This window comes from Dendropsophus ebraccatus, chromosome 10, assembly GCF_027789765.1.
Source record: "Dendropsophus ebraccatus isolate aDenEbr1 chromosome 10, aDenEbr1.pat, whole genome shotgun sequence".
NCBI lineage: Eukaryota > Metazoa > Chordata > Amphibia > Anura > Hylidae > Dendropsophus > Dendropsophus ebraccatus.
The window spans coordinates 75,364,631-75,652,988 of NC_091463.1; the positions used below are offsets into that span (position 1 = coordinate 75,364,631).

The 288,358-nt window shown below is 43.3% G+C and overlaps 8 protein-coding genes and 1 pseudogene across 10 annotated transcripts in view; 4 read left to right on the forward strand and 5 right to left on the reverse strand.

The window, feature by feature from the left end:
* Positions 1-6,620: 6,620 nt before the first annotated feature.
* On the reverse strand, positions 6,621-29,873 carry LOC138766066 (olfactomedin-4-like). Its single transcript, XM_069943395.1, has 5 exons — positions 29,789-29,873; positions 19,025-19,174; positions 12,326-12,538; positions 9,866-10,022; positions 6,621-9,069 (listed from the first exon to the last, which is right to left on the reverse strand). The coding sequence occupies exons 1-5, from the start codon at positions 29,855-29,857 to the stop codon at positions 8,264-8,266; spliced, it is 1,395 nt and encodes a 464-aa protein (XP_069799496.1). The 5' UTR covers positions 29,858-29,873; the 3' UTR covers positions 6,621-8,263.
* An 8,776-nt stretch (positions 29,874-38,649) lies between these two features.
* On the forward strand, positions 38,650-42,868 carry LOC138766430 (olfactomedin-like; annotated as a pseudogene).
* Positions 42,869-45,224: 2,356 nt separating this feature from the next.
* Positions 45,225-78,066, forward strand: LOC138766431 (olfactomedin-4-like). The gene is made up of 5 exons (XM_069944025.1): positions 45,225-45,488; positions 71,380-71,526; positions 71,617-71,829; positions 74,312-74,462; positions 76,845-78,066. Exons 1-5 carry the CDS (start codon positions 45,225-45,227, stop codon positions 77,681-77,683), a joined length of 1,614 nt encoding a protein of 537 aa, XP_069800126.1. The 3' UTR covers positions 77,684-78,066.
* A 3,336-nt stretch (positions 78,067-81,402) lies between these two features.
* On the forward strand, positions 81,403-89,245 carry LOC138802948 (olfactomedin-4-like). 2 transcript variants are annotated; one of them, XM_069986742.1, is made up of 5 exons: positions 81,403-81,566; positions 84,577-84,723; positions 84,808-85,020; positions 85,104-85,254; positions 87,852-89,245. In XM_069986742.1, the coding sequence occupies exons 3-5, from the start codon at positions 84,808-84,810 to the stop codon at positions 88,670-88,672; spliced, it is 1,185 nt and encodes a 394-aa protein (XP_069842843.1). In that variant the 5' UTR covers positions 81,403-81,566; positions 84,577-84,723; the 3' UTR covers positions 88,673-89,245. The 2 variants fall into 2 exon arrangements, with proteins under 2 accessions (XP_069842843.1, XP_069842842.1); XM_069986741.1 differs by lacking the exon at positions 81,403-81,566 and adding an exon at positions 84,260-84,346.
* Positions 89,246-92,151: 2,906 nt separating this feature from the next.
* Positions 92,152-96,618, forward strand: LOC138802949 (olfactomedin-4-like). Its single transcript, XM_069986743.1, has 5 exons — positions 92,152-92,317; positions 93,272-93,418; positions 93,503-93,715; positions 93,793-93,943; positions 95,128-96,618. The coding sequence occupies exons 1-5, from the start codon at positions 92,261-92,263 to the stop codon at positions 95,964-95,966; spliced, it is 1,407 nt and encodes a 468-aa protein (XP_069842844.1). The 5' UTR covers positions 92,152-92,260; the 3' UTR covers positions 95,967-96,618.
* A 4,117-nt stretch (positions 96,619-100,735) lies between these two features.
* On the reverse strand, positions 100,736-161,758 carry AXL (AXL receptor tyrosine kinase). Of its 2 annotated transcripts, none has more exons than XM_069943397.1 (20): positions 161,335-161,758; positions 144,457-144,661; positions 141,760-141,860; positions 139,766-139,948; positions 131,525-131,605; positions 128,593-128,708; positions 122,154-122,349; positions 118,628-118,767; positions 118,238-118,382; positions 118,133-118,150; positions 117,239-117,371; positions 117,061-117,152; positions 115,169-115,264; positions 112,782-112,859; positions 112,553-112,645; positions 109,410-109,531; positions 108,164-108,273; positions 106,959-107,118; positions 105,463-105,599; positions 100,736-103,005 (listed from the first exon to the last, which is right to left on the reverse strand). In XM_069943397.1, the coding sequence occupies exons 1-20, from the start codon at positions 161,396-161,398 to the stop codon at positions 102,594-102,596; spliced, it is 2,682 nt and encodes an 893-aa protein (XP_069799498.1). In that variant the 5' UTR covers positions 161,399-161,758; the 3' UTR covers positions 100,736-102,593. The 2 variants fall into 2 exon arrangements, with proteins under 2 accessions (XP_069799498.1, XP_069799497.1); XM_069943396.1 differs by having other exon boundaries at positions 117,239-117,374.
* A 64,210-nt stretch (positions 161,759-225,968) lies between these two features.
* LOC138766070 (cytochrome P450 2B11-like) lies at positions 225,969-233,094 on the reverse strand. Its single transcript, XM_069943400.1, has 9 exons — positions 232,927-233,094; positions 231,718-231,880; positions 231,480-231,629; positions 230,996-231,156; positions 228,558-228,734; positions 228,211-228,352; positions 227,584-227,768; positions 226,512-226,653; positions 225,969-226,153 (listed from the first exon to the last, which is right to left on the reverse strand). Exons 1-9 carry the CDS (start codon positions 233,092-233,094, stop codon positions 225,969-225,971), a joined length of 1,473 nt encoding a protein of 490 aa, XP_069799501.1.
* Positions 233,095-246,447: 13,353 nt separating this feature from the next.
* LOC138766069 (cytochrome P450 2B11-like) lies at positions 246,448-255,385 on the reverse strand. Its single transcript, XM_069943399.1, has 9 exons — positions 254,626-255,385; positions 253,270-253,432; positions 253,035-253,184; positions 250,452-250,612; positions 250,152-250,328; positions 249,878-250,019; positions 249,602-249,786; positions 249,222-249,363; positions 246,448-247,283 (listed from the first exon to the last, which is right to left on the reverse strand). Exons 1-9 carry the CDS (start codon positions 254,797-254,799, stop codon positions 247,099-247,101), a joined length of 1,479 nt encoding a protein of 492 aa, XP_069799500.1. The 5' UTR covers positions 254,800-255,385; the 3' UTR covers positions 246,448-247,098.
* Positions 255,386-277,450: 22,065 nt separating this feature from the next.
* Positions 277,451-288,358, reverse strand: part of LOC138766068 (cytochrome P450 2G1-like) — a 12,613-nt gene continuing 1,705 nt past the window's right edge. The window contains exons 2-9 of the mRNA XM_069943398.1: positions 287,433-287,595; positions 286,664-286,813; positions 286,055-286,215; positions 284,822-284,998; positions 283,842-283,983; positions 282,334-282,521; positions 282,109-282,250; positions 277,451-278,512 (exon numbers count right to left, since the gene is read on the reverse strand). Coding sequence (XP_069799499.1) covers positions 278,319-278,512; positions 282,109-282,250; positions 282,334-282,521; positions 283,842-283,983; positions 284,822-284,998; positions 286,055-286,215; positions 286,664-286,813; positions 287,433-287,595 — 1,317 coding nt within the window. The 3' untranslated portion in view covers positions 277,451-278,318. The remainder of the gene's footprint in view (positions 278,513-282,108; positions 282,251-282,333; positions 282,522-283,841; positions 283,984-284,821; positions 284,999-286,054; positions 286,216-286,663; positions 286,814-287,432; positions 287,596-288,358) is intronic.

Sequence of the window (288,358 nt, forward strand, 5' to 3'; positions counted from 1 at the left end):
TACCAGTATATAAGCAACAAATAATATCACCACACCATGAGCACTGCCATTACCACCACATAATGACTAATACCGCTACACTGTGACTGAATACAATCCACTATATACAACACTAATATTACCAATAATACCAGAATACACAGGACGAGAAATACCATACCATACCTACCCTCACCATACAGTGACTGGATAATACCACTATACCATCACACCATGCCCACTACTCCCACGATAGTGTGACTGGACAATACCACTATACTGTCATCAAATAATAGCCACTATATAAAGACCAATATTCTACCACAGCAGTGACCATAGAACACAGATGTCACACTCCGGCCCTCCAGCTGTTAGAACACTACAAATCCCAGCATGCCTGGACAGCTAAAGCATGTTGGGAATTGTAGTTTTGCAACACCTGGAGGGCTTGAGTTTGACACCCCGATATAGAGGTAGATCCCAGCTGTGTAAAGGTTCTGCAGACTTTGTAAGTGATAGTAGTGCAGTTACATCATGTGACTCACAGTAGGCGTCTTCTCTGCATGAAGAGACGTCCACTTTTCCTTTTCTTCTCCATCTGGCTCCGGCCATCATGAAGGCTTCTCTGGCCATGACTCCTCTCCACGGGATCTGCCAGACAGACATTTTAGGCTTCATGCTCCAGCAACATCCTCATCTATACATCCCTCCATATAGAATAGCCCCCCCTGCATCCCCCATATATAATAGCCCCCCTGCATCCCCCCATATAGAATAGCCCCCCTGCATCCACCAATATAGAATAGCCCCCCTGAATCCCCCCATATAAAATAGCCCCCCCCTGCATCCCCCCATATAGAATAGCCCCCCTGCATCCCCCCCATATAGAATAGCCCCCCTGCATCCCCCAATATAGAATAGCCCCCCTCCATCCCCCATATAGAATAGCCCCCCTGCATCCCCCCATATAGAATAGCCCCCCTGCTGTACATCCCCCATATAGAATAGCCCCCCTGCTGTACATTTTCCCATATAGAATAGCCCCCCTGCATCCCCCTCCCATATAGAATAGCCCCCCTGCATCCCCCATATAGAATAGCCCCCCTGCATCCCCCTCCCATATAGAATAGCCCCCCTGCATCCCCCATATAGAATAGCCCCCCTGCTGTACATCCCCCCATATAGAATAGCCCCCCTGCTGTACATCCCCCCATATAGAATAGCCCCCCTGCATCCCCCCATAGAGAATAGCCCCCCTGCATCCCCTCATAGAGAATAGCCCCCCTGCATCCCCTCATAGAGAATAGCCCCCCCTGCATCCCCCCATATAGAATAGCCCCCCTGCATCCCCTCATAGAGAATAGCCCCACTGCACCCCCCATATAGAATAGCCCCCCTGTAAAGCCCCAGACAGACAGCCACCACCCCCTGCATCACCGCATAAATAATAGCCCCCCTGCATCCCCTCATAGAGAATAGCCCCCCTGCACCCCCCATATAGAATAGCCCCCCTGCAACCCCCCATATAGAATAGCCCCACTGCATCCCCCCATATAGAATATCCCCCCTGCATCCCCCATATAGAATAGCCCCCCCTGCATCCGCTCATAGAGAATAGCCCCCCTCCATCCCCCATATAGAATAGCCCCCCTGCATCCCCCCATATAGAATAGCCCCCCTGCTGTACATCCCCCATATAGAATAGCCCCCCTGCTGTACATTTTCCCATATAGAATAGCCCCCCTGCATCCCCCTCCCATATGGAATAGCCCCCCTGCATCCCCCATATAGAATAGCCCCCCTGCATCCCCCTCCCATATAGAATAGCCCCCCTGCATCCCCCATATAGAATAGCCCCCCTGCTGTACATCCCCCCATATAGAATAGCCCCCCTGCTGTACATCCCCCCATATAGAATAGCCCCCCCCTGCATCCCCCCATAGAGAATAGCCCCCCTGCATCCCCCCATAGAGAATAGCCCCCCTGCATCCCCTCATAGAGAATAGCCCCCCTGCACCCCCCATATAGAATAGCCCCCCTGCATCCCCCCATATAGAATAGCCCCACTGCATCCCCCCATATAGAATATGCCCCACTGCATCCCCCCATATAGAATAGCCCCCCTGCATCCCCTCATAGAGAATAGCCCCCCTGCACCCCCCATATAGAATAGCCCCCCTGTAAAACCCCAGACAGCCAGCCACCCCCCCCCCCCTGCATCACCGCATAAATAATAGCCCCCCTGCATCCCCTCATAGAGAATAGCCCCTGTAAAGCCCCAGACAGCCATCCCCCCATATAGAATAGCCCCCCTGTGGAGACCCCCCCATATGGCCACATGTGAAGGGGTTAAAAAAAAAAAAAAAAGAAGAACATTCTCACCTCACCTCGCTCCCAGCAGCTTCTTCCTCCTGGTCCCGGATCTTCAGTCTGCAGCTTCTTCTCTATGCTGCAGCGCGGCGGCGGCGTCTCTCTTCACAGGCCCTCAGCGGCGCGTCAGGGAAGTGACGTCACCGCTGGGGGCCTGGCAGAGGTGCCTGCAGACGTGCCTGCGCGCGGCACGTCTGCGACCCCGGGCCAGCCCTGACAACTTTCAGCCGCGAAAACCGGCCCGGGGGGGGGGGCACATGCCACAGGAGTGACTGGCAGGGCTGGGGGCCAATTATGGCTCCCTGGCTCTGTCAGTCAGAGCCCGGCCACTGCAGACTGTGAGCGTTCATCTTAAACGCTCACAGTTAAAGGGCCAGGGCACCGGCCCTCTGCAGAGGCTGAATGAATAGCGCAGCGGCCGGCTGCGCTATTCTTGCAGCCTTTGCTGAGGGCCGGTGCACATGGGGGGCAGGACCGGCGGCCCCCGGACTGGTAATCCTGGCAGCCCAGCGGGCATTTGCCCGCTTTGCCAGATTACCAATCCGGGCCTGAAAGGAATCGACACCATGCAAAATGCATGTTGGGGTCCTGTCCTGGTGTCACAAATTTCTTTGGATATATTTCACTAATTTGCACTCTTTGGCTAGGTTTACACAACGTTTAACAGTGTCCGTTGCATAGCAACTGACGCTGTTAAACAACCGGCCGCCGGGCTGCACTCAGCCCGTTCCTGCAGCCGATACCTCCGTATCAGCTGCAAACACGTTCTTTTTTCCCTATTGATTTGCGGGCACCGTTGGGTGTGCCCACAAATCAATTAGCCTTTCACTTCAACGCAATGTGCGGCTGCCGCTGCACATTGCGTTGTGTGAACAGCCGATGTTTCCGGACGCTGTTCAGTGAACAGCGTCCGGAAATAATTGACAGGCACATTATTCTAATGCCCTTTCTAAAGATCGGGCGTTAGAATAACGATGCGTGAACACAGCGGGCTGCATTGCATTGACTTCAATGCAATGCCGCCCCTGCAGTAAAGAACGGACGCTGAGGCCATTGCAATCAGCGTCCGTTCTTTACTTTAAATAAACGTTGTGTTAACATAGCCTTTACCTGTTTCTTTATTAATGTGCTCCATATCTCCATCCATTCTCTAATAGGAATGTTTGCCACGTGATGGATAGGGGATAACATCTCAAGAGAGGAATACTGATAGCCACATCCTCTAGGGTTATCTATATGATGATTGGTATTAAATCTATTCAAAAAGGGTGTTACTGTTATTATACAAAGGAGTATCCAGTGGGACTTTTTGGGGGAGATTTATCAAAGGGTGTAAAATTTAGACTGGTGCAAACTGCCCACAGCAACCAATCACAGCTCAGCTTTCCTTTCAGCACTGCCTAAAGCTGAGCTGTGATTGGTTGCTGTGGGTATTTTGCACCAGTCTAAATTTTACACCCTTTGATAAATCTCCCCCTTTGTGTTTTACCAATTCAGTGTGTAGTACCACTTTTCAACCACTGTGTGTCCTCAGTGTACATCACTCCAGTAATTGCTGAATGGTTTCAGTCATCAGAAGCAGAAGGCAGTAAAGAGACTGGCGACTCATCTTAAAACCAGAACAGAACCCCAACACATTTATCTCATAGACTATTGTGCAGCTTGGTGTATATCTCACTAGGACTATGAGGCCCTGTCTCTTTGTCTAGTAACCATACTCTGTGGTATATCCTATAAGAAGTAACCTTTACCCCGTATATTCTTCTACTGTAATTTTTTCTGTGAACACGTACCATCTCTTTTTTATTGGATATATTTTTTCAGTGTAATTGCTGACACACCGTCTGAGGAACTACACCAACAGCGGGGTTCGGGCAACAAAAGTATAAAGTGTATAGAAACTTTAAATAACACACATACGACCGCCATTGGATCCAATGGGGGTCACAAACATTATGGTCTGATTCCAGGGTCTTGCTGTTGATCTGGAAGCAGCCCATCATGACAGGTAAACTTTAGGGTGCCTTCACACCTACCGGATCCACAGCGGATCTCACTTCTGCGGATTCGAAGTGAGAACTGCTGCGGATCCGGTACCATTAACCCCTATGATAGCACATATTCGCAGCGGGATGAACATTCCGCTGTGAATATGTGCTTTAACCCCTCGCTGTCCGCAGCCCCGCCGCCGCATTAGCCCATCCTCGGCCGCATCCCCCATCTCCAGCCGCATCCCCCCATCCGGAGGCGGGAGCCTCACTGCAGCCGCACCGCCGAGCAGATACTTTATGCTCTTGGCGGTGGGCTGCAGGATGCGGCCGCGGATGCGGGCTGCTGGATGCGGCGGGGGATGGGGGGATGCGGCCAGAGATGGGGGATGCGGCCGAGGATGGGCTAATGCGGCGGCGGGGCTGCGGACAGCGAGGGGTTACAGCACATATTCACAGCGGGATGTTCATCCCGCTGCGAATATGTGCTATCATAGGGGTTAATGGTACCGGATCCGCAGCGGTTCTCGCTTCGAATACGCAGAAGTGAGATCCGCTGTGGATCCGGTAGGTGTAAAGGCGCCCTTAAGAGGGATTTGTGCAGGTTCTTTAACCCCACTGAAATCTGTGTTACTCTCACCAAACATCACAAGACATTTAGATGTGTTAAGGTTCAAGAAAAAGATAGTTAACAGGTATAGGATAGATGCCTCAATGGTTTCAAATTCTTCAAATAGTAAAAACTCAATATTTAAATCAAACACCATCATCTCTCCAGAGGTTGTTTTGCTTTTGCTGTTTCCCAAAGGTTCTAGAAAGTCTCTGATGCAACTTACTATTCCTGTGGGGCTAATCCACCTATTTGCTTGATCTGTCTATATATTTTGCCTATTCTGCAAAGATGAAAAATACTATTAAATATATTCTTTTTTTTAAAAATTGATATTTTTAGATATTTGTTCCGATTGTCGGCAGAAAAAGACCACCTGGTCCATCTAATCTGCCCTTATATTTTTCCTTTCCCACAGCCTATGGCTGTATCCATGTTCTCCAGGCAACCCTAGGGCTGTATCCATCTTCTCCAGCCACCCAGAGTCATATGCCGGGTGTCCAGGGTTTTGTGAAACAAGACTTACTGCAGTTTAGCTCATCTTTACATAAGGCTCACAAGTTAGTTGTTTAAAGAGTTTGGCCACTTTATAGTAAAATAAGTCAGTGTACAGTATTAGTAAGTGTGCTCACTGTATATACTGACAGCAGCTGCCTGTGTACCTCATAGAGCTAAAATCAGTCTCCCCTCCTCCAGGCTGTGCTGTCCTGCTCTGTGGTGATTCTGTTCATAAGATGGCCGATATGGAGGAGCATGTGACCATGCCCCGCCCCCAGTGTCCTCCATAGACATATACAGGTTCAGTGGTAGACACTGGGGGCGGAGTATATTGACATGCTCCTCCATGTCGGCCATCTTATGGACAGAATCACCACAGAGCAGGACAGCACAGCCTGGAGGAGGGGAGTCTGATTTTAGCCCTATGAGGTACACAGGGAGCTGCTATCAGTATATACAGTAAGTACACTTACTAATACTGTACACTGAACTATTTTACAATAAAGTGGCCAACCCCGTTAACTTTCATAGATTCAAATTATTGTAACATTAGACCTTCTCTTACTCATAGGGAATGATGTGAAATATATAAGAACAAGTAAGAAAAATAAAATGAATGGATGTCAGTACACTGCATTTGCTTCTGGTTTTATTTCATGTGATACATTAATTCACCAATAATCAATCAATCAATCAATAATAATCCATTCATCGTTATTGCCATTGTTATCAGCCACACATCTCCCGTTTATACAGATAGATATTCAGCCGATAACAATGATTTTTTTTTTCCAAACTCAGGACAAAAGTGGTGCCTTTTCTGGAAAAAAGCGCCCATGGTTTTGTAAGCCTGAATAACCCCTTTTATTGTCATGGTGCAGATTAGAGATCCGCACTGCAGGTAAATTTCCATGTGTGTTTTTTTCTGTAGTGTGTGAATAAGATTTCTCACTGCTGCCAGTGTAAAGGCTCTTAGCTCTCCTCCTCTCCTTTTTGTCCTTTACAGACCATAAGAAGGGGTCAGCTCTTCTCTTTTCAAATGAAGGCTACAGGAATACTTTACATGTTGTTCATGAACAGTGTTTTTTTTTTTCTGACAGATGATACGGGCAGCCAAAAAGAAAAACACTCCAGTTTTACAGACCACTGACAACCCCATAGATGCATTTATGGTCCTTCAATAGCTGACAGCCAAGTGATCCTGCCAGTTGTCAGTTAACTCTCCCATCTGGTCCCCATTCTCCCCATACACAGGAAGGCTTAGCCATGTTCTCTATAGGGATGGTTAAGCCGCAGCCAGAGAGTTCATGCTATCTCCACCGACATCATCTGTTGGTGGTCAGTACATTGACAAAAGTGTATAGGGACCTTAAAGGGGTATTCCCATCTCAACTAATATAGTCAAAATTTTAGGAGTTGTCAAGTTATATATTTTTGTAAATACAATCATTTAGCAAACTTGTCTCCTTCTCCTGATATGCTGCTCATTCCCTCCCATTGTTGACAGCTCATTGTCTAGGTTACAGACCACCACTCTGCTCTAAAATCAGAGGTCTGGCTGGTATGTATAATTTTTATATATTTGTGACACAGTATAAATACACTATGGGAGAGATTTATTAAAGAGTGTAAAGTATACACTGGTGTAAACTTCCGACAGCAACCAATCACAGCTCAGCTTTGGTAAAATGAAAAAGGAGCTGTATATATGTTACAGGGAAATGTTAAAATCAGGGATTTCATCAAACCCTGGGAAATGATAAAATAACCACTCTGTTGGGTCATTTCCCTGAGGAAAGTCATGGATTTGATCAAATCCCTGAACCGTTTCAGTGAAATGATCAAATGAACGAGCCTCAAGCGTGGTGCCTGGTATAATGCATATAAGAGCCTCCTGCCCTCCATCCTTGAACCTGGAACCAGGCTTATTCAATTATTCACCTCATCTTGGGCTTCCTGCTCCCCGTCCTCCTGCTGCCATGCCTGCCAGGACGTCGGTGCCATGTTGGGCATCCTTCCCCCCTCCCCAACGTCTGCCGGGACAACGGCACCATCTTGGGCCTCCTGCTCCCCGTCTTCCAGCTGCCATGCCTGCCGAGACGACGGCGCCATCTTGGGCCTCCTGATCCCTGTCCACTTCATGCCTGCCGTAACGCCTGCACCATCTTAAGCCTCTGGCTCCCCATCCCTGCTGCTATGCCTGCTGGGACGCCATCTTGAGCCTCCTGCTCCCTGTCTCCGCTGCCCTGCCTTGTACATGAATGCTGCAGCCCCCCACTGGTTCCTGGCACTTTCCCCTTGCCATCTGGACACCCGACTTGTTCATTTGATCAAATCCTTAATTTTTTTTCAGGGAAATGACTCAACAGAGTCATTTTATCATTTCCTGGGATTTGATCAAATACAACACATACACCACCCAGACTACTGTTTTATAGCAGAGTGGTGGTTGGTACACTAGACAACGAGCTGTCAGAGGGAAAGAGCAGCATATGAGAAGGAGACAAGTTTTCTAAATGAATGTATTTGCAAAAATATTTATCTTAATGAAACCTACAAGTATAGGTTAGCTAGTTGAGATGAAAATATTCCTTTAAGAGTCAGCATTTCCTGAAGGGTTGACATGTCAAAAGAAGTGGTGAGCAGTGGGGATTGGGAGAAGTCGCAATGGCATCAAAAGAGGATTATAGCAGGTGACTATATTGGGGATTTGGGCACCCTGTTTTTGACAGGACCATAAAAAGTTGGGATGATTTTATAGCTGTCGTGTTTTGACTAGCTCATCTTATCATTGTCCTAGGGCTATATCTGAGATTTGTTACTGAGGAGGCTTAAAGGTGAGTTCGTAGCTGACTAAGTAGCCATCACTGTACATGTAAAGCTTACCATCATTAGGATTATAAGACAGACTCTGCACATACTCTTTTGGTTTTTCTAGGGGAATGCTCAGCCACTCTTCCTTCTTAGTTTTTGTATCATACATGTAAAATATCTCTTCTCTTTGTATGCTGATGGGTCTAGTAGCATACAAGACACCACACGCCATGAATGCATTGCTGGCTGCTGGCTTGTACTGGGAAGTGGTCCAGTTCTGGTTTACTTCAAGAGACATGGGATCTAGTTTACTGATGACAATGTTTCCAGCATCTCCTTCAGTTGAATAAATTACCCAAAGCCCTTCTTCATCACTGGCCATGTCAATGTCTTGGTAAGGTGAGGAAGAGTAGGAGAACCGGTTATTATAAGCAGCACCAGGGAGATTGACAGTGACTTCCACCTTATTGACTTGTGGATCATATTTGCATATCTTTCCACTGTTGTAGCAATTATAGTACATTGTCTTATTAAACATAATCATTCCACCCCCTTGTCCATAATTTCCACCTGTGATGCCTCTGTCCAAGGCATGTTTATAGATCAGCAGGTCATTGTATGTATTGTAGGTACGTAAATAGTACAGCTGCCTTCCATCTGTATAAAGTGGAGATACCCACAGAACACTCTGATCAGCTCCGGCCATTGAATCTCTTCCCCATCCTCCATATCTGTAGTTAAATCCCAGATAGTTCAGTTGCACTACAAATGGTTTACTGATGTCCATAATGTGTCCATTTAGACAGGTACCTGTGCAAGAATACAATTACATTAAATTTTAAAGTGATATTGTCACCACCTTTCAATATAAGGAGTTCTCAGCACCCTTCTTAAGCTTATATTTTGGACATGTCATACCTTACTGTTTAAAAAATTTCTTGGTGGTCTCTCCTCTCAAAAATGCATATTAATGTTGGTGGACAGTGCCATATGCCATATGTCGTCATCTGTGCTTATACCCTGTACCCTCAGCAGTGTTATCAGAATGGGCTGACCTAGAGGCATACGCCCAGACCCTCTGTGATGGGCGGATCAGAGGGGGCCGGGCCTAGGCCTCTAGTTCGGCCCATTCCAATGATGCCACAGAAGGGACGGGGCTTAGGCGTTGATAACATCACAGAAAGGAAGGGGATATGTCACAGATGTAGGCACGGATATGGGTGGTGGGAAGTGACAATATTACTTTAATGCATAAAAATAATGGCACATGATGGAAAAAATAAGAAATGAAGGAAGAGGAACTAGGAAGGGAAACGCGACATCGGTTGCACTGTTGCAGTTAAATATGTAGTTAAATAAAGCAACATGTTTGGTGCACCGGGGGTATTCTCCAGAGCCAAGTGCTCTGGTTGCCTCACCCAGGTAGTCACATCTTCTAATGAAGGTTTATTTGACTGCCCTGCTGTTATGTACTGTAGGTAAACCACAGTCTTGGATCCTGTGCAGTTTCGGATCCTGTGTTTTTCTTAGGGAATCTGTGGTTTGTTAGATATATTTGGTCTGTCCCAGTAACACATGAAATACCAACAATACTGTATCAACTTACCATTGTTCATAGGAGGAGCTGGAGGGTGAGTACTAGTTTGGTTCTTTTCACAATCTTCAAGTCGTTTCTTTAGCGCTGCAATTTCCCTTCTGATTACCATAACATTGTTCTTATCATAGACCTCCAGCTGGTTCACCATGATGGAAATGTTACGGATCTATAGCAGAATAAAAATATATGGTGGGATGGTCTACCAGTATCTATCTATCTATCTATCTATCTAGAGTAGGGAAATGAGTGGCACTACTGAAGATACGAATTGGTGCCAGTGAACGTAGTCCAGACCACAAACCTTCAATGTAGATATGCAAGATGATCCACGGCACTCCGGTAAGTGAAACAAATTCCAAATTTATTCAAAGTGAATAGATTACATGATGCAACACAGCAAAACACGACGTTTCGGCGGTACACAAGCCATTTTCAAGTGCACTTGAAAATGGCGGGTGTACCGCCGAAACATCATGTTTTGCTGTGTTGCATCATGTTTTCTATTCACTTTGAATAAATTTGGAATTTGTTTCACTTACCGGAGTGCCGTGGATCATCTTGCATATCTATCTATCTATCTATCTGTGTTGTCCCACCACGGATGTCGCTTATGGTTACACCCTTCTCAAAAGTCTGTACTCTAAGTAAACTGTAGTAATGAAGCAGTACCTACGTTTTTCACAGCGGCAGGTAACCAAAGGGTTATTGTTTATTGTGATCTGTACACCAATGAGGACCTTCTCTTTCTCTCTATCTATCTCAGAGTTCCTTTCTTCTATGCTTTTCTTCTCCACCACTTACAGGGTATATTACATAACCTGTAGGAAGTCATCACATGAGGAGAGCAAGCATACACCCCCACCTAGTCAGTCTTAGCTACTTTTCTGAGCAGAGAAGAAGCAAGACAAGTTGGTCCCATCGTGGTCCATCTGGGCCCTGGTGTTGCCAGGTCCCCACTCCAGAGCTACCCTTGGGGAGCCTTAGTCTAGTTGTTAAGCAGAGCAGACGTATATGGGAGACTTAAACACCCTTCTCTTGAAAGCAGCACTTCCACACACTATGCAGTGTTAGGCTATGTTCACACAACGTAAAACTACGGCCGTAGTTCTCGCCGCAGAACTACAGCCGTAGTTTTGCGTTGTGGAACGATTCCTTATGTGCAATGGGAGCCCATATGGCGCCGGAACAAAACTGACAGGTCAGTTTTCTGCGGCCGGAATTCAGTGAATTCCGACTGCAGAAAGACCTGTCAGTTCACACAGTGAAGCGATCGGCTCTGGCCGCTCGCTTCACTGTGGGCTATGGGAAGCTCTGATGCGGGCGTGCGCTGACGCGCCCGCATCAGAGCTCCACGGCCGGAAAGATCACCCGGCCAGTACTTAAGTACCGGCCGAGATGATCCGGCCAGAGACTGGCCGTTCCGTGACCCGGCCGGGGTCACGGAACGGCCGGTCTCATACAACGTGTGAACATAGCCTTAAGCTTCTCAAGGGAGAGGACCAGTCAGAGAAAAACCCCAACCCACTCAGAGAACGAGTCTAAATTTGCAGGACAGTATCCTGATAACAAGAGGAACTGATCTGGATAGAGCAAAGTTGCTCGAAGCCTACATACTCTATCTAGCAGCACAGGTGTCATCAGGGAACCTTGGCCACTCTGCTTAACCCAGGTAACAGGATCTGGGGCTTGTGTCACCCTCTAGGACGGGTCACCTGACACTTGAGCAAAAGGTGGTGTAAAGACAAGAAGTCAAAACACGGGCATAAGTAAACATCTATTCCACTTCTTCTTCTTCTAATGTTCCGGCAAAGCACACTTCTACCCTGGGTTGGGACTCTTACGGCCTCCTCCTCTCTACTACTCTAAACCTGCAGTACAAACTCCTCTCAACTTCCCACAGCTCTTCTACTCTAAAAGGTCCTATGTACAGTTCCTGTCCTTTCAAGTCTACAGTCTATTATCAGCCCTTGTACAAAGTATTCTCTCAGTAAAGAAGATTTATTTATGCTAACAGGACTCAGTGGTTCTTGTTCGAGCACCTACACAGTAAATACCACATCCTTGGGTCATCTCCTCTTTCTGTGGGTGGTGGTACCGATAGTCCGGGTGGGTCACAACTCCGCTCAAGGGACCCCAAGGGACCCCCTCACAGCCCGGCAGGTCACCAACCACACGGGAAAGGGTATAACTAGCCTCCCTAAACTAAAAACAGGTGTGTCACCATACCTGTGTGCCTAACCAGCACTGGCATCACAACAGTATACCATCTAGCTAAGCTATATTCGACCAACCACCACAGAAGTGGTGTCACACGTTACCATCTGGCAAGTGACCGGTCGAGTATACACTATCTACTATCTATCTGTTCATAGATGTAAAGCTAGTTAGAAAGACCCCAGAGTCTGTCATCTGATTGCTTGAAAGCATTTTCAAGCACAATAACCTAATAAATGAAAGGTTGTGTCTTACCTCCAGATACAGAGCCTCCACCAGAGCATTAGTACCATTCATTGACAACTTCAGCTGCAGGATCAGAGCCTCCATTTCTTTAATTTCCAACTTAACCAGCTCAAAGTCCAGCTCAGTGTATGAGCTACCTCCCATCTCCATCGCCTCCACACGTTTGGTCAAGTTAACCAGCTGTTCCATGTAAATGATCAGGGTACTCTCATAGTGGTGGATCTGTGACAATATTACAAGCCTATTTAATTTTAGTGAAAAATTGCGTAAAAGCTTATAACACTGAGCAAAACACTTTGCCTCAAAAGATAGCAGATCACTCATAATACGTCTTCCATACAGTGTACAATAATAAACACAGATATGTGTCGTACAGTAAATAAAGTCCATACGGAAAAAAGGATGATCTATGTAACACAGGTAAAGATCAGTACAACACACTGTAGGAACCTGCTAGAAAGGGGATAGGCCTTGGCTAGCCCAATCTCTCATCAGTAGGAAGTTAGTGTACACTGTAGAGAAGCATGGTGTGAAGAGCTGTAGCTGGGCATCTACAATACTTAAGGCGCTATTACACGAAGCTATTATCTTCTAGCGATTATCTTATTTTATATCACTGTCAGCAAAGCTGAAGGGAGCTGGAAAAAGGGTTAATGGTGTAAGTGCTTAGGCACATGTTCTCCTGTCTGCCACCAGCTGAGAGTTGGTTTGTTGACCGGTCCCTGCAAAGGTCACCTAAAAGAGATACTTTCCTGTCTTCCCAGGATTCTCTCCACCAACAGAAAACTCGCCACAAGTCTATAAGTAGAAGGGGAGTGGGCCATGTGGAGAGTTCTAGACCTTGACTAGTTTTAGTCAAAGAAAAGTGAGTGTGAGTCTGGCTATCTGGCCAAGACCCACCTGCTAGGTTCCTCAAAATTGTATCCTGAATCCTGATCACCACTATTTCTGCTTGCAAGCCATGTCGAGCTACAGCACTTGGGGTGTGGCTACTGCAACAGGGGATCCAAAACCTATCCACGCTGAAGTTCTATACTGTTCTTTCCTAGCTCTGAAGTGTCAAATAACTTTTGTGTTCATCCAGCGGACTGTGGAAGAAAAATTACTTCAATGTAGCCCGCTGCAACTCGACAGGACCTTAGGCTAAAACCAAAGGCTGGTTCACCCTTTACCCTGCACGTGCCCTTATTCAGGACCTTACTCAGCAACAGACAGATCATCATAGCCGTGAGTACAGGTTCTCTTTAAGTTTATTGCCACAGGCTCCAAAGTGGTTATAGCCCCTACAGTACTAACTGGATAGATCCCCCTTCAGTTAGTCTTTCTAGTTCTTAAGTCTAACACCTACACAAGTCGTCCTTTAGAAGAGACTTTGCAAAATTAAGATTATCTTAAAGACAAACTGCTTACAGCTCCCTAGTGCGCTGAGGATAAAGGTATGTCTGTTACCTTTATCCTCTGTGCCGATCCTCTGCTGTTAGCTGTAAAATCCTATGCTCAGTAAGCTGTTAGGAGCACTGGGAGAAGGGCGATAGCACCCTAGCTGAGGGCGCCCTGTGCCCACTAGGGAACTATTGGCAGGTTAGATTTTTTAACCTGCTAATAGTTCCCCCTAAATTAAACCCAGTATATTAAAACCTATGACCTCTGCATTAACCCCTTAACGATATCGGGCCTGATGACATTTACGCCTGATGTTTCCCCGATCCCTGTGTGTACGATGATGGCCTGCTACGATGTATAGCAGGCCATCTAGGCTTGTCGGTACGGGGGGTGATTACCCCCCCCCCCTGTGCCAACGATTGCTGCTATAAGCTGATCAATTCAGATCAGCCGATAGCAGCTGAAAACAGCTTTCCGGGTCATAGGTGATCAGTTGCTTTAGGTTAAAAAAAAGTTTTGTTTTGTTTTTTCAATTTTTTTTTTTACTTTTTATGCGCCCTAACACCGCTGAGTGCTGATCAGCATTGCACGTACACTACCGTTCAAAAGTTTGGGGTCACATTGAAATGTCCTTATTTTTGAAGGAAAAGCACTGTACTTTTCAATGAAGATAACTTTAAACTAGTCCTAACTTTAACTTAAACAAATACACTCTATACATTGCTAATGTGGTAAATGACTATTCTAGCTGCAAATGTCTGGTTTTTGGTGCAATATCTACATAGGTGTATAGAGGCCCATTTCCAGCAACTATCACTCCAGTGTTCTAATGGTACAATGTGTTTGCTCGTTGGCTCAGAAGGCTAATTGATAATTAGAAAACCCTTGTGCAATCATGTTCACACATCTGAAAACAGTCTAGCTCGCTACAGAAGCTACAAAACTGACCTTCCTTTGAGCAGATTGTGTTTCTGGAGCATCACATTTGTGGGGTCAATTAAACGCTCAAAATGGCCAGAAAAAGAGAACTTTCATCTGAAACTCGACAGTCTATTCTTGTTCTTAGAAATGAAGGCTACTCCATGCGAGAAATTGCTAAGAAATTGAAGATTTCCTACAACGGTGTGTAATACTCCCTTCAGAGGACAGCACAAACAGGCTCTAACCAGAGTAGAAAAAGAAGTGGGAGGCCACGTTGCACAACTAAGCAAGAAGATAAGCACATTAGAGTCTCTAGTTTGAAAAACAGACGCCTCACAGGTCCCCAACTGGCATCTTCATTAAATAGTACCCGCAAAACACCAGTGTCAACATCTACAGTGAAGAGGCGGCTGCGGGATTTTGTCCTTTAGGGCAGAGTGGCAAAGAAAAAACCATATCTAAGACTGGCCAATAAAAGAAAAAGATTAAGATGGGCAAAAGAACACAGACATTGGACAGAGGAAGACTGGAAAAAAGTGTTGTGGACGGATGAATCCAAGTTTGAGGTGTTTGGATCACAAAGAACGTTTGTGAGACGCAGAACAAATGAAAAGATGCTGGAAGAATGCCTGACGCTATCTGTTAAGCATGGTGGAGGTAATGTGATGGTCTGGGGTTGCTTTGGTGCTGGTAAGGTGGGAGATTTGTACAGGGTAAAAGGGATTCTGAATAAGGAAGGCTATCACTCAATTTTGCAACGCCATGCCATACCCAGTGGACAGCGCTTGATTGGAGCCAATTTCATCCTACAACAGGACAATGACCCTAAACACACCTCCAAATTGTGCAAGAGCTATTTACAGCAGAAGCAGCAGCTGGTATTCTATCATAGGTAATGGAGTGGCCAGCGCAGTCACCAGATCTGAACCAATCCAACTTGTGGGAGCTGCTTCTAGAAGTGTGGGGTGCAATGTCTCCAGCTTACCTCAACAGATTAATAGCTAGAATGCCAAAGGTGTGCAATGCTGGAATTGCTGCAGAAGGTGGATTCTTTGACGAAAGCAAAGTGTGATGTAAAAACAATGTTATTTCAAATACAAATCATTATTTCTTACCTTGTCAATGTCTTGACTCTATTTTCTATTCATTTCACAACGTATAATGGTGAATAAGTGTGACTTTTCATGGAAAACACAAAATAGTTTGGGTGACCCCAAACTGTTGAACGGTAGTGTAAGTGCGCCGCTGATCAGCAACACCTCCTTTTTGGCATAGGGGCTTTTTTCCCCCCCTACAGTATATCCTACCGCCACTGTCTGCTGATATAAGTGCGGCATTTATTAGCAACTCCTTTCTTGGCGTAGGTATATTTTTTCTTACTGTAAAAAAAAACTTAAAAAACACTACACTACATGAAATAAAGTTTTACACTACACCACTGCACATTTACATACCCCATATACTAATCCCCATATAGAAATGGCCCCAGGGTGTTTTCGGCGTCGGAGGCATGCGCTATTATTGCCTCCAACACCGAAACAGCCAGTGAGGATGAATGGGGGGATCCTTTTTTCCTCATTCATCCTCCTCCTCATCATCCAGTGACGTGTCTGGAGGTAGCGTAGCGTATGCTGCCCCCCAGACACGTCTTTTCCGCCAGTACCAGAGATCGCGGTATGGCGTGAAATTCTACAAACATTGTGAGAGTACCTCAGGGTACACTTACAGATTTGTACGTGCACACTGCGGAATGGTGAAGGATAACCCTTTGTGCATTCCGCAACTGGCACCCGCTGGCGGACTGATAGAGGCGCGTGTCTCCGGCTGTGTCTCCGCCTGTGACTTCATTCTATGCACAGGAGGATTCCGTCGTCCGTCCAAAGAATGAACACGTTCATTCTTTGGACAGAGGGGGGGAATCCGGCCGTGCATAAAATGGAGTCTGACACGGCGGAGACACACGCACACTCATCAGTCCACCAGCGGGTGCCAGCTGCGAAATGCAATGGGTTATCCTTCGCCATTCCGCAGTGTGCACATACCTTTAGAGTGTATGAAGGAGGGGACACCCGAATCCGGCCCCCATATGCCCCCCCATCCTTCGAGTTAGTGGGAAGACCATTCGGGAACTGATCTTCCCACTGCTGGATAAAGGTTACCACTCTTCCGGTCCCTCGCTGCCCGAGCTACTGTAGCTTGCGGCACGATCTGAAAATATCAGAAACAGTAATAATAGCCCTAATATTTAGCAGCCATTGAGCGGACCCAGCGCTTCTGGATATGAAGGACCCCGTATCGTACCAGGGCAACATTTTCCAGGTGACGTCCCCCACACGGGAAAACATGAGACCCCAGAAGAAGTGCAGAGTGTGGCGTAACAGGGGGATCAGGAAGGACACCATTTTCCAGTGTGACACCTGTTCTGATCACCCTGGCCGCTGCATACATTTCTAAATTCTGTCCCTTATTCCTATTTCAGTGGTCATGTTAATCCAGGGATTATTCTGATTGCCAATACGGAGTCGGGAAGGAATTTTTTCCCAGTGATGAGGCTACTGTTGTCCGCCTCACGAGGGTTTTTTGCCTTCCTCTGGATCAACACAGGTTGAATTTGATGGACACCTGTCCTTTTCAACCATATAAACTAATAATTGGCCTAATACCCCCAAATAAATTAAAATTGTCCCTTTTCCCCAGCTAAATAGGTATGGCCGCCATTCCCATTAGAGGATGCCATGATGCAATTACAAACCCTCTGTGCTGCCAGGACATTAGAAACCCCCCACAAGTGACCCCATTCTGGAAACTACACCCCATAATAAATTTAACAAGGGGTGCAGCGGGAATATGGCCCCCTGGTGACGCGCACCTTTGTGCCGTGAAAATGAAAAAAATTGTATTTTTTATTTTCACGGCACATGTTCTACATATGTGCCCGTCACCAGTGGGGTCCATATGCTCACTGCACCCCTTGTTAGATTCTGTATGGGGTGTAGTTTCCAGAATGGGGTCACTTGTGGGGGGTTTCTACTGTCCTGGCAGCACAGGAGCTTTGTAATTGCGACATGGCCTCCATCCTCCATTCCAGCCTCTAAATGGCGCTCTGTCCCTTTAGTGGCTTGCCCTGTGCCCATATGGCACATTATGTCAACATGTGGGGTATTTTCGTACTCAGGGCAAATTACCCTACACATTTTGCATCAAAAATCAAGGTTAGACCAACATTTAGTGTAAAAAATGCTTAATTTTTACACTAAATCATTGATCTTGTCTTGATTTTTTCATTTTCACAAGGGGTTAAAAGATAAAAAAAAAAAAACACAAAATGTGAAGAGCAATTTCCCCTGAGTATGAAAATACCCCACATGTGTACATAAAGTGCCATACAGGTGCAGGGTAAGCCTCCAAAGGGAAGGAGCGCCATTTGGTTTTTGGAGGCTGGATTTGGCTGGAATGGATTTCGAGGGCCTTGTTGCATTTAAAAGGTCCCTGTGTTGCCAAGACAGTTGAAACCCCCGAAAAGTGACCCCATTATGGCAACTACACCCCTCAGGAAATGTAATAATGGGTGTACTGAGCACATGGACCCCACTGGTGATGGGCACAAATGTGGAGCAATGTGGCGTGAAAATGAAATGTTAAATTTTTTATACTATAATGTTGGTTTAGCCTAAATTCTGCTACACAATATATTGTGTAGTAACTTCTGTTACTACACAATATCCCGGGTGTTTACCCTGTGCTCCACCATCTAGCCGAGTACTTTCCTGCTGGAAGATGGAAAAGGCAGCATGCTGGGAATTGAAGTGTATAGCTGAGCGATCGATTTCCCTGTTCTAACCACCAGAGGGAGTCTGAACACTCAGATGTTATTTTCAAGTGACAAAGCTCATTTAGGGTTTTGCTCTGCATAGAGTGTATGGTAAAGGAGAGAGATGAAAGTAATTTCTGTACACAATCCTGTCTGTGGAAATTCTCTAATCTATTTTGCTAATGGATACCTAACGCATACTTGTTACCCCCCCAAAAAAAAATCCCACCTGACATGTCAACAAGCAAGAAGAGACTTATGTTACTGACGGTCCTATAGACATATTGTGAGGCTGTCCATTTCACCTGACAAAGAGGGGGAGAAAATGTGTGGACTTATCCTGTCTTGTTCTCCTGATAGGCTGGGGGGGGTCTGACTTTTGATTTGTCTCTAAGACATTTAACATAGGGGGAAAACGCAATGTGAACTGTGCCTTTTAATAATGTAATATAATAACGTAGATGGACTACAGTGCATTAAAAAAAACATGGAATTGTTTGGGTCTGAGTACGTGTGATGTATAAGTAGCCAATGCTGTGTAACCACGTGTTTCAAAATCACCATTATTTGTTATTGCACTATTGTTGCTTTACCTTAGTGATTTGCTGCTCAACGGTGATAGTCAAGTTCTGGTTGGATATCTCCAGCTTCTCAAAGCGATCTGCAGGAAAGGTAGAGTCTGGAAGGACAACCGAGCAGTGACAGACCCCCAGCTCATCCAGAGACCCAGGGAAGTTTTGAATCTGTTGAGAGAAAACAATATTTCAATACAGGATACCTATAATTTTGCCAAAATTTGCACAATTAAAAGAAATTTCATTCATGTAAGTTTAGATATGTGTTAAATCGATAGGTATACTTCTACTCTGCTTGAAATTTTCCCTGAGCTCTACTCAGACTTATGGCCAGTAAATTTAGCGTGTTCTGTGCTCAAGGTAATTGTGCAGGTACAGTAACAGTACCTTCTTAGCCCATTAGCAGAAGCCTGGCTGCAATACACAGATTTAAAGGGGTTATCCAATGCTACAAAAATATGGCTACTTTTTCCCCTCTTGTCTCCAGTTCAGCTGTGGTTTGCAATTAAGCTCCATTTACTTCAATGGAACAGAGTTCCAAACCCCACCCAATCTGGACACAAGAGAGGGGAAAAAGTGGCCATATTTTTGTAGCACTGGATAACCCCTTTAAAGGACAACTCCGGACGAAATATATATTTTTATTATGTTATTACATAAGCAAAGTTACACAAATTCCTAATGTATACTATTTATGGGATATGTACATATGGTACTATTTCCCTCAATTTAGTAGATCAGGCAGGATTAAATTTCTCAAAAAAAAAAAAGTGATGTCACAACCGGACTGGTCTAGCAGGGGGCGCAGTATATGCAGAAATTACATGTTAAAATGATAACATCAATTCTTACATGTAATGTCTACATATACTGCGCCCCCTGCTGGACCTTTCAGGTAAAGACCGGGTTGTGATGTCTGTCGCAGCAGAAAGGTAGCTGCTGCAAATGTGGGCTACAGCCATTTCACTTGAGAATCCCGCTTACTCTAGCCACTCGGGGGAGCATGAGCGGTAAGACGTAACGCCGCTGCTGCTCCTAACCCTCCCGTCCTCCCCCCCCCTCCCCGCGCTCTGGCTTACGGTGTGGGCCGGGGTGCCGCTCCTGCCCTGGGTGCGAGGTTGGGTCGGCCGGGCCCTGGACTTTGGCCGGCGGCGGGGCACGGCGGTTGTGGATGGGGATGGCCGGGGGGCTGGGCCCGGTGGAGCCGGCGGGGGGGGAGCCGGCTATCGGCACGCCGAGTCACGTGACACGCGCGGTGCTGCTGGGAGGAGAAGGCTCGGCAAGTGGCTTGCAGAGCTGCCACCGGAGATCCTGGGAGGGAGCCGCTCGGACGGGCAGGGACTTCGCCGCCTGAGGTCTTCAGGTCAGATATGGCTATGGCAGAAGCATAGTGGCTCCCAGCTTTGCAGAGGGAGTCTCGGCTTGTTTGCGGTACCTGGGGGGCCCGGTTGGGATCGATTGCTTATGCCTTCAGGACCGCCCAAGCCCGCCATATAAAACAGCTGACTGCACTCTTCATGAGGTGCAGAGTTCCCGGGCTCACTTACTCACATACTCAGTGTCTGCAGGATAAGGTAAAGGACTGCTCTGGGATGGCAACTAAGGAGGCATCAATAAGGGATAAATTAGCCTGTCTCTGTTTTTTTGCATTGTGAGTCACAGTATGTTAAGAAGGCTATCCCTTGCTATCTGACTTACAGCTGGGAACGGCCCCACATGTCCCTCTCTAAAGTGCTCCTTGGGAACCCAGTGTGAGTCAAGAACCCAGGAAGCGGCTACATTTTAAATACGCAACTTGAACTGTGAGTAAAATATGAGCCATATAGAGGAAGATGGGAACAGACTGATGGTGGCGGCCTGAGTGCTCTCTTAATGATTGTTTTACCTGCCCGCCATATAAAGGAAAAAGGCTATAAATTGGTGGCGGTGATTTGATCATGCTCTGCATATTTGATTCACTTAAGAGTAGAAAATGCTGATAAACTGCCATAAGTTTAACTGCAACAAGTTTGAGCTGCAGCAAGTTTCTGATCGCTTTGGGCTTTAATTGAACTGAGATGAATATCTTATGCTCCCCTTCCCCCTTTCTCCTTTTTGTTCCCCCTTCTCTCTTCAGCTGCGGGCTGCTGAATCCTCCCCACAGTAAAAAGTTATAAATTGCTGCGGGAGAAGGGTGGATATAAGTCTGTTACTGAAAGGAAGGAAGATTTAGCAAGCACTGCATGAACTATCACAGCATCTGAATAAGTCATCACTGCCTCCGGGTTGCAAGGATTGTACTCTTTGTGATCTTTTTTTTGTTTGTTATCTTCCTGGTTTTGCTTATGTAAAGTGTTTTAAGTGCCCCATCTATACATGTATATTTAATGTCCGTGCTCCTTTATGTAACTTGCTATCGGGTGTATATACATATAATATGCCAGCTAAGGTAGCTAAGGACAGGAACGATGGTAACAGAATGGAGAAATTCCTTAAAACAACTCCGGTCGCCAAAAAGGGCGGGTCCAAGGATAGACTGTCTCTTGCCCCAATGGAGGGTTCACCCTGTGCCAGCTTTTTGGCCGGTGGTGGGCCGTCCGGCAGGGAGGAGACAGAGATAGGTAGCTCCACTTCACAGCTGGAGTTACTCGATATCTTGAAAGAGGTTCAAAATTGTACCAAAGCTATTTCCACACTCTCTACGCACACTGCCCAGATCTCAACCGACATTATGTTAATTAGAGATGATCTGAATAAAGTCAGGGATAGGGTAGTGCTTATGGAAAAAGAGATACCTGTTATAGATGAGACTACCCAATCCATCAAAAAAGATCTGGAGTTTCTGAAGAAAGAAAATACTGAGATCAGGGGCAAGTTGCAAGAGTTAGAGGATAGATCCAGGAGGAACAATCTTAGGATAGTGGGTCTCCCGGAGGGCACAGAAGGCGACTGCCCAGTAGAATTTTGTTTTAAATGGCTGAAAGACATAATGGCCGGATTTGAACTGTCAGCTCTGTTCGGTATTGAGAGGGCACACCGAGTCCCTTTGAGAGAGCCCCCCCCAGGGTTCCCTTCCACGTACGCTAATATTGAAAGTGTTTGGATCAGGGGATAGGGATCTTATATTAAAGCAAGCCCGAGGGATGAGGGATTTGATGTATAATGGTAGTAAGGTTTCAATTTTTCCCGACTTTTCAAGGTTGACTCAGATGCAACGGGCCAGCTTTGGTGGAGTTAAGAGGAGATTGCATCAGGCTGAAATCGGTTTCTCTCTTCTCTTTCCTGCCAGACTGAGGATTCTTTATAAGAATAAAGCTTTTTTTTTTACTAATCCGCAGGAGGCCTCGGCCTGGCTTGAGAGGGAAGGGTTATAGTTTAAGATAGAGGTCTGTGGGGCTTGTGATGCATTTTTCTTTATGTGAGTGGGGGGGGGGGTGGGGAGGGGGGGAGGTGGGAGGTAGCGGTTATATGCAAGGTATGTGGTCACTGTATTGGATTCAGGGACCAAGTGGGGGAGGGGGGGGAGTAAAGGGGGTTGGGGTGGAGGGAGGGGGAGGGGGGGAGGGTCCGGCCAGGAAAGGTGGAAGGGGTCTCCCTTTTTTTTTTTTTTTTTTTTCTCTCTCTCCCTTCTTTATCTTTTTCTCTTTCTTCTCTCTTCTCTCTCCCTTTCTTTGAGTATATAGATGGTGCAAGTTATTACGTGGAATGTTAGAGGTCTGAATGATCGTCTCAAAAGAACAAATGTCTTTATGGGTCTCTCTAAATACCTACCTGTAATAATTGGGCTATTGGAAACTCATCTCACTAAAGCAACTGTGGTATGTATTAGTAAAAGGTGGGCGTCTCGGACGTTTCACTCTTTTGGTTCAGTTTATTCAGCAGGAGTGTCGGTTATGATACATGACAAGATAGACTTTGTATTAAAACGGGCCTACTCTGACTCAAGGGGGCGGTTTGTTTTCTTATGGGGAGATCTGGATGGGGTTAGCACAGTGCTGGCTTTTGTCTATATCCCCCCGCCTTTTTCCACAGACATCTTGGTGGAATTATTACAGTTTGTGAGAGGGAAGGAGTATTACAATCTTTTTGTCAACGGGGACTTTAACTGCACGATGGAGCCCCGGGACCGGAGGTCTCGTAGTGACAACCGCCGAGGGACAGGTTCCCCTTTGTGGAAATTCTGTGCTGAGACTGGGTTGTGCGATGCATGGAGGGTCTTGCACCCTTTTGCTAACATTTTTTCATGTTTTAGTGCGTCGCACAACTCAGCCTCGCGAATAGATCTCCTCCTGTGTAATCAGGCTGGACTTAGGAGTGTCTCTAAGGTTAGTTACGCTCCCAGGGCATTATCAGACCACTCGCCGTTGATATGGGTAATTAAGAGCAAAGAGGAGAGTAGGGCTGGTAGATTCTTTAGACTAAACCCCCACTGGCTCCAGTTGTTGGAAAATAAGGAGGGGGTAGCAAAAGAAATTACCCAGTTTCTGGAACACAATCTGGGATCGGCATCTATCCAATGCGTCTGGGATACCCTAAAGGCCTTTATAAGGGGCATTTATATTAAGGAGATTTCTGTTATAAAAAAAGGCTTTCGGAAAGAAGAGGAAGATTTGATACGGAATATTGACATAGCTAGGTTAGCCTATTCAGAGGCAGGAGGAGCAGACACCCTAGCTCAGTTAAAATCTGCGGAGGAGAACTATGCTATTTATTTGGAACGGAAGGCACATAATAGGCTGTTATTTTATGACCAGAGGTCATATGCCGAAGGGAATAGACCGGGTAAAACTCTTGCTAATGTCATCCGCAGTCAGAGGGAATCCCAAGATATTAAAGTAATTAGAGGTATGGATGGGATATTGCATCACTCACAAGATCAGATTGGGTTGGAATTTAGGAATTTCTTCGCTTCCCTTTATACCTCCTCTAATCCTGACTTAGGGAATCTGCATTCAGATTTCCTCGGTCAGATTAATCTCCCTAAGATATCCATGACTCAAAAAAAAACTTATGGACTCCCCTATTATGTTGGGCGAGCTAGAAGAAGCTCTCTGTTCAATCAAGGGCAATTCGGCCCCTGGTCCAGATGGACTGCCCTATGAGGTATACAGATGTCACTCTAATATTCTTTTACCACTTCTGCTGCGGGTTCTTAATGAATCCTGGATAGAGGGGTCCTTGCCAACATCCATGGAAGAAGCCAATATTATTCTGATTAAAAAGAAGGGGAAAGAAAACACTGAGATGGAAGCCTTCCGCCCCATCTCATTGTTGAATACCGACTATAAAATATTTGCTAAGGTACTGGCAATGAGATTAGGGAAAGTAATGGAAACCATTATTGCAGATGATCAAAGCGGCTTTATGCCGGGTAGGAGTGTTCACCATAATATTAAAAGAGCCTTCCTGAATATGCAAATTAAGGGAGAGGGCACTAGAGCGTTGTTGGGGCTTGACGCGACCAAAGCTTTTGATCGCGTGGAGTGGTCATATTTATGGAGGGTCATAGAAGAGTTTGGTATTGGTAACACTTTTCTAGATATGGTTAAATTGTTATATAGGAACCCCAGAGCCTCGGTTAGCGTTAATGGTATCCCCTCCCCTTCTTTTATAATTTCTAGAGGAACTAGACAAGGTTGCCCCCTTTCACCATTATTGTTTTGTTTATATATAGAACCCGTGGCAGAGTGGATTAGGCAGCATTGTTTATTTAAAGGTTTTGGAGTAAGGGGAAGCGAAGAAAAAATTCTCTTATACGCCGATGACCTGCTCCTGTTTGTCTCCAACCCCGAGATCTGCTTACCGTCAGTGATTACTGACTTTCAGAGGTTGGGGACGTTTACGGGGCTGGAGATAAATTGGACCAAGTCTTCGGTGCTGCCTCTGGAAGGGGCCGTTATAGGGGGAATAGGCAATTTAAAAATTCTTGAGGAGGGGGAAGGACTTGAGTATCTTGGGGTGGTTTTGACACCCTCTCCGGAGCAGTATGTGGAATATAATCTGAAACCTGCTTTGAAGAGGGTTCAAGACAAGATAGGTGTATGGGGAAGGCTGCCGCTATCTATGTCATCGAGACTTTCATTAATAAAGATGGTGGTTCTTCCCCAGATCGGCTTCTTCTTGGCCGCCGCGCCCTCCTGGATCAAGGATAAATGGTTCCGGGGGATCGAGCGGACCTTGAATGGGCTGATCTGGGGAAGAAAGAGGGTAAGACTGAAGTACTTACATTTTTGTCCCCCCATGAAAAAGGGAGGATTTGGGCTTCCAGACTTTAGATTATATTATTTATCCTACCAGTTGGGTCTTTTGTTGTCATATAAGGATGTCCACTGGTGGAATGGAGGTAATAAGGAAGACATACTTACCCTGTTGGAATCTGGTGGGATTCGGATGGATGCCTCGAACAAAGACTGGTTCGGTAAACAATGTAGTAAAGTGTGGAAGGAAATAAAAAGGATATGTAAGGTTAGGGGGAGTTTAGAATTCACTGAACTATGGGGGAATACGTATTTGACAGAATTCACTAAGATTACCTCGCAAGGGTATTGGAAAAAATTACACTATGTTAAAGTAAAGGATTTTTTTGTAGATGGGGTATTAAAAGATATAGGTTCACTGTTTTTAGAGGGAGGGAATGAATGGGGACATAGATTTAGATATTTGCAACTAAAAAATGCACATGATAAAACACCCGATAAAAATTTATTTTTTGTTCACTATAATGATGGAATTCATGACATAATGGGAATAAGCGGGGTTAAACGTATAGTTTCCAAGATATATAAGGTTTTATTAACACAAAAATACTGTTTAATTAAAGAGGGTTATAAGAAGTATTGGGAGAGGGATCTAGGACCACTGACCACTGAAGAATGGGAAAGTATTGTTAGTAGTGTAGCTAAGGTATCCATGAATTTAGAACACAATCTTACACAATTCAAAATTATTCATAGAATCCATTACACCCCTGTTTTTATGGAAAGGATTGGTATTAGGGGCAATTCCTGCTGCAGTAAGTGTGAGATGGAGGGTGCAGGGTTGCTGCATTTATTATGGACATGTCCAGTCATAGTGGAATTCTGGTCTGAGGTTAATGAAGAGTTAAATAATAGAGGTATCTATGAAGGAAACATCCCAATATTGCTGGGACTCCTCGGGGAGGTTGGGGGTCGGGGGGAGTACAGTGGCCTGGTTGGCTCTCTGCTGTTCCTGGCCAGGCTGACTATCCTTAGGAATTGGATTAATGATAAAAAACCCACCAGAGATGAATGGTTAAATTTGGTTACTAGGGCTAAGATGTTTGAAGTATGGAAGAAAAAGGCAAAACTTGTGAAGAAGTGGGAGGCATGGTAGAGCGGAGAATTTTCTAAATTTCCTTAATTTTCCTTTTTTTTTTTTTTTTTTAATTAATCTCTTCCTGCTTTTCTGGCCGGGGTGCGGGTGGGGGAGGGAGGGTTTGTGTGGTCTCTTGGGGACAGAATTGTTAAGTATTCAATAATGTACATTGTTTATGAGCCAAAGGGTCATGTTGACCGATGGAATGTATGGCAATTTCTGTATGTTGGATATTTTTATATTTTATAAATGAAAAAGAAATAAAGAATTAAAAAAAAAAAGAGAATCCCGCTTACTCTGCCTGGGGAAGGCTCTGAGATAATATAGAGCTGATACGCAGTGTTTGGAATAATTTTTTAACTTATTTTCTAAGTCTGCCTTATGTGATCACATATAGCTGTTTGCAATACATCTCTAGTGGTTCATTGATATATACCTGCACTTAGCTCAGTTGAAAGGTACCCTGTTCCAGATGGTCCTAGCTGGTTGAAACATATACATGTGCTATGAGATTGTGTGAGATGATTCATTGTCATTGCAGCCTGGGGCGTTCTAAGGAGTCACACGCTCTGTAAATCATGGATCGTGAAGCTGCGGGCAGGTATCAGGAACCTCTGGCATTAAGTATCATTAGGATCCAGAGAGCTCAGATCCTGTTCACATTTTCCAGTCACTGTCACATACATGAGCACTGTAGTGTCAACACAGTAGCAGGAATATTTGAACAGTTTGGGGGCTCCCATCATATAAATTATGCATGGGAGTTCCTGATGCCGGCCCTCAGCTTCCCTCTCGATAGCATCAGTGATTTGCGGAGTGTGTGAATGCCCCCTAAAGGTCTCTGTCACATTTGTGACAAATCTGCCTCTGCTATGGCCGGCTGTACCAGCAGATAAACGGATTTAAAGCATTGCAATAGCAAAACATTGTATTGAATCAACAATCAAATGCTACTTGTAGTAGCTATCTAGAGGAACTTAAAAATGTAAATTAAAAAAAAAATAAACAGGGGAGAGATCTGGTGTACTGAGCCAGCCGGAGCTCAGCGTAGGAATGACGCTGATCCCGGCTTAGCAATCCATGTAGATGCTCTGCAGCAGACCATTAAAAAAGAGCACCGATCTGATGGATCGGTGCTCTATTATATACACAGCATTGATCTCAATGGGAGATCAGTGCTGTGTATATAGAAGTCCCCCAGGGGGCTTCTAATTACTGTGAGTGAAATTTTTTTTAAAAAAGTGTTTTTAATAATAAAAAAAATCAATAATACTAAAAGTTTAAATCACCCCCTTTTCCCATTTTATAAATAAAAATAAATAAATAAACATATTTGACATCGGCGCGTGTGTAATCGCCCGAAATAATAAATGATCACATTCCTGATTTCGCACGGTACACGGTGTAAGCGCAAAAAAGTGCGAAATTGCGCATTTTTGGTCGCATCAAATTCAGAAAAATTGTGATAAAAAGCGATCAAAAAGTTGCATATATGCAAGTAAGGTACTGATAGAAAGTACATATCATGGCGCAAAAAATGACACCTCACACAGCCCCATAGACCAAAGGATAAAAGCGCTATAAGCCTGGGAATAAAGCGATTTTAAGGAACATTAATTTTTTTTTTAAAGGTTTAGATTTTTTATAAGCCATTATATAATATAAAAGTGATACAAGTTACATATTGTTGTAATCGTAACAACCTGAGGAATATGGATAACAAGTCAGTTTTACCATATGGCGCATGGCGTAAACACAAAACCAACCCAAATAAAAAATATTGCATTTTATTTTCAATTTCACTGTGCATATAATTTTATTCCTGGTTTCGCAATATATTTTATGCAAAAATTAAGTCGCCATTGCAAAGTACAATTAGTTGCACAAAAAATAAGTTCTCATGTGGGTCTGTAGGTGAAAAAATGCAAGTGCTATGGCCTTTTAAACCTGAGGAGGAAAAAACGAAAATGCAAAAACAAAAATATGCCCAGGAGGGAAGGGGTTAAGAGCATTGCTTTGGTTTAAAAGCTCCCTGTACTGGATGGGAAGGCGAGTGGGGGAGGGGCATGGTCTGTATAGCGGGGTTTACAGCCCTGTACTCTGACCCAGGAAGTCTCCCTAACCTTCTAAATCATGGCAGATCCACTTCAGGCTGGGGCTTGTATCAGAGGACAGGACTGTGGAGGTTATCTCTTCATAGCTTTAATCCTTCTCTCCCCAGACAGAGAGTGCTGCATGTGCTGCATATGTCCTTCTCATTAATCCCTGCCCTCTCTATCAGCCCTTGTGTTTGCCATCCTCTCCATTCCTGCTATAATCTGCCTGCACTTACACTCAGCCACTCACACTACTGTATAGAAAAGTTTCTGTTACTGTCCTCCTGCACAGCTCTCTGATTCTCACTTCCTGATTGGTCCATGTTGAACCCACCCCCCCCTTCCCCATTGCTGTCACGTGACGATACAGACCTCTGATGTACTACGCTACTGCATTATGGGGATCTGCAGTTTAATCTTGGATCTACAAACTGCTGCAGTTTTTTTTTTTTCTTTTAGGTTTATGCACTTACTTTACATTATACTCCACATGCTGACTGCTTTACTGTGCAGTAACTTATAATATCACATATTCAGCTGTTTGTTTCATTTGTTTTACATGTCATTCAGAATTACATGTGTCTTTTTTCAACCGTATTAACTATGTAACTATGTAACTATGTAAATAAATATTTTGGGGGTATGAAACCAATTGCCTGCATATCAGTGATTTTTTATGGGAAAATTTGCTTTGGTTTAAGAGTGGATTTGGAGTACAAGCGCGGTCCCGGAACGAATTATGCTTGTAGTCCAAGGCACCACAGTGTATATATATATATATATATATATACATATATATATCGAAAATGCGGCATGCAGAATTTAAATATTTATTTACAGGCAATGTTATAGTAAATGATGTACAGTAAATGAGGGGAAAAAGCTAAATACCAGAATCAGAATCATGTATGATATTTGGTCACATTATACAGTATATTAGAAAAATATAATATCAAAAATTTATCAAAAAACATTAGTGATCAAAGATTTCAAAGATATTACAGTAGTTTTACCCTAACTTATTATAATTATTATTTTTTTATTTCAACCACCCCCCCCCCCCCAAAAAAAAAAAAAAAATTGCCATAGATTTCACGATAAAACGAGGTATGTAAAAATTAATTACAATTGGTTCCACAAAAAACAAGCCATATGGCTCCATAGATGCAAAAATAAGAGTTATGGGTTTTTAAAGGCAAGGAAATAAAAATAAAAATGAAAAATGGTAAAAATTGGCAGAGGAGTGAAAGGGAAAGGGTTTTATTACTAGTAAATGAAAATGGGGAATTTATTTCTATCACAAATTCTAAAAAAGAAATTTACCTAGGAATTTATGGCATAGAAACATGGGAGACAGTTCAGTAGAACTTACCAAGCTGGCGGCATGATTCTGGTAGATGCTAAGGAGCAGAATGAAAAAAGTGAACATGGTGACCCTCATGTCTTCTATGCTACTAACTCGTGTTAGCGCAACATATATACCTATGTGTACACGCCACCTCCCACAGTACAACTTGTTATCACCTTATTTTACGTCTAATAAAAAAAAAAAAAATCTGTAACATATCTGTAAAATATAATTGTGTTGTAAATCATGGGGAAAATGATATATTACATGAGATATGGCACAATGACAAGCAGATGCGTAGGTATTACTAATGACTGGTCTCATGACTGGGTATTGTCAGGTCTCTGCGATCCCCTACCTTGAATTAAGATACTGACTCCAGCATGGGTTTATGGGTTTAATTCAGCCACAGTGGCCATTTTTATTAAACAATGTACAACATATACAAAAATATATATACAAACATATTAATCATGACCGTACCCCACTGAGGTCCCCAATATGCACAAAGTCAATTAAAGCTATACGACAGCGTTGGTCCGTGAAAATCCAAAATAACCAAGGTGGTCACATGATCCATACACCCACAGGTTGTACTTTCTGCCGGTTCACACAGACTTGAAGGAACATGAAATAACACCTGTGCCACGGGTGTTATTAGTGTTTTACACCCCTCGCAAAAGTCTGTACTTCAAGTAAAAGTGGTAATAAAAGTAGTACCTAAGTTTTGCCACAAGATGTCACTGTTACTTATATATGCACTTGTACATTATGTTGCACAGCTGTAGTAAATAAGGGGTTATCGGTTGTTATAATCTGCACATCAATTAGAGCCCTCTTTTCTTCTTTACCTATCTCTATGCTTCTTCACTTTATACTTCTCCACCACTCACAGGGGACATTACACCTCCTGTATGAAGTTGTCACATGGGGAGAGGAAGTACACACCCACACTTAGGGTGTCTTACCTTAGTATTGGTGGAGAGAAGACGCAAGATAGGACAGTCCCTGCTGTAGTTCAGCTGGGCCATGGCTTTGCCAGGTCCCCACCTAGTCAGTATCCAGTGTAGTCTTATCTGAAGTGTGGTAGTGAACAGACGCATATGGGAGATGCAGACACCAGTTTCTTGAAAGCAGCACTTCTACTCACTATGCAGTGTTAAGCTACTAAAAGAGAGGACAAGTCAAAGAACACCCCAACCCACACCATGAACATTTCTAAAAGTGCAGGACAGTATCCTGATAGCAAGAGTAACTGATCCAGACAGAGCAAAGTTGCTAGAAGCCTATGTACTCTATCTCGCAGCGTGGGTGTAACCAGGTAAACTTGGCCACTTGTACCCAAGAAACCCCCTCACAACCCGGCAGGTCACCGACCACAGGGGAAAGGATATGGCCAGCCACCTTAAAATAAAAGCAGGTGTGCCCCCATACCTGTGTGCCCCACTGGCACTGGCGTCACGACAGTACAACTATAGGCTGAGCTATATTCCTACCAACCATCACAGAAGTGGCGTCACACAGCACCATCTGGCAAGTGACCGTTTGAAAGCCCACGGGCACCACAGGGTTACCAGTGACAGTCATCCCAAATTATAGATTAGTAACCAGGGAGTCCAAAACCTTAACATCAGTTCCCTCCCTTTACCCCCAGTCCTATTGTCTCCTTTCAACCTCAAGTACCCCCCCCCAAGCCTACCCAACTGCTTCAACAAGAAGGGAAACCTCACCAGCTATGCCTCTTCAGATCCACTATCAGAGTCACCATCCCCACACAAAACTGTCCTTTATTCAAAAGAATCTATAACAGGGTGGTGGGCAGATTATGTTCCAATTAGGCATGCAAATCCAAAATGGCTGCACTATCCCCCTTTTGCAAGCCCTCTAAACCCCTTATTCCTCCTTTTTCACTTTCCCAACCCCCCGAGGTCTCCAGGGAACGTGGTAAGGTGAGTTATTACTTTATTACTTTAAACTACAGTCATCGGCCGATGGGCATGCATCGCTATTTCACCTAGTGATGCGCAGCCAAGACCCAATTCACTGAATTCCGGCCGCAGAAAACTGACGTCAGTTTTTTCCGGCGCCACATAGGATCCCGGCCGGAGCGTATACGATGTGTGTACACTCCGGCCGGGATCCCATTACAAATTAGGCTATGTTACACACCGCAAAACTACGGCCATAGTTATACGTTGTGTGAACATAGCCTAAAAGAACAGAATGCTATATCCCTGCCTTTCCGCAGAGTGCACGTTGTAACTCTATGTACCTCCATAACTGTCATGGCGTCTGTACTCATGATGACATTTATCAAGACAAATTAAAGGTAAGAACAGGGAAGTTGCTGAGAACCGATACTATAATATTTTTTATAAGTAAATCATTATATGATACAACATGAAGTTGTTATAAAACACTGAGGGGTTATTAATCTTTTGCATGCAGATTCCCAGAGTATGAGGACATTTTCTGGTCTTGTTTTATAACCTCCTCACTGGGGTAAATGTCACTCCCACCTGAGAAAATCAGACACTATTGTAGTGGAGTCACTTCTGCAACATATCATTAAAGACATTCATATAGTACAAATTTAAGGTAAAACTCCAGTTACCAGTCTGTGGGATGCAGACCAGCCACTATGCTAAATGGGCGATGTTTTACAGTTAGGGTATATTCACACGGGCGGGCTCGCAGCGAGATTCTCGCTGCGAGCCCGGCAGGTCCTGGCAGTTCCCATACACTACATACTTGCTGCGGTCTAAACGACCGCAGCGAGTATGTAATTCTGCCGCCCTTAACCCCTTCTGCCCCCGCCGGCTCCCCTGCTGTAAGCAGCATACATTACCTGTCCTCGCTGCACGGGTCCGGCGTCCTGCTCTCCCGTCCGGCCAATAAGTGTGTTGCCCAGCCGCAGCCACTGATTGGCCGGACGGGAGAGCAGGACGCCGGACCCGTGCAGCAAGGACAGGTAATGTATGCTGCTTACAGCGGGGGAGCCGGCGGGAGTAGAAGGGGTTAAGCGCGGTATAATTACATACTCGCTGCGGTCGTTTAGACCGCAGCAAGTATGTAGTTTATGGGAACTGACAGGACCTGCCGGGCTCGCAGCGAGAATCTCGCTGCGAGCCCGCCCGTGTGAATATACCCTTACAAAATATTAATGAACGCCTAATAAATCATCTACTATTCACATTGAGTCAAGGAGTTATCTGAGCAAACACCTGGCAGCGTTCTTCTACAAACAGCACTACTACTGTCCTCAGTTTGGGTGCTCAGTTTCATTGAAGTGAATGGCGCTGCATTGTAATACTACACACAACTTAAGGACAGTGGTGGTGCTATTTTTTCAAGAAAGTAGCTGTGTGTTATCTCTGGAAACCCCTTTTAATGCTTAGTATTCTAAGTGCACAAAAAAAAAAAGTCTTCTGTAATGTGCCAGTCACAGTGTTATACACAGTGCACCATGATGGCTTGCAGCCAGGCCTAGTGGGCTGGTTAATATTGTTGGGCCACTTGGCTGCATGTTACATTTTATCATCCGTTATGCTATATAGCTGGTCATCGACACGTTTGGTGAGCTGATACACACATACAGTGGCAAACAAGTATTTTTATGATGCCAATTAGTTTTTCCACCAACAAAGAATGAGACATCTCTGATTTTAAAATGAGTTGCATTTTTTTTGCATGAAATAAGTATTCGATTGCCTACCAACCAGCAAGAATTCTGGCTCTCACAGATGTGTTAGTTTAAAGTGTATCTGTTATTTATTTTTTATTTTTTTTTGCAGAAATTAATAGTACAAGTGATTTTAAGAAACTCTGTAAGGCTAGATTCACACACGACAGATTCGCAGCAGACTTCATACTGCGGGTTTGCAGCAAAATCCGCTGCGGATTCATTAACTGTCATTTTCAATAGAATCACATACAGCGGAATTGTCATCCTGCTTCGAGTATGAAAAAGTCAGCCCCCTTAACCACCCGCAGCCCGATGCATACATTATTGGTCCACGCTCCAGCTCGCTTCGGGGGCTCCCAGTGTCTGGTTGTCCCGCGTAGCCAGTCAGTGGCTGCGGTGGGGCAGCACACTGATTGGCTGAGCGGGACATCCAGACGCCGGGGCCCCTGAAGCAAGCCGGAGCACGGACCCGATTCCCTGCTGACACCCGCGCTGCGAGATAGAGTTCAGAGGCTTCTAGCAACTTTGCTCTATTCGGATCAGTTCCTAGCTTTTTGCTGTCTGTAGATACTGTCCTGCACTGTGAATCTCCTAGTCCTTGGTGTGGGTTGAGATGGTCTCTGACTGATCCTCTCCTGTGAGGGGTATAACACTGCATCGTGCTGTGTAGTGTTACTTGAAGAGAAACTGTTACGTGTGTCTTGTCTTGCTTACTCACCATACAGGAACCTGACTAAGGCTATGCTGGGGACCTGACAGAGGGCCAGGGCCCAAAGGGACCACTGTAGGGAGCGTTTTAGCTTGCGTCCTTCCCCTACAACGAATGTGGTCTGTGGGTTCTTTATAAAAAGCAAAGTACACTAGGATTTTTGAGTATTGGGTTGCTGAATGAAACATCCCTTGATCTGATTAGAACATGGCCCACCTCTGTGTATAAGCCGGTTGCTACCAACGCTCCCTCAGCATTGTCCTAACTGTAAGGTCCTTACAATATGGACAAAATACAGTGGGGAATTCTGCAAAAACCACAGTGATGAGCCTTGGGCTACGTTCACACACAGTAAAATTAAAGAAAGCCACATTTTCAATAGAATAATGTGCTCCTTTTAAGTAAATGTGAAATTGTCCAGCAGTGCATACACACATAATGAACATGCTTTTCTGCTTATTATTTACTCCCTGCTTTTGCAAATTTCAGCCATTTTTTTACTCTCTGTTCACACATTTATATTTCCAATTAAAATTATGGTCGTATTTAGCATTTATTTTACTGTGTGTGAACCTAGCCTAGTGTTTTATTAAGTATTAAGTTCGGATTTGCAAAACCCTGAACACTCTGCATTCGACTCCCGGGGCTGTAAAAAAAAAAAAAAAAATGGATACAGCCATAGGCGAAGTTCCCATTTCGGAAACATTTCAGGGAAAGGTGGCCATCTCGTAATGTATGCAGACTCAAATAATTATCATGATTAATTTTTGCAGCCATCTTTATAACAGGATGGCTGCATTTCCCTAATATGTTCCTGAAGTGGCAACATAGCCATAGGTTGTAACTTGTGGCTGTATGTCTCTGTGCTGTGGCCCAGGTGCCTTGAACTGATGTTGGGACTGCTGGTGGGTTCTGGTATTTTAGGAACTACTTGTCACAGTGGACAGAAGCGGCAACACCCACCCCTGGACACACAGCAACTGTACATTGGTTTGGACTAAGGTTAGGTGCAAGTGTGGTGTCCTATCACGGGTGTTACTAGTCTAAACACCGCTTGCAAAAGCCTGTAACTCAAAGTGAAATGGTAATGAAGTCATGTATAAGTTTTATCGCTAGATCTCATTATGGTGTATTATGGTGTATATTCATGTATGTATTTTGCGCAGCTGTAGTGAACTAAGGGTTAATGTTTTGCTCAGGATCTGCACCACCAATGAGAACTGCTCTTCTATCCCACCTATCTCTATCCTTCTTTCTATTTACACTCTCTTCTCCATTACTCTCAGAGGTTGTTACATACACCCTGTAGGAAGCTGTCACATAGGGAGAGGAAGTGTAGACCCACACTTAGTCAGTCTTAGTCAAGTTTCTGTAGAGAGAGGACACAAGACAAGACGGTCCCTGCTGTAGTCCAGCTGGGCCCTGGCTCTGCCAAGTCCCCCTACCCAGTCTAGTGTAGTCTAGCCTGGAGTGTAGTAATAGACAGACGTATGGACGACACAGAGACTGTTTTCCTTAAAGCAACACTTTTACCTCTAATGCAGTGCTAAACACCAACAGAGAGGACAAGTCAGAGATCCCCAACGCACACCGTGAACATCTCTAAAACTGAAGGACAGTATCCTACAACAGAGGAACTGGTCTGGATAGGCTAAGAGCCTAAATACTCTTTGTACACCGTGCTCAACTCCGGTAACAAGGTCTGGGGCTTGTGTCACCTTAGGAGCAGGGGTCACCCGACACTGTAGGGCAACAGGTGGTTACAACGACAAAGGTCGGAAAACGGCACAAGTATTCTTCTTTCAGTATTCACTTCTCAAGTATCTCTTCTTCTAAAGTTCTGGCAGAGCACAGTACTACATTGGGTTGGGACTCTCAAGACAAGTCAGCACTGCTACTCTACGTTCACTACCTCTATAGTTCTCTGTGCAGATCTAGTCAAGTCCAAAGTGATTGTCTACTTGTATGCCCACATATTCATCAGTAAAGAAGAGTTTATTTATTATACCGGGACTCAGTGGTTATTGCAATAGCGCAGAAAAAAAAGACAAATTTGGTCAGCTCTTCTAGAACACCATTCACACTAGGCAGGAGTGTGTTGCTATGGCTGAAACTGTAAGAACAAAAACACAGAAAAATGCAACAGCTCACCGCAATGGCAAGATACAGACCCACTACAGACATGAAAATAGTTAAAAGCAGCCCTCCCAAATGCTAAAAAAAAATGACAAATTTGGTCAGCTCTCCTAGAACACCATTCACACTAGGCAGGAGCAAGTTGCTATGGCTGAAATTGTAAACACTAAAACACAGAAAAATGCAACAGCTCACTGCAATGACAAGATGTAGACCCACTACAGACAGGAAAATAGTTAAAAGCAGCCCTCCCCCCCCCCCCAACTGCTAAAAATAATTCCCACAAAAATAATGAGGCTTTTGGTTACCATTTGCAAACAGTGTAAACCACCCCACAACGATAAGGTGGCCTCATATCGGGGCAGACCCTTCACTGTACTATGGCGTATAATACACCTATGCACTGGGCATGCAAGATCCTTCTTATACCTGCAAAAATAATTGCACCACCTGGGTGGGATGGGTGGAGTGCACGACCAAGTAGAGGCAGCCACTCCCCCATCTGGAACACAGGGAAGAAAAACACAAATTTGGTCAGCTCTCCTAGAACACTATTCACACTAGGCAGGAGCGCGTTGCTATGGCTGAAATTTTAAACACAAAAACACAGAAAAAGGCAACAGCTCACCGCAATGGCAAGATGTGTGTTCTAGGAGAGCTGACCAAATTTGTCCTTTTTTTCTGTGTTCCAGATGGGGGGAGTGGCTGCCTCTACTTTACCCACCTTATCGTGGTGGGGTGGTTTACACTGTTTGCAAATGGTAACCAAAAGCCTCATTATTTTTGTGGGAATTTTTTAGCACTTGGAGGGGGCTGCTTTTAACTATTTTCCTGTCTGTAGTGGGTCTACATCTTGCCATTGCGGTAAGCTGTTGCATTTTTCTGTGTTTTTGTGATTGCAATAGCACCTACACAGCAGCTTCACTGTCCTTGGGTCATTTCCCCTTTCTGTGGGTGGCGGTACCAACAGCCCGGGTGGGTCATAACTCCACCCCGGACCATCATGATAAGCACCCAAGGGACCTATCTAAACCCGGCAGGTCACCGACCATTGGGGAAAGGGTCATAAACTAAAAGCAGGTGTGCCTCCATTACAGCGTCTGAACATAGTCTTAGGCTGCATTCACACGTTCCATGTTCCACACGGAACACGGACGTGGATTGCCTGTAATGGGCTTCTCCCCCCGCACGGCTGAATCATTACAGCGCGGTGCATATCTGTACAGTTCTACCGCTCCCAGCATCTTATCACAGATGCTGCCTGGGCAAGGGGAGAAGTCCGTTAAAGGCAATCAACGTCCGTGTTCAGTGCAGCCTATGGCTGGGTTCACACTACGTATATTTCAATACTGAGAGTAGTGAGGGATCGGATCAGCTCACCTGGAGATGGCGGACAGCTGATTCCCTGTATGCTGTAGGGGGATGGGTGGGTGCACGGATCCCTGACGCGGTTGGGCGTGGATTCACAAGTGGAAACAGGAGAAAGGTGTACGGTCCAGCACTCCAAGGCTTGTAGAAAAAATAGGTTAATAAAACATAACTTTTAATTGATGCTTTTAAAATGGTGCTCTAAAACCAACGCGTTTCGCGCCATGGCGCTTAATCATGGTTATAAAAATGAACAAAGTAGAATTTCTTATAAAGGATAAAACAGCCAATCAAGAGTGCCGACATGGCGTACTCATGTGGCGAATAAAGATCCTAATCTACACGTCATTGCGTAGCAAGTCATATGACTGATCATGATACCTAGAAACAAGGTCTGAATACAGTTAGATGTAAAAATAAAGCAAATCATTCTTGTAGTTCATTCCATGTGGCATTCTAGTATTCAGACGGAATATGTATTCAGCTTCTTTGTGTAGGAGTTTCTTTTTCCAGTCACCTCCTCTCTTGGGGTTAGAAACTTTCTTTATACCATAACATGTGAAACTGGAAGTGTCTCCGCTATGTGTTTGTAAAAAGTGTTTGGAAGCACCAGAGGTATTGAAACCCGATCCTGCCCTAATGTTTTGTAAATGTTCTCCTATGCGTTTTTTCAAAGGTTTGGTGGTACAGCCCACATATTTCAGATCGCATAGAGTGCATTCAATGATGTAGACAAGATGATGACTGTTGCAATTGATGAAATCTTGTACCCTATAATTTGCATTATTAGAACTGTCAGTGAAAGTTTTCTTTGTTTCCAAAAATTTACATGTTTGGCATCTGTTTCCACCGCATTTGAAGTTACCTGTGATCTTATTACTTTTAGTGTAGTCTTCCGTAGTATACATGCTGGGGGACAATAAGTCCTTCAGAGAACGGCCTCTTCGGGCTACACATCGGTGTCCTCCTTCCAGAATTGTTGCCAAGATGTCATCCTGTCTTAATAGAGGTAAGTTTTCATTCAAAATTTCAACAATTTTCTCGTTTTCCGCACTAAATTGTGTTGAAAAAGTTATGGGTGTATCAGTGGTGGTGGTACGAGTGTAACTATTTGAATTTTTATTGGATAGCAAATCCCTTCTATTTCTGTTTTTAACTATATTTTTTGCTCTTTTTATAGTTCCTTGTTTGTAGCCTCTTTGTTTCAAGCGTTCACTGGCTTGTTCACATTGTGCATTGAAATCCCTTTCTTCAGAGCACGCACGTTTAATTCTAGTGAGTTCCCCCACTGGGATGGATTTTAAAGTGTGTGCTGGGTGGTTGCTTGTTGCATACAGTATAGTGTTTCCAGCAGTGCTTTTTCGATATAGGGATGTCTGTACTGGATTTCCAGCAATCGGTGCTTTCAGGAGTATGTCTAGGAAGGGCATTTCTGTAAGTTGTAAATTGGCTGTGAAACGGAGGTTGTTGGGATTGTTGTTAATGTATTCCATAAAGGATTTCATCATCTGTTCTCCTCCCGTCCACACCGTCAAAATATCATCAATAAAGCGTCCGTACCATTTTATGTGTTGGCAAAAAATGTTTTGGGAGGAAAAAAATACGTCTCTTCCCACCAGGCAACATATAGACCAGCGAGAGTAGGTGAGAATTTAGCTCCCATGGGGGCTCCCTGTGTTTGTAGGAAATATTCCCCATTAAAGGAAAAGAAGCTACACAAAGAAGCTGAATACATATTCCGTCTGAATACTAGAATGCCACATGGAATGAACTACAAGAATGATTTGCTTTATTTTTACATCTAACTGTATTCAGACCTTGCTTCTAGGTATCATGATCAGTCATATGACTTGCTACGCAATGACGTGTAGATTAGGATCTTTATTCGCCACATGAGTACGCCATGTCGGCACTCTTGATTGGCTGTTTTATCCTTTATAAGAAATGCTACTTTGTTCATTTTTATAACCATGATTAAGCGCCATGGCGCGAAACGCGTTGGTTTTAGAGCACCATTTTAAAAGCATCAATTAAAAGTTATGTTTTATTAACCTATTTTTTCTACACGCCTTGGAGTGCTGGACCGTACACCTTTTTCCTGTTTCCACCTACGTATATTTCAGTCAGTATTGTGGTCCTCATATTGCAACCAAAACCAGGAGTGGATTGAAAACACAGAAAGGATCTGTTCACACAATGTTAAAATTGAGTGGATGGCCGTCATTTTATGGCAAATATTTGCTGGTATTTTAAAACAACGGCTGTTGTATTGAAATAATGGTCGTTATTTACTGTTATATGGCGGCCATCCACTCAATTTCAACATTGTGTGAACAGAGAGTTTCTCTATTTTCAATCCACTACTGGTTTTGGTTGCAATATGAGGACCACAATACTGACTGAAATATACGTAGTGTGAACCCAGCCTAAGTCTGCATTAAAATAATTGCCCGGGAGAGACCTTGCTTTAGCAGTATAATGAGCGTGTCCTGTAATTCAAAATACGCCAGTGTTTTCACTTAAAAAAACTGAGGCCAAGTTCACATAATGTTTGTTTTTGGCAGTTTTTTTAGGCAGTTATTATTTTGAGGGGAAAATATGGTTATATTTTTACCTAAAAATAATGGCCTTCTAAAAATACGACAAAAAACAAATGTTCTGGAGAAATAGCCCCAGTCAGCTAAATTAGCTTTTCAAAGGGGTTAGGAGCATTTAAACTGGCCGATTATCGTCAAAGAACGTTGTTAGAAACATTCCTTTGCCCGATAATCGGGCTATGTAAAAGTGTCAGAGATCAGCTTATGAACTGGAAAACGTCCACTCGTCGGGTGATCAAATCTTTTGTGCCGCACTAAAACACATCGCTTTCAGCAGCACATCACCCATGTAAATAGAAGATGTGCACCCGACAGCAATGTATTTAAGTGGCCACACGAACGATACAAAGATTGTTCATGTGGCCCAGCACGGTAATTGTGCCTTTTTGAAGGCATTTGCTTCCGTAGATGTCCCCATATCAGACCCTAACTCATGAAGACAACTTCTTTTCAGTTTGAACCTTTCTTCAGGATTAGTTGACAGCACAGAAACCACTTCAGAGCTTCAAGGGGTTATCCAGCGCTACAAAAACATGGCCACTTTTTCCCCCTACTGTTGTCTCCTGTTCAGGTGCAGTTTGCAATTAAGCTCCATTTACTTCAATGGAACTGAGTTTCAAAACCCCACCCAAACTGGAGACAACAGTAGGGGGAAAGTGGCCATGTTTTTGTAGCGCTGGATAACCCCGTTCAGCTGTGCTTGGTAGCACATTTTCATTATGGCTAATATGTGATATAGTCCTTTCTATGTCTATGTATGTCTATGTATGAATAGGCTCTAATTTATTTTAAGCCCCCTGCCCCCCCTCCAAAAAACAAAAACAAAACAAAACAAAAAAAACAACAACTCTATTTTCCCCTGATGTTTTATCTGTGTGTTTGCTAAATTTGTAAACCTTGTGGATGGACTAAAAGCAACCTAAAATAACCATTGATGACCCTGCATATTCTTCATTCACATTGCACCTTGTAAAGCCACTAACCCCTATCAGTATTTTTTTCTCCCCTCCAAATGCTGTCTGCAGTACTGTACTTAGTAAATCCTCCCCCAACACAGTGCCAGCCTATTTAGTCTATCGCACCAGCACTATATCATCACATTGCAGAGAGATGTAAGTGCTGTGTTATGATTGGCCAGAACAGTAAGGGAAAATAACTGTGCGTGTACTACTGACTAACAACCCAGCCCTGGTCCTTTCCCCTAAAGCAGATGAAATGAAAAATACCTGTGTACCATGAAGGAGAATCTCAGAGGTCTAATACTGATAGTCTGAGCACTAAGATCACCTCAACATCATTCCGGAGAGTTAATGAGTGCCCATCATTAGAAATAACTTTTGACATCTTCGGGCATGTCAAAAGTTACTGACCACAGCAGGTCTAACTGATGAGGCCTACTGTGATTAGGAGATATAGGTGGGGTGTGAGTGCAGTGCCCGTTTAATTTACCCCCAGCCGTATCTTCAAAATGGCTAAATCCGACTGTAGGTCTATGAAATAACAGTGTCAGAATTAGTGGCCGAAAGTGGAATGTGCTGCTATCGGCTATATCTCCTGATCACAGCAAATCTCAGAAGTGAGACCTGCTGTGATCAGTAACTTTGACATGCCTGATGATTTAATGACAGTGACTCTTTAACAAATCTGTGCAGGCTTAAAAATCTCTGGAAATGACAGCGATGCTTTGAGGACATTTAAAACAACTCTTGTGGCTCCATACAAATCATCTTGGTGTTCATATAGATGATATTTTGCAATTACTTATGGGCATTCTCTTGATGTTGATACATCTTATTTAGCAATTATTATTGTGTTTTTTACTTCAGCAACCTGTAAACATGGAAGAATTCTGAATATTAGCCAACCCCAAATTGTCCAGGTCAACTGGAGAGGAATATCCTACAAGGCAGGGGGATGGGGAAAGGACATTTTTTGGAGCTACTCGAGAAACACATTGGGTTCTCACTGAGACTTCCTACTTCTATAGTGTCCGATTTTATAACTCCTATAATGACCTTAAGCAATACAAAAACTACAGAGACCAGAAATTTTCTACAAGTGGCAGAGGGAGTGGGTTAACTCTGTATAACAATTCATTATACTATGACTGCCAAAGTGGCTATATTTGCAAGTACAGCTTAGAAACTAACAAAACAGATCGCAAGATTATACCAGAAATTGCTTCCAACAACAGGTTTTCATACGCTTCCTCCCAATACCAAGACATGGATCTGGAAGGAGATGAAAATGGTCCATGGGTTCTTTATACAAAGGAAGGTGCACAAGGTTATATGACTATAGGGTTGCTGAATGAAACATCCCTTGAGCTGATTAGAACATGGCCCACCTCTGTGTATAAGCCGGGTGCTACCAATGCATTCATGGTATGTGGGGTCTTGTATGTAACAAGGGCCCTTAACACTAGAGAAGAAGAAATTTTCTACATGTATGATACCAACACAGGTGAGGAACAAAGCCTGAGCATCAAGTTTGAGAAGATTTTAGAAAATGTTCACAGTCTATCCTACAACGCCAATGACCGCAAGCTCTATATGTATAATGATGGATTTCAAGTACTTTACAATATTCAATTCCAGCCTCTGGCTTAAATTTTTTGAATGATTTTAATACATTTCCTTTGTTAGAATGACATAATCAAATTCCAAAAATGTTGGCAAATTCAAGTTTCTCTCTCTTTTTTTTTTCTCTTAAGAAAATGATGATACACTTATAACATGTCCAGTCTTGTAAAGACTAAATAAATAATCCAATGCATTGTGAACATTGTTATCATTGTACACAGGATATATCACCGATAAGGGTAGTTCCAAAGACAATCCTATAGGGGGTGGTCTTCTCCTGGACCTAGTCCACCATAGGATGCCTGTGACAACAGGAGTCGTGGATCCGCTCAACCACCGCTAGCGATGGCATAAGCTGCGCCAAGGAGTGGAGTCTAAGGGGCCGCTGGTCTTCACCAGTGCCCACCGCAAGTTGGGTTGGGCTTGCTGCAGGAAGTGACCCTGGTTACTACCCCTGGCTTGGCTTAGAAGCGGAGACAGGAGAGGTGCAGCTGGTGACACGTAAGCGTCAGGCAGGCAGGACCACAAAAAGGACTCACAGGTAGAGATGGTCGAACAGCCGAAAATCTTAGGTTCTACAGAACTGGAACCTTGTCAAACCTTCCGCATTTGATTCCTGATGCCTTCCCAGTCCATGGGGAAGGAGGAGACAGCCCCGGTACCTCCTGGAATTTTGGGATTCAGCCTAGGTAATAGGCTGTATCCCGGAATTCCAGGCGGTACTCGGGCTGTCTCCTCCTTCCTCACAGACCGGGAAGGCATCGGGAATCAAATGCGGAAGGTTCAACAAGGTTTGAATTCTATAATACCTAAGATTTTCCGCTGTTCGATCATCTCTACTCACAGGCAGAAATCACAGGCAGGTATCATGGGTAGGAATCATGGGAGAGCTGGGACCACACACTTGAAACTATGCAGAGGCTCCAACACTAGGGTCAGGGTAGGACTGCAATTTATAGAGAGGTGTTTAGTGCACATAACCAATTAGGGGCATACTGTCTTTAAATTCAGCGTATCCGGCACCCTAGGAGGCAGGAGAAGTTTTGGAAAATTGCACCCTGCCCCTATTAAAATATAGCACCCTAGGCATTTGCCAACCTTGTCTAACCCTCAGTCCAACCCCCACCCCCCACCCCCCCACAACAAGACATTTAAGGGCTGCCTGTGGTTCACCATACACATTAAACGATGCATATTTCTCATGGTCAATTAGCAATCAGCATTGATAGGTGACAGTATAGAACGTATCCAGTCGTTGGCAATGCTAAGGGTCAATACTTTTACGAAACCACAGTTTACCTTACAGGTTTGGCAGACATCGCCATTTCCCACAATATAAGACAATGGCACTTCCAGTAATGTATTGATCTTTTACTCATTGCAGTGTTGATTGCAACATATTCAGAACACAAGGATTGCGCTTTCATGGATGAATCAGACCCTGTAATGTTCTTTGACAGAGCTAAGGTCAAGCGAGCACTGTGTATTTCACAAGTAGAGAAAAGAGCTGACTAGGTAGAAAGTGTCTTAGGGTGGTATTACACGGAACGATAATCGGCCGAATTGGCTCGATTCGGCCGATTATCGCTCCGTGTAATAAATGCAACGATCAGCCGATGACAACGATCATCGGCTGATCGTTGATATAATTTAGAACCTATTTTCGTCGGGCGCCGACCGCGCACCGCTGCGTGTAATAGCGGTGCGTGGCCGGCGACTAACGATATACATTACCCATCCACGTTCCAGGGCTGCTCCTGCCGTCCGCTTCTCCTTGCGTCCCGCGCGCGCTCTAGCGTCACAGCGGCCTGTCAGCTGATAGGCCGCTCAGCCAATCACAGGCCGCGGCGGTCCCGGCCTATGATTGGCTGAGCGGCCTACCAGCTGACAGGCTGCTGTGACACTAGAGAGCGCGCGGGACCCCCGGGAGAAGCGGACGCAGGAGCAGCCCTGGAACGTGGATGGGTAATGTATGCCAGTTTAGCAAGGGCTGCAAGGACATCGGTAACGATGTCCTTGCAGCTCTTGTCAAACGATTATCGGGCCGTGTAATAGGTCCAGTAAACGAGCAACGATCTAGCAGATCGCTGCTCGTTTACAGGTATTATCGGGCCCTGCTCGGCCCGTGTAATACCACCCTTAGTCTAACATCTTGCTTTTCACTCTCATTCTTAAAGGGGGTATCCAGCACTACAGAAACATGTCCGCTTTTGCCCCAATCTTGTTTCCATCTCAGGTGTGGTTTGCAATTAAGCTCCATTTACTTATGTGGAGTTTTAATACTTACTGTCAGGTTGGGACCAGGGAAGACAATGGACAAGTGCAGCCCTAGAACTTGCACCCAACCCAGCTGTCCCTACCTGATTGCGACAACAGCCCTAAAATGGCAGCGGACAACTTGGAGGCGTTCCCTAACCTGAGCAAGTGCAATACAAAAAACAAAGACAGACGTACAAACACAATAAGGGGAAGTAAACAGTCCAAGTCAGTAACAGCCGGTCAGCGAGGTACAGAAGCAAAGTCCAGAGAGTGGTCTAAGTCCAAGCCAGAAATCCAATACCAGAGAATAAGTCAGAATAACACGCTAGTTCAAGATACTCTCACAAGTGAGGCTCTTTCACAGGCAAGGAAGTTGAGACAAGTGAAAGTACTTATAGGACTAGAAGTCCTAGCCCAGCCCAGACACTGACAGCTAATTGGGAGAGTCAGTTGTCAATCAACAATCAGTGAGTTCACTACACCTTGTGCTGATCTGTCAGGGAGTAACACACTGGCCACTGCTACAACAAGGAATAGCAGAGAGGTGCAAAACCTGAGAAGAAGTCCAGCTGCTATGGACGCCGAGCTGAACGCACAACCGAGTCCTAACACTTACACCCAAACTGGAGACAAGATTGGTGCAAAAGTGGCCATGTTTTTGTAGCACTGGATAACCCCTTAAAGCAAATCTGTCACTGTTCCTAACCCACACAAAGCTGCTGCTATAGTCGTGTAAGTTTTAATAAACAATGTGCGGACATATCTTCAAAAAGTGCTTTTTTATTTTCATAAAAAATAATCTTTTTATCGAGAACTTGCCCTACAGTGCCATCTAATGGAGGAAGCTTCCCTTACAATCAGTTTTTCGACATGGGAGTAGGGAAGTAGTATGTTTCCTTAAAGAGATTACAGATTCTGGTTGGCATGTAATCCATAATTATCTTCTAAAGCCTATAAGCAGGTCAGACAAATGTTAACCTGCTGATAGCCCCCTATTGTGCACGGGGTACTGAGGATGAAGGTATGTCTCTTACCTTTATCCTCTGTGCCATTTTTTGTGCAGTTGTTAATGTAACTTTAAGGCCGTTTGGGGAACTGCCTGCCCCCAGAGCGCCGATCCTCCCCCCAGACCGACCCGACCCTTCTAATGATTATCAATGAAGGGGGCAGGCCGGGGGCAAGCCGTATCAGTGCTTTGGGGGTGATAGCCTCACCTCCACTTTTTTCTAACAGTCTTTGCGGAGACACAATTACATTAAAGGAGTAGTGCCACAAAGACTTAAATCAGCAGGCAGGTGGGGGTGAAAATAATAAACATGTAAATTCACCTCTCCTTGTGCCTCTGTTGTGCAGCTCTGGGGTCCTGATGGCGGCTGCTGGATGTCAACCGGATATGTCAAGTACCAGGCTCTTACAGCAACAAAGTCATGGCCCGGTTGAGCGATTGCCAGCAAAGTCAGTCAGTGAAAAGAGCAGTGTTTTGTTCCACTCACTGCTTGGCTGAATGGGCAATTAATCAGCCGGTGTCATAACATTGCACCTAGCAGAGCTGCAGGACCCCAGCTGCGGTGAACGGGACCCTGGAGTGGTGCAACGAGGCTGGAGGAGGGATGAGCTTACATGTTTATTATTTTCACCCCCACCTCTCCATCTGCCTGCCGATTTTAGTTTTCGTGGGACTTCTCCTTTAATAACTGCATGGCAACGGTGCAGAGGATGAAGGTAACAGACATTCCTTCATCCTCAGTGTTCTGTGCGCAATAGGGACCCATCAGTAGGTTAGATTTGTCTAACCTGCTTGACAGTTCCTCTTTAAGGATCAACCATTGATTGTAAAGGAAGCTTCCTTCAGTAGGTGACAGTGTAGAGTAGGTTTCCTTCAGAAAATTAGCTACTTTGCATATTCTTTCCCATTGAGCTTTGCACAGCTTGTAAGAACCATACGCCAGTGTTGCAGTCTCCTCAACAAGATACATTTGTTCCTTTGTCTCAAATTAAAAACCTCTCATATCAAGTCAGAACCCTCCTCTGTAGAGATGAGGGGCAAGGACCCTAAAACCGCTGGTTATAGATGGGTAACTCTTCCTTTTGGAGGAGATTATGGTTTGTCATATAACCCCTGACAGTGTTTTAAGGCCCTTCAAGATTTGGACAATGATAGTAAGGATGGTTACCTCCAGTAGGGGGCACTGTAGAACAAGTTCTTTCCTACTGGAAATAAGCTACTTAAAGGGAACCAATCAGCCCGGTTGGGCTGATATGGTTCCCTGGAGTGCTGTATACAGCTCCTGATCAGCACTAGGCGGGATGACTGACAGGAAGAGAGGCCAGTAACGGACTTCTCTGCCTGTCAATCATCCCTTTCAAGCACACTGACAGGCAGAGAGCAGTGACAAGACATGAGTGGGGAGCCGCCAAGATGACTACGTCCCCACCTCTGCCTGCCACGCGCCCCAGTAATAAAACCTCTTTTTCTCCGGTATACAGCTTCTGCTGCAGCTGTGGCCAGTACGTGTCGCAGACTGATCAGGAGCTGTATACAGCGCTCCAGGGAACCATATCAGCCCAATTGGGCTGACTGGTTTCCTTTAACATGACTACAGTTTACAAATGCAAATTGCAAATGCGAATTTTTATCTGCATTCCACTACATTTACTGTAGAGAATGTTTATTTCGCAAATAAAAAATCAGTAAAAAATAAATAAATCATGAAACAATACAACTTCAATGTTACACGATGTGCAGAAACGCTATTGAGAAACTGCTATTTGTCTTTATGATTTAGCAAACACAGATTAGATAATCCTGTCCAAATGTACTGAAAACTGCCACTTCCTGTCCGGAGCATATAGTACGCTGATTGCACAACGCATTACAACACACTAAGGACCTTGTTGAACACTGTTACAGAAGGGATTAACAGCTTTTATGCTGTGCAGATGGTCCAAAGCTTCTGATTACAAACAAGATTAGAAAGCAACAGCCGGATTATGAGTTCTGGATTGGGGATGGTGTATGGGGTAAAATGCATCCAGCAAAGGGCTCAGAGCAAACACATAGTACATTCAAAAGTATATGTATGGAAACTGCATAAATCCCGCTCCCTTCTTCACTCAAAATTTCACAATTTGGGTATATTTGCAGTTCCACCAAAAAAAAAAAAAAAAAATTACAGCTGACAAAAGGCTGTTCTTTATTTTTTTGTGAGAGAAGTGCTTCTAGGGAAACTCTCTCTGTTGGCTAGAATTTCAGGTGTACAATATGGGACAGTAGCAATTGTTTCTGTGTTATGGATGTATACAGTGATAATACAGTATACACTATACACTACTCTCTGAATTCAGATGAATTATTTTTTTCCATTGCTACTGGTGTATAAAATCCAGCCTTCGACTTTGGCTGTCCAGGCATGATGGGAATTGTAGTTTTTTCTAACAGCTGGAGGGCTGAAGGTTCCCCACGGCTGGTTTAGAGTGGTCTTCACGTAGGCAGGAACAGCGGGAGGGTTTAGTATCAGGGCTGCACTCACCCTTGACCCCTCCTGACATTACATATATGGAAGGTGTTATAGCGGTGGGACGGCCGGTCACTTGCTAGATGGAAGTGTGATGCCACTCCTGTGGTGGTTGGCCAAGATACAGCCAGACCTTAAGGTTTTGTCATGTGACACCAGTGCTTGTGGGCACACAGGTGTAATGGCACGCCAGCTTTTGAGGTGTAAGGCCGTCTGCACCCTTTTCCCCTGTGGTCGGTGTCCTGTTGGGTTGCTACCAGGTCCCTTGGGATAGTGTAGTCACAAATGATATAGTCACAGGGGACCAGAGCGGTGCAATGACCCTCCCGAATAGTAGGACCCGCCACCCACAGAAAGTAGAGATGTCCCAAGGTTGCGGTGTATATGCTGTGCAGGTGTTAGTGAACAATCACAGACTCCGGGGACAACGTTAACTTGCTCTACTATTGGCAAATGTGCAACAAGTGATACAGATGAGCTCAGATATACACTTGATAGAGTTCCAATAAATACTTAAACATAAAACCACCAGATCTGCGTGATAAGTGCTAAATAGGATATAGTAGTGTTGGTAGAGTTGTACTGAGGTAGTATGGTAGAGAGGAGGGTGCCGTGAGAGTCTCAACCCAAGTAGTAATGTGCTCTGCTGGGATGTTAGAGTATATAGAAAAATACTTTTAGAAGAAGAAGAAGAATGAGAAAAACCTGTGCCTATGTGTTGACCTTTCTATAGTCTTCACATCACCTTATGCCCACTAGCGTTGGCTGACCCGTACTAATAGGTGACACAGGCCCCAGACCTTGTTACCTGGGATGAGCAGAATGATGAGAATTTCCTGGCTGACACTCGCGCTGCGAGATGGAGTTCATAGACTTTTACAGTAAGTTTTCTCCACCCGGATCAGTTCCTAGCTCTTTGGCTTTTTAGTGGATACTGTCCTGCACTGTCGTTTCTCCTAGTCCACGACGTGGGTTGAGGAGATCTGTTGGCTAATCCTCTCCTGAGGGGTTTAACACTGCATCATGCAGGGTATAGGCACTGAGGGAGAAGTTTGTAACAGAGCACTGTCCTGTATCATACCCATGCGGGGTACTGACTAAGACTACTCCTCTTCTTTGCGGGGGACCTGGCAGAGGGCCAGGGCCCAGGTAGGACCACTGTGGAGAGCTATCTGGTCTGCATCCTTCCTCCACAGAATCTCGACTAAGACTCCTCCTTCACCCAAGGGACTAACTTACTATCCGGCGTGTAAGGCACACTGTGGTTGGGTAGAAAGAGTGTGACAGAAGAGAAGAGAGAGAAGAGGTGATAGGACAGAAGAAAGTAAAGATCCTACTGGCTCACAGATTCTGGTACACATAAACACAATAACCCTTTGAGGCACTTCAGCTGTGCAGCTTCCACACTTCATTACATAATATAGTGACATCTACTGATCATCTCTTAATACTACTTTGGCTGCAACAAGACCACAAAAAGTACAGACTTTTGCGAAGGGTGTTAACAACAGTAACACCCTAGTGGGACACCACATATACATTCTGTATATGACTTACATTGACATTTGTCTTCCACCCAGCTCATCCACCCTTCACTTGGAATATTATCCCTTTCTTGACACGCATCTATCACTGTTTTCTGACCACCAGTTCCTTATGATCATATGGTGTTTAGAAAGTGTAGCTGAACCCTTAGATGTGAACTTCTCCTTCTGTTAAATGACTTATTAGTTCTATTTAAAGTGCATTTTACCTTGTTGCACAATAGACAGAACATCCACATTTCAGTTATGAAATTCTTGGTATTGACATGAGACTTATAGGGTGACATAAATCGCTCTTCTTTTGCATGTTAGAAAGCAGTTTCCTTGTGTACAGGTTTTGGACTTTACTAAATGAATGGGTTAACTGACCAAGGATCTTCACCTTTTAGGAGTGTGTACTCTTTCTACATACCATATGCACTAGGATACAATAAAAATGAGTGTTCTATTTCACTGGCACAAAAGACTCAAATAGACACTGAACAAACTAAGCATCGACCAATAGTATAAACAAATATAAGAACCTTTGTAATATACCTTATCAGAAAAAAATAAATCCTTCTCCTGTTATCAGTATTTTTTTCATCTTCCACCACTTGTTAAATATTTAATTATGGATTTGGTTACACTCCTTTCATACGTCACACTCTAGGGGAGTAGCATTGCTTATCCATAAATCCATAAAATGGGACTTGGTGACCTCCAAGACGGACGCCGAAGGGAGATTTGTGATCGCATATGCACACATGGACAATCGTCCGTACGTTCTGCTGTGTGTATACAATCCTCCTCCTGGTACATTGGCTGTCCTCCACCTGGCGGTGGCCTTTGCTGCCTCTTATCCAGGAGCAGCTATATTGTGCATGGGGGATTTTAATACTATCCTCAACCTGGTGTTAGATAGATTTAACACAGCACCCCCGAGAGACGTATCATTGACTCCTCTCCAAGTTCTACTGTCAGAATTGGGATGGGTGGATGTTTATAGGCATTATCATCCCCTGGATAGAGTATACTCTTGTCAGGCGTCTGGCCGCGCCTCCCTATCCCGCATAGATATGATACTGGGCAATCCAACTCTGACTCTGCAGGTTTCCTCTGTTTCCTATCTAACTAGGTCAGTATCTGATCATTCTCCGGTCTTAGTTGTCATAGGTCCCCTGCAGGCTGGGACACAGGGATGGAGATTGAATCCCTTTTGGTTGACCTTGTTATCCCAGAATGACCGAATTCCGGATCAAATGGAAAGCTTTTTCCATATTAACCAACCTCATGAGAATAAATTAATCTTGTGGGAAACCACCAAAGCCTATTTACGAGGTTGTTTACAATCTTCTGTAACATATATTAAGAGAGAAAGTGCCCGTGAGGAATTGGCTTTGGAGGCCCAATGTAAATCTCTGGAACAAACTTATGTTAGGGATCCCTCTGACTCAAATAGGGAGGCGTGGCTGGAGGCGGGCAGGTGGTATCTCCACATATTACAGGAGAAGGCGAATAGGAAAATTTTCTTGTCCAAGCAAACGTCATTTGAGATGGGCAATCAGTCTAGTAAGCTTTTAGCTTACTTGATACATCAGAATTCCCAATCACCAACTATACTGAAGGTACATGACTCTCGGGGGTCTGTTCTGGATACGAACCAAGCCATAGCGGATAGATTGGCTCAATTCTATATGAATTTATATTCGTCCCAAAGCACATCTTCTGAAGTGGATTTGGATACCTATTTGGCTGATCTCACCTTCCCTTGCTTGTCCGCTGAGTCGGTCATTATTGGAAGCTGACATTACCTTGAAGGAAATCCAGCAGGCCATATCAGACCGGGTAAAGCACCTGGCCCCGATGGCCTCCCCATTGAGGTATATGCTAAATACATGGACTTACTAGCGCCGGCACTCCAATCTACGTTTCATGCTGCCCTGGTATGTGGACAACTTCCAGAATCATATTATGATGCTACAATAGTAGTTCTACTAAAGCCAGACAAGGATCCACTTGATTGTGGATCCTATCTTTCGATATCGTTGTTAAACGTGGACTACAAAATTTTAACTAAAGTATTGGCAAACCGCTTAAATGGGGTGATTCTGGAGGTTGTCCACTCCGATCAATGTGGCTTCATGCCTGGTCGCTCGACCTCCAATAATATTCGGAGGGTTCAGGTGCTCACCCAAGTAGGGGTCACGAGGAAGCAGAATTGGGCCTTGGCATCACTTGATGCTGCCAAGGCCTTCAATTCTATTGAATGGAACTTTCTTTTTGCTTCTCTCCGCAAATTTGGGTTTGGCCCGATATTCATAAAATGGGTTATGCTCCTGTACAAGGCGCCGAGAGCACGCATCTTAGTAAACGATATCATGTCCCCATATTTTAATCTAGCTAGAGGGACGCGGCAGGGCTGCCCTATTTCTCCCTTGCTATTTGCCTTGGCTATAGAGCCCCTAGCCTTGAGACTCCGTCAGAGTCGGTCATATCACGGCATTATAAACGGCGTAAGGGAGGATAGGGTAGGCCTGTACGCTGACAATTTGATCCTTTTCATGTCCGACACTGCAGCCACTCTCCCTGAGGCTATTACCCTTATAGAACGGTTTGGACTTCACTCTGGCTTACACATTAACTGGGGGAAGTCGGCATTTATGCCTTTTCAATCTGAACATTGGGGGGATGTAGCATGTGGCCTTACGGTAGTGGATCACTTCAAATATCTAGGGGTAATAATCAATAAGGACTATGGCCTGGACTACCACACTAATATCTTTCCATTATTGGCTTATGTGCGGGACAAATTCAGAGTTTGGGCAACTCTTCCGCTGGGGGTCCCGGGCCGCATTAATCTGGTCAAAATGGTTATCTTACCAAAAAGCTTGTATCTGCTAGAGCATTCTTCCTCCCCGGTACCGCAGTCCTTTTTTAAACAACTTAATGCAATGCTACCCCCCTTTATCTAGGGAAATAACCGATCTAAGTTGAAATTGGCCACTTTACAGAGATTTAAATCCCACGGGGGTATGTCACTCCCTGATTTTCAAATCTATTACTATGCGGGACAGCTTCGGTATCTGATGGAATGGACAGCAGCAGGAATATTGTCTAACAAAGAACATCATTTGACTCATTATTTGGGCCTACGCCAACTATGGCCTATATTGGAAGGTAAAAGTGATCGTAGGTGGTTGCCATTGCATAAATTGGCTGCACAGGTGTGGAATGCTGCCAAGCGCCTCTCACGTTACACGGACTATTCCTTAGATAGACCTTTATGGTATGACCCCCTCACTTCCGCATCTCTCAAATACTTTGGATCCCAGTTTTTGGATTCAACATGGTGTGAGTTTCTTGAAAGATGTGCGCACCGAGACCGGATTCCGGACATTCCGACAATTGCAGGAGGCCTTTCAGTTGCCACGACAGACATTTGATAAATTTCTCCAATTGAGACATGCTGTCACGACATAATTTAATGCACCTAACGTACCCTTTTCCAAGTACCCGTTGATTGGGGTATTTAAATCCCAGGGTCCGAGGGGTATCATCTCAGCTATATATACACACCTAATGTTAGCCAAGATTCAGAGTACCCCTTTATCGGTGGAAGCTAAATGGAAGGAGCTTATTCCCTCTCTTACTGATGACGATTGGAAAGAAGCTTTGGCTTCGCACACGCTGGTGTCACCCGCTATAAACAATAAGTTGACCCAATTATTCATTTTCCACCAGTGTTACTTGACCCCAGTAAGGCTTCATAAAATGGGCAGGTGTCCTACGACGGAATGCCATAGATGCAAGCACCCATGCTCTGACTTTATTCATATGCTATGGGGGTGCCCCCTTATTAGCACATTTTGGGGTGGGGTACTAGATATGATGGATGCACTGCTGCAGCGCCCTATGGATCGATCCCCCAAGTGCTGTCTTCTAGGGATCCTAAATGATGAATTATGGACCAGATGATCTTTATTAGGGAAGTACTGTTTTTGGCTAGGAAGGCAATTGCTTTAAAATGGATGAACCCTAGGCCGCCTGTATTGTCGGAATGGATCGGACTGGTAAACACAGTCATTTCTTACGAAAACATTGTATTCAAACGTAGAGGGTGCCCCTCTAAGTTCCATAAGGTGTGGGGAATCTGGTGTTCCTCACCAGACACGACTTACACCACTACTCGCTACACCAGTTTACGGGATGCGCTCCTGTCACGTCGCACTTAACTCTTCTTTTAGAGTAGTTCATTGGGTGTATATTCCTTTCTGTGTGCTGAGACGACCCTGATGGGTGTGTTGGACACATAACTTTGTAAGTGGACTTAGACCTATTACCTTTTTTCTTTTCCTGGACGGATTTGTCCTAAGACATTTCTTTTTGTTTGGACGCCCTGTTAGGGCGTTGTATCCTTTCGAATTATGTGTGCGTCACAAAACACTATGTTGAAAACATATTGTGAACAACTTGGAACTTTATATCCTTTATTTGCACAATCCTGTAATGTACTATGTTATTATGTGCGCACAACTTTTAATAAATACAGTTTAAAAAAAAAATATGGATTTGGATGTAATGCTGCCCATTTGAACATCTACATTATGAACCCCCAGTCAATTGATTCTGGTCACTATATTTAGCAATCAGTAAAGTTCGCTCGCACCCACCCCGTCTCTGCCTATTTGCCTCAACTGCCCTAGGCGGCAGCAGACAACTGGACGAAAGTCCCTAACTTTAATAAGTGAACACAAAACAAGACTGACAATAACACAATAAAACAGGGTCAGAAGTCTGGGTCAAACACACAGACAATGCAGTACAAAAAATGTATCCAAAAGCGAAGTCAAAAGGCAGATAGTCAAAATGCCAGGGAATAAATGCAAGAACTAGAGGCAAGCCGAGGATACTTATGGGACCTGGAGTTCCAGCCCAGATCACATCAGACAGCAGACTGGTGGTACTGGCTGTCAGTCAGCTGATCACAATGACAAACACTTATGGCCGGGGTTGGTGAAACCAGGGACACCTGTCTCCAGGGACACTATCGCGCGCTCCCCCCACCTGGCCTGGCTGATTGCCAGGGACGCTGTTGGCAAGAAACTGGTTGCACACTCTGGCAGTGCCTCGGGCCGAGCCTGCTGGCCACTTCCTAACAGTAATGGTTTAACCCTAGAGGTGGATTATCCAGAAAAATTCTCCCTTAATAAAATAAATGTAATGAAATGTAAATGTTAATGGCTTCCTTCCCCAGAGCAGTAATGTCAGAAGTCTTATGGTAATTCAGGTCTCATTGTTTGTCACTTGGCTAGTTAAGTAGTAGTAAGGAGCCAATGGGCATGTTTTTCTTAGTTACCTCCAGGTTATAGTCTTAGTGCTGCCAGTAAGTGATTGCAATGTAAATTGCTGTAATTATTGGTTTACCATCAAACAGTATACAGTGATACCATGTAAAAGTGGATAATAAAATAGCTGAATGCTGTCAGTACATACAAAACACAAAGCGCCAGATTTACAATAACAAATTTCACCAAAAAACTAACATTGACAGGGGGACATGGCCTTTTCTTTCCGCCTAGACCCTCCATAATTATATCACCTGTGAAATACTAAGGAAATCCTCAAAAAATGATCTGTTGCTGAGCCATGAGGACTGGAGTTGAGAAGTACAGAGCTAGTAGGTTCTCCCAAATGTTTGTAAAGGCAGACTGCATTAGTAGGTGCTTAATTTTAAATACTTGTGACAAGGGGACCAGAACTCACTGACTAATAGTTCTGTCCCAATACTTTTGTTCAATGTATAGTGTCCAAGCATAGGTGTGCCACTAAGTTTTATACACCTGACTAAAGTAACTCTATCAGGTTCACACAGAAGTAGATGAAGGAGATTGTATTGTATATTTCCCCCACTAGGTGTCACTGTTGTATTTGTTATGTATGTACTGTATTATACACAGCTGAAGGTCTAAGGGTTATTTGTTTTGTATCACCAGCTATATTTCCTCCTATCTCAGGTGCAGGCTCATTTTCCTCACTTTTCTTCCTATCCTATATCCTATATTCTCTCTCTCCCACACACAGCCCCACTAACCACACACTAGCGAAGGTTTCACTGTAAATAGGAGCTAGCTCCTGGTGGGAAGGTCTTCTAGTTGAGTCAGTGGAGAGAGACAGACACAGAGAGCACCAGGACCCTTGTCCGGGACTAAGAGACTTATTCTTTTATGTTGGAGATTGAAGCTAGCATGCAGTGCTAGAAACCCTAGGACGGAGAATGTCCTCTAAAGAAAACCTTGTTAACACCTGGGATACCTTCAACAAGACACAGGGCAGTCACCTGGAGTTAGGTACTGACACCACTAGGACAAATAGTGTTAAGAAAGCTGAAGTATCCTACTATCCGAAGCTCTTCTGGGAAGTCTTGGAAAGTCTGCTGGGCGCGCAGAGCCTTGGGGGAAGGCCGGGGGAGAGAACCGAGGAGGGAGGCTGGGGGGGAGAGAGCCGTGGGGGTGAGAGAGCTGAAGGGAGAGTACCGAAGAGGGAAGCTGGGGGGAGGCCAGGGGGACAGAAATCCCACGAATATAAGACATGGTATATACAGTACAGATATACTGTACATCACATGTATCACATTCAAAGTTTTCACTTACGGAAATTTACCTTGTTCCCCCTTCCTACTTGCTTTGTCCATGGTCTTTTATTATACTTGTGGAATCTTGTGTCTTTGTTATATCTTGTTACACTGTTATACTGTACACCAGTGTTCATTACTTTTGTTAATTATAATTCTTAATAAAAGCTCTGATCTAATTACTCATAAAATTAATAACCTGGGGAATTTATGAAGATTCTATTACCAACTTGATAGACGTGCCAAAACCCTATAATGGATTTAAATATGTCAAGAATAATGGCAACCAGCTACTTCCCGATAGTCTTTACTGCCCTATTTTATTTTTAAAGTTACAACCATACCTTTTGGACTTAGCTATGCATTTTCTCAGTTGAAATTGAAAGAGTACTTGTCATCAGAAAAAACTTTTGATATGTTAAAGGTTTTGATCTTTCGGGTTCAGAGACCTGGACTTAGACAGCTCCATAGGAAAGGAAACACGATGAGTGCGGACTTCTCCCGACTCTCCTGATCGGTCATGGTCTGAAAAAATGTCTTTTTTTCATGACAAGTATTCTTTCAGGCTGTAGATAAATTCATAAATGCAATGTTATCTTTACAGACATTGGCCTGAACTGTTGTCACGATTCACTAATTTTTGATCCGTAGTATCAATAATTGATCAGTATGAGGCTATTTGTACATATCGCATTCATTTCCGGGTATAAAACAAAAGAAGATAGTGGGCATCACCCTATAGCCTGAGTGCTAAACCAATGCATATAAAAAACACAAAAGTGCTAAAAGGAAAAAGCATATGCACAAAAAAGGTAGCACATCAAGAACAAAATCTTTATTCAATAGCAAAATACAATATAACAATATATACAAAACAGGAGCAGTAAAACTAGGGGGACAAGCCCTAAATGCAACTCAACATAAAAACATTTAAAATGTAATCATAGGTCCTACTGGAGTCCCAGCCAAGACTCAACACCCAACCTGACCCTGGACAAAGCGCATGATCTGTAATGTAGGAGAAAATCCCCAGATACAATCAGAAAATATTAGGTAATACAATAGTGATCAGTACAAAAATGCAATAAAGATCGAAATCACATGGTGATATCTGTCTTTTTTGCATTTTTGTACTGATCACTATTGCATTACCCTAAATAACCGAATTATATTCCGGCTTTCTGCCTTGCAAGATTTTGAACTACGATTCCTAAAAGTACATATCCATAAAATGCTGCTCCAAACTTTGCTCTACATTGCTTAAAACAGTGTGGCCCAGTAATGTGGAAGTATGTTACACCGTATGCTGAATTTTCTGATATTATGCGAGCTAATTTGTATAAAATTAAGAGAAAATACATCAGTTGCCATTATTCAGTTGACCCCTATAAAAATTTGAAAATTTGGAGCATTTTATTTATTTTTCTAACTTGGGTATTTGCAATGTATCACATTCTGAAAAACACTGCTGTTTCTATATGCAGGTGCTGTGAGATGTTTTCCAAGAATTTGCTGTTCAAGAAACTGGGAAACCCCCATGGGTGGGGACCTGAGAGACGTCTTACTGGACAGAGAGGCATATTAGATTTTTCTCTTGAATATGAGATTCCGTGAGGGAGAGATCTTTGGATGGGACACTTGATTTATGGAGCCATTATTCAGCTATGAGTAATTTTTTATTATATCATTAGGGCATTAATATTTTCATTGCAGTCCGTTATTATATTTAACTACAGAACAACCCAATAGTGATACATGAGTCTTCTATATGAAAACATATACATATTGTTCTACACTTATTGTAGTTGTTTAACATGACTTTTCAAAACTAGTTGGTGGGGACCATTCATATATAGGTTCTGTGTTCATTCTGCCCATGTCTTTGTTTTCTTTCTCTAGCCCTGGGCCCTCCAGCTGTTGCAAAACTACAATTCCCATCATGCCTGATCAGGTCTAATAGGAATTGCAGTTTTACAACAGCTGGAGATAGTGAGGTTCCCCATCCGTGCCCTAGCCCCATGCCAGGGGGAGTATTCTGCTTTTATTGTCATGACCTTTTTAAAGCATGAATGTTATTTGTGATGTAATGTTTTATGGTCTCCCCTATAGAACTGTGCATTACCTGTTGGACATATTCAATAAGTAAGGACATGTAATACGTTAAAAACTGTAAGCGTCATGTTCCTTTTATCTTCACATGGGGAAATTTAATTGTCTTCAATAAAACCAGAATCAAGCTTTTCCGATGGCCTTACTCCTGCTTATGTTTCACACTATGTTTTCATTGTATCAATGGTTGAAGGGAGATAGCAGACTAGTGTAATATTCCACATACAGTAGAACCACAAAGATTCAGCCCATTCACTCAGTAGGACATTTATTGTATGGGCATACAGTACCCCAACCTTCATAGACCCATCACATGGAACAGCATTAAGGCCTTATTCACCCGTAAAGTTTTCTGTAATTGCGGATCCGGAATCATGGTTGAACTTAGAGCACATTGATTTATATTGGGCCACTCAAACAGTCTGCCTTAATTGTGATCCTTAATCCGTTCCATAAAAAAGGACATGTCCCAGTGAGGAGTGTGATTGCGGCACGGATTAGCAATAAAAGTCTATGGGATCTGTTTTTTTTTACCGATATCACGGATGTCACATTCGTGACGTCCATAAAAAATATGGACTAAGTACTGTTCACGTTTTACGGAAACTGACACATATACAATTATGGATGTAAATAGAGAAGTGTAGGTATGAAAGACCATGAAAGGCCGAGTAATGCTGTACAACGTAGTCCCAGTGTTATTGTAGGGATTGAAACTGGTGCGCTGGCACCATTATTGGGTAAGAGTTGTGCAGGTTGGATAACATAGAAGACCAATGGATACAGAGCACTGAGCAATGCCGCACAACTAGGTCTAAGTGTTGCAGTGGAGATTCAAGCTGGTGACCTGGTAAAATGTTGGAATTAACTCCTGCAAGTAGAGAGTAACCTGTTAGTTGGCCTGTGCCCTTTGATATATGAGGCCCCTGCTACGTACATAGTACTGAACCATTTCTGGCTCTTCCATGTATACTTTTGCTATCTTCCATAATGTTACATAATTTCAGTGTATGTATAAAATGTAGTGTATCTATAAAATGAGCACAATGTATCTGTTATTAAGGCAAAAAGACAAATTTAGTCAGCTCTCCTAGAACACCATTTACACTAGGCAGGAGCACGTTGCTATGGCTAAAATTGTAAACACACAGGGTGCTAAGTATCGGCTCTTTTATTGTTATAATGAAAGGGGAGACAGTAAAGTAAGTTTATTGTCCTCCTCATACACAGAAAAGCACGGCCGAATGTTCCTGTTTTCTCTACAGTATGGGTGTAGGGGGTGTCAGCTGCAGAAAAAGGGTCGGGCAGAGATTTTACATCCCACCAGCCCTTATCTCTACTGACTGTATACTGCAGCCAGTGGGTTTGGAGGACAAAACATGTATGGGGGCTTTAAGGGCCATATTACACGGCCTGATCAGTAAAGTAAGTGAGCAATGATCTGCTAGATTAAAGCTGTCTTTGTAAGAAGCAGTTACCGGCACTACCACCTTTGTGCAGTTTGGTTCATATATGAAGATAGGAGTTATACTAGTAGTGCCACTATGGTGGAGCTCACTGCGCGAATCGCAAGGCAACATGTGAACAGTCATCAATGGAGAAAAAAAGCCAGGGCACTCACCAGTCAGCGTGCTGTATTCTTTATTATTCGATGTGCATCTTCATACAAATAAAAGCAGGCAGTGGGGTGAACGCTAGACACCATTCACAGGACAGCCGTTTCACGTCTCCACGCTTCGTTAGTCCTGTGAAGGGTGTCTAGCGTTCACCCCGCTGCCTGCTTTTATCTGTATGAAGATGCACATCGAATAATAAAGAATACAGCACGCTGACTGGTGAGTGCCCTGACATTTTTTCTCCGTTGATGACTAGATTAAAGCTATTACATGGGTCGACCATCGTGCATCCAGGGCTGTATATATATCTACATAGTTAGCTATGTCCGTGAAGCTCTTTAGTGTAAAATAATAAAGTATATACATACTGTCCCTGTCGGCCAGTGATTAACTGAGCAGTCTGGCCTCTGAAGTTCCACCGGCGGTTACAGACAGCGGGCAGGACTCAGGAAGACATTGGGGAGAAGCATCAGGAAGCGTGGAGAGGTATGGACATACTTTATAATTTTCTTCGCATGTTCATCAGCCGTCGACCGAACATCCCTATTACACGTAGTGACGCTTGGTTACATAGTTACATAGTTAATACGGTTGAAAAAAGACACATGTCCATCAAGTTCAACCAAGGAGGGGATGGATACAGGGAAGGGGAGGGGTGATAGGTTCTATACATATGCATTTATATTATTTTGCTCTAAGAACTTGTGTAGGTCGGTTTTGAAGTCCTCTACTGTTGTTGCTATGACTTGATGTTGTTGCTGGTGGCTGATGATTTTAGGTCAGGACCAAAAGATACAATTAACTAATCATCCTTTGGTGCTTATTAGTCAGGAATATGGCCCTAATATACCTTGCCTATTATATGTGGTGGCCGCTAGGTCGGGGGTCGCTTCGACCAGGCGGGGTATCCCAACTCTAGGAGACCATTAGATCATAGGGAGGTCAATGTAAGTTATATGAAGGCTGAGTTTTCATATGAGAAAAAGACAGGTTCTCATCCACATATAACATGGTTAACCCTTCGACTCCTTCAGCTGTCTCTTCACATATACAATATAAATAACCAATACAAAGTAGTGACACCTAGTGGGGTAAACACAACAGTATGCCTTGCCATTAGCGGTGAGCTGTTGCATTTTGTGTGTCTTCATCTGTTATTAAGTCCCATTCCGGCCCTGATCCTAATACATGGCTTGCCTATGTTGATATCCATAGGTCAACTTTTGAGAAGTCAGCAAGAGTTTGAAAAGCAATGTAGTAAGCATCTCGCAAAGTGTGCCATGCAAATTAGCAAGCCAATATGCTACTAATTTCTAGTGGACAAGCCATTGACCCAAGGCATTTGAATCATAAGCAGGGCATACAGATTTTAGACCTCCTAAAAATATATAAAGACTACAGATCAGATCCACTAAAGCAGGGGTAGGGAACCTTGACTCTCCAGCTGTTGCAAAACTACAACTCCCATCATGTTTAAGCTTTGGCTGTCCAGGCATGATTGAAGTTGTAGTTTTGCAACAGCCGGAGGCCCAAGGTTCCCTACCCCTGCACTAAAGAAATACAGACTCTGGACTTAGTAGACCAGACTCTGTATTAGTCATCTCTCCAAGTTTCCCTTCACTGGAGCAAGAAGGGGTGAGTATTTTATCAGGAAGTGAGGCACCTGGTAGACCTGCTCCTCCTTGGTCTGGAAGATCTTCCTTTTTTATAACGATTTCAGGAACGTCAATTGTGGGGACAATTATTGACATATAAACTTGTAGCACAGAAGAATACAAGTCAGCCCAAGTCTAATGTGACTTACCCATAAACAGTATCAAGTAAAGGAGACATTTCTAATATTGCAAGACTTGTGTTATGCCTGTGAACAAACCACCCTGTGAAGAACAATAGGACTACCCCAAACTACTGCTCATAGATTTAACTATACAGAGAAGATATCACCATAGAAAATACCTGCTAACCGTCAGTTTTCCTGATGGCTGGGGACACAAAAAATTTTAGAGTCTTGGAACTTCCTAAGTATGACCTCACAGTTTTACAACATAAGGCCGTCCCAAGATAGTGATCTTAACAAAACAGCTAATGTTTCCTTGATCTTGTGCTAATAAAACAGAAATTATAGCAAACAGGCGTATAAAAGGCAAGCAAATACAAAAGCCATTTGTGTTAACCAGTGGACATTCCAGTGTATAAGTTGGAGCAGTTGACACACATTACGAAATATGAAATCGAGGGCATTATGGACTTAGACACATGTCTGCAATAGACAGTCCGGGCGTGGACAGTATACTGGGGACCAAACCTCGGAATTAGCATTTATTATAATGGAGTTCGGAAACTGATTACAAATTTGCGCCGCTGTGCTCTGAGGTCCGGTCTGAAGTATACTGTCCGTGCACAGACTTTATATTTCAGATATTCTGTGTAAGTAGAGATGAGCGAACCTGGAGCATGCTCGAGTCGATACGAATCCAAACTTTCGGCATTTGATTAGCGGTGGCTGCTGAACTTGGATAAAGCCCTAAGGCTATGTGGAAAACATGGATATAGTCATTGGCTGTATCCATGTTTTCCAGACAACCTTAGAGCTTTATCCAAGTTCAGCAGCCACCGCTTATCAAATGGCGATCGTTCGGGTTCGGATGGACTCGAACCCGAACCCGGTTCGCTCATCTCTATGTGTAAGCCCTAAGGCTAAGATATATAGAGAAAGAGTTACAGTGTGTTAGAGAATGACAGTGTCTATACATCCTCTATACAGTGTTTCCTCTATACAGTTAATCAGTGTTTCTCAACTACAGTTTTAAGTCCCCTCTGGACCCTTAAAGGGGTATCAGGGCAATATAGAAAACTTCCCTTACTTCCTCCCCTTGCTTTAAACTAATAAAAGCCAAGTGAGGGAGTTCAATCTTTTTGAAAGCTGCCAGAACTGGTACACAGGTGGGGTGGGGGTGGGCGGAGGAGGGTGCTAAGTATGGGCTCTCTTATTGTTTTAATGAAAGGGGAGGCAGTAAAGGAAGTTTTTTTGTCCTCCCCATACACAGAAATCATGGCCGACTGTTCCTTTTTTCTTTATAGTGGGGGAGGGGGGGGGGCTGCAGAAAAGGGGTCGTGCAGAAAATCAACATTGAACGTGTATCGCTATTACACGTAGTGATGTGCAGTTGGATGATTTTAGGTCAGGACCAAAAGTCACAATCAGCTGATCATCATTGCCTTTTTACACAGAGCGATAAGTAGACATGAAGTAGAAAAGATTTATACTTATTGGTGCAATTTTTTTTTTTACAAGTGTCCTTTCAATCTATAGGATGTATAGAGATACTTGGAGGGGTTACGTACTGTAGGTAGGTAGGATCCTTGGTAGTCAGGGATGTGGCCCTAATATTCCCTGTGTGGTATATGTGGTGGGGGTATCCCAACTCTAGATCATAGGGAGATCAATGTAGGATAAATCAAGAGTTTTCTTATAAGAAAGTGTGTAGTAGACCAAGAGGATATCCCAACAGGCTGGAACAGCGCAGACCATGCCGTAGTAATCAGAGGTCATCAAGGATCAAAAATATATAGAACATACTTTTTATTGACGCAACGCGTTTTGGCCTGATGTTCCTAACTTGGGCCTTTTTCAAGCAACATATAAGAAAGGGACAGGTTCTATCCCACCCGATCTGGTCACTAATATAGCTGTGCATGTGGTCGGGACAGTAGAGGACTTAGGCACACTGTTATAGGTAGAATCTGTATCTATGTTAGTTTTATGACTTAGGGTCCTATTCCACAGGCCGAGCAGGGCCCGATCAACGATGTAAACGAGCGCTGATCTGCTAGACCACCGCTCGTTTATTCCTCGGCCCGATGATCGTTGAGCGAGGGCTGCAGGGACATCGATGTTACCGATCTCCTTGCAGCCCTTGCAGCATACATTACCTGCAGGGCTTCTCCTGTACTCTGTCTTCCTCCCCGAGTCCCGTGCGCTCTAGCTTCAGAATGGCCTGTCAGCTGACAAGCCACTCAGCCAATCACAGGCCGCAGCGGTCCCGGCCTGTGATTGGCTGAGCGCTCCGTCAGCTGACAGGCCATTCTGAAGCTAGAGCGCACGGGACACGGGGAGGAAGACAAAGCGGAGGAGAAGCCCTGCAGGTAATGTATTGTGCTTCTCAAATCGTCGGTTGCCCGCCGCGCACCGCTATTCCACCGTAACGATGCGCGGTGGGGGAACAATGATTTTAGGTCTGGCCCTAAATGAACGATCGGCTGATCGTTCTCTCTATTCCACCGAGTGATAATTGGCCGAATCGGGCCGATTCGGCCGATTATCGTTCCTGTGGAATAGGGCCCTTAGTTCTACTCCCAAGTATCTACTTATGTAACCCCTCCAAGTATCTCAATAGCTCCTTTTCGAGGGACACTTGTATGTAAATCATTTTGTTATGCACCAATAAATATAGTTTTTTTTTTTACTTTGGGTCTACCACGTATGTCACTTTCTCCTTTAGTTTTATATCGCAGAAACATGTCAAAAGTTTTGATTATGTAAAATTTGAGTGTTCAGACAATTGATCACCAGAACATGTGGGGAAAAGGGCTTGGCTGAGTCATTCCATTAGACTTACATTAGGTGTCTGTCTCGGTATGTGCACATAGCTGGTAAGAGAACATGCTTAGTGTGCACTTCTCCTGGCTTGTTCAAGCAATCAGTCAGTTTTATTTAAGTTTTCTTAAAGTGTCAGCGCCCATTTAAGTCGGCCCAAGGATGCTTGTTAATGCACCTACACCAAACTTTTCTGAGACAGGAATGGCGGCTTGGGTTTCCCAGTAAAAGAACCATTTTCGAGGTGCGCGGCTTCCTTTGGAAACCTTGGTTTCTTACCACATTCTGAAACCTGGTCAGACATGTTGAATTTAAACATACCCCATTCTTAGTAAGGAAAATGTGAAAATGAAACCTTCATGTCTCTGTAGGAGTTAGGAGGAACTGTAAAGAAGAGATGGACATGCCTGATGTTGTTTACCACTGTAATGTTCCCTAGAGCCAAATGAGCCTGAGGTTGAAACATGTCAAGCTGTTCTTTCAAAAAAACAAGTTAAAGAGCTATGTTTTTACATGCTGTGCCGGCGTCTCACTGACCTATAGAATCCTAATCCATTATCTATACTGGCATCCTACTGAGCTTTGATCATAAGGTAACATGAAAAAGGAACAGGTCCCTCCAGGGCTCTGGAATGTGGAATTTCCTGGTTTCACTCTTCTTCGCTTCCAAGAAGTCTATTCTTCATGGTAGTTTCAATAATGGTGTTTTCTGTCTATAAATGTAAATGTCTAGGCTCCATTGTTTGGGTCTCAGTAGTGCTCAAAAGGGGTGTATGAGTTCTGGAATATATTTAAAATACTAATATTACTATTATTCCAAGGTATTTATGGCATATCCACAGAATATAGGCTGTATTACTCATCAAAATTTTCTAGGGGAAGCAAGCACTGACTTTTTAGGTCAGTGCTTATTTCCCCAGCTTGCTTCTTGTGCTATTACACACACAGACAGAGAGCGGGTAGCAGCGGGAGGGGCCCCCTGAATGACCATTAGATCGTTTGGGTGGCCCATTAAAGTCAACGGCGGTCTTCTGCAGCTGCTTCGACTACACAGACCGCCGCTGACTAAATCGTGATCTTTCAGCATGTTGAAAGACCACGATCAGCCGACACTGTGCACTTTTTCTGTAACTCCAAATACCCTGAATTTTATGCCTTGTGCTCTGGACCCACCATCCTTCACTGTATATTTGTCCTCCAGGCACAAATTTATGGGGATTTTCTCTTTGCCTAAGACAGGCATGTCCAAAGTCCGTCCGGAGGGCCATTTGCGGCCCGCGTTCCGAACTTTTACGGCCCCCCAGGTATCCAGCTTGCTATTATCTGCCTGTGTTATAAAGCATATAGCATGTAGCATGTAAAATGGTCGGCCCTCGCACATGTTCACTTCATCATATTTGGCACTCTTCGAAAAAAGTTTGGACATGCCTGGCCTAAGAAGACTATTGGGCAAAGAATCTGAATGAATAAATCAGTGAAGACCACATATGAACATTGCGGCCATTGACAATGATGCTCAAAGGCAGAGCAAACAATGGATCTATTTAAAGGGGAACTCCGGATAAGAAAAACTTGTTTTCTATTAAAAGTACATTAAACGTTATATACTGTAGATGTGTCTATACAATGTATTACTGTATCTGTACAGTTCTTCGACACTGATAGCTGATAGAAATCCAGGAAGTGAAAAAAATGGCCCCTGTGCCAATTCACATTGTCTCCTGCTGCTATCCCCCCTAGGAGACAAATCTTACATGCCTCTGTCTAACATTGTGTGTGTTTGCTGATGATACAGACAGGGGGCAGGGCGTGATGTCACAGGAGGCTTGGCTGGATAACTCAATCCCCTGAGTGATTCAACATTTCTAACCGTCCAGAAGCAGCTGCTGCACTAATTTTACTGATTGTAATGGGTGGAGGCTGTGATGATCATATGAGGGAAGGCATTGCATTCTGGGAAATGCCAAACCAGAAAGAACAGAAACACAAAACAGAGCAAACCCCCCAAAACAAATGGATTTTTGGTAGTTTGAAAACTGGGATAGACAGGTAAGTAATGCGTTATGCTTCTGCAGAAGTTTCATTTTTTTAACCTCTACCTGGAGTTCCCCTTTAATACAAATACCTGTAAGTATAATTAATAATCATAAAAACATAAAGACATAGAATATTGTTGGCAGAAAAAGCCCCTTTGTTCCAAGTAACTACCACTCTTTCATAAAGTAATATTTTCTCATGTTGCTTCTGATCTTTCCCCCAACTAACCTCTCACTGTGTCCTCTTGTTCTTGAGTTCAGTTTTTTTTTTTTCTAAAAAGATGTTAAGCTAACTGGCCTGTAGTTACAGGGCTTTTCTCTACTATTGGCTGTTCTCCAATCATCAGGAACATCTCCTGTTAGGAGTGATTGGTTATACAGTTAAGTCACAATAGGGATGCAGTGGTTGCAGTCACACATCAGGCCTGGGGACTAATGCCCCTATTCCACGAGTTGTTTGGAGGAGCAAACGAGCGCTATTAGCGCTCGTTTGCTCCTCGTTCCCCGCTCGCTGCCGCCGCTATTCGACGCGGCTGCAGCGAGCGGGTGAGTGCGGGAGGGGCTGCTCGGAGGATCGCTGATCGTCCGGGCAGCCCATAGGATATAGCAGCATCTGCTGCCGATGCTCCTATTCAACGGAGCGATGGCAGCAGATCGCTGCTATATCAGTCGCTTGTTTTTCAACATGTTGAAAAACAAGCGACTGCAACGATCAGCCGACATGAACCATGTCGGCTGATCGTTGCACTCTATTCCACGGGACGAATATTGTTCGTAGCGGCCGATATCGGCCGAATAAGAACGATATTGCTCCTTTAAACGACCTGTGGAATAGGGGCTTAAGGGAAATCCAAAAAACACCACTATCCATATGCGAACAACAGAACTAAAAATGACATGTGATTGTTGGTGGTTCCAGCAATAGATTTTGAATTGGGACCCAGGGACTATGGTTTATTCTACTGGCTGGTGACCCTTAAAACCAACAGCATATGATCAAAACATTTTACAGCATTTTACATTGTACAATCCTGTACTCTTTGTTTAGACATGAATACTGAATCTTGAAAAGATGATCCAGCACAATAGGTGGATGTTGACTGTATACTTATAAGACAACTGGAGTGGGCACCATATTCTTTTATTTAATACATGATTGTTTATTATGTAGATTTCAAATGACATTATTACACCATTGTTACTAGGGAGATTTATTGGACCACACAAACAGAATGGAAGGGGGTGTGTATTGAAAATAATGGGGAGGGGGCTTTAACTGAGGAAAATGTGAAGGCTTCTAATGGCTATTCCCCTCCCCATACTTGTCCATATAAATATAGCTGCTGCTGCTACACAAGACAAAGAGAGGGACAAGAGTCAGGTCTATAGGTCAAGATGTCACCTCTATTCCTCCTGGCTGTGTGTGTTGTGCATAGCTATGCTGCTAATCTGGTGAGTACCAAAATGTAGGTCTTAGAGGTAATCAGGGAAAATATGCTTGAATAGGTCTATCTATCTATCTATCTATCTATCTATCTATCTATCTATCTATTATCTATCTATCTATCTATCTATCTATCTATCTATCTATCAATCTCCTATCTATCTATCTATCTATCTATCTATCTATCTCCTACAAATCTATCTATCTATCTTCTATCTATCTATCTATCTATCTATCTATCTATCTATCTATCTTCTATCTATCTATCTATCTATTATCTATCTATCTATCTATCTATCTATCTATCTATTTCCTATCTATCTATCTATCTATCTATCTATCTATTTCCTATCTATCTATCTATCTATCTATCTATCTATCTCCTATCTATCTATCTCCTATCTATCTATCTATCTATCTATCTATCTCCTATCTATCTATCTATCTATCTATCTATCTATCTATCTATCTATCTATCTATCTATCTATCTCCTATCTATCTATTATCTATCTATCATCTATCTATCTATCTATCTATCTATCTATCTATCTATCTATTATCTATCTATCTATCTATCTATCTATCTATCTCCTATCTATCTATCTATCTATCTATCTATCTATCTATCTCCTATCTATCTATCTATCTATCTATCTATCTATCATCTATCTATCTATCTATCTATCTATCTATCTACTATCTATCTATCTATCTATCTATCTATCTATCTATCTATCTACTATCTATCTATCTATCTATCTCCTATCTATCATCTATCTATCTATCTATCTATCTATCTATCTATCTATCTATCTACTATCTATCTATCTATCTATCTATCTATCTATCTATCTATCTAGTATAGGTATAGTAGTATAGTATAGGTACTAATTTTTCACTTTTTTTATTATACACTCAGAATGTATTCACATTGTGTTTGCCTGTCAAACTCTGATTAATCCAACACCTGTGCACCAATCACGTCCCTGCACTAATTACCACACATGTATAAAGAGGTCTGTTGTTTTCTGTTAGTCATGCTTGAAAAAGACGACGGTAGGTCGTCGAAACGTCGCACTTTTGACTTGTTTGCTGTGCTGCACCATCATGGAATAAAACACTTTTTTTGAATTTTCAACTTATCTGGAGTGCTGTGGGCGATCCTTTTTGTATCTATCTATCTATCTATCTATCTATCTACTATCTATCTATCTTCTATCTATCTATCTATCTATCTATCTATCTATCTATCTATCTATCTATTAATCTATCTATCTATCTATCTATCTTCTATCTATCTATCTATCTGTCTATCTATCTATCTTCTATCTATTAATCTATCTATCTATCTATCTATCTATCTTCTATCTATCTATCTATCTATCTCCTATCTATCTATTGATCTATCTATCTATTAATCTATCTATCTATCTATCTATCTATCTATCTATCTATCTATCTATCTTCTATCTATCTATCGTATCTCCTATCTGTCTATCTTCTATTTTTAATATGATACATTGGGGTGAGTCATGTTTCTGCATTGCATTTGCAACCGTTTTAATTTGATGCTTGGTAAATTTAATATTTTCTTAAAAGAGGTATTCCAACGAACAAACTTTTTTTTGACATTTCTTTTCTTGCTGAAGATCATAACATTTTAACATATATAGCCTTGTAATATAAATATTTTTTTTTCTAGTTTTGATCCGTTCTTCCATGTATCAAAACTAGAGATGAGCGAACATGGAGCATACTTGAGTCCATCCGAACCCGAACTTTCAGCATTTGATTAGCGGTGGCTGCTGAAGTTGGATAAAGCCCTAAGGCTATGTGGAAATCATGGATATAGTCATTGGCTGTATCCATGTTTACCAGACAACCTTAGAGCTTTATCCAAGTTCAGCAGCCTCCGCTAATCAAATGCCGAACGTTCGGGTTCGGATCGACTCGAACCCGAATCCGGTTTGCTCATCTCTAATCAAAACGCATACTTTTTTTTAACATACACAAAAAATATAGTCAGCCACATTTTAGTGTATGTAAAAAAAAAAGGATGCCTTTTGATCCTTTTTTTTTTTTATCATGGAAGTTAATGGAAAAACGGATCAAAACAAATGGACACAAATACATCTGTTTTTTTCGCCCATCCTTTTTTGCAAAAACAAATGAAAAAATGTTGTATGAACCCAGACTTATAGAAAAAGTAAATAAATGATTTTTTTTTTTTTTAAATGTATGTATTGACTGACAGCCATGAGGGGCATGCAGCAGGGCTAGCGATATGTAACTGTGCTGGACTTGAGCAGTCTTGAAGTTCCAGACACAGGCGTTGGTGAGAGCAGAGGGGCCAGTAAATAATTTTTATTTATTTTTTTAACATTTTTATTTATAAAGTTAGATTACAAATGTATCCTTTATTAGAGAAATATATATATAAAAAAAATTAACCGGAATGCCCTGTTAGTCACTGCTGGAGGCAAGGGGAGCTCTGACATGACGAATGAGGCATGGGGGGCCCTGTAGTTACTGTGAAAAGAGAAAAGTAGTGCCATGACTATAGGGGTAATAAGCAGCCACTGTAGTGAATACTAGAAAAAAGTAGAAGGCGTTGATAAGTTTCTCAATGGGATACATGGGACAATGCTGTCTGTATTCCATTTGGTGGCAATGTTGTAACTAATATAAATGAAGGAGAACAATGCTGGGACTACTTTTTGGTGGATATTACTAAAGTTAGGGTACAGCTTGATGGTTATTTCTTGGGTCCACTTGTAATTTAGCAACATTTTGTTCTTATACAGGTGAACACCACTGGGGATGTAGACGGACATGGAGTTTGTCAGTGCTCTGTTGCCCTCCCGGACACCACATTCCCGGCAGATCGGTTAGAGATCCTGGAAATTTCCAATAAGAATCTGAGCATCAATGTCGAACAAGAGATCAGTAAGGTAAAACTAGATGAAATTGAATGTTCTAGTATTCCTTGTTGGTTCTCTCATTGAAATTCCTTGTGTGTATATGAAATCTTATTCTTTTAGATGAAAAGCTACCAAGCTACATTGACTGGATACCTGCAGACACTAAGGAACCTGACCAGGCGGGTGGAAGTCATGGAGATGGGTGGTGTATCTTACACAGAACTAGACTTTGAGCTGCTTAAGTTGGAGATCAGAGAAATGGAGTCATTGGTTACTAAACTTCGGGAGTCAATCGATGGATCCAATACTTTGGTGGAAGCCCTCTATGTGGAGGTAGGACAACACTTAAAGGGACTCATATAAGATATGGAAAATAATTGTAGAATAGATTTCAAAACAATCGCGCTCCTGGTAAAACACTAAAAAACTAGAAGAATTTTTTAGTGTGCGTACTGCTGCGAGCTTAGCTAGTGGTATCTGCTTCCACTAAAAAATATAATTAATATAAGAAAAAATGCCGTGCCGCGCTTAGTACTAGTATAAAAAACAGCAATAAAAAACAGCAATAAAAAGCACCACTGTTAGTATATAGTGCGAGCAGTGTAGGGTATTGAAACCAAGACACTCACCATTGGTGCTTGTTGATGTCGGCTTGGATTTGTAGTCCTCCCCGTATATAGACCTGTGTGGCTTCCCTTGTGTGACTTCCTTTATGTGACTTCCTTGTGTGAGTTCTTAGTCACTGATTCCTTTTTAGTTGTTGTTCCTAAAACGTTCTTTACACCGGAATATAATCCAGATAGGGCGTGCGCCCCGGCCGGTGGCGCGTTCAACCCCAGTTGCAGGAATCCCGGATGGGAATCCTTCTGTGACGTCACAGATTGTACGGATCGCTACAGGAGGCAAGATTCTTCCTCGACGCGTTTCAAAGGATACGTCCTTCTTTCTCAAGAGGATCTTGCTCGTGTTGATGCTTCTCCTTTATAGGTATGGATTCCCATCCCAGGATTAACCTGTTTCCTTCCAGATAATTTTTTACAAAAAGGCAAACAGTTCAAATTCAGCATTTAGCCCTACCGGTTGCATGCTGTTAAATAGGAAAATATATTCACTCTCTTTTTTAGACATTTTATGGATATAATTTCCACCCCGTCGTTCTGTCTTCACTTGTTCCAACGCCCCAAAAATTGATCCGTCAATTTTACCATTATGATGTTCTTTATAGTGTCGTGATAGAGGGTGGCCATCGAACTGTCTTTTTATATTGTATATATGTTCGGAAATTCTTTTTTGTAGAGTTCTTTTTGTTCGCCCTATATACAATTTATTGCAGGGGCATCTCATAAAATAAATCACTCCTTTGGTTTTACACGTAATATGTCCTTTTATGTTGTGACTTATATTTTGATGGATAACTTTGTTAGTTCTTTTTACATTGCCCATACTAGTACAGCATTTACATTTCCTACAAGGGAAGAAGCCTTCTGAATATGATACTATCCCTGTACACTTCTCAATATAATCTTGCCGGACAGTGGGGGCTATTTTATTACCCAGATTTTGTGCTTTCCGATAAATCATCCTAGGTTTATCCGGGATGAGTTCCCCTATGATTTTATCCTGCTTTAAAATGCTCCAATGTTTCTGTACAATTTGTCTCACATTATTAGCTTGATTAGAATATGTAGAAATCAATGGAATATCAAATTGGTTATTTTGACTATTATACCCATCTTTATCTTTATCTTTTTGCTTATTCACTATTAACTGTTCTCTCTCTATCTCCCCCTATGCTGTACTAGTATGGGCAATGTAAAAAGAACTAACAAAGTTATCCATCAAAATATAAGTCACAACATAAAAGGACATATTACGTGTAAAACCAAAGGAGTGATTTATTTTATGAGATGCCCCTGCAATAAATTGTATATAGGGCGAACAAAAAGAACTCTACAAAAAAGAATTTCCGAACATATATACAATATAAAAAGACAGTTCGATGGCCACCCTCTATCACGACACTATAAAGAACATCATAATGGTAAAATTGACGGATCAATTTTTGGGGCGTTGGAACAAGTGAAGACAGAACGACGGGGTGGAAATTATATCCATAAAATGTCTAAAAAAGAGAGTGAATATATTTTCCTATTTAACAGCATGCAACCGGTAGGGCTAAATGCTGAATTTGAACTGTTTGCCTTTTTGTAAAAAATTATCTGGAAGGAAACAGGTTAATCCTGGGATGGGAATCCATACCTATAAAGGAGAAGCATCAACACGAGCAAGATCCTCTTGAGAAAGAAGGACGTATCCTTTGAAACGCGTCGAGGAAGAATCTTGCCTCCTGTAGCGATCCGTACAATCTGTGACGTCACAGAAGGATTCCCATCCGGGATTCCTGCAACTGGGGTTGAACGCGCCACCGGCCGGGGCGCACGCCCTATCTGGATTATATTCCGGTGTAAAGAACGTTTTAGGAACAACAACTAAAAAGGAATCAGTGACTAAGAACTCACACAAGGAAGTCACATAAAGGAAGTCACACAAGGGAAGCCACACAGGTCTATATACGGGGAGGACTACAAATCCAAGCCGACATCAACAAGCACCAATGGTGAGTGTCTTGGTTTCAATACCCTACACTGCTCGCACTATATACTAACAGTGGTGCTTTTTATTGCTGTTTTTTATTGCTGTTTTTTATACTAGTACTAAGCGCGGCACGGCATTTTTTCTTATATTAAAGATATGGAAAACATACCTGCAAAGGCAAATCTAACCCCCCCCCCCCCCTGTTGTATCTAATATTCAGGTCCGTAATATATCAGTCATGGTGAACCAACTGGAATCATATGACAAGAACAACGTACTAGCTGTGAGACGGGAAATTGCTTCACTGCGTAAGAGACTTGAAGACTGTGAGAAGAACAAAGATGTTGTAGCTCCACCACCAATCAATTATGGTGAGTCAATTTCTTACAAAACTAAACAACTAAACTAGACAAGGTCAGACCATATTAATAGGGCTTTAGTAATATATTAATGTTCTTTTCTTTCTTTACTCCAACTTGTACTGTTGAGACTGAACATGTGGCTGTGAAGAAGCACAGGGAGTTATTTATTATCCTATTACCCTTAAGCAATTTATTGGTGTACATGGCAGCCATGATGTTGCATAAAGAAGACAAACTTATCTATCAGGTCAAGTGAGCAGAGGCAAATAAAACACTGGGTGCTCCAATTCCCATAGTTTGCCCCTTTTTGGCCAGCTTGTAAGTGTCTGATCGGTGTTGGTCATTTGGACTACCACTGATCAGGAGACTTGGAGTCCTGAATGTCCTGTTTAAGTGGACATAATAACCACACTACTCACCAGTCCCCATGTCTCTCCAGCGCCGGCTGATTCACAGTCAACGGGACGTCACTCCAATAACAGATTGACTGAGCGGGTTGTCCATCAGCCTGGTTGGGCTTTTTCTCCCAAGTCGTGATGTCATCACTACTCGGGGGAAAACACCTTCCGGCAGGGATCCCGGACCTTCTGGCACAGCAATTCACGGGCACGGAAATAGATAAGTAGTTGTTCCTTAAGTGCCCGCTGGATTAAAAAAACAAAAGGACTAAAAGATTGCATTTTTACTTTATTTTTATATAATGTTTTTGCTATGATTTTACAAAATAAAATAAAATTGACAAATTTTCTTTGTGATTTTACAATTAGCAGTAAAAATGCACCAGTATACTGAGGTAGAAGGAAGGGTTCAGATATATTATGATTTCTGTAGTTCATAGTCAGTGAGCTAACACGAGACAGAATGCTTCCTGACTTAGGATTTCTGAGTGGACTGAGTGCTGGTCACATGACCCAATGCAAAAAATGTATAGTATGGATGCAGCAGAGCTGGAATTAAGCAGATGGTACTGTAGGAATTGTGGTGTATTATATGGCAAAAAACATGTAGCCCTTCTTTAACCCTTAGGGGACACAGCCAGTTTTCATTTTTGCGTTTTCGTTTTTCCCTCCTCGTGTATATAAGGCCATAGCGCCTGCATTTTTCCACCTAGAGACCCAAATGAGCCCTTATTTTTTGCGCAACTAATTGTACTTTGCTAAGGCAGATGTAATTTTTGCCTAAAATGTGCCGGGAAACCAGAAAAAAATTATATGTGTGGTGAAATTGAAAAAAAAAACGCATTTCTTTTATTTGGGGGAAATGTGTTTTTACGCCATTCGCCCTGGGGTAAAACTGACTTGTTATGCATGTTCCTCAAGTCGTTACGATTACACTGATATGTAACATGTATAACTTATATTGTATCTGATGGCCTGTATAAAATTCAAACCGTTGTTAACCAATATACGTTCCTTAAAATCGCTCCATTCCCGGGCTTATAGCGCTTTTATCCTTTGGTCTATGGGTCTGTGCGAGGTGTCATTTTTTGCGCCATGATGTGATCTTTCTATCGGTACCTTGATTGCGCATATATGACTTTTTGATCGCTTTTTATTACAATTATTCTGGATTTGATGCGACCAAAAATGCGCAATTTTGCACTTTGGGATTTTTTTGTGCTGACGCCGTTTACCGTGTGAGATCAGGAATGTGATTAATTAATAGTTCGGGCGATTACGCACGCGGCGATAGCAAACATGTTTGTTTATTAATTTATTTATTTATTTTTATTTATAAAATGGGGAAAGGGGGGTGATTCAGACTTTTATTAGGGGAGGGGGTTTTGTGTTATTAAAAATACTTTTTTCTTTTACTTTAGACATATACTAGAAGCCCCCCTGGGGGGCTTCTAGTATATGCACTCTGATCTCTCATAGAGATCCATGCAGTATAGTTATACTGCATGAATCCATGAGATCGGTGTTCTATTACTTTTGGCTGCTGCAGCCAAAAGCAATAGAATGCCGAGCCGGGATCAGCGCCATTACGGAGCAGACCCCGGCCCGGTATGGATGCAGGGATCGCCCCCCCGCAATCGCGCCGTAGGGGGGCGATCCCCCCACTAGACCACCAGGCATGTATAACCGCAAGTATTTAGAAGCAGCTGTCAACTTTGACAGCTGCTTCTAAGTACTTAATTAGCGGGCACGGCGATCGGACCGTGCCCGCTAATAGCCGCGAGCCCGGGCTACACGCGGCACCCGGGATCGCGGCAGTTCAGAGGGTGGTCGCCGCGCGACCCCCCTCTGAACTCCCATAGCGGCACGAGGACGTTAAATAACGTCCTGGTGCAGCTATGGGTTAAGACCACTTTAAATTCATAAAAAAAATTTCAATAAAGTGATGTTGTCAATGCTTTAAAATAATTTGATTTATGTTCAATATTTTTAGGATCCTGCAATCATGGAGGAATTGTCAACATCAGTAAACCATTTGTGGTCCAACTGAACTGGTTAGGATTTTCCTATAAATTTGGAGGATGGGGGAAAGACTCTTACTCGGGTTCTAACCAAGATGTACATTGGGTGGCTCCTCTCATGACAGATGCCCGTATAATGAACGTGATTCGGTTCTACCCTAAATATGATGATCTGTTGCTTTACAAGGATGCCACAGAGAAGGTGCTCTCCATAATTCTACCCCGTAATAACATTGACTACTCCAACTGTGGCCAGGGTGGAGGAGTGATCATGTTCAACAATTCATTGTATTACAATTGTTATAACACCAGGGACATCTGTAAGTTTAATGTGAACACCAGTGGGGTGGAGCGTAAGACGCTCACAGATGCCACCTTTAACAACCGATTCTCTTACTCCTCTTCCCAATGGCAAGACATTGACTTAGCCAGTGATGAAAGTGGCCTCTGGGTCATTTACTCTACAGAGCAAAATGCTGGAAACATTGTCATTGGCAAAGTAAACCCCCAAACCTTGGTGGTGGAGAAGACTTGGATGACATCTCAGTACAAGCTTAGTGCAACCAATACCTTCATGGTGTGTGGGGTCTTATATGCCACTAGAACCCTTAGCACCAGAAAAGAAGAAATCTTTTACATGTATGACACCAAGACAAGTCAGGAAGCTCAGATGAGCATCATCCTTGACAAAATGTTGGAGAACGTGCAGAGTCTTTCCTACAACCCCAATGATCACAAGCTCTACATGTACAATGATGGCTACCAAGTCACGTACGATCTAGTGTTTAGGTCACTACCTAACCCTGCCTAAGAAATCTATGTTTATGTATATGGGATTTTCACCTTATTGTGCATATTTACAGAAGACCACCTCTTTCATATGTATGCTTAGCAATTGTTTTTTTGCATGTCAATTGTTTTTATACCTTTAATGTTGATTGTTAAAGGGGTATTCCAAGAAAAACTAACGTGTCCCCTATCAACAGGATAGGGGACAACTTAGAGATCCTGAGGATCTGACCTTCGTGCCCCCAGCGATCTCCATATTGGCGCACGGCTCCTTTGTTTTTAAATATAGCGGTGGGTATGGCACTTGACCTGCTGCTTTAATAATTCCTATGGAGCCGTCGGAAAGAGACAAAAGAGGAAAAGGCTCTTTCCGATGGCTCCATGGGAATGAATAGAGCCGTACCCGCGGCTGTATTCAAAACAAAGGAACCGCAGGCCAATATGGAGATTGAAGGGGGTACAAAGGTTAGACCCCCATGATCTCTGAGTTGTCCCCTATCCTGTGGACAGGGGACAAGTTAGCTTTTCTTGGAATACCCCTTTAAGTGAATTTCCATTTTTTTTTTATCTAAATAAGTTTACAGTTCTGTGCTGATTCATTTTCTTATATATCTATAGCAGTAGGGGTTTTGTACTACTGATACAGCGCTCCGAATATACACAAATTCAAAAGATAGCGTGCTGCCTATCTGCAGGAATGTACAGCATACTTCTCTTATATTAAACTCAATTATTAACTTAGTATGCAATAAGCTCATAAGCTCCCCCTAGGGGCAGCTGAATCTATCCAAATGTCTACATCTATGCAGAAGATCTGGGTATCCAACTGTTTTAGATAAACTGAGGTATTAAGACACAATGGGGGGATTTATCATCAGCATCCATGGCCTCCTCCCGTGCCTGATTTATTAAAGTTTATGCCTGGAAACAGACGTAACCGAGGCAAAAATGTACACCTGCTTCAGAGTGGGTGTAGATTGTTGCGGAATACCTACACCAGGCGCCAGGCTGGCTATACTAAGAGGCGTACATCTCTTAGTGAATCGGGTTAGAAAAAAGGGGTGGGGCTGTATTTAAAACTGGCGTACTTGTACTCAACTCTTGATAACTGTCTCCCATTATGAACATATAAGAGATGTTAATATAACATTGTGATGAAAAACTGCAAACTTTTTCTAGGCAAATGTTACTCTTTAATAAACTATGCTTACTACTACTTTAATTTTTTATTATAGCAAACATTTTTATGACTACATTTTATGACTACGTCCTACTCTCATTATAAATTATTTATAGGATGTCTTACATAGAGACCACCCCCTGATGGTATAGTATATATACTATAAAGTACTCTTCAAAAATAATTCTAAATTTCTCAGCAATGTCTGAAGTTTCAATAGGGAAGAGCTTGATATAGGAAGGCAGAGATTGTTTATTGCTGTCAGTGAACTGTTAATAACTCAATATATGGGCAATGAATGGAATACCTTGTTTTTGAGGAAACAACAAGCCAAGCAAATGTGCTTCTACAGTTAGTTTTCACTATGGGCAATGTGTTTAGAGTCCAAAGCATCACAAGTATTAGCCATTTTAAAGGAATTTGGACCTGGCTGCTATAAAGCCCTATAGTAGGTTGTGTCTCCTGAGTAGCCTGGTTGCCTTTCAAGTCTCCTTAAAGAGACTCTGTCAGTAGATTTATGGTGTCCTATCTCAGGGTAGCTTAAACTATTGACAGAGAAGCTGAACAGAATGATGTATTAAGTAGCCCTCTCTATTATGTGCATTAGCCCAGTAGTCCTGGATATTCATGAGAAGCAGAAAACTCTGCCTACCGGCTGCTGATTGGCAGTTATCTATCCATGCTGTACATAGGCAGTCAACTGTCAATCAGCATCTGGGGAGGGATGTGACAAGAATCCTATTCTCCTGCATATTGGGAGAACGGCTGAACAAATTAATGTAAGTAATATAAAGATCTGTTATGCATTTCTGTCTCTACTTTATGGTGTTCTCATTTAAGGTGGAATAAACCTAGTGGCAGATTCCCTTTAATGTAATTTTGTGCCCTGTTAGTAGTCCTGGGCCCATATCCATACAGAGCATAAATGTTTGACTATCTTTATTGGCTGGTAACTAAGGGCAATGTCATTGCTATGCACTTTATTGGTAGTTACCATATTATATACATATAAATATTGAGCAGTGACTCCAGTTAAAGAATGTTTCCAGCTGTAATGACTTTGACTGGCAGTGATTGGGATGAGAAGAATGTAATGCCCAATGTCCCTCCAGGCAACACACGAAACATCCATACTATAAATGTGTCTGGGGCTATTGTAGAAGTCACTGATTTAGTGGGGGGGGGGGGGGGGTTACATTGTATACCCTGTGACAATGGACTCCAGTGCTGCCCTGTGAAGTTTTGCAAGCGAACTGTGTCTTTAAATGTAACTGAATGGAACCATAGTCAAAAAAAAAAGGAGGCAATGCACTTCCAACGCCACTATATCAAGAATATTTTCCCAGAAGAGCTGTAATTTTTTTTATAAAGGGAACCTGCTACCACTTTCATGCTGCCCGAACCACAAATCATTGAAGTGTAGTGATGAGCAAATACTGTTCGATCAAATAGATATTCGATAGAATAGTAAGGTATTCGATCTATCGAATATTATCGAATAGTTCGACGAATATTCGATACATATTCGATAAGCGTTCAAATCCCCCAGCTTCCGGTTTTTACCTCCAAGTGGTCGAATAGATGTTTTTCAATAATTGAATACTTGTTCCCATTGACTTTAATGGGATTGAATATTCAATAGAATATTCAGGAGATATTCGTACGAATATTTGAACATTTCACTTTTCGCTCATCACTATTGAAGTGGTCTCTTTCTATGCCCAAACAGGCAGTATCTATCAGTTAAGGCCTGTAGCTGTGGGGAATCCAGTAGGTTCCACTCTGATGACACAGGATTCAAGCAGCATTGAAGTGATGACAGGTTCTACTGTATTTACCTCACCTTCAGGTCATTTTTTATTTTATTTTTTTGTATCCCAGTTTTACTTGCATTTATATTGTTTAATATCATAACACCTTATTCTGAATGGTGGAAATATTAAAGGGGCAGTTCACACACACTAAAAAAATCTTTCACATCAACTGGTGCCAGAAAGTGTCAGAGATTTGTAATTTACTTTTATTGAAAAATATCAAATCTTTCATTACTTATTAGCTGCTGTATGTACTGCAGAAAGTGCTGTATTCTTTCCAGTCTGGAGAGCAGGAGAGGTTTCTATGGGGATTTGCTATTGCTCTGGACAGTTCCTAACATGGACAGAGGTGGAAGCAGAGAGCACTGTGTCAGACTGGAAAGAATACACCACTTCCTGCAGGGCATACAGCAGAGGATTAGTATTGGAAGACTTAAGATTTTTAATAGAAGCAAATTACAAATCTCTGGCACTTTCAGGCACCAGTTGATTTAAAAGATTTTTTTTTTTTAATGAACTACCCCTTTAAGGGCAACAGTAGGGTGAATTAAATGGGAAAGTGGTGGAGTTGCCCTTTACAGGATGAGTGCTCTGCTTGGAAGAAAAGGAGAAAGGTGAAAGGTTAGGGAAAATGTTATATATGTTGAAGGGGTTATCTGAGGAGCAGAAAAGATCATACCTGTTCTGCTCTCTGGTGGTCCACTTCCTCCATCTTCCTCCCTCTTCTAAGACAAGAGATGGGTGGGAGCATGCTGCAGGTTATGGACAGCTATTTGATTTGACATTGCATGCGGGTCTAGTTAGGCTCGGGATATCCTCAGAGTTACCATAACGGATTCACAACTAGAAGGACTGCACAGTATACAGTTGAACATTTATGGCAGTCTCTGGTGACAATGTCCTGACTGCTGGTAGGTAAAATGCCTACAATGTTATGTGTGTAATGTATACCAAGACATCGGGCTCAATATGATGAGTAAGGTTACCTAACTTCACCCACATCCTGAGGGACTGAAAGAGTTAAACATCTGTGGAGTCCGAGGAGAAGTTCATGAGGTATTAAATCCCTGAAAGGATGAGACAGAAGACTAAGGGTCCTATTCCACGGAGCGATTTTTAGCGACTAACGATAAACGATCGCAAACGAGATTGTTCATCGTTAACCTGAAATCATTCGCCATATTACACAGAACAATAGTTGTTAGATACGATCGTTATTGCGATCGATTATGGTGCGTTTACACGAATTGATAATTGGCCCGATCGTACGATTAACGATGTTGGAGTAACGATTCTTTTTCATAACAATCAGCGTTTAGACGGTACGATATATCGTACGGAAAAATCGTTTAGCGATCGTTTTGCGATCGCATGCCCGCAGCCCAGCCCACCCGCAGCCCAGCCCCCCGCTCATCTGCAGCCCGGCCCCACGGTCAACCGCAGCCCCCTGCGCCGCCCCAATCGCCACCCCCGCCGCCGCTCTGATCGCCACCCCCGCCGCCCGGATCGCCACACCCGCCGCCGCCACCGCTCCGATCGCCCCCGCCGTCAGCATACATTACCTGCTCCGCGTAGCAGGTCTTCTTAATCCCGACTCCCCTCTTTAGTGCATTGATTGGCTGAAGAGGTGAGCCGGGAATTTCAAACCGCTCCTCTTCAGCCAATTAGTGCTGCCGTGCTTTGATTGGCTGAAGAGGGGAGCCGTGAATTTCAAACGGCTCCTCTTCAGCCAATCAGTGCTGAAGAGGAGCACTGATTGACTGAAGAAGAGCCGTTTGAAATACCCGGCTCCCCTATTCAGCCAATCAATGCACTGAAGAGGGGAGTCGGGGATTTTGAAGACGTATACTCGCGGACGGGGCGGCGGAAGCGATCGGAGCGGTGGCGGGGGCCGATCGGAGCGGCTAGGGGGGTGGCGATTGGAGCTGCGGCGGGGGTGGCGATCGGGGCGGCGGGGTGGCGATCAGAGCGGCGGAGGGGTTGGTGATCAAGTCGGTGCAGGGGGCTGCGAGCGGGGGGCGGGCTGCGAGCTGGGGGCCGGGCGGCGGGCGGGCGGCTTGACTATCGCACGAGGACTGTTTACACGGAACGATCGGCAAATTTTTTGCGAACGACGATTTGATAACATGTTGAAAGATCAAAATGAACAATTTCTCGTTCGTCGTTTGATCGTTCGCTGCGTTTACACGTACGATTATCGTTGGAGTTTGATCGTTTTCGTGCAAATTCGCACGATAATCGTTACGTGTAAACGCACCATTATTCCTTCTGATCTCAGGGAAACAATGCTATTACACTGAACGATTAGTGAAAAAGTGCGGAACTTGAGCGAACGAATGTGGAATTACAGCGAACAATTAGCGAACGATTAACGATAATTTTAGGTTCAGATCTAAATCATCGAACATACGAACAATTTTTCGATCGTTGCCTGCAATTACACAGAACGGTTTAATGATTTTTCGCACGATAATCGTCCCGTGTAATAGGGCCCTAAAGGTTGGCTTTCAACAATAGGAGGTGATCTGGCCCAAAGGCACAAACAGCTAAAGGGCTTTTTGCATGGGGCAATTATTGGCCAGGAACGTTGCTAAAACAATTGGCCCAGGTAAAAGTGACAGCGATCAGCCAAGGACGGAGAAAATGCCCAATCCTTAACTGATTGGGTCTTTTAAGCAGGCTTTAAAATTTATCATCATCGGCCACACATCTTCCTGTTTAAACAGGGTTATGTGTGGCTGATAACGATAAAAAGGAACTGGCAGCCGCTCCTATTACTTGGAATGACAGCAGCAGATAGTTGCTATCAAGGCCGTTCATCTTTTAACATGTTGAAAGGCAATGAAATACAATGATCAGAAGAAATTGTTCATGTTGGCCGTCCGTTGCCTTTTATTACACAAAGTGTAGCCAAATACACCCGATAATCGCTTTGTGTAATAGGGCCGTAGAGGAGGTAACAGAATCACTTTAATTACTATCTGCAAAAACATGGTAATATACAGGTAGCACCATACACCCTTAGCAGCTCTATGACTTAAAGTTACATCATGGTGCATTAAGCAATGGAGCCGTTTAATGCAAACATCTATAAGTTATATTTAGGGGAACAACTATAGAGCTTACCAAGGATCCAGTCACAATTGGAGAAGACGCCTCAGTCTATATGAAGAGACTTTTACTATAAATGATACAAGATTGTCCTTGAAATAGGTTATGCCAGGAGCTTCGGGTTACGACCCCTTTTCGGTGGCCAGTAGCATGTGACGATCCTAACAGTATACAGTTTTTGACATGATTTATGTTGTGCGGACATTAATGTCGGATCTTGTAAAGATGGCCCGGCACAACATGGGTTAATAAAATCCCATTCTTTACTATAGAATTGATTTCTATGTAGATTTCAAAAGACGTTACTACACCTTTGTCAACAATGTGATTTCCCAGCTGAAACAAACCCAATGGGTGTGAGTGTGTGCTGAAAGTAACAGGGAGGGGGCTTCATCTGAAGAAAATGTGGAAACTCCTAGAGGCCGTTCTCCTCCCCATACCTGTCCATATAAATATAGCTGCTGCTGGTGTACAGGACCAAAGGAAGGAGAAGAGTCAAGTCTATTTAGGTCTATAGTACAAGATGCTGCCTCTACTATTCCTAGCTGCGTGTGTCCTGCACAGTAATGCTGCTAGTCTGGTGAGTATGGAGAATTTACTGCTCTCGTAGAAACAAAGTGCTCCATGAATGACCTCCTATGTCTCTCGCTCTTATGTGCACTGTTGTTCCTCATTGTATATTAGGGGGGATCACTGCTGAGATTACTAAAGGGGGTACAGCTTGGCAAATATTACTATGGGGTCCACTAAGTAATGTGTATCCTGTGCAGAAATGTGACTCAACTGCAACAACCTTTTGGCTCCATACAGGTGACCACCAATGGGACTGTAGATGAACATGGAGTTTGTCAGTGCTCTGTTGCCCTCCCGGACACCACATTCCCGGCAGATCGGTTAGAGATCCTGGAAGTTTCCAGCAGGAATCTGAACATCCACGTCGAACAAGAGATCAGTAAGGTAAAACTAGATGAAAGCAGTGGTCATTGTTGGTTCTTTTCTTGAAGTTTTAGGTGTGTACGTGAAATCTAATCTTGCTTTTAGATGCAAAGTTACCAAGCTACATTGACCGGATACCTGCAGACGTTAAAGAACCTGACCATCCGGGTGCAAGTCATGGAGATGGGTGGTGTATCTTACACAGAACTAGACTTTCAGCTGCTTAGATTGGAAATCAGGGAAATGGAGTCATTGGTTATTAAACTACGGGAATCAATCAATGGATCCAATACTCTGGTGGAGGCGCTCTATGTGGAGGTAAGACAAAACTTAAAGGGACTCATATAACATATTAAAAGCATACCTGCAAAGGCTACTGTAAACTTGTGTCTAATTTCCAGGTCCGTAATATATCAGCCATGGTGAACCAACTGGAATCGTATGACAAGAACAATGTCCTAGCTGTGAGACGGGACATTGCTGCACTGCGTAAGAGACTTGAAGACTGTGAGAAGAACAAAGATGTTGCGGCTCCACCACCAACCAACTACGGTAAGTCAGTTTCTTACAAAAACTAATATCTCCATACTGTACACTGAGAACATAGACAAGGGCAGAGCCTAGTTTTACTTACTACTTTTACGCTATAACTTATTGTTATTTAGTTTAAGAAATGTAGTTAATCAAAGGCCCTTAAATAAAATATATATATATATATATATATATATATATATATATATTTTTTTAATAGTTGTTCTCCATCTTGTAGAGATTTAAAAAGAGTGGACACTAAAGGGAGAATGTATCATTCTCGTCATGTCCAACCAGAATAAAAAGGGTACTCTGAAAAAGATGCTTTAAAATCAAGTTATAAAAGTTATAAGATTTGTATATGACTTTTATTTACACAACTTTCAGTACTTCTTAGCTGCTGTATGCCCTGCATGAAGTGGTGTATTTTTTCAAGTCTGACACATTGTCCTCTGCTGCCACCTCTGTCCGGAACATGAACTGTCCAAAGCAGGAGAGGCTTTCTATGGGCATTTGTTACTGCTCTAGACAGTTCCTGACATGGACAGAGTTGCACTGTGTCAGACTGGAAAGAATATACCACTTGAAGTACTTGAAGGTTTAAGATTTTTAAATTGAAATAAATTACAATTTTTATAACTTTCTGATTTTGTTGATTCGTCCCCCCCCCCCCCCCCCATAGCAAACCGCTTTGATTTGCACATTGGCTTGTGAAAACTAATTCACAATTTTGCCATTCTGCATTGTTTCAGAGAATGTTAAAACTCCTCCATTGTGTGTAACTAAGAGGTATCACCAAGGGTTCAAAATGTATTACCATTGTTGCTGCAGTTTTTGGTGCATGTGCAATCCATTAGATCCTAAAAACAAAATAATTATGTATCATTTTAAAGGTCCAGGGAACAGGGTTACAGCTTGCAAAATTTACAGCATTTTTGCCAGCTCCCTAAATAACACATATTATCATACAATTTATATATCTCATTCAGTGCACTCAACCCTTTTATTTCCCACATATATTAACCAACCACTTTATTACCACTTTATGGCATTGTTTATTGATCTGCCCCAGTTTTGACACGTCAAAAGTTTCGATACTTTGGGTTCTCACTACTAAGACCTCCACCAATCAGGAGAATAAGCCAGTAGAACAGTATTTCACTCCTGGGTCACAGCAATCTCCATCTAGAGAGCTCCATTATAAGCTGAAGGGGCTGCCTAGATGGAGATGATTGACAGCAGGTAAGTACAGTGTTCCCTGCTTATTCTCCTGATCGCAGAGGGTCTCAGCAGTGACATTCCACCGATCAAAACCTTTGACATGTTCCAGTTACAGGAATTTTCATGACATGTATTAGTTTAAATAAGTTTAAAGAGGAACTATTGCTGAACTGCTGATATGTCCCTACTGCAAAGGAAATGCAGAGGAGGAAGGTATGTCTCTGACTTTTTCTCCTCTGCGCTGTTCCAGGACAGTAAGTAAGTAGTTTGCTCTGCAGTCCGGTAAGACCTTTAGGAGCACTGCCCGCTCTCATAGTACCAATCTTGCCTGTCCCCAGGGGCACAACGGTGCTATGGGGGCGGGCAGTGCCCCATTACTCCTAGCGGTCTTACAGGACCATGTAGAAAATATGCATTAGCCACATAGAAGCTATTACAAAAACTAGATTACAGTGGTATTTTACCCCAGAGAGAATACATAAAATATACCCATCTGCTACAGACAAATGTTGGAGAGGTTGCAACTCCACTGGCTCCCTGCTTCATTTGCTATGGTCCTGCCCCCACATAGCTTCATACTGGCGAAACATCACTCAAATGATTGAATCTATTATGGGTATACCTGTTCCCCACACTCCACAATTTTCACTCCTCTTACTAGGTATCCAAAATATTCCTCCACAATATCGTATCTTGACTATTAAAATACTAGTCATTGCTAAACTAATTCTGTCACGATACTGGAAGTCAACAGATATTCCGCCTCGGAAGGAAGTATGTCAATCGATTAACACAACTTATGCCTATGAAGAGGTCTTAGCCTACAGCAATCACTCTATTGCCAAATTTCAAAACATCTGGCACCCATGGAAACAAAGTCAATTCTTTTCCAAATGAGTCTCTTTATCACATTATGTTACTCTCAACACAGTCATTGGTTTTATTCTAATTACAAGAGTTACGATTCAACCAATTTATGTTTATTCTTTATATACTTTCTTTTATTGTACTTTATTTGTACCTGGTTATATTTTGTAAGATAGTCCTATACAGTTCTACATTGACCATGGAGGTATGTTATACTTGCCTAAACTGTAGATACTGCCTTCTTATGTTGATGTTACCTATTATTTTAATTTTTCTTATGTGACATTTGTTTTGTCACTGTTTTGTCATTGAAAATTTATAAACTCAATAAAAATGATTGAAACAGAAAACTACTAACTGCACCGTAACGACACAGAGGAGAAGGATAAGAGACATACTGTCCTCCTCTGCGTCTCCTGTGCAGTAGAGAGATATCAGTAGGTTTTATTTGTCTAACCTATTAATAGGTCCCCTTTAAAGGAATGTTGTCTATATTCTTAACAATTTTTTCTCCCTTTGATATCCTTTAGGATCCTGCAATCATGGGGCAATTGTCAACATCAGCAAACCATTCGTTGTCCAATTGAACTATTTGGGATTTTACTATAAATTTGGAGGATGGGGTAAAGACTCTAACTCAGGTGCTAGCCAAGATGTATATTGGGTAGCCCCTCTCACGACAGATGCCCGTATGATGAACGTGATTCGATTCTACCCTAAATACGATGATCTTTTACTCTACAAAGGGGCCACAGAGAAGGTGCTCACAAGGACTGTGGGCTATAATAGTTATGACTACTCCAGCTGTGGCCAAGGTGGAGGAGTGATCATGTTCAACAATTCATTGTATTACAATTGTTATAACACCAGGGACATCTGTAAGTTTAATGTAGATACCAGTGGGGTGGAGCGTAAGACGCTGACAGATGCCACCTTTAACAACCGATTCCCTTACTCCTCTTCTCAATGGCAAGACATTGACTTAGCCAGTGATGAAAGTGGCCTCTGGGTCATTTACTCTACAGAGCAAAATGCTGGAAACATTGTCATTGGTAAAGTAAACCCTCAAACCTTGGCGGTGGAGAAGACTTGGCTGACATCTCAGTACAAGCCTGGTGCCACCAACACCTTCATGGTGTGTGGGGTCTTATATGCCACTAGAACCCTTAGCACCAGAAAAGAAGAAATCTTTTACATGTATGACACCAAGACAAGTCAGGAAGGTCAGATGAGCATCATCCTTGACAAAATGTTGGAGAACGTGCAGAGTCTTTCCTACAACCCCAATGATCACAAGCTCTACATGTACAATGATGGCTACCAAGTCACATATGATCTAATGTTTAAGTAACTACCTAACCTTGTCTAAGTGATCGATTCATATGTATATAAAATTACTGTGTTCATCCATTTTCTCTAAAGACGCGTCTTATCTTGTACACTCCAGTGTCAACTGCTTGTATTGCTTCAAGTGTTGGTTGTTAAAGGGAAATTCCACCTTTAAATAGCATATATATATATATATATATATATATATATATATATATATATATATAGCATAGGCATAGGTTTAAAAGATAGCCTGTTGCCTCAACAGAGGCACATCCTGCTTACTATTCATGTATTAAACTCAATAATAACTCAGTATGGAATAAGCTCCTGAGCTCCCCCTAGTGGCAGTTAAAGGTTGCCAGAATGTTGTGCCTTCACTTCCATCTTTTTGCAAGTGATTTGGAGCATCAAACATATACATATGTTATAGATACATTTAGAAATTAACCAGCAAAGTTTTATCTAGTAAAAATTTAAGAATTTAACAAAAAACTGTAATAATAAAATGCAATTCTTTAATAAACACATAAAATGTGTTTATTACTGATAATTTACTAATATGCTACATTTTATTAAAAACTTTGTTGACAAATTTGAATAAGAATGTATTTTCTACTAACTGTACATGACAAATTTATCATACCTCTTCTTACACTGCTTACAGACCACCTTGTGCCTTTAAATGACAGTCGAGTGCACATTATTTTATAGATTCAATTTTAATTCTCTATGAGGACTCTGAAGTTGCAGTAGGGAGGAGATAACCATAGAAACATTAGATATTGTTAATTACTGCAACAATTTTTTTTTTGATTACTCACTATATGTATATTAAATGTTTGGCATATTGCCCCCGTGTGAAAAACAAAAAAAACACATACTCACCTTGCTTGTCCTCTCGTTTCTCCTTCCTCTTCCTGCTCTGAGAGCACACAAGTGAGGTCACTGGTACGCTGCAAGAGAGATGAGGGAGGGAGCCTCCTCTTGTGGTCGGAGGCAGAATGTGTCGCAAAATAGAGATTGGCACAGCGGGGCACCAATAGCTCCTTACTGTGTAAATCATTGCCAGCCACAGTTTAGAGATTCCTGCCTGAGCATGTGGCTGGCAACAGAGAGTGGGGCCACTCAGCGTAAAGGGAACACTAGTCACCAGTCTATGCCTATATTTTGTCTGTATTACTGGGTTCACACAAAAACTTGTTTGGCGACATTTTTGTGTACATTAAGGCTATGTTCACACTGCGTATGATTCCGGCCGTAGTGCGAACCGCGAATATACGCACGTAGTTTTGAGGTTCATGCGTTCGCTTGAAAGTATACGATATACGCCCGCACAATGCACACTACGTATGAGCTTACGGCCGGAACGTATACGGCGCAGTGAAAAATGAACAAGACCATTGTTTGAGGACGGAAATGTTGAAACTCACGGCCGTGGATTTCCATGCGGTCCCGTACGGAGTACTTATTTCAGCCAAATTGAACTTGACTTTTCGATCCAAAAGGTTCTGTGTGTTTTACAGGGCTGGGCGAAGATTTCCAAGTAAATGACCTGCCTCAGATCGCTTCGAATCAATGCTAGGGAAGCCTAACTGTACTACGGGCGTATGTTCGCGGTTCGTACGCATCCGGCCGCATGCCGATTTTTCCCACGCCCGTAGTTTCAGCCGCACATGTACGGCGGTGTACGAAATGCGGCCGGACTCATACGCAGTGTGAACATAGCCTAAAGGTAACTATTTAAAACTTGCTGATTAACTCATAGTGTAGGAGCTGAGATGGTAGACCTACATATTCTGACCATGCTCTGAACTCTGATGAAATGTCTTACTGATCAAATGCCTTTGACCATTATGCAATTACACTAAAAATAAGCTGCACCTCCCTCCTTTCCCACCTTGTCCTTTATTCATCCTTTTATACTAGATATCAGTTTATAGAAAGCCTGCTGGCAGGGGAGGGTGCGGAGATATATGATCACTGTGGCATACAAGAAGTAAATAATGAAGAGTGAATGGGAAATAGAATAGCATTTTTGGCAGTTATCCTCAATGCAATAATTTCTTGTCCAGGAAAAAGTTCTTGCACTTTCCATCCTCTTCTGCAATAGGAAACCATAAATTAAAAGAGGGAACTTATGAAACTGATTAGGATATTGTACGTGAAATAAATTCCATATAAAGAAAAAAGGATACGTATAAAATTCAGAACTGCTTACTGGGTCTGTATACAGTATAGGTACAGTGAGGTACATCATTGTGGCCTCTCTGTGCTAACAGACCATTGGTTAGATAGAATAGGCAAAGTGTTTCCAAAGCTCAGGTTACCAATAAAGTGAATAAGCAGGTTAGTGCTGGCCACATATGAACAGTGCAGCTAGCAATGGATATACTGCATGCAAAGACAGAACACAGGTGTCACAGTTAGTACAATTAGCTGCTGTGCCATACTCTAAACACTAGGTGTCACTCCCCTTTGTGCACAGCTGCAATGTTATGTAGGAAGGTTTAGCAAGTTCAACACTCACTAGACCAGTCAAGTATGTTCCTGTTTTCTTAGGGTCAGAGACTATGGCGGTCATACACTGCTCAACTTAGCAGTGGGGAACCGGAATTAAAGGAGCAACCCCCTTGCCTATGCCATGGATTCTTATGTCAGGACAGTCAAGCCCCTAAAGAAGGAGAGGAAAGCAAGGATGAACCGCAGTAGAGCACAGTGCAAGATAGCCACTCTCTACTGAACTTTGCTTGACTAAGTAGGAAGGAAACTACTAATTGACTACCCCCAGAGACAAAGGCCTGGGACTGGTACTACCTATCAGGGCGGTCACTGATTCTGAGAGGCAGAAGGCGGTCAGATAAGATAACTAGGACTTATCTATATCTAAGTATGAGGAGTTATTTAAGATGTTTCACACACTTACCCTATATCTGCACAGAGTACTTACTAAATTAGGCAAGGGCCCTTCTATCTTGCCCCTATCTCCTATCTCTCAACTTCTTCGTCTTACTCTATTCTACTTCAAGCTATTATTGTTCCCATTGATTTTTGCACCTAAGTATCTAAGCACTGTTACCTTTTGTATTGCACTGAAGATAAGTTCCAGTAAAGTTGAGCATTGTTTAAAGTGGAAATCTGTCATCTCTTCTACCACACCAGCACCCACACTCTGCAACTCACATCAGTTCTTCCTAAGGTCTGGTTGACCATGTTTCCGGGGGTGGTTGTTACCCCCAAAACACCAGAGCCCACCGGCTGGTTCAATACCAGTATTCAGCAACCCTGTTGCTTGAACGTAAAAACAGATCCTGTATAGATGACCCAGCACAAGATGGGTTAATAATATAATCCTTTTGTTGCTTCACTACAGGATTGTCTGTTACAGTATGCACATTGTAAAGGACATTTCTTCACCTCAGACAACAATGTGATTTCTCAACAAGCAGAAACAAAATGGGCAGGGGTGTGTACCGAAACTAATGGGGAAGGGGGTTCATTTGAGAAATATGTGGAAATTCAGAGAGGCCATTCCCCCTTCCCATACCTGTGTACATAAATATAGCTGCTGCTGCTACTGTGCCTGACCAAGAGAGGGACAAGATACAAGATGCTGCTTCTACTTATCCTGGCTGTGGGTGTTCTGCATAGCCGTGCTGATAATTTAGTGAGTACCAGTTACAGGTGTCATAGATAATTAGTGAAAATGCTTCAAGGTCTATCTATCTATCTATCTATCTATCTATCTATCTATCTATCTATCTATCTATCTATCTATCATTATCTATCTATCATTATCTATCTATCTATCTATCTATCTATCATTATCTATCTATCATTATCTATCTATCTATCTATCTTAGAAATCAAACCTGTGTACGTACAGCAACGTTTCGAATGAAACATGAGGCTTGAAAAAGACTCATGTTTGAGTCGAAACATCGCTGTACGTACACGGATGAATAAACTTGCACGTATTCACTTGATTGGAGTGCCGTCTACTTGCTTTGTTTTCTTATCCTGTGGAGTCGGGGGTCGACTACCAAGGACGTGCACCCACCGGCTGGAAGCCAATCGACTCAAAGTCAGCACAGTGCCGTTCAGCCATCAATTTTCTCTATCTATCTATCTATCTATCTATCTATCTATCTATCTCCTATCTATCTATCTCCTATCTATCTATCTATCTATCTCCAATCTATCTATCTATCTATCTATCTATCTATCTATCTATCTCCTATCTATCTATCTCCTATCTATCTATCTATCTATCTATCTATCTATCTATCTATCTATCTATCTATCTCCTATCTATCTATCTCCTATCTATCTATCTATCTATCTCCAATCTATCTATCTATCTATCTATCTATCTATCTATCTATCTATCTATCTATCTCCTATCTATCTATCTCCTATCTATCTATCTATCTATCTATCTATCTATCTATCTATCTATCTATCTATCTCGGTTTAATGATATATTCCTGACAGTGACGTATCATTTTTGGAAATGTGTCTTAGGCTATGTTCACACTATGTAAAATACGAATTATGAAATACGACCATTGTTTTTACATAGTGTGAACATAGCCTTAAACAACCTTTCGGCCTTCTACAGGTGAACACCACCGGGGTAGTCGATGAAAGTGGTGTTTGTCGTTGCTCTGTTGCCCTTCCAGACACCACATTCCCTGCAGATCGGTTAGAGTTTCTGGAAATTTACAACAAGAATTTGAGCATCAATGTCAAACAAGAGATTACAAAGGTAAAACTAGATGAAAATTTAATAGATCAGTTGTTAGTTTCTCTCTTGAGGTGAAGTACTTATAAAATCTGATCTTTCTTTTAGATGCAAAGTTACCAAGCTACATTGACTGGATACCTGCAGATGCTAAGGAACTTGACCAGACGGGTGGAAGTCATGGAGATGGGTGGTGTATCTTACACAGAACTAGACTTTGAGCTGCTGAAGTTGGAGATCAGAGAAATTGAGTCATTGGTTACTAAACTTCGAGTTTCAATTGATGGATCCAATACTATTGTGGAGGAGCTCTATGTGGAGGTAAGACTCATATAAGATATGGAGAACTTACCTGCAAAGGCAAATCTAAACACTGTCCTCTTGTGTCTAATATCCAGGTCCGTAATATATCAGTCATGGTGAACCAACTGGAATCGTACGACAAAAACAATGTCCTGGCTGTGAGAAGGCAGATTGCTTTACTGCGCAAGAGACTTGAGGATTGTGAGAAGAACAAAGATAATCAAGCCCCAGCACCAATCAATTACGGTAAGTCAATGGGGTTTCTTATAAAAACTAATATCCTCAGATATAAATATTAGAACACAGGCAAAGCTACACATTTTGAGAAAGACTTAGCAATCCAACATACAAAAATGTTAAAGGGGTTGTCCAGGTAGGGTTTGTTTTCTTTTCTTTATATATGCCCGGGGAGGGGGTGCATGAAAATAATAAAAGTACACTTACCTCCCTGGCTTCTGTGCCACGGCCGATATCTTATCCCTTCATCTCTGTTGTGCTGTTGCTTCCGGGTTCTGGGGTTGTGATGTTGCAGTCCCAACCAGCCAATCAGGCAGGACACCACTGCAGCTTTTAATTGACTGAAAGGGCCTTCAAGTTCAATGCCCCAGAACCTGAAAGAAGCAGCACAGCAGGGATTAAGTGGTAAGACTTTGGCAGTGGTGCAGGAGCCAGGGGGGTAAGTGTACATTATTATTTTCAAGAACCCCCTCCCCGGGCATATATCAAAAAAGCACCCGTGTGCAAAACCCCTTCAATTGCAACTTTTTTTCTCCGACTTGTACTGTTTTGAAGTATGTGGTTAAAAGAAATCATAAAGTGTAAAAAATGTATCAAATTTTTGTTGCATTTTATTGATGAACATGCCGGCCATGAAGTCATTGCTATTTTCCTCATCCCAAACTAGCCAACCTCTGTAGTATCTAGGCAATATTTAAATTGTACAAAAACTTTCAATTTTGATAGAGATTTTATAAGCAAAATGGACTGATGGGGTATCCTAACAGCTATCCATTACGTGTTTGGCACCGGCACTAAAGTGAACGGAGTTCTTCTCACTGCAGTGTGTAGCGGTGGCAACCTGTAACTGCAGCTGAGCTCCTATTCACTTGAACAGGAGCTGAGGTGCAGTTACACAAAGCCACCTCTACATAGTGAAGGGAGACAAACTCTGTTTACTGTGTAGTGCTGGCGCCGAACAGCTGATTGATTCAGATGCAACTCTGGTTGATTGGTGAGCTATTGTGTTGATAACTTATCACTCCATTTTGCCTGGAAAACCTCTTTAAATCCACATACTTTAATATCTAGCTGCACCTGACAACAAAATTGCATAACAAAAAAAAAATCTTGATATCAAAAAAGTTGCAATAAAATAAAATAAAGTGATGTCTATACTTTTAAATAATGTTTTCCATCTTTAACATCCATAGGATCCTGCAATCATGGGGGAATTGTCAACATCAGCAAACCATTTGTCGTCCAATTGAACTGGTTAAGCTTTTCCTATAGATTTGGAGGGTGGGGGAAGGACTCTTACCCAGGTGCTAACCAAGATGTACACTGGGTGGCCCCTCTCATGACAGATGCCCGTATAATGAATGTGATCCGTTTCTACCCCAAATATGATGATCTCTTACTCTACAAAGGGGCCACAGAGAAGGTGCTTTCCAGGCCGGTGCCTCGTAGTCATCCAGACTACTCCAGCTGTGGTCAGGGTGGAGGAGTGATCATGTTCAACAATTCCTTATATTACAATTGTTATAACAGCAGGGACATCTGTAAGTTTAATGTAAACACCAATGGAGTGGAACGTAAGACGCTCACAGATGCCACCTTTAACAACCGATTCTCTTACGCCTCTTCTGTCTGGCAAGATATTGACTTAGCCAGTGATGAAAGCGGCCTCTGGGTCATTTTTGCTACAGAAGAAAACGCTGGAAACATTGTTATTGGCAAACTTGACCCTCTTACCTTGGAGGTGGAGAAGACTTGGCTGACATCTCAGTACAAGCCTGGTGCCACCAACACCTTCATGGTGTGCGGGGTCTTATATGCCACTAGAACCCTCAGCACCAGAAATGAAGAAATCTTTTACATGTATGACACCAAGACAAGTCAGGAAGGTCAGATGAGCATCATCTTTGACAAAATGTTGGAGAACGTGCAGAGTCTTTCCTACAACCCCAATGATCACAAGCTCTACATGTACAATGATGGCTACCAAGTCACATATGATCTAGCCTTTAAACCACTATCTGATTCTGCCTAAGAAACCTGTGTTTGTCTATACGGGGTTTCCACCTTTGGCCTTTGATAGCAGCCGGGGGGGCGGTGCACTTCATATCGGGGTCACAACATAACCCATCGGCCCTTAAGGGGTTAAAGACGTAATAGACATAATATTATACTCATTTAAAGAAGTTCACTCCGTGTATATAACTTATCCTTTACACTCCATTTGCTTTTAACCCTTTAGATATTGATTGTTAACATTTACATAGTTTTAACCTAAATAAATCCACAATTCTGTGTTGATCAATCATCTACACAGTGTGTTATATTTCTGAGAGACTGCTCTAAGTAAAAGCATAAATATAAATTCAAAAGGTAGAATGCTGCCGACCTTTACAAACCTACTGCATACTAATAATCTATTGAACTAAATGATAACTCAGTATACAAGAAGCTCCTAAGCTCCCTCTAGTGGCAGCTGAAGGTAACCAGAATGTTATGTCCTAAATCTATGTGTATGTAAGGTTTTAGTATTCTGACTGCTATCCATATATTGAAAAACCAATCACCACAGACTTTTGGACCTAAAAATAACATGATGATAAAATGTTGAGATTTCATTGAAGCTGTAATATAATGCTGTAATTATTAAATGCAAACTTTGTTTTCTAATAAAATGTTTATTACTACTGATGGATTACTTTAATTCTACACCACACTATATATATTTTAACCTGAAGGGGCCTAAGGACCTCTATGTTACCAGTATTATGGCACATGGTAGGTTGGGAATCTTTCACAGAGTGGAACTTAACTTTAAGCCCCTAATGCCGCTATACGAGTGTCCTGTATAAAATACAGAACTCAGCAATGTGGTTTTCTGTGTGTGTTCCAGGAAGTACGTAAAAAAAAAACCCATGATGGCTGGGTACATACATGGGCTGGTTGACCAGGAGAAACTGGCATGGCACAATAGAAAAGGTTCCATATTTTCTAGCTTTTAAGAAAACTGGGTGTATAAGACAACCCCCAACTTTTACAATTAAAATATAGGCGGAGGTTTATCAAACATGGTGGAAAGTGAAACTGGCTCAGTTGCCCCTAGCAACCAATCTGATTCCACTTTTGATTCCTGACAGACTCTTTGGAAAATGAAAGGTGGAATCTGATTGGTTGCTAGGGGCAACTGAGCAAGTTTCCCTTTACACCATGTTTGATAAATCTCTCCCATAGAGATTAAAATATTCTCGCCATATAAGACTAAGATGTGGGCATTTTTGAACTCCCCCCACCGTATGCGGTGACCGCAGATTCTCCAGTCTGGTTTCAAAGTTTTTCATCCCCCGCCCTATAAGACCACCCCTGACTTTTGAGGAGATTTTCCTGGGTTAAAAAGTAGTTTGATACGCAAGAAAATACTGTTACTGTAACTACAAAAAATATCAGGACCCTAAAAAAGAAATCTGCACACAGCACATTTTCTCCCAGCTCTCTGTTATTTAACCTGGCCGCATAATGTAAGTCTATGGTCCTTCCAGGTTGGACAGGCACAGAGCATGGAGAGGGATGCTCATTTTCCTAATTTTCACTCGGACCCCAACTGATCAAAACTATTGACATATCTCTGTTATATGTAATTTTTTTTTCTAATGACTGTTCCTCATAACAAGTAAAGTTATCACTGTCCTAAAATTAGACAGTGTTCCACCTTCAATAGATGAAACCGGGACGCAATGCCTGGTATTCTAACTCATTCCCATTCACCAGTCACAGATCAAATACAAAAATAATGCTCTGGCAATTGTTAAAATATACAACAAAATCAATATAAGTCAACTAATAGGAAAAACAGCAATATTTGATTAAAAATAAGCATTTATTTGACAATTCAAGCTTCTCTATCAGCAAAGTGTAAAGAAATATATATTTCATTTCATATACAAAAAATATGTATGTACATTTGTAACAAAATTGATTGTAACAAGTAACTAGAATATCCGCTCAAGGATAATTCTATCGGCAATGTAAATATCTCACTTTGTCCCAAAGAGGTTTCTCCACAAGAACTGGAAACGGATAACAATTCATTGCACTTGTACCATAAGTACTGCTAGTGGAATGCTATACACCATTGTAACACTTAGTGGTCCCTTTGCTTTTAGTGGGTACAGACAGTTGTGGAAGCTGCATCAATCTTTCTAAGAGGTTAAAGGTTATGTCCACTTCCTTAACCAATTATTTTCAATTGTCCAAAAGTAGCTAAACTAATAAAAACAAATAAGCCAAAATGAATCTGTTTTGTGTTTACAGCACCTATTGGATTTTAAACCCTGTGTAGTCAAATCCTGCAGCCATAATGAAACCCATCTGTTCCCTATTGATCGCTCGCAAGCCCAATGCTTGTTAGTGAAAAGTAGGGGCAAGTAAAATCACTTAAGACTGCAGAATCAGACTACACAGAGTTTGATTGTAGTCTGTTACCATGGAAACATGCATGACATCTACATAACAGTTGTTCAGACAAGAAATATGGGATTTTTGATGTTATTGTTTGACTATTGAAAAGCTTTTTTTAAAAAAATTATAGATTCTATGAAACCATAAAATAATTCATGAAAGAGGTGGACATAACCTTCCAGAATGATTGACATGGTTCTGTTATGAGGATCTGCTAAGGTAGGCCAACTTCCACTTGCACAAACTTTCAAACAGTATCAGAGCTCTAAAAATGATGCCGAAAGCTCCGCAGGACACCATCCGTGCAGGAACGTGTTTTTGCAGACATGTCCATTAGCCTTTATCTTTCAGCAGGACACCTATTTAATGAAGTTGACCCATGCAGGCAGATTGCCTTTAATAACACTGCTTTCAGAACAGCAATTACTAATGTGCACAAAGTCTTAGTACCACTGTCTTATTCATATTCTATTATATCACCATGTTGAGCATCAAGAGTTTCGGCACCATTAGGCTGATTTCACAGAAGTGCAGTAGGGTCATAACACCCCAAAACTGCATGGTTCTACTCTACCAGACTAAAATCACCATTGGGTTCCATGATGATCTAAGTCCGATTCAGTAGAAGTTTGGATGGCTCTAGCTGTACAGCCATAATATAGACCTTTCAATAAGCCCATGTTATGACTGCAAAACTCTGGCCCAAGAGAAGTAAGATGTCTTACATGTATTCCTAATAGGGCTGAGGTTTGTTTAGTAAAGCTAAAATATTATTAATATGTGGTATTTCCTCTTCAGCACCGACAGAACAATACCCTCTATTCTGCATTGTTAAAGGGGCTGTCCGGTAAACAAGAAAGGTCTGCTTATGTCTAGAAACAGTTTCACTCCTGGTCATAGGTTGTGTCTGATATCACAGCCCATGCCCATTCATTTGGGATGAGATGCTATTCCAAACACAGACAATATGTGGGGTGGTAATGGCACTGTTTTCAGAGAAATATTTTAATTATTTTTTTCAAATCCCAGACAACCCCCTTTAAGTAATGGAAAAAGTAATTGAAGACGAGTATTATCAAAAAGGATACAAAGAGTGCATGGGTATGTGGCAGTGACAACTAGCTGGTGCTACATTTCAGGAAAAAAAAAAGTGGTAACAACATATATCAGAAAATTCACCTTTTCGACAAAGAGTGCCAAAAACAGAAAGAATAAGTGAGACAGAGTCCATTCCTTTTACCGCAGGGTGCCACAGAAAACGTGAGCATGCCAATAACCCTGCCCATCCTAAATGTAATATATTATAATACACATAATACATCCCATTGCAAACTGGCATATAAACAAGGATGCTGGAAAAGGTCATTGTATACAAACGGTTGATGGAATGACTAGAATTTACATCATCATTTCTATTTTTATAAAGGAATGCCCTTTTAGACATTTTTTAAACAAAATGTTATCAAGAAAATACATTTTTGTAGAAACCATTTATATTTTCTATGAGTGCTTACCATATATTTTATCTGGTTGTTGGGTTATATTATGGACAGTGATTAGGGATGGTCCGAACCGAGTTCGGATCGGGTTCGTACGAACCCGAACCCTCGGTAATGATTACCGTTGTCTGCCCGCTCCGTGCAGCGGGCGGATCCAGCGGGAAGACCGCCTGGAAAAATGGGATACAGCCATAGCCATAGGCTGTATCCCATTTTTCCAGGCGGTCTTCCCGCTGGATCCGCCCACTGCACGGAGCGGGCAGACAGCAGGAATCCGATGCCGAGCATTCGGGTTCATCCAAACCATCCCTAACAGTGATGACTGAAATAATTTAGCAAAATTAAAATTTAGCACCCCCCCACTAGAGATGAGCGAACTTGCCGGATTTCTGGTTCGTATGAATCAGAAAACTCGGCGGCTGACTCCCGCTGTCTGCTCGCTCTGTGCAGCGGGTGGATACAGCGTAAGGAACACCTGGAAAACTGGGATACAGCCAATGCCAATGGCTGTATCCCAGTTTTCCAGGCGTTCCTTATGCTGTATCCACCCGCTGCACAGAGCGAGCAGACAGCGGGAGTCAGCCGCCGAGTTTTCTGATTCATACGAACCAGAAATCCGGCAAGTTCGCTCATCTCTACTCCCAACACTTATGGCAGCAAAGATTGCATACACAGCAATGGTCCCTAAGGGCTCGGTCTAATGCTCACAATATATCACAGTGCAGGACTGCTCTCCATGCAGAGTTACATGATAATACTGATAACAACATCATTTAGAATTGAGTCTTGACCATTGTATTTGATCAGTTGGCTTAAGTGTACTTTTTTTTTTATATAATCCCCCCCCCCCCCCCCCCTCACAAAAATAAATCACTTGACCCACTCAACAGGCACAATGTATGGACTAAAGTGCTGCTTACAGTCTCTATGGAGGCCAAAGTCACAAAGTATTCTATTTTGTTGTACATATTTTTACCTGATGACAATAGTAGTAAACAAGATGGTTACCTAAACACACAGCAAAGATGGTAGAAGATGGTGTATACATGTGCCATTCTTTTTGGCAATAGCCCAGATATCCATAAAGAACTGTTCACCATTAACACTAATGCCTAATTTATGAAATAAGGCACTTCTACAGGTTCATAGTTTTAGGGGGTACAGATGAAGCAGTCACTGGACTTCGGCCAAAAGGCCTCTTTGCCAAACAAGACAACACCTGTATTATATGTAGAACATGGTAGGTGGGGAGCACAGGCTCCATGTTGTGGGCCGTTAAAGCCCAGATAAGACGGACCGAGACACAATGTAAAAGAGTCTTTACTGTCTTTACTGAGCCTTTTATATGGCTCGATAATCCCATGTCTAAGGCTGTACAAACAATCACTAGATTGGCCATATTATACAGGGTGATATTTGCCTGATGGGGAAATGATCATCCCGTATAATAGGACCTTAAAGCCATCATGAAATTCAAATAGTCCACCACAACAAAGACTGGAGATGACTAAAGCTGTGATAAATATGCTTTGAGAGTATTATGCCAATATTTTGTCTGTATAATACAATGAAAACAAGTAGTGAAATTTATATTAAACTAATCAACCTACATTGTTCACTTGTAACTGTAAACCTTATAGATTTGCAAGGACCAAATTAAGGGACTTGGTAATGTTTTACGTTTGATTGAATTTTGTGACTTTGGCCGGGATGACACATAGAACACGTGTTAAAAGGGTTGCTCCTTGGCTGGAGGTTGTATAAACATAATAAACATGTTCTGTTCTAACCCCAGCACAGAACCTGGAGAAAGTGGAGACCAGCAGAGGGCCTGGAACACTGGCTAGACAACTGTTTATGACCAAAGAAAGTGAGTATATAATTTTTCTTATCTTTTTACAACCCCTGCCATAAAGCAATTTTTTTTTCTATCTATCAAAATAGCAGTTGCCACTTTGCACTACACATTTCTTGGTTACTGCCTATTGTGCCACTATAGACACAGCCAATGGTGCCAGTCTTTAGAGTTAACTAAAACCACTCTCCAACCTATGAACATTAGTGGTTTCACCAACCAAGTAAAACATTACAAAGATAGAAAAGATATATACATTATCCTTACTGTTTGAGGCTCATCATCAGTGGTGGTACAACTAACAAATACTGTAAAATGTGATGGCCAAATGTGACTCTCACACACCACTGTAAGAGATAAGTAATTCTTTCAAATAAAAATAAATCAAGAAATATTCTTGTCCATTTTGTCATTCATTAAGTTTCCCTTTGACTATGGCACAGAACAGAGAGCTGTAGGACCATCAAGTACAAGAGATTGAAGGCCCCTCTTCCATTATATTTACCTAGGAATATTAAAAGAATTTTAAATCCTTCATCTCAGCTCTCTGTATCTTGTATTCACTCATTATTGGGATGCTCTGAGTCTCTGTACACTTTTTTACATAGTTCATTGTACCACAATATAAATGGCCCGTGAAGCCATCGTCGAGGCTGTGCTTTCATGACTATCCAGCCATTCTTCATATATTACTAGAGGAAAGCTGGAAGACCAAGGAAATGTTTTGCTTCACCAATGCCTTATTATGAAAAAGGAATGCTTGGAGAGTTGTTGTTTAAAAAGGTAGTATTTCACCTAAATTTAAGATATGAACTCTTGAAGAAGTCTTTAAGAAACATCTAGCTTGTGCCTATTATCTGGATCCTTGACCAGCCAAGAGCTCCTCCAAAGTCCCTTCTTCTAAAGCTGAACTGTAACGTGGATGTTCTGTGAATACATTAGTGAGAAGTCTTGTGGCTTCCCGACTGGGGCACATGACATACCGGTTGGTATTCTCAGGTTGATGGACCTCTGCGGTGACAGAAGTGGCTTTTGAAAATATGTCGTCACCAAAATCCTTTACATCCAAACCACCCACAGCTCCAAGTTCACCTTCATCCCTAAAGGAAGAGGAAAGAGGCTCTTCCATGTTGACGTAAAGAATTTCTTCAGGGTCTTTGGCTGGAGGTAAATTCTTAAGAATTTTCTCCAGTTCTCCATGAAGTGTTTCAAAAGTTGGACGATCCTTGGAATTTAATTGCCAACAATTGGCCATCAATTCATACCTAGGAAGAAGATAGATACTTATTATTTAAAAAAATTCTGGACCGCAAAGTTAAATTATGGAATGGAGAATGGACATGAAAAACTTTTGCAACTTAAAATAGTATTGTGCATCACAAAAATGAGGATCCTTGAAGAGAATATGATTTTACTACTATTTTACACCCTTCCATCCCCAACCAAAGATGAAAAAAGGAGAAAAAATAAGGATCCATAACAGCACTTGATTTCGAAGAACAGCAAAAAAAAAAAAAAGTGAACTTCATGATTCCTACAACAGGCCATCAATGTTTTAAAGGGGAACTCCAGGTAGAGGTTAAAAAAAAATGAAACTTCTTCAGAAGCATAACGCATTACTTACCCATCTATCGCAGTTTTTAAACTACCAAAAATCCATTAGTTTGGGGGGGTTTTGCTCTGTTTTGTGTTTCTGCCCTTCCTGGTTTAGCATTTCCCAGAATGCAATGCTTTCCCTCATGTGATAATCACAGCCCCCACCCATGGCAATCAGTAAAATTAGAGCAGCAGCTGCTTCTGGCCTGACAGAGATGGTGAATCACTTAGGGGATTGGCGGATCCAGCCAAGCCTCCTGTGATATCGGGGCGGCGATCGGGCGTGCGGGCGGTGCTGGGGGTTTAAGGGGGCCGGGGCTGTAAGCTGCAGGCGGCACAGGGGTTAAAGGGGCCGGGTCCCATGCAGGTAGCGGATCCGCTGCGTGTATGGGACCCATTGAGAGTCACAGTACAGGATCCGCAGCTGATTTCGCTGCAAACTCGCAGCATGAAAGTCAACTGCGGATCCGGTAGGTGTAAACGCACCCTTAATGTACTTTTAATAGAAAACAAGTTTTTCTTATCCGGAGTTCCCCTTTAATGATGAAGCCTACCTCTGAGACCCCTGCCCATGTGATCTCAATGGCCTCTTGACTGCCTACTCATTCATACATTTGGGAGCCTCATATTACAGCTAGACCCATTCAAGTGAATGAAATCGGACAAAGTATTGGGCACAGTCACCCATATTTGTAAGCCACAGAGAATGTCTAGACAAAGAAGGGGACATCCCTTTGTTGTGCCAATCAGTGAAGGTCTTAGAAGTAAGACTTCCCCTACCTAAGTACCTAGGGATGGGCTGTCCTGCAGAATATTTAGTCACACAAAGGCTAGTCAAACCACTGGAAACAACTGATTTGCTTTGGGGCTATACATGTAATTTTGTCTCTGTGTGTAGATATATATTTAGGTTAAAGGAGAAGTCTCACCAAATTAAATAAAATCAAGAAGCCAGGGGGTGCAGGAAAATAATAGACTAAGCAAACTTACCTATCCTCGTACCTGTAGCACCGCTCCCGGGACCCTTTGACAGCCGCAAGGGACCTGCAGCTCTTCCAGCTGCAACTTCACTTACCTGGCAGAATGATTGCCTGCTCAGCTGGGCCATGATGTTGCAGCTAGAGGAGCTGGTTTCCAGCGGAACCCAGAAGCGACGCAACGGAGGCATGGGGGCAGGTGAGTTTAGGTAATTTATTATTATTATTATTATTTATTGTTTTCCTGTACCCCTCTGCCTTCCACCCTTTTTTAAATTTGGTGGGACTTCTCCTTTAAGTATATTGATAATGTACAATGTATACGTACCACCTTATATACAGTTCAGCATTTATTGAACTACAAAAATTCTTTTTACTAATCATACAAATAGCTGAGCAACTTTTTGATCCATATACAGTCTATACTAAAGGTCATTCTCATCCATCCCTACATTCAAAATGCTTTTGGATCGTGAGCTCGGAGCCCTCTACATTCCCTGCTTGTTCAGCATTAGTACAGAACCTGCTCTGGCAAATTTATATTATAATCTTATTTTTTATGCACATTTTTGTTTCTCTAGGAGAATCATAGTGGGTTAATCTGTGGCACATCAACACACACAAATTCTTTCCCAGATCATGTGGTGTGGACTTCAAAAGCTTCTGTCGGGAATCATTTGTCAGATGTCCTAGATGGCTTCAGTTACAGGATGTGGTTTAATGTCTTTCAGATCAGGAATGAAATTTTTTTTATTCTGGTTTAAAACCAAGGTGGATGGCAACCAGGGATCGGAAGCCAGAAACTAACATGAAAGGGAATCTCATAACTGAACAATAAAAAAAATGGAATTTCAAAGAAAAAATGTACTTGAATATTAAATATTTCAAAATATCAAGCCCAGAATACACAGAGATGTATACGAAGAAAATTTGAATATTTTCCCATAAAACTGTATATCAATCTGCCTAGCTCCTCCTGTGTTAGACTGCCCTTTTAAGGTGACAAGTTCCCTTTAATACTTATTCAGATAACCTTCAGTCTTCCTAATGTACACATACAGTAATAGTCTGGCTTTCATTCAAATGTGTTTGCTTTAAAGTACATATAGTTATATTACAACAAGTAACTAAACAAAAATCAATACTCACAATCCATCCAGGCAATCTGGTGGTTGCTTCAGCCGATTCCCTTGTCGCAAATAGTCATAGATTTCACTGTTTTCCACCCCAGGATAAGGCGTCTGGCCCCGTGTTGCAATTTCCCACATGGTGACTCCAAAAGACCACTGAAAAGAGAAGAATATTAGTCACTCTTTGCAATTTTGGAATATTTTTCAAAGGGATTCCATCAGCACCTGAACCGGACCCTAGGGGCTGACAGTGTAGTGTAGGTGTCTATTCCCTTTTGTGTATGGAACCTGTGTTCAGTGCATCTGTGCCATACACAGTCTACAGTCTTTACATCTACAGTCTTTACATCTACATCTACATCTACAGTCTTTACAAACCCACCATAACCAAGAGTCAAAGAGGAGTAGTTTGTATGTTACTTTGGCATGTTTCACCACTACTCCCCCCCTCCCCCTTTTTTTATGCATATTTACTGCTGGCCAGCCTCCTGCTCCTTGCAGCTGTCATCTTGTTGCCCGCATGCACCGTTGCTGTCAAGGGCCGCGCGCGCCCACTTGCCAGTTTGCATCTTCGCCACTGATCTGTTGTCCGTGCGCTCTTGGTCTACCCTACGGCTCATGCACAATCCGCGTCACCAGTAGCGCGAGACAGACAGATCAGCAGCACAGGTGCAAACAGGCAAGTCGGCACACGCAGCCCTTGCCAGCAATGGTGGACATGCACAACAAGATGATGGCAGCAGGGAGCAGGAGGTCGTTTTTTATTGCACAGATGTCATTTTGTGGCAAGCAAGTTGTTTCAAAACAACGGTTATTTGCCATTAAATGATGGCCATCCAATAAAATTGGCCGTCATTTTAATGATGTGTAAACACACAGTAGCCTTAAAGAGTATTTCACCCTTGGCCAGAGGGGTGAGTGGGTACCTGTGTAATGCTTAATTTTCCCTTTGGTGGTGCTGGAGGCTAACTGTACACTTACTACCAGGTCTCCTTACAGATTGTAGCTGATCTCAAGGATAGAGACCCTTTGTAATCATCCTATTGTAAAGGGGGCCCTTCTATCAAGTAAGAACTGTCCGAAGGGAAGAACTTTTTGGGTAGCTCCACACTTTTTTTTTTGCAATCCATTTAATGGGTCTATTTTGAAATGGTTATTTTTAACGTACACAAAAAAGTGGTCAGCCATGTTTTTGTGTACACTACAAAAAAACAACGAAACCTGATCTGTTTTGATTCATTGTTTTATAATGGAAGTGGATCCAAACAGATGCACACAAATTGCATCCATCTCTGCATCTGTTTTTACATATTTTTTGTTGTTAAACGGACAACAAAAAAGCAGTGTGGCTCCCACCCCTACTATTCTCTACTTACTCTAAAATAAATTCTATCACAGCAATAAATACCATTATTATTTAGCAAAAAATCTACACAATTTGCAGTCCATCTTTTTTAGATTTTAGTGCATGTAGATTACAAAATGACTAATCTATAGATTTGCATAGTGACTCACCACATCACTCTTGGTGGTGTACACGCGGTCTGCCAGGCTCTCTATTGCAATCCATTTCACTGGCATTTTGGCTATCCGACCTTGTCTATAATAATCTCCATTGTAGATTTTCTTGGACAGACCAAAGTCAGCCACGCAGACGTTCATGTTCTCATTCAACCTGAGTAAGGTGATTGAGATTAATATGTAAGATGGAGAGTAGAAAAGCTGAAGCACATAAAAAGGGTGAGGAAGGACGTGTTCACATGCCATGCTATAAGTCATAGACATAGATTAGCAAACCTTAAGCACAGTCGGGTTCGACCAAATCCGCACTCTCAGCATTTGATTACAGGCGGCTGAAAAAGTTAGAGGAAGCCCTAGGGAGTCCTGGAAAACAAGATTTATCCTTAGGGCTGCATCTAACTTCTTCAGCCACCAGTAATCAAATGCTGAGAGGGGTGTACTGCAACTCAAAGAATGACTCCCTACATACAGTATTCGGCTATGTTTACACATTGTATGACACCGGGCGTTTCTTGACCCCGCCAGGTCACGGAACGGCCGGTGTCAGATAAGATCATCGCGGCCGGTACTGCAGTAGCGGCCGGATGATCTTTAGCGCTGCTGAGTTCTGATGTAGGCGCATCCGTGCACGCCCGCATCAAAACTCCCCACAGCACACAATGGAGCGTGCGGCCAGAGCCGCACGCTTCACTGTGCGCACTGACAGGTTCGCTGCGGCCGCTATTCAATGAATAGCGGCTACAGAAAACTGACATGTTGTTTTTTTGCAGCGCCGCTAGGGATCCTGGCTGGAGCGTATAGTATGTGTATACACACCGGCCGGGATTCCATAGACGGCAACGTAACGTATATTTTTGTATTAATCCCGGCCGTTGTTGCAACCGGCAACAACGGGCGTACTTTTACGAAAATATACGTTGTGTGAACATGGCCTTATTCTATGGATATCTTACATCTATGGATTCTCGTATCTTGCACATATATTCTCAGAACACTGGTTGAAGGACTAGTTACAGATTTTGCACCAAGGCCAAGAGACCAGTGCTACTCCTCTGAAGATGAAAACAAAATTCTTACATAACTGAACCATATAGGAAATTGTTAGAATAAAGTAGCAATAACTTGTGGAATACAGTATGTAAGAGAATTGTTCTATTAATGGGCAGATGATAATATTCCGTCTACCCCAAGAACCTTACATGCAATTCCGGGCAGCCAGGTCTCTGTGGATGAAGTTTTTGCTGCTTAGATACTCCATGCCGCTGGCTATATCCGTCATGAACTTCACCAGCATCTGTGTTGGGAGGTACTGCAAGCCAAGGTGTTATACAAGGTCACAAAGGGTCAACAAAGTCGAAGGCTTCTCTCTCTGCACTAATTTCACTAAAATATACCAATGTGAAGACTGACGCTAAAGTTTTTATAACAGAAAATTCGTCCTTGGGGTAGGTGGTTCACTTTAGGAATGTGTAGGACGATTGTGGTATGAAGGAAGAAAGGTATGGTGATGTCAACTTTGGCATATCCATTCACTTTAAAGGGGTACACTGGCGAAAATCAACTGGTTTCCGAAAGTTATATAGATTTGTAATTTACTTCTATTTAATAATCTCAAGTTTTCCCATACTCATCAGCTGCTGTATGTCCCGCGGGAAGTGGTGTATTCTTTCCAGTCTGACACAGTGCTCTCTGCTGCCACCTCTGTCCGAGTCAGGAACTGTCCACAGAAGGAGAGGTTTTCTATAGGGACCTGCTTCTACTCTGGACAGTTCCCTTACATGGATAGAAGTGGCAGCAGAGAGCACTGGGTCACACTGGAAAGAATCCACCACTTCCTGCAGGATATGCAGCAGCTGATGAGTACTGTAAGACTGGAGATTTTTTTTTTAATAGAAGTAATTTACAAATCTATATAACTTTCTGAAACCAGTTGATTTTAAAGATTTTTTTTTCACTATAGTACCACTTCAATGGACTTTATGATTATGTTTGTTCCATTTTCAAAGGTATACATCCTGTTATCTTTTCTAGCAGGGCTATTTATGGTTTTAGTACAGACTTGTATTGTATTGTATTGTATTGTATTGCCTATAAAATAAAATTTCTTGATGTCTTCTAGAAACTATTCATTTTGCTATCTCTGTTATTCCTAATGGAAGTAAATAGACACGATCATTGTCAATGGGGCGTGTCCCTTTACAGTCTGTCAGTACTGATAACAGATGATCACCTTTTCCTTAGGGCCCTATTACAACAGCAGATTATCTGACAGATTTTTTTTCAGCTAAACCAGGAATGGATTTGAAAAGAGGAGAAATCTTAGTCTTTCCTTTATAACCTGTTCTCTGTTTATAGTCCATTCCTGGCTTTGGCTCAAAGAAATCTGTCAGATAATCTGCTGGTGTAATAGGGCCCTTAAACATTGCTATCAATATCACTACATACCAGGGGGGCATCTCCAAGCCGAGAGTACAGAAGGAAGCTGTGCAGATCTCCATGTTTCATGAAAGGCAAAATAACAACAGGCGATGGATATCCCTCATTCTCTGTATTCTGAAGACAAACCCCTGAATGATGGAAACAGGGAGAAAGTCTGTATTAAAATTATTGTTCAATCAATGGCTGGATTATACTTGACTGCAGGGTGATCATCCGAGTCGACAGATCTGTCAAAATAATTTGAACTCAGAAGTGCCCCTGCATTTATCCACACATAGTATGTACAGGAGCAGAGACTCCTGTCAAAGATAGAAGTCCCTGCTGCTGAGTAATATTCCACTTGAAGCTGCAAAGTCTTGAAGATAACAGATATTAACTAACTATACTAAAGCATAGGCACGATGGGGGACATTTATCAAGACTGGCGTATGAGTACGCCACTCTTAAATAAAGCCCCGCCCCCTTTCCCCTCTTCATGAAAAATTTGTCGTAAGGGAGGCCACGCCTTCCCATACTTTGTCACACCCCCTGCCAGCCCATCAGCCCATCAGGGGATATGGCTGATGCCCCTTTTCCATGGCATTTGCCTGGGGCACATCCTAATAAATCCCCCGATATGTTCTGAACAGATAGTAATACAGCTGATACAATGAAGAGCTTGAGGCTCCTTTCAATGATTATTATTTATTTCTCTAGACATATAACATTTAGTAAATAGGAAAATCTATTAATCCTATGAGAAAATACGTTCTTGGACATCATGTAGCTGTTTTTCTCTAAATTTATTTGGCCCTAAGTACAGCCATGCCATAACTTAAAAACATCCATTAAAAACTGAAAAACACTGCGGTAATGGCGGCACACCCAAAATCAGATGGTTTAAGTGAAGGAAAATATCTACTTAGGATCCAGGGACTGGAGTTTGGAAATGATAGATTGTGTAAGGGAGAAGGGTGGAGGCTGCTGTGTTGATTGGCGGATGTGTTATTTGAAAAATGCAGTACATGATCTCCGCCACTAGGTGGCAACAAAGGGTTTGGTTTTAAAAACACAAAAGACTTGTTCTGTAAAAGTTGAATTTTTACAGTTTTGATGATTAATTGACAATAATTTTCCCTTTCACAGAACAGAGTAAATGTCTTTGTATTCAGCACTTAAAGGTGATGGCTGATGGATAACAGAGACTCTCCTGCAAATTCTGCAATCTTAATATATTTACATCATAGCATATGTGCATTAATGGACAAACCACCTAACTGAGCAGCTGTTTAAGGGTGTGTTCACATGCCGAAGGTTTTTAATTGCAGTTATTGAATCCAAGAGGTCATCATAAATGGAGGGCATGTATAAAGGAAACTTCTTCTCTTTGTATGCAATAATAATTGTGTCAAAAAGTTATTACAGATTTGCAAATTACTTTAATTTAAAAACGTCAGACCTTTTAGTACTTATCAGCTGCTGTATGTCCTGCAGAAGGTGGTGTATTCTTTCCAGTCTGACACAGTGCTCTCTGCTGCCACCTCTATGTCAGGAACTGTCCAGAGCAGGAGAGGTTTTTCTACAGGGATTTGTTTCTGCTCTGGACAGTTCCTGACATGGACAGAGGTGGCAGCAGAGAGCACTATGTAAGACAGGAAAGAATACGGCACTTCCTGCAGGATATACAGCAGCTGATAAGTACAGGAATACTGGAGATTTTAAAATAGAAGTAATTTACAAATCTGTGTAACTTTCTGATGCTAGTTGGTTATTTTTTTTCCCTCAGGAGCACCCCTTTAAGGTACATGATCATCAACTCAACTTAAGGCTATGTTCACACTACCTAAAACTACGGCTGTTGTAGCTGATGGCCACAACAGCCGTAGTTTTTGCGGGGTGGAACAATGCCTTATTTTCAATGGGATCCCGCCCGTAACGTTTACACATCATATAAGCTCCGGCCGGGATCCTGTGCGGCACCGCAAATAACTGACATGTCAGTATTCTGCCGCAATTCATTGAAACCCTGTCAGTTCACACAGTGAAGCGAGCGGCTCCGGCCGCTTGCTTCACTGTGTGCTATGGGAGGTTCTAATGCGGGCGCGCGCTGATGCGCCCGCATCAGAACCCTTCGGCCGGATGATCTTAGGTACCGGCCATGATGATCCGGGCAGAGATCGGCCGTTCCATGACACGGCCGGTTGTTCACGCTGTGTGAACATAGCCTAAATGGAAAATGAAGAAATAATTGCTCCGAGCTATATATAGGGTATACAAGTATCATCTAAAACAGACAGGTCAGGAACGCTTTGAACGACAATTTCCTAGTATAATACTAAAAACACATGTGCGGCAAAACTGCATACACAGCAAAAGCATGTGTTTTTACTGTGGTTTTACAGTGTGTTTTTTTGGCCATAAAGCTTATACAGGTGAAGCACATGGAATCTATGAAAGAAACATCACAAGCCATAGCAGTCAGTGGTAAAACCAGTCAGAGTTTTGCAGAAGGTTCACGGAGATGGAACAATTGAGGGAGTACTGTGAAAATGCTTAGGGTAGTAGTCTGTAACGGGCTGCAAGCAAGTCGGAGGGGGCCAGGGAGCTGAAGATAGGTGCCCTGTAAGGCCCTGTCTGTTCTATGGAGAGGGGAGGGGGAGGAGGGAGATTAGTCGCCAGCAGAGAGCAGAGAACAAAAGATTACACAGTGGGACCTGCGTGAAAGTCGTATTCAGAGGTCAGAGAGGTCAGTGCTGACTTCAGAGGAGATAGCCTGGTGATGTAACTGTAAATTAACTCTTTGTTGTCAGGTTTTGGTGCCTCATCTCTCTCAACCCCTCCCCTCTCCGTAAGAGAACCATGGAGACGGGGGAGCTTCAAACTGCTTTTTCATGGTAAAAATTCATTTTTTCGGCTAATAAACCCAATTACAAAGTTTCTTAAAATCGCCTGGACTATTGATTTCTGCAAAAAAAATAAAAATAAAAGACAGTGACTCTTTGAACTCTTCTTGGCAGAGAGTCTGCGCTAAACTGAGCTCTCTCTTCCTCTCACTAGAGAGGCTGGCTGTCGGTAAACCCCTCCTAGAGAGCCAGGTGAGTTTGCATTGACTCTAATTCTATATTATGAATTTGTGCTGCGGGGCACAATAAGATGATCCCATCACTCACCAATGAGACGCATGACATTGGGGTGATCAAATTCCTTCATGCACACAGCCTCACTCAGGAAATCTTCCATCTCGGTGCGGGTGCAGATGGCAACTAAAGAGAGGAGAAAAATAAAATGCAAAACATTATGCAAGAATCTTCCAAGCACATACCAACCCGTGAAAGTTGTAGTTTTACAGGTTGTGAAACACCGCCCTTGAGTAGCCCACCAACACAGACTGTTACTTACTCTTCATGGTCTTCACAGCCACCTTGAGAATGTAGTCGTCTTGATTTAATTGACCCTCCATGACTGAGCCAAACTCTCCTAAAAAAACAAGATCATAAATCATACTTAATGGTTTTTTATTTATACGTCCAACAAAAAGGCTCATATACACATTGGGGGAGATTTATCAAACATGGTGTAAAGTGAAACTGGCTCAGTTGCCCCTAGCAACCAATCAGATTCCACCTTTCATTCCTCACAGACTCTTTGGAAAATAAAAGGTGGAATCTGATTGGTTGCTAGGGGCAACTGAGCCAGTTTCACTTTACACCATGTTTGATAAATCTCCACCATTAACTATAAGTGCCAATAATGTTTCGGAAGAAGCCTAGCTCGCGCCTATGGGATATTATACAGAACTTTTATATGGTCCCTCAATGTTCCAATATATAGCATGGAGGGGGAAGAGGGTGGTGACAACGTTCTACATATACCTGAACCCCTAGAGATGAATCGAGATGGTGAACCTGACGCCCTCCAGCTGTGGCAGAACTACAATTCCCATAATGGCTGGATAACCAAAGACCAAGGCCAAAGGCTGTCCAGGCACAATAAGAACTGTAGTTTTGCAACAGTTGTAGGGTCGCAGGTCCCCCTTCCCTGATCTAGAAGTAACTAATTCTATTACAGACGGGAAGCTTCCCTGACCTATAACATAGACCCATGATAATTCTATTATAGAAGGATTGTTGACCCTCAGGGACCCCTCAGGAATCATCAACCGCTGGGTTAACAAGTTGCCATTCAGGAATAGCTGCAACAAATCTGGCAGGAGATCAGTCTCCCAGGAGGAAGCTAAAGGAAGCCATTAGACCAAGTGCTGTTTTCCGATAGCTTTTCCAGACTGTGTAGGATAAGACAGAGAACGGAAGTGGGGTCTGCTATGGCTCGTGTTACTGTGTGACTGTTCCCACACATAGGAAAACACAGCGTAGATGAGGCAGCAAAAACCTGTCCCAAGTGAGGTCTGATGGCAAAGACGGGAGGAAAACCAAGTCTCGGAATTGCTTAGGAAGTCCTGGAGGAGAGTTTCTTTTATTTTGCTTCCTAGAGAATGTAACAAGTTCCAGACACAGTTTTCTATGAACCAAGAACCCACCAAAGATCGGCATAATAAATCACTGTCACTATATATATAGCGTAGTGACTGGCCAAGCAGCATGGACATGTACTTTATAGATATTATTACCATGGATTCACAATTGTTCCTGCAGATTGTTCTTGTATGTTCTTATAAAATATTCAATTTTTTCTTATAGGGAATAAGGCTGTGGGCTAGACAAGTGCAGAATGGAGCGGGAGGAACCCCGGAGGACCTCTCTCATGCTTGAAGGAACCTTTGAGGACCTCTCTCATGGTTCCCTGCAGCGTGTAAATAAATACTCTAAAAAATGGCTTTGTGTATGAGGATTTAACATTCCCAGTCTACTATTAGTGATGCTGGCCACGGACATAATGCTAGTTTTATAGTGGTACTTGGTCAATATTGCAGCTAGAGGCCAGAGCTAAGGGATGATCACCATTTGCACCATTTTACAGTTTGCATCCAGGTACAGTATAAGGCTATGCCCACACTGTATTTTTGCTCTGTATTTTGGTCAGTATATTGCAACCAAAACGAGGAGAGGATTGAAAACACAGAAAGAATATGTTCACACACAATTTAGTGGATGGCCGCCATTTAACAGCAAATAACAGAAATTGTTTTATAATAAAGGTAATTATGTGTGTGAACATAGCCCCTCTGTGTTTTCAATCAACTTCTGCTTTTGGTTAAAAAATAATGGTGGAAATACTGACATAGCATAAGACTAGGTTCACAGAGCATTAGAAATATCTGTTAAAAGTATGCAGTATGTTGGGGGAGGCCATATATTAGAACTCTACATGGCCACCTTGGGGTGCGTCCTTTCCCATGTTAGCTCTAACAATCGTCTGGTCAAAAGTTTTTTCAAAGGTCAGGTGCCTTTCAACAAAAACAACAACAACAACAAAATCAAATGTATTCAGATTTCAGTTATACTTCTCCACTTTGGCTATTTGCTAACAAATCAAAGGTGTGAACTAGGCCGTCACCTTATACTCCATCTGCTCAAGATTTACTATGCACTTCCAGTTAAACTAGAACATTTTTTTTCTCCTTACAGTGGTTGTTCATTCTACAACGCCTCCTTCTACAAGAGGCCACAAAATAATTAAAGAAACGCCATCTAATGATCACATTGTGTTTGTGCTTAGCAGGTGCTCTCTGCTCTGGCTCATATAGTATAAGAAAGTAGTTGGAGTTTATTGATAACCTAAAACACCTAATCATGTGGCCCATCCACATACCCGAAGATTCTGCTTACCTTCTCCCAGCGTCTTGCCAAGTGTAAGTTTGTGCCTATCCACCATTACATCTCGGAGCTTCTCTTTCAGATCATCACTAATACCCAGTCGGTTTACTAGAATTTACAAGAACAATAAGTTGTTTTCCGCATGGAAACTATTGTCCTAACACAGAACAATGTCACTCAACATAGTACACTCAAAAACAACTCTATGGCTTGTGCATATCAATATCATTTTGTAGTTTAAAGTGAATTTTTACGTAATTTTCAGGGACAAAATTCTGTGTTGATTCATTTCTAACAAATCTTTATAGCATTTGGGCTCAAAATCTTCTATATAGACAGAATCAAAAGTATTTAGACTTTGGAACCTATTTAGATAAAAGGTCGGCATTTACTTTAAGCCCCCAGATTATCTAGTTTGACTCTTATCCTAAATGCAAAAACTATAATACCATAAACAACTGTCACGCAGAGGAAGGATATGAGAACATAAACTCTCTATGACCAGGATAAATATGACAATTAAAGGGGTACTCCAAGAATTTTTTTTTTTTTTTTCAAATCAACTGGTGTCAGAAAACTATATAGATTTGTAAATTACTTCTATTTTTTTTAAGTCTTCCAGTACTTATCAGCTGATGTATGTCCTGCAGTAAGCAGTGTATTCTTTCTAGTCTGACACAGTGCTCTCTGCTGACACCTCTGTCCATGAAGTGGCATCAGAGTGCACTGTGTCAGACTGGAAAAAATATACCACTTCCTGAAGTGCATACAGCAACTGATGACTTGAGTTGTTGTTTTTTTTTTTGTTTTTTTTAATAAAAGTAATTTACAAACCAGTAGAACTTTCTGGCACCAGTTGAATTGAAACCCCCTTTTTTCTGGAGTATCCCTTTAATTTCAGATTTTTGGACAGGATTGAAAAATCAGAAATTTATACCAAATTAAGTAATAAAAACCACATTTGGAAACTTCTGAATTTTTGAGATATCAGTTTTGCAATAGTTGCAATTTAATATTCCCTCGAAAAGCAGCTGGTCCCAGAAGAGACTTAAGCTAGAATGACTGGGTGGAGGAAGCCGTGGCTAAGAGGACGGACTCTGTAACCATGGAGCGGTCTGGATCCCAGTGTTATTCAGCACAAAACATGAGCAGGAATTTCCTGATGTTCAGCCAGGTGGATGGAGTATGAACAGATTCTCGGCAGACTCCTCCAAATCTTGTGTCTATCAATCTGGTCAAGCAGGGAACCCCACCTATCCCTGTGCTCCCAGCACTATAGACCCTGTCGTCTGTACATAAGGGGTTAGCCTGACATCTGGTGTATTAGACCAGTCATAAATAGTCATGAGTTACATAAGACTTAACCCGATGCAAATCTGAATCCAATTTCAACAGCAAGCAACAGGATATTCCCATAGTTTACTTCAGATCTGTAAATTTATTTTGGCGTCAAAGACCATCAGATCACATATTAGTCAAGGATACTCAGTATAAGTTCACCTTGCAGTGATTGAGAGCTATTTAAAGGGGTTATCCAGCGAAAATCTTTTTTCTTTCGAATCAACTGGTGTCAGAAAGTTATATAGGTTTGTAATTTACTACTATTTCAAAATGTCAAGACTTCCCATACTTATCAGCTGCTGTATGTCCTGCAGGAAATGTTGTTTTCTTTTAAGTCTAACACAGTGCTCTCTGCTGCCACCTCTGTCCGAGACAGGAACTGCCCAGAGCAGTAGGAAATCCCCATAGAAAACCTCTCCTGCCCTGGACAGTTTCTGTCTCGGACAGAGGTGGCAGCAGAGATTTTCTCTGGACAACCCCTTTAATATGAATAGATGCATATAAAGCCCCTTTTTTAAAGATCAGATACATGTTAAGATTTTGGGAATACATGTGAGACTTACAGGTGGCTTCCGTGGTTCTTCTACTATAAGACTTTCTTACTCGGTACCGGACCACAAGTTCTCCTTGCTCCACTGTTGGTTCGAAGGCTTCCCTAAATATTAGCATGGGACGGTATTAGTATTTTAGGGCTGTAATGTTTTCCATGAGTCTGTCTATATATTACACGGCTGCACTCACCCATATCGCGTCTCCTTCTTCCTGACACGTGCAAGGAAAATAGCACCTACGATGGCCCCGAAAACTGCCACGGCAACTACCAGCATGACGTACCACCAATGCCACGAGAAAATAGATGATGCTATATCTCTAACTGCTGGTAAAAGAAAAAAAAATACAGAGCTTGTACAGAGTGTTTCATGGAATATTTTTATCTAATAAAGGGGTAATTTGGCTTTAGGAATTTTTTTTATATAATTCTGTATAAATCATATGCTTATTTCTCCACACTCCCCCAGTGCCCTGCTGTGGCCTCTCTGGCGTTCCTGCCGCCAACACTTCTGAAATTTGTCATTGACAGCCTGCTCAGCCAATCACTGACTGCGGCGCTGTCCTGTCTGGGTCAGTGATTGGCTGAGTGGCTGTCACTCCCAAAACGAGTTCATCTTGGAAGTGGTGGCAACTGCAGTCAGCGGAGAACCCGGAGATACCACAGACAGTCTACCATAGACAGAAGAGAGATTATATAAAACTATTAAACAGCTCATTCCCCCGATTATTATTATTATTTTTTTTTTTTTCATTTCTTTAACATTTCTTTGATCCGTTTTTCCATTGACTTCCATTATGAAAAAAAAAACGGATCAAAACGGATCAGTTTTTTTTTTGACGGACACAAAAACGTTGCTGACATTTTTTCTTTGGTGGATGGTGGAAGAAGTTGAATGCAGCCCTAGAAAGAACTGGAAAACATGTTTTCTAGGCATCCCTAGAGCTGCATCCAACTTCTTCAGCCACTGGTATTCAAAAACAAAATAATCGTGCTCAAGCATGCTCCAGTCAACAACCTAGGCTCATTGGTACATGAAGTGGGACAATGATAGTTACCCTGATCTGGATTCTACTGTTCCTTACCTTGAGGAGACTTGGAATCTGAAAACAAAAACATGGACATATGTCAGACCCCAGCTAACACCACACAACATATGATATATAGACCAGTTAACCAAAGCTTCTTACCATAGTTGGAGAATGTAGCCACAACTGGATCACTCCAGGGACCATCCCCAGAGACGGTGTAGGAAGAGACCCTAACGGTCAGGTTGTCCACAGGCTGCTGCACCTCCAGCATAACCTCATTGGTCAGGCCCGTATCCACCACAACCTGCAAAGTAAAAACTCCACAGTGAGTAAATGATATACTGTTATATAATATATTCCCAGTACAGGCACAAGCCATTCCACCAAACAGCAAATACACACGCACGCACACACATAATTATTGCAGACACATTGTAGACCTGTGTGATTGCCTGCTTATACCTCTTCAGCCAAGACATGAGCACACACAGATCACAATGCACTACATGGTATTATAACACATGGAGTGAATGCATGGGATCGTTGTACCTCTGGTTCGTCCTTAGTTTGATATGCCAGTTTGTAACCCTTCAATATACCATTCAGCGGCTCTCCTGGCTCTCTCCACGTGATTTGGATAATGGTCTCGTTCTTTATGGCAGTGACATTTTGAGGAGGGCCGGATGGAACTATTAAGAAAAGCATAAATCGTAAGCCTAGGATAGATATGAATACACTAAGGTGTATCCTATACAGCAGGTAAAACTCTAACGCGTTTTGGGCCCTGCCGGCTGTCATGGGGTGAGTAGTGCGGCTTATACACATTCATGTGAATAGCATTGACCAGCACATAAAATAAAATGGTGCTATAATCCAATACCCCCTAACGTGTTTATATAGCAGCGTGTTAAGTCATAAGTGTATAAGGCACCGACTAATTGAGAGACATTAACATGGAAAAATGAAGTGGGAAAACTGGTAAAAGCTGAGTGAAGAAAGACGTCTCACAAAGAGTGGAATTAAACTGTGCCAGCAGCCAGCGGGGCGGCCGACACAGACAGTAACGTTTGTGTCTTGTATACTAATTACTACAAGGGGCCAGGGACGAAAAGGAGCCCCTCTTACTAGTGCCGGGTCTTTTATTCTTTGCCAGGGAAAGGGGGGCAGGCGGAGGAGTGAGTGACACATGGAAATTAGTGATACACTTACACTTCAAATGAGAAAAAGGATGGATTTTCTGCAGCCGTAAGTAGAAAAACAAATCATTTTTTATTTTCTAATCATTTTATCCTTTATTGGCCGCCAAGAGAGATTTCAGATTTAGAAGCTACTTTTTAAGGTCATCTTAAAGGAGAAGTCTGGTGAAAATTTTTGTTAAAGTATTGTATTGTCCCCCAAAAGTTATACAACTCACCAATATAAACTTATTACGGGAAATGCTTATAAAGTGCTTTATTCCCTGCACTTACTACTATATCAAGGCTTCACTTCCTGGATAACATGGTGATGTCACTTCCTGGATAACATGGTGATGTCACTTCCTGGATAAAATGGTGATGTCACGACCCAACTCCCAGAGCTGTGTGGGCTGTGGCTGCTGGAGAGGATGATGGCAGGGGAATGCCCTCCAGTGCCCTGTGTCCCTCAGCCATCATCCTCTCAAGCGCCAAAGCCCGCACAGCTCTGGGAGTTGAGTCGTGACATCACCATGTTATCCAGGAAGTGACATCACCATGTTATCCAGGAAGTGAAGCTTTGTTGCAGTAGTAAGTGCAGGGAAAAAAAGCACTTTATAAGGATTTCTCGTAATAAGTGTATATTGGGGATTTGTATAACTTTGGGGGGGGCAATACAATACTTTAATAAAAATTTTCGCCGGACTCCTTTAAAGATTTGTTAAAGGGAACCCATCACCATGAAAATGCTATCTAAGCTATTGGCATGATAGTATAGAGCAGAAGGAGCTGGGAAGATTGATATACACTCACCGGCCACTTTATTAGGTACACCTGTCCAACTGCACGTTACCACTTAATTTCTAATCAGCCAATCACATGGCGGCAACTCAGTGCATTTAGGCATGTAGACATGGTCAAGACAATCTCCTGCAGTTCAAACCGAGCATCAGTATGGGGAAGAAAGGTGATTTGAGTGCCTTTGAACGTGGCATGGTTGTTGGTGCCAGAAGGGCTGAGTATTTCAGAAACTGCTGATCTACTGGGATTCTCAACCATCTCTAGGGTTTACTGAGAATGGACCGAAAAAGAAAAAACATCCAGTGAGCAGCAGTTCTGTGGGCGGAAATGCCTTGTTGATGCCAGAGGTCAGAGGAGAATGGGCAGACTGGTTCGAGCTGATAGAAAGGCAACAGTGACTCAACTAGCCAACCGTTACAACCAAGGTAGGCAGAAGAGCATCTCTGAATGCACAGTACATCCAACTTTGAGGCAGATGGGCTACAGCAGCAGAAGACCACATCGGGTGCCACTCTTTTCAGCTAAGAACAGGAAACTGAGGCTACAATTTGCACAAGCTCATCGAAATTGGACAGTAGAAGATTGGAAAAACGTTGCATGGTCTGATGAGTGTCGATTTCTGCTGCGACATTTGGATGGTAGGGTCAGAATTTGGCGTCAACAACATGAAAGCATGGATCCATCCTGCCTTGTATCAACGGTTCAGGCTGGTGGTGGTGTCATGGTGTGGGGAATATTTTCTTGGCACTCTTTGGGCCCCTTGGTACCAATTGAGCATCGTTGCAATGCCACAGCCTACCTGAGTATTGTTGCTGACCATGTCCATCCCTTTATGACCACAATGTACCCAACATCTGATGGCTACTTTCAGCAGGATAATGCGCCATGTCATAAAGCTAGAATCATCTCAGACTGGTTTCTTGAACATGACAATGAGTTCACTGTACTCAAATGGCCTCCACAGTCACCAGATCTGAATCCAATAGAGCATCTTTGGGATGTGGTGGAACGGGAGATTGGCATCATGGATGTGCAGCCGACAAATCTGCGGCAACTGTGTGATGCCATCATGTCAATATGGACCAAAATCTCTGAGGAAGCTTCCAGCACCTTGTTGAATCTATGCCACGAAGAATTGAGGCAGTTCTGAAGGCAAAAGGGGGTCCAACCCATTACTAGCATGGTGTACCTAATAAAGTGGCCGGTGAGTGTATATCTTTATGAGAAAACATTCAGTATAACTTGTAATTTATTGATTGAAATCTCTGATGTTTCCATGCTAAAGAGTCTGGTCCATTCAGTGACTCCACCCACTGGACTCCTTAACACAGAATGATCATGGATTTCAATCAACAAGTGACAAGATATATATCTTTGTGGGAAAAGACTAAGTATAACAATCTGCTCAGCTCTTCCTGTTCTATGACATGATGGTGATAGATTAGATAGCTTGGTGATGGGTTCCCTTTAATAGAAAGATCCTCTATTCTGGGCCCTCGTCTATTAGGCAGACTGTATATAGTGTAATGCTTCACTTCTCCTGTGGGGGTGCTGTAGAGAAAGAGAACACCTGATGAAGAATTCCCTCACAATTTACAGATAATCGCTTGAGGTCAGCTAATTTTCATGAAACCTTGCTAACAAAAGGTAATGTCATAGATGCCAGCCAGTTGGTTTTTTCTTTATTTTATTGTTTTTCCCCCCAGTTTTATTCATGTATTTGTATCTATAGGGACACCATCTCCTGTGCTACAGCCGCTTGAGCACAAGTCGACTACAGTTCACTAGGAATCACAAAATTACAAGGGCAAATTTCCCCATATCATTGCCTCCTACTACTGCATTATGGATTGAGTCCGTAACTGCAGACAGTATAATACTCATTGATTTCAATGGACCTTTTAGGCATCCATAGTTGCTACGGATCTGTCAAAGGGCATGGATTCCAATGAATAGCTCTGTGCTAATAGAGACGAATACACATGCACATCTATAGTGCTGTCTGTAGCTGCGGGTCAGTGGCTGTTTGAATGGGGCCTTAGGCATTTACAATTAAGATGTAACAGACTCTATACTTCCTCTCCGTCATGTTTTCATACCTCCTTCCATGGTTTCCATCAAGACCCAGTCTGTCCAGTGGGACACCCCTTCACTGTTGAGGCAGGCCACACGAACATTGTATTCAGAGTAGGGAGTGAGGTCACTGATAATGTGAGTATAAGGGGGTACGTTGATGTTCTGGTTGTAGATCTTATGGTGAGGAGTGGTACTGAAATGACTATGAGGAACAGTTGCCTAAAGGGGAAAAGAAGAGAGTGTAAGACAACAAAAACAAAAATGTTTAGCAACAGTAAAAAAATAGAAATAGTCTCTGTTATGGTTCTTCTTTTTAGTTCAGACAAAAGTCTTGAAGCAATAAGAAAAAATCCCAGTCAAAACCACAAGATCCAGTAAGAAGGAACTTGGGGCAGGAGAAGAAAACAAAACTCGAAACCTGTTGTGATATAACATCCTAGTGGACATGACCCCGATCCGAGCTCTACAGACAGAATACCTAGAATGTTTTGTCCCAATAGTTACCTGTTATTTTTAAAGAAAAATAGTTCTATAGATTCTATAACTACAAATAGAACCGCATGACAAGATGTTCTGCAGGTTTTTGGTTTTTTTTATAATGGTCCCTAGACAAAAGGTTTACAGGTTGTCAACTGCTGCGGAATCGGGCAACTGACATCTGTTTAACCACTCATAACAGATTAATGGGTAAGAAGGATGTCTCTGAAATGAGAGCCCTCCAACCATTTTCCTTCCCAACTGTTGGATACATTTGTGGTTTCCCAATGCGGATCAGGCAGAATCTTAGACCGTTTTACACCTTTTAACATAGGAGCAGCAATACACATCAAATCTGCTTCTATATGGAGAACGTCTCGGGGTTATACATAGGGTTATTTTTAGAGGTGTGACTAAAATAATAAGGGTAAAGGTAGCCATATACCCTATTTCCCTGAAAATAAGACAGTGTTTTATTGCAGCTTCCAGCCACCAGGAGGAGCTCATCACATCCCCAGCTCATACAGCACAGCAGTGACAGCAAACAGTATGGCGACAGGCGGCAGGAAAATGGCAGACTGTGTGCAGCTCTACATCTGTCGCTAGGGGACAACGGGGATGAAGGCAGGCAACAGCCTTTTGATGTCTTTCCTGTACATTTATAAGTGACAGCCATGGAAGGAAACATCAGGGTTGGCAGCAGGTGACAGTCTTCATGTCCTGCATGCAGCTGCTCTGCAACAGACACTGAAGGTAGGGGAAAATAGCGGCAGGGTGTAAAGAATCCCAGCTGCAGGCCCTGGTCTGGTTCTATATGTTGGCCATGCTTCTAAACAAAAACTTTGCTAGGTCTTACTTTGGGGGAGGCCTTATATTTAGCAATTCAGCAAAACCTCTACTAGGTCTTACTTTCAAGGGATGCCTTATTTTTTGGGGAAACAGGGTACCTTCAATGACTTACAGTCAAATGATCGTCCAAAGTGTGGTTGGGAGAGCCACATGCACCTTATACGAGGATGGCTAAACCTGCCATGAGCGGCCTAAACAGTCGACTAAAGTATAAGATGTATGGGGACCTTTAGGGTTTATATATGAAAAGTTGGCTTTAACCACCGCTTCTGGGCTTCTCTGACCGAACTGCTATAGTAGACGAGGACAGGTTACTAGCTGTCCAACTTTGGCCACCACACAATATGTGTTACGCTTAAGGCAATGGAGCCCTTTTCCATCCCCAATCATCATGGACTAAAATAGTACATTACTCTACACAATCAGTACTGTATACACATAAAACCAGGGACGGATTAAGGTTGGTGGAGGCCCCTAAGTGGTGGAGGTCCCGGGGCACGTGCCCCAGGTGCCCTCCCTTTAATCCAGGCCTGCATAGGACTGTCTACAATCTAAGAACTGCAGGTTTGTCCGTTTATCTTTATGACATGGTTATTTATACTCTGTCAAGACATTCCGATACACATACTAAAATAGCATGACAACTATTCTATATGCTGCTAACATCTTCCTATCACATCACTTCCATGGACGGTATGTTTATTAGCAAGGATTCAACCTCTGGCTTGTTTCCAGTAAACTAGTTTCTCTTTGACTTAGTTTCTACTAATGGGGAAGTGAGTAATCAAAGTCAGCAACTCCTTCTTCCTCTTCTTCTTTTCGTTTATAAACCATGGAAGGAAGTATCATTCATGAAGCAGTGAAAACTAGGATGCATGAATGGGAAACATCACATTTTTTTTGTAAGAATTGTAAGAATGGTCACTCTTAATAAATGGGTAAAAGGGCCAGTGATCAGCTGACAAATGAGAAAATGCGAATAAAAAGGCACAGTGTCATGTGGAAACGGGGGATGTACGGCCGACAGTGAGGAATTTAAAGGGGAACTCTAGCAGAAAGAAAATTGCTTTCAAATGAACTGGTGTCAGAAAGTGCCAGAGATTTGTAATTTTCTATTTCTATTAAAAAATCTCAAGTATTCCTAGCCTTATCTGCTGCTGTATGTCATAGACATAGATATGTAGGACATACAGCAGCTGATAAGTACTGGAAGACTGGAGATTTTTTTTATAGAACTGAATTATAAATCTCTGGCATTTTCTGACACCAATTGATTTGAAAGAGAATAAAATTCGCTGGAGTTGCCCTTTAAAGAGCTGCATGACTGATTGAACAAAGTAAAGGCTCTGTACACGAACACCAATCTCCAAGATCGGTGCTTGCTATCCTCCCCCATCTGCCCAAGTAAGGGTATAAACCCACACACCGTATAAGCAGCAGATATGCAACAAATACGCAGCAGATTTGTTGGTACAGATTTGATGCTGTGTTCAGTTATTTAGATCTAATCTGCTGCGAGTTTGCTGCGAGTTTGCTGCGAGTTTGCTGCGTATCGCAGCAGTAAATACGCTGCATATACGGTGTGTGGGTTTATACCCTAATAGGACGTTAAATCACTTCAAATCAAACATGGTGTAAAATGTAACTGGCTCAGTTGCCCCTAGCAACCAATGAGATTCCGCCTTTCATTTCTCTCAGATTCTTTGGAAAATGAAAGGGGGAATCACTTTACACCATGTTTAAGAAATCTCCCCCTATATAATGTGCCTATACAAGTCCAATGTTCAGCCTACAGCCAAGAAGACATTGTTTAATCCCCGCACAACCCATAACATGGTAGGAGACCTGTCTACAAGATGTGTGCAGCGTCCCTGGGTGCTGATTTGTTCCCTTTAAGGTCCTCATACACTTTTGTCCATTGTACCTGCCGCTTGTGGTGTGCTCGTCCATCAGTATAAGGTGTATGTGGCGCTCCTAACTATCCACAGACAGATGATGGTGGTGGTGATACATGATACAAAAATCACTGCCCGACCTCTTTGTTCTGAGAGGTATGAGCAACAGTCAGAGCTCTCTGGCTGCGGCTTAAGGGTGGTATTACATGGTGCGATTCACGATAAACAATCTCAAACTACCTCTATGACAAACGATCTTAAATCGTTCACCCTATTACACAGGACTATGATCGTTACTTACGGTCTAAGTGTTATTACATTGAACGATGTTCGAACGATTTGTGAACGATCAACAATGAAAATAGGTCCAGATTCTATCAAACGATCATTTCTCATTGGTCGTTTAATCGTTATCGGCTATTACACGAAACGAGTATCGTTATAAATTCTGGTGCCATAAGATGTGAGTGGATATAACTCCAGGATGGGATGACATGATAGAATGTTCTTCCCATATCTATGGTGCTTTATAGCAGCTCTCTGACACAGACATGAATATTGTATATAACATTTATGTTTTTGCTTATTTACACAGGACAATTATTCCGCACAATACATAAAATATACATAGAAATGAAATTGTAAACTCATCCCAATGTGTCTCCTATCTTACCTCAGTTTGACAACGTCTATTAACTCTTCATGTTCCACCTGACAAAACATGACAACCCCACCCTTAGATCCTTCACTTTTTCCCTCTTATTATTGAGAAGGTGTTGATGGACAGGTCTCCCTGGAGGTCTTGTTATGTTCACCAGACACCATTGTTAAACGGGAGATTATCCCTGCCTGACTGAAATAATCCCTCATCCCCCACTAAAAACAACGCCCCCTAAGGAATGTAAGAAACCAGTCCGGTCCCATAATCTGGTAATTACCCGCTAAATTGAATTAGTGAGAATGCGAGATGTAGCTGGGAATGTCCATGTAGCTGGGAAAAATTAAAGGAGGAATTTGTCAGTGATTTGTGTGTAGATTTTAAAATTTTTGAACAATTGATTTTTGTGAAAAACAAACTTTTTCTGATAGTTCTAAAAAATGTTGAAAAACATATAGTCAGCCATAAGTAGAGATGAGCAATGCGAATCGTGCTGTCAATTTGCTTCGTTCTGCAAAACGAATTCCTGCCAATTTAAGGAAATTCGCAAAAAAACAAAAAACAAAATGGTGGCTACACATGCTGTCTGGAGCATCACTGGGCAAAAAAAGGGATTAACCATAATCCCTAGCACCTGTCCAATCAGCTGCAGGCCCCTCTGTGATGTCACCCCCTCCGCCTCTATATAAGGAGGTGGCCAGTTGGCTGTGTGTGGAGGAGAGCAGGATGGCAGCAGGTAGTTAGAGCAGAGCAGGGAGAGACTAACAGAGCGATATAGGGACAGAGAGGAGCGGAATGGTGGAAATTTGATGATTGACTTTTTTTTTTTAAATTGTGATTTTCCGTTTTTTTTTTTTTTTTTTAAACATTTACAACACCCCCCTCTAACAAATTTGCCCTTCTGTAATAGTCCCTGTATTGTAGCTGCCATAGTTTTGGCTGTTTTAATGACAGTTTTGAAAGATTTGATTCGCGAATCTTAACGAGTTTGAACGAGAATTCGCAAAACGAATTTCCAGTTGCTTCGCTCATCTCTAGCCATAAGCATTGTGGATGTGCGTCCATGTCTATTTTTCTCTCTATTGAGTACACTGCAACTTTCCCTGTGTTTTGGGCAAAAAATTTAAATTGTGCAAATATTTTGACTTTCCACACCGGTTTTCTGGTAATAGCATTCATAAATTCCCTCCTCAGTGTTTATTAGTTCATGTTAAAACAAAGCACATCCATGTGCTCCATGCATAAAAATACTAATGAAATGCCGACATGTTCTGAACTCATAAAAGTCCTTATTCAAGCCATGACATTGGAACAGGTTGGCGTTTTATTAGTATACATGTGGTACATCAAGGTGCCTTGTTTTATATGAACTAATAAAGCAGGGGTAGGGAACCTTGGCTCTCCAGCTGTTGCAAAACTACAACTACAACAAAGCTTTAGCCTTGGCTGTCCAGACATGATGGGAGTTGTAGTTTTGCAACAACTGGAGAGCCAAGGTTCCCTACCTCTGTAATAAATAGTTTTTTTTTGTTGGTTTGTTTGTTTTACTTCCATTGGAGATGGTGAACTGTTTCAGTCAGGATTTTCGGGGATATGGATCCTATGATTACTATAACTAAAGAGCAAAGATGGTTTAAAGCGGTGCTTCAGAGCAAAAAGTTATATAGCTTTTTTCTATTTAAAAATATCCAGTCTTCCAGTACTTACCAGCTGCTGTATGTCCTGCAGGAAGTGGTGTATTCTTTCCAGTCTGACACAGTGTTCTCTGCTGCCACCTCTGTCCATGACAGGAACTGTCCAAAGCAGGGGAAGTTTTCTATGGGGATTTATAATTGCTCTGGACAGTTCCTGTCATGGTGGCAGCAGAGACTGGAAAGATTGTGTCAGACTGGAAAGAATACATCACTTCTTGCAGGACATACAACAGCTAATAAGTACTGGAAGACTGGAGATTTTTTAAAAATAGAATTCACTTACAAATCTACATCAGTTAATTTGAAAAATATATATATATTTTTCCTAACGGAGTACTCCTTTAAAGGGGTTTACCAGGGAAAAGAAGATAGCTGAAGCCTTCTGATCCCTGGTGCTCACTGCCTGTGATTCTGCATCTCAGATAGTGGGTGCGAGCATGGTCATGGGCCTATAGAAAATTGGGCAATTGCCCATGGTTCTTATTTTCTAGGGGTACTGCTGACAGCAGCAATTTGGCAGCACCCAAATTTTAAAAAATAGAGGCCAATGGGTTCTCCTTTACCAAGAGACACAGGGGGAGATTTATCAAACATGGTGTAAAGTGAAACTGGCTCAGTTGCCCCTAGCAACCAATCAGATTCCACCTTTAATTTTCCAAAGAGTCTCTGAGGAATGAAAAGTGTAATCTGATTGGTTGCTAGGGGCAACTGCACCAGTTTCACTTGACACCATGTTTGATAAATCTCCCCCACAGTTTCCTTCCAACCAGCCTTGATATTGTACAAACCAGCCAAGTACATTGATCCATAGGATTGTTTTCATCCCTCTTAACATCAGCGGATATCACTGCTCTTATAATGATACCGTCCTATATTATCCTATACCCACCTGCACTGTACACACATACACTGGCTGAGCACCGCTCTCTCCAGGCTGCCATGATATTTCCAGTTGGGTGGTGCTCCGAGTCACCAGAGTCAGATCTTTTGGTTCCCTGGGTAGAACTACAATATAAGCAATAGTAATATTATATTAACAGTGCCCAGAACTGTGCTGAATATTTATCTGTGCAGTCAAAACTGTATCCCTATAGGGACAACTATGGATCTGGTGGTCATGGGATGGTGAAAAGTGTGACAAAGCTATACCGTTGGGTCCTGGAGTATATAAACTAGCAGCGGTCTTCTCTCTACGACATACTGTCCAGATCAGGGATGGGGAACTTTCGGCCCTCTATCTGTTGCAAAACTACAATTCCCATCAAGCTTTAGCTTGGCTGTCCAGACATGATGGGAATTGTAGTTTTGCAACAGCTGGAGGAACGAAGGTTCCCCATGCCTGGTCCAGATGATCAAGGTGGACCCTTAACACTATCTAGGGTGGAGTAAATCTGATCCTACAAAAAAATACCATGAAAATAATTCAACATATGAGTTACTCCTACAAGCACTAATATCCTGGAACAGATGTCTAGTATGGATGCCAGTAATAACTGAGTACAAAGCATAAGTTTTTAGGAAGGATTATGATAAAATGAATCACGTTGGTTAAGAAGTGGTTAAAGCGAGCCAGCACCCCTTCTTTTATCCTCCTGCGGATGCCAGTGAGGTTAGTGGGCACTGAGTCAGACCACGCTGGATCTAAACAAGTGATTCAGCCGCATTCTTTCAGCAGGAATCTTCCGCAGAGATGTGTCACCAAGTCAATAAGCAGGTGGGAATGATCAGCGGGAAACCAACGCTCATGAGTTCATAAAGGGGTCTTTCAATCTGCACCTTATTGTGTATACCGTGACGGTAATTACTCATAGTCAGATATTCATGAGATGGTCTCATATGCTGTACCCTTATACAAGATCCGCTCATACAGGATTATGTAATGCAGGAGCTATCTTTATTCTGTATAATGCGGGATCTATCTGTATATTGCACAATGCAGGATCTATCCTTAGGCTATGTTCACACAACATATATTTTCGTAAAAGTACAGCCGTTGTTACAATCGGCACCAACAGATGTACTTTTTACGAAAATATACGTTGCCTTGTCTATGGAATCCCGGGCGGAGTGTATACACATAGTATACGTTCGGCCAGGATCTCTCGCAGCGCTGTAGAAAATTGACATGAATAGCGGCCGCAGAAAACCCTGTCCATAGTGTGTTCATGGAACGGACGGATTCTTACGTAGTCTGCACATGGCCTAATTCTGTATAATGTGGGATCTATTCTTATTCTGTATAGTGCGGGATCTATTCTTATTCTGTACAATGCGGGATCTATCCGTATTCTGTATAATGCAAGTTCTATCCTTAGGCCATGTTCACACAACTTAAAGCGAGTATAGATCACGGCCATTGTTGCCGATTTGCAACACGGCCGTGACTAATACTTAACTTACATTGTGCTGCAGCTAGAGGGAATCCCGGCCGGAGTGTACACATAAAGGGAGACATTTATCAAGGCTAAAATGTATATTTTTTGTCCGAAATGGGCCCGATGCGAATACATTTTTTCGCAAATGGCCATTTTGCGAATAAATTATTCGCATCGGGCCATTTTCCGACCGATACGCCAGAGGGGCGGGGAGGGGGTGTGGAGTGGTTGGGTTGGGGGGGGGGGGGGGGCGCAGACTTAAGGTCCGCTTAATTCATCATTCTTTTGCCGAAAAATTAAGCAGGAAACCTACTCCAGCTCTGAGCTGGCGTAGGTTTCCTGCCGCACGCACGGGACTTATGTAGAGGCAGTCCGCCTCTACATAAATCTCCGCACCGTCGGAGCTGCAGGGACATTTTTTAAGTCCAGCGCAGAAAACAATAAATCAAAGCAATAAATGTCCCCCATAGTGTACACTCCGGCCGGGATCAACATGTCAGTTTTCTGCGGCCACTATTTATTGAATAGCGGCCACAGAGAACCTGTCTGTTCACACAATGAAGTGTGCGGCTCCGGCCACATGCTCCATTGTGTGCAGAAGTGAATTCGGATGCGGGCGTACCAGCGGGGATGATCTTTAATAACAGTATGGCCGCTGTTATGCTACGTGTGAACATGGCCTTATTCTGTACAATACAGGATCTATCCTTAGGCTATGTTCACACAACGTATATTTTAAATTAATCACGGCCGTTGTTGCAAATAGTATACACTCTGGCTGGGATTCCTAGCAGCTGCACGAAAAACTGACGTCAGTCCACATAATGGAAAGTGCAGCTCCGCACTTTCCATTGTGTGCTACGCAGGGCTGTATTAACAGCTGCTGCTGCCCTAGGCACTAAACCTTAAGACGCCCCATCTACACGCACTTCTTGGCTATACCAGACCTGACCAATACCACCATACCCCCCCCCCCCCTGGAAAATACACCAAATTTACTGGCAAGTCTGAACGGGAGGAGGGAAACTAAAAAAATAAAACCAAAAAAATTAGTTTTTTCTGTCCCCCTGCTCCCTGGTGCTGCCCCCCTGTAAGGTGCTGCCCTAGGCACCGGACCACGGGTGCCTAGTGGTAAATACGGCCCTGGTGCTACGAATGCGCCCGCATCCCAATTTAACAGAAGTGAAGTCCATCCGGACGGTACCGCAGTACCAACCGGGATGATCTTTACTGACACTAGCCATTCTGTGACAGGGCCGGGTCACAGAACGCCCGGCTTCATACGCTGATTGAACCGGGCCATATTCTGTATAATGCAGTGAAGGTATATGGGGATCTTTACATATCTTCATTCAGTCAATACAACCACCCCCTCCCTTTCTAAATTCTACCTTGTGGTATCTGATTTCCCCAATACTGCAGGATATGATCTTCTTTATAGCTTACCTTTAATAGCTGCGGTCCTGGATGTGGTAACACCTTTTCCATTATGAGCTTCACAAGAGAACAAAGAGGATTTATTGAGACCTGAGGGTAGAAAGGAAACAATGAGTGTTCTGTGACACCATACCTTAACACATGGAGACAGGCACAGTCTACTCTAAGGATATAGAACAATATTCTGCAATGCATTTGAGTCCCCATCATACTTGTTGGGTCAAGAATACAGCCTCCTGAGAAGGGTAATGGTGGCATCATCGATGGATCATGACAATAGCATTAATAGGGATGGTTTTACCAGTAGGGTCTGGGATATTGACAGCTGGTGTGACAGAGCAAGACAGCACAGTTTCCACATCAGGTATCTTATACTCAATTATAAGCAATCTTTATTAACATCTCAGATAAACCAATGTGTTTCAGATGTAATGCAGACATCCTTACTCATGGCTGAAGAACAAAGAAGCCACAAGTGAACCCCTTTCCCCAATTAACAGTATTCTGGCTCTACTAAGTCCGCTAATAGATACATAAATAGGTTAAAGGTTATACACCTTCAATAGTTTTCGACCAACAGCTATCTCTCCGGATCTCCCTGTACGCATGAACGTCTGGCATGGCTGAATGTACATGTGTTCTTACTGAATAGTGAAGGGCAACGGTTTATATCTCTGAGGACAAAAGGGTCGGGCCAACATTATATCGAAAAAGAGGCAGTAGGCCCTCATACACTTTAGACAGCCAGCTGGTCTGTGGGTTCATACAACTTTTGCCAAAAGTTCATGGGTATCTACGCTATACTATCCAGAGGACTTGTTTGTTTGCAATCATAGTGGTAGGTAACTTGCACAATAGTCATGGACAGGGGATGGATGGTGAAACCAATACTGGTTCTACTGTACTAGGTGGAAAACCCGGTTTCATCTTTTCTTTGGGGCTCCCTCTCTTCCATTCTTCACTTCATACATAGTGATAGGTGATGTACTCTATGGGGGAGATTTATCAAACTGGTGTAAAGTAGAATAGGCCCAGTTGCCCCTAGCAACCAATCAGATTCCACCTTTCATTGTTCACAGATTGCTTAGAAAATGAAAGGTGGAATCTGATTGGTTGCTAGGGGAAACTGGGCCAGCTCTACTTTACACCAGTTTGATAAATCTCCCCCTATGTGTCCAGTGTGCACAACCAGAATGGCCCTTTTCTGAGTGTGAAAATGGAATAAGGGTCATTCAGCTTTAAGCGTTGCACACTTATGAGGTTGAGTTTCAGGCCTTCAGATAATAACCCATTCTATGTGCATCTCTGCGTAGGAAAGGCTGGCACAATCTCTGCCACTCCCCGTCTTGTGCTCCGAATTTATTATTATTTTTGGCACAATTGAATATATATGTTCCCCCTGAGGGAAGTCATTTTGCTTCCAAATCCTTCGCTGGGAAAGGCGGGCATGTCTAACTGTTCTATTTAACATGATCTAATAGGTGAAACGCTCCAAAACAAACTATTCAGACGTCATAATCTGCCTCTGCCCCCACACACAGGAAGGGGGTCTCAAGACTTGAGAAACGTGAAGATGCAAAGAAAAGATGCTATTTACATGTGAATACCAGGCCGCGTTCTCCATGTTCTGCTGTAAACCGGGGGCCCTGATCGAGTTTTCTGTCACCTTAGCAGAACTCGTCACTATTTATAGCATGTGAACTGAGTCTGATACCATGAGGAGGGGGTGTAAATATTTCCTAATATAAATATGTAATACCAATCAGTCATGGAGTCAAACTGCGTACATCAGGACTGGACCGTATCATTCACTGGTTTGATGTCTATTAAGTTTCATCACAGTATAATGCAAAGTTCTGCAGCTGCTTGTTGTCTGTGAATGGAACATTTATTGTTTTCATAAAAACATGAGGAGATTTGTCAAACTGGTGTAAAATAGAACTGGCTCAGTTGCCCCTAGCAACCAATCAGATTCCACCTTTCATTCCTCACAGATTCTATGGAAAATTAAAGTCGGACTGGTGGATTGGTTGCTAGGGGCAACTGAGCCAATTCCACTTTACACCATGTTTGATAAATCTCCCCCAATATTGTGTTCATACAGCTTTAGTTGTCCAGGCATGATGGGAATTGTAGTTTTGCAACAGCTGGAGGCCCGCAAATTGGACATTTACAGATAATATTATTACAGGGGATCAGTATTCAGTGTCTGACAAGGTGTTTCAAGTTGAGTTAACTATTAGAGATAAGCAAATCTTGAGGTCGCTTGGTCTAAGCCCGAGTGTTCGGCATTTGACTCCTGCTTCCTGGACAAGTTGGATGCAGCCCTAGGGAGTCCTGGAAAACATGGATTCAGCCATAGACAGGGTTCATCTAAGCCCGAAAGTGCTCAAGGTTTGCTTATCTCTAGTTCAGCGGACCTAAAGAAACTGTCTGGCTCTCTATTCTCTGGAGAAGTTGGATGCCACCTTAGGGAGTCCTGAAAACATGGATACAGCCTATGGCTGGACAGTTTTCTAAAGTCTGCTCAATACTAGAGATGAGCAAACCTTGACTCACGCTTGGGCTCGGATGAACCCTATCTATGGCTGTATCCATGTTTTCCAGGACTCCCTAAGGGTACTATTACAAAGTGCATTTATTGTCCGTTCTGTACATGGTTTACATCAGGAAACAGAAACCCAATGGCGATAGCGACAGCCTGCTGGTCGATGCTTTGTGTAAAAGGAGCGTCTATCTTCCATGGGGTCCTGCCCCCCCCCCCCCCCCCCCAACACACACACTCTTACCTCTCGCTGTCGAAGAGTGTAATAGCGCAGATAGCGAGAGCAGGGAATGAGGAGCAAGCGAGTGCTGACCTTACATTGGCCCATGTAATAGGGCCCTAAGACTGCATTCGACTTCTCCAGGCAAACCCAGACAGTTTCCTCAAGTCCCCTCAACACTACTCATCTTTAATGACTATTGATTTTTTTTCTCATTTTATTCTTCAGTAGGAGTGGAAAGGGTTAACACAAGCTGGACCCTCCAGTCTCAGGGTTGTCGGTCTGGTGGTATGAGTAAATAGGGCATCATTAGCAGCATCTTTGCCGCTAGATGTTCATTGTAGGTTATTGCCTAATCTGCGCACAGTAAATTGTGGGTTAACCTTCTTTTAGCATTTTAATAACAAGCAGGGATGTCTTGTGTGTAAATTTAGCTGGAAGGAAATGCTTTTAATAAGAACTATGTGCCCAGAGAGCGTGAGATGGAGAATGAAAATACCACAGAGAGAGGAATGTGAAACAGACAATGAGTAAGGGGTGGGAAGGGGGGAGCGATGGGATATGTAGAGGGCAATGGGAGACCCTCCAAGGAGGGAGAAAACCTGTCACTTACATTCACTAGCAACCTGTACTGGACATTAGACCACTGTATTACATGTTTCTGGGGCCAACGTGGTCAAAAATCTGTCTTCATCTGGGCACCAGGTCTACAGTTTTCTTCCAGATGTCTTGCAAACGGATTATGGCATCTGGAATTGATCAGGCCCTGGTTTACACCCCCCACCCTCTCCAGACAGAGAAACAGAGACAACAACACAGCTGCCTTGTGGTCAGCCCAATGACGTCTAGTACGAAGGAGAGCTCCCAGCATCATTGTTATATAATACTATTGGCCTACGTTACTACTTGTGATTTACTGAGGGACTGACCTGATAAAAATGTTGGCTTGTCATTTACTATGCTTACTTTATTACACTAAATAGTGCTCCACCCTGAGAGAACAAAGTCCTTCTCTGGGGTCCTTTACGGAACTGCCTGTAAGTTTATATGGACTTGGTTACTAGAGGCAGCTGTTGGCTATACAGTGATCTACAATTTTTAAAAACGTGGTCTAAATCTTACTTCTTTGTGTACTGAGGCGATGATGTATGTCTTTCACACATTTCGGGTGTTGACAAGTAAGGGGCCAGCATACTAGGTTTGCTGACTTTCCAGTTTTGCTTGGAGATTCTCCATAATTTAATGGCCATAATAATTTAAAGGAAGATTTTAAAGCAGAATGAAAATCTCTAAGATTGAAGGCTAAAGAAGAGTGAGATCATATTGGCCCTGCAGAGGCCCACTTTAAGGTGCCAATAAGTTTAGGGGTCAAATGCTTCATATATGTAAGGCATGCTTCCACTTCCCAAATTGCTGTCAGCAGTTTTTTGGTATCTTAAAACTGCTGTCAGTTTATTTTTAAAATTCTAAAGTTAACATTTTCCGCCTAGTATGTTACATTATTGGCAAGGTTATTCTTGTCCCCAAACATCTGCTTGTGCAGTGTCCTACTGGGATGCCTGCAGGGTCTGTGGTTGGGTGTCAACCAGCTAGGCCCATGTTACCTATGTTTTTTTGTATGTGTATTTCTACATTTTTTTTTACTGTTTTATAATGTTTAATAATATTCCCTCTCTACTAAAAGGAAGAGCAAGTGGAGATCTGTAGAGTCTGATGAAGAGTGAGGAGAATAGAAGAAAACATTAGCCTCTCTATCTTTAAGAGTTTTTTAGGAGTCCAGGAAAAAACTGTTCTTGCTCAGTACCCAGACCACGGCACCATTTTAACCTGGGTCCCCATTTTAGACTAGAATGTGGAGGAGACAAAGGATAAAGAGAGCTTTGGAGATAAGATGTACAAGGGCCCAATGGCAAGACACCAGCTCCCAAGTGGGCTTCTGGCCAGACCTAGTATTGTGTGGCTGACAACTTACAAAATCTCAAGATCAGCACCCCAGTATTGGGAATTGCACTTTTCAGGTGGGTATATTTGCCACGTCTGAGGTTAATAACAACTTTGAGCCAAATAGCTACAACCAGTTACAGGGAGAAGTAAAAAAGGGTCTAGTGACAAGATCAAGAGCTAGTGTGGGTTACCCTGCTATAGCCATAAGCCTGTTCTCCTTCCACAGTACCAGCCCAGACAAGTGAGGGGGACTATTGCACTCAAGCCACTGTTTAATTATTATGTCTTAGCTAAAAAAAAAAAAAACAGTTTGTGCAGATTTAGAAAAACATGGCTGCCGTCTCCCCAAAATAATAGTCTTTATAATATTTGGGGTAGAGCTGTGGGAAATTTAAGGCACTGTTTTTGAAAGAAAGCAGCCATGTTTTTCTAAAACTAATAAAGCCCTTTAACTAAATTTAGTGCCAAAGAGTTCTGGGTAAAGGTTGTTTGAATTGTTTCCCTGTAATGTCCCGAAGTATCTGCTCCTATCTGTTCTAAAACACTGATGACGTCTGCAGTACACATATGCGATCCTTTTTTACGTCCTTTGAGGTTCTCCTCGTTTCTTGACCCCAGTGATGGCAATATGCTTCTGGTTTACTCTTGGTTTCTAACTCTCTTCCCTTTGCCAGCTCTGCAGAATTTTCGCTTCCCTCAAAGTTTGAAGACAGATGTCAGTGGAAATTGTGAATTTCCCCTTCAATACAAATGCAAGAATTCTAAGAATAGGATGAGAATGGAAAAGTCCCTGGAACTCGGTTACAAAATGAAGAGAATTGAGGGATCTGAAGAACGATGAGCACGGACTCCTTTTCAGCCCTAAGAGCCTAATTATTAACATCCCTCCCGTACAGTTTCTCAGCCCTCTCATGTGCCCCAATGGGTCATGATATAGGGATTTCATTATGTGATAACCTCAGAATGTTGCTGGTCCTGTCAGTCCTGTCATTAGATAATTCATCTGGGCCTCACCATCTGGGAACAGATTCCAGTTGTCCACATCTCCAGACTCACAGGCACATAGCTTGCCCAAACCCGTTAATGGTGGTCATACACTTTCCATAACTTGTATGTCCGACAGTTATCTCTCCTGTCCTTCCCTCCTTAACCCCATACACTGGAACATTTGGTACAGCCAAGCATTCTTGTGTTTTCTATAGGGAAGGAAGGGTTAAGCCAAAGCCAGACTGCTCTGGTGGTGGCTTATCTCTCCCAGAACAAAGGGGTAGGGCAATGAATTTTAATCTCCTGTCTCCACTGGCATCATCTGTCAGAGGTCTTGGGAGAGCCCCATAAACCTTGAACTGGATGCGATTGGCAGGTTCTGCCAACAGAAGTATAAAGTGTGGTTTGTGGGTCCCGCTAACAATCTACTGTGTATAGTTATGTTATAATTGGCCCCTGATGGCAGATGTCTGGGGAAACAGGTATCAGCTTGTTGGATTCTGACATGCTTGATCGTTTTGTTCTGCCGGGAGATAAGCTTATGCCTTAAGTATCGGACTCCCTTGTCTCCCTCTCCATGGGGAAGCCTAGAGACACAGCTACAACCTAGGGAACATGTGTAGGATCTGAATAGACTGATATTACCCTGTGTAATAGGGACACTGATTAGCTGACTAAAGCCCCTATTACACGGGGCGACTAGAGGAGCAAACGAGCGCTGTTAGCTATTAGTACTAGTTTGTTCCTCGTTCCCCACTCGCTGCCACTGCTACTACATGTGGCGGCAGCGAGCAGGTGAGTACAGGGGGGCCGCAGGGAGCTGAGGGGGGGTGCTGCCTGGGTGATCGCTAGATCGTCTGGGTAGCCCATAGGGGACAGCGGCGGTCTACTGTCGCCACTCCTATTCCACGGAGCGACGGCAGCAGATCATTGTTGTATGAGTCGTTTATCTTTCAACATGTTGAAAGACAAACAACTGCAACGATCAGCACGTTATGGGCAGGATTGTCTATTACCGACCCCCTCCGTACTTGCACTGTCAGATCCCTACTCTTATTTACTGGAGCCATTATATTGATAATTTGGACCCTTTACGATTACTACCTATACACCTCTTGTCCAATATCTGAAGTTTGAAAATTTTCAATATAAGATCAGATTCGATTTTTCTTCTTGTCTGGTTCTGTCGCCTCTACTACCATAGAAGTTTTTTTGTTTTTTTTTAACTTGTAAATTGCGATCTATAACTTTAAAAACAGAGTAATCTGCCTAGAAAACAGATCATCCAAGTCCGAAGGAAAATGTGACTGTCTGCACCTAGACGTCTGAGATCATCTGGAAAATGGTCAAAAATCTTTTGACACGTCTGGCATACACGAGGCACAATTACTTCTAGAAATCGACAGAGGTGAAAAATGGATAATTACAGAATTTCATATAAACAAAAAACTTGTTCATATTAGGAAATGTCACTAAAAAGAAGCCCGACCCAACGACCTTGGTGAGCAGCGTCTGAAATATTTTATATGAACACGCTAAAGTTTTTTTGTATCCATGATAACGAAAAACAAAAATACATGTAGATTGTGAGATGCACATTCTAGAACCTTCAATTGTGGGTGGAATGTCAAGGACATTAGTGTTACAATGAGCAGGCGGCATTCTGGACGCGCAGTATTCTGAGGACAAGGTTTTTGGAGAAGACGTTCTTATTCTTGGATACAAAACGTTCAAGTTTTGTCTAGATATTTATAGGAAAGAATTGCATATTTAGTAGTAAACCCAAAATGACATAGTGGCAGAGCTGTAGCTCTGCTTTGCCACATAACAAGATAAAAGTATAAATGGCCCATGATGGCCCACATAAAAATCTTATGTACCTGATGGTACATTCTCTTCTTTCACTGGGTTGCAGTACCACATACACTGGTGCAGTTTGTGGAAGAAAGCAGCTATGTTTTACTAATCCTAAATAATGCATTAAAAGGGGTTGTCCAATGAAAATATTTTTCTTTCAAATCAACTGATATCAGAAAGCTATATAGATTTGTAATTCACTTCTATTAAAAAATCTTTAAGTCTTCCCATACTTATTAGCTGTTGTATGTCATGCAGGAAATGTTGGTTTCCTTTCAGTCTGACACAGTGCTCTCTGCTGACATCTCTGGCCGAGGCAGGAACTCTGTCTCGGTTTTATATGAATCCTCATAGAAAACCTCTCCTACTTTGGACAGTTCCTGTCTCGGCCAGAGATGTCAGCAGAGAACACTGTGTCAGACTGAAAAGAAAACAACATTTTTCTGCAGGACATATAGGAGCTAATAAGTATGGGAAGACTGGAGATTTTTTAAAAGAAGGTCATTACAAATCTATATACAGTAACTTTCTGATATCAGTTGATTTGGAGAAAAAAAAAAAAAAAAGATTTTCACTGGGCACAAAATTGTCTCTATACTGTCTATCACGCTGAGCATCACCCAGGAGATCAATGAATAACATCACCAAGAGATGGTTCTAAGGTCAATCCCAAGCATTCTCCAGTAAGATCCCTTACCTTTCACTTGAAGTAATGAAGGTGTTGAAGCCAGTTGATCAACAAGGGAGTTCAAGGGAAAACCATCTTGTAGCCATATCACGTTTACAGGACCAGGAGGGCCGTGCGCATCACAGCTGAGATTAAAGGGCACATTGGAGTAGACATGCATGTCTTGTGGTTCATCGGTGAAGATTGGCAGACCTAGGGACATCAAGTTATTATTATTACTACTATTTTTTATTGTTAAAGCGCCCTTGATTCCAGAGCGCTGTACAAGTGATAGGGGTTAACAAAGAGAACATTACAAAATCAATGGAGGATAGTTGGGTGAGATGGGTTTTCAGGTTTCTTCTGAAGGTCTTGATGGTGGGTGAGAGCCACCCACAAGTTAATAAAGTGTGACATCTATAGTTGACTGCTGGTCCATGGAGAACCATGGGGTTCCCATGTATCTGACAAATGGAGTTTATAGTGCAGAAAGAATCCAAGGGTCTTTAGATACCAAGAGTGACTCATTATAACCAGAGCTGTAACAGCATGACTAATACAAATACTTAGCTATAAAATGGTAGGAGAAGGAATGTTCAAAGTTAATCTGAAGCCAGTGCATGCTAACAGTGAAGAAAATAAAAAAAAATATAGTTCAAAGCCATGGGAGTGATGAGGTTTCTTGTCCGTACCAATGAGGCCTACCTGCTTCGTAACACTTTCTTTTAAAGGGGTTATCCAGCGCTACAAAAACATGGCCACTTTTCCCCCTACTGTTGTCTCCAGTTCAAGTGCGGTTTGCAATTAAGCTCCATTTACTTCAATGGAACTGAGTTTCAAAACCCCATCCAAACTGGAGACAACAGTAGGGGGAAAGTGGCCATGTTTTTGTAGCGCTGGATAACCCCTTTAAGTCCAAAAAGGTGCACTGACTAATATTTTTACAGAAGTCAATTTTCTGATATGGTCTTCGAAATAAATATGCAAAGATAAAGAAATATAGGGGATAACTTGCAGTTGTGCAAGAATTTTTTTTTTTATGATAAATTGACATAAAAAAAATTCTAAATTACTCACCTCAATGATCACCACTGCCATTCGGATGGTTACTAATTTCCTGCTGATGTCTACTTCCTGCTCCAGTTTCAACACAGGAAATGCATTTGGCCAATCATTTCCTACAGCCATGGCCTACTTCATCCAGTGATTGGCTGAACATGCACTTTGTGTGTGTTCAAACAGGATCAGGAAGGATAGATCAGCAGGGAATCAGTGAGGACCAGAATTTTAGTGGCACTGGATCGGTGAAATGGTCACTATTTTTAGCCAGACCCAGGTATGGAACCAACATGGAGAAAGATATAAAATTCACTTCCCGTTGCTATAAAAGTATAAAGCTTACACCTTTTTTGTGTTTGTGTTTTGGCTAAAACTATTGACCCAAATACTAGTAAACCCTTGTTTTTCTTGACCCTGTAATTTTTTTTGTTTCTTCCTTAAAAGGTTTATCATATTTGTGAGTCAAGTGGTTGTCTCCTATAACGGATCTTTGACTACTATTAAAAACAGAGAACAGCTACAAAGAGGATCTCTCCGTCTGCAGAACACATTATCAAACATGGTGTAAAGTGAAACTGGCTCAGTTGCCCCTAGCAACCAATCAGATTCCACTTTTCATTTCTTACAGACTCTGGAAAATAAAAAGGTGGGATCTGATTGGTTGCTAGGGGCAACTGAGCCAGTTTGACTTTGATAAATCTACCCCAATATTTCTGTTCATTAGGTTATGCAGTTGTAATACTTTATTTTGCCTGTGGAGGCACTGCAGAAAATTTAAACAATTGCTTGCTGGTTCCCTATCAATTAAAGCTAATCCCTAAGCTTTCAAACAGTGAGACAGCAATAACAAACTTATCTTCAGGAGACCCGTCTAACAAAACAGGATTACCTGGAGTTTAATAAGATTTGAAGTCAACAGTGTCTTATATTCATTATACTGCATGATTAAAGACGCCACTTCTCACCTTCCAATTGCAGGAATGCTGGTTCAGACGAGATTTTCTCATCCTCCCCCTGGACTGCGCACTGATACCAGCCGGCATCTGACAGCTGTAGAGAATGTATACTGGGAAGGGACAGAGAGTGGAAATAGCATTAATAGCTGACAACTGTATGGCTGGAAAAGAAATATTAGAAGTTATGATTAAACGTTATAGCAAAACAACATGCGATTCAATAATATATATGATCAATATAAGCTGTGACAAAGTCGGCATTTAAGATGTAGAGTCAATATTAGATCATAGGATATCGGTACTGGATGGAATAAAGACAAATATTAGAGATGAGCCACATACTGGAGGTAGCATCCCTGCACGTCAATGCCCGGCTCTTTAAGAATCTCCCCCAGAAGGTAAAGTTACCCATCTGTATAAGTAATTAAGCTATTAAATTCCCAGTCAAGTTTAGAGCTCTTAAAAAAGCCAGGCACAGAGATACTACCGTGGCCGGGTCACGGAACTGCCAGTCTCATACAATGTGTGAACACAGCCTTAAATGAATGTATTGTGAGGTACATTCACTTTAAGTGTTGCTGGTGCCGCAGTCCTTTTTTAAGCTGCAGCCTGGTTTCCGTGTACGCCGCCAGTCTATTACCAAGCACCTGCCCCGGCTGAAGCACTCAAGTGGCCTCCCAAGTGGGAGGAAACCCCCGCCCCTATATGACGTGACTCCACTTGTTTTAATGGAGCCGTGTCACAGAGTTGAGGGAGTTTCCTCCTACAAGGGGGGGGGGGGGGGGCGGCCACCTCCAGTGCTTCAGCCTGAGCGGATGATTGGTAATAGACCGGCGCCGTGCAACACTTAAAGGAAACCTGTCACCCCTTGTGTCGGGGTGAAGGATGCCCGACCCTCCGCTAGAGCCCCGGATATTGACCGCATCTCGCCAAGTCCCGCGCCTGGAGGTAGATATCCCCGTTGGAAGCCCAGCACGCGCGCTGCTGAGATAAGTCCGATGCCCATAGAGAATGACGGTTCCATTCATTCTCTGTGGGCATCAGACTCATCTGAGCAGCGCGCGCCGGGCTTCCGACAGGGATATCTCCGTCCTGGCACCGGCTCCAGGCACGGGACTTAGCGAGATGCGGTCAGTATCCTGGGCTCTAGCAGGGGGCACGGAGGGTGATAGGTTCCCTTTAAAGCGAATGTACCTTATGGTACATTTGCTTTAAATCCTTATGTCATGCACCGTCACTTAAGTTGCCTGCAAAATATATAAAGAAATATTTATTCTATTGGTGGCATTGCTAGCAGTGGGCACAGGCCCTGGGCTCATTTAGCATCTTCATTCTCCATATTTAATAGTATTCATCAGCCCATCACTGCTTCAGTTATCGCCTGAACTCTGTATTCTATATGTTCAGTACATTTCGTTTCATGATGATGCTATGGTGACTGTATATGAGAAGGAAGGTTCAGCAAAGGTCAGTGACAGCGGAGACCAAATGGGGAAGAACATAAACAATCCGGGGTAGAAGGTCATAATGACGTGTGAATGAATCAGATGCATCAGAAAGAATAAGTGAGAACTATAGGGCCATGACTATCACTATTTAGGGACCATTACTTGTAGTCTTACGTTTCCTTCCACTTTCTGATGTGAACTCTTGCCCTATGTTAAGATCTCGATGAAATCTACACCCATCATACAGCTCATACCATTCGTGTTTACACTGATGAAATTCTCTCCAGCTGGACATACTAAGAGCCGGCATTCCTCCTGGGATAACAGAATCTCTCCATTATATACAGTGCAGGATGGGGTCTCATTTAGATATTTCCAGTGTTACATAGCCCTCATGTTGGTCTAGAAAACATTTCATGATATTTAACCCATTGCTTTTTCTCTTTCTTGGCTTTGGTTACTATTATCTATCTATCTTTCTATCTATCTTCATGTAGATACGTGTTAACATCCTTTAGCATTAACATTTACAATTTTTTTTCCACATCATCCCAAAATATATATGAGCAACCATAATCTCCCATCGCGAGAAAGCTAAGTTTAGGCCCTATTCCATGCAACGATTATCGGCCGTTACGGCTGATAATCGTCCCGTGGAATAGAAAGCAACGATCAGCCGACATCGTTCATGTTGGCTGATCGTTGCAGCCATTTGTCTTTCAAACATGTTCAAAAACAAAGGACTGTGATAGCAGCGATCTGCTGCCCTCTATGGGCTGCCCGGATGATCTAGGGATGATCAGGGCAGCCCCCCGCGGCCCCTCCCGCACTCACCCGCTTGACGCCGCCGTATTTGTTCCTCTCAGTCGGCCCGTGGAATAGGGGCTTTAGACACCCAAACATTTTAAACAGCCAGTCTTTAAGGTGGCTATAAACCTTTAATAACTGATGCAGAAACGATCGTCTGGCCATTAGTTATCTCTCCCGTCCTCCCCATACACAGGAACATTCGGTGCGGCAGAGATTTCCTGTGTTCTCTATGGGGAAGGGAAGGGTAAGCTGGAGCCTTATTTCTCCGAGAACAAAGCGGTCAGGCAGTTATTTTTCATCATACCTGACTGCTATCTCTGTAATGTGGCAGACCCCTCCCCCCCCTTTAAAAAAAAAGAGGCAATGTTTTTAGTATTTTATAAAGTTCTTAATGTAATGCTGGCCCTATTATGCAATAGGTGTTACAAAGGTTAAGCCTTTCACTAACCTAAGTTCACTGATGGCCAACCAGGTATCATCATCTTGCGGCATCTGGATCTGATTGATGTCAGCATAGGCCAAAGGCTCATTATCTCTCAACCATTCCACATCTGGTGTCTCTGCATCACCACTCCCTGTCAGAGTGCACCGAAGAACAATGTCCTTCCCAAGGGAGGAGGTGATATTGGTAGGGTCCATTATGAAATGAATACCTAGGAGAACAAACAAACATAAAAGTTGGACATATTATTTTCAATGGTCTCCTCATATTTCTTGATGTCTAATATTAGCATTCTAAATATAGAAAAAGATCTGAAATATTTAGTCCTTCCTTTTTGTACATACAATTGCTACAATGTGTCTCCATGGTTACAGACTACAAACAAACCCTTTGTAGTCTGATCCTGAAATTTACTTTCTGTTATCTCCCTCTCGAAGATAGCAAGTAAATTTGGCAGAGGTTGGGATGTTGGTTGCTTTAAATATGTTGAAAGATCTTTCCTCTTTTTTTTTTTTTGATAAATCTTAACTTTCATATTGGAGAATAATAAAATCTAGAAAAAAAAAAAAAAAAAAAAAAATTGGGGGGTAGAGGTAGTAGAGCTTTACATGACTGCAAGATGAGACTGTCCACATGGTTTGTTTTCCGTGTATAACACTTAACACATAGCTCTGCATAAGAGCTTTATACCCCATACTTTGTAGATCAGCCTCTTCCTTTTAAAGACGCAGTCAAAATAATTTTTATTTGTCCCCTGGTAACATATACTCATGATCGGTGTCCCATGGTCCTGCGGTACTGTTCAAATCCTGCGGTCACCCACATGACCTATCCGATGAGTGGCGTGCAGCTAAGGAGGCCAGAAGTTAGGGTCTCCAATGCATCTCCCATAGAGATGCATTGGAAACCCAGACTTCCAACCTTCAATAACCCTGGAGAAAGAAAAGGGTCAGAAGAGCTGTGACATCTCCTAGCGCCGATTTGAACAGCGCCGTAGAACTGGAATGAAGCTGCGCCGCGGGACACTGATCATCATTGGTAAGTGTGTGCGCCAAATAAAAAAAAAAAAAAATATGTGGAGTGCTTCTTTAATGTAAACTGTAATGCGTTGTTTTCCCTGCACTGGCGAAGCAGAGTAAGGGCCCTATTACACGGGACGATTATCTACCGAAAAATTGTTATATCCTTTGTATTTAAATAATAATCGTTCTGTGTAATTGCAGGCAATGACCGAAAAATCACTCGTATGTCGTTGGTCGTTGATATAGGTCTGAACCTAAAATTATCGTTAATCGTTTTCCACATTCGTTCGCTCAAGTTCCGCATTTGTTCACTAATCGTTCAGTGTAATTGCACAACAATCATAGCAACGATTGCAATAACGTTTGCAATCGTTCTGTGTAATGTGGTGAATGATTTCAGATTAATGATAAACAATCTCGTTTGCGATCCTTTATCGTTAGTCGTTAATCCTTAAAAAATGCTCCGTGTAATAGGGCCCTAACTGAATGCCTGTTGTTGGTTTTACACATTTGTAGCATTGGTGGCTGTGACTGTTTGGAAAAGAATGATTCATAACGACTGTTACTCCGTATAAACACAACAAGATCGCAGGGTGGTGCATATAAAGTGATACTTAACCGAAGGTGAAAACCCTTTAAATATTGATTGACATACTGTTGCCAATGAACGCCTTTGTCTTGCCTAGAAAGAACTAATCTACGGCTTGTGTCCCAAAGCTCGGCTAAAACCGCAAAAGAAAAAATCTTGTTTTGTAGACCTTATCTATAAAGATGTCATTGTCCTTGAGTAACTTGGGTCATGAAAGGCTGAGCTTTTGACCGATAATTCTCTATGGTGAAATCTTTCTTTTCCTTTGAGTGATGAATGAACTTCCTCATGCAGTAGCTGTGTGTGTCTTGCCAAAGACCTACTGACTCACTCATCCAACACTGCACTGGCATTGTCCATGACTTTCCATACAATTCTCTGTACTAGACGCTGAGACAACGGACACAGATACTGTATTATATTATACAATGTAACTTATTTATCCTGTAGATGGATATGCAATCAGCATTATAGTGTAATATGTGTACAATAGCCAATATGGGAGGTTCTGTCTCCACATTCGGGTATGGTTCTATCTGTACAGAGAATGGCGTCTATTGTAGAGACACTCATATAGATAAAGTCCATTGTGATGGCTATCATTGTATTCCCACTCATATAAGAAAGAAAAGGGCAGTCATGTCTAATCTTTGCTATGATATATCCGTTTGATGGTCATAGTCACAGATTTTGTGCTGTATAGACGTAGGAGAGGCCTTGAGTCAATGCGTTGGAGACAAAAGACAGTGTGTAAGATTGATGGTGCTAGGGGCTTTTATGTACATAGCTTACTGAGCTTAAGCAAACATTGAAGACAAGCCAGCTATTATGCCGGCCACACACAAACCACATGAAACATCACTACGAGCCATGGTGGGGATTATATTTAGGAGCTTATACTAAGGCTGGCTTCATATGCACAGATAGTTTGTCCAATATAAAAAGTACGGCATGGTATTCCATCATGGTGACCCATCAGGGTTTACACTGACTGACTAAGTAGACATCGCAGAGCCAGAGCAGATAACTACAAAAAATTCCACACTCTACCCATTATTTCAGTGTCCGCCATGTAATACCACAGTTATCCTGTAGTGGTCACTGTAGGAGAAACATGCAGTCTCACCCAGCTTCCCCTGATGAGACCAGCTGATTGTCACAGGTTACCGATTTATAGACATAGGAAAGATTTGACTGTAGACACTTAGTCTCATATAGTTTATACCTTAGTATGTCTTCCGAGATGTGGAGGGGTGGGCCTAAGCCCCGATCATCACCCACACGTGATGTCCAACAGCTGCCCCATATCTCTGATGTAGCAGCCACACTGTCCAGCTATTGGACATCACGTACAGGCCAGAGCTTTACTGATGATTGGGACCGGCCCTAAATCAATGCAAAGTTTATAACAAAACTGTTCCAAGATGGTGGCTGCACAATTTAATACACATAGAAAACAAAAAAAGGTATGGTCACATGTTTGCGCTCCCCAGGTGTCTCCAGTGTTCCCCAATCATCACAGCTATCTCCAGCCCTCCCAACCAATCACTGGCTGAGACGGGACACCGTAGCAGCCAGTGATCAGCTGAGCGACTGTCACTTCTAAAATGAGAGTAAAAGCCCGCTCAGCCAATCACTGACTGACTGAGATGGGACAGTGGATGAGTGAGCTGTTATTCTTGTCTTAGGAGTGACAACCTGCTCAGCCAATCACTGGTCACAGTGCTGTCCCGTGTCAGTCAGTGATTGGCTGAGTGGGCTGTCACTCCTGAGACAAGAGTGACAGCCCGCTTAGCCAATCATTGACTGACTGCAATGGGAGAGAGCCACAGCCTGTGATTGGCTAAGCGGGCTGTCACTTTCATCAGCTGTGATCAGCGAGGGACACCGGGGGAGCACGGACAGGTAAGTATAGATGAGCAAACTTGCTGGACCACACTAAGAACAGCTTAACGCCTGCAATGTTTTAGTGCAGTAAGCTTAAGGTTCGGTTCAGACAAACCCCAACTTTTCTTCAAAATTCTGTTAACCCTGACGAACCAACTTTTAAACATTTAAGTTGACATATTATATGTTGAATCAATGACAGATCATTTTTGCACATTTCAGCACATATTCCGCAGCATAATCAGTGTAAAATCCATCCACAATGAATATTCCACCGAGATCTGTCACAGGGAAAAAAAAATGACCGACACGTCACTCATATGACACATAGGCATTAGTTCCATTGAATGGGGTTAATTGCTTCAGATTTCTGTTGCAGACCCTCCTGCAGACTTGTATTGGACTTCTTTTTCTTGTAGAGATCTGTCCCGAAGACATAATCTAACATATATGCCTTTTTAAGACACTCCGACTCATTTGCTTTTGAATAATTTTACATTTTGATTCTTGAATGCTTTCCATGGCACAAGTGGAAAATTCCTTAGCGGAGTCCAAAACATTCCAAGAAAGTGACCTCCAGGCCTCCTTAACGTTGTCCAGATTAACTCCCCTCCTCCTCACATACTGCATCTACAGCTTCAGAGAGGGTCACTCTATAATGTCTTAAAGGGTGAGAACAAACGCCTGGCTAGAAGATTCCTGATTGGGGTCATTTTGCAGTAATGTGTTGGCATGCATTCATAACCACTGACAATTTGTAGGTTGTAAATTTCACTAGGAGTGACTAATATAGGTGAGGGTTCACCCCAGAGGAAAACAAATTAACCTGTATTTCCTGTAGGCACAAATCCATCACATAGAGCACTGATGGGGAACCTTCGGCCCTCCAGCTGTTGCAAAACTACAATTCCCATCATGCCTGGACAGCCAAAGCGAAGCTTTGGCTGTCAAGGCATGATGGGAATTGTAGTTTCGGAACAGCTGGAGGGCCGAAGGTTCCCTATCCCTGACATAGAGCATTTGCTCAGTTTTTCAAATAGAACTCTAAGGGGGGAGGGGATTTATGAAGACAGGCGTACTCATATGGTGGTTTTAACTTAGGCTCCGCCCCCTTTTTCCCGGCCAAATCCACTGCACGCCTCTTAGGGAATCTGGCCCTGCCAGGTGCCCAAACCTGCATCCAGCAGGTGTAGATTTGGATCATGATTTACGACTGTGAGCAGGTGGAAATCATGACAAATGAGATGTGGGAGGAGGCCCCGCCTCCTTCCTGCCTTGCCACGCCCCCCAAGGTCCCCTGCCCACCCATTGGTATGCCAGGGAGAAGGAGCGAATCTGCCTGGGAATGTTTAGAAATTTACTGCATACAGGTTATCCATAGAAATCTATAATAAAACAGTATGCAGTAAGCTCTCCAGCTCCCCTAGTGGTGGCAGCCGGTATCCTTTTTTTTTTACCATTTTACTGTTCATAGGATTCGCAGCTGTGTATCTGAAAACAGTATATAGCAACAAGTATAGCAACAAGTATATAGGGAGAAATGATTCAGTACAGCATGTTAGACCAAAAATGACATCAGAGTATAACCGGGACAGCATGTAGTTCTATGTAATACTTCCTAACCAGCAGATTGTGCAACTTTGCTGACTCTTGAGTGTGATAGACATATGCCAGTAATATCAAATCACAACATTATAATTACCAGACATTACCAAAGAACCGACAATTTTGTTATCTGAGCTCATATGTGTGATCTCACTTATGTCGGTAAAAGTACAATCTGCCAGGAATTACTTCACTGATGTGGACAGATTGTCCCTACATATAATTTAAAGATTCAGCAGATTAAGAACATGGTGTCTGCAAATAAGAAAATACGTGTGGCTCTGTCACTTCAGAGGAGTAAATCCGAAAATAACATCACATGTTTATGGATAAGAGGACACATACAGAAGAGAAGGCTATAGCTTCCAATGGGACCTCAGTCATGTGCTAGTTTATTTTACCACACCACCACCAACATGGCACTGGAAGACTTGTTTGCCCTATCTCCTTCCAATGACCTTCAGGTTGAGTCTTTACCCTAGTTTTCTAATGTAAAGCAGCATTTTCTGTACATAATCATCTAGGTTTGCTTACATTTTCAAAAATTTTACAAAATGTTGTGTAATGGAGGAGGATTGCATGCAGGTCCTTTATCTATCAGACCTATCAGAGAAAAGCTAAGGTTACTATTAGACGGACCGATGGGGGCCCGATAATAAATCTGCTAGATCGGCGCTCATTTACTGGGCCTATTACACGGCCCGACAATCGTTTAACAAGGGCTGCAGGGACATCGTTACCGATGTTCTTGCAGCCCTTGTTTAAATGTTATCCAGGTTGCAGGGCTCCTCTTCCTCTGTGCTTTTCCCCGGGTCCGTGCGCTCCAGCTTCATTTCCTATTTCAGCTAACAGGCCACTCAGCCAATCACTGGCTGCGGGAGCGTGCGGGACCCGGGGAGAAGTACAGAGAAAGAGGAGCACTGCAGCCTGGATAGGTAATGTATATTGTCAGTCGCTGGCCGCACATCGCTATTACATGTAGCGGTGTGCGGTCGGCGCCCGACAATTATAGGTCAGAACCTATATCAACGATCATCGGCTGGTGGTTGTCTTTATTACACAGAGCAATAATTGGCCGAATCAGGCCGATTATCGTTCCGTGTAATAATACCCTTAAGGTCCAGCATATCCTCATGTTATGTAGACAGTCTTTTCGTTTCAATGTAAGCAGTGTAATACCTCATTTCTCCTGTAGAGGCACTGTAGGGAATTGGGACACACACTGCTAGGTTCCCTCCTGAAGATTACAGCTAGATAGAAACTCATATTAATTTAATGCTTCTCTTGTATTTTAGGGGATTTTAGAACATGCCTTTAAGCCTCCCCAAAGATTACAACTAAAAGCTTAAATGGGAGACACCATTTGATTTTCAAGAAAATTACTTGAAGGGGTATTCCGGCGAAAATCTATTTCTTCCAAATCAACTGGTTTCAGAAAGTTATATAGATTTGTAATTTACTCCTATTTAAAAATATCCAGTGTTCCAGTACTTACCAGCTGCTGTATGTCCTGCAGGAAGTGTTGTATTCTATTTCCAGTATGACACAGTGCTCTCTGCTGCCACCTCTGTCCATGTCAGGAACTGTCCAGAGCAGTTTCAAATCCCCATAGAAAACTTCTCCTGCTCGGGATAGTTACTGATATGGACAGAGGTGGCAGCAGAGAGCACTGTGTAAGGCTGGAAAGAATACACCACTTACTGCAGGACATGCAGCAGTTGACAAGTACAGGAAGACTGGAAATTTTTAAATAGAAGTAAATCACAAACTTATATAACTTTCTGACACTTGATTTAAGAAAGAAATATTTTCACCGGAATACCCCTTTAAAAAAGAAGGACCTTGCCTGCTGATATGTCCTTATAGCATACAGGGAGCTGAGGATGAAGGTAATTTTTTTATCTTCATCCTCTGTGCCATTTTCGTGACATTAACAGTTTATTCTCTATGCTAATATAGCATTTTGGTGCACTGGAGGTGGGGCTAGCACCCTCAGTACACCGCCCCGCCCCTCTGGTCGGCCCACTTTGGGCCAGCCAGGGTAGATCGGTGCACTGAGGGTGGCAGCCCCAAACCTAGTGCACCAAAACAGCTAAATAGCATAGGGAATAGACTGCTTAAATTATAAAAATGGCGCTGAGGATGAAGGAAAGAAAATTGCCTTCATTATAACCGTCCTATTCACTATAGGGAAATATCAGCTAGTTTCCCTTTAACAATTGTCCACAGTGAAAAGAAAGTTTCTGGGACTTTGATATTAATAGGCCATTGGGTTGGTAGGGGTCGGAGTATCTGTACCCCTATCCTGTACTTTATGCAGTGTCTGGGCCTGGTTCAGTCACACTTATGTCCTTATCCATCTTGTTCTGTCTTGTTAGAGATCACACATTCTTTGATTCCCATCTAAAAAGCAAGAACCTTTTATTATTAGACTTAAAAAAAAAAAAGTTTCCATACACAGCGAAAGGAGTCTGCTCAAGAACAAGTTATCTCTGTATCTCCGCAGACTCCAAGGCCAAGAACAACAATGAGAGGGACAGAGATTTCTCAAACAATGGAGAAAGTGAGAGGAATGTGATGTACCCTAATAAGGTAGAATGCTGGCTGCATGAGGCCGGGTGGAGATCCCCTTAACTAGGAGGCCCATGACTAATGGCAGCCTGGAGTTACTGAGGCTCTGGAGAATGATTCACATCACATGGCAGCAAAAGGATTTGAACACATAAACCATTTTTTAAAGAAACAAACGACTAACATTTATGATGTCCTGACACGAGTGAGTGAGAGCGCTCTGGCAGAAAGGGCGACTTGGATAGAAACGATGCCAAAGTCTGATAGAAAGTCTGGTATGAAGTAAGCGCCAGCACTTAAAGTGTCACTGTCGTTTATTTATTTTTTTCCAGAAAACAATAGTTCAGGCGATTTTAAGAAACTTTGTAATTGGGTTTATTAGCAAAAAAATAAAATAAAATGCATTTTTATCATGAAAAAGCAGTTTGAAGCTATCCCCCTGTCTTCATGGTTATCCATGGAGAGGGGAGGGGTGGAGGGAGATGAGGCACCAAAACAGAACAATACAGAGTTAATTTACAGCTACATCACCGGACTATCTCCTCTGAAGTCAGCACTGACCTCTCTGACCTCTGAATACGGCTTTCATACAGGTCCTGCTGTGTAATCCTTTGTTCTCTGCTGGCGACTAATCTCATTCCTCCCTCCTCCCACCTCCCCTCTCCATAGGTTACACAGGGCCCCACTGATGTAAAAGAGTTGAGATTTCCTGATAATGAGCAGTGAATGAGAGAGAGGAGGGAGGGGGGGACCTGGGGAAAGTCTTTTTGAATGCAGATAATGGCATATTTGCCTAATAAACCCAATTACAAAGTTTCTTAAAATCGCCAGTACTATTGATTTCTGCAACAACAAAAAAAAAAAAAAACGACAGTGACACTTTAAGTTGCACAGTACTAGGGGCCCACAAGCAGGGCTGGCTCCAGGTTTTTGTGGGCCCTTGGGCAACAAAGCCTCAGCAGGCTCCTTTGTTGAGCAAATGATGTGGCAAAAGCACTGAGGTCCTCCAGCATCATGTCTCTCCTGCTCTGCAAGAGCCCAAGTGCTGGGAGAAGATAGCGGCCTGACAATAATAGCAGCGCATTTAACTGTATGTGTTCCATAGGAGTGCATAAAGTTAAAGACTGACATCGATAAGGGGCCCCAGCATTCAGTGGGCTCAGGACAAGAGTGGTGCTGTCTCTGGAAGAAAGAGGCCATGTTTTTCTAACACTTGTCTTCACTCTCCCTGGTGGCAGATGTCAGGGGAAAAAAGGATCAAGCACGTCGGATTTTAATGTGCCAGCTATTTTATTCTCAAGGGAAATCCCCAAGGGTGTCTGGTAGCAGTTTATTCCGCTCTCCTTGTTGATGACATGTGCATGCTTTGCTGAGCTGTGTGTACGTGTCTATAGGGGGGTTAGAAGAAATAAGTATAAGATGTACAGCCTGGCCCTCATGACAATAATCAGAGTTGAAAAAGTCTTTAGACGGCATTTCTGTGTCTATGGGTAGTGCACGTAAAAGGAAAAGGTTCCAGCAATACTGTAAAAGTTCAATCTCGGCACTCACCATATATGCTTCATAATTTTACAACAAAATTATGAAGCATACAGTATATGGTGAGTGCCGAGATTGAACTTTTACAATAATCAGAGTTGAACACTTGACAATTTTTGGTGTCTATTGTAAATCTCTTTTTTAACAATATTATATTTAGCTACAAAAATAAATCCTAAAAATTTACAGGAAGTCTATGGGTCATTGATCCCTTTGGCAAGCGGCATGCTCTTTTTCTGTTTTCATGGGCACTCGGTGCAGTTGCTGGCCAGCGCTACTCTTATTGTTTCCAGTTTTGCAGATTTAGGAAGTTATTCACATCCTGTCAAAAAGCAATATTTCTGAGTGAGTCAAAAGTAAGGACTATGACCCACCTTTACCCTATGAAATGGCTGCATTTTTTTTCTTGGAGATGGATCAATGCTCTGATACACAAGGTAATGTTGGACTTAATTACTTTATAGCAGTCAGTGCATGTTTTTTCTTATACTGCATTTAACCCAAAGGGACCTTATAAAAAAAATTCTGTCCAGTCTGCAGGTAGCATGTTAAAGAGGAGAGTTCTACACCATTCCTCTAGAAAGGTTCCAAAATAACTTGTCATTTATAGTCACATCTCTGCTCAATCTGGACTAAGGAGTCTTGTGGGTCGTCCTACTCATAAAGGGAAGGCTGCAGGGCTGGCTCCAAGTTTTTGCAGGCCCCTCATTCACCCCCATGCACCCATCATCCACACACTATATGCAATCACTTGAGACAGCACTAACATACACAAACCCACATATTGACACAGACACTCACTGACTGACTGACTTACACTGACTCAGCGACACTGACTGACTGACACTGACTGAAACTGACTTACACGGACTGAGTAACTGACTCTGACTGACTGACAGACACACAGCACTTAGCACAGTCTTCTCCCTAATCCTCTCTGTTGGGCTGCTCTCCACACTGTAAGGTTGAGGACCTTTCGGTCATGTGATCAGGTCCTTCACCCCTTTCTCTCTCTCTCTCTCTCTCTCTCTGCAGGTTTTGCTCTTCTGTGTCTTCTGATGTTCAGCCCCCCACCCTGCTCTACAGTGAGCGGGCTGAACATTAGCACACAGGGTGCCTCTCTGGGCTCCTAACATAAAAAAATAACAATGTTCAAGGGTAAACAATCACCAGACCTACTGGAGAAGACAAGCTGTCAGAAGCTACATGAAAACACGTCATTCTTGACAAAAATGTACTTAGTACAAAAGAATAAATCTGAAAAAAATGCAGAACAAGAATCTAGAAAAACTACATTTGGTGTAAGAAAGTTGAAAAGGTCACTTCAAGGAAGCAGCCGCCCTGAAGAACGATTATATTTCCAACTTCAGGTTAAATTTGTCCACTTGTTTCTGGACGTGGCCCTCCGGCTACTGAATATAATGTTTGCTGTCATACAAGGATAAGCTAGAGCAAACCAGATAAACAAGAAAATACTGTAAAACTCCACTACTACTGTAAAAAATATATTGGTTGTTGAAAGATATTGCAGTATGACGGTGAGGGTGGCAATGGGGGAGGTCGGGGAGATCAAACCTCGCGCAGAGGAATAGTCGAGCAGTCGCCCATAGCAGAAAATCACAGTGCTTCTTCTTTGCACAAGGTTTGATAAATCTCCCCCATCTGTCTATATTTACCATTGATGCTCTTTATAATAAACCCACTTATAGGGTTTTTTGGGCTAATATTATTGATGGCCAATCCTCGGCACCCCCACTAACTAGATGTTCAGCACAGTCACGGTGACCGCATTACACAATGGATGGGAATTTAGCAGCAGTAACACAACACTGCCACTACACAGCGAGGGGAGCACACTGTTTGTGACCCCACTCATTGTGTAGTATAGGTAACACACCTGATCAATGGGGTGCAGATTATATTCTGAAGGCTATTTATTGTATTAGTCTGGAAAGCCTCTTTAATAAAGTGGGCTCACAAACTCAATGTTCAATATATGATATTAACTTGAAAACAGATACATGGGGGGGAATTTATCAAAAATGGTGCAAGAATTTTTTATTATTATTTTTTTTTGCCTAAAAGGCCTCTGAGAGTAGTGCTGCGATCTGATTGGCTCCTATGGATAATCTGTCCATGATAAATATCCCCTTATAATATTACCAGTCTGTAACGTTACCAAACCCTACCCATTCCTTCCAGGAACATTCCCAAAGACAGCCAGAAATACTAATTTTAAAGCATATTGGTGTAACCCCACCCATTTGTTTTTTTTTGTTTTTTTTTGCAGGATATGTCCACAAAATATGGGGCAGTAGGCAAGACAAGTGGAAGATATTTAGGGGAAGATTTAATAAACTGGCTCAGTTGCCCCTAGCAACCAATCAGATTCCACCTTTCATTTTCCAAAGATTCTGTGAGGAATGAAAGGTAGAATCTGATTGGTTGCTAGGGGCAACTGGGCCAGTTTCACTTTACACCATGTTTGATAAATATCCCCTTCAGTTTTTAATCCTGGTGTGTTCTTATGTGGCTTTTCTGGTGCTGCTACAACCTCTACACCACTACACCCCTGCCTAGATGCTAGTATACGGTCCCCATACACCTTATACTTTTGTCGGCCGTACCTGCCATCACAGCGGGTTTGGCTGTCAGTATAAGGTGTATGAGACTCTACTGAACAACTACCAACAAATGATGCCAGTGGTGATAGGGGTCGGGCATATTAGAAATTCACTGTCCCACCCCTTTATTTTGGGAGAGATAAGCGGTAGCCAGAGCTGGATACCAGAGTTGGATGCTGTCCTATTTAGTCCTGAAAAACATAGATACATGGGATGTATGTATGTGGCCTCCTCCCGCGCCTCATTCAGCATGATTTATGCCTGCTTGCAGGCGTAAATCGTGATCCAAAACTACACCTGCTGGAAGTAAGTGTAGATAAAGTTCAGGTTCGGGCGCCCAGCCGGATGGATTCATTAAGAGGCGTGCACCTCTTAGTGAATCCTGCCGGGGAAAAGGGGGCAGGGCCTTATATAAGACCGGCGTACTTGTATGCCGTCTTCATTAATCCCCCCCATAGTGTTTAGGTTCGGATAATCTTGCCGAACAAAAACATTTTGACAGGTCCACTTAACTAGTGTTTTATCTTAGCTGCCCCTAAGTCTACTGGTCTCATGACAGATGCCGTTTTTAAGAAGAAGTTTGTAGATCTAAGACATAAGGGCGGCCATGGATGGATACTTCATTGACTCCTAATCATGTTCTGGGTTTTTATCCTCTTTAATAATCGGGACCCCCTACAGCAATGCCTGCTTTAGGCCTCAAGCTAAGACTTGGAATGAAAAATTCTATGCAAAAAAAACAAAGCACTTGTCTGCAGAAGTTCTCATACCAAGTAGCTTTGCCTCCCCTTCCACCGAGTCTCGTGTTTAGGAAAACTAAAACTGTGTTCATTGGACGAACATCAATGAAATCTGTAGGTTCTGTTAATGATCACATATACGTGAAAAACGATACACAGTCCAAACTGGTTGGGTGACATTTAGCTATGTGACAAGAAATCTACACACTGGTGACATGAATACGGCTACTGTTATTCTATGACAAAGGATCAATCAAAAGCAATTGTGGACTGGTTGCTACGGGTAACTTTTTTTTTTCTTTTAAATACCCTATAGTACTGGCAAAGAGCAATCCAGATAATGTATTTATTCTTATTGGGCTCCATCCAAGACACTTGAGCATTGTGTAAAGTCAGCTCCCATAAGGCCCAGCTGCCCAATGTGTTTTCTCCAGCAAGGTGCGAGTTACTAAAAAAAGACTAAATATGATCAGTACAAAAGATACTTCCCAGGGTCATCGCCCCCCCCCCCCCCTTCTATCATAGAATGAGCGGATTGTTACAATGACATTGATAAATGTGTCATAAAGCTGGATTCAGGAGACCTTGGCTGTAACAATGTGTTACCGAGTACATTGTGTATTAACCAAAATAATGTCAGAGATTAGTGAACTATGCAACTAAGGGTCCTTTTACACAAACAGATATCTGGCCAATTTATCTGACAGATTTTTGAAGCCAAAGTCAGGAACAAACTATAAACAGAGAACAGGTCGAGGAAAGACTGAGATTTCTCCTCTTTACAAAGCCATTCCTGGCTTTAGCTTCAAAAATCTGTCAGATAAATTGGTCAGATATCTGTGTGTGTAATAGGACCCTAAAGGCCCTCTTAGATGAAGCGATCATTGGCCATTATGACCAATATCTACTATGGGCTCCCCGGATGATTTAAAGATCGTCGGGGAACCCGTTCTGCAGCTCCCCATCCCCCCCTGCACTTACCTGCTCACTTTTGGTGTGTAATAGCACTGGCAGCAAGCAGGGAACGAGGTGCGCTTGCTCTCACTGATTGTGATAGGGGCTTAAAGGGGTTATCCAGTGCTACGAAAACATGGCCACTCTCTTCCAGAGACAGCCCCACTCTTGTCTCCAGCTTGGGCGAGTATTTGCTGCTTCGTTCCATTGAAGTGAATGGAGCTTAATTGCAAACCGCACCTGAACTGGAAACAAGAGCAGTGCTGTCTCTGAAAGAAAGTTGCCATGTTTTTGTAGCACTGGATAACCCCTTTAAGGCTTTAATGTGAGGTTTGGGTCAAACAATCCTTAAATGGGCACTGTCACTAAGAAAAACTTGTGACATGTTATATAGATACAGTATGTTAAAAGTTTTGATCGGTCAGAGTCTTGCAGTAATCTTGGTCCATTGGTCCCATAGACTTATGATGGAGCCAGTGTACAGAGATCGCTGCTAGATATGGTGTGAAATGCGCTACCGCCCCCTGCTCTTTACTTGTCCTGATTGGTGGGGGTCTCGACCCAAATTTTTAGGCCCTATTACATAGCCCGATATTTAGGAGCAGGCAAGTGCCAACCTGTCAGGTCAGTGTTCACTTGCTCCTCATCCCCCGCTCGCTGTCTGTGCTATTGCTAGTACACGCACAGACAGTGAGTGGGAGGAGCTGGGGGGCTGCCCAGATGATCTCTAGATCTTCCTGGTAGCCCATAGAAGATAGCGGCGGTCTACTGCTGCCGCTCCTTTTACACAGAGCGACAACCAGCTAACATGTCACTATCATTGTAGTTTTTATTCAACATGCTGCTTGTTTTTATTCAATCGGCTGCTCGTTGTCCTTCAGCATGAGCTATTACACGAAATGATTATCGGACGGTGATCAGCCACGGAGGATAATGGTTTCGGATAATAGAGCCTTTTATGTCCCTGTCACATGTCAAAAGTTTTTCTAAATGACAGGAAAACTTTACAGTTGTTAACCCAAGATAAAAGTTATTCGCTATCCAACTAGCTGATCAATGGACATTCAACTACTGGCAGCCCCACTGATCTCGAGAACTGAGGCCAATTGTGCCCCGAGTGAATGGAGCAGCAGTGGGACGTCTGAAGATCAGCACTTGACAATGTTCAGAAGACCCTACAGAATACATTGATGGGGGGAGCATGCATGCTACTGTTCTGTTCACTTTGGGGGACAGTTAACCTCTATTCTCATAATCAGTCGGATTCCCAATGATTGGCTGACATCAGCTAGTTCCTGTGGATAAGGGATCACTTTTAGGGTGGGTTCATACTAAGGAATTCTCACGGATAATGTCAGCGGAATTCCGCAGTATGTCCGCACGCACGGCCGCGCGCCTTTCCTCCCGCTCCATAGACACCATTCTATGGGCCGGCGTATTCCTCTATGACATGTCACTTCTTTCGGCGGATAGCGGAATACGCCGGCCCATAGAATGGTGTCTATGGAGCTGGCGGAAAGGCGCGCGGACATACTGCGGAATTCCGCAGACATTATCGGCCAGAATTCCTCAGTATGAACCTACCCTTAATCCTGGAAAAACTCCTTCAAAGGGAATCTGTGTTGCTGAAAATGCAGTCCGGTAAGACAGGGTGTTATGGAGCCGAAGGAGCTGAGCAGATTGATATATTTTGTAGGAAAACTTCCAGGATAATTGGTCATTTCTATATGTATCTGTTTATCTACTTATTTTATGCTAAGTAGTCATGGGGCGGATCTACTTAGTGACTGACAGCTCTCCCCATGTGCACCTTTTTACGGCTGTCAGTCACTAAATAGGACCGCCTAGTTGACTATTTAGCACAAAATTAACAGAGATTCATAATTAAGACGTTATTCTGGAACTTTTCCAACAAAGCTGTAAATCAGCCTGCTGAGCTCCTCCTACTCTATAACACGATGCCTGTAGATTGGAGCAAGTTTTCAATGTGACAGGTTCCTTTTAAGCTTTCCATACACACACAATAGCTGTTTGGTGCATACAATCTCGCATGATATACCCATACATATGCATACTCGGCTTGGCTGAGCAAGCATGTGTTCTGACTAGACAGAGAGGAGAAAGCCACTGCCAGACACCACTGGCGACAGCTTATCTCCCAAGAGACAAATACATTGGGCAGGTCAAATTAAACATGTCTTATCCTCATCTACCCTGATAGAAGAGTTGGGAGTCAAACACATCCAACAGTCCAACATAAATCTGTGGGTCAGCTAATTCACGTCTAATGTATATGGCTAGCTTTACTTTGGTGATTCCTATGACCTTACCGGCCCTATGGTGTGTGTATTATAAGGATATTATATTACGAGCCCCATTGGGACTGATTGAATGACTACATCTGTGTACAACTGGAGAAGAGATATTGGTCCCATGTGAATACATACAGAAACAAGAAAAATTTTAGTAATAATTTACAATATACAGAACCCGCTTGATTGATATACTAACTATATGGCCCTATATATAAAAATGTTCTACATGAGCCAAGTGAGCCAGAAAGATGTAACGTTCAAGTTGAGATGAATGGCCAACCAGACCTGTCCCTCAGAGGCATACACCTGTATGTATGTCGGCACTGAGCTTGTATCTACATTCATAGGGAAGCCGGCCCTATGTCTATCGGATGGTGATGAAAAGTCTCAGGGCGAAGGAGATGTCATCTGTCATCTGTATTCGGGAGGACGTGATGGATCTGAATCCTGAAGTCTACGTCTAACGTGATGTGTTTTGGCCAAAAATGATGAGACGTGAAGCTCATTGTGCTAACTGTATTCATAGAGGAAAGGTGTTGGTGGGGCACTTCTCTGTGTGGGACCCACCTCAGGCTATGAAGAGAGACCATGGTTCGGAACTTGAAGTCTATGTAATAGATTGAGGTGTATGTCTTGATGTCCTTGTATCGAGAAGACGTGATAGATCTGTGTCTTATTAGAATCTAAAAGGTCTGTAGGCTGTGTGTTAGGAGGAAGGTATACGGTATTAGGAGGTATGTCTTATGTCACCTGTATGGAAGGAGGAGAGAGGTGTGTGTCTATTGGGAGGTCCATCCCTGGACTATATCAGGTTTATGTATAATATCGCTGTATTAGAAGAAGTCCCATAGTGTCCTGATGATGGTATATAGAGATCTAGTGCAGCTTATTTGTCCTGCCTTATGTCTATTAGCAGTCCCTATTTTGGGATGAGGTGAGTCTTTCGGGAGGGGGTCCGTGTTTGTCTAGCCCTCAGACAACACATTCCTCTCATTGTTTCTCAGATAATCGGTAGACAATAGACTTGTCTGTACTCACCATTCTGTGCTAATACAGCTCCCAATGTTCCCAGGAGAAACAGCATCCCAGACATGAGTCCCATCCTCAAGATGACAAGACGTTTTCCCCCTCCAAAACACCGTAAAAACGTTAACTCCACATCTGAGCCAAACTGTCCGACCTTAAAAAAAAACAACTCCTTCTACGTCAAGAAAATCCGAACGCCAGATTGTCACTTATTTTCCAAAAACAATGCAAGATGGTGACTTGTCATAAGGAACGCTCAGGTCCGATACAACAAAAAAGAAGCAACTAAACATCCCAACTCTGCAGATCTGTGTCTAATAAATAAAAATTACAAAAAGTAAAAAAAAAAATCTAAGTAACACAATGTTCAAACTTTCTTCGAGGAGAAGCAAACTCCACAGAGTAGTTTGGGAAAGTGAGTTAGAAAGTGCATGTTAGATGGGGCGGGCGGGCGAGTGAGAGGGGAGGATTGTCTCGGAGCTTTGCCCCTCCGTTTGTGACTCACACACCCACTATAAGGATTCATACAATAGCAGAGGGGGAACATTCCTTTGCAGGAGCTCATACTACTTAGAAGGGGAGGGAGGAGGAAGGAAAACAGAGAAAGACATCATTGGGCTGAGCCGTGCGCTGCTGTAGTGCCGGCTGGAGACAATAATAGGATTTCTCTAGGCCCCTCCTATATTACAAAACATACTCAGGTACATAAAGCTTTGTAGACTATGAGCCCCAGTGTGCACAGCGACCGATGTCAGGGATTCCATCTGTGTGTACAACGCAGCTATATAACCTAACAATAAGCAAATGTATCATATGCCTTTGTTTAAAGGGGATATCCAGCGAAAATCTTTTTCTTTCAAATCAACTGGTTTCAGAAAGTTATACAGATTTGTAATTTACTTCTATATAAAAATCTTAAGTCTTCCCATATTTATCAGCTGCTGTATGTCCTGCAGGAAGTGGCGTTCTCTTTTCAGTGTGACCCAGTGCTTTCTGCTGCCACCTCTGTCCATGTCAGGAACTGTCCGGAGCAGGAGAGGTTTTCTGTAGGGATTTGCGACTGCTCTGGACAGTTCCTGTCATGGACAGAGGTGGCAGCAGAGAGCACAGTGTCAGACTGAAAAGAAAACAAGATTTCCTGCAGGACATAAAACCGTTGATACGCATGGCAAGACTTGTTTAAAGGGGTACTCCAGCGAAAATATTTTTCTTTCAAATCAACTGGTTTCAGAAAGTTATACAGATTTGTAATTTACTTCTATATAAAAATCTTAACTCTTCCCATACTTATCAACTGCTGTATGTCCTGCAGGAAGTGGTGTTTTCTTTTCAGTCTGACACAGTGCTCTCTGCTGCCACCTCTGTCCATGTTTAAGTATTTTATTCCCCATTGTCTTTTATGCTCCAAATAAGAATCCTTAAATGGGTACTGCAGTGAATATATATATATATATATATATATATATATATTTTTTTTTTAAATTATTATTTTTTTATTATTATTATTATTATTATTATTATTATTATTATTTTATTTTTTAAATCAAATGGTTCCAGAAAGTGACAGAGATTTGTAATTTACTTGTATTTAAAAATCTAAAGTCTTCCAGTACTTATCAGCTGCAGTATGTCCTGCAGGAAGGGTATATTCTTTCCAGTCTGGAGAGCAGGAGAGATTTTCTATGGGGATTGCCCTCTGGACAGTTCCTGAGATGGACAGAGGTGGCAGCAGAGAGCATTGTGTCAGACTGGAAAGAATACTCCACTTCCTGCAGGACGTACATCAGCTGCTAAGTACTGGAAGTCTGGAGATTTTTAAATGGAAGCAAATTACAAATCTATATAACTTTCTGACACCAGTTGATCACTGGAGTACCCCTTTAATACAGAAATTGCTTGAAATAATCCTTTTAGTACTATTGATAATCAAATCGATTCCAATCAAATCAAATTTACTCGCCGGTGAATTAGGGAGCATTAGTATTAAGTATTGGTAGCATTGCATAAAGTGATCAAAGACATTGTGCGCAACCTTCCCATCAGTTATATTTACCTAATGATATACGTTAATGATAGAGATACTAACTGGTTTTACTCTAAATGTCATTGAAAAAATTGGATTTGTCCAAATCAGAATTTTGGGGGATATATAGAAAGGGGCCCCATCTATGGGGATTATTGCCATGCAGGATTATGGGGCGTAGTGTTTCCCTTTAAGTCTTTTAAAAACATTTGGACCAACGCACCCTGCACTTGTTTGACAACAATGTAGTTCCTTTGGAAACAGGAGTCCAGCACATGTTCTCGCATCGGCTATTTTCGGAGATCCTCACACTTTCTAGGGTGGCACTAGCCTCATCAGCTCCGTCATCCCTGCACATACCTGTCATGGATATTACTGGGCTTGTCTGTTTTTTGGGCTGGTCCTCTCATTAAAGGGACCTGACCTATTGACCTGGAAGGTTAGAGCAACACAATTAACCCTATAAGGAAGGGTGTGAATGATGCCCGAAGCAGTGAAAAATCTTTGATCTTATCCCTAGGGGTGCAGATCAGTCTGTGTCCCCGGGGTGAAGGACTAGACCTCTTAGTTATCGGATATCGTAATGGGCCAGGGACATTATGGGTGGTGTACTGAGGACTCATTTAACAAGATGTTTCTGACAGACAGGGAAATCAGAATACTTAGGTGATCAATTATTCCTTTAAGTTACAATAACAAATGGGGATTAAAAAAATAAAAAAAATAAATCTACTTTCTTTCAGAAACAGCCCCACACTTGTCCATGGGTTAGGTCTGGTATTGCAACGCTATGTTGATATAAATGAGGATGAGCTTCTATACTATACACAATCTGTAAACAGGTAGAAATCAGCCATGTGTCTTAAAAGAGTTATCCAGTGATTTTTTTTTTCTTTCAAATCAATTAGTTTGAAATAGTTATATAGATTTCTAATTGACTTCTATTTAAAAATCTCAAGTCTTCCCATACTTATCAGCTGTTGTATGTCCTGCAGGAAGTGGTGTTTTCTTTTCAGTCTGTCGCAGTGCTCTCTGTTGACATCTCTGGCCGAGACAGGAACTGTCCAGAGCAGTAGCAAATCCCCATGGAAATCCTTTTCTGCCCTGAACAGTTCCTGTATTGGACAGAGGTGGCAGCAGAGATCAATGCGTCAGACTGAAAAGAAAACAACATTTCCTGCAGAACATACAGCAGCTGATAAGTATGGGAAGATTTGAGATTTTTAAAAAGAAGTAAATTACAAATCTATATAACTTTCTGACATCAGTTGATATAAAAAAGATTTTTTTTATTTTTTTTTTTTGCTGGAGTACCCCTTTAACCTTAAGTCCCCCATACACTTTAGACTATTTTATCTGACAGATTCGGCCATCAGTCTAGCGACAGATTGTTACAATTACAAATATACTGACTTTACCTCTTTGGCCAATAATCTCTATAATGTAAGAGAGTCCTAAGAAAAAGATGGCAGCCATTACCCTGGGATAGAATAACTAGAAGTTTATACTGGAGATAGGGATGACCCCAGAGGTTGAGTAGCCAAATCCACAGCATACAAGCCACAAACATTTCTGGCACAGATTCTACAATGGATTTTTTCAACCAAAAAAATCCATTGTGTGAAAATGGGGGTGAATGCTACAGGATATAGGAATTCTACATAAAAGGGTCGTGCTAATGTATGGCCGGCACCGGTAACACAATTACGTACTTTTTTTTTTTTAAAAGCATTTTGAGTCTGACATTGGATTTCCTGCAGGCCATGCTTGTCGGAGGACCAGTATATTCAGTCTTAAGTACAGCTCCTCAGGGAAAAGAGAAGAAATGGGGCCAAAGAGCTGTCAAATGTGTGCTGAACCTGATTCTATGACACAAAGGTGAAAAATGGGAGCACAATAGACAAAGGCCAAGAGTAAGCACAGGGTAAGAGAATGGGGAGGGGGGTTCACACGCGTATCTACTGACTCAGCTTTCCAGGATGCACATAAAGCTGGTGGCAAACCAATCATTTCATTTGTAATTCTTTATGGTCAGAGAAAGGTTGGTGCGGGAATGGGGCTGTCCTGGAAAAGCTGCCGGAATAGCACAATTTCTAGCTTTCTTCGTGATGGTTTTTTTTTACTTATTTTTGCATGTTAGATTCAATCCATTCACTATTATGTTATTGCGGCTGTCATCATTTTTCTATAAAGAATTTTCCATTTGTAGTGGATATTATCATTTTAAGGCTATGTTCGCACTACGTTGTCATCGCCTGATCTTTGTATTTATTACATGGAGCTATAATGGGCCGAATCGGCCAATTATCGTTCCGTGTAATAGTACCGTTCGAAGGAGAGGAGGAACATTGCATTTATCTGACCCGGACTTTTGTGCATCAAAGGGCTCAGTCTTGAAGGGGTTAACTAAGTGGTAATGCTTGTCCACACATAGTTACACCATAGCTTTAGAGAAGATAATGTCTGATTAGTGTGCCTAGGGGACAATGACTTTACTTTGTGTGGACAAGAGACAACTATCAAAGGGATCGATAACCCCTGAAAGAGATAGATTGTCTTAAAAGGCTGAAGATTCAGAGGTTATACATATGTACACTATGTCGGGGATAGAATATATCAACTGATACTTATAAAATCGAGAGGTTCCGCTGGGTTGGGTCTGATGCTTTGTGTTCATTTGACACAATGGATGTAACCATCAGAGTAGCAGACACAGCACACATGGGGAGATTTATCAAGACCGTCGTACACAGACGCCGGTCTTAAATTAGGCTCCGCCCCCTTTCCCTGGCCAAACTAACTAAGAGGCACGCGCCTCTCACTGAGTCTGGCCGGCCGTGCATCCGACCCTATGCCTGGCATTTCAAACCTGCAAAGCCATATTGAATAGAGATGAGCGAACCTGGAGCATGCTCGAGTCTATCCGAACCCGAACTTTCGGCATTTGATTAGCGGTGGCTGCTGAACTTGGATAAAGCCCTAAGGCTATGTGGAAATCATGGATATAGTCATTGGCTGTATCCATGTTTTCCAGACAACCTTAGAGCTTTATCCAAGTTCAGCAGCCCCCGCTAATCAAATACCGAACGTTCAGGTTCGGATGGACTCAAACCCGAACCCGGTTCGCTCATCTCTAATATTGAAGTCTATGGAAAGTTTTCAAAATTCATATAAAATACAATTGTAACCTATAGTAAAGGGTCTGCCTTGCGTGCTCTCTGCCCCCCCCCCAAAAAAAAATAAAAAAAAAATAAATAAAATAAAAAAAAAATAAATAATAAATAAATTAATTAATTAATTAATCAATTAATTAAAATCTTACCCTGAATTTTATGGTGCATTATTAGGATTCTCTTATTATCAGCCCCTTCCAGAATGAAGACCACCCTGCTTCACTGAGGGGGCCAGACAGCTGCTGCACCCACAAGGTTGCGGTAAATCTTATTTTCACTGTTGGGATGAATTAGCTCTGGCATCTGAGCACAAACATCCATGTCAAGACAGAACATAGGTCATATATCCGGCTGCCCACAGGCCTGCTGTGTAGTCCCTGGAGGACCGGAGACTTCCTGAAGGTACTAACTTTTTATAGTGACCTGAGAAAGTGTAAAAAATTATTATTCCTGTAAAAGCACAAAAACACTCATGTAAATATAAGTATTAAATATTTTCCGGATAGCTACTGTAAGTTACAATCTTTTTGGCTACTTTTAAAGAACATACTGTAGCTACTTTCATTTCCAAAGACTGCGCCACACTTGTTTGGCTGTGACGTTGCAGCTTAGTTCCATGAGTTCCAAGATGTAATACCACATACAGCCTGAAGACAAGTGTGGCACTGTTTTTTTTTTTTTTTTTCCCCCGAAGAAAGCAGGTACTGAATGTTTTTATAATCCTGGATAATCCCTTTAAAAAGAATTTCTATATATATTTTTTCTCTGTTGGGCAATATGACATCAGAATGAGTCAGAACTAGAACTTACCTTCAAGACCATTCTGTATAAAAATAAAAAAAACTGTCACCAACTCCGTCTATGGTGGACACATACAATCCATGTACTGCAAGCATTGTTTGGAATATCCACCTCATAGTGCTACATTTCCCTTGTCGCTGACTGCTGCCACCCATTGGAAGAGGCTGGAACTGCAGTGATCAGTTGTTCTCTTTAAGATCTAACCCCTTTAAGTTAGGAATACATGCTAAACAGAGAATGCAATGTTACCTTGCCATATCATATCTAATGGCTGTCAGTGTGGTCGCATTGTGACTTGCAACATAACACCACTGCAACGCAATAGTTGCAAAAAAATAAAAATAAAATAATAATAATAATAATCTGTATTTGATGGATTTTTGGTTGCAGGTCACAAAGTCGCATGCGACTGACCTCACAGACCTTAAAGGGGTAGTGTGGCGGTAAAAAATTATTTACAGAATAACACACATTACAAAGTTATACATCTTTGTAATGTATGTTATGTCTGTGAATGGCCCCCTTCCCCGTGTCCCACCACCCCCACCCGTGTACCCGGAAGTGTAGTGCATTATACATACCTGATCCGTGCCGACACGCATCCGCCATCTTGTGCCAAACGTCATCTTCGGCCAGCCGGCCCGAACACCTTCGATCTTCCCGAGTGCCGGCCGCGTCATCAGCTGCTCAGCCGCGATTGGCTGAGCATAACAGGTATGTATAATGCACTACACTTCCGGGTACACGGGTGGGGGGGGGGGTGGGACACGGGGAAGGGGGCCATTCACAGACATAACATACATTACAAAGTTGTATAACTTTGTAATGTGTGTTATTCTGTGAATATTTTTTTACCGCCGCACTACCCCTTTAATGTAACACTGTGACTCGCTTGCAACCTTTCAGCAATTTGGCTATTTTATATAACAGCCGTAATGAAGTCATGTCACAGCAGTCGCAGACAAGTCACATAAAATATTTTAGCCGTGGGACTTAAAGGGGTACTCCTGCAGATTTTTTTCCCCCTTACAAACCAACTGGTGTCAGACAGTTATATAGATTTGTAAATTACTCCTATTTAAGAATCTCCAGTCTTCCAGTACTTTTTAGCTGCTGTATGTCCTGCAGGAAGAAGTGTATTCTTTGTAGTCTGACACAGTGCTCTGTGCTGCCACCTCTGTCCATGACAGGAACTGTCCAGAGCAGGAGAGGTTTTCTATGGAGATTTGCTACTGCTCTGTCATGGACAGAGGTGGCAGCAGAGAGCACAGTGTCAGACTGGAAAGAATACATCACTTCCTGTAGGACATACAGAAGCTGATAAGTACTGGAAGACTGGAGATTTTTTTTATTAAGTAAGTAAATTACAAATCTGTGTAACTTTCTAAGACCAGTTGATTTGAAAGAAAAAACAAACAAACAAACAAACAAAAAAAACAACAACATTTCACCGGAGTACACCTTTAAATGTGATGATACATGACGTTTTCCTGTGCAGTCCTGGCTTTAAAGCTACTGCACTGGTTATAACCCAGCTTCTCTAAAGTCCTAGACTATATATATATATATATATATATATATATATATATATATATATATATATACACACACACATTTTGCATTGTAGTTGTGTTTAAAAACCACGTCAATTTATATAAAGGAAAAAAAACCTTGTGTGCAGTACAATGGTCCCATAAAATTAATTAAGGTCATCTGTAGTTTAATGTTGGGAAAAAGCACTTTAAGGATGAGCACATAAAAACAGAAGCCAAAAAAATCAGGGCACTGGCCGCAGTTGGCTGGCGATCCGCTAGGGGCAATGAAGTGAATAGATGCGGCTGAGGACAAGAAGGGATATTGGCAAAGCAAAAAGCAGCTAAAAGGCATTGTGAGGGAGATGGATGAGAGAGCAGGTAAACAAAGGGGAGGGCAGATCTCATAGCGAGCGCAGAGAGGGTGGAGTAACATGAATGGGGGGCGATGAATAACAGAAAGCATGAGAACGCAGGGATGCACAGATCTGTGACCTAGAAATTCCTCAGTATGAGGGATAGTATGAGAACAAGAGGCTGGGATAAAGGAGCTGGGGCTGAGCAGGGGAGGGAGGCAGGGAGACTGGGAGAAAAGTCACCTCAATGCCAGTACTGCTCTGGACATTCAAATAAACAATATATAAAGACTCAGTTCACATCTATGTCGGAGGTTTTGTCATTGCCGATTTTGTTAAAAATCCTGGAAAAACAACTAAGCAAGCAGATACTATGATGGACACAATGAGAGAATACCCAAAGGATCCCATCATACTCTGCGGTGTCAGACATACTTATCATTCTGTAAATACTGAGCTATTGCCTCAAAGTTAACAATGACCACATGTGTAACAGTTTCTGAAGAGAATAAGGGCCCTATTCCACGGGCCGAGCAGGGCCCCATCAACAATGTATACGAGCGCCGGTCTGCTAGATCGGCGCTCGGTTACTGGGCCTATTCCACAGCCCCGATGATCGTTAAGCGAGGGCTGCAGGGTGACATTACCTATCCAGGCTGCAGGTCTTCTTCTTCCTCCCTGTCCTGCGCCGAAGCAGCTTCGGATCGGGGCTGTCTGAACTGACAGATCGCTCAGCCAATCACTGGCCGCAGCGGTTGGCAGTGATTGGCTAAACAGTCTGTCAGTTCAGACAGCCCCGCTCCGAAGGCGATGCTGCCGCGTGGGGCCGGGAGAAGAAGAAGACCTGTAGCCCGGACAGGTAATGTATGATGCTGCTGAAATCGTCGGTCGCCGCCGCGCACCGCTATTCCACCGTACCGACGTGCTGGTGGCAAGCGATGATTTTAGGTCTGAACTTAAATGAACGATCAGCCGAAGACACGATCATCGGCTGCTTACTCTTTCCATTCTACTGAGCGATAATCAGCCAAATTGGGCCGATTCAGCCAATTATCGCTCCGTGGAATAGGCCCCTAAATGAGCTGCAATTCAGGTTCCAAACTGCTGACACTGTTGGATAGCTGTTAGGGCCAGTTCACACAGAGCAAAAGCGGCGGAAGAGAGCTCCGGAATCCGGAATCCCACCTGTCTCAGTGTGTCTATGGGAAAGCTGGCGGGTTTCTCTCTGTTTAAAGAATTTACATGTCAATTCTTTTAGCAGAAAGCGACGGAAGCAGAGGCGAGCGAGCCCTCCTATAGAAACACTGTGTGACACTGAGGGGGGTGGGATTCTGACGCTTTTGTTCCGTGTGACAGAAGAAGGGGCAGAAGGGGGCTTCTTCCCCTGTGATGGTGGGAGTCTCAGCACCCGGACCCCACAGATACCCACTTCTGATATGTCTCTATGTGGGCAACATTGAAAAATTATTTCAGTGGGTAAATACTAGAGATAAGCGAACTGCTCGGACTTTTGGTCCGAAAGCAGTTCGCTCTCTCATCATGTCTTTGATCCCGGCCGCATAGTTGCGCTCCCAGGAATATGCAGCCAGGATATTCCAGGGAATCACTGTTGAATTCCCTGGAATATCCTGGCTGCATATTCGCGGGATCGCAACTATGCAGCCGGGATCAAAGGCATGATAATAGAGCGCCGATGCCGTCGGACCAAAAGTCTGACGGTCACCTCATCCCTAGTAAATACAAATCAATGTGGTTGAAAACACCTGCCACATGAGGTAAGCACAAGGCATGTACACCTCTACATTATTATCTAAGAGCCTATGCTAAAATATATAAGCAAAAAAAAATATATGTATTAGATTGCTTCATTGATAAGGGACAAGTATAGATGAGACAAGCCGAGATGGTCCTCTCCAGAGACAAGTAGTCCATTGTCTATATAGAAGTGGCTCTGATTTATTCTGCAGCTTTATACAAGGACTTATTTGTTCAGATTCATTTCTGCCTTGCTTTTCCTCCCTTTCTCTGACATACATACAAGTAAACATATTAGAGGCAATTTCATGGAGATCAAGCCGTGCTATGTATTTGGACAAAACCATAATTTTCCACCCTATCTGCATGTAATTCTATGCATTACATTGGGAAGAATTGGATTACAGAGGTGCTGGAAACTACGTGAACCATTCAGATTTTTTTATATTTCCGCATAGATCAGATCAAGTCGATAAAGAGAGTAATGGTCCGTTTACATGGAGCGATTAATCGCCCAATCGATCATTTATGGATTTTAAAGAAACAATTTGATTTTTATAACGATCAGCATTTAGAAAAAATAAAAAAAATTGTTGAAAAAAATCTTTATTGCAATCATTTTAAGATCGCTGTCACGGCCGCGGCGGCGTCCCGTGTTCCGGGCCGCCGCCGCGACCTCCTCCTGCCCCATGCAGCCGCCGGGGTCCTTGTGCAGGGACCCGGCGCTGCTGCTAGTTCGGCCCCTGGGGGCAGGGCCGATTCTAGCTCTTCTGCTGCCTGAGGCGAGAACTGAAATAGCGCCCCCCCCCCCCTCAACTGAGATCAACATCATATAAACACCAAATAATTCCACCACATGATGACTGCATATCAGCACTCCATAGTGACTAAATACTATTACCAATATTGCCACTACAAGGGAAAAATTCCACCACTGACTGATCAATACCACCAGTAGTGCTACTGAATAAAAAACACTGTATAGAGTCCAGCATTACCCCCACACAGTGACAGTATAGTGATCAGGGTACAGTTACATCCAGTGACTCACAAGTGACGTCTTCTCTCATCAGAGTTGTTCACTTTCTCTTTTCTTCTACATTCAGATCCGACTCCATCATGAAGACTTCTGTTAGCCATGACTTGTTCCCGCAGCATCTATTGGACAGACATTTTAGGCTCCACAATTTAGAAGATCCCTTCTGCATCTCCACACTATTATAATCCCCATTCTCCTCATGTAGTCATAATCCCCCTTAGGCAGTTATAATCCCCCCATCTCTTCCTGTAGTCATAATCCCCCGTGTCCCCCATCTCATCATAATCCCCCCCACCTGTGTCTCACCATCTCCTCATATTCCTCCTGTGCCCCCCATAATCACCCCCTGTATCATCCATCTCCTCATATTCCTCCTGTGTCCCCCACAATTACCCCCTGTATCATCCATCTCCTGTGTCCCCCCAACAATCACCCCCTGTATCATCCATCTCCTGTGTCCCCCGATCTCCCCACAATCACCCCCTGTATCATACATCTCCTGTGTCTCCCCACAATCACCCCCTGTATCATCCATCTCCTGTGTCCCCCCAAGTCCCCACAATCACCCCCTGTATCATCCATCTCCTGTGTCCCCCCAAGTCCCCACAATCACCCCCTGTGTCCCCCCATCTTCCCACAATTACCCCCTGTATCATCCATCTCCTGTGTCCCCCCATCTCCCCACAATCACCCCCTGTATCATCCATCTCCTGTGTCCCCCCATCTCCTGTGTCCCCCCCATCTCCCCACAATCACCCCCTGTATCATCCATCTCCTGTGTCCCCCCATCTCCCCATGATCACCCCCTGTATCATCCATCTCCTGTGTCCCCCCCATCTCCCCACAATCACCCCCTGTATCATCCATCTCCTGTGTCCCCCCATCTCCTGTATCTCCCCATAATCACCCCCTGTATCATCCATCTCCTGTGTCCCCCCACAATCACCCCCTGTATCATCCATCTCCTGTGTCCCTCCATCTCCTGTGTCCCCCCCATCTCCCCACAATCACCCCCTGTATCATCCATCTCCTGTGTCCCCCCATCTCCTGTGTCCCCCCCATCTCCCCACAATCACCCCCTGTATCATCCATCTCCTGTGTCCCCCCCATCTCCCCACAATCACCCCCTGTATCATCCATCTCCTGTGTCCCTCCATCTCCTGTGTCCCCCCCCCCATCTCCCCACAATCACCCCCTGTATCATCCATCTCCTGTGTCCCCCCCATCTCCCCACAATCACCCCCTGTATCATCCATCTCCTGTGTCTCCCCACAATCACCCCCTGTATCATCCATCTCCTGTGTCCCCCCCATCTCCCCATGATCACCCCCTGTATCATCCATCTCCTGTGTCCCTCCATCTCCTGTGTCCCCCCCATCTCCCCACAATCACCCCCTGTATCATCCATCTCCTGTGTCCCCCCCATCTCCCCACAATCACCCCCTGTATCATCCATCTCCTGTGTCCCCCCATCTCCTGTGTCCCCCCATCTCCCCACAATCACCCCCTGTATCATCCATCTCCTGTGTCCCCCCATCTCCCCATGATCACCCCCTGTATCATCCATCTCCTGTGTCCCCCCGATCTCCCCACAATCACCCCCTGTATCATCCATCTCCTGTGTCTCCCCACAATCACCCCCTGTATCATCCATCTCCTGTGTCCCCCCATCTCCCCACAATCATCCCCTGTATCATCCATCTTCTGTGTCCCCCCATCTCCCCACAATCATCCCCTGTGTCCCCCCATCTCCTGTGTCCCCCCCATCTCCCCACAATCACCCCCTGTATCATCCATCTCCTGTGTCCCCCCATCTCCCCATGATCACCCCCTGTATCATCCATCTCCTGTGTCCCTCCATCTCCTGTGTCCCCCCATCTCCCCATGATCACCCCCTGTATCATCCATCTCCTGTGTCCCCCCCATCTCCCCACAATCACCCCCTGTATCATCCATCTCCTGTGTCCCCCCCATCTCCCCACAATCACCCCCTGTATCATCCATCTCCTGTATCATCCATCTCCTATGTCCCCCCCATCTCCCCACAATCACCCCCTGTATCATCCATCTCCTGTGTCCCCCCATCTCCCCATGATCACCCCCTGTATCATCCATCTCCTGTGTCCCTCCATCTCCTGTGTCCCCCCATCTCCCCATGATCACCCCCTGTATCATCCATCTCCTGTGTCCCCCCCATCTCCCCACAATCACCCCCTGTATCATCCATCTCCTGTGTCCCCCCCATCTCCCCACAATCACCCCCTGTATCATCCATCTCCTGTATCATCCATCTCCTATGTCCCCCCCATCTCCCCACAATCACCCCCTGTATCATCCATCTCCTGTGTCCCCCCAAGTCCCCACAATCACCCCCTGTATCATCCATCTCCTGTGTCCCCCCATCTCCCCACAATCACCCCCTGTATCATCCATCTCCTGTGTCCCCCCATCTCCCCACAATCATCCCCTGTGTCCCCCCATCTCCTGTGTCCCCCCCCCATCTCCCCACAATCACCCCCTGTATCATCCATCTCCTGTGTCCCCCCCCCATCTCCCCACAATCACCCCCTGTATCATTCCTCTCCTGTGTCCCCCCCCCCCCCCCCATCTCAGCAAAGTAAAACAAAAAACAGGCCAGCATCTCCTCACCCCACCAATCGCTCCCCCGCAGTCCCTGTGGCCTCCTGGATGCTTCCTGGTCGCTTCCTAGTCAGGCTGATCACAGATCTCATAGAGCAGCCTGACCAGGAAGACATCACTGGCTGCTCCAGATCACTTCTAGATCGCAGCACTAACACAGCCTGCGATCTAGAAGTGACTGGCACAGAGCAGAGGGCTGATAGTTCCCTGCTCTGAGCCTCCTGTCAGCTGTGTGTGCCTCCTAATAAGGACACAGACACAGCTGACAGCAGGGGGCGCTCCTATAGTGCAGAAGCAGGGAGTCCGGCATCACACTGGAGTCCCTGCTTCTGCACGTATATTCCGTGGGCGGTACGCTATTAGCGTAGTACGCCCCGGAATACGCATACAGGAGCAGAGACATCAGTCTATGGCTGATCTCTCTGCTCCTGTAGTCAGTGAGCGGTCATGCATATAATATATGCATGAAAGCTCACTGTGCAGGGGCGGCCAGTGCCGCCCCCTGCAGGGTCGTGGGAGCTGCCGCCTGAGGCGAAGACTTCACTTCGCCTCATGGCAGATGCGGGCCTGCCTGGGGGCGCCTCACCTCTCCTCCGCTCCTGTCTCCGTCTGTGCCGGCCGGCGCGCGCGTCCCCGCCTCCTAGGGCGCGCGCGCGCCGGCTGTCTCAGATTTAAAGGGCCAGTCCGCCCTTAATTGGTTAATTGCACCAATCACTCGCTATAAATCCCAGCATGCCCTGTCCCTTGTGTTGGAGCCTCTACATGCTTCCCATAGCGATTGGCCCAGCCCCCTGTTGTTCCTGATACCTATCCGCTACCTGGTCCCTAGTCCTTGTTCCTGGTTCCTGCTCCCCTGTCACTCCATTGCTCCTGTGTTCAGCCTGTCACCTGCGGTTACGTCTCCAGACCTCTGCCAGCACCATCTCCTGCCTACTGCTCCTGCCACGCCTCGCCTGCCGTCACTAGCAACCAAGCCAGGGGTAGCGACCTGGGGGTCGCCTGCCGCAGCAAGTCCATCCCGCCTTGCGGCGGGCTCTGGTGATAACCAGCGGCCCCTTAGACTCTGCTCCCTGGTGAGGTTAGTGCCATCGCTGGTGACGGTCCAGTGGATCCACTACTCCAGGCGTTACAATCGCTTAAGCCCATCTTACACATAGGGTGAATAGGGTGAAGACTGTTTAGATGAAGCGATCTGCGAATTTTCAGCAAACGACCAGCGTCGATTTGAGAACATGTTGAAAGATGACATTGAACAATTTCTCGCTCGTCGCTTGATTGTTTGCTGTCTTTACACGAGCCGATCGCTCAAATGCGATCATTATAGCGAAAATTCAAACAATGAACGTTCCGCGTAAACGCACCATTAAATCAAACAATTGAGTCAAAATATTTCATGAAGGTGAAAGTAGGTATTTTTATTTATTGGCATGACAGTGGGACAGTAAGGCCCCCTTCACACGTCCGTGTGGTTTTTACTGTCACTAAATCCTGATCAGGAGGCCTCAAAAGGCATCAGGAAATCATCAGGATTTCCTGACAGTAATCTGTTTTTACCTTCAGGAAACCATCAGGAAATGCCTTCAGGATTTCCTGATGCGAAAAAAAAGTGATTTCATTATGGTCTAGTATGCCAACATACATCACAAGTACCCACATCACTCCTAGTGTACCGTCCCCCTGTGTCCCCTATGTGTACCGTGTCCCCTTCCACCCTTGTGTAGTGTGTCACCATCTCCCCGTCATACCACGTGTCATCCTTTTATCTATTGAAGAATTACAACTCTCAATATGTGATGTAGTCCTGAATATTATTACACACCATGCTGGAAGATGTAGTTCTACAGCCTACCCTATATACCATGCTGGGGGATGTAGTCCTGCAGCAGGCAGCCCTGTCGTGAGGTCCTAGTGCCGGCCTATCAACTAATCCTCTCAACTAGTCCATAATATCCAATCAGCTTATGGACCTTTTAACACAGATGTGTGAATGCGGCGTAAGGCCAGGTTCACACACTGTCTTTTTTCTGCAAATAACGGTTGCCATTTTAATTTAAAATAACGGTCATTGCTTTCAGTCTTTAAAGATTCCCATTGAAGTATTTGAAAATAACGGACATTACTTAACATAATGTGTAAAACAACTGTGGTATCCCACCACGGGTGTTGTTGTATATGCACCCCAGTAAGTCGTGCACTGAGGTAAAAGTGGGAGATGAAGTACCTTGTTTTCCCCACTAGATGTCACCGCTGTCTTTGTGTTTTATGTGCACAGCTGAAGCAAAAGGGTTAATTGTTTATGTCATGTGATCGTGTGCCGACCACTAGCAGGTGCTTTTTCTATCTCTTCTATCCTCTTCTTCCTCTCTCTTACCCAAACTCAACCCCACCACTCACAGGAAGGTTTAAATATTACCCCTGTAGTAGGAGTTTACCTGGTGGAGTGGATGAGTCAGTTGAGACTAGTTTTTCAGTGAGAGGGGACACACAGAGAACAGTTCCTGCAGAAGCTAAGCCACAGCCTGGCTACAGCCAGGACCCCTGACAAGGACCAGAGACAGATGCAGAGAGAGATTTCTTTTATACAAGTTACCACAACTTTCACTATGCAGTGTTAAAGGGGTTATCCAGCGCTACAAAAACATGGCCACTTTCCCCCTACTGTTGTCTCCAGTTTGGGTGGGATTTTAAAATTCAGTTCCATTGAAGTAAATGGAGCTTTATTGCAAACTGCCCCTGAACTGGAGACAACAGTAGGGGGAAAAGTGGCCATGTTTTTGTAGTGCTGGATAACCCCTTTAAGTCCAAGTAGGGGAGAGAAGCCAAAAAGGTCTACATATCCTACTGCACAGTGCATGACAACTGGGTAATCTTGGTAGTCTACGACACCCAGATAACCGACGACTGGGGCTCTTGCTACCCACCTAGGATGGGTTCTACAATACTAGGGGTCAGAAGGAGGTCAGACTTAGTCTAAACGTGAGTACGAGTATCACTTATCTGCTCTTATATATCTCCTTCAGTTCCAGCAGAGTACAGGATCTACATTGGGCAGGGCTCCTTTGGCAACTGTGGGAATTTTTTTTAGCAGTTTGGGGGCTGCTTTTAACTATTTTCATGTCTGTAGCACTTCTACCAAGCACCTGTTTCAAATAGCACTAAGTCTACTCTATTGTCAGCAACCAAGTTGTGTCAAGATTTGCATCGGTATAGAGTGTACTGTTCCCTGGCAATTCCGTTCCGTAAACTGTTCTATTTTTATACTAAACGCTTCTATACTCTGCTTCCTCTGTTTGTCCCTGCACCCATACACACACTACCGTCTACCTTGGGTTATTTTCCCCCTTCTCTGTGGGTGGCGGTACTGACATCCCAGGTGGGTCTACAACCACTCCAGGTTCCCGTTGGATCAATGGATCTTTAAAAAAAAAAATAGACACACCCAAAAGGGCCATCATTCAACCTGAACTAGAATTATGTGCCAACAGCCACCATTGCAATGACAACTGCCAAAGTATGTTAAACAACGGCTGTCATTTTAATCATCAAAATAGTTTGAAAATAATAGTGTGAACATGGCCAAAGTCTGTTCTTTACAACACATGTCTGTGGATGCATATTGTGGTATGAAGATAGAAGATTCCGGAGGTGCCTAAGCAGATGTGCAGGCCTAATCAACAATTACTGGAAAAGCTTAGATACAGTTATCACTGACAAGGGGCTCATACTGTACCAGTCACTATGTGATCAACAAATAAATGACAAAAAAAGGCCAATACTTATGACTCTGTTATCATTTTGTCACTTCGTCATCTGGAACTCAGATATCAAAGGTGGAAAATAAATGTTATGTGGTGGATGAAGTCATAGGGTGGAAAAAGTTGCATAATTTATGTGACTGCCATTTTCTGGTTTCATACTACATTTCTGAAGTTTAAGAAAAAGTCCTGTTTTTAATATTTGTGCCTGCAGCCTGTGCATTTACACAGACAGATTCCTGGCTTTGGCTTCAGAAATCTGTCAGATAAATTTCTCTGCGTAAATGCACCGTAATTTCAGACGCTGATATCCTATCCTAGTATTTTCCCAAATATACCACGCCCAATAAAGTAGATGACGACTAAATAAGTTGCACAACTGTTTTGTAACTTTGCCTTCACGTATACTATTGAGACTGGGATTACACGTACTCAGTATTTGGCCAGTACTTTGGTCAGTTCTTTTAGCCATAGCAAGGAGTACAATGGATAAAAATAAAAAGGGGAAGATTTTCACCTTTTTCTATGTTTTGGACACACTTCTGGTTTTGGCTAAAATACTGACCCAAAATACTATGTGGGAACCCCGCCTGAAAGTAAGAAAGGGTTCTCCGGATACAGTGGGTGAAATCACATCATGTGTTTTCGATCCTACAAAGGATCTGGTCTGTACATTGGGTCACTTGACAGAACTTATTATCTGACACTGGTTAAGGCCCCCTTTACACGTCCGTTAAACATTGATCCTGAAGCCTTTCAGGAGGTCTCAAGAAACCATCAGTGTTTCCTGACCATGAAAACAGAGTAAAAAAGTCATACTCACCTGCTGCAGGCTGCTGCCATGCTCACGGCCGGCTTCTCCTTCATTGTGCATGTGCGCAAGTGACGTGACTTGTGCGCCACAATACTGTGGGTAGGTAGCGCACTCCTGTGGCTGGAGGTATAATGCTGCCTTCACCCACAAGAATAATTGTCAGGGTCAATAACTGCACCATTATTAATTATATGCACTCCTGATTTGGAGCGTATACAGTTAAAGGGCCGGTGTTAGCACTTGCACTTGCTCATATACAGGGTGCCAAGCAAAGCAGCCAGAATTCTAGACAGTTTCTAAAAAATCCTGAAGGGTATCCACGACCAAAACTACCCTATGAGTCATAAAATCTGTCCGGATAAGATATCCGGACAGATGTTCCTGATGTGTGATGTGTCTACAGGTACAAATTACATCTGGATATTAATGTGTACTTTACATGAGTGTTCAAGAAAGACACCACTACACCCATATATCATCCTACAGAAATCCTCCTCTACATCACGTATTAACCACAAGACCAGGCCGATATGCCTGCGCCAGGTACAGGCTACAATTCTGCTGGCTTTCTCAGATACCTTACCATATTATGTCATGTATACAGTTCACAGCTCCAGATTCCGACTATCATACGTCATCCTCTTCCTCCCCTGGAGCTCTGGGAATCAGTAACCAAGGTAAACAGCCAAATGTTTTGGCGCTTACAAAATCAATGAAATATTTCATACTCATCCTTCCAAGTATGTGTGTAGTGAGGAGAGGAGTGTGAGCCCAGGGGGGCCGGATCAGAGAGGGCTTTAATCAGGTATCATGGTGAGAATTACCAGCATATGCAGAAACAAGTTGAAGGCAGGGATTGTACAGTGATTGAAGGCAGGGATCCGCTATGACTACTACTTGTGACTTAGGGTCCTATTATACAAAGCGATTTTTAACGATAAACGATTGCAAACAGGATTGTTAATCGTTAACCTAAAATCGTTCACCATATTACACAGAACGATAGTCGTTAGTTACAATCATTACAATGATCGTTCTATGATCGTATACACCATCTGATCCCAGCAAAAGAGGGAACAATTTGGAATTACACTGAATGATTAGTAAACGAATGTGGAATTACAGCGAATTACATTGAGCAATTAGCGAAAGATTACAATGATTTCAGGGTCAGATCTAAATAAACGATCAACGACACACTAATGATTTTTCGATCATTGCCTGCAATTACACGGAACAATTATCGTTTAAATTCAAACGATATAACGATTTTCCGCACGATAATCTTCCCGAGTAATAGGAATAAACATGCTAGTCTGATGAGAGTGATTCACGTGATTATGTTAAAGTGGTAAATAAAGCTCCAATACGTATCTTGTTCAGAGATAACTGACCCAGTACAAGACCCTGAGTCAAAAGTTACTAGTTGCACCAGGTTTTACTGCAATCCCGAAATACAGCAGGGGGATTAGGGCGGGGTTGTTTGAGTGTGCAGTAATGCACTCCACTCCTTGGCTGGCTGAAGATGCGGCTCTTTGGCTTCTTGGACCATAATGGAGGATTGTATTTGTTTGACAGCTGCAGAGAGACACACATGGCCTTTTAGCCCCCACTCTGGCGACTGTTACTCAGAATTGCAACAGGTCTCAGCAGTAAAGTTTTAATCAGTAGTCGGCCAAGCATTACCTGCTTTAAGAACTGAGCAATTACCCAACGAACATTTGTTGGTTGATTGTTGGCCGTATTACATGGGGCAGTATCGGTGTCAGGATTGTGCAGTAACCGGGTGTGAACTGGGCCTAACCCTAACCCTAACTGGGCCTAATATAAGACTACTTTTTAAACCAGGAAAATCTTTTTAAAAGTCAGGGGTCATCTTATATGCCAAGTGTCATCTTATAGCGCGGATACTGAAAAACTTCGGAACCAGACTGGAGAATGTGTGGTTGCAGCATACCATGGGGGGAGCTAAAAAACGTCCGAATATCCACCATATGCAGTTACCGTATGAAGAGTAGAGTGAGCTGCAGGTGTCCAGGGTATGGAGAAAAGAGATACAGTAGAGTGGCGCTATGCCCAGAAAAGCACACCCGTCACCCGTCTGGCCCGTCCATGTATCCTACTGCTATTACCTTCTTCTCTGGCTGTTAGATCTTGCTGCTGTCTGGTGTTTGAAGTAAAAAAACAGCTGTAGATAAAAAAAAAATACCTATAAATCTATAGAAATGATAAAGCCTTCTTCTGTGATACTTGGCTAGGCTGCGGTAACCTGCGTTAGCCAGTTTACTATCCCCAATGGTGGGTAACCTCCAGGAGTGTTTAAGGTCACTTGGGCACTTGTCACGGTAGCCTGGAGTGGTGGCAGACCCACCCAAGTAGTTGGTAGCGCCACTCACAGAACAGGGAGATAACCCAAGTATAAGGTGTTGTGGGTGGGTGCAGGTGCTAACAGAGTGGGCCAGAGTCCTGTGCGTTTAGTCAAAAATAGAACACTTTACTAAAGGAAGAGTCAAATTCAACAGTGCACGTGATACAATAGTGCAAATCTTGACCCATGACTTTAGTGCTGACACAGAGATAACCAGTACTTGTAGACGTAGAAAGTGCTTTGTAGAGAGAGAAGAAGAAAAGAGGAGCTTCCAGAGAAGCCCTGCCCAATGTAGTGAATGTGCTCTGCTGCAACAAGTGTAGAAGTAGAGAGAAAAAGGTACCCATACTCACGGATGACTAGTTGTGGCTCTGAGCCGCCTTATGCCCCCTAGTTGCAAGGTACCCATCCTAGGTGGGTAATGTGAGCCCCAGTCTTTCTGGGTTTAGCAGGCTTCCAAGATTGCCCAGTAGGATACATAGACCTGGTAGCTTTGTCCTACTGGGATCAGTTCCTCTTGTTTCAGGAGACTGCCCTGCACCGTTTAGAGAGGTTCCTGGCATGGGCAAGGGTTATTGTAGGTGGCTTCTCTCCTCTAAGTGGAGCTTAGCACTGCATAGTTGCTTGAGTAACTTGTATAAAGAAAATCTTTGATTAGGAATCTGGCCCTGTTAGGGGTCCTGACCAAGCCTGGCCTCGGCTTAACGTCTGCAGGAACTGGGTCTGTTTGTGTCCTCTCACACTGAATACAAGTTAGAGACTGACTTCACTTCCCGCCACCAGGCTAACTCCTCCTACAGGGGCTCATACTAAACCCTCTTTTGAGTGGTGGGGCCAAGTGTGCATGAGAAAGAAGAGAGAGAATAGGACAAGAGAAAAATAAGCACCTCTGAATGGTCATCAACACAACACATGACATAACATGATTAATCCTTGTGACTTCAGCTGTGCAACAGGTGTAACTAAACAGTCGTGACACCTAATGGGGAAAACACAGTACTACATTTCCCACTTGTTAACCTCAGTGAATGGCTTACTCAGGTGCTCCAGACAGCACCACTGGTGGGACACCACACTTGCAAATTGCTAACTTTTTCATGCACTAGAATATTTAAAAAAAATTGTTGTAAAGGTGCACAAAGTCATTCATCTTTGTCTTAAATGTGGGTGTTAAGAAGGTGGTGGTGGTGGTGGTGGTGATGGGGAATTTATGCCGAAAATCGTGCACATACTGTAGCTCCAGCTCTGACCTTGGCTGCCATGACCTATAGCCAGATATTACAATAGGATGCCTCTCCAAGGAACACAAACTTTTGCAGCAAAGACCAATGTGTCTTATAAAGCCAATCTTACATGCAGCATATGCATGTGGCACAGGAAGATGAGGGGGCACTGACCTCTTCAATAGAGAGAGAGGCATGTTGTTGGAAGAAAGGGCCAGTTTTCTCACTAAGGGAGAGGGAAGCCGAATGTTTGTGCTCAATGAGCTTAAGGAACTCTAGAGCCAGAATGTCAGAGCAGAAGATCTCATGTGGCTAGATCACACTGGACTTCTACTGCACCGGGAAACATTGCATAATACTGTTTGCAAGTTCCTTATCAGAGTCTGGCTGTGGCAAATAGTGCTAAGAAGAGCTGACAGACACCACTAAAACTAGCGTGAATCATAGGGAGCCAACAGAACAGAGGCAACCTCGACTCCAGTCCTTGTAAGCCAATTGTACAGAGCAAAGATGGGGTCATGTAGGATACCCCCAATACAGCAAATGTGTTAATCCCTTTGTAGAGTCTCAGCCAGTCCAATTGAGCATGAGGCAGAAGATAGAGGAAGGATCCTTGCACTCACCTGTGTAAACTGTGACATTAAAGGGGTACTCCAGCGTGGGGGCTATTTTTGGATCTGGCTGGGGAGGAGGTGGCTGAGAGAAAAGACATCCACTCACCTCCCCGGTTCCAGCGGCGGGTCCCGTATCGTGGCGCTCCGGTCCCCAGCCGCTTCCTGGTGTCTGACGCGGGCTTGAGACGTGATGTCTCAAGTCCGCTCAGCCAGTCAGTGACAGAGGCGGGATCTGAGCAGACTTGAAACGGATCCCGTCTCTGTCACTGACTGGCTGTGCGGACTTGAGACGTCACGTCTCAAGCCTGCGTCAGACACCAGGAAGGGCCGGAAAACGGGGACTGGAGCGCCACGATACGAGACCTCCCCGAACCGGGGAGGTGAGTGGACCTCTTTTCTCTCAGCCACCTCCTCCATGGCCAGATCCAAAAATAGCCCCCACACTAGAGTATCCCTTTAAAGCAAATGTACCATTAGGTACATTCGCTTTACTGTGCCCTAAGTACAGAATGGCGCCGGCGCGGGGAGCCAGTGCCGTGGTCATTTTTTTGAACCGCAGCCTGGTTCCCGTGTACAGCACCGTTCTATCCACGGGTACCAGGCTGGGGCTGAAGCACTGGAGGCGGCCGACCTGTCCCAAGTGGGAGGAAACCCCCGCCCCTCTATAACATGGCTCCATTGATTCTAAAGGAGCCACGTCATAGAGGGGAGGGGATTTCCCACCACTAGGGACAGGCCGGCCCACCTCCAGTGCTTCAGCCCTGGCCTGGTATCATAGAAAGAATTCAAGAGCTATTTCACTCAAACATAACTTCTCAAATGTTGCTGCCCATGGTGAGACTAACAATTTATTCCATACTTGCCATTATCTATTCAGTCTTCTTCCCCTACTTCTGAGCTGCTGCTTTCTGCTGAAGAGACAAAAATCTGTGTGTGAGCCTTTCTCTCCATCCCCTCAGAGACAGCTGATCTAAACAAGTCTCTATCTGCAACTTTGTAATGCCGGGAGTTCAACAGCAACGTGACCTCAGATTAACCCTCCCAGCACTACAAAGAAGCTACAAATTTACAGATAAAACCTGACAGGAACTTTACTTCAACTGTCTCAGAAAGGAGGCGGGTAGAGGGGAAGACAAAGAAAAGCTCACACACTGTTTTTTTGTGTCTTTAGCAAAAAGCAGCAGCTCAGAACTAGGGAAAGGAGACTGAATAGATACTAACAAGTATGAGAGAAATTGTTAGTCTCACCATGGGTAGCAACATATGAAAAGTTATGTTTAAGCAGAATACCCCTTTAATGATTATCATTAATCGGAGACTGTTGCTGAAAATTAAAGACTGTGGTTGAACAATAGACTTCCTTTGGATTATTTAAACTCAGCAACCAAGTTACATATACACTTACTGCCCATCCTCACTGTTATTGAACTGCCCTTTTGTTCTTATTGCTGTAACTGTGCAGAAAAGTCTGGTCATTGTTGCCTGTCCACCCTTTAAATAAGTGCAGTGAGAAGCCCGTGTCAAGCTGTTTGCTGTTTATACACAGTACATGACAACAGCTAAAGAGCTGCATGTGGGGGACATGGACAGAGACCTGCAGTGCAAACACTATGTACTATACCCAGAACTACCGATCTCAAGGGTGGGGGGTGAGGGATACAACTTCCACCCTTATTTACACCATTAGGTGGAGATGTAACAGCTGATGCATATGCATAATCCAAAGTTTGTAAAAATCGTGTTCATTGGGATGGCGTCTCCTCCCATATATTGTATCATAAGGGTGCTACAGCTTTCACCACTTTGTGAAACAGCTGTTCTTTTTAAAAATGTTCTGGTCTAGCTGGGACAGAGTGAACGCTGCGAGGGTCTCCCTTATGTCATTTGGGTGGGTCAGGAATCCAGGCCAGGAACGTCACCACAGGCTGATTGTAAAACAACGGTTACACCCAATTCCAATAACGTCCTACAATTCCCAGAAGAATATGGTTTAAGTGTCTGTGCACTAGGGCCGTTTCTAGGTAATTTGGACTACAGGGCGAATCTTGCTAAAAGTGCCCCCCCCCCCCCCCCCCTCCAAAAAAAAAAAAAAAAGTAATTCCGTTACTTACAGGTGACGTCTTCTTGGATCTGAGGAGTCACTTCTCTTTTCCTTTCCTTCTGACCCAGACCTCCATGATGATTTCTTGCAGCTACAATTCATCTCTTCTGAACCTGCCAGACAAACATCTTAGGCTCCGCACTTTTACAACAACTTCCACTTTTTTGTGTCATGTGCAGTGAAGTCAGTAGGTATGTGGGTTGCCCCCTGTATGTAGGATCCCCTGCTGTGCCCCCATATAGTAATAATCCCCCTGTGCTTCCCCCCATAGTAATAATCCCTCCCATTACTCTGCCCCATAGTAATAATCCCCCCTGTGCTCCCCCCATAGTAATAATCCCCCTGTGCTCTATCCCCATAGTAATAATCCCCCCGTGCTTCCCCATAGTAATAATCCCCCTGTGCTCTATCCCCATAGTAATAATCCCCCCGTGCTTCCCCATAGTAATAATCCCCCTGTGCTCTATCCCCATAGTAATAATCCCACCTGTTCTCCCCCATAGTAATAATCCCCCCTGTGCTCCCCCCATAGTAATAATCCCCCTGTGCTCTATCCCCATAGTAATAATCCCCCCTGTGCTTCCCCCTATAGTTATAATCCCCCCTGTGCCCCCCATAGAAATTATCCCCTCTTTGCCCCCCAATAGTAATAATCCCCCAGTGCCCCCCCATAGTAATAATCCCCCTGTGCTCCCCCTTATAGTAATAATCCCCCCAGTGTTCCCCCTTATAGTACTAATCCCCCTGTGCAGTACAGATAGTAATAGCCCCATACAGGATAGCCTTCTCCCCGTGTAGCCCCCCATGGTATAGACCCACTGTGTAGCCCCCCATAGTAATGCCCTCCCCTCGGGTAGACCCCCAAAGTATAGCCTAGCCCCCCAAAGTATATCCAAGTAGCCCCCATAGTATAGCCCTCCCCCTGAGTAGCCCCCCATAGTATAGTTCTCCCCCCGAGTAGCCCCCCCCATCCAAATAGCCCCCCATAGTATAGCCCTCCCTTCATGTAGCCTCCCCCCCCCCATGTAGCCTTCCATACTATTGGCCCCATTGTAGCCCCCACATTCTAGCAGTTATGAGAAGAAAAAAAAATACACTCACCTCTCCTGGATCCTGCGGCAGTGTCTCCCTCTGTCTGGCAGCTGATCTTGTAAGTACAGTGAGCTTCCGGCACAGGCAGACTGTCACACACCTGCCCGGAAGCTCACTGCTGTAGCCCCGCAGCGCCCGGACTTCTCTCCTCAGCGGCGGTCATGTGATCACGTCACATGTCCACTGCCAAACAGAAGAGAGAAGTCTGGGCGCTGCGGGGCTACAGTAGTGAGCTTCCGGGCAGGTGTGTGACAGTCTGCCTGTGCCGGAAGCTCACTGTACTAGATCCGGCTGCCTGGAGGGACCGGCCCGGGGGGCGCACGCCGGGCGGGGTGGCGGCGATCTGGGCAGCTGATGGGGCGAGGGGCCGGGCGGCCAGCGCCCCCTAGCTGTCGGCGCCCTGTGCGGTCGCCCGGCCCGCCCGCCACTAGAAACGGCCCTGGCTATTATACCCAGAACACGTACCGTACCCTCATTTATAGCATATCTGTCATCATGCATTGGAGTTATGAATCATACATAAATTTTTTTCCCCCATAAATAATTAAGGAATATCTGTCATCAGACATATTGATCCTAGCAGGTCTCACTGCAGAGACCCCCTGTGATTGGGAGATATAGCTGGGGAGAGAGTGAGGCAGCATTGTGATCCACTCCCTGGCCATATCTCCATAAAACTACATGGTTAAAATGAGTGGCTGGCCAAGGAGTTGATCATGCTGCTGCCGTGCCATCTTCCGGCTAAATATCCTGATCACAGCGCATCTCGGCAGTAAGACCCGATGTGATCAGTACCTTTTGACATGTCTGATGACAAAGTTATTTTTGATGACAGGTACTCTTTTTCTTTAGTAGCCCAGTTGACAGGGAGGTAAGAACATATTATTTTTTTCAGTCCCCCCTCCCCTCAGGCACTTAAAAAAAAACAAAAAAAAAACGCCCTACCCAGCATTGTACTTCAATAACAGAGAATCTCTCAATCAGGGTCATCATCTATTATCCAGATCTAAAAAAAAATTATAAACAGAAACTACTACTACTACTACATTAATTAATTTCACAGGCACATTGTAATGCTTAATTTACCCTGCGGAGGCGCTGCAGAGAGTTTAAATTCTTGCTGCTACTTCTTACATTAACGTTATAGAAGCATTTCTGGTTGGAGTGCATGAAGCATAAAATGTGTTGAAAATGGGGATTTACATGTTGGGTGGTAATTCTCTGAATTACACCACTGGTTAGCACACTACCGCTACACAACAAGTAGAAATCCCCTTCTTTTTGTATTGTTCACCGTGATTTCATCACTACACACTAGTTGTATGGATGAATAGCTTATTTGTGCCTTAACAGCAAATAAGTGAGATACTGTCGGCCCAACCAAGAAGTCTATGGTCTACTGATGAGTCACTCCTACCATGTTGGATTTCCACACATCAGACTCTCAAAGTCCTGGCGTGTCCTTGTAAATAGTTCCCCCTTAAATAAACAACCAAGAGAGTGGGTAGGAAAGAGGAGGATGGAAAAAAGGATTCTTAAAACCACAATGGCTTTTCCATAGAAGAGAATGGAGTGTTCTCATAACGCAAGCATTAGTGTGACCATGGTTAATGTTGTAGCTGTGGCCAGCTGTCATGGCCATCCACAATTACTTTTGCAGGCTATCCAGGGTGATCTGTTTTGTGTCCTTCTGTGTGGACAATCCTGTAAGAACAATGAGTATACTGACATACAGTACATGGTGGTCTGGTCTGCATTGTTGCTGAATTACAGAGTAGGGAACGTGGCAAAATTTACAGTTTTTTTTTTTATTTATTGCAGCAGCAGTAGTATGGAGGACATTATAGAGTACTGAGCTGTGTAAACCGTGAATCCAGCACTGGGGTAAACATGACACTTAAAAGAGCACCACAGGATAGGGGACAAGTATGAAATTGTGGCGGTCCAACCTCTGTGTCTCCCAGGATCTCTAGATCAGTGCTCCGGCACCCTTGTTATAAACAGAGCCGCAGGTAATTTTCGTAACCCGCCGTTCCATTAATTCTGTATGAAACCGCCGGAAAGAGTCTCTCATCGGGGTTCTATAGAAAATGAATGGAGCTGTGGGTCACACATAAAAATTTATAAAAAAAAACATCAGACAGCACGAACATCTGAGAGGCAGAGAAGGAGGTACAGTAATACCAGTAGGATAGAAAGGCAGGTGTGAATAAGGTGTGTTTTCTGGGCACAGTGCCACTCTATCGTGTCTCTTTTTCCGAAACCCCGGACGCCTGCAGCTTGCTCTGCCCTTCCTACGGTTTCAGCATACGGCCAAGATACAGCTGTTTTTGAGCCCCCCCACACACACACCATATGCGGCGACTGCAGATTCTCCAGTCCGGTTCCGAAGTTTTTCAGCACCCGTCCTATACGATGACACCTGGCGTATAAGACGACTCCTGACTTTGGAGAAGATTTTCCCGGGTTAAAAAGTAGTCTTATTTGCAGAAAAATACAGGAATCAGGGTACTGTACGTTGCACCTAAGAATGCCCTGGGAAACATCACCTTTAGGGATATGGCCACACCATGCAGCATATACCATGCCAGAAGAGTTGGTGAGTCTTTGAATATCTGTAGGTGCCATGAAACAACGGAGCAGATTTTAAACCCTCAGTATGTCGACTGACATGCCAGATCGTCTATGGATTTATTTTTTTGTGTTTGTAATCTGCAAAAAATTTACCGTCATTATTACTAGATGACTCACACCATTCTCCATCCTTCATCCATCAACTACCGTGGAGAAAGGCACTGCATGACGGAATTAGTTAACCATTAGATGGTGGAAATGAACATACTGGGGTGTAAGATGGATATTTGATGGTTTATATTTAGTATTTTTTAGTAGGTTAAAAGTCGAAAATCACTATTCTATAAAATTGGCATAACAAATGGGAAATCTGCTTTTCCTTTGTTTTAATTTAATATTGAAGACTTCTATCAGATTGATGGACAAGTGTCTTGATCAACCCAAAGGTCATAAAAAAATCCCTAAGAGGGCCCCAAAGGCGGCCCACAGCAGAAGAGATGCCTGGGAAAGTTTCCCTGGCAGGACTTTTGCTCGAGTTCTAGTGAAAGCGGCTGAGCCAGCAGTACGCTGTATGTTGTAGACCCCATGAGGTTCCACTTGTTATAAGCCTTCAGGAAAGCTACAGAGTGGATACGGTGCCAGCATTATTCCAACTGGCCTGGGCTTTTAATTGCTCCATAAACAATGCAGGACACGTGTTCTATTCGCTTACTAGTATGTCATATAACAGCGCACGTCCAAAAGCTGAAATTAAAAAAATATGATCTAAAAAAAAAAGTCCACGTCTTCACAAATGTTCAGTAAATTTTTATGCATTTTATGCATCTATCGTACTATTTTCATCATATGCTTTTGGTGGTTTTCAAGATCTCAGGAGCAGAACAGGTCATATGTTTTCTGCTCCCAGGATAATCCCCTTAAGCTATTCGTTACTTACCTGGCTAAAAAAACAAAACAAAAAAACACCAAATGTTCACTGGCATATAACAAACATTTACTAAGCAGTTGTGCCATTACAAAATGGTTTCATATATATATATATATATATATATATATATATATATATATATATATATATATAGCAGATGTTAGCATGGTCTGGGTAGGATCGTGTAGTCTTTTTCTGATTGTTAAAGCGACTCTGTACCCACAATCTGCCCCTCGAAACCGCTTGTACCTTCGGATAGCTGCTTTTAATCCAATATCTATTCTAGGGTCCGTTCAGGTAATGCAGTTATTGTACTAAAAGACAACTTGCAGCCCTGTGTCAAATTGGCGTGGCCTAGAATACCCATGCTCCAGGCCTGCACCGCCTCTCCGTCCCTCCTCATCATTAGGAATGCCCCTGGGCAGGATTTCTCCTATTCATCACTTGTCTGAACACTGCACACGTGCTGGATCGTAAAGGCCCATGTGCAGTGTTCAGACAGGTGATGATTAGGAGAAATCCTGCCTGGGGCATTCCTAATGGTGATGAGGGCGGGGAGGAGGGACGGACACTCCAGGCAACACCAATTTGACATGGAGCTGCAAGTTTAAAAGTGCATCACTTGCCGAACAGATCTACGGACAGACCTTGGATTAAAAGCAGCTATCTGACGGTATAAGCAGTTTGGGGGGCAGATTGGGGGTACAGAGTCGCTTTAAAAGACAGGTAAATTTATTATATACAATGAATAGAGATGAGCGAATCAAACTTCACGAATGTAGATCCATAATGACCTTTGCAAAAAGTTCAGTTCGGTACCTGTCCGAACTCCTCTCATGTCTTCCTATGGGTCTGTGGTTTTACCCCGCTGATCGCAGATGCCTCCACTCATTCATTGACGGAGACAGCACAACATCAATTCGTGACCAATGGATGGCTGAGTGGGCTATTACCCTCAGGACAAGAGTGACAACCGACACAGCCAATCACTGACTAAGACGGGACAGCCCGCGGCAAGTGATTGGCTGAGCAGCTGTCACTCTTGTGAAGTGGGGGTGTCTGCGATGAGTGGGGGACACCAGCGGTGTGTGGACAGGTAAATAGTGATGAGCTGAGCCGCACTCAAAAGGTACAGACGAACCCATACTTTTTTTCAGAGATCCACGAACCCTGCTGATCCGAACCTTTAAAAATTCGCTCTTCTCTAAAAGTAATCAGGCATTATGTGAAAACTTCCTGTCTTCTTTTTGTGACACCAAAACAGCTCTGACTGATTGATTGATGTGGACGACCCTGGTGACAGACCTATAAGGTGCGGCCTCCATGAACCAGACTTGTTTTTCCAGCACATCCCACAACTAATCGATCGGATTAAGATCTGAGGAACTTGAAGGCCAAGTCAACACCTTCAACTCTTTGTCATGTTCCTCATTCCGGAATGATTTTTGCCTGGTGGCAGAATGCATTATCCCACTGAAAGAGGCTCCAGTCATTAGGGGACTCCGGTGTCATGGTAAAGTATACATGGTCTGTACAACGTTTAGGTAGATAGTAGGTATATAACAGCAATATCCACATGATACCAGGTAAGGCTATGTTCACACGTCGTAAGAGAACGTCTGGGTCACGGAACGGCCGGTCTTTGAAAAGATCATCCTGGCCATACTGCAGTACTGACCGGATGATCTTTCACGCAGCAAAGTTCTGATGCGGGCATATTTGAGCACGCCCCCATCAGAACTCCTCACAGCACACTATGAAGCAAGAGGCCGGAGCCGCTCGCTTCATAGTGTGCACTGACAGGGCTTTCTGCGGCCGTTATTCACTGAATAGCGGCCGCAGAAAACTAACATGTCAGTTCTTTGCAGTGCCGTGAGGGATCCCGGCCGGAGCATATACTATGTGTGTACACTCCGGTCGGGATCCTATAGAAGATAAAGCAGCGTGTCTTTCCGTAGAAAGTACGGCCATTGTTTCCGATTGCAAGAACGGACGTACTTTTACTTAAAAAAAGATACGCTGTGGAAAGCCTAAGGGTGTAGCTAGAGGCTCATGGGCCCTGATGCAAACATTTGGCTCTGTCCAGTACAATTGCCCATCCAGTGAAAGTTGTTAGAGGGAAACTACCAGTTATATCAGCCTTAGGCAATGTTTCCACGCAGTATTTTTGCTCAGTATTTTGCAACCAAAACCAGGAGTGGATTGAAAACAGAAAGGCTATGTTCACAACACCAGCCGTTGTTTTGAAGTAATGGCTGTCATTAGCCATTAATTGACAGCCATCTACTAAATTTAACCAGTGTGTGTATCTTCTGTACTTTCAATCCCCTCCTGGTTTTGGTGGCAAAAATACTGTGTGGGAACATAGCTTAAGGGCCAGTTCACACTGAGCAAAAACGGCTCAGCCGCGGAATCCCGCTGTGCTCAGTGTCTGAATGGGAGGGCGCGCCTCAGCTCCCGTCGCTCTCTACTCAAAGAATTGACATGTGTATTGTAGATGCTTTCGGAGATAGACAGGGGCAGATGGGATTATGGGTAGCAGTAACATTTTCAGCAATCTGTGCTCCAGTATTTCTGTGGGATCTGACCAGATCAGCTAGCCTTCACCCCCTGTGCTTCCATATGACTCTTTCACTAGTTCCTTGCACCACTCTTGATGCTAACCATTGCACACCATAACCACAAGACCTGCTCTTTTAGAGATGCTCTGACCCAGTGATTCAGCCATCACAATCTGTCCCAGTCACTCCCATCCTTATACTTGCCCATTCCTCCTGCTCTTTCACTTCCTTCCTAATATATTCCACCCCTTCAGCCATAGTCACAAGGTAACCAATGTCATTTACTTCACCATTCAGTGTTTTTACTATGTCTTATTGATGTATGTGCTGTTCATTAGCAACTCCATATTTGATGTATGTCTGCCATCTGGTGGTCACAAGTGGATCTGCAATTTAGCGATTCACAGCACTGCAGATGAATGCAATGCAATGAATTTCAGGTCATCATGGTGTGTATTATAATGGATTCCAGGAAGCTCCAGTATGGTACATGGGGCAGTGTGGCTTGATCAAATTACACACAAACTTCTGATGTTTTTTTATATGCAGCCGAGAGGCACTAGTGTCAGCCATAGGTGTGAGGTGCAGCGCTTCTTTTTCTCCTGGATCGTATGTATTATAGATTTCAGGGGGTCACGGTGTGTATCACAATAAATTTCAGGTCATCATGGTGTGTATTTTAATAGATTTCAGGGAGCTACATTGTGTGTTATAATGAATTTTTTGGGGCCACAGTGTGTCATATAATGAATCTCAGGAGGACACAGTGTTTATTATCATGGGTCTTAGGGGTCATGGTGTGTATTATAATGGATATTGAGGGTGTCATGGTGTGTATTATAATGGATTTCAGGGGGTCACAGTGTGTATTATGATGGGTTTAAAGAAGATGTCTGGCGAACATTTTTATTAAAGTATTGTATTGCCCCCCAAAAGTTATACAAATCACCAATATACATTTATTACGGGAAATGCTTATAAAGTGCTTTTTTCCCCGCACTTACTACTGCATCAAGGCTTCACTTCCTGGATAACATGGTGATGTCACTTCCTGGATAACATGGTGATGTCACTTCCTGGATAAAATGTGATGTCACTTCCTGGATAACATGGTGATGTCACTTCCTGGATAACATGGTGATGTCACTTCCTGGATAAAATGGTGATGTCACGACCCGACTCCCAGAGCTGTGCGGGCTGTGGCTGCTGGAGAGGATGATGGCAGGGGGATGCTCAATGTCCCTCCAGTGCCCTGTGTCCCTCAGTGTCCCCCTGCCATCATCCTCTCCAGCAGCCACAGCCCGCACAGCTCTGGGAGTTTGGTCGTGACATCACCATGTTATCCAGGAAGTGACATCACCTTGTTATCCAGGAAGTGACATCACCATGTTATCCAGGAAGTGAAGCCTTCATGCAGTAGTAAGTGCAGGGAAAAAGCACTTTCTAAGCATTTTCCGTTATAAATGTATATTGGTGATTTGTGTAACTTTTGGGGGATATTACTATACTTTAATAAAAATTTTCACCGGACTTCTCCTTTAAGGGGTCATGTTATGTTTTATGATGGATTTCAGGGGTCGCTGTGTGTATAATGATGGATTTCAGGGCATCATGGTGTGTATTATAATGGATATCAGAGAGCTGAAGGGCATGTTATAATGCATTATAGGGGGCCGTGGTGTGTAGAATAATGGATTTCAGGGGGTCACTGTGTGTATTATAATGGATTTCAGGGCATCATGGTTTGTATCATGGATTTAAGGAACACGTTGGGTATTACGATAAAGAGAACACAGAACAGTTTTTTAGGGCAACAGTGCATGGCAGTATTCAGTGGGCACAGTGTGTGGCGCTGCTGTGACCATTATTGGATATAAAATATACCATGTAGGCAGATCGAGAAGAACAACACCATTTTAAAAGAAATATTCAAAAAACTTGGTAATAGATGTAATAGATGGTGCTAAGCAAGGAAGAGTATCATAAAGGGTACCAATTACTACAAAATTGTGATTAGATGTAATTATATGTCCTATATAAGTAATCGCTAAATTGTACTTCATAAGCCTTACCTATGTAGGTATGTGGGTGGTCCCCATCCTGCTAACTAGTCACGGCTGGCAGGAAAAATCTTTGTAAATAATACCTCCCTGGTACTGTCACGTCTCAGTATGCCATGTACGTGGTGCAGTGTGGATGTGAGCTCTAATACATAGGCTGGACTATACAGTCTTTACATAATCAGCTTAATGGACACATTTTCCACTCCATCTTCTTGAGCACATCTGTCTTTTTTCCTGTTTTTAGTCTATAAAAGGCTAACAGTCAGGGGCTGGCTAGCAAATTTTAGCCCGGGGGGGGGGCAAGAACAATGGCCCATGAGTAGCCGCCCAATGGCCCATCCTTCAAGGACCACTTTGGCCCTTACCTATTATTATGCTCCCCACATCAGTGCAGGGAAGGTAGATGCCACCCGGACCTGTACTTCCTCCAGCGGAATTGTTCTTACAGTTCGGATGACACATTCGGCCCTTCCAGTTATTTGTAAACAGGGAATTCCTATTGCTCCATGTGAAGGGGTCGGAAGTCACTTTCCTGTATACAGTAAGTATATGGGACGGCTCAGCGCTGACACAGAACCATAAACCCATAGACTTACATTGAGAAAGTATAGTAGAAAAAAGAAAAAGACAAGCACAAAAATGCAGCACACCTGGTATAAATTAAATAGCATATATAATCTTTATTTCAGCACAGAAAAACAGAATAAAAACATTTTAAAACAAAAACCACCATATAGCAACACCACAATACGGTTTTATGTGCTGAAATCAAGATTATATATGCTGTTCAATTTATACCAGGTGTGCTGCACTTTTGTGCTTGTCTTTTTCTTTTTTCTATTATATATTGCTATCCTTGCATAGCAGCTCCCTAAACAATTATTACATAGTGGTGCCCTCCCGACCCACATTAGTTTACATCGACAAAGTGACTTTTGGCCCCTTCACACAGAGCAGTAGGAATTCCCTGGTCACAAGTGACCAGAAGGGCTGGAGACGTTATCCGAACTGTCAAAACATCGCCGCTGGCAGAAGTACAGGCCCGGGGTGCCCCCTACCGTCCCTGCACTGATGTGGGGAGGGTAACAATAGGTAAGGGCCGGAGTGCTTCTTTATAGGGAACCAATTAGCACAATTGTGCTGATGTGGTTTCCAGCTGCATAGGCCACAGGCTACCAGTCACTGAGTATAAGATGGTGGATAAGCTGGGTGACCTCTGTCATACTGAGTACAAGATGCTGGGAAAGCTGGGTGACCACATCATACTGAGTAGGGATGGTCCGAACCTGCCAAGGTTCGGGTTCGTATGAACTCGAACGCTCGGCAGCAGATTCCCGCTGTCTGCAGGCGGATACAGTGGGAGGAACGCCTGGAAAACTGGGATACAGCCTATGGCTATGGCTGTATCCCAGTTTTCCAGGCGGTCCTCCCGCTGGATCCGCCCGCTGCACGGAGCGGGCAGACAGCGGGAATCATTACCGAGGGTTCGTGTTCGTATGAACCCGAACCGAACTCGGTTCGGACCATCCCTAATACCGAGTATAAGATGCTGGGAAAGCTGGGTGACCACATCATATTGAGTATTAGATGAGTGGAAAACTGGGTGACCACATCATACTGAGTATAAAATTGTGGGAAAGCTGGGTGACCACATCATACTGAGTATAAAATTGTGGGAAAGCTGGGTGACCACATCATACTGAGTATAAAATTGTGGGAAAGCTGGGTGACCACATCATACTGAGTATAAGATGCTGGGAAAGCTGGGTGACCACATGATACTGAGTATAAGATGGTTAGAAAGCTGGGTGACCACTTCATACTGAGTATAAGATGCTGGGAAAGCTGGGTGACCACATCATACTGAGTATAAGATTGTAGGAAAGCTGGTTGACCACTTCATACTAAGTATTAGATGCTGGGAAAGCTGGGTGACCACATCATACTGAGTATAAGATGCTGGGAAAGTTGGGTGACCTCCATTATACTGAGTATAAGATTGTAGGAAAGCTGGGTGATCTCCATTATACTGAGTATAAGATGGTGGGAAAGCTGGGTGACCACATCATACTGAGTATAAGATAGTGGGAAAGCTGGGTGACCACATCATACTGAGTACAATACAAGATGCTGGGAAACTGGGGTTTCTGTATTTTCACCATAGTTCACTTTTACCTTCACATGATCACTTTTGCTGCCAAAATGCCTAGCCCCCCCCCCCCCCCCCCCCAGGCAATCCCCCCTGTGGGTATGAGCAATCCATCACCCATAGTTCAATTCTCCTTCCCCCTCAAGTGTGCACCCTCTATTAGCCTATTAGTAAAAATAATAGTAAACAAAACAACATACACACATACTGTAGTTCTACCAAAGCATCAGAGGATTATGCTGGGAGTTGTTGTTCTACCACAGCCACACAGGATCTTGCTGGGAGATGTAGTTCCTACAGCCAACCCTATACACCATGCTGGGGGATGTAGTACTACTGTGCCACAGCTTCCCCCCTCCTACACTGTGTCAGTCTCTAATCTGTTGTGTGTGAGTGTGTGTGGGTGGGGGGGCTGTAGGGATGCTGTGTGTGTTGGGATGGGGGGGCTGCTGTGTGTGTGGGGATGGGGGGCTGCAGGGGATGCTGCGTGTGTGTGGGGATATGGGGGGCTGCAGGAATGCTGTGTTCGGGGGGATGGGTGTGTGTGTGTGGGGGGGGGGGATGGGAGGGCTGCAAGGATGCTGTGTGTGGGGGGATGGGGGGCTTCAGGGGATGCTGGGGGGATAGGGGGGCTGCAGGGGATGCTGTGTGGGGGGGAGATGGGGGGCTGCAGGGGATGCTTTGTGGGGGGATGGGGGGCTGCAGGGGATGCTGTGTGGGGGGAGATGGGGGGCTGCAGGGGATGCTGTGTGGGGGGGATGGGGGGGGCTGCAGGGGATGCTGTTTGTGGGGGGATAGGGGGCTGCAGGGGATGCTGTGGGGGGCTGCAGGGGATGCTGTGGGGGGATAGGGGGGCTGCTATGTGTGTGTGTGGGGGATAGGGGGCTGCTATGTGTGTGTGGGGTTGGGGGGCTGCAGGAGATGCTGTGTGTGTGTGGGAGGATGGGGGGCTGCTGGAGATACTGTGTGTGGGGGATGGGGGGCTGCTGTGTGTCGGAGGTAGGGGGGCTGCAGGGGATGCTGTGTGTTGGGGAAAGGGGGTTTGCAGGGGATGCTGTCTGTGGGGGGATAGGGGGGCTGCAGGGGATGCTGTGTGGGGGGATAGGGGGCTGCAGGGGATGCTGTGTGTGGGGGGGTATGGGGAGTCTGCTATGTGTGTGTGGGGGGGCTGCAGGGGATGCTGTGTGTGGGGGATAGGGGGGCTGCTATGTGTGTGTGTGGGGGAGGGATGGGGGGCTGCAGGAGATGCTGTGTGTGTGGGGGGGAGGGGGGGGATGCTGGAGATACTGTGTGTGGGGGATAGGGGGGCTTCTGTGTGTGGGAGGATGGGGGGGCTGCAGGGGATGCTCTGTGTTGGGGATAGGGGGTTGCAGGGGATGCTGTCTGTGGGGGGATAGGGGGGCTGCAGGGGATGCTCGGGGGGATTGGGCTGCGGGGATGCTGTGTGTGGGGGAATAGGGGGGGCTGCAAGGAATGCTGTGTGTAGGGGGGGGAATAGGAGGGCTGCAGGGGATGCTGTGTGTGGGGGGGGGTGCAGGGGATGCTGTGTGTAGGGGGGGAATAGGAGGGCTGCAGGAGATGCTGTGTGTGTGGGGGGGGGTGCAGGGGATGCTGTGTGTAGGGGGGGGGGGGAATAGGAGGGCTGCAGGAGATGCTGTGTGTGTGTTGGGGGGGTGCAGGGGATGCTGTGTGTGTGTGATGGGGGGGGGTGCAGGGGATGCTGTGTGTAGGGGGGGGGAATAGGAGGGCTGCAGGGGATGCTGTGTGTGGGGGGGGTGCAGGGGATGCTGTGTGTAGGGGGGGAATAGGAGGGCTGCAGGAGATGCTGTGTGTGTGGGGGGGGTGCAGGGGATGCTGTGTGTAGGGGGGGGGAATAGGAGGGCTGCAGGAGATGCTGTGTGTGTGGGGGGGGGGGGGGTGCAGGGGAGGCTGTGTGTAGGGGGGGGAATAGGAGGGCTGCAGGAGATGCTGTGTGTGTGTTGGGGGGGTGCAGGGGATGCTGTGTGTGTGTGATGGGGGGGGGGGTGCAGGGGATGCTGTGTACGTCTCCCCTCTACAGTTATTACCTGGCTCCCTGCAGACCACCATCTTGTCTTCCGTCTCCTCTATCCAGGCTGCAGGAGTGGCAGCTGGGGGGGGGGGAGGGAAAAAGAGTAGCATTTTGCCTAATAGGCTTTAGTTAAAAGCATAGGGGGTCTGCTAAGGGGGCCGGGTTTGACGTCATGGTGGGGGCGGAGCTTCAGTGGCGGCCCGCAGCACAGTCCGGCCTCTCAGCACTCTGAAAAGAGTGCTGGGGCGGAAAGAAGCTGCAGGGCGGCCCTGAGACCTCCAACCACTTGCCAGTGAGTGGCAGCAGTGCGGCCCTTTACAGCACTGGGGAAGACCGGCCCGCCCTTGCAACAGTTATATGCATCACCCATAGACTGATACAGTCAGGACCCCATATGTGAGTTAAAGGGGTTGTCCAGCGAAAATCTCTTTCTCTCAAATCAACTGATTTTAGAAAGTTATATAGATTTGTAATTTATTTCTTTTTAAAAATCTCAAGTCTTCCCATACTTACCAGCTGCTGTATGTCCTGCAGGAAATGTTTTCTTTTCAGTTTGACACAGTGCTCTCTGCTGCCACCTCTGTCTATGTCAGGAACTGTGCAGAACAGCAGCAAATCCCCATAGAAAACCTCTCCTGCTTTGGACAGTTCCTGTCTCGGACACAGATGGCAGCAGAGAGCACTGTATCAGATTAATAGTAAAACAACACTTCCTGCAGGACATGATACAACAGCTAATAAGTATGGGAAGACTTGAGATTTTTAAGTAGAAGTAAATTACAGATCTATATAACTTTCTGAAATCAGTTGATTGGAAAGGAAAAGATTTTTGCTGGACAACCCCTTTAAGAGCAATACACCAATGAATTCAACATGAATTACAAGCTTAGACAGTCTTTTGAATAGTTGGCATGTATTATTACATGGGAAATGTGTGGCTGACTTCAGCTTCCTCTAGTAGGCCTTTAGAGGTTATCCAGGATTACCAAAGAAAAAAAATCCCCACCCCTGTCCCCAGGCTGTATGTGGTATTACAATTCAGCTCCATTCATTTCAATGGAACGGAGCTTTAAAACCCCACCCAACCTAGAGACAAGAGTGGTGCGGTTTCTGGAGGAATCACGAAAAAAAATCACGAAAAAAAACAAACAAAAAAAAAACCTTTAAACCCTTTCAGAACACTGATATATTAGTTACCATAGTTGAAAAGGATATTGGATAGGAGTTTCAAGAAGTGGTATCCATGAAATAGGTCAGTCCTCCCTGGAGGTGGTGTAGATGCAGGGTGATATAACCGGGAGACTGTTACATATCTAGGGGTGAATACATTGACGTCTGTACAACTGAGAACCACTGAAAATCAGGAAGTGTGTGTGTGTATGTGTGTGTGTGCATATGTGTGTGTATGCTTGTGTTTTTGTATGTGTATGTGTGTGTATGTATGCGTGTGCGTGTGTGTATGTGTGTATATGTATGTGTGTGTGTGTGCGGGTATGTGTTTGTGTGTGTATATGTTTGTGTGTGTATGTGTGTGTATATGTGTGTGTGTATGTGTGAGTATATATGTGTGTGTGTGTGTATGTGTATGTGTGTGGTGGTGGGGGGTTGTTTATTTTCTGATAGGATGCGAGTAGGATTAAGAGATCAGTCACATTGCTGCATCCCTGCGCTGCCCCCCTCTCCATCTGTCTCTCTCTGTCTCTCATGGAAGATCTGATCGAAGATGGATTCGTCCCCCATACACCAAGGCTACCTCAAGAAATATGGTGAGTGGGTTAGTGACCTGACAATGGGGGGGTTAGGGCAAGAACAGACAGCACACTGGATACGCTCATAGAATACAGGGCAAGGAGGATTTGTGGAGCAGATTTTGCATAGCATAACCTCAGGATAGTGCAGAGTATGTGGGGATGTGACTGTATCATTGTATCCCTGGGGATGTGTTACAGCTGGTCCATAGTCCTTGGATATAGGACTGGTATAAGTGTCCTACAGGTAATTTACCTTAGGTGAGCAATCAGTAGCTTGCTTGTAGCTGTCGGGATATGCTGGGAGCTGGAGGTGACCTATGGAGATGTACTATCACACCCATCCTCTACGTGATGCACTATTGGTATGTTGTTGGTCTCCTTATGGCAGGGATGGGGAACCTTCTGCCCTCCAGCTGCTGCAAAACTACAACTCCCATCATGCATGGACAGCCAATGCTCACATTGCACATGTATTAGGCTGGGCTCAAATTGGATTTTTTTTTTACATTTTACTGTTTCTGTTATATTTTGATCAGAAAAAAAATATATTGGTTGCATTTTTTAAATATTGGAATTATTTTCATCTTAAAACAGATATGGTAAGTGTAAAAATACAGTATGTGCAGCGTGACCCTGGCCTTGGGGGAAATTCAATGGTGCAACAGAACTGAGCAACATATTCCTAAACATGGTGTGTATGACAAAGTGTTGCTGTTTCTGGGAGAAAGAATCCATATTTTTATCTCATGCAAGCTTTTTAATTCATATTACTTATGCAAGTATTTCAGCATATTTAGCTAGATAGATAGATAGATAGATAGATAGGAGACAGATAGATAGAGAGATAGATAGATAGATAGATAGATAGATAGATAGATAGATAGATGATAGACAGATAGATAGATAGATAGATAGATAGATAGATAGATAGATAGATGATAGACAGATAATGTTACTGGAGCTAGTGTAAAAATAAAAAATATTGATGATACTCAAACCCACCTTGGTCCTTTTCAGCTCCTGCTCCAGGGACTTCTGATTCCCTGTTGCTCATCACTTCTCCTTGTTTCTGAGAATTCTCTTATTTGATAAATAGGTTCCTTCTTTATTTAAAATGTAACTTCAAAATATCATGTTTCAAAAGATTTTTTTAAACCTGCATTATTTTGGTAGATTAACCCTTCAGAGTGGTGACAAGGTGATTTTAGAGTTCTAACTGCTCTTGTTGAGCCAGCGAGAGCCCCCTTTAAGGTGCACAGTGGTACACATGCAGTTACTTCCTTTCCCTTTGGCCCATCAGAGCGCAGTATAATGCTTATTACAAACTGCTATGCAATAACGTACACTGTAGTGCTAGTGTGAGTGCACTGTACTGAACAGCCTGAAACTGGGGCAGGGACGTTACTAATAATGACTGGGTCCCATTGCAAACTTTTCATTTGGGACACCCCCAATCCCCCCTCAGCACCCCTACTGTAACTATATGTGGTGTCCCACCACAGTTGTTGCTAGTAGATACACCCTTCGCAAAATTCTGTACTCCAAGTGTAAGTGGTGATGTAGTCGTACTTAAATTTGCCACTAGATGTTGCTAGTATGTATATCTTGTACCTATGTATTGCACAGCTGGAGCACACAAGGGGTTATTGTTGTTTGTGATTTGTGCGCCAATGAGTGCTCTTTTCTCTTCTCTACCTATCTATTTTCTCCTTTCTTCTCTTACACTCTCTTCTCATCCACTCACAGCAGGTATTACATACCCTGTAGAAGGTAGTCACATGGGGAGAGGAAGTGTTAGTGAGTCTTAGTCACGTTGTTGAACAGAGAGGACGCAAACCAGCAGGGTCCCTGCAGTAGCCAAGTTGGGCCCTGGCTTACGCCAGATCCCCTGTTAGAGGACGAGTCCAGTGTAGTCTGAGGTGTGGTAGTGAACAGACACACATGGGAGACAAGGACACTCATTTTTTGAAAGCAGCACTTCTACACACTATGCAGTGTTAAACACTCTCAGAAAGACAAGTCAGGGATCATCCAAGCCCACGCCGTGAACAAGTCTAAAGGTGTAGGACAGTATCCTGAAGAAAGAGGAACTGATCAGGATAGAGAAAAGTTGCTAGAAGCCTATTTACTCTGACCACTCTGCTCACCTCAGGTAATAAGGTCTGGGGCTTGTGTCACCCTCTAGGATGGGTCGCCCAACACTGGTGGGCAATAAGTGGTGCAAAGACCAAAGGAGTCAAAACACTGGTGCAAAGACCAAAGGAGTCAAAACACGGGCACAAGTATTCTCTCTACTCTCAAGTCTACTTATTCTAACTCTGTCCCTGCAGTAGCCATGTTGGGCCCTGGCTTGTTATGTAGGGAAATTCTGGGGTGTTCAGTGTCTCCTCATTAGGGATGAGTGAACCGGCTGAGGTTCGGGTTCGTATGAACCTGAACTATCGGCTTCTGATTCTCGCTGTCTGCCCGCTCCATGGAGAGGGTGGATACAACCTTGAGGACCTCCTGGAAAACTGGGATACAGCCATAGCCATAGGCTGTATCCCAGTTTTCTAGGCTGTCCTCAGGCTGTATCCACCCTCTCCACTGAGCGGGCAGACAGCGAGAATCAGAAGCCGATAGTTCAGGTTCATAAGAACCCGAACCTCAGCCGGTTCGCTCATCCCTACTCCTCATCCCCCGCAGCAGCTGTCAGTGTGCAGCTTCTCCACATCAGAGGGGAGCAGAAAGAAGCCTGAGGTCATGGTGAGAAGGTGGGGAAGTGATGAGGGGGCCGTGCATCTCTACACCTTCCTGCCTGTCATAATCACCGTCTCTGTATTTTAAGCTGGTGGTTATTCAGCTTACTACATAGAGCCTGTGACTGGTTTTACAGGCAGGAGTTTACTCAGTGGCTGGGCCCTTGAACATCTACACTGGGAGGCCCTGTGACACTGCAGGCCCTGTAGCAGCCGCTATGGCTGCTACGAAAGTAGTTACGCCACTGGTGCTAGGGGATGAATTTCCAGCTCATTACTGTAGTAAGGGTGAAGAGGGTTACTGGTACACTAGTTATGTGAGCAGAAATGAACAAAACAACAGCAGCACAGCAAATAATTGATTACACCAAGCACTGAACTGCTGAAGATGATAATGAAAAGATAATGGGAGAGTGGAGAAAATGATTACATTCAGGAGGTAGCACTGTGTACATTCAGTAGTAAAATCTTAAGGAAAAGCTGCCTAGAACTTTATGGGTCAGAAATTTATTTACCTTTCAAGAACAGCATAAATCCTCTGAAGGCAGCAGACAGGCTCACAGATTGCAGCTGCACAGCCCAGCATCTCTCTCATTCTCTATCTTTCCTGAACATAGCAGTAGCTAAGCTCAGCTCTCACTTCCTCAGGCTCACTGTTTTGTCCTGGTATCTCTGTTACTAGAGACAGTATTTCCCTAACAACAAGCAGTGGATGGGTAAACTAAACTGTTTACAAAAATGTTAGGAATTACATTGGTTCTCACACGGAGGAAGGTGTTAAAAAACAATAGTGACTTAGTGAATAGTGATTTAAGAATTGTGTAACCTATGATTTTTGACCCACGGGAGCTGATACTGTAGGTGAGCTTCTGAAGTTTTTTTTTACTTTTATACTCTCTGTTCTATTATGTATTCCATGAAAATGGTATTGCATTATCTGTTAGTTTTAGACTCTCCCCACATATTGTACGTGCAGGTCCGAACATCACCCCATGCAGCCTATCTAGGGGTACATATCCTATAATCTGGTTTCGCCTCCCGCCTCTGTTCAGTGCCTGGGTATATTATGTGTTCTGGGGAAGATTAGTCTCACTGCTACAGATATAATTGCGTTTTAATCCATAGGAACCGCTTCTGAGCTCCGGGAATGTTTTGTAATCCACGGTGCACGTCCGAAGGCTGGGATTTAATATGAGAAAGAGATGTAGTGACGGACAGATGTGCCTGCAGATTCAAGGCACGCAAATGTGATGATGTTATGCAGGAAGAGAAGAATTTAAAGGGACAGGGAGAAAGTTATATGCCAGCCTGGTCACTGCAGGTTACGCCTCTATTTGTATCCACATTAAAGGATAGGCACACTTTTACAACCATTTTTCCTTATTGTTAAAACAAAAATGAAACGGCTTTGCAAATAGTCTAGATTAAATATAGTTTTGAGTATATAACCCATTTACAAACTTTATTTAGCAACTACCTTACATTAAACAATGTTCTGTATGGTTCTCTTTTGTTGATGCCCAGCCTTAGGGCCCTATTACGTAAAGAGTCTAAAGGCCCTTATACACTAAGCGATATCTGCCAAATCAGACCGATCCGGCAGATCATTGCTCCATGTAATAAAGACAACAATCAGCCGATGACGACAATCGCTGGCTGATCTTGTCTTTAGATCCTGACCTAAAATCATCGCCCCCCAGAGCATGCATTGCTACATGTAATAGTGACGCGCAGCCGACGGCTGATGAATGGGTGAAGAAAATAATAAACTTCTCATATTATCTCTCCACGCTTCCCAGTGTTCTCTTCGCTTCTTCCTGTTCCCCAGAGCCGCCGGTGCAACTTTAGAGCTGGTCTGTAAAGTGACAGGCTGCTCAGCCAGTAATTTGCTGAGCGGCCTGTCACTTCAAAGACCGGTGTAGAAGCTTTAGTGGTGGCTGCGGTGAGCGTGGAGAAGCAAAGAGAACACCGGGGAGCAAGGAGAGGTAATTGGGCCAATTATCGCTGCGGTCAGCCGACATTTGACAATTGCCCAAACAGTTAATACTTTACCTGGTCTTCTCCTGCCCTTTGTATGCATCCCGACACTGCAGGCTGTGGCTTCAGAGCGGCCTGTCTGAGCTGACAGGCTGCTCATCCAATCACTGTTCAGGACCACTGTGGCCAGAGATTGGCTGAGCCGCCTGTCAGCTCAAACAGGCTGCTCTGAAGCCACAGTGCGCGGTTCTGGGACACATAAAGAGGGCAGGAGAAGACCAGGAGTGTGGATAGTTGAAGTATTTTTTGTTTGGGCAAGGGCTGCACAGACATCGCTAACAATGCCCATGTAGTCCTTGGAAAACTATTAACGGGCCGTGTAATAGGCCCAGTAATCGAGTGCAGTTCGCGCTTGTTTAAAGTATTGATTGGGCCTTATCAGCCAGTGCAATAAAACCTATTGTATAGGAGGCATTTGAATGACAACTTTTTTTAAAAACTTTTCTCCTCCGAAAGTTGTTCATGTAATAATACTGTCTCCTATGCAAATTAAATTGGGTGTGTATTTTAAACTGGAAAAGGTATGAAATAATGGCTAAATCCTTCTTGACTAATATAGTTATACTTGTAGGACTCAAATAAAAAAAAAAAAAAAAAATAAAAAAAAAAATATATATATATATATATATATATATATATCCGCCTGGAAAACTGGGATACAATCTTCTGCTGTATCCACCCTCTCCACAGAGTGGGCAAACAGCGGGAATCATTGCTGAGATTTCGGGTTTGTACGAACCCGAACCTCGGCAGGTTCAGACCATCCTTAATACATATATATATATATATATATATATATATATATATATATACACACACACTAAGAGGGACATTTATTCAGTATGGCATTTTTCTGCGCCGGACTTAAAAATGTCCCCGCAGCTCCGACAGTTTGGAGAGGCAGTGCGCCTCAGTGCGAGCGCCTGAAAACCTACGCCAGCTCAGAGCTGGAGAAGGTTTCCGGTCTATTTTCTGGCGGAAAAAAGGATGAATTAAGCGGACTCTCTATTTCGCCCCCTCCACACCCCCTCCCCACCCCCTGGCGTACTGGGTGGAAATGGCCAGATGCAAATATTTATTCGCAAAACGGCCATTTACGAATAAATTTATTCGCATCTGGCCATTTTCCGCCGAAAAATATGCTTTTTTACATTGCTAAATATCCCCTCATAACTATATATATATATATATATATATATATATATATATATATATATATATAAATATATATATATACACCAGCCAGACCACTGCTTTTAGAGCAGAGGGCTGGTTGGCAACCAAGACAACCAAGTATCAATAATGGGGGGACAAGAGTGGCCTATAAGAGAAGTTTGCTAAATGAAAGCATTTGCAAAAATATTTGACATGATGAGTCCTACACAACGGGAATACATCTTTAACTAAATTCTACACTATTTTAGAAATACTGAAAACAGAATACAGAAAAAGTACTATTCATTCATTGTTAGGCAACTGTGTGTGGAGCGACTTGTGTAAGATAGAAAAATTACTGAATAATCAGATGAAATTTAAGATCCTCATATATTGTAAGGCGTATTCCTCCCATGCTGTAAGTAGTCAAACTATTAAAAATACCAAGGAAAAAACCTGACCACATTATATAGTGCTGATGCTCTAGGTCACCATGATAAGGGCCGTATTACACAGGACGAGTATTGTTCGAAAAATCGTTAGATCGTTCGGACTTAAATCATTGGTCGTTAGAATTCTGACCTTTATCGTTGATCGTTGGCACATCGTTCAGTGTAATAAGAAGTCATGGCTAAAACGCAATACGCAATACAACAACAAAACGACAGCAAGAACGATCATAAGTAACGATCATCGTTCCGTGTAATTGGGCAAACAATTTCGGGTCGTTTGCCATAGTGGTAATTTGAGATTGTTTATCGTTAATCGTTAGTCGTCAAAAAAATCGCTTGGGGTTACATGGAAGTTACATGAAATTTGCCATGTTATTGTCCAATCCATACACATTATTTTAGGGATATGATTAGATGTCAAATATTTTGTGTCTTATTTTACTTTTAGGCGGGTTTCTTTTCAAGCAGTGGAAGGAACGTTACTTGCAGCTAACCCAGGAAGGTAACCTTCTCCTGTCCAGAGATCCAGACTCTTTAGCAGATCTAGAAATTCCACTTCTTACTCGTTGCCAAGCAGTCCTTGAGGGCACTGAGCTGGAGGACATGCCCAAACTTCCCATTGGGATACAGAGAAACAGCTGTCTAGGCCTCTCCTTGAGTGACGGGAGAACACTTCTGCTCCTTGCCCCGGATTCACAGGAGTGCAGGTATTTACATTTCCCATCTGGCTTTTATCTTTTTTTTTCTCTCTTCAAACTGTGTTCCCAGGCACTCCCCCTCCCATCTCCCTCTTCCCCATAGACTTTTAATCTGATCCCTGAGCTAGGTATACTTATATAATGGTAAATAAAAGTTGTTGCCTAGCTGATTTTGAGAGTGGATGACAGTTTAGCAGAAAGAGGGAAGAGGGATACTATCAGGAGAAGGAAGCATGTGTATCTGATAAGATATACAGTGGTCTCTCAACTTACAATGGCCTCAGGTTACAATACAATGCTAAAGACAGGACATTCATATGTGAATAGCTAAATGATCGGCCAATAAAAGTGGCCATTTTACTGGTAAAACCCCAGTATTAGTGAAGTGCCTGCAGTGATTGGCCGTCTAGTATCTTCTCTCTACAGTATAGTGTGATACTACATGTCCTGTACTGCTGTGTGTGTCTATTATTTCCTCTCTACAGTATAGTGTGATACTACATGTCCTGTACTGCTGTGTGTGTCTAGTATCCCCTCCCTACAGTATAGTGTGATACTACATGTCCTGTACTGCTGTGTGTGTCTACTATCTCTTCTCTACAGTATAGTGTGATACTACATGTACTGTACTGCTGTGTGTGTCTAGTATCTCCTCTCTACAGTACAGTTTGATACTACATATCCTGTACTGCTGTGTGTCTAGTATCTCCTCTACAGTATAGTGTGATACTACATGTCCTGTACTGCTGTGTGTGTCTAGTATCTCCTCTCTACAGTGCAGTGTGATACTACATGTCCTGTACTCAGGGCCGTTTTAATACATTGGTGGGCCCAGTGCACAGCCCTCAAGAGTGGGCCCCCCCTTCCCTTTCGGCACATTGTATAATGTACTGAATTTGCCCCCACACTGTATCAAGAGCCCCAATACATACAGTAGTTACCTTATAACACTATTTCCACCATACAGTGATTACATATTACATAAAAACTGCACTAAACAAAACAGAAAGATATCACCAATGATACCATTACATAATACCGCCACATCATGACCCCTAACACTACAACCCTATAACAGAGTGCAGTTACATCCAGTGACTCACCGGGGGCGTCTTCTCCGATCAGAGTCTGTCACCTTTTCTTTTTCTCTCCATCCAGCCTGGGCCACCTTGAAGTCTTCTCCTGGCTGTGAATCTTCTCTCCAGAATCTGCCAGACAAATATTTTAGGCTCCAACACATCCAGTAGTTAGGTCCCCTGTACCCCTATACAGTAGTTACACCCCTCTGTACTCCTACATAGTTACACACCTCTGTGCCTCCATAGTTTTAAGGTGTCCCTGTAGTATATAGACCCTCATGTGCTCCTCTAGTTATATACAGTCCTGCTGTGCACTCCCCCATTAGTATATAGCCCCCTGTGCACTCTCCCCAGTAGTATATAGCCCCCCTGTGCTCTCCAACAATAGTATATAGCCCCCCTGTGCTCGCCCACAATAGTATATAGCCCCCCTGTGCTCTCCCCCAATAGTATATAGCCCCCATGTGCTCCCCCCCAATAGTATATAGCCCCCTGTGCTCTCCCCAATAGTATATAGCCCCCCTGTGCTCTCCATAATATATAGCCCCCCCTGTGCTCTCCCCCATAGTATATAGACCCCTGTGCTCCCCAATAGTATATAGCTCTCTGTGCTCCCCAATAGTATATAGCTCCCCTGTGCTCCCCAATAGTATATAGCCCCCTGTTCTCCCCAATAGTATATAGCTCCCCTGTGCTCCCCCATAGTATATAGCCCCCTGTGCTCCCCCATAGTATATAGCCCCCTGTGCTCCCCCATAGTATATAGCCCCCTGTGCTCCCCCATAGTATATAGCCCCCTGTGCTCCCCAGTAGTATATAGCTCCCCTGTGCTCCCCAGTAGTATATAGCTCCCCTGTGCTCCCCCATAGTATATAGCTTCCCTGTGCTCCCCATAGTATATAGACCCCTGTGCTCCCCAGTAGTATATAGTCCCCTGTGCTCCCCCATAGTATATAGCTCCCCTGTGCTCCCCCATAGTATATAGCTCCCCTGTGCTCCCCCATAGTATATAGACCCCTGTGCTCCCCATAGTATATAGACCCCTGTGCTCCCCAGTAGTATATAGTCCCCTGTGCTTCCCCATAGTATATAGCTCCCTTGTGCTCCCCCATAGTATATAGCCCCCTGTGCTCCCCCATAGTATATAACTTCCCTGTGCTCCCCCATAGTATATAGCTCCCTGTGCTCCCCCATAGTATATAGCTCCTCTGTGCTCCCCCATAGTATATAGCCCCCCTGTGCTCCCCCATAGTATATAGCTCCCCTGTGCTCCCCAATAGTATATAGCCCCCTGTGCTCCCCCATAGTATATAGCTCCCCTGTGCTCCCCCATAGTATATAGCCCCCTGTGCTCCCCCATAGTATATAGCCCCCTGTGCTCCCCCATAGTATATAGCCCCCTGTGCTCCCCCATAGTATATAGCCCCCTGTGCTCCCCAGTAGTATATAGCTCCCCTGTGCTCCCCAGTAGTATATAGCTCCCCTGTGCTCCCCCATAGTATATAGCTTCCCTGTGCTCCCCATAGTATATAGACCCCTGTGCTCCCCAGTAGTATATAGTCCCCTGTGCTCCCCCATAGTATATAGCTCCCCTGTGCTCCCCCATAGTATATAGCTCCCCTGTGCTCCCCCATAGTATATAGACCCCTGTGCTCCCCATAGTATATAGACCCCTGTGCTCCCCATAGTATATAGACCCCTGTGCTCCCCAGTAGTATATAGTCCCCTGTGCTTCCCCATAGTATATAGCTCCCTTGTGCTCCCCCATAGTATATAGCCCCCTGTGCTCCCCCATAGTATATAACTTCCCTGTGCTCCCCCATAGTATATAGATCCCTGTGCTCCCCCATAGTATATAGCTCCTCTGTGCTCCCCCATAGTATATAGCCCCCCTGTGCTCCCCCATAGTATATAGCTCCCCTGTGCTCCCCAATAGTATATAGCCCCCTGTGCTCCCCCATAGTATATAGCCCCCCTGTGCTCCCCAATAGTATATAGCCCCCTGTGCTCCCCCATAGTATATAGCCCCCCTGTGCTCCCCATAATATATAGCTCCCCTGTGCTCCCCCATAGTATATAGCTCCCCCATAGTATATAGCCCCCTGTCCTCCCCCATAGTATATAGCCCCCTGTGCTCCCCCATAGTATATAGCTCCCCCATAGTATATAGCCCCCTGTGCTCCCCAATAGTATATAGCTCCCCTGTGCTCCCCCATAGTATATAGCCCCCTGTGCTCCCCAATAGTATATAGCTCCCCTGTGCTCTTCCATAGTATATAGCCCCCTGTGCTCCCCAATAGTATATAGCTCCCCCTCCCATACAACATTGAAAAAAACAAACACTCTTACTCACCTAGGTCCACGCGTTCCTCTTCTCTTCCCTCCTGTGGCCGCACTTCCTCCGGTCACAAGAGGCTGCACTCCCCTTACCCTCGCGCCGACGCTCCAGTGACGTCGGGTGCTAGAGGGAGAGTGCGGCCTCTTGTGACCGCAGGAAGTGCGGCCACAAGAGGGACTGACAGGGAGGGAGCCAATGGCTCTCAGCGGGCGGGGGCAGCGGCGGACGGGGGGGCCCTGCAGGGGGCGCCATGGAGGGGTAAGTAGATTACCCATCCATGGCGCTCCCCCCTGACAGGCTGGTGGCCGGAGCCCTGTGCGACCGCATTGGTCGCACATAGCAACGGCCGGCCTGCTCGGGGGGGCCCCTTTAACCAGTGGGCCCGGTGCACGTGCACCATGTGCCCTCTGGTTAAAGCGGCCCTGCCTGTACTGCTGTGTGTGTCTAGTATCTCCTCTCTACAGTATAGTGTGATGCTAAATGTCCTGTACTGCTGTGTGTGTCTAGTATCTCCTCTCTACAGTATAGTGTGATACTACATGTCCTGTACTGCTGTGTGTGTCTAGTATCTCCTCTCTACAGTATAGTGTGATACTACATGTCCTGTACTGCTGTGTGTGTCTAGTATCTCCTCTCTGCGGTATAGTGTGATACTTTATGTCCTTGCTGCTGTGTGTGTCTAGTAACTTTTCCAGGCCTGGACTGGCCATAGGGCATCTCTGAAAAATGCCAGAGGGGCTGACCCCCTCTGGGCCGCTCCCATCTGTCTACATACCTGTCCAGCTTCTTCCTCCCCCCAACTCTGCACAGCTGCTGCTGCTGCACGACCGCGCGATTGGCTGTGTTGCAGCATCAGAAGGAGTTTACCAGGTCAGCTGTCGGTCTCAGTACAGTTCGGCCTCCTCTTCTTCTTTTGGCCCGCCTGCTGTGACGTCATGTGTCTTTACATCCCCAGCACTGCTCTAACATTGTCAATGAAGCCCTCACGTCACCAGCGCTTGCTCTCACATCCCCAGCGCTTGCTCCCTGCGCTGGGAACGGGGCAAGCACTGGTGATGCACCATTTTCTGATTTGCACCAGCCAGTTTTGTCACAAGCGGGCACCCCAGAACTATGTAACATTAAACCCCATAGATTGGTATTGCTATGTAACTACAACTCCAATCATGCCCTGTCAGTTATAGACGTTCAGGAACTGCTGAGAGTTGTAGTTCTCCCAACAAAATACATTTTTAAGGTAAAATGGACAACCCCAGAATTATAAATTTTTATGGGAGGGGAGAACTACAACTCCCATCAGTTCCTGAAGGTCTATAGCTATCAGGGCATGATGGGAGTTGTAGTTCCCAATCTATGCGGTTGGGTGTTACATAAATCTGCGGTATTCATTTTACATGACTAAACAAATATAACACCAAACCCCATATACTGTAAAATACTACTCCCAACATGACCTGACAGCTACAGACCTTCAGAAACTGATGTGAGTTGCAGTTCTTCCTACAAAATATATATATTTTTTAATTAATAAAAAAGGAATAACCCAGAATTATGTAATACCCAACCCCATCAATTGTAAACTACAACTCCCAGCATGCCCTGACAGCTATAGACCTTCAGGAACTGCTGAGAATTGTAGCTTTTGGTATGTCCAACAAGATTTTATGGTATATGGGGACCTTTAGTAGTGTCTGTGCTGCAGTGACATTTTATATAAAAAAATTTTAACATACGGTAAGCGGGCTTGTGTGCTTTGAAATGCCAGGGCTGATTTTTAGTCCCAATCTGGCCCTGAACTCCTCTCTACAGTATAGTGTGATATATGTCCTGTACTGCTGTGTGTGTCTAGTATCCGATCTTTATAGGACAGTTTGATACTACATGTCCTGTGCTGTGTGTGTCTAGTCTCTCCTTTCTACAGTATAGTGTAATTCTACATGTCCTGTACTGCTGTGTATGTCTAGTATTTCTTCTCTACAGTATAGTTTGACACTACATATCCTGTACTGTACTGCTGTGTCTAGTATATCCTCTCTACATTACAGTGTGATACTACATGTCCTGTACTGCTGTGTGTCTGGTATCTCCTCTCTACAGTACAGTGTGATACTACATGTCCTGTACTGCTTTGTGTGTCTAGTATCTTCTCTCTGCAATATAGTGTGATACATGTCCTGTACTGCTTTGTGTGTCTAGTATATCCTCTCTATAAAACAGTGTGATACTACATGTCCTGTACTGCTGTGTTTGTCTAGTATCTCCATTACAGTATAGCGTGATACTCCATGTCCTGTACTTTTGTGTGTGTCTAGTATCTCCTCTCTATGTATAATGTGATACTACATGTCCTGTACTGCTGTGTATGTTAGTATCTCCTCTGTACAGTACAGTGTGATACTACATGTCCTGTACTGCTGTGTGTCTGGTATCTCCTCTCTACAGTACAGTGTGATACTACATGTCCTGTACTGCTTTGTGTGTCTAGTATCTTCTCTCTACAATATAGTGTGATACATGTCCTGTACTGCTGTGTGTGTCTAGTATATCCTCTCTATAAAACAGTGTGATACTACATGTTCTGTACTGCTGTGTTTGTCTAGTATCTCCATTACAGTATAGCGTGATACTACATGTCCTGTACTGCTGTGTGTGTCTAGTATCTCCTCTCTATGTATAATGTGATACTACATGTCCTGTACTGCTGTGTATGTTAGTATCTCCTCTGTACAGTACAGTGTGATACTACATGTCCTGTACTGCTGTGTGGGTCTAGTATCCCCTATCTACAGTACAGTGTGATACTACATGTCCTGTACTGTTGTGTGAGTATCTAGTATCTCCTCTCTACAGTACAGTGTGATGCTACATGTCCTGTACTGCTGTGTGTCTAGTATCACCTCTCTACAGTACCCTGTGATACTACATATCCTGTACTGCTGTGTGTGTCTATTATCTCCTATCTACAGTACAGTGTGATACTACATGTCCTGTACTGCTGTGTGTATCTAGTATCTCCTCTCTACAGTACAGTGTGATACTACATGTCCTGTACTGCTGTGTGTGTCTAGTATCTCCAATACAGTACAGTGTGATACTACATGTCCTGTATTGCTGTGTGTGTCTAGTATCTCCTCTCTACAGTACAGTGTGATACTACATGTCCTGTACTGCTGTGTGTGTCTAGTATCACCTCTCTACAGTACAGTGTGATACTACATGTCCTGTTCTGCTGTGTGTGTCTATTATCTCCTATCTACAGTACAGTGTGATACTACATGTCCTGTACGGCTGTGTGTATCTAGTATCTCCTCTCTACAGCACAGTGTGATACTACATGTCCTGTACTGCTGTGTGTGTCTAGTATCTTCAACACAGTATAGTGTGATACTACATGTCCTGTATTGCTGTGTGTGTCTAGTATCTCCTCTTTACAGTACAGTGTGATACTACATGTCCTGTACTGCTGTGTGTGTCTAGTATCCCCTCTCTACAGTATAGTGTGATACTACATGTCCTGTACTGTTGTGTGTGTCTAGTAGCTCCTCTCTACAGTACAGTGTGATACTACATGTCCTGTACTGCTGTGTGTCTGGTATCTCCTCTCTACAGTACAGTGTGATACTACATGTCCTGTACTGCTTTGTATGTCTAGTATCTTCTCTCTACAGTATAGTGTGATACATGTCCTGTACTGCTTTGTTTGTCTAGTATATCCTCTCTATAAAACAGTGTGATACTACATGTTCTGTACTGCTGTGTTTGTCTAATATCTCCATTACAGTATAGCGTGACACTCCATGTCCTGTACTGCTGTGTGTGTCTAGTATCCCCTCTCTACAGTACCCTGTGATACTACATGTTCTGTACTGCTCTGTGTGTCTAGTATCTCCACTACAGTACAGTGTGATACTACATGTCCTGTACTGTTGTGTGTGTCCTGACAAAATGCGAAAAGTACGTCGGCCTTTTGTGCCAGGCGGGTGGTAAGATCTCAGTGTGGTCTTTTCCTGTGTTCACTAAGTTATTTTGTCTATGGATATAATTTACTGATTTTACTGTTTGTTTTTTTCACTAGTATTTTCACTGTGATTAACCTGTGGAGGGGTTGCATACAGCCCCCCTCTTCTTCAAAGTGATTTTGTTTTGTAGTTAAGGAATTTTCCTAGTCACCTTCTTGGGTTTGTGCATTTGGCTTAGGCTTCCATACCATTAGTGACCACTAGATGGTGATGTTGCAATAAAATCACCTCACCTATTAATTTTATTTTGTCCTTTACGGATACCTACCACACTGATATCTTCCTCCCCGCCTGGTTTTGACCTCTGTGTTTTATCCCATATCTCACTCTGTGTAATTTTATTAATTCATAATCTCTAATAAAGACTTTTGTTATACTTTTCTATTTTATTTGTGCAATCTCTTTTTTGTCTCTTGTGTGTGTATCTAGTATCTCCTCACTACAGTACAGTGTGATGCTACATGTCCTGTACTGCTGTATGTTTAGTATCTCCTCTCTACAGTACTATGTGATACTACATGTCCTGTACTGCTGTGTGTCTAGTATCTCCTCTCTCCAGTACTATGTGATACTACATGTCCTGTACTGCTGTGTGTCTAGTATCTCCTCTCTACAGTATAGTGTGATACTACATGTCCTGTACTGCTGTGTGTGTCTAGTATCTCCTCTCTATGTATAATGTGATACTACATGTCCTATACTGCTGTGTATGTTAGTATCTCCTCTGTACAGTACACTGTGATACTACATGTCCTGTACTGCTGTGTGGGGTATAGTATCCCCTATCTACAGTACAGTGTGATACTACATGTCCTGTACTGTTGTGTGTATCTAGTATCTCCTCTCTACAGTACAGTGTGATGCTACATGTCCTGTACTGCTGTGTGTCTAGTATCCCCTCTCTACAGTACCCTGTGATACTACATATCCTGTACTGCTATGTGTGTCTAGTATCTCCTATCTACAGTACAGTGTGATACTACATGTCCTGTACTGCTGTGTGTGTCTAGTATCTCCACTACTGTATAGTATGATACTACATGTCCTGTATTGCTGTGTGTGTCTAGTATCTCCTCTCTACAGTACAGTGTGATACTACATGTCCTGTACTGTTGTGTGTGTATCTAGTATCTCCTCTCTACAGTACAGGGTGATGCTACATGTCCTGTACTGCTGTGTGTCTAGTATCTCCTCTCTACAGTACAGTGTGATACTACATGTCCTGTACTGCTGTGTGTGTCTAGTATCTCTTCTCTACAGTATAGTGTGATACTACATGTCCTGCACTGCTGTGTGTATCTAGTATCTCCTCTCTACAGTACTATGTGATACTACATGTCCTGTACTGCTGTGTGTATCTAGTAGCTCCTCTCTACAGTATAGTGTGATACTACATGTCCTGTACTGCTGTGTGTGTCTAGTATCTCCTCTCTATGTATAATGTGATACTACATGTCCTGTACTGCTGTTTGTGTCTAGTAGCTCCTCTCTACAGTATAGTGTGATACTACATGTCCTGTACTGCTGTGTGTGTCTCGTATCTCCTCTTTACAGTACAGTGTGATATTACATGTGCTGTACTGCTGTGTGTGTCTAGTATCTCCTCTGTACAGTACAGTGTGATACTACATGTCCTGTACTGCTGTGTGTGTCTAGTATCTCCTCTCTATGTATAATGTGATACTACATGTCCTGTACTGCTGTGTGTGTCTAGTATCTCCTCTGTACAGTACAGTGTGATACTACATGTCCTGTACTGCTGTGTGTGTCTCGTATCTCCTCTCTACAGTACAGTGTGATATTACATGTGCTGTACTGCTGTGTGTGTCTAGTATCTCCTCTCTACAGTATAGTGTGATACTACATGTCCTGTACTGCTGTGTGTGTCTCGTATCTCCTCTCTACAGTACAGTGTGATATTACATGTGCTGTACTGCTGTGTGTGTCTAGTATCTCCTCTGTACAGTACAGTGTGATACTACATGTCCTGTACTGCTGTGTGTCTAGTATCTCCTCTGTACAGTACAGTGTGATACTTCATGTCCTGTACTGCTGTGTGTGTCTCCTATCTCCTCCCTACAGTACAGTGTGATATTACATGTGCTGTACTGCTCTTTACCTCTGAGAGCTGCTCCTTTGGGCACCAGGTGAAGGTGGCTTCATTTTATTTTTCTGAGCCCTGTGTGATCTGTACAGAACCCTGAAAACGATCCGTTCTTCTACATAGAAAGTAATTTACAGTTTACAGTATCTGCTTTGACTGTTGTATGCAAGGGCTTGCTTTATCCATATTAGCTATCTGCTTATTTTACTTTAAAGGGCTACTCCAGCAATTATTTTTTCTTTCAAATCAATTAGTGCCAGAAAGTGTCAGAGTTTTGTAATTAACCTCTAATTAAAAATCTCCAAATTTTCAGTACTTATCATCTGCTGTATACCCTGCAGGAAGGGGTGTATCTCTGGGTGCTCTCTGCTGCCTCCCATGTCAGGAACTGTCCAAAGCAGGAGAGGTTTTCTACGGGAATTTTCTACTGCTCTGGACCGTTCCTGACATGGGCAGAGGTGGCAGCAGAGAGCACTGTGTAAGACTGGACAGAATACAGCAATTACTGAAAGACATACAGCAGCTCATAAGTACTGGAGGACTGGAGCTTTTTCAAACAGAAATAAAATACAAATCACTGGCGCTTTCTGGCACCAGTTGATTTGAAAAAACATTTTTTTTTTTGCTGGAGTTCCCGTTTAAATCTTATTTTTTTTTATTATATGAGGTGATATTTTGGGGGCTTCAGAACCAATTACTAGTTTTTCATTGATGTCTCAAGATACAATATAGTCATCCTGGACCCCAATGCCATTGTAAAGGGAGGGACCACTGTATTACAAATAGCAGGTAAGTCATTGGTGCCATTGTTTTTTTCTTTTTATAGCTGAGGAGGAGGTGGACAGTTGATCAAATGGCCGACCCACAAATCCTCTTATATGCTCTGTCTGTCTATCCCTGTTTTATCCCAATGCTTTTTTTAAGGGTGGGTTCACACTGAGGAATTCTCGCGGATAAATTAAATTCTTTTGGTGGAATGCGGAATCAGCCGGCCAATAGAATGGTGTCTATATAGCCGTCGGAAAGGCGCGCGGCTGTGCACGCGTACAGGCCACGGAATTACGTGAAATTTATCGGTGAGAATTCCTCAGTGTGAACCCACCCTAACTGGTAAAACAAGCTAGGGGCGCTACCACACAGTCTCCTCTACCAATTGGAAGCTGGTGAGCAGAGCCAGGTAGCCATGTCTGGTCTTCTTGGTTGAGTTACTGAGCAAAAGCTACACAAAAGAACCAAGATACTAAGCAAGAAAAATTATTGCCCTAAACAACTTACAGTATGTGAAGTTAGGGTGTAGCTATTCTGGTGTAAAGATAGCAGAGACACCCAGGGCCCTAGAGAAGACCTGAAGGATCCTGTGCAACATAAGGATGCCAGTCTTTTACATAGCAGATGGTATGTAGGCATCCTGTTACAGGTTTTGTATTGGGACATAGAAGTTCTAAGTACATTATGTATCTAATACAGGTGTATCTGTGTAAGAGTATACAACTAAAACTGACGGTAACATCTAAACAGCCCAGATGCTAATCACTGTGAGATCACAGGGAGCCGATCTGTACTACAGGCAGCTGTGATAATCAAGTGCTGAGATAATGGATCAATGCAGTACATCTGTACTGCATTGATCACTATAAGCAATCAATGTATTGCTCATAGAAGTCCCCTAAAGGGGCTATAAAGAAGTCTTAAAAAAAAAAGAAGAAGTTTTTTTTAAATTGTACATGGGTGTCACCTGTCGTAGCAAGCCAATCCTGCCTTGCGGGGGCCTCTGGTGAAGATCAGCGGCCTCTTTGACACTGCTTCCTGGTGCGGCTTCCCCATTGTTTGCCATGGTCCAGTGGATCCACATTCTTCATATATGTTGCAGAGACGCAATGTGAAGACAGATTTGCTGTTCTTGTTACAATCTATGGGGAGGGGAGGGGCTGAGGGGGGAGTGAGCAGAAAAAGGAGAGAAGGAAGCCTATACAGCTTGCAGTATAGGAGCCTGCACAGGGGCTAGTCTACATCCACACTGCAGCTGAGACAAAAAAATAAAAGCCTTAAAAAAATCTGAATAGATCAAATTTAAGTTTTAATTTAATTTTTTTAAGTAATAAAATAAAAATAAAAGTTATGTAAATTGTCTTTTGTTTAAATCATACTGACTTGAGGAATATAGATGACATGGTAGTTTTACCATAATGCAAATGGCAAATAGCCAATGGCATAAAGACGTTAAATAGGTTATCCAGCACTACAAAACATGGCCCTTTTCCCCCTCTCTTGTCTCCAGGTCAGGGGTGGTTTGCAATTTAGCTCCATTTACTTCAATGGAACAGAGTTTCAAACCCCACCCAATCTGGAGACAAAAGTGGGGGAAAGTGGCCATGTTTTTGTAGCACTGGATAACCCCTTTAAGTACAAGCGTTAGGAGCTTCAATAGGGTCAATGGTACCCTTAAAATGTACTGGATCTGCTAGAATGGCCAGAAAGCACTTCCCTTTATTGCTATTTGGGCAAGTGCTATATGTCAGTGGGGAATTGTTTTAGTCCTTTGATTTAAATAAAGCAGGGCCCATTTTGAAACCCTAAAAAGTTTTGTGCATTTATTTCAGTCTTTTTGTTCCTTGTGGTAAGAATAGGATTAAACTGACTTTTTATGTTTTTGTTTTTGGTAGCAAATGGATAAATATTCTACGGAAGGTAAAAGAGGTCAGTAAAAACCACATGTGGATGACATTGTTCATGTGTATTATGCCTATTTTATTGGTATCTTTATAGGTGAAAGACAACTTTGTATAACTTTCCACCTTTGGGGAAGTTGTTCCTGTAACTAGTATAATACCTGACAAAATAATAGAACATTTAACAGTTTTGGGGTGAGATTCTTGCAGAATCGGATCGCCCACCCATAATCCATATTTCTCTACCCATGTTTCAGAGCTTGTCGCAGCCTCCTCTTTCCCCAAACAGTTGTAGACTTCACAATATATCCCCTATCCGGAGATGCTGCTGGAGTGATATTTCCAACCAAACTAAGGATAAGGCACAAGGAAAAGAAGGTAAGCGATATTGATTTTATCTATTAAAGGGAAAGTTTACAAAAAAAAAAAATCTTCAAAATCTTCAAAAAGTTTCAGAGATTTGTAAATTACTTCTATTAAAAAATCTCCAGTCTTCCAGTACTCATCAGCTACTGTCCAGCAGTAGGTGGTGCATTCTTTCAAATCTGATACAGTGCTCTCTGCTGACACCTCTGTCCATGTCAGGAACTGTCCAGAGCAGTAGCAAATCCTACAGGACATGCAGAAGCTGATAAAGTACCAGAAAACTTGAACATTTTCAGTAGAAGTAAATTACAAATCTCTGGCACTTTCTGGCACCAGTTGATTTAAAATATTTTCTTTTGGGTAAACAACCCCTTTAAAATATGATATATGTCTTCTCTCTTTGAAAATCAATCAAGAAGCAGTCACATGTTACTATTTTCTTGCAATTTTTTTTTAGGTGCCATAAAGTGTCAACCTTTTTAGTCAATTGTTCATCCTCATTCTATTTTCAATTATATTTCTGAATGCAGTCGATTATTGTTTTGTGTAATAGGGCCTTAAAGGGACTCTGTACCCACAATCTGCCCACCCAAAACCGCTTGTACCTTCGGATAGCTGCTTTTAATCCAATAACTGTCCTGGGGTCTGTTCAGCAGGTGATGCAGTTATTTTCCTAAAAAAACAACTTTTAAACTGGCAGCCCTGTGTCAAACGGCCGTGTCCTAGATTGTGTATGCATTAGGCTAGCACAACCTCTCAGCCCCCACTCCCTACCCTCTTAATCATTAGGAATGCTCCAGGCAGATTGTCTCCTATTCATCAGCTGTGTGACCACGGCACATGGGCTGCATCGTTAAGCACCTGTGCAGTGTTCACGCCAGAGGAATAGGAAAAATCCTGCCAGTGGCATTCCTAATGATGAAGAGGGTGGGGAGGAGGGACGGAAGAGTGGTGCAAGGTTAGGGCACAGACACAGACAGATCTTGGATTAAAAGCAGCTACCCAAAGGTATAAGTAGTTTGGGGGTTGTGCGTACCAAGTCGCTTTAAGTCATCCTCAATCTATGGTTGTTAAATCCTTTATGTTTGACTCTGACTACCCTCTTCGCCAAATGCTTTTATTGCTTATAGGTGCCATCTATCATAATTTTGTTACATGTTCGATATAGATATATATCTGCCACCCCATAGCACCCCATACAACCCCCCTCCTCCTCACTCTTCTGAACCCAGCTGTGTTCCCTCTCTACTGGCCTCTGCTCATGTGCCGCTTCCCACTCACACAGTTGGGAGTGACTGAAATTGCACAATAGGAACAGTGGAGGAGCATAAGTATAAAATGTTTTCTGTCAAATTGCAATAGGGACAGTTTAATATTTCTCTGGACAATTATTCTTATTCCTTTTAGGTAGAGCAGCTCATTGTAAGGAAAAATGTCCTCCGCACTGCCTCCGTCATGGATCCCAGCTGCATTGGGGGGTGAAGACAGCATGTGTGCTAATGGGAGGAGCTGCTGCAGGTCCAACCCTGGGGTACATGGTGACTTCAAGTCATGGTGCTCGCTCTATTGACACTGCTCCACCAGATTTTCGTGAGTTGGGGTACCACCCTTCAACAGATGTAGAAGGCTGCCAGTACGATGTGGATTTTGAAGGCATGGACCAAGATTTCAATGGTTTTGATTTTGGTGGATTTGCCTTTTAAACATCTTCTATTGTGTATCTACTGCCCCAAAGTCAGACTCTTGTAACCTACTTGTACCCCGTACAAGCTTATTCAAAGACCCAGGTGACACTCAACATAATATAAATTTTCTCCATGGAAATATTCGGTAGTCATTACCGTATGACCAACGAATAGCCTGTAGATATTGTCCTCCAGTGTTTTTGTAACATTGCACTTGTGTTTGAAGCTGTAGTGACATCTATGGGCCAGTCTTTTAAAATGGTTGATTTTGTAGTCGTTTTATCGCCGCTACGAGGCAAGTTGATTTCCTCCTATATTAACCTCTTTATTCCCAAAACCGTTTAGGAGCTAGAATGAAAAATCTCCAGAAAGAAGCACAAATGACAAGTGTCAACCTTCCAAAAATGTTTTTGCTTTAATTTGTACATTGTCTTAACTTAATAAACTCAATTTTATACTTTATATATATTTTGTCATGGTGTGGGAAATAGAAAAGAGTGGCATGTCACTTCTTTCGGTGGATAGCGCAATACGCCGGCCCATAGAATGATGTCTATGGAACCGGCGGAAAGGCGCGCCTCCGTGCGCGTGGACAGACAGCGGAATTCCGCGGACATTATCCGCGAGAATTCCCCAGTATGAACCCACCCTAACAGAGTGATATAGGGACAGAGAGGAGAAGAATGGCGGAAACTGGATGGTCTCCCCTTACAGTAAATTGTGTGTTTTCCTTTAAATGTATTGTTTGTGCCCCTCTTATCCCTTTTGATGTTAAGGGTGGTAGAAAGTGAAACAATTCAGTAAGCTGGGAGCAGAGCTTTAGAGGTTCGGGTAGATTAAATGGGTTATGCCATGAAGAAAACTAGGTCTATACTGATGAATTATGTTAAATAAAACATATTTCCAATGTACAAGCATTTAAATGTATCATTTGAAACCTTAAAATGTATCATTTGAAAGCTATAGACTTACTAATCCCCCATGTGCTGCTTTGTTTGATAACCTGTTGCCCTTGGTTAAGGGTACTTTTACATGGGCCGATGAAGGCCCGATAATAACTGTAAACAAGCGCCGATCTGCTAGATTGGCGCTCGTTTACTGGGCCAATTACACAGACCGATTATCGTTTAACAAGAGCTGCAGGGACATCCTTACCAATGTCCTTGCAGTCCTTGCTTAACTTTATACATTACCTGTCCAGGCTGCAGGGCTTCTCTTGCAGTCTTCTTCTCCCCGGGTCCCGCACGCTCCAACTTCAGAGCCCAATAGACAACAATGTGCTTTCGAACTCGAATATGGAAATATTCGATAATGGATCTGTAGATTATGAGACGTGTGAATAAGGCTTTATTCCTTCTGGCTTCAGCTCTCACAGGCCTAGCACTGTCTGTGTCCTTCCGCATTGGAAGCCATCACCTGGGAAGCTCTGAAGTCTTCAACATTCCTGAGCTTACTAGTATTTATTAGGGTATGTTGACACTACGGAATTGGCAAGGAATTTCAAGCGGAGTTCGTTTGAAATTTTGCCGGTCCCATTGATTCAATGGGATGTCTCACGCCGATTCCGTAACTTGAACATACCCTAACTGTTACTTACTTACTTGCAATAGTAGGCGTACCTCGGCACCTGCCCGTAATCAGCTTAGCCACATAGGGATCTCTGGAGACGTCATCTAGTGGAGGATAATACCTGCCCCGCCTTGGGCACTCCTGGATGTTGCTCAGCACCTAAGAAAGCAGTCTTCTAATATCATACAGTGAGGTGAAGAGATGATGCGGCACTCATCCAGTCTTGCAAAGTAGTGTGGTTTATTTTTTACATGCTTGTGGATACAAACAAAAAATGGCTACGATCGTTTCGCGCTCTCACCGCGCTTCCTCTCGGGCCGCGCTTCCTCTTGGCCGAGAGGAAGCGCGGTGAGAGCGCGAAACGATCGTAGCCATTTTTTGTTACTTACTTACTGCTACTATTATTGCTCTTCTTCTTATTATTTTGCTTGTTAATACATTGAATAATCACAAGTGTTAAAAGCAAATAAACAAAACAAAACATTTTATTTTATGTTAACAAAAACAGAAACATTTACAGAAAATAATTTTTGGACATAATAAATAAATATATTTTTACCGATTTTTTTTAATCTGCCTGAGACAAAAATAAGATCGATAGCAACTAGAGATGAGCGAACCTCGAGCATGCTCGAGTCCATCCGAACCCGAACTTTCAGCATTTGATTAGCTGGGGCCGCTGAACTGGGATAAAGCCCTAAGGCTATGTGGAAAACATGGATATAGTCATTGGCTGTATCCATGTTTTCCAGACAACCTTAGAGCTTTATCCAAGTTTAGCAGCCCCCGCTAATCAAATGCTGAAAGTTCGGGTTTGGATGGACTCGAACCCGAACCCGGTTCGCTCATCTCTAATAGCAACTAGAGTTGAACAGACTTCAAGCATGTTCAGGTTTATCTGAACCCTGAGCATGTGGCATTTGATAAGTGGTGGCTGCTGAAGTTGGCCATAGGCTGTATCCATGTATCCAACATCGGCAGCCACTGCTAATCAAATGCTGCACGCTCAGTTTGGGATGAACCCGAGCTTGCTAGAAGTTTGCTCAACTATTATAGCAACCAATCACAGCTCAGCTTTTGTTTGTCAAAATGAGCTGTGATTGGTTGCTATTTGTCTGAGACGTGTCATTGACTGATACATTTGGGACATTGTTTTCTTTTCGTAAGGCAGACATTTTCCTTTCTTGTCATAAGCCAGAAATACATTTTCATTGTATTAACAAATACAGTACACGCTATCAGTTAGTGTAGGCTTTAATTGTCAGAATCAAGTTTACGCATTGTTGAACATGAAGTGAATCATAAAATATACAGTGATAACAGTTAATTTTCCATGTGAGACTGATTTAAAGGAATAAAAAAACGGCTTGTTTAAAAAACAAAAATAAATTATAAAAAAAATAAATGTAAAACCCAGACTAAAAAAAACTACTAATTAGACTCAGCAGTCAATATATTGTATAATTGGCTCTTAATATATGATCAATTGTCCCTCCAGAAGCTATCACACTGAACTGATCAAGAGAGGGTCCTGACTCTGCATTGATCAACAAGTGCGTCTAATGGAGGGAAAACATCTTTGGGGTGGATCTACACGTAACTGCAGTGTGGACAACATGTGGCACTAGTAGATAGAGGAGACAATAACAGCTCCCTGTGGAGTGACCTTTTCAAAGGTCACAGAGCATGCTTAGTAATGTTTTATTTTCATCTCAAGGGGACAGACTCTGTCTATTATCGTCTATGTCCATGAATCTTGCTGTAAAGCACATTGCTGAATGCTGTTAAAAACAGCTCAGGCAAGTTGGCAGACCCCACAGAAATGTACAAAATATGAAATAAAAAAAATTACAATCAGAAACTAGAAACAGATTGCATAAAAAAAAACACAAAAAAATATTATATATATATATATATATATATATATATATATATATATATATATATATATATATATTAGTAAATGTAAAATAGTAAAATTCTGTAAATTTAAGAAAATTTAAGTGACACATTCCCTTAAAAATTACATTTAAAGTGTTCCTGTCATTTGTAAAAACATTTGACATGTCATAGAGACATGCCAAAGTTTTGATCAGTCCAGGTGCTCAGACCGATACTAATCGGGAGAACGAGCCGGGAGAGGACCGCGCTGTATTGCCTTTCTCTCCCCGTTCTGTGTAAGAAAAAAAAAAGAGTCGGGCTCTATAGACTTACATTATGAGCCCAATTCTTTTTTTCTAACGCAGAGCGGGAGTGGAACGCACTGCAGCGCATTCTCTTCCACTCGTTCTATGGGTAAAAATGTGATTAAAAAATAGGTTATTTTCTGGTTACACATTCCTTTATATTTTAAACATTGAAAACAACTAATAGAGTTAGTGACGAGGAACTGCAGACATGGTGTAGTATCGGGGCAAATTGCCTGCACTGCTATACTCAGGACTTAAGTCAATGTCTTTTGTAGATACTACTGTGGTTAGGGTAAACTTCTGGAGTAATGCAGTCAAGAAAAGAAAGAGTTCCATGCGCGCTAAACCTTCTCCCACACAAACTCGCTTCCCTACAGGGGAAAAAGATGATAATAATAGTTTTGTGTCAAAATTTTACAATTTTAAATTTATTCTATATGTAGAAGTAGAATGTAAACAGATATTAGTGTTACCACTTTAAATGACTAATGTATCACACAGCCGTGTCAAAAGTTTTGATAAGTTGGGGTCTGGATGTTCAGAGTCCTACTGACTGCTAGATGGTGCTGCAAAGAGCATCAAAACTTTTGACACGTCTGTGTGACAATTCAAAAATTTGTGACAATGACACTTTACAGGTCAATATTCACCTAGGACCAAAGAGGAGATTTTGACCTTCTAAGTAAATGAATAATGATAAAAGTTTACATAGCACAAAATGCATTTTACCTGCAGAAAACGGCATTAAAGCTGGATGTTTTTTTAATGCCCCCTTATCATCCAGGAACCTATCGGGAGAGAAGAGCTCTGGCTGTGCAAACTGTTCAGGGTCCTTCAGTACAGTGGTTAGTAATGGAAACACATCTGTGCCCTGAAGGTTAAAAAGAAGAGTTGGATCAATTATTTATCTTTACAGAGATTGTCATTATTCACACCAGTGCTGGATGGATTTCAGAGAAATGCTGGAATGAACTATATAATTTCTCCCTGGAACATAGAATTCCCTTATCGTATTGCCTCTCTGCTCCCCCTGGCATGTCTGCTCTGTTCCCCGTCTGCCTCCGCTCCCCGTTCCGCTCGTTTCCCCTGTTATGCGCCTCCTGCTCCCCCTGGCATGTCTGCTCTGTTCCCCGTCTGCCTCCGCTCCCCGTTCCGCTCGTTTCCCCTGTTATGCGCCTCCTGCTCCCCCGGCCTGTCCGATCCGCTCCCTGTCCAACCCCGCCACCGTATGCCTGCCAGGAGGTGTGCTGCTCCGCTCCCCGTCCGCTCCTGGTCACATCTGCCCCGCTCTGCAACACGCTTCTTGCTCCCCTGGCCTGTCCGCTTTGCTCCCTGTTTGCCCCAACGCTGTATGACCACTGGGAGGTGTGCCACTCTGCTCCCTATCCGCCCCCAGTCCTGTACGCCCCGCCACCATATGCCTACCGGGGAGGCGTGCCACTCTGCTCCCCCTTCCACCCTGCCCCCACATGCCTTCCGGGGAGGTGTGCCGCTCTGCTCCCCCTGTCTGCCTCCGCTGCCGTATGCCTGCCGGATTTCCGGTCCGCCCCCCACTGTCATATGCCTGCCGGGGAGGTGTGCCGCTCTGCTCCACCCCCAAACATAGAGTCGGGAAACTCCTCGATCGTTCATTCCGTCATTTCCCTAAAAGGGGTCAGGCTTTTGATCAAATCCCTAGGGAAATGATGGAATGGCGCGTTCATTCCATCATTTCCCGGGATTTGATCAAATCCATGGATTTTATCATTTCACTGCAACATATATATATATATATATATATATATATATATATATATATTACCTTTGGGATAGTATAGCCACGAAATGAGACGTCCTCTGTAGTACAGCGGGGAACTCCTGTTGGAATAATGTCACTGAATCTCTGGATCTCATAGATTACGGCTTCAGTGTAAGGCATCTGGGTTCGGTCTTCTGCTGATGGGCAACGATCACCTATCACACGATCAATTTCATCCTGGATTTTTGCTATACAGGAAATTAACTTCATGTTATTTGGTCTGTTTTATTACTGGAGGTCAATACAGTCCAAGTTTAGGCTATGTCCACATGTCGTAACAGACCGGCCGTTCCGTGACCCCTGCCGGGTCACGGAACGGCCGGCCTGTGCCCGGATCATCGCAGCTGGATCATCTGTCCGGCCGCAGAGCTCTGATGCGGGCGCATTAGCGTTCGCCAGCATAAGAGCTTCCCATAGCGCACAGTGAAGCGAGCGGCCGCAGAAAACTGACCTGTCGCATGGGATCCCGGCCGGAGCGTATACGATGTGTGTACGCTCCGGCCGGGATCCCATTGCACACAAGGCTATGTTCAACTCCGCAAAACTACGGCTGTAGTTTTGCGGCGAGAACTACGGCTGTAGTTTTACGTAATGTGAACATAGCCTTAAATGTAATCTTGACTTGTATACCTTGAATTTCAGGATATTTCAGTAGAGCGAGGAAGCCATATCGAAGGGTGGTACTGGTAGTCTCTGTCCCAGCAGAGAACAGGTTTATTGATGAAGCTACAAGGTTCTCATTTATGAATTCTGAGGCTGGATTCTTTTGATCCTGTACAGACAAATAACATAGCTTTTTCTACATGGGGAGAACATTTTGTGAAAAAACAGAATCTACTATATAACGGCTATTTGGTTTGCACATGTGGCCTACAGCAACATGTAAAACGTTAATGTCCTTCAGTAAGCTCATCTTAAAATGTCCATTTTGTTTTCAATTCTTACACACCAAAATACAAGAGGATATTGTATTTTACCTGTAGCATCTTAACCAGGAAACAGTCAATAAAATGGCGTGTAGTATCAGGGTGAAATGTTTTCGCGCTCTTATCCACCTTCTCCTGAACGAATGCTTTGAGGTCAATTAAATGCTGAATACCTTTGTGGTGAGGGCCAGGAACATAGAACATAATTCGATGAAAGTAGTAGAATACCTACAATATTGCAGATGATATTGAAAAGTATTGATATCTAATGCCAAAAGTCACCTCTAGAGTTAAAGCGACTCTGTACCCATAATCTGCCCCCTCCCAAAACCACTTACCATATTTTTCGCTTTATAGGACGCGCCTTTTGATAAGACGCACCCCTGATTTTAGGGGAGAAAAATAGAAAAAAAAATATTTTGCTCATTGTCACAGTTTGGAGATAGCAGCAGTGTAATTGGTGCCAATCCCCCCATATAGTGCCCCACATAGTAGCCAATGCCCCCATATAGTGCCCACATAGTAGCCAATGCCCCATACAGTTCCCCCATATAGTAGCCAATGCCCCCATACAGTGCCCCCATATTTTAGCCAATGCTCCCATATAGTAGCCAATGCCCCCATATAGTAGCCAATGCCCGCATACAGTGCCCCCATAGTAGCCAGTGCCCCCATAGTAGCCAATGCCCCCATACAGTGCCCCCATATAGTAGCCAATGCCCCCATATAGTAGCCAATGCCCCCATACAATGCCCCCCATGGTAGCCAATGCCCCCATGTCACAGTTTGGAGATAGCAGCAGTGTAATTGGTGGCAATCCCCCCATATAGTGCCCCACATAGCAGCCAATGCCCCCATATAGTGCCCACATAGTAGACAATGCCCCCATACAGTTCCCCCATATAGTAGCCAATGCCCCCATACAGTGCCCCCATATAGTAGCCAATGCCCCCATATAGTAGCCAATGCCCCCATATAGTAGCCAATGCCCCATACAGTGCCCCCATAGTAGCTAATGTCCCCATACAGTGCCTCATATAGTAGCCAATGCCCCCATACAGTTCCCCCATATAGTAGCCAATGCCCCCATATAGTGCCCCCATATAGTAGCCAATGCCCCCATACAATGCTCCCATATAGTAGCCAATGCCCCCATATAGTAGCCAATGCCCGCATACAGTGCCCCCATAGTAGCCAGTGCCCCCCATAGTAGCCAATGCCCCCATACAGTGCCCCCATATAGTAGCCAATGCCCCCATATAGTAGCCAATGCCCCCATACAATGCTCCCCATGGTAGCCAATGCCCCCATACAATGCCCCCCATGGTAGCCAATCATCCCTGCGACCAGAAATACAACAAACAGGTTACTCACCTGTCCGCCGGCCCCAGCAGCTCCTCTCCCGACACTCCGGTCTCCCGTCATCTTCCGGCACAGGCAGTGGGGGACAGAGAGACTGCCTCTGCAGAACACTTCCGGGACACAGGCAGCTTCTCTGTACCCCTCTGCCTGTGCCGGAGGATGACGGGAGACCGGAGTGTCGGGAAAGGAGCTGCTGGGGCCGGTGGAAAGGTGAGTAGGACAGCGATCCCCTCCGCCCGCCCAGCCCGCCCCCTCCATCGCCGCTTAGCCGATCAGGAGCCCAGGAAAGTGCTGCTTATTGCACTTTCCCGGGCTTCTGATCGGCTCAGCTGAGCGGCGATAGAAGGGGCGGGCTGGGCGGGCAGAGGGGATCGCTCAGTGCCGCTCACTATGCATATGCATAGTGAGCGGCAATACAGGGGGCGGGCGGGACGGCTTCCATGCGGTGCTCGGCACTGCTTGGGAGCTGTCTTCGCTTTATAGGATGCACTTGGTTTTTCCTCCCACTTTGGGAGGAAAAAAAGTGCGTCTTATAAAGCGAAAAATACGGTATACCTTCGGATAGCTGCTTTTAATCTAAGATCTGTCCTGGGGTCCGTTCGGCAGGTGATGCAGTTATTGTCCCAAAAAAAGTACTTTTAAACTTGCAGCCCTGTGTCAAATTGGCGTGGCCTAGAGTGTCTGTGCTCTAGTATTGCGACACCCCACCATCCCTTTTCCCCGCCTTCATCATTAGGAACGCTCCAGGCAGGATTTCTCTTATTCATTGAACACTGCACAGGTGACTTAACGATCCAGCACATGTGCAATGTTCAGACAGGTGAGGAATAGGAGAAATTGTTTTAGGGGCATTCCTAATAATAAAGAGGGTGGGGAGGAGGGACGGAGGGGTGTCGCAATCCTAGGGCACAAATACTCTAGGCCACACCAATTTGACACAGGTCTGCAAGTTTAAAAGTTGGTTGCTTTTTAGGGCAATAACTGTATCACCTGCTGAACGGACCCCAGGACAGATGTTGGATTAAAATCAGCTATCTGACAGTACAAGTGGTTGGAGGGGTTAAGATTGTGGGTTCAGAGATGCTTTAAGTTACAAAAACAGCTAAAAAGGAAAGAGTTGTACTTACCAGACCCCATCCAGAATTCATAAATCGAATAACCGCGTTGATATTTTGGATAAGAGACAGAAATTGTTTGTCATCATAACTAAACCTCTTGCCAAAAACAATAGAGCAGATAATGTTGGATACCGCACAACCGAAGAGAAAATTAGGGTCGAACAATTTTCCTATGGAGATAAAAAAAACAAATATTAACAACACTATCTGGTAAACAAGAACAATTATTTTTATGGCTGCACAAAAGATTTAATCAGCCAATTAGTGGGTGTTTGCGAACGGGAGCTGGGCTACGAGCTGCAGCAGAAGGGCGGGAAGGACCAAACTACAAACGGTAAGATACTCGGTGGCATTACAGGCTACCAATATCATTAAGATGGTAATGTACAAAATTAATCTAAAGAGAAATGTTTGAGTTCTTCCAATTGGTGCCCCAAGAAATACGAGCCGTGTGACATAGGGGACAAGTACAGTACGTAAAAAAAATCTATACCTTTTGTTTTGCTGAATTCTTCCACAAGACACTGGGCCTCCTCTTGGATCCTTTCTTCTATACTCCTCTTACCCATCCCGAAGTTTCTAAGGGTGGTAAGTGCAAAACGTCTCATTTGTTTCCAGCATTCTCCATTGCTGCCTATTATTCCTAGAATAGAAGATATTCAGTTGGACTTCCTCAATGTGACAAGTTTAAAGAAAATTCCAAGTGAACAATTCATGATAGGATATCTTACCATAGTCCTTCAAAATATATTCAGCCACTGGAATCCTCCCTCTTCCACTGAATGCATCCTTGTTGTCTATTAAGGCCTCTTTGACCATATCATATCCACAAAGCATCACAGCTGGTCGGGACCCAAAATATAGAGTGAATATTGGGCCATATATTTTCTGGAACTGCAGAAATAATTAAAAGTACAATCAAAAGATGAAAAAAATGTAGTGTGAACCCGGCCTAATTGAAAAATTATAATGCCTTTTAGAAAGCCGTCTGACAGACGGCTGACTACTTGAATATTAAAGACAAGAGAGAATTATTTCCAGTACAGAATTCTGGGTAACCTACGACAATTGTTGCTTGAAGGAGCCATCCATGGATGGAATGACAGAGACTAGTCATAATACCTCCACATTGGCAGTATCAGCTATTCTTACAAAGCAGAACTAAGAATTTTTTTTTCTGCTGTGTTAGTTCAGAAATGTCAGATGTCAGCCTCTCTGTGAACTGTGATCTGACCTAGTTGCAAACATTGTACAAAAGTTTCCAAAAGCAGTGGAAAATGTAGGAGCTGTATGTACAGTTGACACTAGTACGTCACTTGTAGTCTAAAGGTACAGGTAAAGAAAAGGATTCCCTACATGACGGGGCAGGCTACTTTTTGTCTAGCCATGTAAAAAATAGAATTACACAAATTTAGGCCACATTAAACTCTAGGTGGAACTAAATAAAAGCACATTCTATGACCATGTCATTACCATACTCCATTCCCATCTTTTGCCAATGACCTCCTGGACAGAAAGAATACATATAAGGCTGCATTCTGTAACTTTGCGGACCTACGTCTATAAGTTTGCCAACCTACGGACAGTGGACGGTCCTGGATTTTTTCCTCACCCGGCGTTACGTATCAACATCATGCTGGCAGTAGGGAAACTGTTTGAATCTCTGAAGCACTGAGGTTACAGAGCCGTGTGGAGATTCAAATATTTTCCCCACTGCCAGCATGATGTCGATATGGGGAAACAATCCAGGACAGCCTATTGTCCATAGGTTCGCAAAATATACGGACGTGTGAATGCAGCCTAAGTCAAAACACACACGATATATATATATATATATATATATATATATATATATATATATATATATATTGGGGGGGGGGACTCTACTTAAGATGATTTTTGCATAAAACCAGTTTTATACAGTATACCACTCAGTTTACCTGCCGGAGTGAATGCAGGAACTCCCGATGCTTAATCTGTAGAATGTTACCAACCACTGGAAATGGAGGAGGACCCGGTGGCAATTCATCCTTAGGCTTTCTTTTCCAGCGTATTGTCAAGACCATACCTAGTAAGACTAGGAGGAGAATGGCAGTGGCTAGGAGCATATTCGCTCTTGGTCTCTCCCCAAGAAAGTAATGCTGCTCATCTCAGAAGTGCTCTTTTATACCACCCCCTGGATAGACACTCAAGTGATGCTGTCTGTCATCCTGATCATCTAACTAAAAGCCAGGTCAATATCATTTTCCCCTGAATAAGTTTAGCAAATAATCCCATTATTTTGAAATGGACAGAGCATTGGTTATCTAAGCTAGTACATGTAGTCGTGACATCCTTGAGAGATAAAAAATTAATCAGACCTTTGTCCACTGACCCAGCAGTGACCTTGACTCAGGCTGGGTTCACACTACGTATATTTCAGTCAGTATATTTCAGTCAGTATTGCACCCAAAACCAGGAGTGGATTAAAAACACAGAAAGGATCTGTTCACACAATATTGAAATTGAGTGGATGGCCGCCATATAACAGTAAATAACTGCCATTATTTCAATATAACAGCCGTTGTTCTAAAATAACAGCAAATATTTGCCATTATATGGCGGCCATCCACTCAATTTCACCATTGTGTGAACAGATCCTTTCTGTGTTTTTAATCCACTCCTGGTTTTGGTTGCAATACTGACTGAAATATACGTAGTGTGAACGTAGCCTAAAAAAGAATAAAGTTATACTGTAATGAGTTAATGGAAACTAGACCAGTATCTACAACTAGTAAAGCATATATGCATTATATAAGTAAGGTTTGTTTCATATATGGAATTTTTCTGAAGAACACAAAACCTCCACAAAAAATGCATTGTGTTTTTACGGTGAAAAACACTGTGCCTAGATATTAGCTGGCATGATGCACATGTCATATTTTTACACCCAGCTTGTGGAGTTTTTCTTTGTCATTAGTTTATGCTGCCCTCAAATTCCTTTTATGTGATTATAGTGCAGTTACATTCAGGTACACACACACATCTTCTCTGATTGGAGTCGCTCACTTTTCCCTTTCTGGTCCGGCCATCATAAACACTTCTCCTGGTGCTACCTTCTTTGCAGAATCTGCCAAACAAACATTTTGGCTCTTGGCTACAACAACATCCTCACCTCTTTAAAAAGTCCCCATCTGTATTGTTCTACACTGCCCACTTTTTGTCTAATGTAGTATTTAGGCCCAATTTGGACCTTATATAGTACTCTGGCCATTTTTTTTTTATTTTTTTAAATTTTTTATTAGAGATTTTAACAAACACGGCCGAGAGATAGTCGGCCAAGCCACGAACATGTGGCTCTGTCACGAAGCAGAGTTTTAACATATATTGTCCAAGTGTTAACAAACTACAACAATATAACTTACAACACATAACATACAACTTACAGTCCTGCATTAGAAGGTACTATGCTTGTAATTTGTTCTGGTTATCAGTCAGATACATAGACTCATAAATGTGTGCCAACCAGCTCCTCTCCTATGGAAACAATAAACATACAAGGTGAACAAAGAGAATAAATGCCTATCTGGGTTCTGTGGAATTACCTAGGATTAGTTAGAAAACATTCAAGTGTAAGCTCATACATCTAGGCCCAATGCTATCCACTTGCACCACAGTTTCTCTAATCGTGGGAGGTTATTGTTCCTTAAAGCTATGGACCTTTCCATTCTGTAATTATATTGGACTTTTGCCTTAGTTTCTGCTAAATCAGGAATTGCTGCTGATTTCCACTTCAGAGCAATCGCGTTCCTTGCTGCCATTAGAATATGTATTGCTATTGTCAAATCCTCGTGCGGAATGTTCTCGTTATCCAATGAGAGTAGTGCCATACTCGGTCCCCACGGTGGTGGGTAATGCAGCGTTGCTTCCAAAAAGTCCAGAACTTTCCCCCAAAATACTGTAAGTAAGGGGGACTACCACCACACGTGTAGTAAAGTTCCAGTGCTCGTATTACACCTCCAGCATAACGATTATGTTGTGGGATAAAGTTTTGCAAGCCTATAGGGTGTCATGTGCCACCTGTAGAGTAATTTTCTAGAGGCTTCAAAGTGGCTGACGCAATGAGATACATTGGAAGGGAGGTCAAACAGTGTCGACTGTTCCGTAAATGTCCTTTTGAGGTCTATTTCCCATTTTTTAATGAAAGTAAATTCCGTGTTTTGTGCTGTTAGGGATTGATGTGTCAGGGCAAGACCTCTGAGTTTCCCTGTTGTATCTCTGAGGAATGTCTCATATTTGGTTTGCTTATTAGTATTTTCAAACCGCACATCCTTTAGGCAGTGCCTGAGTTGTAGGTATTTGTAGAAGTCCTTATTAGAGATGTTGTACTGTTGTGCTAGCTCTGCAAAGGATTTTAGAACGTTCCTGTTATATAAATCTGCCAAAGTGGTTAGCCCATTTTTTGTCCAAGAGGTGTAGTCGGCATCAGGTATTAATCTTTCCAAAGTCTTTATGGGGATGAGAGACGCCCTCGTAGGGATTAGTAGGTCTTTTATTGTGTTTTTGTTAAATATGGTGATTCCTGCTATAATTGGTGGTGATAGGTTAGGTTGTCTCATGGGTGACAATCTCATTGCCCATAGCAGCGTTGGAATGTTATTCCCTGGAACCTGAGCTGATTCCAACTCTAGCCATTGTTTAGTAGTGTCTTCTATAAACCATTGTTTCACCTGGTCCATTATGGATGCATGATAGTACTTAGTAACGTCTGGACAACCTAGTCCCCCCATTTTAGCTGGTAAACATAGGATTTTGTGTGACACTCTAGCTCTTTGCCCCAACCATACATACCCGTTTATTGCCTTTTGTATACGTTTTAGAAGGGTCACTGATAGGAATATAGGTAGGTTTCTGAAAAAATAAATTATTTTGGGAAGAATGATCATTTTGATTGTGGAAATCCTACCAACCCAAGATATTGGTAATGAGGTGTATTTTGTTATGTCATTTTGAATTGTTCTTAGAAAGGTATTATAGTTAATCACTGCTAGCTTTTGTATGGGGTACGTAAGAGTGATGCCTAGGTATGGGATGGCATTGTCTTGCCATTGGAATGGAAAGTTTTGTTTTAGTTGCAGCACTAATGGTTGGGGTAGGCCCATATTTAGAATTTGTGATTTCGCTGAGTTAACCTTATAGTAACTTATTGTTCCGAATTCACTCAGGATTTGTACCACTGACTGCAAAGATGCTTCTGGTTCAGACAGTGCGAGAATTATATCGTCCGCAAACAACCCGATGCAGTGTTCCTTTGTTCCCACATGTATACACTTTAGAGATTGGGCTTCTCTGATTTTTTGTGCTAAGGACTCTATTGAAAGTACAAATATTGTTGGGGACAGGGGGCACCCCTGTCTTGTCCCATTGGTTATATAAAAAAGGGGTGGGAAAGGATCCCTGATGAATACATTTGAGCTGAGGGGACTGTGTATAGAGCCATTATAGCTTTAAGAAGGGGACCAGTGATCCCAAACCTAGTCAGTGTCGCCTCCAAGTAACCCCCAGTGTACCCAGTCGAACGCCTTCTCCGCATCCAGGGTAAGGAGCAGAGAAGGCGTTCGCCGGGCCTCCGTTATAGCAATAAGGTCTATGAACCTTCTGGTTCCGTCGCAGGTTTGTCGTCCCGCTATGAATCCCACTTGGTCCTGATGTACTAATAATGGTATCATGTCCGCTAACCTATTTGCCACTATTTTGGCATAGATTTTAAGGTCCCCATTTAGTAGTGAAATGGGGTGAACATTTGCTGCTGTGTCTGGTGATTTCCCTGGTTTCGGGAGGGTCATTACCAGGGCTCTTAACATTTCTGCTGGAAATTTGTCTCCTTCTAGAATGCCATTAAACATTCTAGTTAGGTAGAGAATAAGTATATCTTTATGTACCTTATAATAATCGTTAGTCAGCCCATCCGGGCCTGGGGATTTGTTTGCTTTTAGGGATTTTATTGTTAGTAGGACTTCCTTTTCTGTTATTGGGGTGGAGAGGCTTTGCAGTTGGGTTGGGGATAGTGAAGGAAGTTTAATTCCATCTAGGAATTATGCAATCCGATCCGGGGTTGGTTGAAGAGTGGAGGAGTTGTCTGCTAAGTTATAAAGGGCTTTATGGTAGTCTGCCAAGTTGTTAGCGATACCTTGGAGGTCCATAATTTTGGTCTTTTGGGCATTGTATATAAATGGTATTCGGGATTTGGCCATTTGTTTATTTAATTGTTTTGCAAGTAGAGCCGAAGGTTTATTTCCGTACCAGTAATGCTGCATCATAATTCTACTTAGAGCTAGTTCAAATTTATGTGTGTTGTGTTCATGGATTTTTTGTGTAACTAGTGTTATCTCTAGTGCTCTGTCAGAGTCAAATTGTATTTTGTTCAGTCTGTGGAGTTCTGCTAGTTTGTGTTGTAGGTCTAGAATCTGTTGTTGTCTATGTCGTTTGTCAAATGATACCTGTTTTATAAAATGCCCTCGTATCATAAATAGCCGCTAATGTAAATGGGATGTTATTAAGCTGACCAGTAAAGTATACATATCTGCCTTTTTCATCTATTACTACTTTCTGTTCTGATACGGCTACAGTATTCTTTATGGCAATGATCACACCACATTTTTTGTGAAGCGCTCGTACCGCAAAGATTATGGGAAACTGTTTATGTTTAAATCTGAATAAATTCTCTTTGTTCAGATGCGATTCTAGTAGAAATAACACATCCGCATTCTGAGAATTGGCTTCACGCCATGCCTGGGATCTCTTGTAAGGCGAATTTAAGCCTTTGACATTAAGGGATAAAAATTTTATAGCCATTGAACTGACTCAATATGTGCTTACCTGGTGCTTTCCAAAAGTATGGCGTGATCATTCCAATCTGAAAGAGAGAGCTGGTGGCATAGTGGGTTAAGATTACAAGCTGCAGGACTGTCATAGAACATGTACAAAAGTATACAGAGCGCCCCCATCTGAACTCTGCGGCCCTAAAGGTCATCTGGCCGGTACTGCAGTACCGTCCGGGAGGGTCTTTTCAGAGACCGGCTGTTCCGTGACCTGTCCGAGTCACAGAACGGATGGTCTCTTACGTTGTGTGAACATAGCTCTTGTGCATTTTCTCTGCACTTACTACAGCATGGCGTGTTCAGGTCTCTGTAAAGTTGGTGATGTCACGTCACATAAACTGCCGACACCTGCTGCAGAAAGGTAAAAAAGATTCCTTTCTTATTCTGTTTTTTTTTTCCCTTCCCAGTTAGGTCGTATAACTCTGTAATAGGTGGTAAAGACAGATGCTGCTCTATGCCCTACAACAGAATTGTTTCCCTTTGACTTACATTATAAAAATAAATAAATAAATAAATAAATAAATAATTGGATCAAAACCTATAGGTTTTATTTGATGTACACAAAGTGTTCGGCTGTGTCAGTACAGTACTCGCGAAGATTTGAACAATTTCGGAGCTCCCAACATTATTTTGATACATGATGTCGGGAGTTCTGATTAGAGATAAGCGAAGTAAATTCGTCTAATCAACATTCGCTTTGAATCGTACTGTCAATTTTCAGTTAAAGAAATTTGCAAAAAAAAAAAAAAAAAAAGGACGGCCAAACATGCTGTCTGGACAGAAGAAAAGGATTAACCATAATCCCTAGCGCCCATCCAATCAGCTGCAGGCCCCTCTGTGATGTGATCTATATAAGGTGGTTCGGTAATTGAGGAGGCCAGTCGGCTGTGTGTGGAGGAGAGAACCGGATGGCAGCAGGCAGTTACAGCAGAGCACGGAGAGACTAACAGAGCGATATTGGGACAGTGAGGAGAGGAATGGATGATTGACTGGCTGATTGACATTTTGTTTAAATTATGATTTCCCATTTTTTTTACACTTTTACAACAACATGCTCTAACAAATTTGCCCTTCTGTAATAGTCCCAGTATTGTAGCTGCTAAAGTTTTGGCTGTTTTAATGAAGTTTGTTAAGATAAGATTTCACTGCACACTGTCCATATATATGGGCTGTGCCCAGACTGTGGGAATAAGGCCTTATATGTGTTCATTAATTTGTATATTATACACCTATAGGCTATGTTCACACTACGTAAGTGATGTAGCGCGTTCCGTGAATAAGCGGACGGAGACTTACGTAGTTTGCGTACAATGGAAAGTATTTGATGTACGGCGGCACAGTTCACACTACGTAAGAACTTACGCGAGGATCGTACGCGGCGCCCTAAAAAATGAACCAGACCATTGTTTGAGGACGAAAATGCCGTAACTTACGCCCGTAGCTTAACATGCGGTCCCGTACATAGTGGTGATTTCTTCATTTTTCAAGCTTTTTGTGCCGATCCAAAAGGTTCTGTGGGGTGTCCGGAGCTAGGCAAAGATTTCCAAGTAAAAGACCGCTGTCAGATCGCTACGTAGGGCGCTCGGGAAGCGTAAGTAGACTGCGGGCGTAAGTTCGCGCTCCGTACGTAGCCGGCCGCAAGTAGCGTAAATCCCCGGCCGGAGTTTAACGCGTATATGTCCGGCCACGAAAATATGCGGCCGGACATATACGCAATGTGAACATAGCCTTAGTATGTCACACCCTATGTCAATCTCTATTTTGGCATTGCTTATATAATAAATTATTCTATGAATGCTGTGTTCTGATATTGCTGACTGTTGAAGAATAGGTACTGTACAGTTGGCAAGGGTATGTAAATAAGACGTATATGTTCAATATTTTCAGGGAAAACATTTACGCAAGTAAAGTTCTTTCTGTTCTGAGAGACCCTGTTTGCCTATAGCAGTACATGGTGTCTATTTGTTTATGTTTTAGCCATAGGTTAGATTAGCTATTAGATCTGTATGATTGCATATTGTTACTCAATATACCTGAGATCTGCTGTTATAGCACATTCCAGAGTAATCCCTTAAAGTGGAAGGTCACTATGTTTCATATGATCAGGTTAAAAATTCTGTGCAGAGTTTTTTCTTGATGTATCTTTATAACAGTCATGAAGTATGAAAAAACCTATTTGTGTGCTTCCATTTTGATCCGTTGTCCATTGAATTTTATTATTAAAAAAAAAAGGCTCAATACGCATCCATTTTTTAGCGTACACAAAAACTTAGTCGAGCAGGTTTTTGTGTACGCTAAAAAAAATGGATGTTCCTATTAGCACAGACTGACTACGAACAGTGCAGTGTCACTTGATCAAATGAAAGCCAAAGGCATCAGAGAGGGAGTGTCACAACATCCGTGGGGGCTGCATGTGCAGATTGCTACAACAGTCATTCAGCTTCGCGGTTCAAGGACTGATGCAAAGAATGGCCCGTACTGGCAATGATGATGATACAAAAGAGATGTATGGAGTTTTTGGTGTGCGATTTTTACATGCGAGTTTTGATTTTCATGTGAAAATCAAAACTCTCATGTAAAAATCGCACCAAACACGCAGCGATAAAAACGCAGCGATAAATACGCAGCGATACGGTACGTGTGAAGGCACCCAAAGGGCGCATTGGATGGCAATTCCAGAACGATATCCTTGATCTGTTCCAAATAAAATTGCTTGATGTAGGAATTTTCTGAAATAAAAAGCGTAAGTATGAACAATAATACAATATATACAGGTATTCACAATGGTTCCCAATATGTCAGTGTGCCTGGCACTGTAAGGTATCCAAACAAAGAAATTCATCAATCATGCAATAACGTGGCAACATTTTATAATCAATCAACATTCAATCCATGTGGTTTTAGCGTGCTAAGGTTAAATATCCATTCTAATTATTTTCTTTTTAATATAGAGTTCCTATTCCCTTTCCCTGGCAATGGTAGTATCTGATGGACCGACATGAACTTAAAGTGTACCTGCCGGTATAACTTTCAACAGTAGATGTGAAATAAAGCAAGTTTGCCATATACATTCATTATTTTTGTTGTTATGATGCTGTAAAATAAAGCTGAACTTACCAGAAATCCAGGTCCAGTCTCCTGAAGGCAAATTTTGTGACACAGGAATTCCGTCCAGTACAGAGAGTCACGGCTCAATGTGTCCATCAGTCACATGACTGTTCTCTCTGTGATGGCCTGGGAAAAACTAGACTTCCTGTTTTCTGTCTCTTTGAGAAAAAAAAGTCAGAAAACAGGAAGTGCCGTGTTCTCCATGATAACAAACCAAAAAGTGTTCTCCATGATAACAAACAAACAAAAAAGTACATTGCAAACCTGCTTTATATCACAACTACTTTTGGTTTAGATTTTGAAAGTTACAGTATAAGGACAATGACACTTTAAAGGGGTTGTCCGGCGCTAAAAAATTATTCACAGAATAACACACATTACAAAGTTATACAACTTTGTAATGTATGTTATGTCTGTGAATGGCCCCCTTCCCCGTGTCCCACCACCCCCACCCGTGTACCCGGAAGTGTGGTGCGCTATACATACCTGTCACATGCCGACCACGGTCTCCGATCCTCAGCAGTGACGTCTTCTTCGGGCGGCCAGCGGATCTTCCCGAGTGCCGGCCGCCCTCTGCAGCGTCATCCGAAGCTCAGCCGCGATTGGCTGAGCATAACTGTGCTCAGCCAATCGCGGCTGAGCGGCTGATGACGCGGCAAAGGGCGGCCGGCACTCGGGAAGATCCGCCGGCCTCCCCAAGAGGACGTCACTGACTGAAGATCGGAGACCGTGGTCGGCACGTGACAGGTAATGTATAGCGCACCACACTTCCGGGTACACGGGTGGGGGTGGTGGGACACGGGGAAGGGGGCCATTCACAGACATAACATACATTACAAAGTTGTATAACTTTGTAATGTGTGTTATTCTGTGAATAATTTTTTTGCGCCGGACAACCCCTTTAAGGTCTCTCTCCTGATGGCCTGCCTCGAGGAAATGTTTTGGGACTGGTTTTTCGAATGGTATATGTTTGTTGGTTTAACCTCCTCCCGCCAATGCACAGTAAATTAACATTGATGCCAGCCTATGCTGGAGGCTGCAGCAATGGTAATTTACAATCCAGGATGACACAGGCACAGAAGCTGCGGCTGTGTCATTCGTGGCGGGTCATGGCTGTCAGTGCTTATGATCCCATAAGCTGAAGTCCTAAATCGACTTGATGCCTCAATGCCCATTGGTCGTGAAGGGGTTAACCTTGTTCTTGCATCATACGTGGTTTCCCCGACATGGAGTAGAGTAGATTACAGGGGCACCATAAGATGTATATAACATATTGCGAATGACAGGTAAGGAATTTGCTAATCTTATGCACTTTCCCAGTTGTGGGGTGTGTGAATGAATGACATTTTTCCATTTAGTGACAGTTCACACACCCCAAACATTTACACACGTTCTTTCTGTTCTAAGAAACACTGTTTGCCTATAACAGTACACAGTGTCTGCTTATGTTTTGGCCATAGGTTAGATTAGCTTTAGAGACGAGCGAGTAGTACTCGATCGAGTAGCTATTCAATCGAATACTACACTATTCAAAATACTTGTTTTTGAGCATTCGACTGAAAACACAGTAAAAATTTGTTTTCCCTACCACCTTCCCTGCCAGTTTTTTTGGACCAATTAGTATGCAGGGGGGTGGGGGGCGTGAGGGGTCCTAGAAACACGCTGGCATCACGAGAACATCATCTAAAATCGTTGGCTGATTTACTCATGTGACCTCCAAAGTATAAGAACCTGCAGGATGGCTGGATCTTGTCTCAGGGACAGGTGGGCACGAGGGCTTCTGCAGGTACAGGGGGCTACTGCAGAGGTTCCTGTAGGGGGGCTGCACCTGTGTGTAAGGTGCTCAATGGTGTGGACCTGTAGTTCCCCCCGGGGCCAACCCCAAATGCTGCTGTCCGGTAATATGACCCTTGATGGTGGTGTGGTGCAGATAGCCAGGACAATATATTTCAGTCAGTATATGTATATTTCAGTCAGTATTGCAACCAAAACCAGGAGTGGATTAAAAACACAGAAAGGATCTGTTCACAAAATGTTGAAATTGAGTGGATGGCCGCCATATGGCAAATATTTATATATATGGAAAATATTTGCTGATATTTTAGAACAACGGCTGTTATATTGAAATAATGGCAGTTATTTACCGTTATATGGCGGCCATCCACTCAATTTCAACATTGTGTGAACAGATCCTTTCTGTGTTTTTAATCCACTCCTGGTTTTGGTTGCAATATGAGGACCACAATACTGACTGAAATATACGTAGTGTGAACGCGGCCATAGTATAGGTGTCAAAATAAACCTGAACATCTCTCCATTGACTTTGATGGGGTTTGAGTTCGAGTCGAACTTTGAACCGAACTTCACTACTGTTCGAGGTTCGACTCGAACTTGAACATTTTACTGTTCGATCATCATTAATTTCCAGCACTGCGAGGCCTATTGTGAGCAGGAAAAACAAGTATCGGTGTATGTGAGAGTACCTTGCCGACCGTAACCCTGTCCCTGTATGCCTTGAAGGTGCCGGCCTGCCGCCAGTGTTCTATCAGAGAGGGTATTCAGTGCAGCCAGGGGCACGGTTCACTGGATTGACCCAGAGTTTACTTCTCCACCTGTGGAAAACAGCAAAACATGAAGTGCCATGTGTCTTTTCAAGCTCTGCCAGAAAATTCCCATACACCCTACTACCCCAACAAAGTGTATTAAGTAAATGGTTTGACTAATTTCTTCTTCCTCCTCCTCAACCTTAGATTGATCAGATGTAAATAAATTTATTTGCACATGCTTGTTGTAATAATACATTTTTCACATACATTTTTAACCCCTTAAGGACAGAGCCAATTTAGATTTTTGCGTTTTAGTTTTTTCCTCCTTTTGCTTAAAAGGCCATAGCACTTGCATTTTTCCCACCTAGAGACCCACATGAGCCCTTTTTTTTTTGCGCCACTAATTGTACTTTGCAATGACAGGCTGAATTTTTCATAAAGTACACTGGAAAACCAGAAAAAAAATAAATGTGTTGTAAAATTAAAAAAAATAAAATAAAAACGCATTTTGTTTATTTGGGGGGTATTTGTTTTTACGCCATTCGCCCTGGGGTAAAACTGACTTGTTATATATATTGCTCAAGTCATTACAATTAAAACGATATATAACATATATAACTTCTTTTATCTGATGACCTGTAAAAAATTCAAACCATTGTTAACAAATATATGTTCCTTAAAATCGCTCCTTTCCCAGGCTTATAGAGCTTTTATCATTTGGTCTATGGGGCTGTGTGAGGTGTCATTTTTTTGCGCCATGATATTTACTTTCTATCGGTACCTTGATTGCGCATATACGACTTTTTGATCGCTTTTTATTACAATTTTTCTGGATTTGATGCAACCAAAAATGCGCAATTTTGCACTTTGCGATTTTTTTGTGATTATGTCGTTTACCGTGCGAGATCAGTAATGTGATAAATTGCTAGTTCGGGCGATTACGCACGCAGCGATACCAAACATGTTTATTTATTTATTTTTATTTATTACCTGGGAAAAGGGGAGTGATTCAGACTTTTATTAGGGGAGGGGGCTTTTTATTGACAACAACACTTTATTTATTTTTTTACACTTATACTAGAAGCCCCCCTGGGGATTTCTAGTATATACACTCTGATCTCTCATTGAGATCTTTGCTGTATACTTATACAGCAAAGATCAATGAGATCGGCACTCGTATGCTTTCGGCTGCTGTAGCCGAAAACAAACGAGTGCCGAGCCGGGGTCAGCGCCATCTTGGTGGAGACCCCGGCAAGTAATAGACACAGAGATCGATCCTCCGGGACAATGTCCTGGGGGAGCGATCTCCGCCACTAGACACCAGGGAAGTGCTGCATCCGGTAATCGGATGCAGCTGTCAACTCTGACAGCTGCATCTGATTACCTGATTAACGGGCACGGCGATCAGACCGTGCCCGCTAATAGCCGCGGTCCCGGGCTACACGCGGCATCCGGGATCGCGGCGGTTCAAAGCCCCATTCTGAAGCCCCTTACCGGCAATAGGGCGTAAATATACGCTCTTTGTCGTTAAGGGGTTAAAAGCAGTGCTAAAAACACTGGACTGAAGCACTTATTACACAGGGCGATCATTGGGAGCAAGCAAGTGCTGACCTAGCTGCTGGTGCTACTACACACGCCAACAATGAGCGGGTAAGTGGAGGGGGGGGGGGGGCTGCAGCAGGGAAGCCCATAGGAGATAGCAGCGGCCTGCTGGAGAGACGTTATCAGATTATTGCTTTTCTATTCGTTATTCTTTCAACATGTTGAAATACGTTGAATGACAACGATCAGCCAACGGTGCATGTCAGCTAAGTGTTGCCTTTTGTTACACACAAGCATGACGAAGCATGAGTAAGCGTGAAACGATCATCGCGTATGTTCCACGCATCTACTACCAATGTATTATTTTCCAATGTTGCTCCTGATCTTTCCCCCAACAACCTTAGATTGTGTTGCCTTGTTCTTGTATTCAGTTTCTTACTGAAAACACTTACAGGTTTCTCAAATGTCTTTCAGTTATATGGTACAGACTGGATATATTAGAGCAAGAAAGAGCTTTGACAATAGGCATATTTACGATTTAGCAACCTGACTGGTGACATAAGCAGCATGGGTGATCTTGAGGTCATGGTCATATAATCAAAAGCCAGGGTCATGATCATTTTGTATCAACAAAGGTGGCATTGAAAATAGTAGTCCAAGTTTCAGAATAGACATAGGGCATAGGGTATGTGTTACAGGTAGATTGAAAATGGATAGAAGCAGCGTTTGAAAAAAAAAAATAATAATAATAATAATTTTTTTACCTTATAATTTGTGATTTAATTAGGTTGATACACACTGATATTATTTGTGGAAAAACTCCAAAATTGTGAGATAATAATTCTCAATTACAATATGTCTACTTTATGTTGCCACCATTTGGTACGCGTTCTTTTACTTTTTCAGAACATTAGAAGGCCTAGAGGTTTACCAGCAAATTATCACATTTTTATAATAATTTCCAAAATGGGACCAGATGGTTTCTGAAAATCTTAAACAGAGGTTTCCATCACTTAACTTTGGCAAATGCAAAAGAAAGTAATTTTGCAGATGTATTGTATTAGCAAAATTGCAAAAATTAGCAAAATTAGCAAAATTAAAGTTTGGCCCCTGTGTCTCACTGTCATGTTGACAGCGCTTGCTTAGGATCTGACCACCACTGTGATAGGACTGGTGGTCCCCTCCTGACATGCTTGAATTATGCCTGGAAACATGTGTAATGCCAGAGGGAGACACAGCAGAGCCAAGCTCATTCAGCTCCGCACCTTTGTGTCCCGTCCTTGCTAAATCGCCCATGCCCTTTTTTGGTAATCAATAAATGTAATAATTACAAATGTTAAAAGCAAAAAAAGTGCTGTTTTTTTATTTTAACAAAAAACATTTACAGACAATTATTTTTGCATATAATAAATAGATACATTGGCCCAGATAAAATCAGACATTTTCTTTAGCGCAGACAGAAAGCAACCAATCACAGCTCAGCTTTTGTATCTCAAAATGATCTGTGATCGGTTGCTATTTGTCTCGGACAGAAATGAGTCTGATAAATTTGAGCTAGTGAACAATAAAATATACTATGAAAACAATGAAACTAATTAGACTCAATATTCAATATTTAGTATTCTCATGGCTGTAATCGAATGACAACTACTGTACCACTCCTTGGGTATCAGGGTATGTTCACACTGAGTGAATTAGGCGGAATTCGTCTGTCTCAGTGTGCCATAGCATCTGTATGGGAGAGCGTTCGCTCCTCCCCTTCCATCGCTCTCCGCTCAAAGAAGTGACATGGCACACTGAAACTTTCTGCTAAGGAATTCCACCTAATTTACTCAGTGTGAACATACCCTAAAACTGTTGGGAGCCCAATCTATTGTGAAAACAGAGCAGCACAAGCTTTATAGCACCCCTTCCCCTCTTTTTTTTTATTTTTGAAGACTCGTTGGGGACAGTGCTGGAATGAGGGGTTGACCTAATAATCCTAATATAAAAAATGATATCAAAGATGTAAAACAAGTAGTTGAAATGTGACATGATCATAACAGAGGTAAAAAGGTTATTGACGAGGAACTGCAGAAATGGTGTAGTAACGGGGCGTATTGCCTGCACTGCTGTACGCAGGACTTAAGTCTATGTCATTTTCAGATACCACTGTGGTTAGGGTAAACTTCTGGAGGAGTGTGGTCAGGAAAAGAAAGAGTTCCATTCGTGCTAAACCTTCTCCCACACAAACTCGTTTTCCTACAAAGGAAAAATACATTAGTTGTAGTTTTGATTCAAAATTTCACAATTTGAAAAAGTAGCAGTGGAAGGTAAACACATATTAGGCTTCTTTCACACTTTCCATAGACTGTAGCCGCAGACTCAAATCTACGGACAGCACAATGAAAGTGCATCTGCAAGTGATCTGAAATTCATGGATTAGTTTATTGAAGTATAATTGAAATAAAAACGCATTTTTGTTATTTGGAGGGTTTTTGTTTTTACGCCATTCGCCCTGGGGTAAAACTGTCTTGTTATATATGTTCCTCAAGTCGTTACGATTACAATGATATGTAACATGTATAAATGTATAATGTAAAAAATTTTAACTATTGTTAACAAATATATGTTCCTTAAAATCGTTCCATTCCCATGCTTATAACGCTTTTATCCTTTGGTCTATGCGGCTGTGTTAGGTGTCACTTTTTGCGCTATGATGTGTTCTTTCTATTGATACCTTGATTGTGCATATGCAGGTTTTTGATCGCCTTTACTACAATTTTTCTAGATTTGATGCGACCCAAAATGCGCAGTTTTGCACTTTTTTTTTTTGCCGTTTACGCTGTTTACCGTGCGAGATCAGGAATGTGATTATTAATATTTTTGTAATGATTGTAAGGAGGGCACCACCCTATGTAGGGTATATAGGGTGCTATAATGCTAAGTAATCAAAATATATAGAACGAAAAGAAAGAAAAGCACTATAATAGCACACCTGTATAATGTCACAAAAATAATTCATTTTATTGAAGCACAGAAAAACATAAAAACATACATTCATAGTACAGAACAAAATAAAACACAGAGGCTATAGTTCAGCTTATTTTGTTCTTTACTATGAGTGTATGTTTTTAAATGTTTTTATGTTTTTCTGTGCTTCAATAAAATGAATTATTTTTGTGACATTATACAGGTGAGCTATTGTAATGCTTTTCTTTCTTTTCGTTCTATATAATTAATATTTTGGGCGATTACGCACAAAACATGTTTATTTTTATTTATAACATGGGAAAAGGGGAGGTGATTCAAACTTTTATTAAGGGGGGGGCTTTTTAATTAATAAAACCCTTTTTTTTTACACTTATACTAGAAGCCCCCCTGGTGTTAGGGTTATTCCCCCTGGGGTTAGTGTTATTCCCCCTGGGGTTAGGGTTATTCCCCCCTGGGGGACTTCTAGTATAAGCACACTGATCTCTCATTGCGATCTATGCAGTATAGTTATACTGCATAGATCAATGAGATCGGCACTCGATTACTTTCGACTGCTGCAGCCGAAAACAACCGAATGTCGAGCCGGGATCAGGTCCATTACGGCGCAGACCCCGGCTGGGTAAGGACACGGGGATCGCCCCTCCGCGATCGCATCGTGGGAAGGGGAGGGGGGGCGATACCCCCACTAGACACTAGGAAATCGGCTGCGAGTAGTAATCAGATGCAGCTGTGAACTTTGACAGCTGCATCTGATTACTTAATTAGCGAGCACGCGATCGGACCGTGCCCGCTAACAGCCGTGGTCCCGGGCTACAAGTGGCACCCGGGACCGCGGCGGCCCAGTACGTACCTGTACGCCCAGAGTCGTCTAGGGGTTAATCGGGAAATGAAGACACATGCACCTCTCTGCTCTACCAATCAGTCTCAAGATTTTGGCTATGTTCATATGCTGTACAAACAATGGCTGTTCCTTCGTGAAAGTCCATTGTTTAACGCTACCTACGCCCCCTGCCATCATCCTCTCCAGCAGCCACAGCCTGCAAAGCTTTGGGAGTCGGGTCGTGACATCACCATTTTATCCAGGAAGTAAAGCGTGGATGCAGTAGTAAGTGCAGGCATAAAAGCACTTTATAAGCATTTCCCGTAATAAGTGTATATTGGTGATTTGGGATAATAACAGTTGACAAAACACCAAATTCATTTTACCTGCAGAAAACGGCATGAAAGCTGGATGTTTCTGTAGTGTCCCCTTATCATCCAGGAACCGATCGGGAGAGAAGAGCTCTGGCTGTGCAAACTGTTTAGGGTCCTTCAGTACAGTGGTTAGTAATGGAAACACATCTGTGCCCTATAGGTTGAAAAAAGAAGGGGTTAGAACAACTATTTTGATTTACGGAGACTGTCATCAGTGCTGGGGGAATCCCATGGTGAAGACTCCGTGCAGATGTTTTCCTTGGTTGGATATGAACACAACCATAACGATGAAAGAAAACAATGCTTCCCTTCTAACAGGCACCTATTGTCCACATACCAATATATATATATATATATATATATATATATATATATATATATATATATATTACCTTTGGGATAGTATAGCCATGAAATGAGACGTCCTCTGTAGTACAGTGTGGAACTCCTGTTGGAACAATGTCACTGAATCTCTGGATCTCATAGATTACGGCTTCGGAGTAAGGCATCTTGGTTCGGTCTTCTGCTGATGGGCAACGATCACCTATCACACGATCAATTTCATCCTGGATTTTTGCTATACAGGACATTCATTTCAAGTTAATTGGTCTGTATTATTACTGGAGGGAAAAGCAATCCAAGAATAAATGTAATATTGACTTGTATACCTTGACATTCAGGATATTTTAGTAGAGCGAGGAAGCCATATCGAAGGGTGGTACTGGTAGTCTCTGTCCCAGCAGAGAACAGGTTTATTGATGAAGCTACAAGGTTCTCATTTTGGAATTCTGAAGCTGGATTCTTTTGTTCCTGTACAGACAAATAACATAGCTGATTGTACATGATAAACTAGTAGAAATTATTTATTTTATATATACTGTATATACACACTGGTTTGATTTTACTCAAGAAAATCTTACGCAAGAGGATATTTTCTTTTACCTTTAGCATCTTAACCAGGAAGCAGTCAATAAAATGGCGTGTAGAGTCAGTGTTAAGTGTTTTTGCGCTCTCATCCACTCTCTCCTGAACGAATGCTTTAAGGTCAATTAGATGCTGAATACCTTTCTGGTGAGGGCCAGGAATATGTTGCATAAGTCCATGAAAGTAGTAGAATACCTAAAATATTAGAGAGTTAAATTAAGTTAATGGACATGTGTTTTACTGAAAAGTATTGATATCTATTGCCAATAATTATCTCTAGAGTTGAGTTACAAAAATAGCTAAAAAGTCAACACTCACCAGACCCCATCCAGAATTCATGAATCGAATAACCGCAGTGATGTTGTTGAGAAGAGTCACGAAATGTTTGTCCTCATAATTAAACCTCTTGCCAAAAACAATGGAGCAGATGATGTTGGATACAGCACAACTGAGGAGAAAAGTAGGGTCAAACGCTTTCCCTGTGGAGATAGATAAAGACAAATATCAACAATCTAGTAAAGTATATGTCACAAGATAAGCTACTCTCTTGTCCTTTTACCTGACTGTACAGTAATTTGGAAAAAAAAAATTTCACTTATTTATGTATTCATCATTTTGTATCTAGCTGTTGGAAGTCCATTTGGCTATGGCTGTGTAACGGGCAGTGAATGTGGATTTGCTATGCTATCACACCAGTTTAAATTTGACCAATGCTTGGGAGAAGAGTCTTAGTGCCCTCTGGATTTTCACCCTTTTATCCTTCCTAGATAGGTAAGCTGGAATTTTGCTGCTAGACAGCACCAGGTTGAAGTGTGGGTAGTGGATGGTTCAGAGAACCAAGCAGTGCCGGTGCAAAGCAACAGAGAATTAAGAAGTAAAACATAGCAGTCTGGGTTGTCAAGAGAAGAATCAAAATGGTAGCAGGGATGAGGCAGCAGTATAGTTAAATAGGTGGGGAATTGGGCACACATCAGGGCAAGTGGCTCAGATAGTTCAAGTCAGATAGTTCTGACTAAAGCAAATGGTACAGAAGGGGTAAGTCAAGCAAGCATATTTCACGTTATAGCCATGGGTCAGAATACATGGAATAGCGGGCATAGGAACAATACCTTTGCTCAGGAACACAAGGAACCAACAATTGCCAACCAAACCAACTTAGGCAATAAATTATGAATGGAGCAGCTTTAAATAGGTGCAGGAGAAACAGGATAAGTTGAGAAAGAAAAATAAGGAGCACACAGGCTCTTAAAGTTTCACCGTCGTCATAGAGACATGTCTAAAGTTTTGATCGGTCTGGGTCTGAGTGTTCAGACCCATACCGACTGGGAGGAAGAACGGGAGAAGACCACGCTAAGTGCGATCCTCTTCCAGCTCTGTGTCGCCTTATCAGTCAGGCTTCATAGAGAGCCATTGTAAGTCAGACTGATCACAGGACGCAGAGTCGGGAGAGGGCCACGTTTAAGGCCCTATTCCACCAACAGATCTGACGACAGATTATCTGCCAAAGATTTGAAGCCAAACCAAGGAGTGGATTTGAAAAGAGGAGAAATCCAGTCTTTCCCTTATGACCTGTTCTCTGTTTATAGTCTGTTCCTGGGTTTGGCTGAAAAATCTTTGGCAGATAATCTGTCATCAGATCTATTGGTGGAATAGGGCCTTTAGCACGGTCTTCTCCTGGCTCTATCTCCCGATAAGTTAAGTGGTTTTCTATTGAGGAAACCTATTTGTAACTGTCTATATATTGGTAAGTAAATTATTTTACTGCTTGTCAGTGGTCTTTCATAATTTCATTTGGCTCCATGTCTCGTCTACATCCTGTAACAGTGTTCCTGTCCCTGTTTCCATGTATACTCTAGCCAAGAATTAAGCCAACTCTACTACTCTCCAACTATGTTGTAGGGGTTAAAGTTAAGAAGGTATAGTGGGAGATAAAGTAGGTTGAATTTTTGGCTAGAGTGGACATGGGAAGATACAAATAGTAAAATAACCCTACCAATATGTCTTAAAGGACAACTCCGGCGGGACCCCCCCCCCAAAAAAAAAAAAAAACACAGACACACACAGACACCATACTCACCATCCCTCCGGTGACGATCGCCACTCCATTCGCCCGCCGTCCGCCTCACCGTCACCTGCGTCCGCCGTCCAGCGATGTCTCTTGCTTCCGGGTCCATGAGAGAGAAAAGGCTGCCAGTGCGCTTGCGCACCGGCAGCCTTTTCATTGGCTGGAGCGCATCACATGGCTTCCAGCAAGCTCAGCCAATCAAGGCTGAGCAAGCTGGAAGCCATGTGATGCGCTCCAGCCAATGAAAAGGCTGCTGGTGCGCATGTGCACCAGCAGCCTTTTCTCTCCTATTCACTCTCAATGAAGACGCCGAAGAGGAAGAAGACCCGGACCGCCCCCTGGCTCTGACGTCACCCGTCACCAGATGCCGCCCGGGAGAAGAGGACTGTGACGGCCGTAATAGGTAATGTATACATTCTTTAACTTCCGGGGTGGGGGGTCGGGAGTCGGAAAGTGGGGGAAGGGGGCCAGACCGGGTATTTAACCACATTACAAAGTTATATAACTTTGTAATGTGTGTTAAATAAGCAAAAAAAAAATTTCGCCGGAGTTGTCCTTTAATTTACTAGACATTTGAAAATAGGTTTCATCGTTAGTATAGATTTTTATATTTAGTCCTGATGCAAAAAGACATTGACCAGTTTATTGAGCAAACAATGAAAGTAGCTTTGAGGCCTACCACCATTGCATTCATTGATTTCATTCAAGCCATATCCTATAATCATGCACAAACTGAATCCAAAGGGGAAAATGTTTGGGTTGTTCCAATTACTGCACCCACAAAGACTAGCCGTAGGACATAGAAGACAAGTACAGCACATACAAAGATTCCATACCTTCCGTTTTGCTAAATTCCTCCACAAGAAACTGGGCCTCCTCTTGGATCCTTTCTTCTATACTCCTCTTACCCATCCCAAAGTTTCTAAGGGTGGTAAGGGCAAAACGTCTCATTTGTTTCCAGCGCTCTCCATTGCTGCCTAAAATTCCTAGAAGAGAAAATTCTCAGTTGGACCTCCTCAATATGACAAGTTCAACAAAGAATCAAAGTCTTTCTATGATACAACATCTTACCATAGCCCTTAAGAATATATTCAGCCACTGGAATCCTCCCTCTTCCACTGAACACATCCTTGTTGTCTATTAAGGCCTCTTTTACCATATCATATCCACAAAGCATCACAGCTGGTCGGGACCCAAAATATACAGTGAATATCGGGCCATATTTTTTCTGGAGCTGAAGAATTTTTTTAAAAAGTGGGGTCAAAAATCAACATTTATAATACACCTAATAGATAAGTGTTGTAAAGCCATTTGACAGAAAGAACTTCAGGATCCCACTTCTGGTCCATGATTACTCAGGTATTAAAGGCTACAGAGAGTTATTTCCTTTACAGCTTAGATTTTTTTTCTTGAAGAAGTCCATGAGAAGACTTCCATGGATGGAATATACCTTTTAAAATCCAGTCAGCTATTCTTACCAAGTAGAACTAAGGATTTTTTTTTTTTTTTTTTTGCTGTGTTAGTTCAGACATGTAAGATAGCCTCTCTGCGTACTCTGACCTGACCTTGCTGCAAACATTGTACAATAGTTCTCGGAAAGCAATAGAAGGTGTAGCTGCTGGATCAGATTACATTAATACGTCACCTAGCATGTTTTCTAATGGTTCAGATAAAGAAAGGGATTCCCTATGTAACAGGGCAGGCTACTTTTTCTGGTCTTATAAAAAATAGTTACTTAAGAATTTGGGGGAGATTTATCAAACTGGTGTAAAGTAGAATTGGCCCATTTGCCCCTAGCAACCAATCAGATCCCACCTTTCATTTTTCAAAGAATCAGTGAGGGGTAAAAATTTGAATCTGACTGGTTGTTAGGGACAACTAACACAATTCTACTTTACACCAGTTTGCTAAATCTCCTCGTTTGTCTTTTATTAATATGGGTGGCTAAGCAACAGTACCTATGTCCTTATTTTAGCATGATAGGGGGGGGGGGGGGGGGGGGGGTCAGAATCCTTATCATCTTTCACTTTTTTACAGTCTTGAGTTTTAAGATATAATTGGGTTAATTTAATTTAATTTTCCATTTACTGTTGGAGACTAAGAATTTAACATTCCATTTAATAAGACCTCCAATTATTGTTGTCCCTCTATTCTAAGAATCAGTGTGGTTTACCGTATAAGTAAAGCCAATGACCTCTTGACTAGACAGAAATCATAGTAACCCAAAACATATATATATATGCCATATATTGTCCCTAGTCTTGCAATTTAATCTCAATTGAAATGGGCTGCAATATCCTTCATAATCTATCGTGGTGATCTTTTTTTGAGTCTGTACAATCCCTTAAATTAAGGGATGGGAAAGAAATAATTTACATTTTAGAATTTTTTCCCCCCATAAAACCAGCCTTATACTCCATAATTTACCTGCTGAAGTGAGAGCAAGAGTTCCCGCGGCTTTATCTGGAGAATGTTACCAACCACTGGTAATGGAGGAGGACCTGGTGGCATGTGTAGTTGGTCCTTAGACTTTCCCTTCATCTGTATTGCACACACCAGACCTAATAGGACTAGGAGGAGAATAACTGTGGCAAGAAGCATGTTCACTCTTGGTCTTTCCTAGAAAGATAACGCTCCTCACATGAGAAGTGCTCTTTTATACCATCCTCTGTGTAGGGGCTCAGGTGATCTTGCTTGCATCATGCTTGGTCATCTTATTTGAAGCGAGGAACATGATCATTTTCCACTGATTATTTTGAAATACACAGAACACTGGTTGTATACATGTAGTGATGACATCCCGAAGAGATAAAAATACTCAGACCTTTGTCCACACACAGATGAAGTGAGTCACCTTGGAAAAAGACACTGATACAATGCAATAGCCTATTGGAAACTAGATTTTTGTCTATCCCTGATGCAGCATGGATGAAACATAGAAGGTGTGAAAGTAAGAATATATCTTAAGGAAACATATGGACTATAGGGGTTGCAAAAGCCAGGAGAATACTGACAGCTCAAATACAATATGACTGAGAACTGTTAAGTGAGGCCATTGCTCTCAAAATGTTTGTTTGAGTGTATCCAAGGTACTTGGTTAGCAAGAACACCCAGTCAGATGTGCATGAAATGTGAGTGATTTCTGAGGCCTCATTGCAGTTTTTTTTCCCCATTACTGCATTATTAATTTCAGTACTTAATGGAGAAGTCCAATGAATTTTTTTTATCCCCCCCCCCCAAAAAAAAAAAAAGTTATACAAATCACCAATATACACTTATTACGGGAAATGCTTATAAAGTTCTTTTTTTCCTGCACTTACTACTGCATTAAGGCTTTACCTCCTGCATAAAATGGTGATGTCACAACCCGACTCCCAGAGCTGTGTGGGCTTTGGCTGCTGGAGAGGATGATGACAGAGGGATGCTCAGTGTCCCTCCAGTGCCATGTGTCCCTCAGTGTCCCTCTGCCATCATCCTCTCCAGCAGCCACAGCCCACACAGCTCAGGGAGTCGGGACGTGACATCACCATTTTATCCAGGAAGTGACATCACCATGTTATCCAGGAAGTGACATCACCAGGTTATCCAGGAAGTGAAGCCTTGATGCATTAGTGAGTGCAAGAAAAAAAGCACTTTATAAGGATTTCCCATAATAAGTGTATATTGGTGATTTGTATAACTTTTGGGGGTGCAATACAAGACTTTATTAAAAATTTTCGCCGGACTTTAAAGTTAATATACCAGTATTAAAAAAAAAATCACTACCTTGTCTATCCTGGTGGTTCGGTCCATTTATTAAAATGCCGGCTGATTCCCACAATCCACACCGTTTTCTTCATGTGCAGCAGCCTGTTCTACACACTGGAGGTGGTCCTGGTGCAGTGTACTGATATCCCCTCCCCTTGGTGAAGCGGCTAGGCGTGATTCTAATAAAGGGCACATGACAGAGGAGATATCATTACCCTGGGGGCGCTGGGCCCATCAACAGTGCATTGAGAACGCTGGTGCATATGAAAAGACCAGGAAACGGGCAGCATAAACTACATTAACTTTAATAATTTAATTACAGTACTTTCAGGACAAACCCAACTTTCATGACGAACTTGGATTCTGGCGAAACTGAAACCTACATTTCTTCGTGGTGAACCGGCAAAATGGAGGACACCAATTTAACCACCTTCTAATTCTCCGGCCCAAGAACTATATTGCAGCAATGTAGACAATAACGTCCATGATTAACACTTCTAATGCTAATACTTAATGTGAATTAAATGAAACACTGAAACTATGCTGACAACCCAGTACCATCCTGTCACCTGTGGATGAACCTAAACCTAAGGGTTTGTGTAATTTACTGACGTTGTGTGTCTACATGTTTATTTGAATCTCTGACCACTGGTGAATATTCATGTCTAGATTGACAGGGATTCCTGGAATATTATGTACCCGGAAGCTATAGATTTTATTGACATGTCACATTTCTTCACAGTGTAATCTTTTAGGAACCAGAGTTCTTGAAAAGCAGGATAACACATTGACCTTTGTGACCAAGGGGGGAATAATTGGCAAGACGTTAGTGATGAGAATATGCTAATATTTCCAGGGCTTAATTTCTACAGAAATTGGCAAAATTGAATGAAGAGAAGACATGTAAGATGTTGTCTTGTAAACTAACCACTGTCCATTTGGTCTATAAGAGCAGTCACATGGTCAAGTGTCTTCAAAGAAAGGAAGTGGGCAGTGCCAGTTCCAGTTCCGGGTGAAGAAAGGTCTCATGTTAACATGGTGTCCAGTCTGCCGAGTAGAGCTGCAACCTCAATAAGGGAATTACAGCCTGTAGCATCTGCAACTTCCCTAAGAAATAAGGCCTTTCAAAAAAGTTTGTCTGGTTTTGCGAAGAAGAACACTTGGTGTTAGAAGCCATTGATACAGAAGAAGACACAAATGTTATGGGACTGTTTTAGAGTACTTATTATTTATAACCTCCTGAGCACATTTGTCACCTGTGCACTTATAGTATGGGCAATTTGAGTGGACATGCAAGGCCCATGAACAGGCACCCATACAAGGCACCTAAACACTCTGAAATATACTCACTAACTGTTAGCCATTGGAGTCAATGATGTCTGCACTTGTCAATCATCATATATGTTAGCATCCAATTTTACCATTTGCTAACACATGCATGCCTCCAAAGGCACAATTGTATTTCTGCTGCTGAAAGTAATATGTATTGTAGGATGGCAACGCTCTCATTTTATTCTAGGGGTACTGTGTGTTCATATGTTGTTTCCAACTGCATCTCTATTCATTGGCAGCAAGCATGTACTGAAGGGTTAACTGCATTTTTCTTCATGATTTCCACAGTTTCACTGTGACAGCCGCTTGCAGAGACAATAAGACCAGCACTTCCCTCTCCTAAGCCTATCAGAGAGTACCAAGTCTCAGAGCCAATCAGAGCTCAAGTTACCTTAGGCCCTGAAGTACAGCCCCCCATTAGTAAGGGTGGAGAGAGACAAGGAAGGGTTCAGTCAGTTCTGTTCAGTCAGTAAAAGTGTTCCACTCTGAGTGAATTCCAGTGTTCCTGACTTCCTGTATATCAGCTATGCAGTTCAAACCACCTAAGGTGCAACTACCTCATAGGTATTGCTAGTCCACACTGCAAGGTCTATCATCATCCTAAGTTTTCACATCTTCGTCCAGGGTTAGAGAAGTTGTGTTCTTGCCTATGTGCTCCCTGGCTTACTATGTTCCTTTAGGCCTCCAGTCACAGAAGCTACAGATCAGCTTCCACATTGATGATTGTGCTCCTGCATATGCACCATTGGTGTTTTGTGATAGAATCATAGCAGTGAGTTTGTTTTTTCACCCTTCTCTCAATACGCAGCGAGCCAAACTGTGCAGAGTGTAGTCTTCAAACTGTGTAGAGTCTACTTGGACTGAACATACCTTATGTAGTTGCCAATCTCAGTTCAAGCCACCTCGCTAAATTCACCTCTATAAAGTCACCTATCTAAAGCCATATCTGTCACGTTCAGCCTTTCCCATCTCAAATTCTTCCAAACTACAGTCTCCAGTTTACCTGCTAGCAGCCCAGGTTCTATTTAAAGGGAAAGTAACCATATTACAGACTCTTAGGCTAACAAACATTCCTTTCACTTGTGATCAAGGGACTGTATTATATTTGGACTGTATTTAAAGAACTGTTTAGAGTTACCAGTTATCTAAAACTGTGTTATTAAAGGACAACTCCCGCGGGACCCCCCCCCCAAAAAAAAAACAAAAACAAAAAAAACACAGACACACACAGACACCATACTCACCATTCCTCCGGTGACGATCGCCACTCGATTCGCCCGCCATCCGCCTCTCCGTCACCGCCGTCCAGCGATGTCTCTCACTTCCGGGTTCAGGGGATGGAAAAGGCTTCCGGTGCCCTTGCGCATCGGCAGCCTTTTCATTGGCTGGAGCGCATCACATGGCTTCCAGCAAGCTCAGCCAATGAGCCATGTGATGCGCTCCAGCCAATGAAAAGGCTGCTGGTGCAAATGTGCACCAGCAGCCTTTTCTCCCATTCACTTTACATGAAGACGCTGAGGAGGAAGAAGACCCGGCCTGCACCCCCCCCCCGCCGCTCTGACTTTGTTGTCTCAAGATGAGAGAAGATGGGAGAAGAGGACGGTGACGGGGGGGGGGGGGGGGCAGTCGGGGGTCCGAAAGTGGGGGAAGGGGGCCAGACCGGGTATTTAACCACATTACAAAGTTATATAACTTTGTAATGTGTGTTAAATATGCAAAAAAAATGTTTGCGGGAGTTGTCCTTTAAAGAGTCACTGTCGTATTTTTTTTTTTTTTTGCAGAAATCAATAGTCCAGGTGATTTTAACCCCTTAAGGACAGAGCCTGAAATGGCCTTAATGACAGAGACAAATTTTATGAATATGACCAGTGTCACTTTAGTCATTAATACCTTCGGGATGCTTTTACCTATCCGGCTGATTCTGAGATTGTTTTCTCGTGACATATTGTACTTTACATTTCTGGTAAATTGGAGTCGATACTCATAACAAATCTTTATGAAAAAAAACCAAATAATGTGAAAAAATGTGAAAAAATGCATTTTTCCAACTTTGAAACTTTTTTGCGTATACAGAAAGTGGTTATACCACATAAATTATATATTAAATAGCATTAGCAACATGTCTACTTTATGTTGGCGGCATTTATTAAACTATCTTTCATTTTTTTTAGACGATAGGAAGCTTAAAACATTAGCAGCAAATTTCCAAATTTTCAGTAAAATTTCAAAATCAGATATTTTTAGGGACCTGTTCAGGTTTAAAGTGTATTTGAGGGGCCTGTATGTTAGAAAGCCCCACAAAGCACCCCATTTCAGAAACTGCACCCCCCAAACTCTGCAAAAGCACATCCAGAAAGTGTTTTAACCCTTTAGGGGAGTCACAGAAATAAAAGCGAAGTGTGTAAGGAATTTGAAAATTTTAATTTTCTGTGCAGAGATTTTATTGTAATCCAATATTTTTCATAATTATAAACCTATTACCAGAGAAATGCACCCCAATAATTATTGCCCCGTTTCTGCAGTTTATAGAAATACCCCATATGTGACCCTATTGCGCTATTTGACGCAACCACAAGCCTCAGATATAAGGGAGCGCCTAGTGAATTTCAACGCCTCCGTTATATTTGGTCATTTTTGACTGTACCACTTCAGGTTGGCAGAGGCTCTGGGGTGTCAAAACCTAAAAAACACCCCTAAAGGGACACCATTTAGAAAACTACACCCCTCAAGGAATGTAACAAGGGGTGCGGTGAGCATCTGGACCCCACAGGTGCTTCACAGATTTTCCGAACAATATGGCGTGAAAAAAGAAAAATTTATTTTTTACACTAAAACGTTGTTCTAGCCTTCAATTTTTCATTTTCTTAAAGGGATAAGAGGCAAAAAAAGACAAAAAATGTGTAGCGCAGTTTCTCCCGAGTACAGAAATACCCCACATGTGGCGATAAAGTGCCAAGGGGGCGCAGGACGAGCCTCCAAAGGGAAGGAGCGCCAATTGGCTTTTGGAAGCTGAATTTCACTGAAAAGGATTTCAAGGGCCATGTCGCATTTACAGAGCCCTCGTGCTGCCAAGACACTGGAAACCCCCCACAAGTGACCCCATTCTGGAAATTACACCCCTCAAGGAATCTAACAAGGGGTTCAGTGAGCATATGGACCCCACTGGTGACGGGCACAAATGTGGAACAATGTGACGTGAAAGGGAAAAATTTCATTTTTTCACTTTCATGGCACAAATGTGCCCGTCATCAAGGGGTTCATATCCTCACTGCACCCCTTGTTAGATTCCTTGAGGGGTGCAGTTTCCAGAATGGGGTCACTTGTGGGGGGTTTCCAGTGTTTTGGTAGCACGAGGGCTCTGTAAATGCGACATGGCGTTCATCATCCATTATAGCCAAATCCAACCTCCAAAATCCAAATGGCGCTCCTTCCCTTCGGAGGCTTGCCCTGCGCCCACATGGCGCTTTATGTCCACATGTGGGGTATTTACGGACTCGGGGGAAATTGCTCTACATATATTGTGTGTTTTTTTCTCTTTTAACCCCTTGTGAAAAGGATAAATTCAAGGCTAAACCAACATTATAGTGTAAAAAATGTAATATTTCATTTTCACGCCACATTGTTCCACATTTGTGCCCGTCACCAGTGGGGTCCATATGCTCACTACACCCCTTGTTACATTCCCTGAGGGGTGTAGTTTCCATAATGGGGTCACTTGTGGGGGGTTTCAACTGTCTTGGCAACACAGAGGCCTTTTGAATGCAACATGGCCCCTCAAAATCCATTCCATCCAAATCCAGCCTTCAAAAACGAAATGGCGCTCCTTCCCTTCGGAGGCTTGCCCTGCGCCCACATGGCGCTTTATGTCCACATGTGGGGTATTTACGGACTCGGGGGAAATTGCGCTACACATTTTGTTTTTTTTCTCCTCTTTTAACCCCTTGTGAAAATGATATATTCAAGGCTAAACCAACATTATAGTGTAAAAAATGTAATATTTCATTTTCACGCCACATTGTTCCACATTTGTGTCCGTCACCAGTGGGGTCCATATGCTCACTACACCCCTTGTTACATTCCTTGAGGGGTGCAGTTTCCATAATGGGGTCACTTGTGGGGGGTTTCAACTGTCTTGGCAACACAGGGGCCTTTTGAATGCAACATGGCCCCTCGAAATCCATTCCATCCAAATCCAGCCTTCAAAAACCAAATGGCGCTTCTTCCCTTCGGAGGCTTACCCTGCACCCGCATGGCGCTTTATGTCCACATGTGGGGTATTTCCGTACTCAGGGGAAATTGCTCTACACATTAAATGTTTTTTTTTATCTTTTAACCCCTTGTGAAAATGAAAAAACATGACAAGATTAATAATTTAGAGTAAAAATTTTACAAAAATTACACTAAATGTTGGTCTAGCCTTGATTTTTTTCCATTTCCACAAGGGGTTAAAAAAGAAAATGAACACAAAACGTGTAGGGTAGTGTCCCCTGAGTACGAAAATACCCCACATGTGGGCATAATGTGCCATATGGGCACAGGGCAAGTCACCAAAGGGACAGAGCGCCATTTAGAGGCTGGAATGGAGGATGGAGGCCATGTCGCAATTACAAAGCTCCTGTGCTGCCAGGACAGTAGAAACCCCCGACAAGTGACCCTATTCTGGAAACTACACCCCATAAGGAATCTAACAAGGGGTGCAGTGAGCATATGGACCCCACTGGTGACGGGCACTTACGTAGAACATGTGCCGAGAAAATAAAAAATACAATTTTTTTCATTTTCACGTCCCAAATGTGGCCGTCACCAGGGGGCCATATCCCCGCTGCCCCCCTTCTTAGATTCCTTATGGGGTGTAGTTTCCAGAATGGGGTCACTTGTGGGGGGTTTCTACTGTCCTGGCCGCACAGAGGCTTTGTAATTGCATCATGGCATCCTCTAATGGGAATGGCGGCCATACCTACTTAGCTGGGGAAAAGGGACAATTCTAATTTCTTTGGGGGTATTAGGCCAATTATTAGATTATAAGGTTGGAAATGACAGGTGTCCATCAAATTCAACCTGTGTTGATCCAGAGGAAGGCAAAAACCCCTCGTGAGGCAGACGACAGTAGCCTCATCACAGGGGAAAAATTCCTTCCTGACTCCATAATGGCGATCAGAATAATCCCCGGACCAACGTGACCCCTGAAATAGGAATAAGGGACAGAATTTAGATAATGTAGAACCCCAGTGACGTGTGGTGCGCCTTGGAGCGATCCAGTATGCAGAGGCCGGGGGGATCAGGACAGGTGTCACACGGGAAAATGGTGTCCTTCCTGATCCCCCTGTTACCCCACACTCTGCACTTCTTCTGGGGTCTCCCTTTCTCCAGTGTGGGGGACGTCACCTGGAAAATGTTGTCCTGGTGCGATACGGGGTCCTTCATATCCAGAAGCGCTGGGTCCGCTCCATGGCTGCTAAATATTAGGGCGCTATTACTACTTCTGATATTTTCGGATCGTGCCGCAAGCTACAGGGCAGCGAGGGACCGGAAGAGGGGGGTGCTGGTATAAAAGTTATCCCCGTACAGGTGGTGACCTTTATCCAGCAGTGGGAAGATCAGTTCCCGGACGATCTCCCCACTAACTCCAAGGATGGGGGGGGGCATCTGGGGGCTGGATTCGGGTGTCCCTTCCTACATACACTCTAAGGGTACGTGCACACTGCGGAATCGCGACAGATAACCCTTCGTGCATTCCACAGCTGGCACCCACCGGCGGACTGATGCAGGCGCACGTCTCCACACGTGTCATAGACTCCATTCTATGCACGGGCGGATTCCGCTCTCCGTCCAACGTGTTCATTCTTTGGATGGACGACGGATTCCGCCCGTGCATAGAATGGAGTCTATGACACGGGTGGAAACATGCGCCCGCATCAGTCCGCCAGTGGGTGCCAGCTGCGGAATGCACAAAGGGTTATCCTTCGCCATTCCGCAGTTTGCACGTACCCGAAATCTGTAAGTGTACCCTGAGGTACTGTCACAGAGTGTGTAGAATTTCACACCATACCGTGATCTCTTATTGGGACGGTACTGGCGGAAAAGACGTGTCTGGGGGGCAGCGTACGCTACGCTACTCCCAGACACGTCACTGGATGATGAGGATGAATGGAGGAAAGAAGGATCCCCCCATTCATCCTCACTGGCTGTTTTGGTGTCGGAGGCAATAATAACGTATCCCTCTGACGCCGAAAACACCCTGGGGGCCATCTTTATACGGGGACTAGTATATGGGGTATGTAGTGGTGTAGTGTCAAACTTTATTTAATGTAGTGTGGTGTAATGTAGTGTTTTTTACGTGTTTTTTTACAGTAAGTATAAAAAAAAAACCTACGCCAACAAAGGAGTTGCTGATAAATGCCGCACTTATGTGCGGCACTTATAAGCAGACCGTGGCAGTAGAATATAGAAAAAAAACACCCTACGCCAAAAAGGAGGAGTTGCTGATTAGCAGCGCACTTTCGTGCGATGCTGATCAACACTCAGCGGCGATAGGGTGCGGAAAATAGAAAAAAAAAAATTTGGGAAAAAAAAATAATTTTTTTTAATATTCTGAATATCCCTGTAGCTGCTGATAAGTGTATTACACATATCAGCCGCTAGGGGACAGCAGAGCGCAAAATCCGGAAAATGACGAGGCTGGAGCCGAAAATAGCCGAAAGAAGACGACGAGGACCGCCGGAAAGACCCGAAGACCAAACGGAATGACGGAGGACGCCGCGAACCCGGAAGACGCCGATCAGGAGCCCGGGACAGGTGAGTAATGTACAAATACCTGCTCTGGACCCCTCGGCTACCTAGCTGAGGGGTCCAGGGCAGGTATTTACTATTTTGTGGGACTCTGATCGCCGTGCCACCGGCCCGATCGCCGTGAACGGCCGGCCGTTCACGGCGATCGGGCCGGTGGCACGGCGATCAACATTACTTTTTACAGTAATGGCGGTCGGTGCCGTCCTCGGACAGCACCGACCGCCATTTATTTCCGGGTCATCGGGTCACCGATGACCCGGAAATGTTCCGATCGCCGCTATTGGCTGATCTGAATTGATCAGCCTATAGCAGCGATCGTAAGCACGGGGGGTGTTAACCACCCCCCGTGCCGAGAAGCTATGATGGCCTGCTATGATTTATAGCAGGCCATCTTCCCCGACCGCTGTGTGTGAACACGCAGCGATCGGGGAAACATCGGGCGTAAATTTACGCCCTGATGCGCTAAGTACCATGGCGCCAGGGCGTAAGTTTACGCCCGATGTCGTTAAGGGGTTAAGAAACTTTGTAATTGGGTTTATTAGCCAAATCTGCCATTATCTGCATGTAAAAAGCCTTTTCCCAGGTCCCCCCCTCCTTCCTCTTTTTCATCCACTCTGAAAAATCTGAAAATTGTGACTTGTTGCAGGAGTCGTCCCCTGTCTGCTCTAGGGAGAGGGGAGGGGGGAGGAGGAAGGAGGGAGTTAGCCGGCAGCAGAAAGCAGATAACAGAGGATTACAGGCACGGAGCTGGGTGACAGCTGTAATCTGAGCTCAGACAGGTCACTGGTGATGGTCAGAAGAGATAACGGGTGAGGGATTTGTAGATTAACTCTTTGTTGTCCTGTTTTGGTCTTTTCTTTAGCTCTCTCCATAGGAGAACAATGAAGACAGGGGGGAGAGCTTCAAACTGCTTTTTCATGATAAAAATGCATTTTTCGGATAATAAACCCAATTACAAAGTTTCTTAAAATCGCCTGGACTATTGATTTCTGCAAAAAAAAAATTTCACGACAGTGACACTTTAAAGTCTTCCTCCAATACACTGCATGACGGAAATAACTAATTTGGTAAAACTATTTGTGGATCTGGGAATTTGCTAGTGTACAACTCTGGCCCGTGACAAGAGCCTGCACTACAACACCTGTAGTGACAGGCTCCTAAGTCTTATTGCACCTGAGTAAGATAACTCCCTCGGTTTAACACAAGTGCAATAAGACATCAACTGCAGTTAGGATTCTTTCCCACTAGGAGTCACAACTGTGTTTGTAAGTAACTTGTTTCTATGCACAGCTGAAGTCTTCCAAGGGTAAACTATTGTGTGTCACATGTTGTCTTTTGCCCACTAACAGGTGCAGGTGCATTCCCTCTTTTCTTCAGGGTTAGACAGACCCCTGTAGTTAGTCTTTAGTTCCCAATGGAAGGAGTTAGTTGGAATTAGTTGTCATCTGGAGTTAGCCTGACAGGGACACAACTAAGCAAGCAAGACGCACTTCTTCCTTATGAGCAACAGAACCATTATGCAGTGCTAGAACTCTACAAGGGGAGAGAAGCCACAAAGGGAACACTCTCCACACCATGCCAGGAAACTTTCTAAAAGTGCAGAGCAGTTACCTCAGCAGTCATAGGAACTGATACCAGTGAAACAAAGGTACAGAAAGTCTATGTATTACACTGTGCAGTGCAGGACAACTTGGTTGTTTTGGGAGTCTGCTTAGCCCAGATAACAAGGCCTAGGATGGGTATCCCGCAACTAGGAGGCAAAAGACGGTCAGAGTATAGCTCTTCTGTGAGTATGATTTTCTACTACACCTACATATCTCTACTGTTCCGACAGTACACTTCTACATTGGACAAGGCAACTCTTGCAACCCCTCTCCTCTCCTCTCTCTACTGCAAAGCACTCTCTTCTCCAAAGCACCTTATGTCTACCTTACCTAAAAGCACCTACCTAACTTGCAAGATTGTACTTCTCTGTATTGCACTACGTTATACCAAGTAAACTGTTCTGTTTTCCTAAAGCATTGGACTCTGGCCTATTCCTTGTGCACCCTTGCCCACACCCACCTGTACACTTGGATTAAATCTTTTGGGGTGTTGTTAGGGTGTCAGCTGTCTGGGGGGGAGGGGGTCCTTCACCACTCCAGGTTACTGTGACATGGGCCCAAGTGACCCTAGACCCACTCAGCTACCCCACCACCATACCAGCTGACAACCGCTCACCGCACAATTCTGATATAAATAATGTCTAACTCCTTCATACTGGGCAGTGAGGATGCAGGAACACTGACAGAAGTAAGTTGTGATGTGCACTCTGTTGCATGTGCTCTCTGTCTTGAACTGGATGACGTTGTACAGAATAGGTCAGGAAAGGACAAGCAAGCCGGCCAGTCGCCACCTAATATATGATGTCCCAGGGCTGGAGCGTCCATATTGTCTATAGATGGATGTCAAGATGAGCAAGAAGAGACCAGTTCAGGCCAGCAATAAGTAAACAGTGGTATTGCTATTGCTCTGTTCTTGCTGTGTGGACCTGAATCTGCCAAACTACTGATACTGTCAGCGCTGTAATGTCCGTGCATGCTCCCAGCCTGGGGCACTTCTCAGACTATGGCACTTTTTCAGGCTATGGTGGAGACTAAGCTATGTGGTCATATTGCTTTATAATGTCAGGAGGTCATTCACATTTACATAATCTAAGGCAGATTTCATCAGCATAAATAGCTGAAATCTGCAGCATCAAATCCACAGCATCAAATCTACAGTGTGAAACCTGCAGTGGATAAAGTACTGTATATGTGAATATACCCTATTTTTTATTTATTTTTTTGCTTTTTAGTCTTCAAACAAGGGGGTAAGTAGTCTTGGTGTGATAAATTAACTGTTTGTGGCGTACCAACTTCAAGTCATTGAAGTATAATGGGCTACATGTAATCAACTAGTTATAAAGTTTGGTTAACTTTCCAATTTTTTTTTTTTTTTGTGGAACTTTAAAGGGAACCTGTTCCTAAGACAATGCTATCTAATCTACCGCCATCATGCCACGGAGCAGAAAGAATGAAGCAGACACAACTCAGAGATACACAACCCTGTGGGAAAAGATTCAGCACAACCTGTATCTCCTTTCCGTAAAAGACGTCCGTTATTCCATACACTTCACTGCAATTTATTGAAGTCAATTAAAATGATGTAATACCAGACATATTTTTTTTACACAAAAAGCGGATGTCTTTTTCCCTTTTGGGACGTTGTGTGAACATAGCCTTAGGGTGCCACTACAGATATAGTGGGAATCAGGCCCGGACTGGTAATCTGGCAAGCCGGGCAAATGCCCGCTGGGCTGGCCAGATTACCAGTCTGTGGGCGGACCGAGCGGGCTGCGGTGACCGAGGCGGGCTTCGGTGACAGGAGGCGGACCGAGCGGGCTGCGGTAATAGGAGGTAACAGGAGCGGGCTGCAGAGACCGGGGGGCATCTATAAAGGAGGGGAGAGAAGAGAGAGGGGAGCCATCTATAAAGGAGGGGGGAGAAGAGAGAGGGGGCCATCTATAAAGTAGGGGGGAGAAGAGAGAGGGGGGCCATCTATAAAGTAGGGGGGAGAAGAGAGAGGGGGGCCATCTATAAAGTAGGGGGGAGAAGAGAGAGGGGGGCCATCTATAAAGGAAGGGGGAGAAGAGAGAGGGGGCCATCTATAAAGGAGGGGGGAGAAGAGAGAGGGGGCCATCTATAAAGGAGGGGGGAGAAGAGAGAGGGGGCCATCTATAAAGGAGGGGGGAGAAGAGAGAGGGGGCCATCTATAAAGGAGGGGGGAGAAGAGAGAGGGGGCCATCTATAAAGGAGGGGGGAGAAGAGAGAGGGGGCCATCTATAAAGTAGGGGGGAGAAGAGAGAGGGGGGCCATCTATAAAGGAGGGGGGAGAAGAGAGAGGGGGCCATCTATAAAGGAGGGGGGAGAAGAGAGAGGGGGCCATCTATAAAGGAGGGGGGAGAAGAGAGAGGGGGCCATCTATAAAGGAGGGGGGAGAAGAGAGAGGGGGCCATCTATAAAGGAGGGGGGAGAAGAGAGAGGGGGGCCATCTATAAAGGAGGGGGGAGAAGAGAGAGGGGGCCATCTATAAAGGAGGGGGGAGAAGAGAGAGGGGGCCATCTATAAAGGAGGGGGGAGAAGAGAGAGGGGGCCATCTATAAAGTAGGGGGGAGAAGAGAGAGGTTGGCCATCTATAAAGGAGGGGGGAGAAGAGAGAGGGGGCCATCTATAAAGTAGGGGGGAGAAGAGAGAGGGGGCCATCTATAAAGGAGGGGGGAGAAGAGAGAGGGGGCCATCTATAAAGGAGGGGGGAGAAGAGAGAGGGGGCCATCTATAAAGGAGGGGGGAGAAGAGAGAGGGGGGCATCTATAACAGAGGGGACCATCTATAAGAGAGGGGGGATAAGAGAGAGGGGGCCATCTATAAGGGGGCTACATAGAGGGATGCATATACAATAAGGGGGTCACAAAGAGTCAGCCTACCCACTAAATGAGGGTGTAAAGGGGACAGTACAGATGTGCAGTTAGTATAGAGATGAGGATGGTGTCAGAGTGAGGAGCCTAATATGTCTGTCTGCGGTGACATTAGTCAGTATGCGATGGGATTAGTCAGTATGCGGTGGTATTAGTCAGTGTGTGGTGGTATTAGTATGTGGAGGTGTCAGTCAGTATGCTGTGATATTAGTTAGTATGTGGTGGTATTAGTTAGTATGTGGTTGTATTAGTCAGTATGCGGTTTCATTAGTCAGTATGCGGTGGTATTAATCAGTATGTGGTGGTATTAGTCAGTGTGTGGTGGTATTAGTCAGTATGTGGTGGTATTAGTCAGTATGTGTTGGTGGTGTTAAACTGAGCACAGTGACCGGGCCAGAAGCAGTCTGTCTCTGTACACTGTGTAGTGGTGATGACCTGTAACTGCAGCTCAGCTACATAGTACAGAGACAGAAGCTTCTGACCCCATTTACTGTGTTATTATCTGTAATTCCAGTCATGGCCGTGATGATACATGTAGCCGTGCTGCACTCACAACATCGTCTCATAACTTATCACCGCACGGTGAGTGAGCCTGTGTGCTCGGAAATGCCAGGGCTGATTTTTAGTCCCAGTCCGACCCTGGTGGGAATGTCAATAAAGTATTCAGGGGTTGCAGTGGAAGCCAGTGTTAAGCATCCTTACTATTTCACAGTTTGGGTGGTTAGTGTGCTGTATTCTTGACTGGGGATTATTGAGTCCTTCTCAACCCTCCCTTTACCTATAAAGACACTAACAGCTAAGTTTATTGAATACAAAACATCCAAACATATAAACATAAGACCTGTCCTACATAAATAACATCAGGTGGAGGTGGTCCTTAAAGCCCTATAATGACATGGCGTTAACCACAGGTTGAATCTCCAGGTAGTTTGCACAGGTTCAGAGGCATAAAGTTAAAGTGAAAGTACCATCAGGTATATCGCTTTGTGTTCTTTACATGATTGGATTGGCGCCAATGCGGAGACGCCGATGCCGCTGTCCTTTTCTTGAACCGCTGCCTGATTCCCGCGTACGGCGCTGGTCTATTCCCAATCACTGGCCTGGCATGAGGCACTCTCCCCTTTTCTCTGTGACGCAGCTCCATTGATTCTATTTTATACAATAAGCAAATGAGACTAGTTACCATTAAATTTCTCTTAATTAGATAAAAACAATAGAATACAAATAGGAGAAAAACCAGACTGCAGTGAACAGGTAAGCCGCACCATATGCATAATGTTCATATAGATCACATAGTGAAAAAGTAATGTGATATATATATATCTTAACTCTACATGTATTTTCTCGCTTATATGTATAACAAAGCTGTGTCCAAACTTGGACAGAAGTTACCTGGGCAGCTTTAACCAGAGGGCAAAAGGTGAGCGTGCACCGGGCCCACTGGTTAAAGGGCCCCCCCCCCGAGCAGGCCGGCTGTTGCTATGAGCGATCAGTGCAGTCGCACAGGGCTCCGGCCACCAGCCTGTCAGGGGGGAGCTCCATGGATGGGTAATCTACTTATTCATCCATGGCGCCCCCGGCAGGACCCCCCGCCCGGCCGCCTGCCCGCCGCTGCGCTTCAGTAGCAGTGGCACTGACAGAGAGAGAGCTATTGTTTCTCTCTGGTGTCGGCGCCCGACATCACTGGACGTCAGGGGAGAGCGGCCTCTTGTGACCGCTGCAGTGTGGCCACAAGAGTGATGAGAACAGGAACGCGTGGACCCAGGTGAGTATAAGTGTTTGTTTTTTTAATGTTATATGGGAGGGGGGTGCACGGGGGGGGGGCTATATGGGAGGGAGAGAGCGCACAGGGGGGTTATATACTGTTGGGGGAGTGCACAGCAGGGGGGCTATATACTATTGGGGGGGCATAGGGGGTCTATATACTATTGGGGAGAGCACAGGGAGTCTATATACTATTGGGGGAGAGCACAGGCGGGCTATATACTTCTGGGGAGAGCATAGGGGGGCTATATACTATTGGGGAGAGCACATGGGGGCTATATACTATTGGGGAGAGCACAGGGGGTCTATAAACTATTGGGGGAGAGCACAGGGGGTATATACTTCTGGGGGAGAGCACGGGGGGCTATATACTATTGGGGGAGAGCACACAGGGGGGCTTAATACTATTGGGGAGAGCACAGGGGGTCTATATACTATTGGGGAGAGCACAGGGGGGTTATATAATATTGGGGGGAGCACAGGGGGCTATATACTATTGGGGGAGAGCACAGATGGGCTATATACTATTGAGGAGAGCACAGGGGGGCTATATACTATTGGGGAGAGCACAGGGGGCTATATAATATTGGGGGAGAGCACAGGGGGGCTATATACTATTGGGGGAGAGCACAGGGGGGCTATATACTTCTGAGGGAGCGCACAGGGGGTTATATATTATTGGGGAGCGCACAGGGGAGCTATGTACTACTGGGGAGAGTGCACAGGGGGCTATATACTTCTGGGGGAGCGCACAGAGGGGCCATATACTACTGGGGAGCACACAGAGGGGCTATATACTACTGAAGAGCACACAGGGGGGCCATATTCTACTGGGGAGCGCACAGGGGGGCCATATTCTACTGGGGAGCGCACAGGGGGCTATATAATCCTGGGGAGCGCATAGGGGGGACTATAAACTACTGGGGATGGCACACAGGGGGGCTATATATTACTAAGATAGCACATGGGGGGTCTATATACCACTGGGGAGAGTACCTGTTGTCATAAAAAAAATTCTTGACATGTCTTGACATGTCAAAAGTTTTAAAACAACTGTACAAAAATCAATAGTACAAGTAAATATAGGAAACTCTGTAATAGGTTTTATGAGGCAAGAGAGCTTTCTTCTGTACTGACAAGGCAGAACACACACACACACACACACACACACAAACACACACACACTTCTTATCAGTTCATTATAAAGAAAAAGTCATCTACATCAGAGAGAAGAAGACTAAAGATGAGTTTGTACTGCCCACTATTGTCTATGGAGGGGGGAAGGACTGAGGGGCATGAGTGATCAGGAAGAGGAGACAAGCAGACTGTGCAATGTGCAGACTTTTTGGCCACAGAAAATGCTGGATTCACATGTAGATTGCTCAGACTGCTCTGGGAACTTCTGAAGGTTTGCTACAGTGTGGTAGGATTGTAGGATTTTGCTTCTAGTGTCTATATAGTGTATAGGAGACAGCACAGAAACTAGTCTGCACAACCACACTGCAACTGAGCATAGGGAAAGCAGACAGAGAGGTGGAGTTTGCAAGGTGGTAAAAGGGGGTAAATGGCATATCCTAGTGTTATAATGGGAATATATATAGTCCTGCTCCTCATAAAGATACACAGGACAGGGCATCTTGAAAAGCCACCTGAAATGACAGCTCTACTGTAAGTTTACACAAGCAGATTTGCAACAATGGCCGTGATTAATAGAAAATGTATGTTGCACTGCAGTCAATGGAATCCTTAGCAGATGCAGGAAAAACTGACTATTTATTGAATAGTCAGTTCACACCATGAAAGTGTCAGGAACTGTTCATAACAGTAGCAAATCCCCATAGAAAACCTTTCCTGCTCCCCATATTGGAAAGAATACCACTTCATGCAGGACATACAGCAGCTGATTAGTACCAGAAGACTTGAGAATTTCTTTTTAATAGAAGTAAATTAGAAATCTCTGGCACTTTCTGGCACTAGTTGATTTAAAATAAATTTTGCGAACTACCCCTTTAGATGAAATCCATGTTCCGGTAATTGAAGTGATGTTTACTTTTTAGAATCCCCCCCATAAAATTAGCTTCATATAGTTACCCTCATTGTTTACCTGTTGGAGTAAGTGCAAAAGCTCCCAAGTAGGGATGGTCCGAACCTGCCGAGGTTCGGGTTCGCCATAGGCTGTATCCCAGTTTTCCAGGCGGTCCCCCCGCTTTATCCACCCTCTCCACTGAGGTGGAAGACAGCGGGAATCATTGCCGAGAGTTCGGGTTCGTACGAACCTGAACCTCGGCAGGTTCGGACCATCCCTACTCCCAAGGCTTTATCTGGTGAATGTTACCATTCACTGGAAATGGAGGAGGACCCGGTGGCATGTGCGATTGATCCTTAGGCTTTCTTTTCAACCGTATTGTAAAGACCAGACCTAGTAAGACTAGAAGGAGAATAGAGTGGCTAGGAGCATCTTCACTCTTGAGGGGACACTTATGAACAGTCCGCCGAGGAGTACGCCAGTGATCTTTTGTACCACACTCTGGGGCTCATGTAATCCTGTATGTCCTCCTGGTCACCTAACTAGTGTATATGCACACAATAATTTTCCACTGACTCATTTTGGCAAGTAATCTCATTATTTTGAAATGAACAGAGCCCTGGTTGTATGAACTAATACATGTAGTGGTGACATCCCGAGAGATAACAATATATTCAGACCTTTGTCCACTCACCCAGCCGTGAGTCACCTTAAAAAGGACACTGATACAATGCAATGAGCTAATGGAAAGCATACAGTGTGTCTTAGGGCCCTATTCCACGGGACGATTATCGTTCGCATAATCGTTAACGATAAACGATCCAAATGTCTGCTATTGTGAAAGACCTGAAATCGTTCACCCATTTACATGGAACGATAATCGTTACTTATGATCGTTCTTGCGGTTGTCTTGTCGTCGCTATTGCGTTCGTCACTACTGCGAACGACCGAACGACATCTTATTCAATGCGATCGATTTGCGAACGAGCCACGATAAAAATAGGTCCAGGTCTTATTAAACGATCAACGATTTCTTGTTTGGTCGTTAATCATTACTATTCACACAAACGATTATCGTTTAGATTCGAACGATTTAACGATAATCTGAACGATAATCGTCCCGTGGAATAGGGCCCTTAGTTCTACTTTAGAATTGTAGTCACGGTGCAAAATGCATAAATTACATGAACCAGAGAAGTTTTCTGCATTGGACAATCCACTTATTTGTCATCAGGCCCCCCAGTGATCATTTATAATAACCTGGCAGGACATGTTTTCTGCTACAGTGTTTTTTTGTTTTTTCACTTCTGGTTCTTTCCTCTTCAAGAGAATAATTCAGACAAATTGTGTTTTTCCATGGCTCCCTTTATTTTACCATGTATTGTAAAACCATAAAAAAAAACAGATTTGCAGCATTTTACAGTAAAAATATAAATATCCGTTTTAATTCATGTTTTTAGAAATGTGATGTTAACCAAAGAAGGCGATTTTGGCAAATAAAATAAAGAACGTATTTTAAAAGTTTAGATTTGCACACACTACTTTACCAATTATGTAAATTTTTTTGTGGGGTACAATTAAAATATGGTAGTACCCCACAAAGGAGTATTTTTTATTATGGTAGATTTTTCAAAAGTACTTTTAAAAACATTCTTTTTCCTTATTTATTTTATTTACTTTTATTTTGAATTTTCCCACTAGAGTACTTGTACAAGTGAAAGCTTAAAGGACAACTCCCACAAATTTTTTTTTTAGCTTATTTAACACACATTACAAAGTTATATAACTTTGTAATGTGGTTAAATACCCGATCTGGCCCCCTTCCCCCACTTTTGGACCCCCGACCCCCCACCCGGAAGTTAAAGAATATATACATTACCTATTACGATCGTCACAGTCCTCTTCTCCCGGGCGGCATCTGGTGACGACGACGTCAGAGCCGGGGGGCGGTCCGGGTCTTCTTCCTCCTCGGCGTCTTCATAGAGAGTGAATGGGACGGAAAAGGCTGCTGGTGCACATGCACACCAGCAGCCTTTTCATTGGCTGGAGCGCATCACATGGCTTCCAGCTTGCTCAGCCCTGATTGGCTGAGGTTGCTGGAAGCCATGTGATGCGCTCCAGCCAATGAAAAGGCTGCCGGTGCGCAAGCGTGTCTGTGTTTTTTTTTTTTTGGGGGGGGGGGTCCCACGGGAGTTGTCCTTTAAAGTGAATGAACCATTAGGGATATCACTTTTTTTTCTACAGCAGCAGGGATCCCGGTGGTGCAGTACTTTCTTTGAAATACCGATTGTTTCCTGAGCTCTGTGCCGCGCCTTGACTGGGAGCGGGCCCACCGCCCCCAATGTGACCATATCACCCTCCCCTCTGTGACGCAGCTCCATCAGATTCAATGGAGCCGCGTCACAGAGGGGAGTATGTTTCTTTTAATACACCAAATTCTGTAGACAGTGGAGTGGGTGTGTGTGTGTGCTTTGTCTGAACATACCCCCTGCAACATCTTGAGTTGTGCCTCTGTGCCAGTTCAGTTTTAGTAAACCTGCATAAATATATTGCGGTGTCACTTACAGTCCTATTACACGGCCCGATCATAAAGTGTAAACGATCTGCTAGATCTAAACTCGTTTACTGAGCAATTACACAGGCTGACTATAGGCAGCAAGGCCTGCACGGACATTGTTAGCGATGTCCCTGCAGCCCTTGCCTTTAGTGTAAAATAATAAGGTATTTACTTACCTTACCATGCTCCCCGATGTCCTTGGAGGCCTTTCCCGATGTCTACAGCTGCAGTTCTGCCTTCTGTTTCCATCTCTTCACTGACAGGCCACTCAGCCAATACACTGGCCACGGTCCTGTCTCAGCCAGTGATTGGCTGAGCGGCCTGTCAGTGAAGAGACTGCGCCAGAAGGGAACAGAAGGCAGAGCTGCAGCTGCAGACACTGGGAAAGGCCTCCGAGGACATCGGGGAAGGCCCGAAGACACGAGGGAACGTAGTAAGGTACGTAAATACTTTATTATTTTATACTTTAATACCATTACACATAGAAATGTGCGCCCGAAGGCCCAATTTAGGTCCTGAACTGAAGACACGATCAGCCGATGATCCTTGTCATCGGCTGATCGTTGTCCTTATTACAAGAATTGATAATCAGCCAAATCGGCCCGAATAATCTGATTTTCACTCCGTGTAATAGGGACTTTAGGATGCAGCTATTTTTCTTTCAGAATTTTCTTTTTGCTTGTGTTACTTTGACATCTGTAACTTTTTGATATTTTTATTTTTGTTATTTATTTCTAATATTTGGGTACAGTTAGTATGTGTTAGTTACTATGATTTGGTTGATGATTTTGGTTGTAGAAAAAAAAAGGAATCTGTCAATGGCAATTATTGCGCAAAACTGCCTACATTTTTATATAGCTATTAAGACAATGATACGCAAGGAGACAAGGAGACGCATGATACCTTTTATATATCTATCTGTGCTTTTGTAATGTAGAAAAATACTTTTATTCCTTGGTGGCAGGGTCAAAGAGGCATTCAGAGGCTGGAATGCCTCCTTACTCCCCTTCCCATCCCTATTAACAGATGGAAGCTAAGTCCTGTTGTCAAATCTCACAACGATGAGCAATGTGCATATATAGAGATTTGGAAACAGGGCTCACTGCCAAAAACTGAGCCCTGCTGCAAAGATAAAAAATAAAACATATTTCCTCCCTGTAGTTATTCTGACAGTTTCCAGTGCTCAGTGCTCTGGGCTTCTTCCTGCTTTCAATGATAAACTGTCCCTGCAGGAGCTGCTAACTTACTGACTGATGGGGGTCATGGCAGTGGTCCATGACTGGCTAAGCAGGAATTTTCTGCAGGGTTCGCATATCATTAGACATAGAAACTAGAGCATTGGACGATTAGGGCGGATGAGTATGGTTTCATTTTTATATTTGCAGCTCCTGAGACCATTTGCCAATAAGAATTAAAAAAAAAAATGTAAACATATATGTAGATTGTATTCCTGGTAAATATTTACACAAATGACATCCCTTCCATTGCAAAAGATATGCTGTTTGCCTATAGCAGTACTGTGTCTATATGTTTATTTTTTGGTCATAGGTCACATCAACTTTTTTAAAGGTTAGATCTGTAGGATTGTATAACATTTATCTATATACCTGACCAGTTACTGTATCATCACTTAAGTGCCTAATAGTTTTTCCCGAGGCCTGCTTGGACAGATGACTGAGGCCATTACAGTTTTAGTCCGAACAGGACTCGGTCTGATTGCACTTACCCCCTGCACCACCAGCCAGAACCATGTTCAACTGCTAGAAATGGAGTAAAGTGTTGAGCTTTGTTTTAGGGCTAATTCAGAGTTGCCGTTATTGCCCTATGATTGCTCACACAAAGTCATGGGCAGGAGTCCATGTACAATGAGCAAACAACACTGCAGAGACACCATCACATGTCTCAACGTCAGTGAGCTAGCTAAACCTTTCTCTGTAAAGGAACAACCCAGCCAAGGAATGTCTCCAGTCAAGAAAACCACCCACACAAGGTATTCATCCACACAGAGCTGTTTCGGGGGAATTTTCCCCTTATCAGTGTGGAGTAGGATTCTGGCTAGTGGGAGAAATGCCTAGTAAGTGCATGCAAAAGGACGCTGGTTGACCTTAGGGAGATCAACCAAAACACTGCAGAGACACCATTACGTGTCTTGACGTCAGTGTATTCTAGGACATTGCCCCCTGGGAAATCAAATATGCAAAAAACACTGCAGAGACACCATCACATGTATCGACATCAGTGAGCTAACCAGATCTTCCTTCAGAAAGGAACAACCAAGCCAAGAAATTTCCCCAGTCAAGGAAACCACCCAAGCAAGGTATCACTCCACAGACAGCTGTTTCCAGGTATTTGCCCCTCATCAGTGTGGAGTAGGATTCTGGCTAGTGGGAGCAATGCCTAGTAAGTGCATGCAAAAGGACGCTGGTTGACCTCTGCAGAGACATTGTCACTTGTCTCGACATCAGTGTATTTTAGGACATTGCCCCTTGACACTTTTGGCAGTAAAAGTGGCAGTAAAAGGTTCCTATAGTTCTTGGAGAGGACAGTGATTTAATAATGAAACTTTTCAAACTAGGGCGGCTGCCTAAAACACAGAAGTGGGGGATCTGGAATTATTTATCACGCAGTCATCTTTTTTATAATATTGGGTGCAGCAATTCTAGATGTGGGTAGGTGACTAGCAGAGGCATCACATGGTTTTCTTATCTTTTATTATGGAAGCTTATTCTGGCGGCTCTGACAATTTGGTGCGTAATTGTTTTTGGATGGTAGCTATGATTCTGAAATGTTTTTACTTTTTTGAGGTTACTAAGGTGTTTATTCTTATCGACAAGGTTAGAACATGTACAGTTAAACCTGATGATTCAGCTGAAGACATTGAGGTTTTTTAGGTGTTTGGGATAGAAACTGTCCCATCTGAGGTATGTTGGACAGTTAACCGGCTAAAGGCCCTATTTCATGGAACGATTATCGTTCATAAACTCGCTCCAACGACCGCTCGTTAACGATTACTATTTTACGATTACGATTTTTTTTTAACGAACGATAACACATAACACATGTGGGAACGTGAACGATATATGTAGTGTAACGACTATTTTTCGGTCGTTACATGGTCGTTTAAAACGTTCGCCAGGGTGATCATGACCATACGACACACCTACTTTTTTAAACCTTTTTACGAACGACTGAAAGATTTCTAATTTTACGAACAGATTAGCGAATTATCTTTCAAAGACCAACAAATTTTTTTCGACATGCTGAAAAACAATTTTGAACGACTCACCAACGATTTTGCAGTTGTCGTTCGCTCATTTACAGCTATTCCATGGAGCGAGTTTATGAACGAAAATCGTTCCGTGAAATAGGGCCTTAACACACTACACAGAGCTTTTTTTTTTCTAGGAGTTTCACTCAGTATCTGCCATGGTGGTAAATCTCATTTGAAACGTTGGAGTCATTTTTCCAAAACCACTATACTCAGGGGCGAGGTCTATGTCTTCTGGAGGTATGTCAGAGCATATGTCAAATTTCTGAAGGATGGACGTCAAATACAGAAACAGCTCCATACGTGCCAAGCCTTCCCCGGGACAAGCTCTCTTACCTAAAAGAAAATAAGATAAACAGTGTCAGGATTTATAGGAAAATAGTAGGTAATCTAGGAACATAGCTGTAGCTATAGGGTGGTGCAATAGTAATAGACACACTCATACACACAGAGGGGGTTTAAAAGCCCTTTTGTCACATAAAAATACACTGATGTTATGAATGACACATAGTAGATTTACCAGTTTCACATTGAGGCTATGTTCACACTTCGTAAAACTACGACCATAGTTCTCGCCGCAGAACTACGGGCGTAGTTTTGCGGGGTGGAACATAACCTTACTTTCAATGGGATATCGGCCGGAGCGTACACACATCGTATACGCTCCGGCCGGGATCTAAGCGGCGCCGCAAATAACTGACAGGTCAGTTTTCTGCGGCCAAAATTCAGTGAATTCCGGCCGCAGAAAGACCTGTCAGTTCACACAGTGAAGCAAGCGGCTCCGGACGCTCGCTTCACTGAGAGCTATGGGAAGCTTTGATGTGGGCGCGCGCTGATGTGCCCGCATCAGTGCTCTGCAGCCGAAAGATCATCCGGCCAGAGACCGGCCGTTCCGTGACCCGGCCGGGGTCAAGGAACCTCCGGTCTCTTACGCAGTGTGAACATAGCCTGAAGCTATTAAGCTTCTTATTAAGCCTAGGACTGGGTAAGTTTGTATTTAACTTTTTCCTACAATCAGACCAGAATTTTGGGGGTTTATTCCTCAGTGCAGCCAAGCAGTTCTAGCCTAGAAGTTCTCACCACTTATTAAGTGCAGTTCCCAACTGGGTTTACTGCAGGGTTATGCAACCATTATAGTTGGATGGTGTCCATCTGTGTCTTGTTTGTCTTGTGTATTTTATATATCTGTGATGTTGCTAGGTTTTATACTATTTTACCATATTTTGCATTGAAATTGTATTTTATATTGAAATTGTATTTACACCTTGTAAAGATAGAACCTAAACAATTAACATGCCTAACCTCTTCCCGCATATGGACGCGCCGACACATCCTGCGGCGAGTAGGGAAGTTCAGCACCATGACCCTGCTAGGCAGCCCATGACACTGCTATCTGCAGCCGCGGATCGCCGCTCCCAGCTAATTAATCCATTTAAATGCAGCTGTCAAAGTTCACAGCTGTATTTAAATGTCTTTTGTTCCCCATCCTTGGTGTCTGGTGGGGGGAATCTCCCCTCCGTGACCGCATCTTCTTCATTTTTGCAATGACACTGATCCCAGCTCTGTAATCCATAGATCCTGATCTGCAGCAGCCCAGAGCAATATGGCACTGATCTAATCGATCAGTGCTGTATTAAAGTGACACCTTTTTGCATTATGAATTCTCTACACAGGTGTAAAGAGTACATGTTGCAGTTTTCATACCTTATCTTATATCAAACGTCATGATGCTTGTCCAGTTAAAAGTGATCTTTTATTATCTGCGGATTGTGCCACTCGGACGGGGTTTCTCAACTAAAGCACCACTTAGCCCCGCCCACAACAGCGCTTTAGACTCTGCGTCTAGGCACCGTCTCTTCGACAGCCATTGGAACGGGACTGCCTAAAGGTCTGGGCCCCCCCTCTAGGTCGGCCCATACCAATGGCCACCAAGGGGATGGGGCCTATGCGTGCGCTGCGGCTATAAAGCCCCACCAAGGTAGCATAATCTGCAGATAATAAAAGATTACTGTTTACTGAAACAAGCACCATGGCATATAATATAAAATAAGGTATAAAAACTGCTATATTTACCCTATACATCTGTGTAGAGAAAATTTATAATGCAAAAAGGTGGGGGGGACAGTGTCACTTTAAGTATACTGCTCTGATCTCCATGAGTAACTAGTGCAGTAATAGTAAAAATGGGTTTTTTTTCCGTTTTTTATTAATAAAAAAAAATCCCCTCCCCTAATAAAACTTTAAATTCCCCCCTTTTCCCCATTTTATAAACAAAAATAAATAAACAAACATATTTGGTATCACCACGTATGGAATCACCTAAACTATTGAAGTATAACATTCTTGATCTTGCACAGTGAACGGTGTAAGCATAAAAACCCGCCAAAGTGAAAAATTGTTGATTTTTTTTTGTCTCATTCAATCCAGAAAATTGTAATTTAATTTGTATTGTAATCAAAAAGTTGCTTAAAGTGACACTAAACAATGAAAGGAAAAAATGTCAGCTCACCATCCCGCTAAAGTGTCCACAGTGCAAATCCAGTGTCCCGTAGAGAGGAGCACGTGTAGAACGAGGTATTGCGAGCCGTAACTCGTATAGGATCCAATGGAAATGTGAAGTCCACAGCTTCTTAAAATGTAAAAATCTTTATTTTGCGACGCAAAATAAAGATTTTCACATTTTAAGGAGCTGTGGACTTCACCTTTACATTAAAGTGACACTGCCACCCACTATTTGCATTTTGACTGCTCTCCAAAGGTGTAAAGGGTAACTGTTACAGCTTTCATTACTTATTTTACATCTCATGGTGCTTGTTCTGGTAAAAAGTCCTTTTTATCACCTGTGGATTGGTATGTGTGGGCAGGGCCTTGTGGCCTATGTGCCACATCGCTACGCCCCTAGTGCCACTTAGCCCCACCGCCATCGCCACATAGGCCACATAGACAATCTAGGGGGTGCGGCCTAGAGCTTTAGGCTGGCCCTTCCAATGACTGCTGAGGGGACGGGGCCTATGCAGCGATGACGTCACGGATGGGGGTGGGGCTAAGTGGCGCTAGGGGCGGACCGATGTGGCACATAGGCTGCGAGGCTCCGCCCACATACACTAATCCACAGGTGATATAAACAAATTTTTACCAGAACAAGCACCATGAGGTTTGATATAAAATAAGTAATGAAAGCTGTAACATTTACCCTTTACACCTGTGGAGAGCAGTCAAAATGCAAATAGGGGGTGACAGTGTCACTTTAAATGCAAGGAAGGTACCGATAGAAGGCACAGATCATGGCGCAAAAAATGACTCCTCACACAGCCCATGAGACAAAAGGATAAAAGCGTTATAAGGATGAGAATAGAGCAATTTGTTTATTGCTAGTTGTTTAAAAAGGTTTAATTTTTTTTAAGCCGTCAAATAAAAATTACAAATACACAAATTAAATATTGTTGTAATCATACTGACTTGAGGAACATAGATGACATCTTAGTTTTACCATAGGGCGCATAGTGTAAACACGCTCCGCCCCAAAAAAATAAAATAAAATAAAATAAAAGAATTGCCCCTTTTTTTCAACTTTACTGCACAAATAATTTTTTCAGCTTTGCAACATATTTTACAGAAGCACAGTCTTGTGTGCCCAAGCCTTCCACTGATACTGCAGGTAATGAATAGGAGAACTGCTGCCTAGGGCATTCCCAATGATGATGTGGGTAGGGAGGAGGGATGGAGGGGTGGTGCAAGGCTTGTGCACACACACTCTAGGCCATGCCAATTTGACACAGGGCTGCAAGTTTAAAAGTTGTTTTTAGGACAATAACTGCATCACCTGCCAAACGGACCCCAGGACCGATCTTGGATTGAAAGCAGCTATCCGAAGGTACAAGTTGCTTTAAGGTATAAGGTCTAGTTTACTGTAAGAACATAGGATCACTTACCTGCTGCGAAGGCCATAAAGCCCTCACATTTCTTGAACAACCCATTTTGGTCTAGGAAATGTTCTGGATCAAATTCACTTGGTCTTTTGAACACAGTTGGGTCATAGAGTACCGAATGTAAAACAGGAATAACGACAGTACCCTGGAGGACAAGACATCCTGTATGGTCAGAGATCACCCACATATATAAAGCAGTAAGTTGTATTAATAAGAGTTTTTTACTACCTTGTGTAGAGTATAACCTCTAAAAATTGTGTCCTCTGTCACAGCACGGGGGGCACCAAGAGGTAAGAAGTCAACGAATCTCATTATTTCATGGATAACAGCTTCAGTGTAGGGCATTTTGGCACGGTCCTCCATAGAAGGCCTTCGCGTTCTCCCAATCACGTTCTCTATCTCAGCTTGGAGCTTTTCTGAGAAAAACGGAAGGATCATTGTGTAATCTTCTTTTGACTTTATCAATGAGTGTTTGCAATAACCATGGTGTAGGTGCTGTTACGTTCAATATGTTATTTGTCCTAGGTAAATGACCTCTGGAATAAGGTCATTGGTCGGAAATGAAGGTATGCTTTTGTTTTTTTCTATGGCTGACAAATTTAGACTTAAAGGAGAAGTTGGACAAAAAATGTTATCAAAGTATTGTATTGACCCATAAAAGTTATACAAATTACCTCCCAGAGCTGTGCGGTGGCTGATGAAGAGGAAGATGACAAGACTGGGCACTGGAACCTAAACCCTAGAGTGGGTGACCAGGGCAACCGTGTGCCCAACAGCTGCTGTTGCTCCTGGCACAGTTGTGGTGCCAGTGTAGCCATAACATTATGCCGGGTCAGTGTTCCCCTCTACCCCGGAGGATGCTTAGTGTCCTGGATACTGCCTCTATCTGAACAGAGGTTTTGGGACCTGCATACTGCACTTCAGCTGAAGAGGACGTTTGGGGTGAAGCACTGATAGAGTAGCCCTGTAATCTCAGGGAATGATGGCTGGCCAGAAACAGCTCAAAGGGTTTTATTACAAAATGCTACAACCAAACATCATACAGATTTGCAGTTACATTTTAGAAATATTAAAAATTAAAAAGGGGGGTTCTGATAAAAAAAAAAATCTAATCTAATTTTTGAATTAATATAAAGGGTATCATATCTGTTATCCAGAAAAGAGAGTGTATAAAATGCAGGACAGGATGCAGTGGTAAACCAGCAATGCTTGCCCTTTTTTCATGGTGTGGGTCTCTGAGGTTAAAGGGATTATCTGGTGAAAATCTTAAATTTGCAATTTACTTCTATTTAAAAATCTTCCCATACTTATCAGCTGCTGTTTGTCCTTCAGGAAATGTTTTCTTTTCAGTCTGACACAGTGCTCTCTGCTGCCACCTCTGTCCGAGACAGGAACTGTCCAGATCAGGAGAGGGTTTCTATGGGGATTTGCTGGTGCTCTGGACAGTTCCTCGCTCGGACAGAGGTGGCAACAGAGAGCACTATGTCAGACTGAAAAGAAAACATTTCCTGCAGGATATACAACAGTTGATAAGTATTGGAAGACTTGAGATTTTTAAATAGAAGTAAATTACAAATTTTTTGTAACTTTCTGAAACCAGTTGATATGAAAGAAAAAGATTTTGCTGGAGTACCCCTTTCAATATCTACTGATCATAAAATGATGGTGTGTCTTACTAAATGAGATGGGGAAACGTTCAACTATGACAACCAATTGTGCTGTGTCAAAATCCTTACTTTTGATATTTGGATACTTCATTAGGATTAGAAGCCCATATCCCAGAGTACTGCTGGTAGATTCCTGTCCTGCAAAAAATATATCCAGCGCTGAGGAAAGTAAATTGGGCAAATTGAATTCTGAATCTGGGTTTTTGCTTTCCTGAAATAAGAGGAAAAAAAACATCAGCTTGCCATCAACTATTCCTTCTTAATCCACCATGAACACTAAAACTACAGTTTGACCAACTTTCATCTAATATTTATGGGCTCTTCAAAGCCTGCAATTTTATAAAGTCTTTCCTTTTTCAAGATTTTATATAAAACAGTGAGAAAATACCTGACCTACCTGAGCAGTCGCTTTACCTTTTGCTGTAAATGGGGGCACAAAAAGAGGACTAACTATTGCAAGGCAGGGAGATCTAACTAGTACAAGGGGGCATATTAGGGGACCTAACTACTAAGTGGGGACTTAAATGGGAACTAACTACTTACATGGTGACTAAACTACTACAAGTGGGCACAACAGGGGGCCAAAAACTAAGTATTATAAGGGGGAGCTAACTACTTATGAGGAAGACCTTATTTCTACAAGGGTCACCTAACTCTACTTGAGGTCACATAAGGAACCTAAAAACTTACAAAGGGGACCTAACTACTATATGGGGACCCAGAGGAGAAGCTAACAACTACAGAGCAGAAAGGGGAACCCAACAACTTTCAAGGGGGCATAATTACAGTACTGTGCCATTAAGTGAGCCTAGCTGCTGTAGGGGGACACAGCATAAAATGAAGTCTATAGCACGGGCGGAGATGTGTGCGGCTGTGAGCGGGGGCTGGCTGTGGAATACACGGCAGGTTATCCGCCTAGATTCCTTAGTGTGCACATACCCTAAGGCACCATAGCAGATATTTGTTCAGCAATTCTTTATTGATATTGTCTGTTGAATTTTTCTTGTCCTTTCGATGCTAAAATAAAATGAATATCACTGGATTCTAACCTGTTGCATCTTTATGAGGAAAGCATCAATATAATCTCGGGGGGCATTGGGGTCCAGTGTAGCCTCGTGCTCCCGTACTATAGCTTCTGCATAGTCCAACTGTGCTTGGTAGTTCTCCGTCAGCTTATGATGAGGCCCCGGGAAATAGCTTAGAATCGACGGTATGAAATTGTACAACTATAAAAACAAATATAAAATAGTCATAATGGCACAAAATATGGTCTGTACAACCCTTAGGAGTATTACAACTATACAAAGTTCTGACCATAAAAGTTTGGTAATTGCATGTCCGGTGTTGGCCACATGATGGCAGTCACATTGTTTCTTTGATTTGCATACAGTACAGTTACTGATAAGTCTGCAGTACTAGAAGGCTTACAGACATATAAGGCCTGCAGAGAGCACGGTGTATACACATTCCAGCTGCTCCCTATATTATAAACAGCGTTTCATCATCTTTAGTATACAAATATTGTAGAGGGGATTTTTCATTTACATTTTTCACTTTACTTTTCTAGCTTTTAATTTTTCCCACATGCCAATTTTAATTGCATAAAATGTATCCGATGTCACGCAATGTAAAATAAATTAGCTTTTTTTTTAGTGCACTTTTCTGCCCTGTGAATTCTCATATCACCCAAAGAGTGTGACTTTATGTCGATTCTTTGAGCGGAGAGCGGAGGAAGCGGACGCGCGCGAGCCCTCCTATAGAGACGTCGTTTCAAGCTATGTTCAGGCAATGTAACTTTTCGTAAAAGTACGTCCGTTGTTGCAATCGCCAACAACAGTCGTACTTTTTTTACAAAAATCTACGCTGCTTAGCCTTCTATGGGCTTAGCCTTCTATTCAGCGAATAGCGGCTGCAGAAAGCTCTGTCAGTTCACACAATGAAGTGAGCAGCTCCGGCCACTTGCTTCATTGTGTGCAGTGGGGAGTTCTGATGCGGGCGCGCATGGATGTGCCTGCATCAGAACTCTGCAGCGCCAAAGATCATCCAGCCGGTACTGAAGTACCGGCCGGGATAATCTTTTCAGTGACCGGCCGTTGGCTGGTCTCTTACGCCATGTGAACATGGTGGGATTCTGTGGTGGAAAGCTCCATTGTGGAATTCCACCAATTTTGCTCAATGTGAATGGGCCCTGAGTGGGGAAAGGAGTAGGCAAGAAAAAAACGATTCAAATTCTCTCTATGAGTGGGTAGGATTTACAAGCTAAAAAACTATTTTTTTATTACCTGAACCCAGATGTTGTCCACCCTTCTGAGATTCTCAGCTACAAGGTCCAGCAGTGTCTGTAGCTTTGGATCTGTGTATTCATATCTTCTTCCAAATAGGACGGAACAGATGACATTAGAGATGGAGCGGCGGATGAAGAACGCTGGACTGAAGAGGGAACCTTTAATATAAAAGCATTGTCATCCAACACATCATTCTAACTGGTTACATGTTCATTTTTCTTGTATGATTCTATTATTGATTAATTCTACTATTAATTATTATTGTTTTAAAATGGCATGGTGTAGAACTGGTGCAGTGTAGAACTTATAAGGTTTCAGACTGGGGTATCTGGGGTTCACCAGAGGAAACGATCCTGGGGGCCCACCAATGAATAACCAGGAAAATTATATGTCAGTCAGTGTTAGTGCAGGTTCTAAAGCTGGGGGCCCAGTCCAGCATCAACAGGCACTTCTGCTTGAAAGTTACAGGACCCGATATGCAGACTTCAGTAAGCATGGTGGTTCTTACCATGAGCCACAAAACATGATGACATAGTAAGATCGCAGTGCTGGTGGAGCTGAGACTAAGCTGAAAGGCCAAATATGACAGTCATCTCTGCTACTAACCATTTGTCTCTCGAAACATGTCCAGCAGATGCTGAACCTCTTCTTGAATCCGCTCCTCAATGCTTCGTTTACCCATTCCAAAATTACGTAGCGTGCTCAGTGAGAACCTCCTCAGTTCTTTCCAGCGTTCTCCATTACTAAAGGCAATACCTGTTTATGTAAAAACATTTCTATAGTATTGTACCATAATATGAGAGCAAGACTTTTATATATAGGTTTATCATGCCTGACACTTTCACTGAAACACAAATAGGGGATTTATTAAGACCAATATTTCTCATGATGGTCTTAAAAATCCCCCCGCCAGTGTGCGGGCTCACAGTATTTATGAAGAGGTGGACACTTCTATATAAATCCCATGCACACTGGAGCCCCCTGTGCTCAGAGCTGGTGAAGATTTCACTAACAATTCCTGGTGTAAATGGTGGTAAATGCAACCCACCACAGAATCCATGCAGATAACCTTTGGCGGATTCAGTGCACACTCACACTTGAACATCTGGCCATCCCATAGGCTCCATTCTATGTTCGGGCAGATTCTGCCGCCCGTCCAAAGAATTGACATTTAAATTCTTTTTTGGGCGGACGGCGGAATCTGCTTGAAAAGAATGGAGCCTATCAGACGGAGAGATCTTCAAGCGTGGTTGGGCAAGTGCATTGAATCTGCTGGAGGTTATCCATGCATATTCCATAGTGTGACTGGGCCCACATTTCCAAGCTCCTAAAGTGGAATTTTTTAGAGTTTACACTGAATAGAACCGTGACTGACCGTATCCCTTGCTGGTTAGATCCACTATTGGGAACTCTGCTCGTCCACTAAACTTGTCACCATTGTCCACAAGGGCTTCCTTCACGGCTTGGAACCCACAAAGCACCACAGCAGGCTTTGGGCCCATATACAGGGTGTAGACAGGTCCATACTTCTTACTAAGCTTTGAAAGGAGAGCAGAAAAATCTATTACACACATAGCAAATTTTCTAAAAACCTGTCTTTATATTTGTAGAATAGTTAATTTCCTTATTGAATATTTATAGAAGGCATTGTTGTTACTACTGTTTTAAAGGGCTTTTCCACATTGCACCCTGCCTTCTTGTCCCCTGTGCCATATGATGATCACAGTGTTTACCACTGCTGAAATATCTGCTGATCAACTGTGTAAGGGAACTCAGCAAGTGTTGAGTTTCCCTGTAGTGCCACCACAGGAGATATGGGGAATTACACAAATAAAACAGTACAAATAAAAAAAATTACAGAACAGTACAAATATTTTGGGGCCTCCAGAGCATTAAGTGCCACTTGTCATCTTAATACCCTCTGTCAATTTAATGGACATTCTTAGGGTATGTTCACACGTCTACGGGAGAGTGCGCGCTCCTCCGCAGCTGCCGCTCTCCTCTCAAAGAAGTGATGTGTCAGATCCCTGAGCGGAGAGCGGCGGCAGCGGAGGAGCGTGCGCCCTCTCATTCACTCACAGCGGGACACTGAGCGCGCCATATTTGCTCATTGTGAATATACCCTTAATATGGAAAACGTTATTTTGACATCAAAATATGTGCTACATTACTACAGAGAACAAGATCCACAGTCAAGATGCAGTATAGGAAGTTGTAAATTTAACTTTAAAGACTTATTTGCTAGATAATAGTCTACCTACATGGAGATTACTTATCTATGGTATATATAGTAGTTAGCCT

Excerpts from the sequence above, each read along its gene's own strand:
- AXL (XM_069943396.1), bottom strand. The coding sequence starts at position 161,398 with ATGGGACTCATGTCTGGGATGCTGTTTCTCCTGGGAACATTGGGAGCT. Across the intron at positions 131,606-139,765 it reads TTCATTACTTCAAGTGAAAG|GTCTCAATAAATCCTCTTTG; the intron begins GTAAGGGATCTT and ends TTCTACCCTCAG. Across the intron at positions 122,350-128,592 it reads TGTATGTGTGTACAGTGCAG|GCAACTGTTCCTCATAGTCA; the intron begins GTGGGTATAGGA and ends TTTCCCCTTTAG.
- LOC138766069 (XM_069943399.1), bottom strand. The coding sequence starts at position 254,799 with ATGCTTCTTGCCACAGTTATTCTCCTCCTAGTCCTATTAGGTCTGGTG. Across the intron at positions 253,433-254,625 it reads TCTTGCTCTCACTTCAGCAG|CTCCAGAAAAAATATGGCCC; the intron begins GTAAATTATGGA and ends AAAATTCTTCAG. Across the intron at positions 250,613-253,034 it reads GGAATTTAGCAAAACGGAAG|GGAAAGCGTTTGACCCTACT; the intron begins GTATGGAATCTT and ends CTATCTCCACAG.
- LOC138802949 (XM_069986743.1), top strand. The coding sequence starts at position 92,261 with ATGCTGCTTCTACTTATCCTGGCTGTGGGTGTTCTGCATAGCCGTGCT. Across the intron at positions 92,318-93,271 it reads ATAGCCGTGCTGATAATTTA|GTGAACACCACCGGGGTAGT; the intron begins GTGAGTACCAGT and ends GGCCTTCTACAG. Across the intron at positions 93,716-93,792 it reads TGGAGGAGCTCTATGTGGAG|GTCCGTAATATATCAGTCAT; the intron begins GTAAGACTCATA and ends TCTAATATCCAG.
- LOC138766066 (XM_069943395.1), bottom strand. The coding sequence starts at position 29,857 with ATGAGGGTCACCATGTTCACTTTTTTCATTCTGCTCCTTAGCATCTAC. Across the intron at positions 19,175-29,788 it reads AGAATCATGCCGCCAGCTTG|ATTCAAAACTTCCCTGGGTC; the intron begins GTAAGTTCTACT and ends TTCTCTCAACAG. Across the intron at positions 10,023-12,325 it reads TGGAGGCTCTGTATCTGGAG|ATCCGTAACATTTCCATCAT; the intron begins GTAAGACACAAC and ends ATTCTGCTATAG.
- LOC138766070 (XM_069943400.1), bottom strand. The coding sequence starts at position 233,094 with ATGCTCCTAGCCACTGCCATTCTCCTCCTAGTCTTACTAGGTATGGTC. Across the intron at positions 228,735-230,995 it reads TGAATTCTGGATGGGGTCTG|GTATTCTACTACTTTCATCG; the intron begins GTAAGTACAACT and ends GCAATATTGTAG. Across the intron at positions 226,654-227,583 it reads GTGGCTATACTATCCCAAAG|GGCACAGATGTGTTTCCATT; the intron begins GTAATATATATA and ends TTTAACCTTCAG.
- LOC138766431 (XM_069944025.1), top strand. The coding sequence starts at position 45,225 with ATGGCAGCGGACAACTTGGAGGCGTTCCCTAACCTGAGCAAGTGCAAT. Across the intron at positions 45,489-71,379 it reads GGAAGTTGAGACAAGTGAAA|GTGAACACCACTGGGGATGT; the intron begins GTACTTATAGGA and ends GTTCTTATACAG. Across the intron at positions 71,830-74,311 it reads TGGAAGCCCTCTATGTGGAG|GTCCGTAATATATCAGTCAT; the intron begins GTAGGACAACAC and ends TCTAATATTCAG.
- LOC138802948 (XM_069986741.1), top strand. The coding sequence starts at position 84,290 with ATGCTGCCTCTACTATTCCTAGCTGCGTGTGTCCTGCACAGTAATGCT. Across the intron at positions 84,347-84,576 it reads ACAGTAATGCTGCTAGTCTG|GTGACCACCAATGGGACTGT; the intron begins GTGAGTATGGAG and ends GGCTCCATACAG. Across the intron at positions 85,021-85,103 it reads TGGAGGCGCTCTATGTGGAG|GTCCGTAATATATCAGCCAT; the intron begins GTAAGACAAAAC and ends TCTAATTTCCAG.